The 288,358-nt window shown below is 38.3% G+C and overlaps 4 protein-coding genes across 4 annotated transcripts in view; 2 read left to right on the top strand and 2 right to left on the bottom strand.

The window, feature by feature from the left end:
- Positions 1-96,415: 96,415 nt before the first annotated feature.
- On the top strand, positions 96,416-99,981 carry LOC110156483 (myb/SANT-like DNA-binding domain-containing protein 2). Its single transcript, XM_020920686.2, has 4 exons — positions 96,416-96,857; positions 97,393-97,648; positions 97,737-97,800; positions 97,924-99,981. Exons 1-4 carry the CDS (start codon positions 96,423-96,425, stop codon positions 98,801-98,803), a joined length of 1,635 nt encoding a protein of 544 aa, XP_020776345.1. The 5' UTR covers positions 96,416-96,422; the 3' UTR covers positions 98,804-99,981.
- A 3,705-nt stretch (positions 99,982-103,686) lies between these two features.
- Positions 103,687-242,013, top strand: esama (endothelial cell adhesion molecule a). The gene is made up of 7 exons (XM_020920634.2): positions 103,687-104,105; positions 233,124-233,275; positions 235,760-235,964; positions 236,451-236,606; positions 237,061-237,183; positions 239,098-239,230; positions 240,680-242,013. The coding sequence occupies exons 1-7, from the start codon at positions 104,039-104,041 to the stop codon at positions 241,209-241,211; spliced, it is 1,368 nt and encodes a 455-aa protein (XP_020776293.2). The 5' UTR covers positions 103,687-104,038; the 3' UTR covers positions 241,212-242,013.
- Positions 242,014-269,816: 27,803 nt separating this feature from the next.
- Positions 269,817-270,140, bottom strand: fez1 (fasciculation and elongation protein zeta 1 (zygin I)). The gene has a single exon (XM_020920648.2). The coding sequence runs from the start codon at positions 270,138-270,140 to the stop codon at positions 269,817-269,819; it is 324 nt and encodes a 107-aa protein (XP_020776307.2).
- Positions 270,141-286,892: 16,752 nt separating this feature from the next.
- The window catches only part of si:dkeyp-23e4.3 (rho GTPase-activating protein 7), a 118,533-nt gene continuing 117,067 nt past the window's right edge, over positions 286,893-288,358 (bottom strand). Inside the window, exon 19 of the mRNA XM_055148905.1 lies at positions 286,893-288,358. This exon is cut by the window's right edge and continues 533 nt beyond it. The gene's annotated coding sequence lies outside the window, so the exon portion shown is untranslated.

The raw sequence follows: 288,358 nt of genomic DNA, 5'->3' as shown, positions 1-288,358 counted from the left end.
AACAAATTCTTGGTCTGAAAAAAGAACCTAACCTCGGCATGTCACTGCAAAATATCAATAGATTACATTGTATTTTGCCATGAAATATCCAGAAGGTATGTGCACAAATGTCAAACCTGACTATTTCTATTACCGACTAGACCCAAGAACGTTCTGTATCACAACAACAATACTCATCTTCGCTCTTTGTATTAAACATCGGCCTGTAGAATGTTGTGAAAGCCAACAAGAGGACTGATTTCGCATTCATTCGTACGCCTTTCTCTATTGTCTTTTCGTCCCGTGATAGGAATTTATTTACCACCACAATATTTCAATCCCTAAGCGCTTCCTCTGTTCATTATTTTGATGTAATTGGTTTTGCGGTGAGGTGCAACAGGTCGTGCAGCACTGTGACATCCATTGACGAAAAAGACTGGTTCCTTATTATCTTGACTCCTTTGGCGGAAGACTTAAGAGAATTATTCACGGTCGCTCTCATCTCTCCAATTGTCGCCACTGCCGTCACATAATGATTGCAATAAAGGGCCAAAACAAAATCACTGGTCTTACTTGTTCAGTCTTATCACACGTTGTTTACGGGTTTCAATACTCTATTTGCCAGTAACATTTAATACAGATTCATATTGTTAAAATGCATCCTGTTGCTGTAATATATGAATTTAAAGGCCCTACATGATTTATTCCCAGATACTTCGCATCTGATGTCGTCAACATTCGCTGGGGGTGTGAGAAAAGTTAGAATCTAAACTTTATTTGAACACAATCTGACAAGAAAAAGCTGATTTAGTTGGAAATACAACAGGTGATATTTGTGCTGTTAAACAAGTTTCTCACACATAAAATGACACACAAAATCACACAAAATAGCTTGCATCAGCCAACAATTTTTCAGTTTGTCACTCTCACCTTTTTTGTTGAAAATCAAACACCTAAGCAGAACCATGAATGCTCGTACTGATGACAGACTCATGAAAATGTGTTGTTTAACTCGAATTCGAGGGCTAAAATCATCCAAATTATTCTAGTGAAGGCATTTCCTGTATTACCACAAAAACTCAGCCTAAATAATGAAACAAAACACATCTCCAATTAATGAAGAAACAATATTATAACTATTGGTGTGACATTAACGCATTAATTAACGATTAAACTTTTAAAGCATTTTATCGCAGTTTGCCAAACAACACTGAACGTTTGTCAGTGCACCATGTCGTGTTACGCCAATTATACTGACGCACACAGTTCCGACTACAACACTAGATCCATGCTACAACAGTGGAGTATGAAAGTGCTCTGGGATCTGCTGGACAATGAATTTCTATTTTTTGAAAAACTATCTGATTCAAGTACTGACAAAGGCGTCGTTTATTGCGAACTGTGCAGAAAAGAGTTTGTATATCACAGAAGAACCTCAACCCTACGATACAATTTAAACGCAAAACATGTCACAGCAAATATAAGAATTGCTGGAGCTGTTGGTGGAAGCAGTTCTGGTCCGAGAACAAACGAGGAGGTGTCATCAGCCCAAACTCGGACAAATCACGGGCTTTAGGAAGAAAATTAGTAAATGAGTAAGGCAAATATTGTTTTTTAACCAAGTCCCATCCCTAATCATGACTTAAATCGCAAAATAGAATAATATACGTAGGCCCTTTAAGACGTTCCATGGCAAAGTGCAAGCAATGGGAAAATCTGGGAGTATGTCATCATCATATTGATTATATGTATATATCCAATTATTTCCAATGATTATATGTTTTGTAGACACATGCATTATAAATATGTTGTTCCAGAGACAGAATCTTCCCAGCACAGGAACTGCACACACCGTGAATGTGAGAATACAGCCCTAACAACTCCGCAGTTTACCCTGGGAGTCATTTGTAGCCACTCTTCACTTTTACCACCTCTCTGATACTGGGCTGATTTTGTATTCTGCACCATGTTGCTCTCAAAGTTTACATGACAGTTTCAGAGTCAGTTCGTGTTCATTCACATTTCAGATGAAGCTCACAGAAAAAGCCTCCTCATTTAGTTTCTCCGGTCTGAACTGTGCTGTTGGTTGGAGAAAGAGTGTTAGCATGCATAGGGGACTTCTGTTCATTCAACTTCCCCGAACAAAAACAGTAACTTTTGCGAGTAGAAGAACCCAGTTTGTACACACATATTTTGGCATGAAAACTTAAATAACTTGCATAACTGAATATAACCTTAGTTACAACCATATATATTTCTCAAACTACCTCTACCTCCGCTTCTCATAATCATTCTCAAACTCCTGTTTCAAATTAACCTGTCTCATGGGAGATTGATATGCGTAGCTCTCTGAATTGAGTTCTACACATCAGTCACGAAAATCAGGAGCGCCATTGCGAATATTTGAATCTGATTGGTCAAAGCCAAAATTAAGACTTTTGTTACAGCCAGTTGCGAGAAAAGCATAGAAATACCGTATATTTTGTACTAAGAGGCGCACTTAAAACCCTTTAATTTTCTAAAAAAATCGACAATGCATCTTATAATCCGGTGCACCTTATGTATTAATTCTGGTTGTGCTTACTGACCTTGAACTGATTTTATGTGGTACACTGCCGCTGTCACCTTGTCACCACTGTTACAGGAAGAACACATATATTCCACAGAGTCATGTCTTTAAGTCCAACAGAAGCTGACCGCATCAGCAACAAGGAGCAAGCTGTTTTTTTCAGAGCTTACAGTTCATGCAAATTTGCCATGTGGTTTTAAGTTTTGTTTCTGTAAAACATAAACAAATATGCGCAAAGCTGCATTAAACACATTATTACTCAATGTATATTTGAGTCCTCCTCGTAGGAAACAAAAAACAAACTTAAATTATCCACCCACATTCACATTCATAATACACATTCACCAAGACAGGGAGGCAACACCGGGTGAGTTACGTCGCGATCTGCCAATGGATTGTGGACGCCTGGGCTAAAGTAGTGCTTAATGCACCTTATAATCCTGTGCGCCTTATGTATAAAAATGGATGAGAGAATTCAACATTTTTGATATTGACTTATAGTCCAAAAAATATGATAACCTGTCTCACTCCAGATTGATATATGCAGCGTTCTGAATTGAGTTCTACACATTATAAACCTGAAAGCAATCGCAAAAATGAAGAGCATCATGGTGAATATTTGAATCTGATCGGTCAAGGTGGAAAAGGTAAAAATGAAGACTTTTGTTACAGCCATTTGCTAGAAAAGCCTCTTCCCTGACACCTTCCCTGTCCACAAATACACAAAGCATTTTTAACCTTCTGCACATTATTCACAAACAAAATACTCTGCCTAATGAGATGACAACAGAATGTGCTCAGGTGAAGTTCAAACTGCATTCATTTAACCCTCTTTGCTACTGTGTCCAGTTTACACAGCTGTTACTACATAATGAGCCAGTACACAGGTCTACTGAGTACTGATTTTTGATTGGCAGGTCGGTTGGAGGTCCTTGACCTTCGTCCTATCGAAATAATGGCTCTGAGTTGGCGCCGTGCCCTATATCTCTGTGCGTGTGCGTGTGTGTTGGTTCAATTCCCTCGCACATCCTGCTCTCCCAGCCTCGTGTTCACGGCCAGACGCTGCAGAGCCCACCCCAGTCATCACGCATTCTCTTTCTAGCCCACTACAAAGTCCCATCCGCGGCCTCACTGCCAGCGCCGCGCTACCCAGCTAAAGGTCACCGCTAATGATGTGGCGTCCTGCTGTAGCACTGACAGGAAGCACAGGTCCGGAGGTGAGGCGCTGTTTGTGTCTGTAACTTTGAATTAGTACGCATTTGTCAGAGTATATTTTCACTGCGAGTGCCGAGAATTCGAACAGAGAATTACGGGGATAGCTCTTGGCAATGGCACAGGTGGAGTAGAACGTATATATCAGAAACAACTGGTGGCTTCCGATCTCGCGCTAAGTTGTCAGTGTGAATTAAGGAGTTTGGCTGCTCTAACGCTCGCTGGAAGTCTATTAATAATGTATTGGGGCGATTTGGTGATGTGCGGTGAATAAATGTTGAGTTTATCAAACGGGAGTAAACCACGGGCTCAAAACACTTAACAAAATCCACTATTAAAGTCTTTGTATAACTGTGTGGTTAGACTGCGTAATGGTTCCAAGGTTATTACTTCTGGCAGGCAGTGAAATGAACTTTTGTTGTTTTGTTTTGAGTCATTTTAAATCATTTGCACCCAGCACTTTTCTAAAACAAAAAGTAGTTTAGTTGTTAATGAAAATTGTGATTAAGTTAAAACTACATTAAATGCCCGAATTACACTTCACTCCTCTGGTTGCCATGGTTCCAAAATCCCACAAAGCCTTTAAACCAGGAATTTGGGCAATAAACAAGATCTGTGAAGTCAACACTTGCGTTCATTTTCAGTTTATGCAACCAGAGAATCCAACCCACAACCTCCTTTTACAACTTTCAGAGATCAGAGCGTAGTTTTTTTTTGTTAACTAGCATGCTAACAGTGCACCAGCCTGCTGCTTTTGAATGATCTGAACTCGGGCGATTTCATTTATTGCTTGAGAAAATCGGGTGCAGTCACTTTAAATAAAATATATGAAATAATCCTGTTCACAGCTTCGGCTTTAAGTGTTAAACCCACCTCCAACACAAGTGAAAATTACAGAATCGCACATTTTTCCCTCACACTTTTATTCAGTTTATTATATTTTTTTCTCACAACTTACTAGCTACTTTGGACAAGTGATTTTACTTTTAGGCTGACAGAAACTTTAGTAGATGGCAGAACTTCCTAAAGCAAGTTTAAGCTTCTTCTGACCTGCTGGCGGAAAAAATACGACCACACTAGCTTGCAAATGACAAGTTAGACCGCTTATTTCACTAAAATAAAGTTAAAGGTGCAACTTTTCAAGCAGGGAGGTCCGCCACAATCTTGTTTCCATGGAGATGTATTATTGATTTGCCTGAAAAGTTTCACAGTATGGCATTAAACTCATCTATGTTGCATTTATTCAGTTACAGGTGTTTTACTGTGAGCTCACTTCTCCACAGATCTGACCCGTAACTTGGCCTGGGGGCTTGTCTCCATGGAAACAGATGAGTTTAATGCGATACTGTGGGACATTCTAGACAAAGCAATAACCAGAAAGTTACACAGTGCACCTATAACATAATTTGACATATTCGTATTTTATTCAAGATGCTTATTTTGTTCAGGTTTTAATTTTACTTGCAAGTCGGACACGGGCAGATCATTTTTACGTCTTGAGCACAACTTTAAACTTAAAACTAAATTGCTCCATAGTTAAAATCTGACTCCTAACCATAAATGACAACATATTTTTTGTTTAAATAGCCACAAAATGTGTTTCTTGCAAATTAAATCTTGTCAATAAATCTTGGAACTTACTGTGTTGACGACAAAGGTAGAAGTATTCTGTTTTAGAACTCACTAAATGCACTTAAACTGGTGTAGGATAAATATTCACTACATATACCATCCAACATAACCAAATAAGAATGAACACAACACGAAACCCCGTCGTACGCACTTTAAATTCAGCGTGACGTGCTCGGCTAACTTGATTTACATTTTGAGGTATTTAGCAGTAATTAGCGCGCTGATATGCACATAGACACTGGCTATAATGACTTCTCTGGCTGATTTATGGTGAAAAGAGCAAAGGCGAGACCCACTTGACCCCAGAGCAGGGACAGATGACTGCATTAGCGCACATAAATTACACTCAAACAAAAAACCATCTGCTTCAATGAGGAATTAAAGATGTGTAAAATCATAGAGAGGAACACTCAATGGATATGGCATCGTCATTATGGTATATTAAAGTCCTGATGAGGATTTAGAGAGGGTTTTTGGCACAGATTTACTCAGATATGCCAAGTGCTTTGTGGATTTCATATAATGTTTTCTTTTTTTTTGTCATTGCGCTGCTTGAAATGTTCCACAGTGTGACATTAAACAGTTCTACCTCAACATTTATTCAATTACAGGTGGTTTTATAGCTCAAAAACAGAGATTCTGAGTCTGATATGCATTTTGTTTGGTCTGGTTTGGTCTCAGTGATGATAGAAAGGTTTAATGCCATACTGTGAAACATTCCAGACGAAGCAATAACCAACGTCTCCATGGAGTAAAGTGTTTGACGAACCCTCCACCAGAAAAGTTACACAATGCACCTTGGATTTCTATTCAAAACACCTACTCAGTGTGTGTTTTGGATTGTTGAAATGACTACGTCGGATTAGTAAACCAACATGTATGACCTGGAAATCAAACGTAAGTAATAGAGCTGGGGGCGGAGATAGGGGGTAAGTGAAAACAGTAATTTTCTGAGCACTAAGCCCTCTCTATCTTACAGGATTACTCGAAAATGCATCAAACAATCAATCAAAACACAACTCTGAGTAAGTTAATGAAGAGGGAAGACCATAACAACAAGGTTTAAAGTTCATAAAAGTTGATTTAGAAGGTGCACAGTGTAACTTTTCTGGTGGAGGGTTCGCCACCAGCTTCTCTTCTCCATGAAGATACTGCCTGGAATGTTCCACAGTATCTCTGTACACCGTAGGGCCAAGTTACATGCCAGATCTGCTGAGAGGCGAGCCCAGTCACAGCAACAGCCACAGTAACAATGTTTCTAAGTGTTTCTTAAGTAAGTTTCAAGTCAATAAAACCCCATGCTGTTGAGTAAACGCAAGATGGATATGTTCAATGCTGTACCGGGACATTCCAGACAAAGCAACAACATCTCCATGGAGACAAGCAGATGGCAGGTGCTCCACCGGAAAAGTTACACAGTGCACATTTAATGGGGCAATCTTTTCTACCAAGTACCAATGCAGATGTTTAGCCACAACAAGAACTGACCGCCAAGCTGCCAAAAGCAAGGGATGTAACAATAACCGAAATATTGTGATATCGTATCGTGAAAAGTCTCTTGAACCTTCCCAGTATATCGAATTACATGTCCATTTGCTTAAATTCATTGTTATCATATACCATGATCCTTTGCTCTGTTTAAGTGCAAACTACATGAAGAAATAACTGCTAATAATAATATAATAATCATTTTTTGAATGTTAGTTCTTTGGATGATGACAGAACCAAAGTCTTGTAAAGGCAAAGAAAAAGTAGCATATTCACAGCTTTGTTAGCCTTCACAAAAGATTGTAATAAATATCGTACCGTGAGATGCATATCGTGAAAATATCGTACCGAGAAATTTGGATATTGTTACATCCCTACCAAAAGTTATTCTGTTTTTTTGTTTGTTTGTTTTTTCCATACAAAAGAATATTGCTACAAAAATTATCCTTATTTCAGTATCGGTGACTCTAAACTGTCCATTGTGATTGCATATATGAGAGCGAGAGAGCCGTTTGTCTGTGTATGTGCCTGAAGCGTGTTGGCCTAGCCATTAACTGCCCAATGTTCCAGTGTACCCCTCGGGCCAAACACAAAGATGAATTGAATAACCCATTCCATTGCTACATTAACATTATGACATGACAAAAGTTGAATTTCTCAATAGGCAATTTATTTTATTACGTTGTCTGGCCAAAAATACGTCTGGCAAACTATGATAACACACAAACATGCAATTCTAATATCCAGGTTAATGACTTGCTTTGTTGTACATTGTAAAATATTTGAGTGTGTTTCCAGAGGAGTGACACTGCAAATATAGTAAGAGATAGAGGTACTTTATTTGGAACATTTTGAAATTTAAGAAAGCGCAACGTAAAGTCTCTATATTTGGAAAGACATTCAAAATATTCAACAAAAAAAAGAGAAAAATCCTACCCCTAATTGATATTCTTTTGTTTGTCATGTCTAGCCAGGCTGGTGCCACCTAGCGCCTCTGCTCAATTTCATTTCTCTCCAGCGACTAAGTCAGGAATCGGAATACACTAGACAATTTGCAAGAACCCCGGAAGTTGTAGACCATGCACCTTTTGTCGTACAGCACAACAGTAAACAAAGCGGTCGAGATGGATGTAGACGAAGCCATACATTCTGTGTTGGCAACGATTCCCGAGATCGAGGATTTAAAGCTGGAACTAAAAGAATGTTTGGGGAATTTTATCAAGGGGAAAGACATTATTGCCTTTCTTCTTGGCGCATTACATATTTCACGACCAAATAGCAGCGATTGGTTAAATTAAAAAAAAGTACCCGCCTACAGTCAAGCAAACGAATCCTAATGCTGTGAGGTCAGACAGTTTCCACGAAGTGAAACCGGCTTATGAATCAGGCTAAGAAATGTCATATAATTAAACCTTCACTGTTCACTTAAGTGCATTATAGGATCTTGTTACAAACATTTGAGAAACAAACGTTAACAAAAACACATACTTATTAAAGAAACTGAACCAAATACAGCCTTTTAAAATATTCTTATGTATGCATGGTAACTGATTTGCAGTTGAAAAGGCACTAATATTTCATCACTTTTCTGGTTTTAGGGTCCGCCATCTGCTCCATTGAGATGATATTGCTTTGCCAGGCATGTTCCACAGTATGGCATTACACTTATCTATCTCCGAGGAGAGAAGCAAGCCACACTATCAAGCCAAGTTGCAAGTCAGGTCTATGGACAGATGAACCCACTCACAGCAAGAATACACGTTTTGTTATATAAGAAATAAAAACATCTGTAAATGAAAAATAGAAACAAAAATAAACTAGAAGTTACATTCAGTATCTTTAAAACTAACCATAGTTTCTTTATCTGACCAAGCCTTTATTCATAGGTTTGAGCTCGGGCTGGGTATCGTTCAGAAGTTACCGATACGATACATACCTCGATACAGTGAGTTTACGATTCGATACGATATATATTTCAAATCGTTTCAATACAGTTCAATAAAAAATGAAGGCTAAATCATGCAAAGTTCATATAAAACACAAACATTTTAATCCTCAAAACAGTGAAAATGTCAAATGTGTTGCATAAATGAGTTTCCTTCCTCTGAACATGCAACTGTAACAAACTAATTTGGTAAAATACACCAAAAATTACTCTTGGCGATATATCAATACAGCAGCCCATGATATTGATACTGTATCATCACATTAAACAATACGATAATCAATCAGTATTTTTGCACACCCCTAGTTTGAGCATCCTACATCTACTTAGACTTTTCCCCATTCAAGAGATAGACTATATTGGTTTAAATTGTTAATCACCATGGCAATCGGACTCATTTTTCATCACCCATGGATATTTTCAGCCTAATTTTGCCGCTAACTCGTCTGTCAGTACCAATCCTGCCGGACTCATTCTTAGTTCCACGTCTCTTTGTAGAAACTGTCAATGGGAGCGATCGGGGGAGCTGTGATAACCAAGGAAGATTTATCAGTCAATACAGAAGTAATAGATAAACTTGCCAGGCCCCGGTAGTCCACCATACAACAGTATTTGAGTGAATTGTCCATTATTTCCCAAATTGGCTATCGGACCATATTGATTTTCCCATTGAGTCTCCCAGTGATCTCCCTGTTCCGCCCGTGCAAGCTGTCCACCCACTGCCCGCCTATCGAGCTCCTCGCCTGGGTAGCCACGCTTTGACCACCGGGCCCCCCCCCCCCCACACTGATGAATCAGCAAATACCAGCCCCGACAAATACTACGTCTCCATCAGGGATCAAAATATAAATGTCAACTCATGGGTTTAAGGTTCTTGTCATTTGGCGCCATTTTGAGGACAGTCGGCAATACAGAAGATACTATTTGGTTTTGTTGATTGCTATGGTAACGGTTCTAACTTTTAGACCTAGATGAACTTATTATTTGAAATTATTTGGACACAGTAGCTCACACATCACAATATTAATATTCTAAATAAGTTGCAAAAATTCGTAGCAAAAATTGTCATCGCATTAGTAGGTTGCGTTCAAGTGACGTCAGTAGTTTCTAAAATCCGCTTAAGTTTAAAGGTGCACTGCATAACTTTTCAGGTTGGGAGCCCACTATTGCTTTGCCTGTAATGTTCCACAATATAGTATTAAACTTATATAAGATGCATTTATTAAATTATGGGTGTTTTTACTGCTTGAAAATACCTTCACAGATCTCACCTGTAAATTGGCCTGGGAACGCTTGTTTCTATGAAGATTGATGAGTTTAACAACATACTTTGGAATATTGGAGGTAAAGTAATAACATCTCCATGGAGAAAAGTAACTGGCAAGCCCTCTACCAGAAAAGATACAGCGTGCACCTTTAAAATTGAGCTGGAGGACAGATCTGAGGTCTAAGGTGGAATTAGTTGTTTATGTGTCATATTGCAGATTTGTTGACCTGGTTTGTGGTTAATATCTCTGTAATTACTGGGCCTATCCACATGACACAAAAACTGGCACAAAGTTCAAAATCATCTTTTTTGGCATAAAAATAAAAGTTTTTTTGTTTTGTTTTTTCCACACAATAGCTTTATAAAGCGAAAGCCATTTTCCCAACAAGAATACATATACAGTTGAAAGGACTTAAAGGTGCACTGTGTAACTTTTCTGGTGGAGGTTCTGCCATCTGCTTGTCTCCATGGTGATGTTATTGCTTTGCCTGAGATGATCCACAGTATGATATTAAACAAAAATATCTGGCATTTATTCAATTCTAGCTGTTTTTAGTTCTCAAAACTACTGCAAAAACATGCGAGTGGGTCCGCTTCTCCACAGATCTGACCTGGTGATGTGATTGTCTCCATGGCAACAGTAGAATTAAATGCAACTTCAAGAATTCAACAACATTTCTCTACCAGAAAAGTTACACATTGAACCTTTAAAGCTGTAAGATCAAATTCCATCAAATCTATGGCACCAATTCCAAACAAATAATGATAAGATTCAACATTTGGGATTTTTTTTTCAAAAACAGTGACTCTCCAATAGCATTAAACTGTATATAGGCCCATTTCCTCCATCTGAAATTATGACATTATCAAATCTAACATGAACATAACCTTTTCCCGTGACAACAGAGCTTTTCTATGGACTTTTGGCTCTGGAAACACACCATTGACTGCACATCGCTTGTTCAAACTTATCAGCTTTCGGAGCCTGTGTGTGCGCAGAGATCTATATCCCAAATGAGAAAGTGGCGACTATGTGCTTAGAGGCAATAGATAACTGATTAGGACCACTATTAGCGTAGATAGCCAATACTCTTCTCCAGCGTCGATTCGGAGTAAAGATTGCAGGTTTGTCGCGGGGAGAGATGACAAACAGAATATGAAAGAGAATACGCAAGAGGCACGTCTGTCTATCAGGCCGGCACAGATTCTTCACAATAGATTCATTGTTCCCTATTCGCCTTTACATTAACTTTCCCATCTCCCGCTATAGATCTCAGACTCAGCCCGCGTGCTCCATCTACACTCCATTATAGATTGTGTTCATGTGACAGCACAACACAGTCGAGTCCCTATAGTTTCAAACAGAGCTGGAGGACGGGACTGAATGCGAAGGTAGAGTTTGCGGTTTACCCGTCAGAATCCAGATTTGTTGACTTGGTTTGTGGTTAATCTCTCTGTAAGAACTGGGCCTGTCCACATGAAACAAATGATATGTACATACAATATATTTCTATTTGGAATATTTTTATTTTCAAAAACAGTAGAAAGTGACCAAACCTATAGCTTAATTTTCAATTTGAGTTTTCAAAATCTAGAATTTGAAAACTGCCAACAGGAAGATTGGAAATTTAAAGATAAAACAGAAATAATAAAGTACGCACACTGTTTCAAGGCTTCCAACATGAAATTTATTAGCACAACCTTTTTTTTTTTTTTTTTCCAATGTCCGTAATGACCTTTATTATTTATTTATTCCTTTTAGTATTTATAGTTTTATCAAATCTTGTTGGTCCTGCACCTGCACTCGGCTGGTCTGCACGTATTCTTTCTTCTTTTGGAAAGTTAAAGATGTAATACTCAGGGATGCATCGATGCAGGACTGGTATCGGATATTTGTGCCAATACTGCAAAATTTGCTGGCTTAATAAAAAAAAAATCGGTTCAGCTGATGTAGCAAGACTATTTCATACCTACAGTTGGCCCAGAAAGTCTCATAACATTTGAACTTTTATTTTCACAAAGCTGTTCTGCAGTAGCCAGGCTGGTGCCACCTAGTGCCTCCACTCAATTTCATTTCTCTCCAGTGACTAGGTCAGGAATCTGAACACACTGGACGGTTTGCAAGAACCACGGAAGTGCGAGTCCAGGCACCAGCCAATCAGCGAAGAGCCATATATTCTGTGTTGGCAACGATTCCCGAGATCGAGGCTTTAAAGCCGGAACAAAGAGAATGTTTGGTGAATTTTATCAAGGGGAAAGACGCTATTGCCCTTCTTCCTATGGGATTTGGGAAAAGCTTAATATACCAGTTAGCCCGGTTAGAAGTGCATTACATACATCACGACCAAGCTATTGGTTAAATAAATAAAAGTACCCGCCTGCCGTCGAGCAAATGAATCCTAATGCTGCGAGGTCAGATGGTTTCCACGAAGTGAAACCGGCTGATGAATCAGGCTAGTTCTATAGTTACTAGTGGGATAAATAACAGTTACATAACACAGTTGGATCAATTTGTCTTATTTTATTTTTGTTTAAAGGAAATAAATGATCTTTTCTTTGGTATCAGTTGATATCGATTATCATATTTAAGTATCGAGATCCTTAAAGCCATAATGTTAGTGTTGGATTTCCCTCTTGATTACATCGTACTTCACTGTCATGAAATATCCCCAAGGTAAATTCACAACCTGACTGTTGAACCTGACCAGTCCTTAAAACTCACTATATTACAACAAAAAAACTACATTTTTCCTGTCCCTACCTCTATTAAATATTGTTGCCTTATAGAATATTGTAAAGCATCTGAAACCCAGCCACAGATCTGAGACTCAGCCAGCACGCTCCATCTACGCTCCATCTACGCTCCATCTACGCTCCATTATGGGGAGAAATGGAGACACTGCACAAACTTCATTGATAATACAGGCACAGAATCAGACCTTAGGAGGGCTTTGGGAACAAATCTACCCTGTCCACTTCAAAAGGCAAAGCTAGCACCCCCCGTTGGTGACAATACAAGCCAATTACCGACACACACTCCCACCGAAAACAGCATGCAGGCAGAGGAGAAGCAAAAGGCCCCGGACCAGGCTTTGACCGGAGGTTGATGGACCCATGCTGAGAAGGCAGCTGGGCGCTTTACAACCAACAGCTAAAAAGAGAATATGGAAGTACAGTACAAAAGAAAATGAAAGTTTAGAATCAATTATTAATGAGAAAAAATGTGCTGCTATGTTAAAACCAACAGCAGATTTTAGAATGAACAATTAATGTAATCGAAAGAAATCGTTCTCAAGATTTTGTACCGTTCTAAATCATTTAAGTTTAATTAAAATGCTGTGTTCTTAAAGCTGCACTACGTAACTTTTCTGGTGGAGATATTATTGCTTTGCCTGGAATGCTCAGTGGTATGACTTTAAACATTTCAATATAGCATTTATTCATTCTGAGTGCTTCTGTTGCTCAAAAATACAGTAATTCCTTCTGTGAATAGCGGTGACTCTCCACAGATCTGACTTGTAATGTAATGTAGTGCTGTAACCCACTTGTCTACCTTGTGATAGATAGATTTAATAAATATTGTGGAACATTCTAGATGGCCAAAATTAAAAACTGGGACTAAAATAAATATTTACTGAAAAATTTCAACAACATCTACCCGTTTTCTCTTCTTTTTCGAGATATGTAATGTTAAAGCTTTTCTTATTCAAATAAATGTTCAATAACAGTTTTGCTTAAACACTGAATCCAGAACAAGCATAGTATAACATAATAACACAATTTAAAATAAATAATGTCTCAATAACATGTCCATGGGAACAAGCAGGTGGCGGACCTTTCATTAGAAATGTTAAGCGGTGCAACTTTAATCATTACTAATACACTGAAAACCAGTCAGCGCTTTTAAGAGCTTTGTCCCTATCTCGCAACAGCAATTTAAAATGGTTTAACTTTAACTAAATGGATATCTTCTTATTCATAACAATAGTAACATATTAAAAAATCACCTCCTTTAATACTATACAGCATGAGCATTCCGTGAAGCAGTAACTTTGTCCCTATCTCGCAACATCCATGGGTTTCAGAGGCATAAATCGTAAAGAAAAAGAGTTTTAAGATGATTGGATACTGATAAACCCAGAGTATAATAACTGCACTATGTAACTTCTAAGGCGGACGATCGGCTACTTGATTGTCCCCATGGAGATGTTATTTTTTTGGAGTAGAATGCTCCTCAGTAAGGCATTAAATATATCTCCCTTGCATTCATTCAATTACAGACGTTTAATGGTAAGAGTTCCTGTTTTTTTTAAGGTATTTTTAGCTATGTGCAGGCTTGCTTCTCCATAGATCTGACCACTAACTTGTCTCCATTGTGATTACCAAGTTGATTTCCACACAAGCAGGTGACAGACCCTCCACCAGAAAAGTTACACAGCGCACCTTTAAGTCACTTTCTGAAAAAAATTCAAAAATCTTAGTTTTTTTGTCCAGTTTCAGAACAAATATGGACTTTTTTTTTTTTTTTTTTTTTACACCTCAGCAAACCATATCCAGTCAAACATAAGGTCCACAGTTTTAAAAATAGATATGCAAAATAACTGAATAGCATAACTTTATATATGATCCATTACAACTGTGTCCATGTCCCATTTGTATGCAAAGACATGGGGACAAAGCAGCGAGCTCATTACTGGACCCATCAAAGTGATATGTGGTTTTAGCGCTGCCTTCTACGCGTGCACACACATGTACTTGAACGCACCGTATGTATACACATGAGCCAGCCATTACAGACGTGCATGCTCAGGGACTTCTCATTACATTAAACCAAGTAGAGAATGTATACCTTGTGAATAACAGGAGTATTTTGAGAGTTTGAATGCTGATAAAATAGTTTTCTTGTCCATTGACTGTCAGAAGCTTTACTCCTTAGAGATGTTATTGCTTTGTCTGGAATGCTTCACCGTGTGGCATTAAACCTTTCTATCTTCATGAAGACCAAACCAGACCAAGTGAGAGTTCAGATCAATGTTCGAATGTCTGTCTTTTTTTATTTTTGAGCATCACATAATTTTTGCACTGTTTCCTTACGACGTTTTGTATATAACTATGATATACTGTATTTATATTATATTTGTGTTTTACCTACTATGCATACATTCATATAACTGATGATTTTTTTTTTTTTTATTCCTACTTATTTGGAAGTTTATTACCATTTTCTTATATATAATTATATGTTTTTACTCTTTGTTATTTTAATATAATGTGATGTGTGAGCTACTGTGTCCAATTTATTTCCCTTGTGGATCAATAAAGTCTAAGTCTATAAAACTAAAAGTAATAAATGTAAAGTAGAGCTGTTTAATGTCATACTGGGGAACATTCAAAGCGGAGCAATGACATATCCATAGAAACAAGCAGGTGACAGACCCCTAACCAAAAAAGTGACATAGTGCGCCTTTAAGTCAAGCGGAGTGGTTTTATTAATGCCTTCTACGCGTGCACACACATGTACTTGAACGCACCGTATGTATACAAATGACGGACCAGCATGCTTTGGGACGTCTCATTACATCAGATCAAGTGGAGAATGTATTACTTATAACATAGAATAACATTGTATTTTGAGACTTTGAAAGCGGCTAAACTGAAGATAAACTGCTTTTATTAATACCTCGTAAGCGTGCACGGATTTGTATTTGAACGCACCATATGTGTACATGCGTGAGCCAATCTTTGAGAGTTTGAAAGCTGCTAAAATAGAGGTTTCTTATCCATTGAGTACAGTTAAAGGGAGGTGTGTGAGAGCGCGTGTGACTGCAGACAGCTTCATTTAAGAGACTGAGAGAGTGGCCCAGGGCTCATGCTTCAGGTTATATTGTTCCACCGCCACGTTTCACTTACAGGTATTGGACATTCTGTTATCACACTGTACCACAATGGATTTCCCTCAGTCATCTTCAAACTGCTCATAGATAGGTTTGTGCATTGCCTTCATCGTGATATGTATGTCATGATTCGATATATCACGACAAATCACGATACTAAAACAACGGATGATATACAGTATTGTGATTTATAAATGATTACTTCTAATAATATGGTCAACTACACCTTCATGAGAACAGAACTGCATGAAATATAATCAAAATCATGAGAACAGTGAATGTAACTAATGAATTTTTGTGGAAAAAAATCTATTAAATGTATTTTAAATCGATTCAAGATTGTGATATATCGTGATACTTCATTGCACAATCCAATTTTTTCTTAAACCCCTACTCATAAATACAGTGTACATGTCATACTAGGCAAATACTGCATGTAACTAACAACTGGACCAACTTATTATATATTATATCATATTATTTTGGCATATGAAATCTAATTCTTGTTGATCTTTTAGTTAAGGTACCTCAAATACAAGTTTTCTCGCTCTATGTGTGGATTTGTTTGATTATGTGGCAATGGAATGAAGTTTCGGAGGCAACCAGAAGTGAAAATACTTCATACAAATTTACATAATAACAGAAATATTGTGTAACTGCGACATGCTAGAAATTTATAAAATGTTAGATTTTAACAGCCACATAACTTAAAACTGGAATAATGTACTTATATTAGTTTAGCCTAGAAAATGTAAGTCTTTTTCATTACTATATAATTAAGTTATGGTTTCCCAAATGCAAGTTTTCTCATCTAAATAGTCTGTACAAAGCTTCAAGATGTAGGATTTTAACCATTACTATGTCAAATTATAAATAAATTTGTAAGTATTTCAACAATTTGACTTAATAAGACTCAGTTCTGCTTGTAGAATTTACTTAAACTGATGTTGAGATAACAGGACCAATATCTTGAGTAAAAGAAGTGTATTAAAAGTCCTATCTCCTTTGACATTTGACAAATACTACATCTTTCAATGATTCTATAAGATGCTTTCAATCAGCAAACAACATGAGTCTCTAAATCTCATCTTTAAAACTACAAGTTCATTCACCACTTTGCCAAAGAAAAAGACCAAAGCGAATAAACAAACCAGCATGTAAGTACAGAAATGGTCTTACTGTTAATGAAACTGGATGTGAAGTTTCCCCAATCAAGCAGAGTGGCGTTAAAAGAAGGGAGAGATCCGTTGTAGTAGGGGTCACTCCCGTTGTTCGGACTCCTGATGGTGTCTGTAAACAAGTTCATCTGGAGGAGCGTTTTGAGAAGGTAACGCAGCATCTTGGCCACGTGAAGGGATCCAAACTTTCCCTTGAAACTCCTTGCGAAAACTGTTCTTCAAATAGTCCAAAAAAATCTCAAATGCAATCAAAACTGTCCAAAATTCAGATCAAATGCCCGTTGCTATCCTCTAGGGGGTATCTCTGGTCGTCTTTTGTTCTTCCAATCACATAACTTCACTCAGCAGATTTCTATGGTACGTATAGGAGTATAGGACCATGCTGTCTCCGCTGTGTAAGAATCCAGAATCCAGTGGTGTGGTGATGCTTGGATTCTGTGCCTCCTCCTCCTCCTCTGGCTCCTCCCCGCTCCCTCCCCTCTCCCTCCTCTGCGATGGGGGTCCCGGGGGTCCGTAGTAGAGAGAGAGAGAGAGAGTGCGAGAGAGAGAAGGAGAAAGTGAGCAGGTGCCGTAGGCTATAAATGTTTAATTATTGGATTAATAGTCATCCCTAGAGGCGTGGAAATCAGTTGAAGTGTAAAATAGACTGAGTGGACTTAACTGTCACCGTCACTACTGTTTAATATTGACTGGACTTGATTTTATATTGTAGTCAATGGCAAACGAGGAGGTTTCTATTCACTAATATGTTAATCGTGAAGGGCTGCAATAATTAAAGATACTATATTACACTAAACTGTTAGCCTGATTCATCAGCCGCTTTCACTTCGTGGAAACCGTCTGACCTCGCAGCATTAGGATTCGTTCGCTCGACGGTAGACTGGTACTTTTTTTATTTAACCAATCGCTACTATTTGGTCGTGGTGTATGTAATGCGCCAAATCCCATAGGAACAAGGACAATAACGCCTTTCCCCTTGATAAAATTCACCAAACATTCTCTTTGTTCCCGCTTTAAATCCTTGATCTCGGGAATCGTTGCCAACACAGACTGTTTGTCTTCGTCTACATCCATCCCGACCGCTTTGTTTACTGTTGTGCTGTACCACAAAAGGGACCCAGACAGGAGCTTGAATTTGACGTCATGGCTTCACAGCTCTTCGCTGATTGGCCGGTGCACGGTCTACAACTTAAGGGGTTCTTGCAAACCATCTAGTGTATTCCGATTCCTGACCTAGTGGCTGGAGAGAAATGAAATTGAGTGGAGGCACTAGGTGGCGCCAGCCTGGCTACTAAATTGTAGCGATGTAACAATAACTGAAATATCGTGATATTGTACCATCAAAAGTCTCACAATAATATAGTGGGCTGTCACAATATATCAAATTACAAGTTCCTTTGCTTAAATGTATGGTTTTACAGTCGCAACAGCTTATGAACATCGGAAATTACATATCCCAACAAAATGAAGAATAATGTTTTTTACATATTCTTGGGATTATGACGGAAATAATTCACACCAAAAGCTTGTCAAGGTATTTTAAAAGCAAAAAAGTGTCCTATCGACAATTATATTAGTTTCTTCAAAATACCACAATAAACCGAGACAAGACCAAGACTTTTAAAGGCAGAGACCAAGACAAGACCGAGACCACTGCCCCTTGACATTTATTTGTATTTTACAGTTATTTTGGCACATATATATCAATGTTTTTATAAATTTATCTCCATTTTATCACTCGAGTGTCAGACCCAAGACCGAGACAAGACCGAGTCCAAGCGCCTTCAAGACCGAGTCAAGACCGAGACAAGACCGAGTCCAAGCAACCGAGTCAAAACACGATTAAGTCCAAGACAAGACTAAGACCTCAAAAGCGAGACCGCTCTCAAGACCAAGACCGGGCTCAAGTACTACGATACTAGTGGATAGAGTTTAAAAACACAGTGGAGTGCTTCCTGACATGACATCTCAAACTGTTTTCAGTTTGAGAGAAGAACTCAGCCTAAATATGAATGAAACAAAACACAATTCTAGGCAGGTTTATAACGAGGAACCAATATTATAACATAGATCAGAAAATGACATAATATGGGCTTTTTAATTAACGAATCACAGTAGACTCCACAATATAATCACAAGTTGTAATCATAATCGTTACCTGAACTACACAGACTCTAAAGCACGACTTTCATAACAAAAACAGTGGCATTATTAAATCAAAATGTCAAAAAAAGAATAAATAATTTTGGATTTTCATTAATAATGCATTTTATCCGTAATTATTCTGTATCTCGAAGCCTTCAGTCACATCCTGACATTTTCGTTTTGAGTCTTTCATCACGGCGTCTGCTTCGAAACAGGAGAGATTTGTTTTGCTCTTTGAAAGTCAGATTGAAATTTGAGAATGGTTTGTGGAAGATTATTTTTTTAATATATGAAATGGTGGTTCTTTTTTAGCCTATTACAGTATATCAACACTGGTGGCGGCTTCAGCAATACAAGGATTAAAAGCAGGGGTGGAACAGAACAAAGTAAAAGAAGTAAAGTACTGTATTTAAGTATGAATTTGAGGTATTAAGTACATTTTACTACGTTTAAGAGCAGGTATCTGTACTTTTTTCTCCATTACATGTAGAACATTTTTGATAATTCTGCTTTATGGTTTGATTTAAATATTATCGTTTTTATTGTCTATATTTACTTCTGGTGGAGGCTCCGTGATACTTGTCTCCATGGAGATGTCACTGCTTTGCCTGGAATGTTCCACGGTATGACTTTAAGCATTTCCATCCAGCATTTATTCATTAGAGGCAGTGGTGTAGTGGGGATTTTTAAAGTGGAGGTACGCGGTTCGTGACGTCATCGATGTGACTCAAAATGATGTAGAATCATGTTATTAACATTAATGCCATTTATAATCCCCCACAAAACATAAATCATAAATAATAATTTAAAAAACATGTGCCCAGGACTGAACCAGGATTAAACCAGGACTAAACCAAAACTGAACCCAGACTTAACCAGGACTAAAGCAAGACTAAAACAGGACTAAACCAGGACAAAACCAGAACAAAACCAAAACTGAACAAGAACTGAACCAGAACTAAACCAGGTCTAACCCAGGACTAAACCAGAACTGAACCAGGACTAAACCAGGTCTAAACCAGGTCTAAACCAAATCTAACCCAGGACTAAACCAGAACTGAACCAGGTCTAAATCAGGTCTAAATCAGGTCTAAACCAGGACAAAACCAAATCTAACCCAGGACTAAACCAGAACTGAACCACAACTAAACCAGGTCTAAACCAGGACTAAACCAGGACTAATCTTGGACTTGAGAGAGAGAGGGAGAACCCCAAGCCCATGAAGCAGGGGATCTGGAAAGCACAATCGGGCAATGACTCCTCATAGCTCCGTGGGGCGCGGAGCTCCACGCCAGTCCTTTTGCCAGTGTCACCTGACAGTCTACGTGGGCGCACCTCTGGACCCATCCCGATACTCAGTCTTGGTTTAGTCCTGGTTCAGTCCTGGTCCTTCATGTTGCAGGTCACTAGGACAGTATTGCAGATATCATGAGACTATGCAGGTTGTTTTCACCATTTCCCGTAGCTCCAGTTTGGCATTTAAGTTGTAGCTATTTCATATTTGTTATTTTTTTATATCTCACATTGGGAGAAGTGGGTGGACGGCATACCATCCCATACCACGCCCACTACACAGTTGATTAAAGGTGTTCCTATTACTCAAAAATACAATCATTCCTTCTGTGAGATCTGAACTGTAATGTAACGCAGTGCTGTAACCTGCTTGTCTCTCACATGATATTTAGGTTTAATCTATACTGTGGAACATCTTAGAGAAAGTAATAACAATTCCATGGACAAAAAAAGTTACACAATGCACCTTTAAGCAATATATCACACTTCAAAATGTGTTATCATGACAGGCCTATAAATTATGTAAACAACACGACTAGAATATTATTACAAATGAAATGAATGACGTTTTTAAATAGGCCTTTTAATATCCTTGTCAGTTTCAAATTTCAGCTGCCGTATTGTGCTGGGCGGGCTCAGTTTTCGTGTCCATTGTCCTCTTGCATAAATATGTGTGCGTGTACATATGGCCAAACAGAGCGCGCCCAGATGCCTTCAATCATGCTCAAGTATTTTACATTGGCTCCACATATCATCATCGACGTCCATGTGTTTCGGTAATGTCCGGGTCGCATGTGGCGTTGGGGGGTCCCGCTGACAGACGCAGTGTGACTCCCATTAGCCGTGCCCGTCCCCCCATGCGCGCCCTGTCCTCCTGCTCCATCACCGGGACAAAAGGGACCCATCGGCCAGACAAAGTTGCCGTGACGACCCCCAAACCGCGCACAATTCTCCGCTTTTCCGGTCACTCCTTGTTTATAAGGTGTTGTATTCATGTGTGTTTGTTGCCAGAGGTGTACAGTGTGAATAATGGATTTTTGGAAACTGAAAATAAAAAAAATATAAACTTATGAATCAAAATTAGTGAAGACAATAGCAGTGATTTTTGTTTCAATCCAATACCAAGTAACACTATGGTTTATGTACTGTATTGTGAAATTAATCTGATACTAAAACCAAGGAGTTTTGTCTTAAAATGCTGTAAATTATAAACAATTTAACCTTGAGATATAAAAGCTCGTCATTAATTTTGCCCCACTTCAGCTTGAACTGATATACTGTAGATTAGGGACCACATATTAATAGCTAGTTAATAGTAAAATGCATAATAAGTGTTTAATTACATCTTTGTTAGTATTTATTCAGTCATTAATTTTATTTGTTTGAGCAAGGTACAACAAAATTCAAAAACAATAACAAAAACAGGGATATGTACATGAACATATTTGGGACCTGGTGCTCAAAAGGAGTAGGATGAAGTTTTAAAAAAAACTCAAAAACAAAGTAATTTCAATGCATGTTTTTCTAAGGCCATATTTTGCAAGTACTAACCCATTAAATATTTTCTTCTCATTAAAGTAGTGGGGATTACAATAGATGTTTTTGTGCATACACTGAAATCTTAATAAGCATTAATAAGCATTATTAGTAATTTATACCATCTAACAGCCAAGTAACAGCTAATTAGCAAATCAATTATCACTTATTTTGTTATTAATATGTGGTCCCTAAACTGAAATGTTGCCATAAAAAATAAATAAATGTGCAAATAAACTAAAATGTAAACTGAATTATTAAAAAGATATTATTTTTTGTATTCACTTTTTAATAGAAGTTTAAAGTATTGAAATTTTGCATGAGAATCATTACGCTTTGCTACTTTGTCAGTATCTTTATATCAATATTTCAGAATTTGTGATCCATTTGTGATTTTAATTTCCACAAATTAAAATCTGTGTTCTTGATTTTGACTTTTCCAAATCACTAAATAGTCTTTCGTACTATGATGGGTGCTTCACTTGCCTGACCAGCCAGTCCCTTCTACATTCTGTTCGAACCCAGAAGGAACTGGAGCCAGACCACAGAGTGTGAAAAACCTCCATTCTAACTAAAGACGGTCCAACCACAGCTGCTAATCTCAAATGTGGGAGACATCTCCTCTACAAAATATCCATATCATTTAGAATGATATTACTTCTTATACCTGCAGTAAGTAATAGTTTGATGCTTTGACTGTTGATTCTGTAAAAATGAGTGCTGTTTCTCAGTCATTTATGTAGTTTTTCTCCTCTTTTTTCCTCTAAACTAAACTAAAACTAAACTAGCATGTTTGTTTTGACATAAACAAACCACATGTCTCTCTGATTGGTTAATCTGCCTGTCAATCATGCCCCGGGGAAATCAGGGAGACAGGATGCAGCTCGAAAATCCATTCAGCTTTGTAAAGTTTTGTCAAAGCGTGTGCAGGTGGACACTAGCTACTGTAATCTCTGTTTTTATGATTGTAATGTCTCTGTGCATTGTCTCTTCAAATAAAGACTTAACTAAACAAAACTTTACTGCAAGTTTTCCAAACATAATTATCATATTAGATACTTGTGAACAGTGTATTTTATAAGAAACCATGCAGACTGATGTGGCCTAGTTTCTTAATGCTCTCCTCACTGAGTTAAACCACAGGCATTAATCGGCTTTGAAGTTTTTACAGCAGAGTCTGGCGCCATTTAAAGACATGTTGGTCTATAAAACTAGTTAGTATTCCTTTATAAAGTATGATTTTACTGAGACAAGTTACCACAAATCAACACAGACGAGAAATATAAAACTTTACAATTATGTAAAATCAACATATGAGTTTTTAATCATGTTGTAACGGTGTTTACTTCTCATTAGTTTACTCAGACTTGTATTTCGATTAATTGACGCATGTTTTTGTAATCCTACATTATCAAGGCTTGAGGGCTCTGGAACTTTCCGATTTCACCTTCCCCCTGTCCCCGCCAACATCTCCATACTTGCATGTGATTAAAATCTGCTCTTACAATAAAATGAATAAACTATGAAGAAGAGGGGGTATCAGTTCTGCAGTTTTGAACAGGATAATGGCATACTGTGTAACATTCCATGTTATAATGTTGTCACCTCCTCAAAAAACATAGTTGCACTTTGTACGTGTAAGTTGGACCGTTGTGGTGAAGAGGGAGCTGAGCCGAAAGGCAAAGCTCTCGATTTACTGGTAAATGTACGTTCCTAGCCTCACCTATGGTCATGAGCTTTGGGTAATGACTGATACTACGAGATCACGGATACAAGAGGTTGAAATTAGTTTCCTCTGCAGGGTGGCTGGGTGGAGCTCGGAGTAGAGCCGCTGTTCCTCCACACCAATCAGAACAGCTGAGGTGACTCCAGCATCTGTTCTGGATGCCTCCTGGGCGCCTCCCTGGGCATGTCCCACTGGGAAGACGCCCCAGGGAAGTCCCAGGACACGCTGGAGGGACTATGTCTCTTAGCTGGCCTGGGAACGCCTCAGAGTCTCCCCGGAAGAGCTGGAGGAAGTGTTCAAGGTGAAGGAAGTCTGGGAGTCCCTACTTAGCCTGCTGCGCCCGCAACCCGGCCCCAAATAAGCAGAAGAAAATGGATGGATGTTTAAGTAATCGTGCATTATAAGTCTGTCTACATCCCCAAAGTTCAAAATGCTCTGTTCCACTTGGTGATGTCATGTAGTGGCAGGTTTCAAGATAAGTTAAGATCCCCTTTAAATTTTGTTCAGTAGAGAGAAGCAATGCCAGGGCTGAAATTATCCAAATAATTCTAGTGAAGGTGTATGGAGCGGAGCACTTCTTGTATTACCACGAGCCATCACAAGGTGGATAGTTGTTTCAGTTTGAGAGGTTTGTTTTTGATGAGGAAACAACATTATACCAGAAAAGAAAATTGCATAATATGGGCTCTTTAAGGCAAATTAAAGTGTGGTTATTTTGACATTAAACACTCAAAAATCCAGTCTCCTTTAACCTGTATTCATGTGAACACTCTGCAGCATACAGTGGTAATGGGCCTGTACTTAGTGAGACAGATGAGCGCTGACAGCCTGGGAGAGGTGTGGGAGTCATCTTATCTCTCCCACTTTGGCCAGAACATACTCCAAAGAGCCTCTGAAATGGTGCAGATGTTATAACCATGACAGACACCTTGTTTCAGATGATGTGACTGCACAGAGACTCATTGAGGTGATCCATCCTCTCCTCTCCTCCACCCCTTCACCTCCTCTGCACCGGGCTGAGGAGAGGTGATTAACAGTCTGTGCCACGCTCTCCAAACTCGCCCCAATTCCAGTCAGGGTTCAGCTCGTGGGAACAGCCATGAGATTGGGGGGAGACGTCGACAGGATAATGCTTCACACACAATTGTTTTTAGAGCTGACCTAGAAAACTGGAGAGATGTGGTTAAAGATGTGAGGTATTTTGTGGGGCGCTTAGGGTCTCAGTCCGTCATCCTCCAGGTAATAAGTCAATTTACTCCATATAAGTGTGTAAAAATGATAGCCTCCTGTTTGCTATCATGCTCGTAAGAGTGTAATTGCCATATATGTCTTCGGTTGTATGTGTATGTTTGATTTTGTCCTGTCGGCATGGTGGACAGTGGACTAACACTCTCGCCTCACAGCAAGAAGGTTCCAGATTAAACGCCCGAGCCTTTTTGTGGCGACCTGGCTCAAACACTGAGCAATTTTTTGAAACCTTTTGGTTTTTGCTCTCAGTTTCTTACATCATATCAGGGAATTTTAACCAGCTAAGTGCGGCACGTGCAGTTCATAGCACACAAGGGACTATTGGATTGTATGAATTTATTTTTCCTGTATCCATGGAACCATGCAAAAGTCTAGCTAAGATAGATAAGATCGGTACTTTAGCCCCATCCACACTAGTAAGTATTTGAGTCGTTTTCGTTGTGGATGCAGTGTTTGTCCACACTAATCCGACTGAAAACGGCTCCAGAGATGGAATGATCTGGTGCCGCCAGCTCCCATGAATTCATCTGAGTACGGATCTGATCTGGCACTGTGTGGACGCCTGAAAACGTTGCTACGCTGATGTAGGTCTAAGCACCGCGAAGTAATTCACCGCCAAAACGCTAAGAGGCTAGAATATATGTCCATTCATCTATACGGTCTATGCCTATGACCTGCCCTGAAAAGTTTCACATGAACCATCTCCAACGCAATAGAAGCACAGAACAGACTCACCATCAGCAGAACACCCCTCTGTCACAGAAAGAACACTCATATTCCACTGAGTCGTGTCCATTAGTCCGACAGAAGCTGAACAGCATCAGTGCACAATAGTGAGCTGTTTTTTGAGCGCTTTGTTTGCAAATTAGCCATGCTTTAGGCATTTTATTCCTATAATGACAGTCTGAACAGAAGATGCAAAAGTGGCATCGTGTCTTTACTTTTTATTCCGCTTTTAGATGAGTGTTTTGGGGAGGAAATCTGCATGCATACGGTGTCTGGAATCCCAGGTCTTGTCCATAGCCGTTTGGCTCATCTGCAACAAACTGGTGCATCCAGAATTTGACAGAGGTGATTGCAGATCCTTCTCTGTTCACTAACAGTATCACTGCATACTCTGTGCATTTGTTGGGATGCCTCCTGTAAGTTAATGAGCCTGTAAAATAGAGCTGTCAGAGCAGCTTGAAGGTCTGATGCATGGAAATGATCCGACATGTTTGTTTCTGTGTTTGTTTTCTGAGTTTTGCGTCTTGGGCAGTGTAGATGGAAACGCTACGGTGGAGCGTATTCAACTTTTCCACTCTGGAGGGTGCTTTCAGATTTTTGCGTTTTAAGCCCCAAAATCACCGTCACCATTTAAACGAAAGGCACTTACAATTAAATATTTTGTTGTTTTTACCCACAAGCGCTCTCGTGTAAACAGGCCCTAAGGTAGTGTGGCCCAAGACTGGCTCAAGTTCCTGACAGGACGCCCCAGCGGCAGTGATGATGGATGAACCAAATGCAGAAGACAAATTTCCCAACAAGCGCCTTGAAAGTAGAAAAGCGCTATATACCTGTAGGTGGGACCATTTACAATATATTTTACATTAAGTTATTATGTGTTTGTTAAAGTACAGTGTTCTTGTTATATCATATTTTCCTATGTTTTTGCAAGTTTCATATTGTCTCAATTACAGTCCTTCACTCATGTAATGCTTTCACTTCTATGACTACTGCTCGACAGAACTTTTACCTTAACTGCGAGGCAGTAGCTCAGCATTCACCCTCAAACCCAAAGATTGTCAGTTCAGTCCCACTGTATCAAAGAATTATTACGTTCTGAGGGGAGCGAGTAGCGCCGTAGAAAACTAATCCTTTTTTATTACTGTCACTGGGTTTAGCATGTACTCATTGTTAGCGATCACACAATATTTCTATTTCAGGCAGAGCACGCAATAAATCACTACCAAATTCGAAGTTTGCATGGCTGCTGATGTTGTTCCAATTATTCCTGCAGCTCTCCCATGTTTTATTTGTGTCATAAACTATGTGTAATGAGGCAGAGGCTGAAGTGGCTTTACAAACACAGGCTCATAATTGCATGTTGCTCTCATAAGTCGCCATGACGATTCTCTCTGGCTCAATAAACCACCTTCACATGCTTTGAATGAGCCGTGTTGTTGGTTATGTTAGGCAGATGTTTGGCAGATTTGGGTGGAATTATGTGAAAATGGAATAATTGAATTGAAAACGCACTTGAAAAGATTGGGCAATTTTTGGAGTGTACCTCAAACTTCAGGTCTCGTAACATTTCTTCTAATATTACTACTAGATTCTCTGACAATACTGTAATAGCAATTGATTTGTGTTTAAAAAAAGGAGAGTTCTGTTCAGACTGTGCACTTTACTCACATCTCTTGACTGGAAAAAACAAAACAAAATAATATCTAGGCTAAAAATGGCTTAAATTAAGAACATTTTACTTTATTTGAGTAGATTCAACTTCAACTCTACCAATGGAATAAGTGTGTTTTTCTTAATTCAAACAACATTACAATTTTGTTTATTTTAAGTGCAAAAAGTTGTTGTTTTTCTTATTTTAAGAGATGTAGCGAGATGTATTTTCATATTTTCAGGACAAAAAGTCTAGTTCCATTGGCAGATCATTTTACGTGTCAAGTGAAATTTACTCAAATCATGATCAAACTTTCTTAATTCAAGTCATCTTAACTTGACTAGATTTTGGTTTTTTTGCATTGTTCTTATTTTCTTATTCACTGTAAACCCGAACGTTCAAAGTAATTCAATAGATTAAGTTGTGCGTACTAAAAGTTTTAGAAATAGTCCGACTAACTTAATTATGTTAAGTTGCTGTAACATGTTCTTCTTTTTGAGTAATTTCAACCAATATTTTTTGATTAAAGGGAACTATTGTGGGTATAAGTGAGCATCACTTAAAATCATAGATGAGGTACAATTTAGTAGAATTAAGTAATTAAATGCCAAGATTGATAAAGTCCTGTTATTTCTATTGTTTCAAACAGGGATGATTTAAAAATAAACTTAATTTACATAGTACATGCTGAAATACAATACAATTTCAAAGCGCCCCACCAAATAAGTTTTAGTCTGTGAGGCTATGCTAAACTGGCTTTATTTATATACAGGGTCTCCCCAGGTTTGACTACCCCAAATTTAACACTTTTTTAAGACCGCTTTTTAAGACCAGTTAAGTGAAAATTAAGCGCAACATTGCACTATGCATTATGCGGGCGAAAAACACCAGATCTAATTGTAATAATGACCAACCAACTACCGGTACTAAATCTAGAATCTAAGAGCCACTGTGGATCCTTCTCCACTGTACTGATTGTTTACTCATTGCCAGAAACCAAAGTATTGTTTGCGCATACTCCAAATTAGACATTCATTCATATTATGTGATTTCACATTGTTGTTTTTTTTCCCTCCCTCCATTTAACATCGCACTGCAGACCGGTTGAGTATACAAAAAACAGGCTAATGAAATTTAAGACCTTTGTGAAAAAATTAGATCTGGACAAAATAATTTAAGACTTTTTACGGCCTTACTTAAGGAACGTGAAAAGACCTTTTTTTTTTTTTTTTTTTTTTAACAATTTTAAGACCCCATGGCTACCCTGTATACAATTAAAAATAAAAATACCATACTAGGACTAACAACTAAGATTCTGATCCACCTGCTGATGAAATGAGGTGATGTTCACTCTAGTCCATGCACTCTCTTTGACCAAAATGGCGGTTTGAATTTACAGAAATAAGGTTGAATTACTTGTACATTATTCTAAAAGAACTGAAGGACATTTGACTTCATCATAGGCTGGAGAGGTAGGACATACTCCCCACAATGAACGCTGAAAGCATTTTAGGGAACACATGTGAATAGCCATTATTTGATGCCGTAAAACAACATTGATTTGAATTAATTCCCTGGCGTGACCTGGACCAGCGTTTGAAAAGGGGCTATCAGCATGGAGACCTTTGTTTTGTTTTGCCTCTGCTTTTGTGGAGTGACACGGGACCTCCGCTCAGAGCATGGGACCAGATTTCATGCAAATCCATCAAACCCGAGTGAAAGCAGCTCACGGAGAGTTTGGCCTTTGGTGCAAATGGAAATCAAGTGATGGATACAGAGAAGTCATTAAAGTCAACACGTCGCTTTTGTCCCACTGTGGCAGTACTTATGAGTGAACACGAGTACTGCATACCCACACTCCGCTCAATCACATTAAACCCAAATTGCGTATAAATACATGGTTATATTGATGCTTTGCAGTAACATCGCGCTGGGGGTGTTCTGCGTGCATCTGTATTTGTGGAATGTTTAGCGGTTACCATGGTGACACAATGCACACAAACACAAACACTGTAAAAAAAAAAAACGGGTGTGGCCTCGGAGAAATAAGGCACATGTTTTAGGCTGTTATTAAAGGGACAGTCTGGAATTTTGGACATAGGAGCCAGAGTGTTGGAGACGTGTGGAGACACTTTTTAAATATTCCATCCAGTCCTTGTATTTGCAGAGGTCTCTGGTGCTAGGCTAGTGCATGTCAATGGCCATAGTTAGCTTGACACTAAAACAGTCTTACCCACTCCACAAAAACACCCGAAGAAAAATTTATTATTACGCCAGACTGTCGATGTAAATGTCTGTGCCAATATAATAATGTCTGAAATAAAACTAACCTTGCATCGCATGAATTGTCGCATGTTGAGGGACTATTTTCTCAGCAGGTAAGATAGGTGCTTGGTGATATCAGTCCACCGCTGCCAAGCTTTCTATCAAGAAGTACAACCATGGATCTAAATCCTTCAAATGCATGGTTGGTTTTACTTCTAAAATTATTCTATGGTCACATCTTGATTTATGGATGAAATAGCAAAAAAAAAATAGTTAATAAGAACATTTTAAGACCAAAATCAGGAGCCTGACAGCAGCAGTTACACAGAGAGAGGTGACAGTTTTTCAGTAGAAAGTGAATTAGAATAGGCTCTATTCACGCTTACATCACAAACCATGAAGACATTTGGAAAAGATGCGATGTTCCGGTGTAGTTTTCAACACTGGGCTCACCTGCGACTGCGATAAAACCCATTGAAGTAAATATGATCAGTGGTAAAATGAAAACTGTATAAACTTGTGCTGTTTTGAATAATCCTGAATTTAGTGCCTCATCTCTTCTAATCGCATGTACCCAGTGCGTTCAAAGTTGTGTGTCAGTGGGGAAATTATGAAAACTCAGGTTGTAATTCTTGATTAGCTGAACATAAAGGAACGCTACAATGACATGTAGATGAGGAAAACTGGGCCATTTTATAATTTTTCCTGGATTTTGTCAGATTTAGCTACTACCGCAAAAAGAGCCCGCCGGGAAGTTGTCATCTCATGTTTCCAAAAGTCTTCCTGGTTTGTGATGTAAGTAAGAATAGAGCCCACTGATCAAGCCAGAAGCGCGTCCATGTTCACTTCCTATTTAGGGTTAGCTATGTCCATTTATATATAGGCTACAGTCTGTGGTATTGACAGACACAAGACAGTCATCTGTAACATATTTGAGTCTACCCTGGGACTCTAATGATACACTTTGGTCATTGGATATTTTTCAGTCATTTTAAATTTCTTCATCAAGACTAATTATCCAGCACTTCCTGTAAGCAACGTCTCTGTGGTCTCCAGGTTAAGTGCTTTGCTTAAGGACACTTAAAGTAGTAATTACTCTGCAAAGGACATCGGCTCATGTGCATTCAGGGATAATTAGATATACTTTTTTTTTTAAATTGTGCAAATGACCAGGTTTCTCTTTTAATTATTCTTTTAATTGGATGAATTTGATTCACAGATCACACAAGCGTGGATTCTGTCTTTGAAACTGCTTTGGCGATGTGGTGTCATATCTAAAGAGGGTGACTATTTTAGATTCATTATTAAGTTATTAGGAAAATGAAACAGTGGTTCATGCATGTTTCATGATTCACGTGGAGAGCTCTTTTCCACATTTCCATTTGATAAATTTTCAAACTGAGAAGATGGTCCTCTATTACTTTTTCCAACATGACACGGACAAAGTTGGCTAACCTATCATTTTGAAATAAGTTGTATCATGGTAGTTTTATCTATTTGAACCTTCCTTCTTATAATTAACCAGAAAACACAAGTCAAAGATTTAGTTTATAACTCATTATGAAAGTTCAGTACGATTCAGTAGTAATATCTTACCTTATCATCTCTCTGTGTCTCAAACAATCAACCCTCAACCCATAAACACACACGCAGCAGCAGAATCACCAGCCTCCCATCTCCTCCTCTTTACCACAACTAACTCAGACCCCAGGCCGAGATATTTACTGTTTTGCCTTTCATTTTTCCACAGCATGAAAATAAACTTGGTCATCACAATGGAGACAAGTTAATGTTCAGATCTATAGAGAGGCAAGCCTGCACATGGCAAGAATTCATGTTTTTCAATTAATTAATGAGCTATAAAACTCCTGTAACTGAATAGAGGCAAGGCAGAAATGTTTAATGCCATACTGTGGAACATTCCATCTAAAGAAATCCATGGAGACAAGCAAGTAGTGGAGCGTCTACCTCAGATGTTACATAGTGCACTTTAACTTTTGAAACTCTCTCTCTGTTGCACCACAGACTTGACAGTGTCTAAAGTTAACATCAAAGATCTGTCCATTCACACTTCACTGTCCATTTAAAGATGCGCAAATTTTACTTTTCTGCTCCCTATAACTTTCCCTATACGGAGAGGTTATTTTTACTTTTCTGGGATTTTCTACAGTACAGCATTCACCTTATTAATGTCCATATTTGATTTTTACTTGTACATACACATTTATATAATTATGCCTCATTTGACATCAATCTCTTGATATATTTACTACTTACTTTGAATTTATTATTACCAGTGTTGGGGAAGTTACTTTAAAAAAGTAGTGTTTGCTCGTTACATGTTAGTAATCCCTTACTTTACTTAGTTACCCTCTATGGAAAGTAACTTTTTATGTTAGTTTTTGGCAGGAAACTCCATTTAAGTCCATTTAGACCGATAGTCGACAAGTCCCGTCAGGGAAAGTTGAAAAGAACTTTGTAGAGAGAGTTCAAGAGGATGTGAAACCATTAAGAGGTAAATGGGTGGGGTCTGCACCGTCCCTCCGGGTGTTGCTGTCCCTCGCCAAGTGTACTTCCTCTGAGGCAGTGCGCGGCAACCGGCTCTGGGTCGGCCAGGAAAGGCTAGAGGTGCGTGTGTGGTGGACCGGCCTGCGTACACAGAAAAGTAATGTTGTGCCGAAAAAGGAACTACTTTTCATTACCAAATTTTCAATATTAGCACATTACACAGTTTTTACACAAAAAAAGTTGTTACTGTAACACCCAACACTCATTATTACGATTAATATTTTTGCTTTTTGTTAATATAATATATTGTGAAGTGTGAGCTACTGTGTCCAAATAATTTCCCTGATGGATTAATAAAGTTTAAGTCTAATAGTTGCTGAAAATGTTATGAAGAAAAACAGTGTTTAATATTGGGGCATGGTTTCAACCTTTCTGGGACACTCAATCTGGCCTCTTGCCCCTTCCAGCTGGGATGGAAGTCTTAAGGACCCATCGGGCTGTCTGTTCCCACTGCTCAGAGCTCCCAGGGGGGTAACAGAACGCCCCCAAAGTGCCCCGCCCCGGACACAGATGTTCCGCCCAGGTGTGGTGTGATACGGGCCCGGCGCTGTGAAGGCTGTCTCCCTCGGCAGGTGTTGGCACAGATCACGTCTCGCTGTTCAGAGCTCGTCAGACATACAGCACGGTTCATGTGGGCTGGCGGACCTCGGGGGGTGTGAGAGCACGAGCCGTCGTTATGGTGACAGGACAATGGGCTGTGACAGTGGGCTGGTGTTTTGACATTGGAATCAGACTATTCATGAACAGTTAATGGAAAGGAAAATTAAAAGATGTAACTTTTTTGCGTTAAAGGTCCTATATTAGACAAAATTTACTCCTGAAAAACAGACCTGCAGAGTGTTTCATTTCATTCACACATGTTTGAGTAACCCTTTATTATTAGTGTGTCTACATCTCCAAAGCTCAAACTGCTCTATTCCACCTTGTGATGTCATGAAGTGGTAGTTTTCAAGTTAACATCTCCTTTTTACCTTTAGTTCAGTAGAGATTGGCAATTCAAGGTCTAAAATGATCTCCTACAGCTTTGCTCAAACAGTGAGAGATACTCTCTACAACTGTACAACAACTCACCCTTATGTAACAGATAATACTCCCTACAACTGTACAACAACTCACCCTTATGTAACAGATAATACTCCCTACAACTGTACAACAACTCACCCTTATGTAACAGATAATACTCCCTACAACTGTACAACAACTCACCCTTATGTAACAGATAATACTCCCTACAACTGTACAACAACTCACCCTTATGTAACAGATAATACTCCCTACAACTGTACAACAACTCACCCTTATGTAACACATAATACTCCCTACAACTGTACAACAACTCACCCTTATGTAACAGATAATACTCCCTACAACTGTACAACAACTCACCCTTATGTAACAGATAATACTCCCTACAACTGTACAACAACTCACCCTTATGTAACAGATAATACTCCCTACAACTGTACAACAACTCACCCTTATGTAACAGATAATACTCCCTACAACTGTACAACAACTCACCCTTATGTAACAGATAATACTCCCTACAACTGTACAACAACTCACCCTTATGTAACAGATAATACTCCCTACAACTGTACAACAACTCACCCTTATGTAACAGATAATACTCCCTACAACTGTAACTGTACAACAACTCACCCTTATGTAACAGATAATACTCCCTACAACTGTACAACAACTCACCCTTATGTAACAGATAATACTCCCTACAACTGTACAACAACTCACCCTTATGTAACAGATAATACTCCCTACAACTGTACAACATCTCACCCTTATGTAACAGATAATACTCCCTACAACTGTACAACAACTCACCCTTATGTAACAGATAATACTCCCTACAACTGTACAACAACTCACCCTTATGTAACAGATAATACTCCCTACAACTGTACAACATCTCACCCTTATGTAACAGATAATACTCCCTACAACTGTACAACAACTCACCCTTATGTAACAGATAATACTCCCTACAACTGTACAACAACTCACCCTTATGTAACAGATAATACTCCCTACAACTGTACAACAACTCACCCTTATTGTAACAGATAATACTCCCTACAACTGTACAACAACTCACCCTTATGTAACAGATAATACTCCCTACAACTGTACAACAACTCACCCTTATGTAACAGATAATACTCCCTACAACTGTACAACAACTCACCCTTATGTAACAGATAGCCCTATGTCCTGTCAAGCATCATATCATTGTTGCACTGTCTTTCTCTGACATCTTGTATCAAGCTGAAATTTCATACTTTTTAGACTTATTTTTCTATTTTATTTTGACTTATACGGTTACATTTACATAATTATGTCTTATTTGACACCTGTCTCTTGCTATCTTTTTTGCTACTTATTTAGAATTTATTATTACCATTTATATATTTTCTCTTTATTATTATATTATATTGTGAAGTGTGAGCTACTGTGTCCAAATAATTTCCCTTGTGGATCAATAAAGTTTGTCTAAGTCTAAGTCTAAAATGATTCTAGTCAATGTGTATAGAGTCTAGAAACAGAATGGAGCACTTCCTGTATTACCACATGACATCACAAGGTGGAACAGTGTTTTCTGTTTGAGAGAAGAACTCAGCTTAAAAAAATACAGGGCTTGTGTGTTAAACATGTGTCAATGAAACAAAACAAAACAATTAGGAGTCCATTTTAAGCCATGTTTGTGCAATAAATAACATTTCCAGGTGTATCTATCTCACCACAAAATCTTTTCAGCTCTATTACGACAACTGAGGCTGTGATTGTTGTATTTTTGATCTCTTTTTTTTACACATACAGATCACATGGCTCTGAGCTGGACCACTGGCAGCCCCCCACCATTATAATGAGCGTGCTTTGCTGTCCGTATGCCAAATTGGCCGGGGATACTGTTGTGTACGTTTTGTCCAGCAGACAGAAGAGACACGCCCCCCCTTGGGTAATATACATGTGGAGACAAGCTGCTTTGCCTATGTCCCTCAGTATGGCATTAAACTTACCCAGAGGCAACCCTGTCCACAGTGAGAATGCATGTTTTTAAAGGTGTTTTTGCAATGAAAACACCTGTAATTGAGAAAAAAATTTATCTTGTAGACTTAACGTTAATGTGCTTTCTCCATGGACATGTTATTGGGTAACACTTTATAATAACTACACCTTACTTAATTAATAATGAACAAAGATTTAATTAATAATGATTCACTCTTAGTAAATGCTTAATAAAGCATAATTCGTCTTCACTTTAGAAAAGCTCTCAATAAGACTAAACTAACAGATAACAGCTGCCTGAATTATCATTGCATTGCATTATTAGTAAATCATTTTCTCATAGCTTACTAATGATTAATAAATGCTCAAATGGTTAGTCCATGAGTAATTAAGTATGAAATAATTATGAGTAACTATTTACAGCACAGGCAAATTAAGTGCAAGTGCTAATTAAGGTAGAAATTAAGTAGTTACTAAGTGTGAATCATTATTAATTAAGTCTTTGTTCATTATTAATTAAGCCTTTGTCCATGCTTTATTAAGGCTAAATAAGGTGAAGTTATTATAAAGTGTTACCATGTTATGGTTTTGTCTGTAATGTTTCACAGTATGGCATTAAGCCTTTCTATCTCCATGGCGACTAAACCAGACCGAATTACAGGTCAAATCTGTGGAGAGTCAACCCCACTCAGTCAGAATGCCAGTTTTTCTAGGTATTTTTGAGCAATAAAACCACCTGTAATTGAATAAATGTAAGGCAGAGCTGTTTAAAGTCATACTATGGGACATTCCAGGCAGAGCAATTGCATTTCCATAGAAACAAGCAGGTGATGGACACTCTACCAGAAAAGGTACACAGTGCATCTTTAACACTGACAGGTGGGAGTTTCTTTGAAGAGTTAAGGAACCAGACAAAATTCCTCAAATATAAAGAAACCAGTGTATAAGGAGATTAGATCTTCCTGAAATATTCCAACACAGGCACACTGAGAATATTCTTAGTGTAATCAAATCCAATCCAATCCGATCAATCTTAGTCCATAAAATTAAGATCCACTCTTTTCAGGATTAAAATGGGAAGTTCTTGTTCTTTGCCCCTGACATCAGAATTGTATTGTAGAAATCTAAACGGATTACATACACCATAGCACAACTCAGACTCTGCAATTACGCAAAATCAACTCTTGTGATGTTTAAGCCATGTTATAATAATGTTACCTCCTCAAAATCAAACCTGGAGTTGTATTTTGTTGTTTCATTCACACATGTTCGAATAATCCTTTATTATTAGTCTAATAAAACATTGTTAAAGAGTCAAAATAGGGACGAATTAAAGGTGCACTATGTCACTTTTCGGTTGGGGGTCTGTCACCGTCTTGTTTCTATGGATATGTCATTGCTCTGCTTCGAATGGTCCACAGTGTGACATTAAACAGATCTACATTTATTCAATTACAACTGATTTAAGCGTTCAAAAATACCTAGAAAAACAGGCATTCTGACTGTGAGCGTTTTGAAAGCTCACGGTGGGACAGAAGCGGATGATAAACTGCCGTCCCGCAAACTAAATATGAGTGTAAAGTAAAATATACAAATGATGAATGTATGCCTATCATACTTGCGGATGTGGTCTAATCTCGAGCACATTTTAGACAATTCCTTTCCGCTTCTCTGTGTTTGGTAGAGCTTAAGAAAGTGAATGTCCCTATCCTGCGAAATTTGTGTAGCCTGATTCATCAGCCAGTTTTACTCCGTTTCACTTCGTACAAACGTCTGACCGCACAGTGTTAGAATTCATTCGCTCGACGGTAGGTGGGTACTTTTTATCATTTAACCAATTGCAGCTATTTGGTCGTGACGTATGTAATGTGTCGCTAACGGGGCTAACTGGTATATTAAGCTTTTCCCAAGTCCCGTAGGAAGAAGGGCAATAACGTCTTTCCCCTTGATAAAATTTACCAAACATTCTCTTTGTTCTGGCTTTAAATCCTCGATCTCGGGAATCGTTGACAACACTGAATATATGACTCTTTGCTGATTGGCTGGTGCCTGAACTTGCACTTCTAGGGTTTTTGCGAACTGTCTATTGTATTTTGGTTCCTGACCTAGTCGCTGGAGAGAAATGGAATTGAGCGGAGGCACTAGGTGGCGGGGCAAAATATCACAGATGCGGGCGGGAGCGGGAAAGAAAATTACAATTCTTTGGGGGTGTGGGTGGGAGCGGGACCTGTAACTTGGTCTGGTTTGGTGAAACATTCCAGACAAAGGCAGAAAAGTAGGATGTTGTTATAAAAAATTGAGAAATATTATGTTAAATTGTTAAATTATAAAGTGAATAGAATTTTACTCATAAAAGATGCAATGATATAAATAACATCACCAGGTGTATCCAACTCACCAAGAGATCTTTTCACCACCACCCCGACAATTGAGGCCGTAATTGGTGTATTTTTTATCTCTTTTTTTACACATACAGATCACATGGCTCTGAAAGGAGCACTGGCCGCCCCCCACCATTATAATGAGCGTGCTCTGCGGTCCGTATGCCAAATCGACTCCTGATACTGTGTACATTTTGTCCAGCAGACAGAAGAGACACGCCCCCCTGGGTAAAATGTCCAGTATAACCCAATGGGGCGCTGTGTCCAATCACAACTGCCCCAAACGAAATCTCCAGGAACCCCGAGCTGGAGCACGCCCTCTCCTTTCTCCCAATTGCCTCATCACTTCAAAAGACCACTTCAAAGAGCCCGAGGTCAGCCGGGTTTTCGGCAGGATCGGTCAGGATGCAGACAGTAGGCAACTTTATTATGATTTTCAGTTTTTATTTTTTATCTCAAAGGAAGTTTTTGCAGCAATACAAAAATAATGACTAGTCCAAATTATGATTATGAAAGAATAAGTGATTTGTTTTTTTAGGGTTTTCTTCACATCATCCATAAGGCGACTGTTTATAAAATAAAAAATATATATATTATATTATATATATAAAAATTATATGTATACTTTTTACAATTAGGGCTGGGTATCCTTAAGAAGTTACCGATACGATACATATCTTGATACAGTGCACTTTCGGTTCAAAAATACGATATATGTCAAACCGATTCGATACGGTTCAATAAAAAACAAAGTCTAAATCACGGCTGTGACACTAAAAATCTTTGTTAAACCACTTCTTGTGCAAAGTGAACATGAAACACGCCAATTTTAATCATCAAAACAGTGAAAATGTCAAATGTGTTGCATAAACAAGTTTCCTTTCACTAAACAAGCAACAAAACTGTAGCACTGTAACAAAATAATTAAGTAAATACACCAAAAAACACTCTTGGCGATATATCCACACAGTATCATCCCATTAAACAATACGATATATCGATATTTTGATATTTTTTGCACACCCCTAATTAAAATGCCGCAGTTAAACAGTCATTTGAGAGATTTATACAGGTGTTAGAAGATACAAGTTAAAGTCACCTGTTTGTCTCCATGGAGATGTTACTGCCTTGCCTGAAATGTTCCATGGTATGACATTAAACACATCTATCTGTGATTAAGATTGCTTCTCCACAGATCTGACCTGTAATGAAGCCTATCGTTGTCTTCCTTGATATAAGTGGGTTTAATCTTCTAGACAAAGCAATAACATCTCCATGGAGACAAGCAGGTGGCGGACCCTCCAGTAGAAAAGTTACACAGTGCACCTTTAATTTAAACTTAACCTAAGATGGGGTATCTAGGAGGTCAGTGTTCCCCACAACTATAACTTGTTCCTCACTCTCACAAACGTGTTGGAACATGGCTTCTACAGGTCAGCTTGATTCATCAGCTGGTTTCACTTCGTAGAAACCATCTGACCTTGCAGAATTTGAATTTGTTTGCTTGACTTTAGGTGGGTACTTTTTTTTATGTAACCATTCGCTACTATTTGGTTGTGACGTTTGTAATGCTCCGCTAACGGGGCGAACTGGTATATTAAACTTTTCCCAAATCTGGTAGGAAGAAGGACAATAACTTCTTTCCTCTTGATAAAATTCACCAAACATGCTCTTTGTTCCGGCTTTAAATCCTTGAGCACAGGAATTGCTGCCAACACAGAATGTATGTCTTCAACTACATCGATCTCGACCGTTTTGTTTACTGTTGTGCTGTACCACAAAAGGGACACAGTCATGGCTTAACAGCTTTTTGCTGATTGGCCGATGAGCGGTCTACAACTTCTGGGTTCTTGCAAACAGTCTAGTGTATTCTGATTCCTGACCTAGTCGCTGGAGAGGAATGAAATTGAGCAGAGGCACTAGCCTGGCTAACTACAGGTTGGTGATGCCACAAATCCAAGTTACAGATCAGATCTGTGGAGAGGGTTACACCTTCACATTCAGAATGCATGTTTTCAGGGTATTTTGAACAATAAAAACACATGTAATTGAACAAATGCAAGATTGAGAAGTTTAATGCCACACTGCGGAACATTCCTTTCAGAATTTTCAACACTCAGAAAGAAGCAGCTGGTTTATGACTGATTATTTTTCTTGAACCATCACAGGCACAAAGCATCACACATTGAAATATATGTTTTCAATGGGACACAAGTTGAATAAGAGGAACTTAAAAACAAAAAACATTTACAACATTTAAGATATAAAATGTGAAAAGCCAATACAAAAAACATTCAAAAAGTGAAATAATGTCTCAGAATACAGAAAATATTGTCTTCTTAAATTCTCATAATCCCATAAAGTCTGCCCTTATAACTGGGGGTGACGGGGCCAATATGCTTTAGTCAAAGGATTATCCCCGATCTCCAGAGGCCCCCGGTGACATAGGGGCCACTTAGGAGGAAGTTAAACAAAGCCCTTCACCTCCGCCCCCTCTCTGCCCCCCAGCACCCTAAACCCTGTGCAAACTCCCCATAATTACACAACAAAGCCACAATTAGCCAAACGCATGAACATTAGCCGCCAAATATGGAGCTGCCATTTATCCAGACAAAATTAGCATCTCATGAATTCTCTTCCGACGACGTTTCAAATAATTTTATCCCAGTTCTGATTTTATTTTCAGATGTATGCAGATAAATGCAAAGTACTGATTTAAATATGCATCGTAAGAAAGACCCACCCCGTGAAATAGAAGGTGCCAAGTCTGTCCGCGCAGGTTTCCATGTTTCTTCAAATTGCTTGTGATCTACCACATTAAACTGCTCATGCACTAATGTCTAAAACTTTCCACTATATTATATATCGGCAATCTTGATGAATACTAATTGGTTAAAAAATAATCTAAAAAATTAAATAAATATCAGTAATCCTTAGTAGTAGTTTGTAATGTTGATTTAATATTTGCAGAGACAGAGACAGGGATTCCAGTCAGGACTTTTCAACATCAGGATGAAGTTATGAATTTTAAAAAGTCCTATTTTACACTAAATGTACTCTTGTGAGCTTTAAGGCATGTTATAATGTTATTAAAGAAGTGCAGCATCCCATCTAGTCCCTTAAATATATTGGGATAGAGCAGGTGATGCTCCCAACAAGAGGAGGGGATGTTAATATGTTGCTCCTGGGCAATGCAGAAGTAAACAGTAAGGCCAAAAATTCAAGTTAATGCATCTGATATAAAAATGTATTCAACAGATACATATGTACTCTAGTTTATGAAACTGTTTACCTTTTTTCTGTACCATTTTTGGTTCTAAAGTTACATACGTTTTAAACAGACCATGTATGAAACATGGAACAAAAATTATTTCCCAAATTTCAAAGACCTGCAAATCATGTAAATAAATGGATGTATTTCATCATATCTTGTGTTATTTGATCTTTGAACTGTTGATGAAGGTACATGATTTTTCAAAAAAAAAAAAAAGTATTTAAAATGATAAAACATTTACTTGGAAGGACTGACATATTTTATAGAAATAGTTACCTTTCATTTTGAAGTAATATTAAAGTATTCGGGAAGAAAAAAGCTGACAAATTATGCAAAATCCTGCACCTTCTACTTGCTTGCACAATTTTCCCTCCGTTACCATGACCTTTCTTAATAAAAAATCTCATTACTCAAAAAGTAAGAGGTTTTTCAACCTAATCTTGTACCATATGGTAGAAAACTATATGAAGCAAATATTCAAACCAGTTTGTTCAGGATATGTAAGTGAGAACCGCTAGTTATCACTGTTTGTATTTATTGCCTAAAAAGTGCTGCATATTTCATTCCCTCCGTTACCGACATGAGTTTTTAAATTTTTTGTCAACAACTTGAAAGAATATCACAGGTTTAACTTTACCCTGTTGGAGTGTTAACTCTTTCCTACATTCTGATACTTTACTTATTTCAATAGTCCCTCTAGTTTCTGAATAAGAGCTATTTGAATGTAAAAAATCTGCCCGTTTCCCTCCGTTACCACTTGACCGGACCCTCCTATAAAGAGAATTTTTATATTTATTCCTTAAAAATTCTGCCCTGTAGTGTCATGAATCAAGAATATGAAATTAACTTCTTATAACTTTAAATTTATTTCTAATGTAATTTATGGACTTGGGTAATGGCTTATGTTAAATGATGTACAATCTCCTATAGCTTCTTTTTGGATTGGCCAACTGATCAGTGGACAGAAGGTTTATTTGGGAGTGGCACACAGAGAGAACCATGACCTGACGAAGATCCACTAATCGAAACGTTGTCATTCATTAAATGCTGTTAGGAAGTAAGAGTGCAGCCTTTGTCTCACTTTGTTTGCTTTGTTCACTGTAGCCTTACGTACACCTACAGTTTTTATGATATAATGTTATGTCATCAAAACATACCTGGAGTTGTGTTTTGTTTCATTCACATGTTTGAGTCAGCCTTTGTTGTTGCTCTGTCTACACCTCCAAAGCTCAAACTGCTCTGTTCCACTACCTGTGTGAAGTCGGCCCCCATCAAACGCAAACCCACACAAAAACTATGTCAACCGTTTGTGCGGTTTTGTGCTGCAACAAGTTTTGTTTGTGCCGGTTTCAGTTTTTGAGATATTAACAATTCTTTCATAGGTCAAATTGGGGTACGCCAGGCCCCAGGAAGCTTAAAAATGCTCTAAAAAAAAAGCCCATAATGGTGTCATTCGTTTGTGTTTTGTTTGTGCTGTTTTGTGCTGCAAAAAGTTTCATTTGTGCTGTTATGGTTCTTAAGATATTAGCAGTTTTATTTTCGGCCGATGATGTCGTCCAGCTCCTCAAAATGTTATATCTCCTCAAAACAGGCAGAAAATTATATGAAATGTTTGTATTTCGTTTGTGATGTTTTGCACTGTGACAATTTTCGTTTTGTACAAGTATATTTCTAAAATTATTTATTATAATTTTATGGAAATTATATGACGTAATTTCTGCTCAGCTGATGGCGGCAAATTCCGCAAAACACCTTTTTGCGCCAATTTAGAGCATTTTTAAGCTTCTTGGGGGGGGGGGGTCTTTTAACGACTTATAAAAGAATCGTTAATATCTCAAAAACTAAAACAGCACAAACAAAACTTTTTGCAATTGAAGCACAAATGATTGATATAGTTTTTGGATAGGTTTGCGTTTGATGGGGGGCCAACTTCACGCAGGTTGTTTCTTTCTAATGAAGCAGAAAATTTCAAAGTTAACAGCTCCCTTTTATGTTTTGTTTAATAGAGATGGGCATTTCCAGTGCTGAAGCTATCCAAACGATTCTAGTGAAAGTGCATGGAGTTTACAAACACAGGGGAGCACTTCCTGTATCAACACATGACATCACAAGGTGTTTTCAGTTTGAGAGAATAACCCATCCTGAATATGCATTTGTGTGTTAAACATGTGCGAATGAAACTAAACACAACTCCAGGTCTGTTTGTAATGAGGAAACTACATTATAACAGTGTAATATAGGCCCTTTGTTTTATTAACTGGCCCGGAAAAGTTTATTCTTTCCCAACTTTGAGGATGGTTCTAGTGTCCAGAATGTCCAAAAATCACAGCTCCAAAATGACCTGCATTAACATAGACTTCATCAGGAGTGGCAATACTAGTGAAGGACTCTCTGTATGTGTGTCTGTGTCTAGCCTGTTTGAAAAAAAAAAAAAAGTCCCATTCACCTAGATTATGTTACATTGCGACAATCAGCAGACGTCGCCCTTCCAAACACCAGGGTTCATTCCAATCAGACTGAAGAGTGAAAATATTGGCAGTGAAGAGGCATGCGCTGCTATTGATTGAGTGAGAGAAAAGATGAGTTATTTGTCGAGGCGAGATTGTGAAGGAGCGGGTAAAAAAAAGGAGGGAAAAAAAAAAGAACTTTGGGTCTTGATTGCGCTCCTGCTGTGAGGGGCAGCAGTGGACAGCAGGGCAGCAGACATGTGACTGGGGGAAATCAATAGAGAAGGCAGTTACAGCTTAATGAGAGGTTCAGCAGTCGAATAACTAAAACATGCACTGATCTGATGGAAGAGAAATATCAAAATCAAAACAAACTGTCTGTTTCTGTTTGTCATTGTATTTTTGAATTGATATTTTGCAGTCACATCACACTGGGGGGGTGTTCTACTTACTACTACTACTACTACTACTACTACTACTACTACTACTACTACTACTACTACTACTACTACTACTACTACTACTACTACTACTACTACTACTACTACTACTACTAAAATAATAAAACAAGAAGAACAAGAACAGGAACAAGAAGAAATATAGCTGCAAGCGGTAATGATCAGCTCTCTATTGCACCTATGCTGCCCCCAAGCCACACCAAGTCATGTCAAGGCAAGCTAAGTGCACCCTACGTTTTGGGGTGCGCCCTATGTTTTGGGGTGAACAATAAAAATTGGGCGATGCCATATCAGCAGGCACCAGTCACTGACTTGAGTGCCAGTGCGTGTTTGGAAAAGGGAGGGCGCTTCGCACTTTGTTTGCGTGAGCTGTGCGCACACAGCGCAACAGTGCTTTGCACTGCTGAACAATCACAATGGGTCCTACACCATCTATGGCACTTGGGCCTAACAAGAACAAGAAGTTTATTCAGATATTTCATGAATGATAAACTGCATTATGTTCCAGCAGCAATCAGCAGATACATAAAGGCAATTATTTTACATTACTAATCACAAATATAATCTCCAAAAGAATCAAATCTAATAGCAAAATATGTAGGAGTTACAACAGAAACAATGCACACATTAGCAAATACTGCCATTTTTTATTTATTTTATTTTTTTTTAAGATTGTTTGAAAACTCTGAATATATACAAAATTGATTTTAAAAGCATATTTTCAGGAGCCTGTGATCAATACAAACATTCATAGTCCTGTTCAGGAGCTCGCTTGTGACTAGAGATCAAAGAACTATAATAAAATGTGGAAGGTGAACCCAAGATCACATCGTATTATTTGGCCTGTGCTCATTGGCGCATGGGCCCAAAAATAATTTTCTTTCAGCATTACTTCCTCAAAACGGGCTAGAGCCTTCCAGCCGTGTAATGTCTGTAACCTGCAAGGCGTTTTGACCAATCAGAGCGAGAGCTGCCAGAGTCGAGCTAGTGTGGGCTCAAAGCGGGGCTAGGCTAAGTCTTACAAAGCTAACTTTTAGGCTCTTTGAGGATAAATTTTTTTTTTTAAGTTTATATTGTGAAAATAGAAAAGAATCCCCACAATCCCAACCGCAGCACCAATGGAGCGGCCACTGGTCGGTCTTGAGCCGGGACAGAGGGGGAATGCCTTATCCAGGTTTTATTATAGATCCATGCTTGAGACTGACCAATATATAACCCTGTGGCCTGGTCATTCATGAAAACCTTTGGACTGGCTCAAAGAAACACAATTATTACCTTTCTATAAAATAACAAAACAACCTTTACTTTACATTAAATAGAACTAGTCGACAGTGCTTTATTATTCTAGACAGATACAACTTGACTTTTACACAATATCACTGCTGTTTTGACAAAAGCTGCCAGACCAATTTAAGTTTTCCCCGATCAGCGTCTGCTTCAAAGTCAAGGTGAAAGAAATGGAAAATGGAATTTATATTTATATTGAAAAACTACACGGGCCCTTATGAGAAAATCACACAATGCTTTCTCACAGTATTTTGCAAATTTAAACTGCTTAGTGGTACTAGTCCTACTGTTACTGGTTAAGATTCACTATGTAACTTTTCTAGATGTGGGTCAGCTACCTGCATCTCCATCTTGCAATTATCCATTTACTGGTGTTTTTTATTGCTACAAAAATATAATAAAACATGCATTGTTACTGTGAGCGGGGTTGCCACAGATCTGACCTGTAACTTTTCTGCTGGCATCATGTGCTTGTCTCTATAGAGATGAATAAATTTAATGCCATACTGTGGAACAATCCAGCCAAAGTAGAGATTATGTCACTTGCTAGACTCCACAGAGATGGTAAAGTCACATTTTTATATACCGCTTTTCCACCATCAAGGTACTCAAAGCTCTTTACAACAAGGAACCACTCACCCATTCAAGCACCAGTAAGTACGTAGGTTAAGTGCCTTGCCCAAGGACACAATAACAACATTCATCTGCTTGACCAGTGATGCTTATGTTGAGAGCGAGATTTGAACTGCTAACCTTCGAATGAGTGAACAAATGAGTTACTGTTGTCCCTGTCGATCATGGAGTACAGCAAGTGACACATCCTTTACCAGAAAAGTTACACAGTACATCTTTACTTAAAGGTCCTATATTACACAAAATGGTTTCTTGTGAGCTTAACTTGTACTGTGGTCCAAAGCAAGAAAAATATCTGACGAAGGCTTTTTTTGTTGTTGCTGAAACGTTATTTAAAAATGGTCATGAGCTTTGGATAATGACCGAAAGGACAAGATCACGGATACAAGCGGCCAAACTGAATTTCCTCCGCAGGTTGGCTGAGTGCTCCCTTAGAGATAGGGTGTGGAGCTCAGTCACACGGGAGGAGCTCAGAGTAGAGCCGCTGCTCCTCCACGTCGAGAGGAGCCAGCTGAGGTGGTTCTGGCATTTGTTCCGGGCATGTCCCACCGGGAGGAGGTCCCGGGGAAGACCCAGGACACAGTGGAGGGACTATGTCTCTCGGCTGGCCTGGGAACGCCTCGGGGTTGCACTGGAGGAGCTGGAGGACGTGTCTGGGGTGAAGGAAGTTTGGGAGTCCCTGCTAAGACTGCGGCCCCCACGACCCGACCCCGGATAAACAGAAGAAAATGGATGGATGGGTTATTTAAAATTTTTTTAAAAGCTTTTGGACATCAGTCATCTGAGTATGCTATTTTCACTTTTATCTTGTGAGCTTAACACCATATAATGCTGTTTCCTCATCAAAAACATACTTGGAGTTGTGTTTTGTTTCATTTACACATGAGAAACCATTTATTATGAGTCTGTCTACATCTGCAAAGGGCATTTTATAACAAACTGATTCAACAGGTACTCCCTCATTAGACACATGGACCTCCTCCTGTCCCTTTATCCCACACAAAGCTGTGCATACTTAAGCTTAGTGGGAGGTGGGTGTGGTTGTTTGTGGCCAGCCAAAAATAATGAACTGTATAGAGAGAAAGGCAGAGGAAGTGTAGATCCCCCTTCTTTTTTGTTTTGACTGTGAATTATGGATTTTTTACCATCTGGTCTGGCAGGGGGGCTAGCGAACAAAATGATACGTCTGACGGATGACTGGGGCCGGAGAGGGGCGTGTCCGGGATCACTGCGCTATTGTGTGCTGTGATGGCTGGCTTATTCACAGCTGGGGCAGACCAAATTGTCCTTTTATATTCTTTTATTGAAGCCAGAGGGGGCTACGGGGAAAGAATGATTAACAGACAGAACAACAAGATGGACCTATTACCAAGCTCTCCCTCTCAATCTAGCCCGCAACCATTTATTTGGGTACAGCGGTGGTTCTGTCATGCAAATGCAAAAGAGGCTGTGCTTGGTTAACTGTGCCACAACTGGGCAGCCAGCGGAAAATTGCAAAGGAAAACACAAGCAGGTGCAGAGAAATGGGAATTGGCAAGAGAGGACGCCACTTTGATTGGCTGTTAGGAAAGATGTTTTAAGGGGCGCTGTGTAAGTTTTTTGAGGTGGAGGGTTCAAACATTCTTTTCTCCATGGAGATGTTGTTGCTTATTGTCTGGAATGTTCCACAGTATGGCACATCAAGACAAGCAGGACACATCACCATGCTACGTTACAGGTCAGATCTGTGGAGAAGAGCGGTAACTAACTCCATTCTTAGAGAACTGAAGAAGTTACATGGATGAGTGACAAAACATATTCACTCTTAAAAACTGTTCACCATTTCACAGAGGTCAGTTTTCTTTTGCGATGGAAACTGAATGACGGAGCGATTACACAGACATGTATTCTTAATGTGTGTGGACTTGCCTCTCCACAGATCTGACCTGTAACTTAGCATGGTGATGTCTCTTGCATGTATGTGTGACCTAAGGTACTCTTTTTTCAATAAATAAATTCAAAATACTAAAATACAGATAAGTACACAGATAAGTTTGTAAATAAAAAGAAAAAATATGTAATTAAAATTAACTAAAAGACTAAAAGGAGCAAGTAAAATGATAAAATGGCCAGTATTTATAAACTCTACTAAAATAAGAATAAAACCTTGCAGCCCCTGGACGGAGGAACCAAGTCCTGAAACAGAAATAAATGTTACAAATCAACCAAACAAGGCCGACTTGAGAGGGGGTAGCTCCACCCAGAACAAACCGGAAAGTTCTACCATGCAATCACAACACACATAACTTAAAAAGCCAAAGTGCAAACAAAAAGTTACGGTCTAAACCCCTCCCAAGTATGACCCGGGAACTTAGACCAAACTAAAGCTAAAAGCCCAGGGACGGCAACTATAAAAAACATGTTTATTTATGGGGCAGTAGAGCTAAAGTTACAATATATAATATAACTTTAAAACAAACAGTATAAAACAAATTGAACCAAAACAAAACCAAAAAGATAAGGATGTAACAATAACCGAATTATCGTGATACTGTATCATCAAAAACCTCACAATAATATCATGGACCATTACAATATATCGAATTACAAGTCTCTTTGCTTGAATTAAGAGTTATGGTGCAGCAATAGCTAAAAACAGACAGAGGGAACTACATAGACCATGATCCTTTGCTCCATTTCAGTGCAAACTACAAGAAGAAATCACAGTTCTAAGCACTTTTAAGTCTTATCAAGGCATTTTAAGAGGAAAACGTAGCATATTAACAGTTCTGTTCTCCTCTACAAAATTTCGTAATAAATATCGTACCGTGAGATGTGTATCGTGAAAATATTGTACTGAGAGATTTGGATATCGTTACATCCCTAATGGTGAGCCTCCCCTCCATATCGTGAGCTTTCCCATGATATCGCAATAAATATTGTACCGTGAGGTTCAAACCGTGGCGATATCGCATTGTGAGACTTGGATATCGTTCCCCCCTAGTAGCAGACCAATCCTGCGATAAAAGGAGAGAAAAGTGTTAAAAGGCATTAAAACTATATTAAAACCCCAGCTAAAAAGTACTTGTCCTACTTAAAATCGCCAATACACTGAGAAAAAGGTCAGTCAACGTTTTACTTTAGCTCTAAAAATAGTTAAAATCCCCTTTAAAACCAGTTTAAAAGCGCTAAAACAATTCAAATGAAGATCTTAAGCGTGACTTCCGCTGGCACAGGAAGTTGGCGTCAGGTAAATCTAAAAAGTAAGCGTGCCTCTGCTGTCCGCACCATATGGAAATCGCTCGTTTCAGTAATATGGGACATTCCAGCCAAAGCGTTATAATCTCCATGCAGAAAAGCAGGTGGTGGGCTGATTTGCTGTTCACTTCTTGTTTTCCTTCCTCCATCTGGTGTCCATTTTGCAGGGCACCTCTTTGAACCCTGGAGGGGGGTCATCGTCACCTCCTCCACAGCGCAGATCTGGGACCAGCAGTCTCTCATGCTCTCTGTCTTTCCGCTTCTTTCTCTCTCTCTAACCCTTCTCCCTCTTTCTCAGTCTCTCTTTTTCCTTCTCCGGCCTCTCTCTCCATAAACACAAGCAAATGACGCTATCGTTGCAATTAGGACGCAAAGACGTGGCTGTTTTCCAGACGCCCCACTGGCCTTCCTCTGCACCTCACATCTTTCACGCTGTAGCCATTAGCGCGTTAGCCCGTCGGCGTGTGCTAATTGCTAACCTCGGAGGAAATGACAGTAGCGCTAATGGCGGTGGCGTCAAGGATCAGACAGTTTACAGTGACCCGCGGGTGCTCAAAACAAACACACTTCCTCACCCTCCTCTCAGGCCTTTAACGAGGAAACTTCAGAGATGAGACGGAGTTTGACAAAATTACACAACTATCAAGAGCTTATTAAGAGTGCAAAGGTGTCAAGATGCTATTTTGTTCAAACTAACAAAAAACATGCCCTGGACTCCCGAGAACCACTATCTCGACAATTGAATTTGTAAAAAATAAATCTATTTCAGAAACATAAAAGAGATTATATGACGCTCCAAAACACAATGGATAATTTCACGAATTGATTTTTAGCTGGAAACTACAGCACTGAAGTTGCCTGGGATCTAGAAACGCAGTTCTCCGACTGATACTTTGCAGTGAAATCACGCTGGGGGTGTTTCTACTAGTGTTGTAGTCAAAACTGCACTAATAGAGACCAAGATCAGACCGAGACAAGACCAATTTTCTACATTTATTTGTATTTTACAGTTATTTTGGCACATATATATCAATGTTTTTACAAATCTATTTAAATTTTATCTGATTAATCTTAATTTAGGCCTAAAATAAGACAAGCAAACTGTACTGCACTTAAACACTCTGCGCCCCTTTTTTGAACCCTCACCCACAGTTTGAGAACCCCTTCTTTAAGAGAACTTCCACTGGCACTTTACAGAAAACAACTTCAGAGTGAATCAAGTGTTTGTTTGTTTGTTTTTTTAAAGTTCATAACATTTACAGTTACATTATCTTACCGGTTTTGCCGTGATATTTAGCCTCTGCACATTTTCCAGCCGTAATGAAGTATCATCACTCTCGTCACGTGTCAGACCTCAAGTCCGAGACAAGACCGAGACCAAGCGCCCGAGACTGAGACAAGACCGAGTCCAGATGCACTCGAGTCCAAGACAAGACCAAGACCATAAAAAAGCGGTCTCAAGGGTGGTCTCGAGGCCAAGACTGGTCTTGAGTACTACGACACTAGTTTCTACATGTACGCACATCAGTGAACACAAAATAAGTTTATTGTCTGAGAAACCCAAGAAAAAATAATAAATGGATTTAAACAACACACTTTCAGGAGCCTGTGATCAATACAAGTGTTCTTAGTTCAACAATAAGATAAGCGTGCTGGCTTGTGACTGTAATATTAACGTGAGAGAAACTTGTTTAAAAGCGCAGATCAGATCGACTGTTGTAGTTCCAGCTAACTCACGTCGTTCTGGTCAGACTGTGTTAAAATAAAGCTCAGATTAAAGTTTTACAAAGCCTTAGAGCAGTGCCTTCAATTAGCTTCACACCCCCAGGGAATGATAAAGACATCAGCTGCAAAGTATCACACACAGAGAGTGTGCTCAGTGTTTACAGAAGTCGCCTGTACATGGACGCTAGCACTGAGCACCTGGAGAGTTTAAAGTTGTTGTCGTTCCGGAGCCAGAACATGTACAGGTTATTTGTTTAAGGAGGAGATTGAGAAAGAGAAGGACAAGGTTTTTAGCCATGGCATTTTGTGGGGCAGTGGCAGCAACATCCGTAGAAAGGAACGTGTGGGTGAGGAGTTGCAGTCAAGAGTGGTGGGATTGCGATGTGCTTCACTACTTCACTGATATGGAGATCATACACAATTTTTGTATGACGAGAAGTAAGTTTGTGTGCATTTGTAACGTGTAGGTCAGATGATCTGTCCGTTCAGACTGAAGTTGCATGTCAAAAGATCGGATATGTATCAGATCAGGTCGCGTAGGGGTGAAAAAAATCAGATTTGGGTCACTTCAGTCTGCAGTCTGAACACAGCCTTAGTAAAACTCTGTTAATCTGAGGCAAGAGTTCAGCACGTCAATGAAATGTTGTTTTAGAAAGTAAATGCAAACATAATCATAGTTTATTTAAGATCCATATTTTCCTATATTCCCCCCGGAGAAGCTCAGGAAGTGTCTGGAAGTCCCTGCTTAGACTGCTGCCCCCACGACCCGGCCCCAAATAAGCGGAAGAAAATGGATGGATGGAATTTTCCAATATTATTCTGTAATCTGACATTCTTAAATATCATTCTTAAATGGTTACAAATGTCAAACTCAACACTCAACATATTTTGTTTCAACTAACTCATAACCAGCTTTGGGGTTTCTATTTTTTGACAACCTCACCGCAGACTACTTCACATGATTTGAGTGCCCTTACAAATCATGTAGGGTCACTACATGATTCGTAAGGGCCTTTTAAACAAAAACTGTTTTAAAGGTTCACACTGAGAATGTGATTTGAAGCATTCTTGCAAATTATCCTCGGAAATATCAAAGTTGGACAGAAGTGAAGGGACGAGAGCAGCAGTTCAGACAGAATATTTGATTTGGGGAACTGGAGGAGAGGAAGGCCAAGTTTAGCCTGGCCGCCACCGACTGTTGACCCAGAGGCAACATTGACATATTTAAATCTCAAAGCACAATATAACCCCGGACCTTATTGCTGTGAAATATGTCAAATTCCTGAACTATATGAGACTTTCTTATGAGTTTGCATCTCTGTGTTTTGGTGAGATTACTTAAAGCACTCAGTTTTACATAGCAACTTAAAATTATACTAAATGGGTCAAATACAGAGGACACATTTAAAGTATTGCATAAGTTATAACTACAGTGTATCTTTACTAATCACTTACTTATCAGCATGTGGTTATTTTTTGTTACTTAATTGTTAACAACCTGAAAAGAACATACAAGAACTCAAGTCATTTCAATTTATGTAGGTGTGTTTTGCTGCGAAATAAGTCATTATTTCCTCCTTAATCCATTAATACAAAATCACAATATTACTTTACTTTTCAGATCATCTGGCCAAAAAAAGCAACAAGGCAACAAGCCAAGTTTAAAGAGCTTGGGATTGATATTTTAAAACTTTGCATTTTTGGACAGACATGCAAAAGGTCCATAGAAATACTGTATATATTAGCAAAAACTATGTGAAAAAGTAAAGAAAAGAGCAACCCAATAAGCTGCTTAGTAACTAATGGTAAATACATATACTAGTATTACTCACAGAATACTTTTGAATGTTTAGTATTTAGTATTTTAACATGTTTACGACAGTTTGACTACTAATTTGTATTAAAATAACGTCAAGATCATTATATTTAAGAATTTTGCAACAACAATCACACTTGTTTTCCCAATTTGGACATTTTTAGGTTTAATATTTTACTTCCTGGCTGGAAACTGTGACATTACAATAGGGCAGGGGTCTCCAATCTATAGCTCGGGAGCCAGCAGTAGCTCTACAACCCGGAATTATTTCAAAACCATTTCGGAATTATACAGGAATAACTCAAATTTGATTGATTTAATGCCTAATTTCTTTGTAAATGTATAATTTTGATGCCTAATTTTGTGCACTGATAACTGGATAGTGGGTTGTTTTATAGAAATCCTTATCCTAATCCTTATCTTGGGCTCTTATATTTACAACATTTCTGGCGATCGTTGAAATTAGTAGCTCTCTGGTATTTTCATATTACAAAAAGTAGCTCACAAGAGGGAAAAGGTTGGAGACACCTGCAATAGGGAGTCCCATAACTGTTACCTACTAAAACTCCTCTAATGTACACAGAAATGATTATCTGACAAATACAAATATAAGAAAACACCTTTATTTTGTTGAAATCATGTTTTAGTTTCTTACATGTAAACTGTGCCAGACTTTTGGACAGAATTCTTCCCTAGTGTGATGTTATCAGTATGTTTGAACTCTCGCATATTTTTCAACTTTTCTTCGCAAATTGCTTCTTGATTAGAGTCAAATTAAGTCAGAATTAGAGAATAATAAAAATCTGTCATAGGCACTTTAAAATCCTCATTGGTTTAATATTACAGCAGTGAGACAATCCTGAGCTGTATAATGTATGCAAGCTATAATGAACTCACGTACAGAGGTACATTAAGCAGACTGCGCTTCGGGCAAAAATGTCTCAACCAGTTCACGGCTAAACAAAGAGACCCTGACACCAATGTAGTCCTCCCCACTGTGCCCCTGTCGACAGTACAGTCTCTCTAGCTCTTATGATTTTAACATTTTTGGTCACGTTTCCATCTAGTCCATTGTTCTTTCTTTTTAGTATGCAAAGTACAGCTCCAGAACAGCAAGAAGGCAAATATTACAGCGCGGGCTTTTATCCGTTCAATCTCAGCATGTCCCCCCCAAGCATAAAGACGTCTCTAACTGATTCTGAATAGCTCATCTACCGAGCCAGATTTAAATACAAATTTTGTTTTCTTAAGATAATAAGAAAATTATTTGTATTGCGAGTGTCCCTGCTGAGAATGTGATTTGAACAGTATTAGCATTCATGCAAATTATCTTGGGAAATATCAAAGTTGGACAGAAGAGGAAGGACCGTCCCAGAAGATTGGAAGGAATATTTGATTTTGGAAATTGGAGGGAGGAAGGCCAAAAGCGAGGCTAACTGTAACGTGGTTTAAGACTAGACTGAAAACTCTCCTCTTCTCCCTGGCACTTGCTAAACAGGAGAGCTTGATGGTTAAGGTTTTCACTTTAAAGGTGCACTGTATATTTTTTTTCATGGAGGGTCCACCACCTGCTTGTCTCCATAAAGATGTTATTGCTTCGTCTCGGCATTGTACAGCTCCCATGATAGATATGACCCTTTGGTTGACTCTGACCGGCCCGTTTAAGATAATTTGGAATTACAAATAAACATATTTTATAATTTTAATACATGCATGGACTAAAGCTGCTTTGCTTTTATTTTAGAGGTGTTTTTTTAATTACATTTTTTGTTAGGCAACCTCACTTTTTCATTGCTTAGACCCCATCCGCACTAGTACGAATCTGAGTCTTTTTCATTGCGGGTGCAGTGTTGGTCCACACTAATCCGATGGAAAACAGCTCCAGCGACAGAACGATCTGGTGCCGCCAGCTCCGACGAATTCATCTGAGTGTGGACGCCTGAAAATGTTGATCATGTGAAGCTATAGCGGAAAACAGTTTAAACAAACCACAGACAGACGGGAAACAGTGTAGTTAGAACTGCTTGCACAGAACAGACTCACCATTAGCAGAACACTCCTCTGTCACAGAAAGAACTCATATTCCACTGAGTCGTGTCCTTTTTAAGTCCGAGAGAAGCTGAACTGCATCATGGCACAAGGAGCAAACTGTTTTTTGAGGCTTAGTTTCTGCAAATTAGCGATGTGGTTTTAAGTTTCGTTTCTGTAAAATGTAAACAAATAAGTTCAAAGCTGTGTGGATAGGGAAGTATTGCGGACACAGAAACGACATGTCTGGAAGCAAGTCATTACCAATACTGTGATATGGTGATAGTTTCAGTGTAAACGTAACCTGAGTCATAGCATATACTTTTACCAGTCTTGTCAGCTTGTCAAAACTGCTTTTTTCAAAGAAATACAAATCAAGAATATTGGCCCAGCCCTTTACAATATTTTCTGTTTCTCATGTGGCCCAATGGAAAAAATAATTGCCCACCCCTGGTCTACAATGTTCCACGGTATAGCAAGCAGATTACACTACTAGACACATTACGAGTCAGATCTGTGGAGAGGAGCCCCCACTCTCAGAAGCAATTCATGTATTTTTGAGCAATATAAAACACCAATCATGAATAAATGCTAGATAGAGATGTTTATTGTCATACCATGGGACATACAGGCAAGGCAATCAACATCTCCATGGAGACAAGCAGCTGGCGGACCCTCCACTAGAAAAACTGCACATTGCACTTTTAATGTAATAAATAAAATTGCCGAATACCCAACCAACAAGCGACTGTTTTGCATGTCTGCATCTCCCTCATGTATTTTAATGCACTGGTACCAACTTCATTACATTACACTTGTCACATTCCTGTCCTCCTCCTTTGTTTCGCCTCTTGTATGACATCGCTCTATTCTTTCATCAAGTCCTGTGGAACTCTCACGTCTTTGTTTGGGACCCCCATATGACGCCTGGCTTGGGTCGTCCATCACCGCTGTCAGCACCCCTCCAGACCCCCTGTCCCATATGCAGCGCTCCCATGCATATTCACAAGAACCCCTGTCCTCCCCGGAACATGCCAAATGTCCCCGACCAGTGTATCTCTTTCGTCAGTCAATATGAAAATGGGGTAATAAAGAGGGGCAAGAATCCCTGTGGTAAAGCCCCCCAGAGGAGAGGCACTAATTAAAGGGCTGCCCAGGCCAATGAACAGTTATCACTCACAGCTTATGTGTAAATACTGGATCGGTATGGGGCAAAAATAACAGTTAGACTCTTATGGCGCTAATCTAACTATTAATTTTTGGTACTAGTAAGTCCTATATATGTCCAGATGGTTAAAGTTCCCATATTACGATGTTATCTTTGTTATAATGTTAGTTCCTTATTAAAAACACACCTGGAGTTGTGCTTTGTTTCATTCACCAACAGGCTTAGACAGGTAATCTGTACTAACAGGAAAAAGCCCCTTACCGGTGGGCTGGTCCACCTCAGACCACATCCGTTGCCCTGGAAACAAGTGCCATTTCCAAGTATTTTCCCTGAACAATGACAGACCAGGGTGAGAGAGAAACTTTAGTGTATTTATTACATAAACCCATCAGCAGAGTTGATTGGCTCGGTGGCTGCTCTCCTGGTTCAGTCCTGGTTCAGTCCTGGTTCAGTCCTGGCTCAGTCCTGGCTCAGTCTTGGTGTAGTCCTGACGATCGGGTCTGCAGTTGCGGTGTGTATTTATTTATAATCTGCTAATAATGCGTCGTAGGTTCAGTCCTGCTTTAGTCCTGGACTATTGGGCTGACCCCGATTTATCATGGGCACAGGCAGGTAACGGGGGGAATGCTAACAGTTTCAGGCGGGTGCGGATTAAACTTTGATGTAACCACCAGTTAATGGGTGTGGGTGTGGTGCTGTACTGTGCGGGTGCAGGCGGGTGCAGGTCACAAATTGACCCATGCAGGACTCTGCGGTGGCCTCTGACCTCCGGCGGACTGGTAATCTGTGCGTTCTGGAAAAGTCCAGAACGGCCCTGTGTTTTTAAACTTCATACACCTTCACTAGAATATCTCTATAATTTCAGCCTTGCTTATCTGTACTGATGAAAATGTAAAAGGAGCTGTTCACTTGAAAAGTACCTGACATGACAAGGTGGAACAAAGCATTTTGAGCTTTGGAGATGCAGACAGACTAATAATAAATAAATAAATAAATAAAGGGTTACTCAAACATGTGTGAATGAAACAAAACACAAATATTTTCTATTGTCTGAAATAAGCAATTAAAATTAAATGCTGCCATAGCAAATTATCCTGCCCATTTGCACTCGTGCCTTGGGGAGAATGTTACAGCTCCTGCATTCATTATGTTTAGGAAGATCCCACCCCTTACATGCTCATAACCCTGGCACATCTCCAGTCTGACACGCCTGGAATTTCTATATCCCTAAAGCTATGCGAAAATGAACTAATTTGTGAATGAAGTCAGTGCTGTCAAAGTCACTCCTCCTTTGAAACACCTGAGTTTAAGAAAGGTGAGCCCATCAAAGCGCGCCAGCTAATTCCCGCCAAGGACGAACGCCATCCCTCCCCATTTCATCCGACTTTAATTAAAAGTCAAAACGGAAACTGCAAACTACACTTCGCCCTGTAACTCCTGTCTCCTCCTTTCCTTCTCTCATTTAATTGTGCCTGTCTAGCTTTGTTCCCAGCTGCTCGCTAAGAACCATGTTAAATCAAGAGCCACATCATAGAGGTTAGCTAATTACCGCGCCTGATGCCATCTTGTTTGCCAATATGGAGATTAGAAGTATGGAAGGACATATGCTTCTGAGCGCTAACCCCAAGACCTCAAACACGTCTTGCGGAGCTAAAGTGGATTCGGGAGACTATCAAGCACCCTCCACAAGCCTCCTGAATGCAATTATGGCTGGGGATTATGTCCCTCGCACTGCACCGGATCAGCTCAAATTGGACACAGTGTGTGTTTCTGCATGTACTATAAGGATTTCAAACATGATGTTGTTTCTGATATGACTCAATTTATCCAGGCTTGGGCCGGGACACAAAATATACTGTGTAATTGCAACTGGTGTGCCACAGGGGTTGACTTTAGACCCACTTATTTTGACATTTTATTGTTGCTTTAGTTACAGAGCTGTGAAGGTCCCAGAGCAGGACTTGGAGAGTGGTCTTGGTCTGTCTCTGGGGAGTATTACAGTATTTTTCGGACTATAAGTCACTCTGGAGTATAAGTTGCACCAGCCAAAAAATGTGTAATGAAGAAGTAAAAAACATATATAAGTCTCACTTTTTGTGAGAAATTTATTTTATAAAATCAGAGCCCAGGAACAGACATTTCATCTTGAAAGGCAAGTTATAGTAATAACAAGAACAAAGAACAACAGACTGTAATATATGAACAGTTATTCAGATGACTAAAGCATAAACAACATTATAAATTTACCAAACTTTTCATCTCACTCCAAATCACTAAATCCATTGAATTCTGTGACCTCCAGAGGTAAACAGAGCGCCGCTTCCCTCCTGTGTAGCTGTCGTCAGACTCAGCATCAGTTCCAATTAGAATTATTCCAGCATTTCTGAATCTCAGGATGGTTTCGGTGTCACTGAAGTCCAGGCTTTGTCGATCCATCTAATGACTTCCAGGAAAGTTACATGATGCACCTTCCTGGTGCGTCTCGCTCACTCCAAACGTTCTTTCTGCTGCTCGATTACTGGTTTTGGCTGCACATTTCACTACTTGCAGCCTGTAATCTGCAAAATATGATTTTCTTTTTGGGGGTATTTGTATTCAGTCTTCTCAGTTGTCTTTATAAGTTTGTTTAAATTTAAAATTTTCAGTTGTACAGAATTAATGGTGCGATCGACTGACATGATCCCAGACAGGACGGCAGCTCTTTCTCTAGGAGGCATGTGTCAAGTGACAATGGTACAGAAGTAATAGTAGTAATAGATACTGGCGCAGGACCACCCAAACCATGAAAATAAGTGTGACTTATAGTCCAAAAAATACAGTACTTGTTTGTTATTGGTTAAAAGTAAAGTAAAGAACTGGCAACAACTGATGCAATTTACCCACTATGATAAATTAAGGACATTAAGATTGATCCCTAAGCAAACTATTTAAAATCTCCCATATGTTGCATTATTCTAACTTTGAAGCTACTATTTTAAACCAGTATTTCATTTTTTCATGTTAAATTTTTGTTTATATCCATAATGTAAATCAGCCCCTTCAAAGCATACAAACCAGCAGGGGTTGCAAAAAGTTGACCAGCTGGCAGAAAGAGAGGAAGTTTAAATGAGGCCAAAACAATATTTGATGGCTTTGAAGATTAGATTTACTTGAGAGTACGGAGTTAGAATACTAAAATGTCACAAAGGAGTACTTCCTGAGATATCACTGGGCAGAATCAAGTATTTTCGTGGCTAGGGGTACATGACAATCTTTCTACGTGACTAAAAGCTCACAAAATTTAACCGTCATATGACCTTTAATATTGCAATATTCGTTTCATTCTCGGGCAGATGGACAATTACTGTGAAATAATGTTTGTTTTCTGTTTCTAAGCAACCACCTTGATACGTCCAACACACTGCAGAAATACTCAAGTAGACTATCAAGCCTCTGGACCGGCCTGCAGTATGCCATTATGACTGGGGATTATGTTCCTTGCCCCTCACCGCGATCGACTCAAATTGGCCACAGTGTGTGTTTGAGAGACAGCTTTTTGTGCATGTGGAAGTAGGAGTGGTCCCTCTGCCAGCTGATCCCCGCTCCAGGGCTCTGCTTTGAGGCTGCTTCATCAGGCGGACTTGGCATCGCGTATAGTTTGGTCGAGCCAGTGACAAACAGCACAGCGCGCATCACAAAAGACCTTCCATATTTAGTTTCCAGAGATGACGATGGCGGCGTTTTGGGATGTTTATGAGATGGGACTTCAAAAGGGTTCGTTGCAGCGACGGAGGAAGTAAATAATGCATTATAATAAAGATGGAAGTTCTCCAGAGAAGTGCGGCGTCCTTTTGTGTGCGCTGTTATAGGTTGGTTGTATGGACTGCATTTTAATAGAGCTCTGGGGAGGAGTGCTTTCGAATTGGCTTCAGATAACAGCGGGGAACAATCAGGACTAGAGTGAGATGTGGGTCCATTAAAACTCCGCCGTCTACAGAGCATTAACTGAATGACGAAAAGGAAAAGACGAGGTTTCAGACTTTGAACAACAGGAAATAACATATAAGAATGGAAGAGTATTTTCGGAGCAATAGTTGGTGTAAGTGCATGTGACTGGGTTGTATTGTGCTGTCATTAGTCTACTAGTTTTTGCCCCTGCCATATGTAGACAGGCTATGAGTAACCTTCCTCCTCTTTCCTATCAATTATTTTATACATAGTTTCCCAGATAGACAGAAAAGAAAAATGGTAGGGATACCACAGATCATATCAAGTGTATTTCTATGGTGCTATCCATTTAAAAACAATCATTAAAAACATGTGGACTTTTCAAACAAGAGTATAAGAGCTACATAATATATCACAAACAAATTAAGCACATTAATTGCAGCCATTGTGATTTGATATTTGTGTCAACTTGATATTATTTAGATCTGTGTTTCCCAAAGACTGGATTGTGACCCTCAGGTGGGTTGTAAGAGATTTTTTTTGGGGCTACTTTTAATGTCCAAATAGGCGACTTATGGATCCCTTTTATTACTGGTTTAATTACTGTTTTTCATTGTGTAAAACTTGAGACAGGATCACTCATTAATAAATAAAATATCCTCATTAATGTTCAATAATTATCAAATCCACCTTTATTTTGTGATTTATGAATAATGTGACTTGGGTCGCGAAGGCTTGTGACTTTTAAAATATGGGTCCCCAGAAAAAAAGTTTGGGAAACACTGATTTAGATAATAGAATACTCTCTGCTAAGAACAAATTTAATTCAGTTCAATTCAAGTTTAGTTATATAGCACATTTAAAACAACTTCAGCTGACCAAAGTGCTTCACATAAAAGTCAACAAAAACAGAAGAAACTGTTACACATATATACAGATGACATGTGAAAACTACAATCAAAACACCAAGATAACGTGACAAGCTCGTACTAAATGTGAGGGAGAAGAGGTGAGTCTTCAGTCTAGTCTTAAACTACATTACAGACTGAGAGGATCTGATAGGAAGAGGAAGACCGTCCCACAGTCTGGGCTCTGTCACCTCTCGTCTTGAGCCTCATTTTGGGTACGATCAACAGGAGCTGGTCAGCTGATCACAAGGCTCTGGGCGGAGTACAGGGCTGCAGTAATTCCCTCAAACAGACTGGACCCACAGAGTGCAAACATTTTGAAAACAATAAAATGTCCTGTCTGGTGGTCCCTGAAGGTTAGACCTCTACAAACATATCTGAATTCCATTTGGTTCTTGTATTAATATATCAGTTTATATTTCAGTCTTCTGTCACATGTGAATGTTCCTGGTGTTTTTTTATACGTGTCTACTCTGAACAGATGACCAAATCCTACTTTTTAAACATTTCACAAATGTATTCACATTGGCAATCACTTCATTTATTAAAAATTGTGTAGTCTTAAAGGTGCATTGTGTAACTTTTCTGGTCCATGGTGTTTTTATTGTTTTGTCTGGAATGTTTCACACTATGGCATTAAACCTTTCTATCTTCCTGAAGTTCAAACCAGACCAAGTTTACAAGTCAGATCTGTGGAGCTGCGACCCCGCTCACAGTCAGAATGCCTGGTTTTCTAAGTAGTTGAGCTATAAAACTACATGGAACTAACAACATGTAAGACAGAGCTGTTGAGCTGTTGTCATAGTGTGGAATATTTGAGGGCGAGGAATGACATCTCCATGGAGAAAAGCATTTGACGGACCCTCGAACAGAAAAGTTACATAGTGGACCTTTAAACATACACCAATTTCCCAAACTTTTTTTCTGGGGACCCACATTTTAAAAGTCACAACCTTTGTGAATCAAGTCAATAGACATTATTCGTAAATCACAAAATAAAGGTGGATTTGACCATTATTGAACATTAATGAGGATATTTTATTGTTGACTGAGTGATTGTGTCTCTGTGAACAATTAGTATTACTCAAGTTTTAAACAATAAAAAACAGTAACTGAACCAACAATAGAAGGATCCATAAGTCACCCATCATTAAATGTAGCCCATTTTTCTTTTCAACATTCATTTGAACCAGCAATATTGGAACAAAATAGTCAATAAAACTATTCCAAAAAGATCAGAAATGATAGAAAACATGTCTTAACATTTCAACATGTGTCAGAACTCTATATTGCAGATTGTGACAAGGCGACCAAGTATTTGGGAAACAAAGTCTTATTTCAAGCAGCAACTTTGCACTATTATTATTATTACTCTAAAACATATTAACAATCAAATTCTGTCTTTGTCTTAAATGAATTATACCACATATAGTTGCAATAATTGAATACTTCTCTAGCTATTGCTAAATTGGCAGCTAAAAAGATGTCAACGATCATTACAACATGAAGGGGAAACTAATTAACACCTGGAAAAAAAACTGCCACAGACCTAAATCTGTCAGTCATCTCTTATTGACATCTCATTTGTCTGATTGCCTTTTACAGCTGACACTTGGCGAGAATTGAATTTTAACAGCGCTGGTGCCACAGCTCATAAATAAAACCCAACTAAAAATAAAGAGAAAGTCAATTGTGGGTTTAACAGGTGCACCACAGGGATATAGTGTAAATTAGGCGCATTTGCTTTTCGCACAGTTTACTCTAAAATCTGCCAGTGTCAGAAAATAATAAACACTGTATGAAGCTTTCCTTAAAACATGTTTAAACAAGCTAAAACTATAGATTTTGAAAACAACTAAATGTAACTCTCCATGGTAAACAAATCAATTATGGCCAATTCTCTCTCACATTGATCTGAAATATATTAGGCCCATTTGCTTTTTGCACAATTAACTCAGTAAATCAGTTAACACTAATTGAAAAAGAAAAGTTGGCTATCTTAAAAGGTGCACTGTGTAACTTTCCTGCTATCTGAGAACTATTCACTGAGTGCGTATACATGCACATCAATATCCCGGTTATTAGCCATATCCCGGTTACGGCAGTATTCACGATACTGCGTATACCTGCAGCTGAGAAACCAGGATATTCATATCCCCGTATTCATGATCAAATGGAGTATCCCGGTTTCTTGACATAATCTAATCATAATCTAGTCATAATCAAAAATTAACTTAATCTAAATTAATAAACCAGGAAAAATACAAACCGTGAGCTCCTTTAGCAGAGGAAGCTCGGGAGGTTTAACCAGTGGTATGGAGCTATGATGTATCCCACAATCCACTGCACAGATCAAACCCAACAGATTCTTCATTAAAATCTTCTGCATAAATAAACTCAACTTTACAACATATAAACCATAACCACTACAGAGCCACATCAGCCCGTTTGATCATATAATTCAGCTTTGATCACATTTACATTTAACAGAAATGAAACTTAAAACCCCATTTGCGTAAACTAAAACAGTTGATAAAACAGCGTTGATAAAAACAGTTCTTTACTTGTGCCGCTGATGTGATCAGCTTCTGTTGGACTAAAAAACATGACTCATGGATTATGTGTGTTCTTTTTGTGACAGAAGAGGTGCTAATGATGGTGAGTCTGTTCTGTGCGTACAGTATATCATATAGGAGATAGTTCATGTTTTAGTTTTTCAGCGATCACACGAGTGCAGGTCGTACGAGTACAGATAGTACATGTGCAGGTTTAGCGCAGCTCTTTATTCTACAGTTATTTCACTCATGTATGTTCACTTTATTTATGTTGTTCACTTTATTTATGTCGCTGCTGTTGCAGTGAAAAGACTGAAAAATATTTGTCTTTTGGACGCATACATTCAACTTTATGTAGAGTAACCGGGATACTGCATATACATGCCACAGTATCCTGGTTACTATTAGAAAATACCAGCTACAGTATCCCTGTTTCTAATAACCAGGATACTGCCATAACCGGGATACTGAAACCGGGGTACTGTGTATACATGTACCATGAAGAAACCGGGATACTCAAAAAACCCAATCATAACCAGGATACTGATGTGCATGTATATGCACTCACTGATTGTACTTTTTTGCCTGGAATGTTTCACAGTATGGCATTAATCTAACATTTATCCAAATAGAGGAGATTTTATTGCTAAAAAAATACATTGAAAATCTGTGTGTGTGGGGTAGCCTCTCCACAGATATGACCTCTAACTTGGACTGTTCATATCTGGTTATTTCCACGAAAATAGAAGTTTATTGCCATATTGTTAAAGATTCTAACAGCACAATAACATCTCCACAGAGACAATTATAGGTGGCGGACCCTCCACTAGTAAAGTTACACAGTGCACCTTTACAAATGGAGTGGCATGATCTTTATACATCATTCACAATCATTTAATAATTTCTGAGCTGATGCTGAAAACAAATAAATCTACCCAACTCTCCGTGGTAAACAAGTCACTCAGGCCCTATTGTCTCTCTCATTGATCTGATTGCCTTTTACAGCCAACACTTAGCACGGAATTGAATTTTAATTAAACATGAGAAGCACTTTAGCCGTCTCACCTGGACCTCCTGGGGGATCCGCACTCTCTCTGCTCTTGTTCTTTTTGCCTCCTGCCCCTCAGAAGGGTCACATGTGCTCCAGTGTGAGCGGGGGCATTAGCGCGCGGTGGTAATCAAAGGCGGTGGATAGAGTGGAGGACAGGGGGGCTTGACGGGGGATACAGAGGAGGGGAAGAGGAGGGGAGGTGTAGAGAGACTCGGCTGGGCGCCACATCAGCCTCCTCTGCACCCAGCGCCTTTTAATTAGGCTCCCAGCAGGGTCCCAAGCACGCACACAACCTACCCATCACTCACTCACACAGATGCACACATGTGTCAGGGAGAAACTGTCACCTTTCTGTGTTTTATTGTAGAACACAGGGCATGCTGTATGGTAAAATTGGTGTCAAGAGAGATTAGAGGAGACTAAAAATACAAGTTCCCAGTTGTTAGACTTTACGGGATTTAAAGTAGGGCTGAGAATCACAGGGTTCAATACAATACACAATACAAAGTTTACAATATGGCGATACGTGTGATAATTGATATATTGTACATGATATATTTAACAACAATATTTCTTAGTTAAATCATGAATTGTGCAAAGTAAATATCATCAAAATAGTGAATATGTCAAGTGTATTTCATAAACACATTTTCTTCTGCAAAATAAGCAACAAAATTGTAGTGTGGTCACAAAGAAATTGCTAAAAGATTCTAAAAAAATACTCTTGCCTATGTCAATAAAGATACTGTATCCCCAGATATCAGTATTTTTACACACCCCTAGTTTATAGAAATGTTAACAATGAGATTTCGCTCTTGAAAAAATAAGGATTTTAAAGTCCAAGTCTAAATGTTAAATGACTTAAACAGACTTAGATAGATTGTATATAATTATAGAGGACAGACTCTGGAAGTCCTTTGTTCCACACGTACATACAGCTGTACAACACCTCTATAAACTGAATTCCTGATGTTACTGCTATTATGTATTAGCCAGGCTGGCATCACCTAGTGCCTCTGCTCAATTTCATTTCTCTCCAGCAACTAGGTCAGGAATCAAAATACAATAGATGGTTCGCAAAAACTCCAGAGTTTGGGCACCAGCCAATCAATCATATATTCAGTATTGTCAATAATTCCCGAGATCGAAGATTTAAAGCTAGAACAAAGAGAATGTTTGATGAATTTCATCAAGGGGAAAGATGTCATTGCCCTTCTTCCTATAGGATTTGGGAAAAGCTTAATATACCAGTCGGCCCCGTTATCGGCACATTACATACGTGACTACCAAATAGCAGTGATTGGTTAAATGATAAAAAGTACCTGCATACTATTGAGAGAACGAATTCTAATGCTGCAAGGTCAGACGGTTTCTACGAAGTGAAACTGGCTGATGATCAGGCTAATTATGTATTGCTGCTTCCTGAAAAATAAATTTCCTTGGGGATAATAAGGTATTATTAAACTATCTATCTATTTATTTATCTATCTATAATTAATACTACATCAGTTTAGAAGTACATGCAGCTACCAGTTTGCATAAAAATACAGACAGATAGGTGAACTACTAGAGGTCACAAGCAGGAGATTATAGTACCATGACTGGATGAACAGAACAAAGGAACTGAACATTGTGCTCTGTCACTTCTTCAGGAGTAAACAACACCCCAGTATGAAATACCACGGCTAAGATCAATCTGATACTGGTAATGGATTCTGGTGCAGTTACTGAAAAATTTGATTTGTACCGGTATCGGTATCAGCTTCCAAATATCGGAACAGTCAATATCCTGGTTTGACCTCTACATCGATGAATAATAACTTACTGATCGTAGTTGGTACAAAAAGTCTCAGACCCTGTTTACACTGAAACAAATCCGCGTATGACCGTATTGGAAATGATCTGCGCCAGACACGTTGTTTCTGTGTCCGCAATCCTTCCTTATCCACACAGCTTTGAGCATATGTGTTTAGATTTTACAGAAACAAAACTTAAAACCGCATGGCTAATTTGCATAAACTGAGCGCTCAAAAAACAGCTCGCTATTGTGCACTGATGTGGTTCAGCTTCTAAAGGACAGGACTCATTGGAATATATGTGTTCTTTCTGTGACAGAGGGGTGTTCTGCTGATGGTGAGTCTGTTCTGTGCTTCTGTCACGTTGGAAATGGTTCATTTGAAACTTTTCATAGATTATACGTTTGCAGGTCATATGCATAGACCGTATATGTGAATATGTGCTAGCCTCTTAGTGATTTGGCGGTGAATTACCTACTTCGCGGTGCATAGACCTACATCAGCATTTCAGCGTATCAGCGTTTTCAGGCGCCCACACAGTGCTGGATCAGATCCGTACTCAGATGAATTCATGGGAGCAGGTGGCACCAGATCGTTCTGTCTCTGGAGCTGTTTTCAATCGTTTTCATCTGCAACGAAAATGATTCGAATACGTACTAGTGTGGACGAGGCCTCAGAATGTTTGAACTTTTATTTATACAAAGGTGTTCTGTAGTTACCTAAATGATAAATAACAGCTTGGATTAGTTTTGTCTGTATTTTTGGGGTTTTTTTTTGTTTAAAGCTGCATTGTGTACGTTTTTTGCTTGTCACCATGGGGATGTTATTGCTTTGTCTAGAATGTTCCAAAGTAAGGATTAAATCTATCTGTCAAGAGGGAGACAAGCAGGTTACAGCACTGCGCTACGTTACAGGTCAGATCTGTGGAGAGTTGTCCCTATTCACAGAAGGAATCACTGTATTTTTGAGGAATAAAAACACCTGTAATGAATAAATGCTATATGCAAATGTTTAAAGTCATACCATGGAGCATTCCAGACAAAACAATAACATCTCCATGGAGACAAGTAGGTAGCGGACACTCCACCAGAAACACTGCACAGTGAATCTTTAAATAGAGTTGTTATTGTTGTTGTAATAGTTGATGTACATTATAACCCCAAATAGTTGCTTCTGAATAATATGGAGTATTGTAGTACTTCTTTGTGCTGCAATGTCCAAAGGGTTTTAGACTGTAGTGAACCATCAGCGCCAAACCCAATCTATCTCAGTAAAACAGAAAATTGGTTCATGACAAATAGATGAAGTAATATAACATAATATATATATTTATTTATCTTAATTCTCATTTTCCCTGGCATGATTTCTCTGAGAGGTTAAAGGTTACTGACCAAATGTCACTGTTTTGGAGCACCCAGGCAGATGGAGAGCTGTGTTTGTAGATCTCGACCAAATCAATAATTCTAATGAGCACCCACACTAAAACTTATGCTTGGAGCTACGTTGTGATAACTAAATAAAGATGAATCATAACAGAATAAAAACAGTGATAGAAAAATGTTCCTCCGGGGAAAAAGACGGAGATTTCAAAGGTGGAGTAATTTAATTTAATCTAAAAGCTGTTTACGACTCGATCACAGGCAAAGATGATGTGTTATGACTTTATGGGGTTTGAGATTGTAAGTCATGTCCCCCCTTTGGCCTTTACCATTTCATAAGCTAATAATAAAACTCACTGAGAGAAACCACATCATAGACTGAGCCCCCAATACCCCAAAGGGTCTTCAAGTGAAATTGCACGTCTATGGCATGTGAACAGCTTTCCCCGTGAGCTTCACTGTTAGTCTTGGTTAAATCCTGGTTAAAGGTGCACTATGGGACTTTTTGGAAGGGGTTCGTCATCTTGTTTCGATGGAAATGTCATTTCTCTGCTTAAAATATTCCACATTGTGACATTAAACAGGTCTGCGTTACATTTATTTGATTACCGATGGTTTTATGGCTCAAAAATACCTAGAAAAACAGACATTCTGACTGTGACGAGGGACGCTTCTCCACTGATCTGACTTGTGATTTGGTCTGGTTTGGTCTCCATGGTGATAGAAAGGTTTAATGCCACATTGTGAAACATTTCAGACCAAGTAATAACGTCTTCATGAGAAAAGCATTTGACTGACCATCCATCAGAAAAGTTACACAATGCACCTACTAACTCCAGTCTTATTCCTGTAAATGTTTTTATTGCATATTTTCTGGCTACCTTCAAATATGAGTGAAGCTTTTTCAGTTTTAGATAGTATGGATTTAAGTATCTGCATTTACTACAGATACCAACCAATACCAGTGCAAAGACTGAAAAAAGCATTTTTTTCCTTTAAGCAACAGAAACCAGGAAGTAATGCAGGTTTTAAATGTACAGCTTCACCACACTCTTCACCACAGACTGCGTTTTTCAGCAGTGAGGTTTTTTAATGTATTTTAAATTCAATGGCACTGCTGTGCACAGCTACCCAGGCTGGCGCCACCTAGTGCCTCCGCTCAATTTCATTTCTTTCCAGGGATTAGGTCAGGAATAGGAATACACTAGACATTTTACAAAAACCCCTGAAGTGTGAGTTTGGACACCAGCCAACCAGCGAAGAGCCATACATTTTGTGTTGGCAACGATTCCCAAGATTGAGGATTTAAAGCCGGAACAAAGAGAATGTTTGGTGAATTTTATCAAGGGGAAAAACATTATTGCCCTTCTTCCTACAGAATTTGGGAAAATCTTAATATACCAGTTAGCCCCATTAGCGGTGCATTACATACATCACAAACAAACAGCAGCGATTGGTTAAATGAAAAAAAGTACCTGCATACCATCGAGCGAATAAATCCTAATACTGCGAGGTCAAACAGTTTCTACAAAGTGAAACCGGCTGACGAATCAGTCTAGTACACAGCATAAAGTGGAAGAAAAAAAGCAAACAAAAAAACAATAGTTGCTCCAATGCAATTAAAGTGATTTCAACACTGACTTGCTCAAAATGTGACTTTTTACCAGCACAAAAAGTCCCTTGAGAATGGGAGACTTAAAATGCTGTCAGTTCAGCATTATATAAAAAGAAACAATGAAAAGTGTGCATTCATTATAAAGTGAACAAGAACTTTATAATGAATGCACACTTTGTTAATTATCCTAAATTAATAAAGCATGAACAAAGGCTTAATTCACAATTAACAAATATTTTATTAAGAATAATAATTCATAGACAATTTGTTCATTTTGAATTAAGTCTTCATGCTTATTATAGATAATTAAGATTATTCTAAAGTGGAAAAAAGTATTTAAAAAGAATAAACCTTGATATGCCTCCTTTAAGTCAAAAAGAAATCATTGTTGCGGTCACTTCTTTTCTTTTCTTTTGTCAACCTTATTCAATAAACCCCCAGTAATCCACAGACCAAGTTAACGCAGTGCGGTTTTACAAGCTTCACTCCATAAACTCCAGATCCGCTCCTTCTGTTACTGCTGACAGGACGGACAATGATCTGCTGATGGAGAATGAAACCTTAGTAACATCTGAAGGTCACCATGGAGGAGTTCGATCCAGTTAATTTAAGTCACATTAGAGTAGGATTTGCTACGACTGTGGAGGATATCAGCACACATTTCAATTTACCTGCCTGCTTTGGTGGGAACAAGTCATTTCCACGGCGCGTCCTGGGGGATTGTGGAGTTTGAGCGTTCTAACCGCCCTGGTGGGTTACGCCGTGTGCCCCTCGCCTCTCCGCTCATCTGTGTAATTAGGAGGGCTCCATGTCTTCACTTACTCTGCCATAGGGTCTGTCTGAACCAGTGAGGTGGGAGTTGTGAGTAAATAGCAGCTAAGTGAAGTAAGCCAGGATAGTAATTATAATAATAATGCGTTTGGCTTAAGGTCAGTGCACAATGTGAAACAGTAGTATCAATATTCAGTGGAATGTGTGTGTAGGAATTTGATTTCTCTTACTCAAATAACAACAGATCATTAGTAGATTATTAAAACAACATAACATTATAAATGCCTAGAACAGTAGTTTTATACTGCAGACTTTATTATGTTGTATTTATTATATTACAACATTTAAGGTATGTTGATTTTGTTGTTTTAAATAATGTATTTTGTATTTACAGTTCTTATGGCATATACAGTTTTGGTAAGGTTTATAATTTGGCTTCCAGGTTAGACCAGTGGGTGTGAAATGTGCTGTGTGTGTGATAAACTAGCAGCCATAAAGTAATTATGGGCCAAAGTTTGTCTACTTTACCAAATGGGTAGTTTTTGACAAATACATAAATAAATATACAGTATGACAACATCATAAATACTTCTATTACTTTTTCAATTGTCAACTTTCTTTCAACTTCACAAACTGCCTCTTGACCAGTGTTGGGCATGTTACTTTGATAAAGTAATTAGTTATAGTTACTAGTTCTCCCAAAAAGTAACTGAGTTAGTAACTGAGTCACTCCACTATAAAAGTAAGTAGTTACTAGGGGAAGTAAATATTGCATTACTTTATGTACTTTATTTTTTTAAGGGCACACTCATGCTAGGACTTTTGACTCAAGCACGATTTCTGTGGGTTCTATATAGTCCGATTCCTTATATTCATTTTTTTAACCTTAGTGGGAATTTTTGGGGGATTTGCTAAACTATATATTTTTGGAAAGGTTATAGTATATGGAGTCAGAAAATCAATGTTTGCATTTGCCCAGATGTTTATATGGTGGCCATATAGAATTTTTTTTTTTTAAATGGCCGCCAAAAAACCCTTATTGGAATATCTCAGCCTCTGAATAAATTGAAATGTTGATTTTAACTGCTAAACCCACATTTTCAGGGTCAGGGAATCAAATGGTGCAAGTTACAAAGCTATAAGATTTACCCACATTAACCTTTAGATACATAAGTGGGTCAAAATTGACCCAGTTTGGTTGTTTTCTTGCCATTTCACTGTAATATTCGCATGTAATACTCCATGTTCCTCCAAAAATATGTTTTTTTTAATTATCCTGTTGAAATACATCAACAATATGGGTAGAACAAACTATAAAGATCACATGCAGTTGGTCAGATACCTCAAAGAGTTTAAAAGTAGCTAACATAAAATTTGGATGTTGGATTTCAACAAACACATTTAGACACAATATGATTATGCAACTTTTTATTAGACATTTTCTATACATCATCATCATCATCATCACTTTCATAAAACCATAGTATATATGAGTGGACAGTGACATATATGAGTTCTCCAGGAGCCTCTCATCTGGCTCCTCTCAACGTGGACGTCATCACAAGATGTTGTTTGTTTACATGTTGCACAGCAGAGCTAACACTTTAGAGGAGAAATAAGTCCAGCAGCAGAAATATCTATTTAATAGTAAGACCGATGTTAGTCCTGTTGTGATACATGCTCCCCCTGAGTTTATGGATATTGTAACAGCATGGAGTGAGGACAGCCGGAGAATTTCTGTCTCTGTCACAGTTCTTACTGAAGGTAAGAGAAGGCAAAATTTGCCGTATGTTTTGGAGCGGACTTTATTCTCTGTTTTTTCTCGTATGAGTAACATCAGCGCACCTGACAGGGCTTGTACAGTGAAGTCGTGTGGATACATGAGCTCTGTGCCGTGCTCTGTCTGTGTGAGCCAAGACGGATGACAGCTTCAATGAGTAACTTCAGTAAAGCACAGTAAACGCGTGTTGGTAACGGTAACGGCGTTGTAATGATAGAAAAAGTAATTAGTTAGATTACTTGTTACTGTAAAATGATGATACATATTTACCACCTATAATTACACCCAAACACAGTAATAAAAAAAAACATGGATTCAAACATGTTAACAGAAAAATCTCTCCTGCAACCACCCAATAACTAAAAAAAAATACTGGCTTCGAAATCAGTACATTGCAAAAACAAATATAAAGTCAGCAAGGTTGTAACTGCCCAGAACTGCACAGTCTCTTATTTCAGGTTGATTGAGTTTTCAATTAAACCAAGGAGATTCTAGCATTTCTTTTAGTTGGCACAGCACTAATGAAATGGTCGTATAGATATATAAATATATAGAGAGGATGGACAAATGCTTACATAAGAAATCAGGTGGTTTGGATGGTATTCAAGGTCAGCACTTCAAATGGAAATTGTAGCACTTGGCACAAAAAGAATATGAAGAAGTTGCCCTTCTCCTGAACAGATGTTGTGTACAAAATGAGAAAATTATATTGTCCTTTATAATGCGTTTAAATGGGGAAAGTAACCTTGAAGCATATTTAAAGTTGCATGTCTGTAGTTAACTTTGTTTTTGGAGGCAATTTGGAGAAAACAATGATACTAGCACTAGGAGCATTTTTATATTCCACACATTTGACCAAACTGTGTCCAATGATACAAGGTGAACATGTTCAAATCAAATAACACTTCTAATGCTGACTTAATGGTCATTACATTATCCCAGAATATGCAGCCAATCATGAATCAGTGCTAGTGCAGCCTCTGCATATCAGTGAATGAATTCTGGAGGCTCTGAGCTTCCACCTGTCCATATACTGAGAAAAACGTGTATGTGTCCTCTATGTGCAGGTAACATACAGTTCTTTTAACCAATTTTACAAACATTCTGTCCAAATATAAAGTCTCCATGGAGCTGTTATTGCTTTGTCTGGAATGTTTTAGAGTATTAAATTAAACCTTTCTATCTTCATGAAGACCAAACCAGACCAAGTAAACCAGACCAAACCATCTCTAAACATCTCTACCTTACATTTATTCAGCTAATGTGGATGTGTAATAAACTGGAACTTGAAAAACAAGAGCATCTCACTTAATTTAGCCTCTCTCCATTGGCTCCCAGTGTGTTTTAGAGTCTTTAGAGTTTTAAAATTCTTAAATCACTCCTAAAAATGCACCTTTTTTCACTGGCTTTTAACAAGTGAGATGTACATTTGTTGTTGTTGAGTATCTTGTTAGTTGTATTGTGTTTGTACTGTGCACTGTGTTGTACCGTGATTGTCTTTGTCCATCCTGTGTTTGTGTACAGCACTTTGGCCAGCTGTAAAGTTTTTAAAGTGCTTTATAAATAGGGCTCTGCAAAAATATTGAAATATTGATATAGTTTAATGTGATGATACAGTATTGATATCGTGGGTTGCTGTATCAGTATATCACCAAGAGTATTTTTTGGTATATTTTACTAAACTATTTTGTTACAGAGCTACAGTTTTGTTGCTTGTTTAGTGAGAGGAAACTCGTTTATGCAACACATTTGACATTTTCACTGTTTTGATATTTGAAATGTGATGTGTTTCGTATGAACTTTGCACAGGAAGTGGTTTAACAAAGACTTTTAGTATCACAGCCACGATTTAGACTTTATTTTTTATTGAACTGTATTGAATTGATTTGAAATATATCGCATCAAATCAAAAGCTGTATTGTATCGTGGCCTATGTATCGAGGTGTGTATCGTATCGGCAGCTTCTTAAAGATACTCATCCTTATTTAGAAATAAAGTTGGTATGGTAATGTCACATTGTGGAACATTCTAGGCAGATTCCATAGAAACAAGAAGGTGACGGACCTCCAACACACCCAAAGACGCTCTACAAACAAATCAAAAGTAACACTGTAGAAAACGGGGGAATCATGGGGGGAACGCCAGATTGAACAGGTGAGTTTATAGATGTGATTTGAAGTGCTGCAGTGAGTCCGAGTTCCTGATGGATTGTGGCAGCGGCAGCAAAGGCTCGGTCCCCCAAGGTCCGGTGCTTTGTCCTGACGAGGGGAGTGAGGAGGTTGGGGTCGGCTGATCTGAGGCGGTGGGTGGGACAGTGCGGACAGGAGGTCAATGAGAGGGAGGGGCCAGGTTATGGAGGGACTTGTTGGTGATGAGGAGGACCTTGTATTGGATGCGGTATAGGCGAGTTTCATTGTTGACAAAGGCACGCGTTGCATGCTGGGAATTATTTTGGTTGGCGGCAATAAACACTAATTCAACATGACGGACGGAGTGAGAAAACACGTAAAGGGTATTTGATCCCGGTTATTTATCCACTCTAACGGCAGAGGACCCAAGACGATTTGACCAGAAATTGGTCATAAGCATCGACGGACGCCAAATCACCCTTTTCAACCCCGACAAAGCCTGGACCAAACCAAATTTCTGGTCGGAATCGCCAACTACCTGGCCAAATATTCACTTCGGCGATATCCACAGTTACTTGGTGGAAACTCCTGGACCATTCACAGCAGAAAAGATGAAAACCTCCAAGAGTCTCGATGTGTTATTGAACTTGTTGGAGTCCACGGTTTGCTAGGATCTTCTACGTTTGCTCTGCGAATGTTTGAAAGCCATTTAATTGCGGTTATTTTCACTCAGAATACGAAAAAGACATTTTCCTTCTTCCGTGCTTCTATTTGTGCATCCGATAATGCAGCAGGAATTTACCATTATCAGGGATAAATACGTGAGGTTACGCATTGTGTTTCTTGCCTCCGACCAAAATAGCATGCAACGCGGGTTTTTAATAACAATGACGTCAGCTGAAACTCCCCTATTGTACGGGGAGCCAGTGGAGTTGCTTAAGGACAGGAGTGATGGGGTCTCTGGAGTTCTGGATGTATTGCAGTTTTTGGAGGTGGGTGGAGGGGAGACTGTACAGAAGGCTGTTGCAGTAGTCCAGGCTGGAGGAGATAAAGGCATGAATGAGTATTTCCGGAGGGAGGGGCAGAGACGGGCGATGTTGAGAAATAATATAATAATTAAATACATACATAATCCTCAAATTCATCAAGAGAGTTTAGGATAAGAGCACTCAGATGTGGCTGTGTTGCGGTTGGGATTAAAGCTTGTTCTCACCCATGGCCTTCTGCTGTTCAAATCAATACCACATGTTGTCCATGATGTCCCAAGTGTAATTACCCAAATGAGCTCTTTATTTAACAGAACAAAAAGATTTATGGATGTTGAGTACATTTAAAAGGGTTTATGGGTGCCACTAAACTATTACGAACTATTATGTGGTAGAGTTAGCAGCTGCCTTACACACTCCTGTCCTGCTGTTTCTCCTGCTGAGGTAAAGCGGTGGGGTTCTACTTTTCTCTTTCCTTAAAAAGTACCCCATTGATTCTCCTATATAATTAAAGATGAACTCTGGAACTTTTCTGGCTGGGGGGTCCTTTGCCTGGATAGTCCCGTTTAAGTGTTTAATTTTCATCAACATTAAAGGCTGAGAAACAGTTGGCCAATGCTGTTGACTTAATTTTTTATTCGACGGGGACTTGTTTAAAAGCACAACTCAGCTCACATGTTCCAGCTAAATCAGCAATTTATGTTCAGATAGTGTTGAAATTAAATGAAACAAAAGGAAATTTACTATAATTAAGTAAAATTGTAGGTAATGGTAAATGGTCACATTTTTCTATACACCTTCAAGGCACTCCAAAGCGCTTTACAACAAGGAACCTCTCACCCATTCCACTCACACCGTCATACACCAGTGTACGCAGACACTGGGGGCGAGGTGGGCTAAGTGTCTTGCCCAAGGACACAACAACAGCATTCATCTGTGGGAGCTGGAATCACACCAGCCAACCTGTGGGTCAGTGGATCTGAAAGCTCAACCAATGATGTTTTTTTATGTCAAGAGCTGGATTCAAACTGCCTGTAATTTCCACTCCAGTACATTGTTCAAATGGACTAAAAAAAAAAGTATAAAAATAATTAAGACCTGCTGAAAAGGCTGAGAGGTTTATTTTTTTGACATGTTCATAGTTTGAGCAGTAAATATTAGGGATGTAACAATAACCAAAATATCGTGATATTGTAAAAGTCGTGGTATTGTAAAAGTCTAACAATAATATCGTGGGCTGTCATAATATAACGATCACAATATAAAATCCTTTACTTAAATGCATGGTTTTATAGTAGCAACAGCTTATAAACATCAGGAACTACATATCCCATGATTCATTTCAGCGCAGACAACACAAAGAAATATGTTTTTACTTGAATTCTTGCAATTATGACAGTAATAATTCACACCAAAAACTTGTCGGAGTATTTTAAAAGCAAAAAAAGTGTCACATCTGAATCAAAATATCGCAATAAATATCGTACCGTGAAATGCATATCGTGATAATATTGTACCGAAATTTGGATATCGTTACATCCCTACTAAATATACAAATACTACTACATATACTTTAATAGATCTCAAAATACCTTTACTCTAAAACAGTTATTTCAGTCTTTTACGTAAGTATTTTTTGCTCCTATATCGGTACTTCTAATTGAAAACTTCTTCCACCAGTCCAGAGCTTTGGACAGAGGAGTGCGTCCAGTTAGATTTAAACAAGGAATGTAAAAAAAAGAATAATAATACACAATGTTTTGAAACTAAACATTCTTCTGAAGTATCACCTCCCATATTTTGCTCGTCCAAAGCCCCTCAGTGCAGAGCGTGTGTAGACGGTGCAGGATGGGTCAAGCGCAGGGGGTAATAGTGTATTGAGCTGTGGCAGGCGGTGCAGAGGGGGCCAGGGGGGACCAGCTGGGGGACACCTGAGCTCCGATGGGGTCAGAAAGTCCCTTCACAGTCCCTCATAACCCCACAGCCCTCCACAGACGCACACATTCATGTCTCCGTACGTTTTGGGGACATTATATCGACATTTATTTCCTCGATCCTCGTGTTTCCACAGTACTAAACATTCCAAACTCAATTCTGATACTAAGGAATAGACTTAATAATACAGATTTCAAACACTCCTTAGACAATAGAATGTGATTTCAAAATTAAATAGCACTTTCTTTAATATTACCATGGTCTAAATCCTGATTTTTTAATTCTCACTGTTGATTATTTTGTATGATCATAAACGATAAACTTCTGTGCCTTCCTTATCATTATTGGTAGTTTGTATGATCAGAAATAAAACAAAATCCATACTTTTTTCATTCTTATTACTGTTTATTTCGTACGATCATAAACAATAAACTTTTGTACCTTTTTATAATTTTTATGTTTGTACAACAATAGATGAAAATATTTCTATGCGTGTATGTATATATGTGTTTATGCAAATGTATGTATGTGTATATGTATGTATATATATATATATATATATATATATATGTCTCTCTTTTTTTATTTTAATCTTCATGATATTTATGTTTTGATTTGTTTTTATTATGATTTTAATGTATTTCTTATTCTGTAAAGCACTTTGAATTACTTTGTGTACGAATTGTGCTATACAAATAAACTTGCCTTGCCTATATTGAATATATGTATTGGATATTTTATAGGCAAAAGTTTTAGAACACCCTAATTTTTCCAGTTATTTATTGCAATTCAAGTCGTGCAAGTCTAATGAAAAAGTCTAAATGGTACAAAGGTAAAAAGTGAACAGCCAGAGGTTTAAAAAACAAAACAAAACACAAGTCCAAGCTCTGCCAAAACTACCTCAGGAAAAAAGAACAAGAATGGTAAAGCTTGAAAACATGGAGTGTCCAGCACAGAACTAGTTTTGGGATGAACTGGACAGAAGAGTGAAGCCCAGAAACCCACAAGTGCCACACATTTATGGAAACTTCTGCAATAGACTTGGGAAGAACTTTCTGTAGAATATTTGATTTCTATTGTAAAAAGAACAAGCCACGAGTGTGTTCAGCTGTTATATCTGCCAAAGGTGGACACTTTCATGAATCAAAAGTGTCAACCATGTGTTAAGGTAAAACAATTAGAGTAGGACATGATAAGTCTTTTAAAGTTCAACCTACTCCTTTTGAGCACCAGAAATTGTCCCAAATATGTACATATACATATCCTTATGTCTGTAATGTACCTTGCTCAAACAAAATTTTAAAAATGAAAAAAAAAAGTGGTCTTATATCTGTGTAATCTCTAAGTCGTCCGGGTAGGTTTCATAGTGGTCCATGGGCGTTTACTCGTCTATGTGCTCTTATACTTGCTCTGGTCCAGCTCAAGATCAAAGTTATACATGAAAGGTTCACTTCTGTCCTGTGAATATGTTTTTTTTTATTGATACCTGTTCAAATGAGTATCTAGTTTCAATACTAGTTTAATATTGATTATCTGACACCTAAACATAGTCACTACTTGTCTAATCTTAACATAAGCTGTAACCTTTACCCACTTTAACCCATATCTGAACTTTAAATCATGTTGTTGATGTAATAATAGAGAAATTATGAAGTCTCTATGATGTGAGTGTGTATAGCGATTTTAGTCCCCACAGTGTGATAAATATACAAACGCACACACACATAACAGACAGTGACGGCCGTTCGCGGAGCTTCATTCATTTCTGTCCGAGGCTTCTCTTTGTCTCTCTGCTGAAGCGTGGCATTTGGGAATTACTCAAAACATCGCCTCCTCCTGCTGACTCCAGTAATAACACGGACTCATCTGAGAACGTCCCAGAGTGAGAACATAACTGACACAATGTAATAAAGTCAGACTGGGAATTAATCCACAAGAAAAGTGACAAAATAGAGCTTTTTGAGAGACGTTTAACTTATTACTTAAAGGGCCCATATTACGCTGTTTTCTGATCCATGTGATATGTTGTTTCGTCATCACAAACAGACCTGGAGTTGTGTTTTGTTTCGTTCATGCATGTTTAACGCACAAACCCTGCAGATTTAGGTGTTAGGAGTTCTTCTCTCTAACAGAAAACACTCTGTTCCACCTTGTGATGTCATGGTAATACAGTATGTGCTCCACTGTGTTTTTAAAACTCCAGATTTCACTACAATCATGCCCTGGAACTGCCAATCTCTGCTGAACTTACGGTAAGAGGTACTGTAGCTTCTCACAACTCTGAGTGAAGTTTGCCGTCACGGTAATGAGAGCAACAACTAGCATGCTAACAGCGCACCAGCCTTAAGAGTTGCTTTTACAGTATATCTGCACAGGGGCGAGACATAACTACTTTACTTCTTAACATGAAAAGCGGTAAGATGGACAAAAAAAATGGTTTAGACTGTAATTGATTTTGATTATTTAGTACAAAGCTTAAAGTAATTCAGCAATGTTTTCGAAAGGGGTCTGACATTACACCTCAAGTCAGCACAGTTCCCCATTTACCAAACCTATACAAATGCAGTTTGTGTGTAGGCCTATTACAATCATTTCTATACTGACTTATCGATTAAAACATGACAGATGGAACAATAATTTTTTGGGGGGAACATGTATTCATGTGTACCTTTTCTTTGCACTAGTGGGAAATTTTTGATTTTTTTTTCTGCAATATGATAATGTTTGAGCTGATGAAGGCTGAATTATGAACTAAAACTATGACCTAATTACTTAAAGGTGCACTGCGTAACATTTCTAGCGGAGAGTTCACCATCTACTTCATGGAAATGTTACAGCTTTATTAATCAATCAGTCAAACTTCATTTATAGAGAGCTTTTCATACAAAAAAAAAAAAAAAGCAACACAAAGTACTTCTAGAATGTTCCACAGTATAGCTCAAACCTGTCACGAGGAAGGCAAGCAGATTACAGCACTACGCTACATTACAGTTCAGATCTGTGGAGAGTCGCCCCTTTTACAGAAGAAATTAACGTATTTTTCAACAATAGAAACACCTGTAATGAATAAACGCTAGATGGAAATGTTTAAAGTGGAACATTTCCAAGGAAAGCAATAACGTCTTCATGGAGACAAGCAGATAGTGGATGCTCTAACAGAAAAGTTACGCAGTGCACCTGAAAGTGTTCTAAAAAAAATTATAAATTAATTTTAAAAATGTACATTACAGTACTTCTTTTGGAAATAATTTTGCTTTATGATTTCCAAATCCAAATAGCACATTTTTTATAAACAAAGCAGATTTCAAAGTGCTGCACATAGATCATAAAATGAAGACAACCAAAAAGTAAATTGCTAAAATTTTATCAAACCAGTTCACTAAACAATAAAACCAGGAAAAATCAAACAAAAGCAAAAACCATAAAAATAATAAAAATAGAAGCAGAATAAGTAGAGACAGAGCACCACACAACTTCGATTTGGTCTCAATATTATCGTTAATATTACTTCAGCAATGTATCCAACTTCAAAATGTGTTACTGTGACAGGCTTATTATTTGTGTTTCCACATTTCTGGACACTAGACAAAGGTTTTCAAGGCATGTCCTGCAGATTCTCCCACATGTCCACAAACAAAAGACTGTCCCGGGAGCCCCCATTGACTCCCCTGATGTCCAAACTGATCCGCCTCCCTCATCTACAGGGACCCCCCCCTTCCTCTCTCTCTGCATTTAACTTCCTCCAGCTGCTCCTTTCTTTAACCCGTCCCACCTCACCCATCACCAAAGCCCCCTCCTCTTCCTCTCCGGGACCCAGGTGCCGTAACTGAACCAGACTGGGGGTAATTTGGGCCAAAGCTTACCAACAGACCTGCCTCGTCTTATTAGAGGGGGGGCTCTAGTCTGGACATTAACCACTGTCTCATTAGGTTGATGTGGAAGAAAGACGAACATAACGAGAAGAGGTGTAATGAGCGAAAACATCTGATCTCCGCTGGCTTCAAACAAAACGCCCAGGTGAAGGGAGGGGGGGGGGCCCTTGGGGGTCAGGGCCAAAGCCATGGTACGCCCCTCCGGATCGAGTGGGACAGAGGAGAGGGGCGGGGAGGGTCCACTGAGGGAATCCAAGTTCAAGCACGTACGAACAAGATGGAGAAATGTCAATAGATGCCTTAAGGGAGGTTCTCAAGTTAAGTCAGCCGTGAATTTGGGAAGTGGGGAGTTAATTTAGGGGGAAAAAAAAACACTTAAAAAATTGCAGCCTTTGCAGTTTTGCTAATTGCGTCCATTCAAATTGCAAATCCGATTCTTATTGCAATGCCCTGGAAGTAGAGTTTAAATGGAAATGGCAAATGTTTAGCTATGACTGAAAGGTTTTTATTAGGCTCTCCTCTGTTTTAATCTTAATTTTATGAAGATTATTTATGTTTAGATTTGTTTGTATTGTGATTTTAACGTCTTTCTTATTCCATAAAGCACTTTGACTTACTTTGTGTACAAACTGTGCTATACAAATAAACTTGCCTTGCCTTGTTGTTTTGGAGGAACGTTGAATAATAATAAAGAAGAGTACAATATCTGAATAAAAATGTGGCTTTTTGAAAAGGGCTGCAAAAAGAAAGAAGCGGTGGTGTTTGTGCATTGTAGTGGTTACTTTAATGCAATACTTGAACCTCTGCTGTGACATTTACAGACATGTTTTAGCACATTACGGTGATAAAAATATGATCTGAAAAATGCCAAAAAATATCGAGTGTTGTAGAATAAAGTATAGTAGCCTGAGAGTTGAAGAGAAGAGACAATGGCGCTTGAGTCCTAACGCAGAAGTTTATTTACCATCTGGACCCGGCACCAGGAAACATAAACTATCATAGGATTGTCCAGTAGAGTCCAGTCTGGCTATGCTTCCATTGTGGGGAGTATTATACCTCTGATGATGTAGGCCAAGATAACAAGGACTGACAGCAGTGAGTACACACAGAAACTGAAATGATCCAACATTGATTTATACAGTTTTGGCCATGTTGAGACCAGTTTTTAAAATGTGTTTCAGATGTTTAGGAAGTATATCAAGTGGCACAGTAAGAAATATCTACAGAAAAAGCTACTTTTAATGTTCTTAGTTTCACTTAGAAAAAACAAAGGTAAAAGAGAAATTCAATTTGTGGACTAGACAAAAGTTTATTTGGTTTATTCGACCAAATAAACTTTTGTCCCGTCGACAAACTGAATTTCTCCTTTGCCATGGATTCTACCTGCACGACTGAGGGATTTTTCACACATCTTAGAAAAAAACTACATTAAAAGGTGCACTGTGTAACTTTTTGTTTGGAGCTCTGTCATCTGCTTGTCATTGCTGTGCCTGGAATGTTCCACAGTATGACATTAAACAGCTCTACGTGACATTTATTCAATTACAGGTGGTTTTATAACTCAAAAATACCTAAAAAACAGACATTCTGACTGTGAGCAGGGTCGCCTCTCCACAGATCTGACCTGTAACTTGGTCTGGTTCAGTCTCCATGATGATAGAAAGGCCATACTGTGAAACATTCCAGATAAAGCAATAACATCTCCAAAAAGCATCTGACGGACCCTCCACCAGAAAAGTTACACAATGCACCTTTAAACTTGTAAAGTGGTAAATGGAAAAACACAAATGGTAAAACAATGTGAAGAATAATGTTCATTTTATAGTTAAAAGAAAATGATTAGACCATAAAAAGGAATCAAATGTGTATAAACAGTGTGGCTGAGAATTTAACAGTAAGTAAATAAATCAATTGGTTATATTAACACTTAATTGCCTATAATCTAACTCCACAAAAGTCACTGAGCAAAAGCGTGATGTGATGTAACTGAACCACAGCTGGTACAATGACTAATTATAAAAGATATTGGACAGGATTTTAAATGAGAGATTTCTCAGCTCATTACCATCTCATGAATAGACAAATAAGATGTAATTATTTAACTGGTGCATCATACGTTCGCATTGAAGCTACAAAAACAATGGACCTTTTTGTTAACAACTGAAGTTCATTAGCTGCTGTGTGATAATAATTAGAGTGGAGCATGCATTGTCATTATGGAAATATTTTCTCCAGATGCCCTTCCAAACCAAGACGACTATTGTACGTTCTGCCTATCAACATTATGTTTACGTCAAACATGATTTCACTTTGAATGTGTTTTTCTCACTTAGAATGTAATTAAAGAGACAGCCCGGAATTTTGGACATAGGACCTCATTTCCTAGTGAGCCAGAGTGTTGGAGACGTGTGGAGATACTTTTTTTAAATATTCCACCCAATCCTTGTATTCGCAGAGGTCGCTGGTGCTAGGCTAGTGAATGTCTATGGCCATAGTTAGCCTGCCACTAAAAACAGTCTTACCCACTCCACAAAACACCCAAAGCAAAACTATTATTACACCAGACTGTCGATGTAAATGTCTGTGTTGATAGAATAATGTTTGTAATGAAACTAACCTTGCATCGCATGAATTGTTGGATGTTGAGGGACTATTTTCTCAGTAACAACGGAATTTTGCCTTAAGATAGGTGCTAGGTGATCCGCCGCTGCCGAGCTTTCTATCAGGAAGTACAACTCACTGCTGTTGCTCAGATATAAATCCTTCAAATGCAAAGTTGGTTTTACTTCTAAAATATCAACACAGACATTTACACTGACAGTCTGGTGTAAAAACAGATTTGCTTCGGGTGTTTTGTGGAGTGGGTAAGACTGTTTTTAGTGGCAGGATAACTATGGCCATTGACATGCACTAGCCTAGCATCAGCGACCTCTGCAAATACAAGGACTGGATGGAATATTTTAAAAAGTATCTCCACACGTCTCCAACACTCTGGCTCACTAGGAAATGAGGTCCTATGTCCAAAATTCTGGACTGTCCCTTTAAACCGGTTGGATCTGCTTTTGTTCATTTATGGAAAAAAAAAAAAAAAAAACTGAAAGTGTTGTGACATTTGCCAGTAAACAGTTCATAGGCTACCAGAGCGACAGAGCGAATTAATAATTTTTATACTGTAATACACATATTTACTAAAAACTGGCCAATCAGAGATCAGAGCAGGTGATGAGGTTCTGTTATGTGTGGTTGTCACTATAGAAAGAAGGAGAAACAGAAACTCATTTACAAGAACAGGTTTAAAATTTGGTGGGAAAGGTTTGGAGGAACAGTGGTTAGCACTCACGACTCACAGCAAGAAGGCTCCTGGTTCAAAAACATGCACCATAGGAAGGTAAATCCTCCAGCTGAAGTAGTCTGACCAAGCTAAGCAACAAGATCACAGAGATGGGTCCCCGGGCGCCGTGTGCTGCCCTCTGCTCCTGAAATGATGGGTGAAATGCAGAGGACCATTTCCCTACAGGGACAATGAAGTACTACAAAACAAAATAAAGGTACATTGTGTTACTTTTCTGATGGAGGGTCCGTCAGAGAGATGTCATTGCTCTGCCTGGAATGTTCCACAGTCTATTAAACAGCTCCACATTATATTTATTAAATTACAGCTAGATTTATAGCTCAAAAATACCTATAAAAGCAGGCAATCTGACTGTGAGTGGGGTTGCCTCTCCACAAATCTGACCTGTAATGTGGTCTAGTTTGGTCTCCCTGGAGATAGAAAAGTTTGGTAACACTTTATGATAACTACACCTTATTAAGCCTTAATAAAGCATGAACAAAGGCTTAATTAATAATGAACAAAGACTTAATTAATAATGATTCACTCTTAGTAACTACTTAATTACTACCTTAATTAGCACTTGCACTTAATTTGTCTGTGCTGTAAATAGTTTCTCATAATTATTTCATACTTAATTACTCATGGACTAACCATTTGAGCATTTATTAATCATTAGTAAGCTATGAGACAATGATTTACTAATAATGCAATGCAATGATCATTCAGGCGGCTGTTATCTGTTAGTTTAGTCTTTCTGAGAGCTTTTCTAAAGTGAAAACGAATTATGATTTATTAAGCATTTACTAAGCGTGAATTATTATTAATTAAATCTTTGTTCATTATTAATTAAGTCTTTGTTCATGCTTTATTAAGGCTAAGTACTCTGAAATATTCCAGATGTTTCCACACCCTGAATAAATACATTTTATTCATATCACTATGTCAAAAACACAATGTTATAATTTAAAATCTATTATAAACTCACTTTATAAATTGTGCCGAGTTAACTCCACTGAAAGTTCACTGTAACATAAGCAGGTACATTGTGATATCTGCGAGTACATGAAGTTCTGATCCCAGCCACTTTAGAATCTCCAAATCCAAAAGGTCAAAAAGTGGAAAAGTTCACCCTGCTCCACTGCGCTCTAACTGTTTTCAGATCTCTGCAGCTCTGCCTTGTTATTCCTGGAGTGAATCGTCCATCTGCCCAAAAATCCGGGGGCACTTTTGATCCTTTTCAAGCCCGGTGCCATCAGCCTGAGAGGGGCAGTGCCTGGTCACTCACAGAGAGACGGTAATGATGTGATGGCGGAGCTGACAGGTGAGGAGCAGACAGTGGAGGAAGAGGGAGAGCATGTGTAAAACCTTCACAATGGTAATGGCTGGGTTATTATGGGATATTACAGCATGTATTTTACAATGCTTTTAGCACTAGCCTCTTTGTATATTCGATACTAGAATCCCATGTATAGTTTATTGAAAATGGTGGGACTCAATTCATAAATTCTGTAGCCAAGATGGAAATGACCAAAAATTACTCTTCCCTGGTGATGAGAGAATTGGTTTAATAACTAACATTATTAAAGGTGCATTATGTAACTTTTGTTGTGGAGTCCGTCACTTGCTTGTGTCTATGGAGATTTTACTTTGCTTAGAATGTTTCACAGCATGACATTCAGCATATTCTTCTGACATTTATTCAATTGCAGGTGTTTTTTAGCCTGATTCATCAGCCAGTTTCACTTCGTAGAAACTGTCTGACCTCGCAGCGTTATGGTAGGCAGGTACTTTTTTTATTTAACCGATCGCTGCTATTTGGTCGTGATGTATGTAATGCGCCGCTAACGGGGCTAACTTGTATATTAAGCTTTTCCCAAATCCCATAGGAAGAAGCGTAATGACATCTTTCCCCTTGATAAAATTCACCAAACATTCTCTTTGTTCCGGCTTTAAATCCTTAATCTTGGGAATCGTTAACAACACAGAATATATGGCTCTTCGCTGACTGGCTGGTGCTGAACTTGCACTTCCGGGGTTTTTGCGAACCGTCTAGTGTATTTTGATTCTTGATGTAGTCGCTGGAGAGAAATTAAATTGAGCGGAGGCACTAGGTGGCGCCAGCCTGGCTAGGTGTTTTTAGGACTTTTCATACAAAGTAATTCAAAGTGCTTCACAGAATAAGATAGATATTAAAATCACAATACAAACAAATCAAAACATAAGTAAAATTCACGACAGAATTATCACTAAAAGAGAAGAGTGTAGAATAAAATCAGAGTGCAGGATAAAAGCATGCTCACTGTAAGCGAGCTTTCCACAGATCTGGCCCGTCATGTGGCCTGGCATCACCTGCTTTTGTCCGTGGAGATACGTTTAAAGTCATACTGTGAAACATTCCAGGCAAAGTAATATGATTTTTATGGAAACGATCATGGGTCTGACCTTCAAGTGACATAGTGCACCAAGATTAAAAAGTACAAGATTCAGTCCAATGATTATTACTGTTAAGAAGTCCATAAAGTTTCTACATTAGGCTGTTTGACAATCGCAAATTTCTGGTGTATTAAAAAGTAAAAGTAAAATTGTTTCTGACAGTTTAATCTAGGAGAGGCTAACGAGTAAGAGTGAACATTTTCAACTGAGACACTGTGTGAGACAAATCAAAGGAACTGAGGAGAAAAGTGAATTTTATAATGTTATACTATAAAATATGGTTGGGTTTTTCAAACACGTATTGCAAAGTAGTTTACAAATTCAACACTGACAGATCATCCCCAGTCTCGTGAAGCTACGTGGGCTTTAAAAACATGAAGGAGCCGAATTACATAATGACAAAAAGAAATAAAAAATAAAAAACACCACACATCTGATTACTCAAAAACTAATCAACCATCAATAATAAAATGTGTCCCTTGCTCCAGTTTCTCCTTTTATGTGTTAATATTTGTTTACAGCTTAGATACAAAATGTGCTGTGGTAACATTTTTTCAGTGTGTATGGATAATTGATTATTACATGAAGGATGTGAAAAGCCTTCCATTAACACATTCTCACATGTGTAATGGATTTGCCATTATGTCCTCATCATTTGATTAAATCATGCTTTTAGCACAGTGCAGTTTGATTTTAAATACTAAACATGTTATTTGTTGTAAATGGTAGGTCATTTTTGTTTGTCTTTTTGTTAGCATTATTATCATTACTCAATTTATCAATTATTATAGGAACATTAGCACTGAGGTTTAATTATACAATACAGCAGGGTAGGTTAAGTTAGGTTAGTTTTGTTTATTAACACATTGGAAAAACATGTTCAGAGTGCTCAAAGTGCACCAAAGAAACAACCACATGAACAAAAATTTGATATTCATTACAGAAAGCATTTATTTTATTTATTTATTTGACAGGGACAGTGCGGTCATACACAGGGAGAGCATGCAGCTGATGTGACATTAGAGAGTGTAACTATATTGCCAATTCTCAACTCTGGTCCCTGTTTGGGCTTTTCCTGCACTAAACCATTCAAAACAGTTTAAAAGCACAAACTTTAAACACATTCTTACAACAGTGGCATAAAGAAACTGTGAAATTAACAAGATACAAAGATTAAGAAGACAAAATAATGTTTTTGTAATTGTTGATACTATGCAATGAAGAGGGGTGGGTTAATATAAGTTTTTCTCCTTCCCCGCCTTTTCCAGAAATGTGCTTTTCTGTCATTTACAATGTATATGCAGTATGTATGATTATTGTTTCTCTCTTGGCACAAACTCAAAATAAAAACGAGTCAGTCAATCAATCAATTGAATCAATCAATGTTGATATTCTTTAACTTTTTAACTTGCTGCCCAGTAAAGCTTTTGTGCTTTACTTATATTGCCACAACATATTTGCAAATCTTGGTGCAGGTGTAAGTATTTGGATAAGGAGGTAGAAGCGCAATACTGTAAGAATGCAAACCCTTAACCATTTCTTGAAAAACTGACATAAATTTGTGACATTCAATCAGTGTAGATATTTTTTTTTTAATAATTTCTCTCTTCAGTTTTATTCAGGCATTCAAAATAAAGCAATTATGTATGCTCAAACCTTGATTTTGTAATTACTATCTGCAAGTTAGATGCTCTATGGTCTTCTTCTGTCAGGCTGGCTCACTATCAGACTTTAGTAACAGAGATAGTTTAGCTTAGTTTTTTTGTTTATTTATTAGGGACAATGCATATAAAAATATGGACCTACACAAACAAGTATATAACATGTTTGTACCAAGTTATAGCAAAATTACTAATCCCTGCCTGCAGTCCCTGGACAGATCGATGTCATAAATGGCAAACCTATCAATACAATAGAATGTATATTAAAGGTGCACTGTGTAACTTTTCTGTTAAGGGGTCTGCCACAAGCTTGTTTCCATGGAGATATTATTGCTTTGCCTGAAAGGTTTCACAGTGCGGTATTAAACTCATCTATGCTGTGTTTATTCAGTTGTAACAATGGCTCAAAAATAAAATTAAAAACATCTCCACAGATTTGACCTGTAACTTGGCCTTGCAGCTTTTCTCCATGGAACTGAGGAATATTCGGACCAAAGCAAAAACATTTCCATGAAAAGAAGCAGGTGACAGACCCTCTACCAGAGAGTTACACGGTGCACCTTTATTGCACTCATTCATCCAGTCAGTCAATACTGTAATTTTCGGACTATAAATCGCTCCGGAGTATAAGTCGCACCAGCCAAAAATGCGTAAGGAAGAAGAAAAAAACATATATAACGACAGGAAAGTTTCAGTTGTCACTGAAGTCCAGGCTTTGTCGATACATCCAACGACTCCCATAACAGTTGCTTTCTTTCTGCTACTCGATTACAGTTTTCGGCTGCAGATTTTGCAACTTGGAGCTTGTAATCTGCAAAATATAACTTCCTTTTTGGGGGCATTTGTGTTCAGTCTTCTCAGTTATCTTTATAAGTTTGTTTAAATGTTCAGTGGTACAGAAGTAATGGTGCGATCGACTGACATGACACCAGGCAGGACAGAGGCTCTTTCTGCGGGAGACATGCGCAGTAGAGGGAAATGACAGTGGTACAGGAGTAATAGGAGTAGCAGATACTGGTACACAAGCCTAGAGCCTCTCTCCACTGTCAGTGTGAAAATGTTAATATATAAGTCGCACTGGAGTATAAGTTGCAGGGCCACTCAAACCATGAAAAAAAGAAGTGCAATTTATAGTCTGAAAAATACGGTAATTAAAACTATAGTTGCCACTAGGGATGGGCATGATTAATCGATTAATCGATAATTGATCATTAAGAATTTCATCGATTACGTTAATTTTAATCGACAAACCGAATGTAGGTTGCTTGTGTAGCCTGACCAAACAGGGTCTGGACATGTGTCTCTCTGCACTCAGAAGGAGCGAGCAAACACAAGCAGTCGGTCAGTCTGCAACATACCGAAGCACAAACGCGTATTTAACGATGATTTGTACAAGAAATTCCATGCTTTCCGTTGCGTTTGGGACAAGTGTGAGTCCATGTGCACAGTGTACAAAGCAGCACATATGTTTCGGTGTCCAGTGGGAAAAAGCTTAACCAGGTGAGAGTCGCGCAATGTCGATGACGAGTCCCAACCTCCCACCCCCCGTACAGTGTCCTGGTTTTGACAAATGCAAATATGGTCACACTAACCTGTATTCCACTGACTCATGTCTTTTAATCCAACAGAAAGAGCTGTAGTTTTATCTTCGCTGAGTTTATGCAAATTAGTGATGCGGTTTTAAGTTTTGTTTCTGTGAGAGTTGCGCAAAATTGAATTAAACACATAATCTCAAACGGATTGATGTGGCTCTAGAATCGTTATGGTTTATATGCTGTAAAGTTGAATTTATTTATGCAGATTAGTAGTGCAGATAGTAATAATAATGATGATCATTTTAATATAAAAACGTTAATGATTAATCGATATTCGATCGTTAATTCTTCCGACGATCGATTAAGAAAATTTCATCGAATGCCCATCCCTAGTTGCCACATTCATACTCTATGCACATATACTATTACTGTATATGGTTCATGCTGCTGTATTCACACAAGGCAGGTGAATGTGCACAGATAGAATCTAGTGGAGTTATCTGAGAATACAACAGGGGCAGGTCGGTCAACATAATTACAGATGGTAGCTATAAAGCTGAGGTACCAGACTTTTTGTAGTAAATGTGTAGATTTAGTTTTTTTCCCTAAAGAATATATTGTAAAATGCTGCTGTGTGTAGTGCTGTGTGTAGCTATCAAAGTTATTTATTTAGTTTTTAGGGCTGCTCTAAAGTTGTACACACTGGAAAATGTATTAAGAGTTTGTGAGAGCTGGAGATGTTCAAATACTTTCTCCTTTTAGCTTTTTGAAAATTGGGAACTTTAACTTTAAGGCACATTTACATAGTGATTAATTTAAATTCAAATAGCAGAAAGGAAGATATCTGTTTACCCTGTTCATAAAGTGCACTATTCTGTCAGATATTATTGAAATGATTACGCGAAATTACTTTCACAACCCTGAAAATCAAAACAAACTTACAGGTGCTTAGCCAATCATGTGAGGAGCGAAACAGCATCAAATCAGAGCCTCCGCTTTGCACTTTAACTCCATAATCGCGGTGTCACTTCGGTCTTAAATGAAATCACTCGGGGGAACGGCTGGCACTGTCATTAATACTGAAGCGCCCAGGGAACAGATGTGGTCCAATCAAAGAGGAGCGAAAAATAAGAGAATTAATCAATCACTCAACTGAAATTAATATACTGGCTTTGGGCACAACAAAGCTCTGAAAGGGCTTCTTTAGTCTCAGAGTCAGTAATAGAAAAGATTGGAAAAAATATCTTCAGAAACAACATAGCGATGGAGAAAATGAGTCTGTGTAATTTGAAAGTTGAAAATGAAAAACAAACAGTCTGTCAGGAATACACGGTGCAATTGGAGTTTGAACAAAATTTAAAAGGTGCATTGTGTAACTTTTTTCTTCATGGAGATGTTATTGCTTTGTCTGGAATGTTTCACAATATGGTGTTAAACCTTTCTACTTTCATGGGTATCAAACCAGACCCACTTACAAGTCAGATCTGTGGAGAGGCGACCCCACTCACAGTCTATAAAACCCCCTGTATGTGAATAAATGTAAGGTAGAACTGTTTAATGTCATATTGTGGAACATTCTTAGCAGAGCAATGACATATCCATAGAAACAAGAACAATCTGAATGATGATTTTTAAAAAGTCTAACACTTTACAAGCCCTTAAAAAGATAGTATAAATAATGTTTTGAAAGACAGAGCTCTGAAATGACTGAATTTTGCATTACATTGAGTTTGTTTTAATTTATATTTTGTCTCTTATATATACAGTGAGCCGTAAGTGAAACTTGCTGTTCATACGCTGCTTTCTCTCTTGGAATTCTGTCATTGTTTGGCATTAGAAGTATTTTTTACTTCAGCCTAAACCCTTTCGGTCATGATCCATGGGTTTGTAGTCTATGTTTTGTTTTGTTTTGTGTTGTTGTGCTGCAAAATGACTGAATAAACTACTGCTACTACAAGAACATGAAGGACCCCCAACAGAAAAGTTACACAATGCACCACTTGCTTGTCTCTGTGGGGAGGTTATTGCTTTGTCTAGAATATTCCACAGTGTGACATTAAATCAGTCTCTCTTCATGGACTTTCCAGGTCAAGCAACACAAAATAAAGTGGTCCTCCTTGTACAAAGGTTACACAGTACACCTTTAAACTAATCATTGGTGACCCCTAGTGGCTGTAGTTAGTATTTCTGATCCAGTTTTGCTCTTGATTAAAGTGAAAAAATGCATAGCAAACTCAGATGGCTAATGTCCAAAAGCTTTTTTTTTTCAATTTTAAATAACGTTTAGGCAAAAAAAAAAGTCTTCGTCAGATATTTTTCTTGCTTTGAGCCACAGTAAACAAGCAAGAAAAATATCTGACATAGGCTTTTTATGCCAAAAGGTTATTTAAAAATAAAAATAAAAAAGCTTTTGGACATCTGAGTGTGCTATGCATTTTTTCACTTTCATTTAGCTGTTTGTTGCATTTGCACCTCTACAAAATCTTTGGTGTGCATTTTCTGTTTCATTTGATCCAGTTTTGCTCTTGGCCTACAGCTTGACATAAATAGTAAAACTGTATAGCCATAGTAGTTTACATATACTTTCAAAAATATCAGTTCAAACCACTATTAGTAAATTAACAAACCAACTGATCCAAAATTACAGTCATTTGATCTCTGAAGATAAGCAGAGATGGGCCCAGTGTGCAGATTATCAAAATTACTATTTAATGTGCCCATATTACACTATTTTTGGATCTATGTTATAATGTTGTTTCCTCATCACAAACAGCTGTAGTTGTGTTTTGTTTAACACTCAAAAGCTGCATATTTGGGGTGACTTCTTCTCACAAAGAGAAAACACTCTCCACCTTGTGATGTAGGGCTGCTTGATTATGGAAAAAAATCATTATCACGATTATTTTGGTCAATATTGAAATGACAATTATTCAAACGATTATTTTTTAGTTACTCGGTGCATTTATTCAGCATTTCTCTCTCTCAAAAAACACTTTGTTATTGATCATTTACGCAAAACTTTCAAACTGAAAATAAATACAGGCTACAAATATGTACCTTAGAGCAGTTTTGCAAAGTATAAAACATAAAATGAATAAAATATACTTTGAACATGAAATAAGGCATAGAAAAACATAAACGTACCCAAAATAAACTATATATCCAATTGTTCTATAAACTCTATATTTAAAAAGTAAAATAAATATACTTATTTATATAAAAAATATCCCAAATTAAACTTTGTTAAGCTTTATCGTTTCAACTCGATTATATGAGTTTGGAGATCATTTGACACACAAATCGAAATCGCAACCAGAATTCAATTAATTGCACAGCCTTATTGTGAGGTCATGTGGTCACAGTGGGCTCCACTGTGTTTCTAAACTCCATACACCTTCACTAGAATCATTTGGGTAATTTCAGTCCTGGAACTGCAAATCTCTACTGAACAAAATATTTTAAAAAAGCAAGTTTTTAACTTGACTACAGCGTCATGACATCACAAGGTGGAACAGAGCATTTTGAGCTTTGGAGATGTACAGAGTAATAAAAGGGTTACTTAAATGTGTGAATGAAACAAAACACAACTCCAGGCATGTTTTTGATGAAGTAACAACATTATGGCATGGCTTAAACCTCATGAGAGCCAATTGTGTGTAATATAGGACCTTTAAATAAACAACATTGTATTTTACCACAGATTTTGGTGACTAATTGCAAAACAAGTCTCAAATACTAACCCTATATAAGGACTCAGATTGTGTCCAAGTCCATATTCATTCCATGTACAAGTAAGTCCCACCTCATTATGTTTAAGTTATGTCTGCTCATGAATCCAGAATCCATGGCGCGCTTCCTGATCGCACACAGATTAACACAGATCTACAGCATTTTGTTCAGGCGTTCTTTGAGGAATATTAAACACTAAAGAGACCGCAACAGACTTGACCCTATGTATTTCAGCAGGCCAGCGGAGGCTCCCAGCGCAATTCACACAACGCATTTTCATTATTATTTGTATGCAAAGAATGCTTCAAAGTCAAGGTTTAGATACTGAAAATATGATGCAATTAAATTAAAAACTGAGATTTTTGCACATGATTGCGTAATGTAATAAAATAAAAACTTGTTATAAGAATAACGAATAGGGTATATGAAAATAAGTTTAGAGGACACTTCTTGACCGGCCCGTCAGTGGCAATGTGAATGTAGAAAATTGCTTTGCTCTGAATGATGTTATCCATTTCTTTTATCTCTGTTGTCTTTGGTCCTTGAAGCAATGTTTCAATACATCAGTTTGAAGTTAATATGACGTGCAGAGGTTCAGTATTTAGGACCATTTTGAAATAACTATTAACGCACTGACATAAGGCAATAAAGCTGAAGTGTTAGTTTAATATAGTAGAAATTATAGTATTTTGAAAAGCATGATCTTGAGCTCTAGAAAGCTTTAGTTAGTTTTTTTGCGGCACATTTTTAGATATACAATTTAGAAGACAACCATAATTTCCCCCATTTGTTTTTTGCACTGTGTAACTTTTCTCCAAAGTGCCTGCAACCTGTTTGTCTTCATATAGATCCGGGTGCCAAATTTGACCCAAGATACAATTATATTTGGCCCAGCGAGATCATATCAAATATATATTAGAGCTGCCCCGCCGGCTACAAATTAACCATAGAGACATTATTTATTTAAAATTTTCTTGTTCTGGGTTCAGTGTTTAAGCAAAACTATTATTAAACATTTATTTTAATAAGAAAAGTTTTAACATTACATTTCTCGAAAGAAGAGAAAACATGCAGATGTTGTTGAAATTTTTAAATAAATATTTAGTTTGGCCCACAACTTAGTCACAGTTTTTAATTTTGGCCCTCTGTGAATTTGAGTTTGACACCCCTGATGTAGATGTTTCGAATTGTCCACATTATGGCATTAAACTAATCAGTAGAGATGTAACAAAAACCAAACTATCGTGATATTGTTCGACAGACATCTCACAATAGTAACGTGGGGCGTCACAATATATCGAATTACAAGGTCCTTTGCTTAAATGCATTTTTATAGTAGCAATAGCTAAGGAATCAGGAACTACATATCCCATGATTTATTTCAGTGCAGAAAACATAAAGAGAGATGTTTTTTACTTGAATTCTTGGGATTATGATTATCAGAGTATTTTAAAAGCAAAAAAGCATCCTATCTACAATTATATAAGCCTGTCCAACATATAGTGATAAATATCGTACTGTGAGATGCATATCAAGATAATATCGTATCGAGAGATTTGGATATCGTTACATCCCTGCTAATCAGTCTTGCATTTATTCAACTACAGGTGTTCATTTAAAACATAAATTCTTACTGTGAGCAGGGTTGTTTCTCCACAAATCTAACCTGTAATGTCTCTGTGGAAATTCTTAAATTTATTGCTATAATGTGGAATATTCTAGGCACATCTCATCATGGAGAGAAGCGGGTGACAGACTCTCCACTGGTAGGACAGTGCACCTTTAATATGAAAATGTAATTCCTTGTTATATGCCTTGGAAAGCATTAAAGTGTAATGGAAACATGCATAGTTACTTTCCTATTCTGTTCAATCATTGTGCTGTAATGAATAAAGAAAAATAAACAAAATGAAAACTAAGAGGTTATGTTATTGTAAAAGTGGTGTAAGTATTATGATTACAGTGACATTATTTTGACAAGTTCAAATATTGATCAGTGGTTTGCTGATAACTATGGCTGTCACATGTCAGTATTTATGACGGCAGGTGTTGGGGCTCATCCCATTCTTCTCAACAATGGACGTGATGACTCATTGACAGCCTCAGAGTCGACATGAAAAGGTCAGACCGTCTCTGCTTTTCCTGTCTGCAACCTTTTATCGAACAGCCAGTGCATTAGCCCTGATCCAAACCTCCAAACGAAGGCTCCAACTCCTCAGGCCAAGTCAGGACCCCCCTGACCCTCTGACCACTGCTCCGCACAGATGGCACAGATGCTGCTGCAGTCCCAGAAGAAAACCAATCAAACACTGTTAAGAAAAAAAGATGAACTGAGCAATGACACTATCCATCAATCCAGCTGTCAAGTGGCCAATTACACTCTCAAAATCCAATAAAAGGTCTGACTCAAGCAGCCACAGTGACAGTGAAGGATAAAATACACATAGCCCTGTGTTATAGCCAACAGGCAAATAGAACTCAAATATATCTTCAGTTTATATTACAATAATATGAACAGAGACAACATTTTAGAGACAAGGGCCTATTCACAATTGTTGATAGAAATAAACACACAGAAAATCCAGTTTAAGCTATTCAGTTATGATATAGCTATTACATTTGCCATATTTATTTGTACTTAAAGGTCTTTCAAAAGATGTGTTCACCTGGGCTTACAGAGAAGATGATGAACTTTGTCTTGTTTTATGTGAACTGGGCCAGTAAATCAAACACCATTATCAACATCTGTATTTTGACAAGCAAATTCAAGATTTCTGATCTGTTCTCTTGTGAGACTGTGGACTGTTGAGAAGGTATTCATGTCATGTTGTAAATTGGGTTAGGTAGAGGGTGTTCATTCAATTCAATTCAATTCAACAGTTCAAGCAATCCATCTTTTAAATAAACTACATTCTTCATCTAAAATCGTGGCCTCCATGGAACGAATCCAGCCCATGGTTTATTTTTTAGCAAAAACAAAAAAACAAAAACTAATCCCATAGTTTTTGCTAGTTTCACATTAAACGTGATACTTATGACAATCTCATTTACCTTTGCTAGCAAAACGTAAAAGTGCATAATAAAATGTTCAGACTACAAAATAAATCAAACAATAATTGGGTGTTTCAGGGGGAATCTGAGTAAATCCAGTCCGTGTTTTGCCCTCGCCCCTCCCCTCAGCCCTGGCGTCACTCTGCGTGACTCCGCCCTTAGCAACCAGAGCAAGATGGCGGCGTCCAGTAACGCTGAGCATTCTCCAGAGATAACGGCGCCCCTAAAGACACCCAAAACAGAGATGCCATCGCCGGAGTCTGAGGATCTGAGTGACGGTAACCTGTACCAGTCCAACCCCTCCACCCCGAACCGCTTCTCGCCTCTGAACGTGGGCTCTTCGTGCAGCGCGGGGCGGATGGCGGCCTCATCCTCCGCCAACAGCTTCACCGCCTGCCGAGGGATGTCCTGGACCCCGTCCGAGACAAACGCCCTGATCGCGGTGTGGGGGAACGAGAGGCTGGCCGAGGCGAGGATGCAGCAGCTCGAGGTGGCGGGCACCGTGTTCTCCGGGAAAGCTCCGGGTCCCGCCATGTACGAGCGCGTGTCCAGGGCTCTGGCCGATCTGGGCTACGAGAGGACCCCGTCTCAGTGCCGCGAGCGCATGAAGGTGAGTGTGGAGCCTCATGTTTAGACACGGCTCCGTGTGGCACACCGCTGTCACATGTGTGGACCTGTGTAGGGTCTATGTGGATGCAACAGGGCGCGCGAGAGAGAGTAATAAAATATATATTACTCTTAATAAATGCGTAAACACTCAGGAGCCTACAGGTGTGAACGACGCAGGCCCTGATATTACCTATTGGACCGCTGACATAACTCACTGAGGCTAGTTCTGTGCCAAATGTAAAGTTGTATTATTACTACTACATATGAAACATTAAAACAACATAAACAAAGTGCTGCTTGCTCGTGCGCTGCCACATCCATTGTGTGTTTAGATTTGATGCAGTGATATTGACTGGGAGGAACTAAGAAAAAGTAAAAAAGTTCATCTTTTAAGCAAAATGACTACATTCCCTCTACATATTATAATGTAAACTTAACTAGCGAGATGATGTTACATACTGTATGTTACTGTAATACACAGACAACTAAATATTCAGTACTTCAAAAAATGACACATTTGTTACTGATGCCCCCAGACCCTGCGGCGCTGCTACAGCCGAGTGAAGGAGCACGGCATCGGGAAGAGGAAGAGCAGCTACACTCTGGAGCAGCTGGAGAAGGTGTTTGGACAGGGGGGCTGGGACGCTCAGAGCTGTGCCCCCGTCCTCATCAACAGCAGCGGTCTGTACCAGGAGATGGAGTCTGACAGCAGCACACTGGAGGACTTCTCCCAGGAGGACTGGTGCAACCATGTCCTGGACTCGGCTTTCCAGGAAGGAGACATGGAGACTGGTCAGTACTGGTGTTTTCTTCAATGTAACAGGCAATGATGGGGAATATGTGTAACTGAAAGTATTGCAAATCGTTTGTTTTCTAACAGAGGATATCCAGGTGCCTAAAAACAGATTTTTCCAGCTTCAGTCAGTGTTGTCAGAGCAAACACAGTGAGTATGAATTACTTTACGGTTTAGTTTAATCGTAAAATATTACACAATTGCCCATGACTGAATCAAAATGAAAGTTATGTTTGAAAGTTTGTCATAATGTTCTGTTTCTGTGCTCCTCAGAAAAAGGGAGACTATGCAGACTGTGATGCGTATCCTAGAGGCCGTGCCTCTAAAATGGGAGCACTTCCACACGTGGACGGAGTTCTCACGGCTGCACTTGTCCAACAAACTGGCTATCTTTGGAGTGGGATATAATACGCGCTGGAAGGAGGATGTGCGTTATCACTACGCTGAGATCAGCTCCCAGGTGCCTCTAGGTAAGAGGCTACGGGAGTACTTCAACCCCGAGAAGCCTGAGGGACGTGTCATTATGACCAAGGTCCAGAAGATGAACTGGAAGAATGTGTATTATAAGTTCTTAGACATTACAATCAGTGAGGCGCGCTGCCTGGAGCTGCACATGGATGTGGACTGGGTCCCCATTTCTCTGTCCAGAGCGGCGGGCTGTGGTAAGGCCACCTCCCACTACCTCCTGCCCGGGGACATTCCAAAGACTTACGGCCTCTATGCCATCGGATATGAACCTATGCCCTTCTGTAATGACAGTGCTCAGACCTCCTCACAGAGCGAGGAGCCAGACTTACCTCAATCAGAAAACGGAGCGCACAAACAGACTGACAGAACAGGAGCCAATGTGACATACTGTTACCTGGGCATCGCTGAAGAGCGCCCCCTACAGCAGAGTCTGTTTCAGCACTTTCAGGGCTCTGGCAGGAACACAGCCCACGTGGAGCCAGCTGCTGTCACGCGCTTTCTACAGGAGAACTGTAGCGCTGCATCCAGCCTGAACAATGGAGGGAGTGACAGCCCTGTCCAACAGTACGCCATTTACATCAAGTTTGTGGAGGTGGAGCTGGACTTCCTGTCAGCTGGCTCACTGCTGGAGTGCCTGGAGACTGCTGTGGGTTATCCCTTAGAATTCAACAAAGAGCCACTGTAACTGACATGCCCAGTTACGGTTTAAAGCTGTGAGTGCAGTGTCCCAACTTTGTTTGGCACAACTTTAAAAAGGAGGTGCAAAAATCATACATTTGTCTTTCCTTGATTCTATTTAACTCCAGAGCCGAAATACAACTTCACTTTATGGTATGAAAAACAATGTTTCTGCAGATATGAAACGTCCTAAAACACAGAAAGATGCACTTAAGATTGGGAGCTTTATGAGGCCTGATAGCGGATAACGGAAAACTTGAGCCTTGTCAGGGAGGGAGCGATTGTCCAGGTGATGACTGCAGCAGGCATCTGTCTACCTCAGTAGGATGTAGCAAACAAGGCCGCAGGGGGACCATGATGTGTATTTATAAAACACTGCCTTCACTTTAATGTTGAGGACTAGACCTGAAGCATTGGAGTTATGCTTTTGTTATGTTTTGCTTTATTTTGCACATGTAACTGGACCGCCACTAGAGATGATCTGATGAAAAAGACTTAAGATGTTGGAGTTACTTCTGCCCTTTTAGTTACAATTTAAGTACTTTGTGGTTGAGGGCTATTTATTTTGTTTTACTAAATGAGTCATTCGCACAACAAATTCTGAAAATTTATTTGAACAAATTTTTGAATCTGCACAGTATTAGTTTGAACTTTGCTGCTACTCGTGGCTGTAGCCTCTTCAGTGCCATGCTCTGAGCCCTCTTTGACTTGAATTAGCTTCGTTCTGTATGTGTGATATCTGGATCATCTCTAGGTGCACATGGATGTTTTTAGTTTTATATTAGTTTTGAGGCTGAAAAATGCCACATTTAAACTTGATTACAGACTTCTAGTCTGGATGTTACTGTCTGTGTTAACTGCTGAGGTTAAATCACTATTGTATAAAACAATCTTTGACAAGATTCCTGAGATTATGTGCAATGTGCCAGGGATGTGGACGTTGAATGAAGGAAAACTGAATGATTCTGTATATGAAATCTGTTATATATCTGATATATATTTAAGAATATTGTTGTTCTTGAGCATTCCAGCTTTCTGCAAAGTTGCTGTTTTTTTTTTTCTTTAATTATAAAGTATATTATATTTTCTATATTTTGGTTGACACCAAGTCTGTATGTGGTTGTTTTGAGGTCATTGTCTTGTATGTTTATGTTTAAAAATGAATAAACAGGGCACTCACTGTTATGCAGTAGCAATGTTTTGTGAAATATTTTTCTCTTTACAAAAATGTCTGCGTTAATTTTTATTTTTTCACAGTTCATGTCTCACTGCAGATGTGTCATATCAGCTGACCAAAAATGAAAAATGCATTGATTTGTTAGTGGCAGATTTATTTATTTTTTAAGTTCATGAAACCTCACATTTGTCTCAGACGACGCTTGGAGACAGTGTGTAATTCCGCATTTCTCCAGCAGATGGAGCCATTCAACTATTTCAGAAATGCCATACAGCGGTATTTGGACTGTTGCTGTCTCTTTTTAATAGTACCAGGTGCATTTTTGTTTTAATACAAGTTTTATGTTTTCTTTTTTGTATTTTGCTATGTATTTGGAGAATCAGTGACAGTGTTACAATAATAATCTTATAATCTTATAGATCACTCAACAACGTAAACGTAATCTGATAATCTGATCAAAAACAGTAGATTATCACAACCTCTTAACACAAGGCTATTTCTGGAATAAAGATAAAGAATACATAAATAATCCATACCCCCTCATGGCCTCTTGCAATATAACACAAAACTAATAATAAAATCACATTACAATTCTGCTTTTATGGTGAAATACATTTAATAGCTTCACTGGTTTAACTCCAGGGCTCCTATATGTAGATTTTATTACAAACATTTCCAATAAATGCTTCCACGGTAAAGCGCCACAAGTGTACTATTAATATGTTTATGGTTTCTTTGTTTAATGTTCCTTCTGTTTGCACTCAATTCTTCGCTGACAGCATATAGCAAACCTACTGAACCTGCCCCTGGGGTTGTGGGGACTGCTTACTGTTAGCTTTCTGAGTGTCAAATAATGGTACTGCATTGCCCCCCTGAGTTTATTTCACCCCCACAGAATAAAAACAAGATCGTGTTGACAGCCTCTCCCCGGCGCTGTATGGTTCAAGCTTGAGGGCCAGATGCAATTTAACAACAGCACAACCAAATCTGGGCCCCGCGAGGAGGAGTGGACTTAAAGAACACTAGAGTGGTCTTGTTGTGGTAAATGAGGGCGCCGTCTTTTGATAGTTGTAAAGTTTGACAATCAGAAAATAATAATTAACAAAAGGTGTCACTGAGTATGAGTCAGACTGTATAAAGAAGTGGACTAAAGGAGTGTAACTTCACCTATAGTGTACAGGATCTTTTTGTGCAGATGACAATGGAAACATACACTGATATTTTTTTAGTAGTAACGATGAACAATATCCAAGTCTTGCGATACGATATTGTCACGTATGAACCTTACTGTACGATATTTATTGCGATATCTTGGGAAAGCTCACGATATAGTGAGGAGGCTCATGATTAGGGATGTAACAATATCCAAATCTCTCAATACAATATTTTCACGATATACATCTCTCGGTACGATATTTATTGCAATATTTTGTGGAGACTAATAAAACTGTTAATATGCTACTTTTTCCTCTTAAAATGCCTTGACAAGACTTAATCCAAAGAACTAAGACTTAAAAGTGCTTAGAACTGTTATTTCTTCTTGTAGTCTGCACTGAAATGGAGCAAAGGATCATGGTCTATGTAGTTCCCTCTGTCTTTTTTTTTTTTTACTATTTCTGCACCATAACTCTTAATTTAAGAACGAGACTTGTAATTTGATATATTGCTGGTCCACGATATTATTGTGAGAACTTTGACGATATGATATCACAATATTTGGGTTATTGTTACATCCCTAATTATTGATACAGAATGCATAAAGAAGTGGACTAGGAGAGTATAAAATCACCGATAGCGTTCGGCTCAGTCAAATGAACAGTTTTTAGGGCAAATTTGGAGTCGAGGTCCATATTAGGAACAGGAATCGATTTACAGACCAAACAGCCAAAATAAAAACACCAGGATCATGCGGAGCGGGTTAATATGGACATTTTACAACCAAAATAAAGAGCTTGAAAGCCGCAGTTACGGAGAGAGGGGTGACATTTTTTCAATACAAAGTGAATTGGACATGGAGCCAGAAGCACACTCATGCTCACTTAATGTTTGGAACATGTTCATTTATACTAGTGTCTATTAGTAGTCTATGACCAAAATGCCAAGTTAACAAAATAAATCAAAATCTGCAATTTCAGCACCTCATTACACTCAGAACATGACCGTCAGTGCTTTTTGGTTTCCATGTGTTCCAGTGTCCGCTCTAGATGTCTATGCGATGCCTTTGTATTGGACCCTGCTTCTTTGAATCTAATCACAGCAATAACCCCTGTTCACCTTATATAATTGAGCAGTCTTCGCGCATTAGCCTCACCCCTGTTGCTAAGGGAACTGGGCAACCTCGGAAAATGAAATAAAGGGGTCTGAGCACCTCGCAGAGCACAGGTCAGTCTAGATTTTGTACAGAGGGGAGGGGGGAGGGGGCAGGAGAGTACCTTGGGAATCACGTCAAGTTGAGTCCAGTCTGTTTTGTTTTGTTGTTTTTTTTCCTAGAGCTTTTATGTGCCCACCACGTCACACATGAGAGAAAATAAAGCAGAGAATTTGTGTAGGGGCGACCAGGACAGAGGAGGAGATATTCACTCTGTGGGTTTCTGAAATAGGCTTTGAGTTGAAGAAGCTACACAAATCTGTGGGTTGTTGGCAAGTTATTATTAGGCTATTCATGGGTTTCGGCCTACATTTTCAGCATTTCAACATCCTTAGGACATTCTGAAGACCTTTTTGTTTAAATTTTTTTGAATCGCTATTGCAACTATCTTAATTTCTATCATTCTGAAATCCATAGATATTTTTATATTCAGGGTGAAATTTTACTTTAGAGAGGAAATATTTGCAAAGCCAGAAATGCTAGGTGACATTTAAATATACATGACTATTAAACCTCCCCCTCATGATAAGATACAGGTTTCCTTTTTCATCATTATGTTATTGGGGATGACTGAAGTCGAGCAAAACATCAAGGTATACGTGATTTTATTTTTTTTTTTTTACATATTTATGCCTAATTAATTGTGCTTTTACAGCTATATTGTTTGAAAATGAATGAATGAAACTGAAATTGGTCAATGATATTACTGTTAGTGTTATTTAATAGGAACTAGCAAGTTCAGATGTTCACGAAATTAGAATTTTTTAATGTTGCAGCCTATATTATACAAGGCAAATAATTACACAATATCATATCTTATCTATTTGAATGGTCACTGGAATGTTAAAGTTTACAGTTTTTATTTCTAGTCTATTTAAAAGAGGTAAACAAACTATTTTTTACATCTAAAATACATGTTATCCAGTTTTAATGTAATAGGATTTTAAAAACAAAGTACACGGTCTCAGATATGCCATAGTCCATTCATTCATTTGCCAAGCCTATACTTTTTCATGACATGTTCACATTAAATTCGTCCACTTCGAGCCAAGTCACAAAAAGCACCTGCATATTCTACTACAAAGAACAGGTGTACTAGAGCAAAGATACAAATTGTAAGCAAGAAACACGTAAAATCCTCTGTTACCAAAATAAAAGCAGCTGAAAACCCCGTGCGTAAAAATGCGCCATGTGCGTAAAAGCGGTGTTACTTTGAAATGACTTACCGGATCCAAAAGACATACCTTGAAATTGTCTTGACCATGTACTCGCAGTAGTCTGGAGCGCTCCTCTCTCTCCTCTCGCTTCATGTCCCTTTGCCTTCCTCCGACTGCTGCCACTGAAAGGGACACATGACAAGTTACGGAGTTGTGGACGTCTCGCTGCGCTCTCGATAAGAACCAAATTGCACCGTACTCTCTCTGACATCCAAACGACAAGAACACTCAATCTATTTTACTTTTTCACGTTACCTGACACCGATAAAAGGGAGAAAGTGAGCGAAGCAGCGCATTCCTGGACGCGGTTGGGTCCATATTTTCTTACCTGAAGTGTCTCTTGACTTAGCATCGCGGGCTAAACCGTTTCACGAACTTCCAGACGTCAAGAGCGGTGCCTCGGGCGAAGAAGACCCCCTGTTTCAGGCCGAGAAACGGACATTAACGAATTAAGAAGTGGCAGATTCCGCGGCATCCACCATGGAGGTCTACACTACTCGGAGGAAACTTACTTTGCTCGTCTTTGCCTTCTGCTGTGGGCTCCCAGGTCAGTAAAGTAACTTATCGCGTTTTGCATGGCGGGAATTTTTGGTGTGCTTGTGCGTTTTTGTACGTTTTTCTGACGTTTACGTGCTGCTGGGACGTTCACGTATTTGTGTTCCGTTCATTAGTAAGGTGTCAGGTGTCCTGTCAGTTAAATATTACTTTATAAATGACTTTTCTCTCTTCGTAATTGAAACTTTTGAATAATTATACATGTGGCTTTGACGAACAATTACGCACAACCAGTATTTTTTGTACTGACTTTTTTTATCTGCTGCCTTTTGTTGATATTTTGTGTTGCACGTTTATTTATTTATTTATTTTTTCCCTCAATGGTCTCTACTAGAGTATTATTATTATTATTATTATTATTATTATCAATACATACATACATTTTTATTTTGAATTAAGCTTCTAGACTCGATTTAATACGTTACATTTCCCCCATAACTTCTATTTTATATTGTGGAGATCTATAGACAAAAGAATAAAGCAGAAAATCAGAATGTACATGAATAGGCTAAAGGTTAATGGGCAAAATGGCTTAACATTACTATGTACTGTGTAACTTTTTGGTTGGGGGTCCGTCACCTGCTTGCCTCTACGGATTTGGCACTGCTCTGTCTGGAATGTTCCACAGTATGGCATTAAACAGCTCTACTTTATATTTATTCAATTACAGGTGGTTTTATCGCTCAAAAACACTGTGAGAAACAAGCATTGTGACTGTGAGCGGGGTCGCCACTCCACAGCTCTGACCTGTAACTTGGTCTAGTTTGGTCTCCATGAAGATAGAAAGGTTTCATGCCATACTGTGAAACATCATCTCCATGGAGAAAAGGATTTGACGAACCCTCCACCAGAAAAGTTACACAATGCACCATTAAAGTAAAGTCTTTTAATAATAAATTCGTTATTAAAGCTCAGTTATTGCATTTTCATAGTTAAACCGTCACAAGTGCAGTAGCCCAAAGTGGATGAAGAAGTGGATTTTAAAACCTGTTTGTTTTTCACAGGATTTGAAACAAGAGTGTTACACGTGATTATGTCTTTCAGAGCAGAATAATCCTTTTATAACTGCTGCTTCGTTTCTAGAGAGAGTGAGAGCTGAGCTGGTGTATTAAACTCTTACTTTGACTGGCTGTACTGTACGCAGCCTACTTTTACCACTGCCATCGCCTTTGATTTAGAAATTAGGGCATGCTACAGCTGAATGTTGCTTTAAAGAAGTTGTGAATGATTTATTAAGGTAAACAGCTGTATCTGGTGGCATTTTATAGATATACACCATCAAAAAACTTTAAATTAGGTCTGGGAAATGGATCAAATCTTGATCAAAATCAAACTAATCTCTTGCAATTATAATGTTTTTTTGTTGTTTTTTTTTTAACTGATGGATCTGCAGCTAATCTTTTTTGAGTTTGTAGTAATACACTGGATAATTTTGTGTGTTAAATGGCTTTGTAGTTTAATTCTAATGTTTGTACTGACTTTGTTCATCAACTGCATGGCTAAAAGTCATATTTAAATGTTTTTTTGTAGATAAGAAACCATAAAATATTGGGAAAAAACAGTCAACAGATCAACTTTGAATGAACAAGATCAGTAATGGAGTGATCGGTTATTTTTTATTGCTAGTTTTTAGTTACATATTTTCTCATTTTCCCTTTTCCCATTGGAAAGATATAATTGAAATTGGTAATCACTGTGGTAACTGTCCTAATTTCTCATCATTCTGAACCCTATTTGAAGGGCTTAAAGGTGCACTGTGTAACTTTTCTGGTGGAGGGTCCTGCTTGTCTCCATGGAGATGTAAATTCTTTGTCTGGAATGTCCCGGTGTGGCATTAAACATAATTATCTGTGTTGCATTTATACAATAACATGGGTTTTTATTGACCTTAAACTTGCGATTTGGTGTCACCTGCTGTGTCCGTGGAGATAAATAACTGTAATGCCGTACTTTGGGACATCTCCATGGATAGAAGCAGGTGATAGACCCTCCACCGGATAGACCCTCCACCGGAAAAGTTACACAGTGTCTTTAATCATTTTCAGTCAGACTCACGGGAGCCGTATGTTTTGACCGCCTGTAGCCTGTGTGTTCTTCTTCTCTGTTGACAAAACAGTACGTCCCGCTGACACCGGCAATCTCAGCGCCCCTTGCTTCACCCATGGGAGGGGCCGCCACCCAGACCAATCCAACGCTATGGTTTAATATGCCTGGAGGTTGCCCCTATTAGTGTCATATAAGTATGTATGTGAGATTAGAGAGGATGTTGTGTTGATGATATCTTGTGCTACAGTAGCTATCATCCAAATACAATTCAGTCTCTGTGTTTGTTTTGCTTTGTTGAAGTTTCCTAAATGTGGATTGGAAGTAGGCCACTTATTGACTGATATGTTATTGATGTATACTCGAGTACTTTTAAAATCCTCAAGACTAGAGATCATACATATGAATGGCCACCTCGTTCCAAATAGGAAGTTGGCTCTTGAGGCTCCTTCTGACCCTCGCTCCAATAGACTTACATTGGGATCTTGTCGCCCGTCTCTTTTGCCGGATTCTGTTCAATTTTGGTAGTTTATTAATTCGAGTCAGTTCTCCAGACATGGTTGTAAATGTGTTCCATTGCAACAGTTGGGAAAAAAAAGATGCCCAAGAAAGTTTAATGTTTATTTTATTCCACGAGGTCCCACTAGCCTTAGCAACAGGTGTGATTGACAGCTAGTGCGTTTCGTTGCTAAGTAAGCCCCCTTCCCCCTTTCTGATGAGAAGGGCAGGCACATTTAATGACGTCAGTCATGATTGGCTCTTGTGGTTGCTATGATTCCAGATTCGCATCATAGATTCGAGAGCTTCATTTAAGTGGAGCTGTACGCTGTGGGTGATGTCACACTCGCTTAGTCCACTTCTTTTATACAGTCTATGCCCATTGTTCAGACTATAGGAGGAGGTTGAGACAGTGTTGAATAAAATAAGAAATCTTACTCCTGCTATGAAATGACATAAAATATAGTGTAATAATATCTACAGGCTAACTGTCATCACAGAATAGTGGATTTTTTTCAACGAGCTGTTTCAAAGTTAAATAAAATTTTTCCTCTTCTAAGTTTCAATGAAAAATCACACTTGTTGGTCTCATCTAGGGCTGGGTATCATTAAGGTGCTGATACTATACATACCTCGATACATAGGCCATGATACGATATGCTTTTCGATATAGAGCACTTTTGATTCAATATGAGTTGATACAATATATTTCAAATCAATTCAATATTGTTCAGTGTAAAAAAACGACTAAATCATGGCTGTGATGTTAAAAGTCTATTGAGTCCAATAAGTTTGTGCAAAGTTAATATGAAAAACACAAATTTTACCCATCAAAACAGTGAAAATGTCAACACAACTGTAGCTGTTACACAAAATAATTTGGTAAAATATACCTAAGAATACTCTTGGCGATATATCGATACAGCAGCCCACGATATTGATACTGTATCATCAAATTAAACAATACTATGTACTGATATTTCAATATTTTTTCACAGCCCTTGTCCCATTAGTATTGTCTTGGCCAAGTTACAGGTCAGATCTGCGGAGAGACAGTCGCTCACAGTAATAATTAACATTTATGTGTAAAATAAATGCAAGATAGAAATGTTCAGTGCCATACTGCGGAACATGGGGCATCTTTGTGGAGACAAGTCACACACAAACGGTCAAAAGTTATAGTGCAGCTTTAACATCGCTCCAGTTTTTTCTAGTTTAGTCTTTTACTGCCCTTTTGAAATGTACAGCTGGCTACTTAGCTCCTGTTTTACCCTTGTATGACTAACCTTTAACCGAGGGCACTGATCCTGTGATTCAAACAACAGGACAGAGCAACAGTAGCTGCCGTTGTCCCTGTGAGATCTGCAGTCCGTCCGCAGGTGTGTCCTGGAAACACAAGATGCAAAGGGAAGCGCTTGTGAATAGCAGCTAGCAGAAACAGGAAGTGAAACAGCTCCCAAACTCCCAACTGGACGAGCTCATAAGGGCAGGAAGTGAGTTGGAACAAGCAAGATAACGGTCCGGAAGATGTGTCAGTTTGAAATCACAAAATGTTTGGTCATGAGGCAGAACTGTATTGTGATTGTAAGATGTTTTATTGCAATTTTTTGTATTTTTAAATCAAGATCTAGTTCAGTGCGCACAATTATGAAGGTGAGATTAGAGTTTGATGAATGTGTTTTTCATGGCTGGTGCCGATTGTTTATAATCCAAATAAACTGATGGCTGATATTATACACATCACGATATAGCTGTCATGGTTCAATATATCCTGATACTAAAACAAAGGAGGATATATATTGTGACTTCTCAATAATTTGGTATAATTTTTGGTCAAGTACACATTCACAAGAACGAAATTGAATGAAATACAGTTTATTTAATTTGTAACTCATGAGAACATTAAATTGAACTTGAAAAACATGACTTTGAAAAATCGATTCAGACACATTTTGAATCGATATAAGAATCGCGCAATGAAGTATCGCAAATATCACTGAATTGATATTTTCTTACAACCCTAGCCGAGTTGCTCTGATTGTATTTTTGGCCGGATTTGATTATTTTCCCCAAATGATGTAATTTAAATTTACTACAAACCAGAGAGAGGTGGGACCAAGTTTTTGTGAGTTTCAAGTAAGTCTGAAGTCTTTGACCTCAAGTCCCAAGTCAAATACAGGCAAGTCCAAGTCAAGTCTCGAGTCAATGGCCCATAAGTCCAAGTCAAGTCCAAGTCATCTGCTTTGAGCTTCAAGTCATTTCAAGTCTTAAAAGTACCAAATATAAGTTTCCAGTTTGTTCCTGTAGTATTAGTATCCTGTAGTAAATTATTTTCTAAAAACATATATTTTTTTTAGAAGCACAAGTCTTCTCAAGTCACAGAGCTCAAGTCTGAGTCAAGTCCCAAGTCATTAACCTTCAAGTCCAAGAAAAATCCAAAGTCTTAGTCCATTTTATCAAGTCAAGTCTCAAGTCCTAAAAATAGTGACTCAAGTCTGACTCAACTCCAAAGTCCCCACCTCTGCTACAAACCAAAAAGGCATCCATTTTTTACAGTTATCTTTTCATTTACAGTGTTTAAATAAAGCTTTGTGTGTTCTCTTTAGGCAGCAGGTCGGCCAAAACAAAAGATCGACCAAAAGCCAGTTCACCAAAAAGTGCAAATGTCGGCCTGATATATTGAGACTATTTCTTATTTAGATCCAGTAATTTCAAACAATCAGTGATCAGCCTGGACCTTTTTAATGGAGAAAAATATCGACTCTCTCTCTATAACTGCTGCTGTTAGGCCTCTAGTTTTGATCTTAAAATATTTGTATTAACCCTCTTTTTTATTTCGACAATTTTCTCTCAGTAAAGGTGTGTGGTTTGGAGCAGAGTTCAGGCTTTGAAGGAAGAAATTTTTGGAGGTTAAATGGCACAACTAGTGGAAGTGTTTATTGTTTAGGTTCACAAAATTGTTATTGAAATTCAAAGCAATCTTTATTTGTTAATAATGAGAAAATAATTAATTGAAATTTCTGATTAAGACTGGATAGGTTTGTAGATTACCAAACTAATAGCTTTGTTTTGGAATTTGACTGGATTGAACTTTACCATTTTTTGAGTTTTGATGAAACATTTATTCCCTATATTCCCTTCTTTGGTCTGATCTGTGTGTGTTTGTGAGGTTCTGAGGGCTAAAACCACACAGGAACATTTTGAGCAGGTCAAGTAGTTGAACCCCATTAAAAGATTCACAGGGTTTTGAATAAGACATTGGCAGTTACATCAAAGTGGTTTTTCATTCACACGACATATTGGAAGTGAATACATAACAGGAGGAGCGACGGGGCATGACTATTTTTTCTAAATATTGCAACTTAACCAGATTTTAGTTCTTTTTTATCTTTTGGGTGACATTTCAGATTGTCCACATTTGGGAATTTACTTCGGAAATGTGGTTTTAGCTGCAATTTGGCGATGCAAAAAAGCAAACACACAAAAAATCACATTAATTTTTCTTATACTGATGCATCTTTCTTATTTATTTATTCAATAATTTCTTATTAAAAAGTTAACATGGCTTTTAATATTAATTTACTGCAAAAAAACAATTCCAGCTTTTAATTATTATAAACAAACAAGAACAAAACAGGAACTACACCAGCTCAACCTGTATTCAAATGCGTACTATGGATGTAATAATAACCGAAATATTGTGTTATCGTATCGTTATGGAGCAGCAATAGCTAAAAGAAAAAAAAAATGGACCTAGCGTGATTCATCAGCCGGTTTCACTTCTTGGAAACCGTCGGCATTAGGATTCGTTCACTCGACGGTAGACAGGTACTTTCTTAATTTAACCAATCTCTGCTATTTGGTCGTGACGTATATAATGCACCGCTAACAGGTCTAACTGATATATTAAGCTTTTCCCAAATCCTGTAGGAAGAAGGGCAATAACGTTCTTTCCCCTTGATAAAATTCACCAAACATTCTCTTTGTTCCGGCTTTAAATCCTCGATCTCGGGAATCGTTGCCAACACAGAATGTATGGCTCTTCGCTGATTGGTTGGTGCATGAAGTTGTACTTACGGGCTTTTTGCAAACCGTCTACTGTATTCCCATTCCTGACCTAGTCGCTGGAGAGAAATTAATTTGAGCAGAGGCACTAGGTGGCGCCAGCCTGGCTAGACATAGGCCATGATCCTTTGCTCCATTTCAATGTAGACAACAAGAAGAAATAACAGTTCTAAGGACTTTTAAGTCTTGTCAAGGCATTTGAAGAGGAAAAAGTAGCATATTAACAGTTTTAGCTGTTTAGCCTCCACAAAATATCGCAATAAATATCATTCCGTGAGATGTATATTGTGAAAATATCTTATCGAGAGATTTGGATATTGTTACATCTCTATTCATGAGCCTCCCCACCATATCATGGGCTTTCCCAAGTTATCTCAATAAATATTGTACCGTGAGGTTCATACCGTGACAATATCGTACTGCGAGACTTGGACATCGTTACACCCCTAATACATACTCAATAATAAAAACCCACTTATCATGAACCTCTTTATTTATTATTCCTGCATAATTATTCAGTGTAATTCAGTCTAATTATTGCTTTTGTGTTTATCTTTGTTACTGCGCAGTTGAACTTCTCCGTCTCTTTGAAAAGCACAATCCTATTAACATTGTCTCTGTAAAGTTTGGATCAGTTAATGTGATTACACTAGCCCTGCTTTCTAATAGGCTACACCTAATTATGGACTATTTTAATTACTACCCTGAGCCCAAGAGTCGTTTTGGGGTAGGTGACTTACTCATCTCCTCAAAGTCATCATTAATATGCCTGTAGGGTTTCATACCATTTCAATCTTGCAAGCCTTACAAGATTTATTGAATTGAAATTGAACGTGCTTTGTGTAACTTTTGTGGTGGAGGGTCAGTCAAATGTGTTATTTCTTTGTCTGGAATGTTTCACAGGCATTAAACCTTTCTATCTTCATGGAGACCAAACTAGACTGAGTTACAAGTCAGATCAGGCGACCCCGCTCATAGTCAGAATGTCTGTTTTTTTGAGCCATAACTGAATAAATGTAAGATGTAGAGCTGTTTAATATCCACAGAAACAAGCAGGTTTTAACAAAAGCAATCCAAAATATAAACAAATAAAAGTCGAGATAGAATTTCTATCTCATTTAACATTTGAGTAATAATTCTGAAAATGCCTTGGACTCTGACGAAATAAAGTATTTGACTTAATGCAATCTATGAATATTTCTGTGCTGATGCCTTGGCACATTTTTGAAGAACTTTGTGTGATTGGGACCAGATCATCAGTACGATAAAAATATATTCTGCTCTCAAATCTCCCTCCCCCATCCAGACTTCTCATAGCATACATTAGCATGAGGCAGGAGCTCCAAGTGCCGTGGTATGGGGCCACTTGGCTGTGACTCCAGGTCCTCACATTGACATGCAGACTCCTCTATTTTTAATATTCTCCGCTCCAATAAAAAGGAGGGGCCACAAACTCCCATTTCCAGTCTGAGCGCTGAAGCTGCATATAGGGTGAAGATGAGTATATATGTGATGTGTATGTATTTTCTCAATGATATTTTCAATGGCCAGTTCTTAAGTGCATAAGACTTTTACTTTTACTAAAACATTGTTAACATCATTATATGTACCATTTTACTTACCATATTTTCCCGCAGCCACACTCATCACTCCACGCCGACGAGGAATGAACGGAGGAATGAACTGAAAAAGCGAGTGCAATGTGCCACTTCTAGACACAACTGAACAACACTCACTGCGTCACTGAGTCACTGCGAACACGCCAACAATCCGTTGGTCCCAGACAGCACCCTCCCTACACGCCACAACTGAACAAAGCCCAGAGTCACTGTGAACGCGACAAACAAAGTCCGACTGAGCCATCTAACTGTTATCTTTTGTTTACAGTCCGGTGCGGTTTATTTGTGAAAAAAGTTCGAAAATAGATCATTGTATGACAGTGCGCCTTATAATCCAGAGCCCCTAATAGTGCGGAAAATACGGTACTTTACTTACTTACTTTTTTTGGGTGAAATTTATTATTTTACTTCTTGGTTGGACCATAGACCGTGTTCCAAACAGGAGGTGAACATGAAGTCCTTCCAGCTCCATTGACTCACTTCACTTTGTATTGAAAAAATATCAATTCTCTTTCTGTAATTGCTGCTGTCAGGCACCTAATATTGCTCGTATTAACTCTCTACATGATCCTGGTGTTTTTATTTCCCTTTATCCATAAATAAATTCCTACTCCTGATATGAAACTCAGCTCTAAATTTGGGGAGCTCCATTTAACTGGAGTGGAACATTATGGGTGACGTCACACTCCCTTAGTCACTCAGCGCCAGCTCAAACTGTACGACCGAATCACAGGGTTTAAAAGTTCACAGCTCACGATTCAGTTTACACTAAACAAACTACTTCAACTGGGCGAAACCCTCATGAGATGTGACTGGATTTCAAACAGGTGTGATATTTATGCGACCTACGATTGTCGATTGGGAGCTGGCCATGACGTATTAATGAGTTTATACTACATGAAGCACAACACACGATTAAGCCAAAACTTATTCTAAAAACAGTCGCACGAGTGAAAAATCATCTCAAAAAGGGCCAAAAATCGCCTGGTGTACACACAGCTTTAGTCCACGAGTCCATGAGTTGGGCATGGGCAGCAGATATTTAGCATTATTCCATTTTAGAACCACTACCACTTCCTGTATTTTACTTCTGAACCTTTTCCCACAAACTGCCTCTTAACTGAGGTACTTTGAAATATTCACCACAGGTACTAACCCACCAAGCCAAGTCATAATTAGAAACATAAAAACATAAAAGCCTCTTTTTGCTTTAAAGGTGTCTCCTTGGAGATATTACTCTTTTTGTTATTCCACAGTATTGGAATGAACTTAATCCCAATGGAGACAGGTTAACGGTCAGATCTATGGAGAAGCAAGCATGCACATAGTAAGAATTTGTGTTTTTTAAGGTATTTTTGAGTTTTAAAGCAACTGTAAATTGAACAAATGCAAAGGAGATATGTTTAATGCCCTACTGTGGGTCATTCCAGACAAACGAGCAGCAAACCCTTCACCTTAGAAGTGACAACACATTGGCCCGATACTTATCTCCACGACGACCATCTCTCGCTTTTATTCAGGACACTGCATCTGGTCAAAGAGCGTCTTCATTGGTTTTCCAGGTGGGTCCCTACAATGGACTTTACTTATTTAACAAGGTCAACCCATGCGAGCTTCAAAGGGCTCCACAGGGATTGCAAAGAGGAAATATGCGCTTCCACTACTGATTTTCAACACTAACTCAACTGGAATTTCGTCAGAACCTCTTTCACACTGATATTTTTAGTCATTTGTGGTATAGTGAATAGGGCTGCGGCCGTAATCACAGTTGGGGTTTGTGCAAAATACAAATATCCTGTCTTTTAATAGAAATAATCATGCTGTACCTGTAGATTAGACCTTTACAAATATGTTCTGATATACATCTGATTCATTTATCGGTTAATATTTAAGTATTTTTTTGGAAAAATCTTGTATCAGTTTAGTAGGGATGAGATGAAACACAATTACGACGAGATGAGACATATCACAAGATTCAGTCTACAAGATCGACTCAAGATTACATTTTGATATACCGTATTTTTTGGACTATAAGGTACACTTAAAATCCCTTAATTTTCTCAAAAATCGACTGAGCTCCTTATAATCCAGTGCGCTTTATGTATTAATTCTGGTTGTGCTTACTGACCTCAAACCAATTTTATGTGGTACATGGCGCTCAAAAATCTGTCCAAATGTTTTAGTACGACTTTGGTAAGCTACGAAGTCGCACCACTTGGCGTGAGCTGTCGAAGCATTATGGCTACCGTACTCAATAACCTTGTGGAGTAAGTCGTGTCCTTTAGTCCAACAGAAGCTGACCGCATCAGTGCACAAGGAGTGATCTTTTTTTTCCCCATTTATAGTTTTATAGTTTATGCAAATTAGCCATGCGGTTTTAAGTTTAGTTTCTGTAAATTGTAAAGGCTGGGCGAATTACGAGTTGCCAATGGATCGTGGATCCCTGAGCTAAGTATCAGACACAAGTGTCGTCCGTTTGTTTTGCTTAATGCGGTTTATAATCCAGTGCTCCATGTGTATGAAAATAGATGAGAGAATTCAACATTACTGATAATGTGCCTTATAATCTGGTGTGCCTTATAGTTCGAAAAATACAGTCTTTAAATAAATAAATTGTGCCATTCAGGTCACAGTTTTGATTTTCTTAATATTGTAGTTTTGCCGTCATTGTAGCACGGCATTTGGTATTACAGCTGGAGATACTCAGCAAAGTTAACCCCTTTTAAAAAATCTCAAGATCATTTTCCTCTTTATCAGCTCATATGTATATGTCTTGTTGTTTATAATGTGCACTTAGAACACAATCCTACATTTTAAATATCGCAAATTGAACCACAATTCCAATACTTGTCAGAAAAATCACAATTGAATTTCCCCCTCAAAATTATACAGCTCTACTCGGGAGCAGAATGTCCCCATTAAACTGGAAAATATGTTCCAAGTCTACACATTCGACTATATATATGACAATATGACAACACTGGTTATTTCCGGTTCCTCTCTGTATTGTTACCGTGACAACACTTAATCCTGAAATACATTATATGTATCCCGTGGGTGCCTAGGAGAGCCATAGACTGTGGTTTGTCAAACTCACCACAATGGACTTATCTGTAATTGCCTATTTCTTACAATAATAAAGGGATGTTTGGTGAAGCCTTTTTCAAATTGGAGCTTGGATTATTGTTATTTGAGTCCTACAGTGCCCCCCCATGCAGCAACTGGTGTAATTTTGATTTTGAGAAAGGAGATTGAAGGATTTATAATGACCAAGCGATATAAACATGTATTTTTTACCCTTTTGGAGAGGGCAGTTTGTCGTCCAATCATAAATGCACCTTCTCATGTAATCCTATGTAAAACACCCATGGGTGCTTTGTACAAGGACCAGGAGAGGCAGTGATGGATTAACCTTGAAAGGGATGGAGAGAAATGTTATTGTCATGGTTTGGAAGATGCATCGTCATTGTGTAGTTCAATTTATTTTGTGATGTTTCAGCGGTATTTTTAGTCCAAATGATTTACGAAATGGCTTTACAAAAAAGGGAGCTTTCTTTCTGTTCTCTGGATTAGTTTTTTCACAATACTAACATTTCAAACTAGATTTTGACACTAAGGAATAGACTTGATATAGATGGATTATGCTAAATGCGACATTAACATTAAGTGAGTCTTAATTAGCCAGGCTGGCACCACCTAGTGCCTCTGCTCAATTTCATTTCTCTCCATCGCCTAAGTCGGGAATTGAAATACACTAGATAGTTTGCAAGAACCCCAGAAGTTGTAGACCATGTACCGGCCAATCAGCGAAGAGCTGTGAAGCCATGACGTCAAACTCAAGCGCATGTCTGTGTCCCTGTTGTGGTACAGCACAACAGTAAACAAAGCGGTCGAGATGGATGTAGACGAAGTCAAAGAGAATATTTGGTGAATTTTATCAAGGGGAAAAATGTTATTGCTCTTCTTCCTACGGGATTTGGCGCATTACATACGTCACGACCAAATAGAAGTGACTGGTTAAATTAAAAAAAGTACCCACCGACCGTTGAGCTGATGAATCAGGCTACGTCTTAATGGTTGAATACAGATGAGAACATAAACGTAGAAGAAACGTCTCAAACTGCAGCAGCCGCACATCCACTCATACCTGAGGAATACAACTAACCTAGCCCCCTGAGAGAGCCTGAAATCTGCTGAAATCCTACAAGACACTGACATGATGCAAGACAGACAGTGAGTCTTTCTGCAGGAGACATGCGCAGTAGAGCACGAAGTGACATAGGCTGATAATCCCTCTATAGATACTATGATGATAATTATAAAAAATAAAAATAAAAAACACAGAAGACCAGAACATCATTTAAATTTTTTGTCTTATACTTGTTCTGATACAGTTCAATATCATTCAAAATCAGAAAAGGTTGGTTCCTGTCCTGTGAATGAGATTTATTTTTTTTTAGTATTGATATCTTCTCAAATAATTTCTGTGCTAGTTTTAGTACGGATGAGTATCTAATTGTCGATACTTTCTGATTCTGGATTTTTTTTGTATTTGTATTTGTGTATTTATTTTGGGCAAGTAAAGATTTACATTCTTATGCAGTCATTTTCGAGATATGAAATTCCCTTGTACATACCTCAAATTTTTTTGTAAAACTGGGGTTCTTTTGGTTTAAAATAAATGGTGAATTTTGTGATCCCCCCCCCAAGGTTTCCCTTTCTGTTGCAGTCAGCCCAGCAAATACTGCAAATACACCAAAGAAATGGTCAATGTGGGAATCTTGCCAAGGTTGAGATTTGAACTTGCATTTGTGCTACTGTCACCCAAGTATTTGTCTCACTGTTAAAGTCTGATTGAATTAATTACAGTTACAATAGTGCTGTTTGGCTTTGGTATGCTTTGCTCATTTTCTTAAGGCAAGGCAAGGAAAAGTTTATTTGTATGGAAAAATGTGAACACAAAGTAATTTAAAGTGCTTGTTTTGAGCTTAAATTCGAACACATATATCCCATTTCAAAATTTGTTATCGTGAAAGGCGTACATTCAAGTTTTCCACTTTCAAATTCACTGTAATCCTTCTTGTTGGTTTTATTACACCTCCTCTTCCAAGATGTCGCCCAGAAACAGCAGGTTCAATAATTTACCAATAACGAAAAATGGTCAAACTCCGAGTGCGTGACCCTCACAAGTTCTCCTTTTTAATACCCCACTCATAAATCTCAAAGAGTTCTATTACACCAGGTCATGTAAACAGCCCCATCCAATTATATTACCTTAATTAAAGCCACACTCCTCGGATTAACCCTGTGATTAACGAAGGGTTTAGTACGAATTTAAAATCCTCTGACCTTCCCAAGTCTAGGATCTGACAAATCCAAACTCTGCCCCAGATTCAAGACTTAGCAGCACCTTTCTATTTCAGGCTCACAGTGTTTTAAGTGTCACCTTTGGATTAATTATAGTGCGTCTCTACCATAAACTCTTAATTAGACATGTCCGAAGGAATAGATTTTTAAATGAATCATGATTATAGATGTCATTTGATAATACACATTTTTTAAGGTTGAGTGTAGAATTTCAGCAGTAAAAACTGAAATAATTGACATTTTAATCTAAAAGTTTGAGGTCAAAATGTCTGATGTGTGCTGCCTGCGTGCATTTATAAAGCGTTTTATTGTCCGATAAGTAGGAAGTGCATGTTAGTATGCTAGTTGTTGTTATTTGATTTACAGTTTGTTGCAAAATCCGCACTGGTCTCTGAAAGTTGTGAAATGTGCTTATAAACTCATCACAGTGAATAATTAGGATGCTCTGAATAATCGATTCATAAGGTAAGCGAGGAGTGTTACTAAAGAGAAATGTCACGATAAACGATAATACTGAGACGACTTTAAGTCACTGACACCTTAACAATAAAGCAAGGCAATCTGTGTATCATTCGTTCATTCGTTTTTCAAAATAAAACCAAAAATAAGAAAACGAAAAAACAACTATTTTCTTCATTATTTGTCTCCAAAACCAAAATGAAAATCGGATCTTTTTTTTTTTCAGTTTTCGATTTTGGTCTCAGTTCCGGTCTCAGTCCTGGTCTCAGTCCTAGTTTGGTCCTGGTCTCAGTCCCGGTCTCAGTCCTGGCCTCAGTCCTGACCTCAGTCCTGGTCCTGGTCTCAGTCTCAGTCCTGGTCTAGCTTTGGTCAGTCCCGGTTTAGACCTGGTTCAGTCCTGGTTCAGTCCTGGTTCAGTCCGTATGCAGCGCAAAAGTCCGGCATTGCAGTTTAAATCATGGAAACGGGAATTGGCTGTTATCCCTTTTTTCCATTATTCATTTAAACACAAAATCGAAAACTGAACAAATCATTATCCGTTTTTTCATTTTGGCTTTGGAGACAAATAATGAAGAAAGTAGTTGTTTTTTCATCTTCTTATTTTTGGTTTTATTTTGAAAAACGAATGAATGATACACAGATTCAAGGTAATCTCTCTTCAATCTCTCTCTCTCTCTCTCTTTTTTTTTTTTTTTTAGTAGACTGACACAAATAAATACCAAAATGAAGCCAGAAAATTAACCTTTTCTACCCCCTACAGCTCAAATTGTATTGTATTACAACTAAAACAATAAAATCATCCCATTATTGCAAAGAAAAAGTACACACAATAAATATTGAGCCTAAAAATATATTGTTTCAGCTTTCATATGTTGAACAATAAGTCAACATAATTAAACTTTAACATTTAACATGCATTTATTCAATTACAAACTTTAAATCTTGGTGCAGGTCTGACTTGGGGGCATTATCTGTTCATCCTATACACCAGAAAATGTGTAGTTTGCCTTTTAAATATTGCAATTTATCAGTGAATCAAATCTTTCTGTGGTCTTATTATACACATCAAAGCTGCTAACCCTTATATCTCCACATAATGTCAAATTATGTTTTTCAGTTCCTTAAAATCAATATCTGAGAAATTGGAGAAATCGGCAGAAAGTTTGGCGAGACTCTCTGCACCAGCGCTGACTCACTGCTGAACAGATGAGTTTGCTGTCCCTTTTCTGGGCTATCTACGTTGTCCCATATCAATCCACGGAGCAGAAGGAAGAAGGAAGAAGTCTTTCTGGGGTCATGAGAAAGCCACTGGTCGACATTCCCAACGCTCTCTTAAAGGGACAGGCGCGCCAAACTTCCCAACTTTCCCCTCTTCCTGGTTTCGACTCAGAGTTATGGTTGCTTTTAAAAAGAAGCTAAGCAGCAATTCATTTTTTTTATTTGTTGACGTTTACGATCAGCTGAAGCGCGGTAAACTTGTGATCCTGAATCTCGTGTGGACAGTTAAACAGGCCGTGTGTATTGTTTTAGTTATGGCTCACGTCATTTCTAGTTATTCCCACTTGATGTTTGTATTGGGTTTAATGGGCAATCATGTTTGTCATTGAGGCAGCACAAAATGGAAATATGGTATAATTATAGTGTGTGAAAACATTGCCAGAGTCTGTTGATACTGATGCAGCTGATTTCGTCAACTTTCGCTGCAGCTGTGATGCTAACTAGAGGCACAGCGCTGTCTGAAGCTCTTTTACTCAAGTTAGACTTTAATCTGAGCTTCAGATCGTGTTCAAATAAAGATCTGATTTAGTTGCTACTTGTTTGTCTTCATTATTAGTGTTTTATTGCTTTGTCTGAATGTTCCACAGCGTTCGACTTTTCTATCGCCATGGAGACAAGAATGCCACCAGGCCAAGTTATGGTTTACATGTGTACTAGAGGCACACTTGCTGTTTTTCAATGTATTTTTGAGCAATAAAAACACTGCAATTGAATAAATATTTGATAGATAAGTAATGCCATGGTGTGGAACATAGGGCTGGGTATCATTAAGAAGTTGCCCGATACGATATATATCTTGATACATAGGCCACGATACTCGATACAGTTCAGTTTTGATTTGATAAGATATATTACAAATCAATCTATACGGTTCAATAAATAATAATGGCAAAATCATGGCAGCGATGCTAAAAGTCAAAAAACACTTCTTGTGCAAAGTTAATAGAAAACACACCCTTTTAAATCATCAAAACTAGGGCCCGACTGATATATCGGTTGGTGGATACCAATAATATCGGCGAGACATATCAACACTTTATATTAATTTAATCCAATTTACAGACAGATAAATGTCCTAATATGTGGCGCTGCATCACTATTTATCTGTGGAGTAATTTGTCTGTGTCTGTGACGCCGTACTGCCCCTGAACTCACCCCAAAGTCAAGTCACTCACGTGCGCCTGTTTACACTTGCAGCTGATGTCAACATGCTGGATTATACTGCATTTACAAACGGTTGTTTTGAGTCAGGATTGAAAGGACATTTATTAGTGACTTTAGACTTGAGGTGTCTATATGAGAGGTGAGTGTTACAAATGTGTTGGTTTTAAAGTTACTTTTGGTTCTTTCGCATTATTTAGTCAATTTTAGTCAAATAGTGAATATGTCAAATGTGTTGCATAAATGAATTTCTTGCTCTAAACTAGCAACAAAACTGTAGCGCTGTAACAAAATAATTTAGTAAAATATATCAAAAATATTCTTGGCAATATATTGATACAGCAGCCCCCAGTATTGATACTGATACATTAAACGATACGATATATGGATATTTCAGTATTTTTGCACACCCCTAGTGGAACACTTCTGACAGGCCTCACCCAGGCACAGTAATAACATGCAGTAATGTAACCTTATCCAGAAAAGTTGCACAGTGGACCTTTAAACGATGTGGTTGAGTAATGCAACAGAAGACTTTAATATGGGGTTAATATGATGCTGCCATGACCAGACTTTGAGCTCCGTCTGGTGATGACTGTTTACTGTCACAGCAGGATTATTTCTGGAGGACAGTCCGAGCTCTGGGTTTCTCAATCCTTTCTCAGCGTAACTGCTGATGTTAGGCAAATGTTTGCAGTCTTTCCTGTTCAGAAATGCAACACTGAAGCAAGGTTTATAAAAATGAATTATTCCATTGTCCACCGTTGAATAGTAGATACAACTGTACAGGAAGAACGTTTACTGATGTTCATGCTACAGTTAATAATATGAGTTTAGTATGTAAAATCAGCCCCACATGTGTTGTTTGGAATTTTTTCTTTTTATTACACTTTCTAATAACACACTTTAATTGGCCTCAATAGACAGATCGTCTAAATAGAGAGATACATACATAGATACTTCAAAGTAGAGCTGCTGGCTTTTGGAAAAAAAAAAAAAAAATTATCATGATTATTTTGGTCAACACTAAAATCATGATTATTCAAACGATTATTTTTTTTTACACAATGCATTTATTCAGCATTTCTCTCTCAACAAAAACAAAAAAACACTTTGTTATTGATGGTTTACACAAATATAGGCTACAAATATGGACCTTAGAGCAGCTTTGTGATGTATAAAACATAAAATGAATAAAATACACTTTGAACATGAAATAAGGCATAGAAAAAACATAAATGTGTTCAAAATAAACTATATATCCAGCTGTTCTTCAATCTCTATATTTATAAAAAAAATAAAATAAAATAAATATAGTTATTTATATAAATAAAATCCCCAAAATAAACTTTAAATCGTTTCAACTCGATTATATGAGTTTGGAGATCGATTTAGCCATGTTAAGATGTTGTTTTCTCATCAAAAACATACCTGGAGTTTTTGTTTCCTTCATATTTGAGTAATTCTTGATTATTAGTCTGTCAAATCTCCAAAGCTCCAAATGTTCTGTTCCACCTTGTGATGTCATGAAGCGGTAGTTTTCATGTTAACAGCTCTTTTTACTGTTAGTTCAGTAGAGATTGTTTTCAAAAACTCTATTCAAATTCAAAATGTGCAAAGAAAATTTAAACCTTGATTTAGTGGACAAAGAAGACTAGGCTATCTCTCACTCTTATCTTAATTTCACAAGACCACAAACGCTCCTCTGGTCGACACAGCGTGATGTCTAGAGCCAATTATAATACATTTGAATCCACATGGTTCACTGCGTAACTCACTATTGTGGCCACTTTCACTTACCCTCAATTACACGTAATGGGACAGATTATCATAATGGACTGTGGCTTTCTAAGAATTTTACATGGAATTTCACAGTGGTGCACAATTTACTTGGAAATAATACTATTTCTCTTTATCTATAAAGCATATTTAAGATGGCTTCTTTGCCTCAGTAGATCTGCAGATTAATCGCAATTGAAATCGCAGTTTGAGTGGACGCAATTAACAAATCACAAAGACTGCTATTGTTAAAGAATCATAATTTACATCTTAAACAACAACCGTGTTATTCTTAGTAGTGGAAGAAGTACTCAGTTGTGTTACTTGAGTAAATGTACAGATACTGGAGCAAAGAAAAAACAAACCTCAAGTAAAAGTATCACATGAAAAATCTACTTAAGTTAAAGGGACAGTCTGGAATTTTGGACATAGTGCCTCATTTCCTAGTGAGCCAGAGTGTTGGAGACGTGTGGAGACACTTTTTTAAAATACTCCATCCAGTCCTTGTATTTGTAGAGGTCGCTGGTTCTAGGTTAGTGCATGTCAATGGCCATTGTTAGCCTGCCACTAAAAACAGTCTTACCCACTCCACAAAACACCCGAAGCAAATCTATTATTCTACCAGACTCTCGATATGTAAATGTTTGTGTCGATAGAATCATTTTGAAATTAAAACCAACCTTGCATTTGAAGGATTTAAGTCTGAGCTGCAGCAGCGAGTTGTACTTCCTGATAGAAAGTTTGGCAGCGGCGGACTGATATCACCTAGCACCTACTGGCAAAGTAATAGTTTGTTTACCTGCAGCTGCCATAGCAACAGATAGAGCACATGAAGAAGCCTGTTCCAGATATGGCCACGTTCATATTATGAAAACTAACTAGAGCAGAGTAAAAGTCCGCTGCTGCTGAGAAAATAGTCCCTCAACATGCGATGATTCATGTGACGCAACGTTAGTTTTACTTCTAAAATTATTCGATCAACACAGATTTGTGGAGTGGGTAAGATTGTTTTTAGTGGCAGTATAACTATGGCCATTGACATGCACTAGCCTAGCACCAGTGACCTTTGCAAATGCAAAGACTGGATGGAATATTGTCTCCACACGTCTCCAACACTCTGGTTCACTAGGAAATGAGGCCCTATGTCCAAAATTCTGAACTGTCTCTTTAAAGTAACTGTTTAAAAATGTACTTATGAAAGTATTTTGCGCAGATATTGTGATCTAATAAAGATTTGAGCTAAATTTTTCTCAACAGAAACAATTGAATCAATGTTTTTTGTTTGTTTTTTTAATTAAATTATGAACAATTATGAAATTATAAACCCTCAGCCTTTTCAGCAGCTCTCACATGATAATAAAATATACTTTTCAGTCCTGTCCAAAAAATGTAGCAGATTACTAAGTAGATACCTGTTCTCAAATGTAGTGAAGTAAAAATTGTAGATACATGTACTGTACTTAAGTAAAAAGTATATACTTTAAAATCTACTTAAGTACAGTACTTTACTATTTTGTACTTTGTTACATTCCACCACTGCTTATTCTGCATAAAAACTGCTAACTCTGTAGTTTTGATCTGTGAAATGTGATTCTTGCATCAGTTTATCAGTTTTTGTCAAATCTTCTGGCCACGTTTAACCTGTGACCATTGAACAGTATCCTATTATTAAAACATAAATCACAAATCTAATCACAATTGCAATTTGATATTTTTCCCAAACCATTCATTCCTACTCAAGTGTGTAGGACACATTCAAGCTCGTGTCTTTGTGATTTACCCAAGACGACTCCACTATGAAAAGATGTGATTTTCCAGCGCGCCGGACAGATGTTACACGCAGACCTCAACAGCCTCAGCCCAATATCCTCATGACCTGTCCTCTAAAAAAGTGAATAAACCAGCAGACAGACGGGAATTGAGGGCACTGGCTTAGACAACACAGCCTGTATTAAATTATTCTTATAGGTGGGGGCTGGAGGGATGATTTAAGACGTGCAGGAATTGACATAATCCCAGCGTTCTTCCTCAAGTGGCCAGTTGTTGCACAGATTAGGACTGAAGGATCTGGATAAAGTATCTAATTGCGTTTTTTTTTTATTTTTTTTTTTCCGATTGTGACTAGCTTTGTGATTCATCTTTCAGTAGTATCATTATGTTTAAAGTTTACATTTTAACGTGACCAGGAAAGATGACAAAGAGACTGAAATATGAACTGACCACAGACTGTATAAATGGACATAGCCGCCGCGGTCCAAATGACTGGGTTTCAGATAACATCACAACGTTCTGTGTGTAGGCCAATAATACTGAAACAGATGGGAGCAGCTAAAATAAATAAAGTTAAAATTAGGGCTGTGCAAAAATATTGCAGTATTCATATATCGTATCATTTAATTTCATGACAGTTTCAATATTGTGGGCTCCTGTATCGATATATCGCCAAGAATATTTTTAGGTATTCATTCATTTTCTTCCGCTTATCCGGGGGAGGGTTGAGGTGGCAGCAGTCTAAGCAGGGACTCTCAGACTTCCTTCATACTGGACACTTCCTCTAGCTCCTTAAGGCATTCCCGGGCCAGCCAAGAGACATAGTTCCTCCAGTGTGTCCTTCCCCGGGGCCTCCTCCCAGTAGGACATGCTGGGAACACCTCCCGAGATAGGCACTCAGGAGGCATCTGGAATAGATGCCCGAGCCACCTCAGTTGACTCTTCTTGACGTGGCTCTACTCCGAGCTCCTCCCATGTGACTGAGCTCCTCACCCTATCTCTAAGGGAGCGCCCAGCCACCCTGCGGAGGAATCTCATTTCAGCCGCTTGTATCTGTGATCTTGTCCTTTCGGACATTACCCAAAGCTCATGACTGTAGGTGAGGGTAGAAACGAGGATTGACCGGTAAATCGAGAGCTCAGCTCCCTCTTCACCACAACGGTCCAATACAGCAACCGCATCACTGCCGACGCTGCCCAGATCCGCCTGTCAATCTCACGTTCCATCCTCCCCTCCTCTTATTTATTTTTGTGTATATTTTACTAAATGATTTTGTGTAAGAGCTACAATTGTCTTGACATTTTCACTGTTTTGATGAGTAAAATGGGTGTTTTCCATATTAATTGTGCACAAACTCAGTGGACTCAGTGGACTTAGTAGACTTTTAGTGTCACAGCCATTATTTAGCTTTTGTTTTTCACTGAACTGTATTAAATCAAATCTTGAAATATATCGTATCGAATCGTATTGAATCAAACATGCACTTTATCGGCAAATGTATCGTATCGTGACCTATGTATCGAGGTATGTATCGTATTAACAACATCTTAACGATACCCAGCCCTAGTTAAAATGAAGGTTTTTTTGCTGTAATACAGCAAATTAATGGGCTGAGTCATTGATAGGAAAGATTACATTAAACACTTGTGATAAACTTCTTGGATATTTTACGATCTTATGAACAGGGAAATCTGTCTCTTGCCCCCTCATCTGGGAGTATGACATTACTACATTGTACACGAATAGGAAATGAGCATGGACGTACTTCCAGCTCCATCAACTCTGGCTCCAATTCACTTTGTATTGAAAAATAGTCATCCAGTTTTTATGCAGAACAAAACAAGATATTTTGTTGTTTGTGAAAGAAATTACAGTACTTCAGTTACTGCAGCGTTTGCGATTTGTTATTGCTATGTAACTTTTTGCTTGGGGGGTCTGTCGCCTGCTTGTTTCCATGGATACGTCATTGCTCTGCCTGGAATGTTCCACAGTATGACATTAAACAGCTCTACCTTACTTTTATTCAAGTACAGGTGGTTTTATAGCTCAAAAATACCTAGAAAAACAGGCATTCTGACTATGAGCGGGGTCGCCTCTCCACAGATCTGACCTGTAACTTGAGTCTCTGTGATGATAGAAAAGTTTAATACCATACTGTGAAACATTTCAGACAATGCAATAATATCTCCGCAGAGAAAAGCTTTTGACTGACACTGCAAAGTTGCTCGGTGCACGATGCGATGTTGCTGCAGACTGAACCAGTGCACCTCCGAGGCCAAGCTGAAGTTATGACTTATGGGTCGTCTTCAAAATGGCGGGGTGTATTTTCGAGAAGTTGATTTGTGGTAATGTGGTCAGGCGTGGAGACATCATAATGCAGTAAAGAGAATTTATATCTGACTCTTGGCTGACCACAATTTGTCACCAGTTCTACAGTTATTTATAGGAGGGGTGTAAGTTACAGTTATGTGGAATGACATTGGGTGTAGTTGGGAGAACATTTGTTATATTTCGTAAAGCATAAGTATGGTATGTGACTGTGTATGAATGGTTATTAGAGAATTAGAGTTTTCAGATACACTTAAAGGGCCCATAATATGCCATTTTCTGATCTATGTTATAATGTTTCCTCATCGAAAACATACCTGGAATTGTGTTTTGTTTCATTCACACGTTGCACTGCATTGTCACTCACACAAATTGCTCTATTCTCAACTGAACTAAAGGTAGAAGACAGCTATTAACATGAAAACTGCTTCTTCCTGACATCATGCCAAAGTGAATCAGGGAATTCTGAGCTTTGGAGGACAGACTTATAATAAAGGGTTACTCAAAAATATGTGAATGAAACAAAACGCATCTCTAAGATTATTCTTTAAGAGGCAACAACATTGCAGCTCACAAGAGTCAATTTCATGTAATATAGGACCTTTAATAATTTTAGTTTGTGTTAGATATTATATTACATGTATATTATAGGAAAAATAGGCAATGATCCATCAGCAAAGGTAGTTCTGAACCTTAACAAACTACTTCAGGATTAAAATGGGGCAATACCTGCACCAAACCAAGACAAATGTGAATCTTCATGTAATCTTTTGCTGACAGTATTACTGATATTTTATTTAATTAGCCTTTCACTTCTGTTTAGATTTATTGTCCTATCTTACAAATTTCCAATTATGCCTTATTGGAATTATGACCTATTTGACACCAGTCTCTTTTTATTTTTCTACTTATTTAGAATTTATTATCATATATTGTGTGAGCTGCTTTGTCCAAGTAATTTCCCTTGTGGATCAATAAAGTTTGTCTAAGTCTAAGTTTACCACCTGAAGTTGGCCTATCCTTACTTGTTTACACTACACCTGTTTCACATAGCAGTGGGAGCCCACGGACACTTCTCCACATCTTGACCCAGACGTAGTTCCGAGTACATTCAGCTGTTGATTTACCCTGTTGTGTTGTGAAATGGTAAATGGTCACATTTATCTGCAGTGATTTTCCATGTTCAAGGAACTCAAAGCACTTGACATCAAGGATCACTCTCCCATTCACATACATTCACACACCAGTGTACGCAGACACTGGAACGAGGGTTTTTAAAAGTCTTGCCCAAGGACAACAACAACACAACACAACAACACAACAGCATTTATCTGTGGGAGCTGGAATCGCAGCCCCAACCTGTGGGTCAGTGGATGTTTAGTTCAACCCTTGGATCAATGGACAAACACTCCAACTGAGCTACTGTCGGGACTCTTTTCATTTCTATGTTGAGATTTATTTGTTCAAAAAGGACATTTTACCATTTGCAGCTGACCCATCCTGCACCTGTTTCACATAGCAGTGGGAGCCTGAGGACACTTCTCCAGATCCTGACCCAGGATCTTGGCTCAGAGTACTTTTAGCTGTTGAGTTGGCCTATTGTGCATGTTTTAGACCAGACCTGAGCATTGTACTGTTCCCGGGCCACATACAGCTTTTTGGTTGATTCTGACCGGTTCGTTTAAAGTAATGTGACAAAATAAACATATTTTATCATTTTGCCTCATGCATGGCTTACACTGCTAAAAGCCAAATCTAGCCAAGTTAAGATGACTTGAATTAAGAAAGTTTTATCACGATATGAGTAAATTTCACTTGACAAGTAAAATGATCTGCCAATGGAACAAGAGTTTTTGTACTTAACATATGAAAATACATCTTGCTACACTTAAAATAAGAAAAACAACAACTTTTTGCACTTAAAAATAAGGAACAAAATCTAATGGTGCTTGACACTTATTCCATTGGTAGATAATTTTACTTGTCAAGTTGAATCAACTCAAATAAAGTGAAATGTTCTTAATTTAAGTCAGTTTAACTTACCTAGATATAGTTTTTTTCCGATGTAAAGCTGCATTGCTTTTATTTTTGAGTTTTTTTTGGTAAGTGCTTAGTCATAACATAAACTCTTACCGGTTTTACCAGCTTGTAAAAACAATGCTATTTACTGCTTTTTATAAAGAAATGCAATTAATATTACACAGAATTGAGAATTTTGGCCCGGCTCTCCACAATATTTTCTGTTTCTCATGTGACCCCATAGAAAAAATAATAGCCCATCCCTGCTTTAGACTGATACACCACCATTCACATTCTCATATCTCTTGTATTGACTCCAGTGTAATTCCAGACACACAGCAGCACGCGAGAGCCCGACGGGGTGATTATGAGTGGGACAGAGACAGAGACGGTGTCAGGCAGCAGGAGCTCGTGGAGAAAGTCATTATTGTGGCACTATTAAGCCTCCGCCTTTGGGGCATCAGAGCAGTGTTAGTGTCAATGGAGCAGAACAAGAGACGACACCGGACCAGCAGGGGGCGCACAGCGGGACACGACACCAACGTCTCCGCCTTCTCCGGCAAACAAACTGACACTTGACTGTCACTCACTCTTCTTTGATGCACCTCCAGTTATCTCAAGGGCAAAGAAGACGTATTTAGAAGAGTTAGATGTGTGAAGGAAGCTATATTTAGTTATATTTAGGGTAGTGACAAAAATACAGTGATGTGGTATTGTTTATGACCATTTCTTTTCACCTCTTTACAATTTGCTTCTTAAAATTTCTGCAGGATGTCTAAAATTTGATTATTTTTGTTCAGAACCTGGATTCACGTAAGCCTTAAATGTTCTAGGCTGTCCATTTCCTCTTCGATATTATTTCAAAATACCTCGTCATTCCAGTAAATAGTTTCTCCACTGTTATTGCTCAGCACATGTCTATTTCTGTGAATCGGAGGTTGGGCAGAGGTGCATTAGCTGCAGCTCCAGTAATGATCAAGCACTCACAGTGAAACTTAGTGTCATGGATTACGGAGATTTGCTCTGAGGTTGCGCTCTTACTCTGAGAAGGCCATGAGTAGATCAAGAAGAAGTCAAACGCATGTCTATTTTTGTAACAGGCAATTAACGTACAGCTGAACTTTAGGTTAATAATGTTTTAGGGTGACTCGAAGTATCATCCATTCTGAACACAAGCGCAATTCTGTAAAAGACAAAGAAATTAAGGTCCAAAGGAAATGGCCATTAAATTGTGAATGAGTTAAGATAGTGTTTCCGCCAGTGTTATGTGGTAATGAAATGTGACTCTCACTTACTCTCTCCAATTACTTAGACCTCAAGAAAATCAAGCTGGTCGTCACCCATTTAACTCCTAACCATGTGGAAGCGCATTTTCCTTTTTGATACTTTGCAGCTGACAGTCCCTGAGGGTGTGAAGCCAACCGAAAGCACTGCTCTGTCTGTTACAAGCTCAGATTAGACTTTAACATGAGCTTTATTTAAACACAATCTGACAGAAAGAGATGATTTGATTTGAAGTACGACAGATGAGCTGATTTGTGCTTGTACAATACTCTCACACAGTTAACATTAGCCAATAGCCAGGCTCGTATTGATCATAGGCTCCTGAAAATGCGTTGTTTAAATCTATTTTGTATTTTTTCTTGAGTTTTCAGATGATTTTAAAACTTTTTTGTCTGTCACGGAAAATGCTGACCATTCCGCCAATAGAAATGTATTACAGAACACCCCCATCCAGGGCTGACTAATTTTAGGAAAAAATTTAGTTGCAATTTTTCGATTCATCCACGAGTTTTTTCAAATTAAATTCTAGTACGCGTGAACATTTGCAAACATCACAGAAACTTACATCATACCAGAGTCCTGCACGATGATTTGACGCTGGACCGTAAAGCCCGATTTAAGGTCCAGCATCAAATCGTAAACCCCCTATGCGGAGCGTCTGCGTCGACCGATGTGCACCTCTGAAATTTTCAATCTACGCATTGAAACCATGAATCTATTGACGAAACGATGCAGAGAGCAGGGAGAAGTGACGCAGACAATAAGGGCTGTGGTTGGTCCTCTCTACCACCGCTCATATGTACATTTCCTGTACTCCACTTTCCTTTCTTTTGATATACATTGGTAATAATGTGTTTAATGCAGCTTTGTGCACATTTGTTTACATTTTACAGAAACAAAACTTAAAACCACATGGCTAATTTGCATAAACTATAAGCACTGAAAAAAACAGCTCACTCCTTGTGCTGCTGATGCGGTTCAGCTTCTGTCAGACTAAAGGACCCGACACAGTGGAATATGTGTGTTCTTTCTGTGACAGAGGATGTGCTGATGATGATGATGAGTCTGTTCTGTGCTTCTATTGTGTTGGAGATGGTTCATGTTAAACTTTACACAAAGGCCAGGTTTAAATCCTTGCCTCATAGCGTTGTGGTGGTGTACGTTTCTCCCTGCTCTCTGCATCAGTTCAGCATGTAGTTAGAAAATTTCGGAGTTGCATGTTGGTCGACACTGACACTCTGCATAGGAGTTCACGTCATGTTGTCTGAGATTGCGATTTTCAGTCCAAAACGATAGCTCGTTCAGCCCTACCCCCATCATCCTCAGTGTCATAGGTGCTTAAAGGACTGTTAATGTTAAAGTGTGGTTTCTAAAGGTTTTGAGAATTTAACACTGTATCTGACTCTACCTGTGTGAGTAGAAGAACAATATTAATCCCCTGTAAAGCAAATTTGTCCTCTGCATTTGACCCATCCTTCATTCATGTACAGTAGAGGCTTCGGGAGGTTTCTGAGGTCATCAAAAGTCCTGTCTCGTCTCGTCTCTTGGGTCCTTAAAGCCGTGTGTCCAGTGGCATGGAAAACTCAGCGCTCCATCGATCCCTTTATTTCTGCCTGTCTGTGATGTCCCGGAGACCACGACCCCCAGCCCCCTCCTTCTACCCTCCCTCTGCCCCCCTCTGTTTTCCCCTCTGCCCTGGCTCCTGGTCTGATCCCACCTGCAGCATTCTCCATTTCATTAAAGGTTTTTTTGTTCTGGACTCTATAATAGACTAAATGGGTTCTTCAGCAGGTGGTCTCTCTTGTCTTGGTGCTTGAGGACTTTAATCATTTTTATTACTGACTTTTTTTTAATTGAATATATTGATTGCAACACCTTTGGAGTGATTTGGGTTAGGGGAATAAAAAAATATTGTGATTTTTATTTATTTATTTATTTTGGACAAGCATTCCAGTACCATTTACTTGCGGTTTATGTTTTCATAATAGGATTCTGTAGGAGGAGAAGATAGGAGAAGAATTGGAAAAAAAGACTGAAATATGAACTGACAAACTAATCAATACACATCACATTTGAGAACAACATCACAGGTATAATATTAAAGATTGACCGTGGAGCTTTTCTGGTTGAGGGCATGCCATCTGCACATTTCCATGGAGACATTATCACAAAAAAAAATACTAAATGTTAACAACTGAAAGAGTTATTTTAAAATTCAAATGCTGTAATTAGTCAAAGAATCTGGTGATAATCAGAATTTGTGCATGTAAACATAAACCCAAAATCAGATCAAATGATTGCATTATCTGATTATCCTAGTTATCTGATATCTAGTGGGCATTTATTACTCCAACAATAACCCACCCCTCCCCCCATATCTTCATCATCTGATGGTCCATCCTCCTCTTCCTCAGTGCTCCCCTTCATCCGCTGTCTCCTGGGGTTGGGAGCATCTCAACAGTGTCTGAGGTTAGAGCCAGGGCCTTTGTCTTACCCATATGTGGTGTTTTTTTTATTCTACGCAAATGCCCTGCAGTGAATATATTTCTCAACACGGTTCGATGTACCTAGTGTTCCAGAACAGATAATCTATGCTGAAAATATACACGTTTCTATGGGTCATTTTTCATGTTTGCCCTCTAGATATGGTTTGATTATACAGTAGAGATGCATTGAAACTAGCAGTAGTTGTTTCAGAGAGGAGAATATAAAAGCTATCAAAGGACCTATATTAAGCTATTTTCCGACCTGATCTGTGTTGTTATGTTGTTTTCTCATCACAAACATACCTGGAGTTGTGTTTTATTATTTCGTTCACACATGTTTAACACACAGACCCTGCTTATTTAGGCTGAGTTCTTCTCTCAAATACCTTGTGATATCAGGGAAGTGCTTCACTGTGTTTTTAAACTACAAACACCTTCACTGGAGTCATTTGGATCATTTCAGTCATGGAATTGCCAATCTCTACTGAACTAAAGATAAAATGTGGCTTGAAAACTACCACTACATGACATCACAAGGTGGAGCAGAGCATTTTGAGCTTTGGAGATGTAGACAGACTAATAATAAAGGGTTACTCAAACATGTGTGAATGAAACGAAACACAAATCCAGGTATGTTTTTGACTAGGTACAAGCATTATAACACAGCTAAAACCTCACATGAGTCAATTTTGTGTAATATGGGACCTTTAAAAAGAGTCTACAGAAAGAGCTTATGGAAAATAAAAGTGTAATCTTCCAACGTATTATACAAGATAATATTTCTGCAGTTGGTTAAATGTACATGTTTTTCCTGCATGATAGGATTTATAAAGGAATTCTGTTGGTTAACTTCAGGGTCCATCACAGAGTCCACAATTTCAATTAAAATGTTAAGGTGGGCTGGGTGTAATAAGATCACCCAAAGTCTATTAGTCAGATTTCAATCAAATTTCCTGGAATGCACGCTGATTGGTCAAGGAGAAAATGATTAGTATTGATTGTAAATTCTCAGGTCTCTGTCTGCATCCAGGGATCTTTTAGAATTCCCCACCCAAACCTGACCTTGAAATTACCCAAGCAATCAAGCAATCAGTCAATACTGAATTTGCATGTTACAGATTATTTGATGCAATTTGGGCACTAAAATTGAATTGACTTGAATCTAAAACATGCATGACTGGCTAATCAATTCAGCTCCATTTTCCCAACTCCCTCTTCTGATCACAGGTATCCAGAGTAATTTAAGGAGAGCTGAAGATGAAAATGTACTTGATAAAGTTAAGGTACACTTTATTGTCCCTGTAGGGAAGTTTGTCCTCCGCATTTGACCCATCCTCTAATGCCGCTTGGGGCAACCTGTGACATTGAAGGATGGACCAATTTCCAGATCGTGAGCTAGTCTTGTTCAGGACTACCTTATCTATCTGAAAGATTTTACCTATAGGCGACAGTAGCCCTGTTGGTAGAGCGTTTACTGATACGAAGGTTGCCGCTCTCGACATTGTGTGTCCTTGGGCAAGACACTTAACCTACCTCACCCCCAGTGTCTGTGTACACTGGTGTATGAATGTGTGTTGAGCGATTCCTTTGAGTGCCTTAAAGGGACAGTTCGGAATTTTGGACATAGGACCTCATTTCCTAGTGAGCCAGAGTGTTGGAGACGTGTGGAGACACTTTTTTAAATATTCCATCCAGTCCTTGTATTTGCAGAGGTCGCTGGTGCTAGGCTAGTGCATGTTAATGGCCATAGTTATCCTGCCACTAAAAACAGTCTTATCCACTCCACAAAGCACCCAAAGCAAATCTATTATTACACCAGACTGTCGATGTGAATGTCTGTGTTGATAGAATCATTTCATAAGTAAAACCAACCTTGCATTTGAAGGATTTATGTCTGAGCAGCAGCAGCGAGTTGTACTTCCTGATAGAAAGCTTGGCAGCAGTGGACTGATATCACCTAGCACCTATCTTACCGGCAAAGTAAAATTCCACTGCTGCTGAGAAAATAGTCCCTCAACTGCGACAATTAATGTGATGCAAGGTTAGTTTTATTTCAAACATTATTCTATCAACACAGACATTTACATCGATAGTCTGACATGATAAAAGACATGCACAGTAGAGCGATAATAAGTATCTCTGTAAGTTATAGTCTACTTTTTAATAGTATCGAAACATTATTTTACTAGCCATTCAGCTCGTCCCCCAGTCACTTCACTTTGTTTACTTGAGACTTTCAGATGAGTCCCTCTCCTGGCTCGGTGGTGTTGTATGTAATTGCGAGCTCTTATCTGTTATTCTGTCCCAACCACACTCCGAAGAGAACAGCCTGATGTCATTATCAGCTATAATGGCTGTAGGAGCAGTCACCCCAGCCTCCACCCGGGCCTTACACCACTCCACTACATGTAATTACAATTTATTGAAAATATCTCCCACATTGTCTGCTCTCCGCCTCTGTCTTTTGGCCAATTCACTCCATTACTGAAAAGAGATGGGACAGATAACGCAGAGCTAATGTGGTCCTTACAGTGTATACAGGTGGAGGTCTGCTGGGGCTCTCATAATTGGATTTGGCCGTGTTCATTTTCAGGTCAAATTACGAAAGCAGCGTCACAGAAGTCTTTACCCTCAGTGCATTAAGTGTTCTCATCGCGGAGATCAGAAAATAAATAAATTTCACTATCTGATCCAGCGCAAGAATTAAATAAATGCTTTCTAAATGGAAATAAACACATTTTAATAAAGTGTATGACTTATGAAATTCTGGATATTGAAAATAAATTGTCTGTGCTAATCTTGCCAGGAAAAGCCAGGGTGTGTGCTGGTTGGAAAATAATGGATAACCCCGGATCTTTTAGCATTTAATAGGACTTTAGAATTGTGTGACATGCACAGTGTACAATATTATGTCAACACCATAGACTGTATTAGAAATCCACCTATTTGTGTTTTTGTCTGGTGACATATTTGGGCCATTTTTTGATTATTTTCCCCAAATGAATGCCCAGTTTTTGTCGCATATATACCTGGGTTTCAGATGATATCACAGCATTCTACAGGCCAATATTATTTAACACAGATGGGGAGTACAGTGAATTCTTGGGTTTTGTTAGTAATTAAAAATACTAGGTTCAACATTTGTGAATTTACGCTTTGGATATTTCATGGCACAGTACAATGTGAGAATGAGTATGATATCCTCACCATTATAGAAGCTGAAAACCAGGGCCAGATGGGGCATAATATTTTCTGAGAGGACATTGGATGCTCTTCAGACTTGTCCCAGTTGAAGCTATAGTGGTTTGATTGTTCCTCAGACTTCTGTAGCAGCTAAAGGATTCTGATTTCTCTCAGATTGCTTCAGACTTGTTTTATATCAGCTGGACTTCTCTAGCAGCTGGAGGACCTTGGATGTTCCTCAGACTTGATTTTATAGCAGCTGGAGGACCTTGGATGTTCCTCAGACTTGTTTCTATAGCAGCTGGAGGACCTTGGATGTTCCTCAGACTTCTATAGCAGCTGGACGACCTTGGAAGTTTCTCAGACTTGTTTCTATATCAGCTGGAGCACGTTGAGTGTTCCTCAGACTTGATTTTATAGCAGCTGGAGGACCTTGGATATTCCTCAGACTTGGTTTTATAGCAGCTGGAGGACCTTGGATGTTCCTCAGTGTTCCTTTTATAGCCGCTTGAGGACCTCTGATGTTCCTTAGACTTGGTTTTATAGCAGCTGGAGACTTGGACCTCAGACTTGGTTTTATAGCAGCTGGAGCTTGGATTTCCTCAGACTTGGATGCCTTGAGACCTTGGTTCCTCAGACTTGATTTATAGCAGCTGGAGGACCTTGATATTCTCAGACTTGGTTTATAGCAGCTGTGATGTTCCTCAGTGTTCCTTTTATAGCCGCTTGAGGACCTCTGATGTTCCTTAGACTTGGTTTTATAGCAGCTGGAGGACCTTGGATGCTCCTCAGACTTGTTTCTATAGCAGGTGATGACCTTGGATGTTCCTCAATGTTCCTTTTATAGCAGCTGGAGGACCTCGAATATTCCTCAGACTTGGTTTTATAGCAGCTGGAGGACCATGGATGTTCCTCAATGTTCTTTTTTATAGCAGCTAGGGGACGTTGGATGTACCTCAGACTTCTATAGCAGCTGGAGGACCTTGGATGTTCCTCAATGTTCCTTTTATAGCCGCTTGAGGACCTCTGATGTTCCTCAAACTTGGTTTTATAGCAGCTGGAGGACCTTGGATGTTCCTCAGATTTGTTTCTATAGACTAAAGGACCCTGAAGGTTCTCTATAAGCAATAGAGAGAAATTGTCTAAATCACTACTGCCCCAAACTTATAAGAATGTATTTTAATGGTTTTGGTTAAAGGTTTTGACAGTTGGCACCACACAACAGAAAGTCTGATTAATAAATGAATTCATTGATGTTGTTTTCTATCTGTAAAATACTATGAAGGAAGAAAAATATAGAACAGAAGTAGACCTAGATTTTTCAAGCGGCACTTTTTTCCTGTTTCCTATATTACACATACATACATCAGCCCCATGTACATCTATTGTTCCTTCTAAAAGTCACCAAGGATCTGCGTGGGGGTCAAAGGGTAAGGCCACCATCCTGACGTCAGCTCTATTTTCTGCCTCTCCATCAAGAACAATGGAGCACATGTTCTTTGTATGTCCAGGAAGCTATGACTTTGACTGAATGCTGCGCTTAATGCAAACCTATTTCCAAATGTCACACTCGCTTTTGCAGTTGGACAAGCCGATATAAGTAAGAAGATATTTTTGCCTCATATTGATCGAGTTTATTTTGTCTTTTTCAACACAAAATAAAAATGTTTTGCATTATTGATACCATGAACCTAAACAAGATAGACATTGAGGATTGGCTGTAGACCTCTCAGTTAAAGGACCTGTACTTTATTTTTTTTCCATGTATTTGAGCAAAATTGTTCTTGCCCCAGTCAAAATAAGTCTTCTGCGTGTTGTCCCTATCTAATTAGAAAGCAATTTATTGAAACTATTAAGTGCACATTAGCATTCTAGTTGTTGTGTACCTTTACTGTTATGGCATAACTTTGCACTGTTCTCTGAGAAAAGTAAAAGAGATGTACTGATGCAGCTTTTTCAGTTCCGATATCAACCAATATCAACGCAGAGAATGAAAACACCATTAATTTCCTTTAAATTAAAATAACAAAATTGATCCAAATGTGTTATGTAGCTGTTATTTATCTCTCACGTAACTAAAGAACAGCTTTGTGTAAATAAAAGCTCAAATATTGTGAGATTTTCTGGTCCAGCGATGATCTGGAAATAATCTTATAAGATCAATTTACTATTTATCCAACCAGGATATCGGCAGAAATTATATTTGTAAGCCGATATCCGATCTAGCAAATGATTCAGTATTGGTGCAGATATCCAATACCAGTATCAGATTGGTGCATCCCAAGAGAAAAGTGGTGTAAAAATTAGGGATGTAACGATATCCAATTCTCTTGATATTTTCACGATGTGCATCTCACGGTACGATATTTATTGCGATATTTTTTGTAAGCTCTCAAAATTGTGAATATGCTACTGTTCTTATGTCATAATCCAAAAAATTAAGATTTAAAAGTGCTAAATAACTGTGATTTCAACATGTAGACTGGACTGAAACAGCGTAAAGGATCATGGCCTATGTAGTTCCCTTATTTTGTAGCTGTTGCTGCACCATAACAATGAATTTAAGCAAATAAACTTGCAATTCGATATATTGTGAGACTTTTGACGATACAATATCACGATATTTTGGTTATTGTTACATCCCTAGTGAAAATGCTTATAAACTCATTGTGGGGAATAATTAGGATGCTTTGAATGCCTAAGCGAGGAATAACTTTGGACCACTGCAAACCATTTAAAATGAACTTATTCTGGTTTTCACCTTTGTAAATCCTCACCTAATTATCACACTGACAATTAGACATGACAGAAACACTACCTCGATTAACATTTGATTAATAGCACAGCCTTACTTCGAAGTGTCTCTTACTGCCATTAGCTGTCCTTGAAACTCCATGTATTCCTATATACTGGTGAACTACCCCAAGAAGCTCTGAGAAAGCCTCCATAATCTCCTCCACACATGTGTTTGAAGAGGTAGCAGTGACTCAAGCGCATGCTAAACAGGGTCTTTCCGGATTAAGACCGATGGATGTTTAGCTTATTGCTGACTCCAGTTTCTCCAAGTGGCAATTTACAAATGCTCACGGCTGATCCACAAAGAGCTGGGAGGTTCTGTTGTTTGAATCAGAGCTTTGACTAAGTCTTTTTTTCGTGGTATTTAGTAATTAAAGGTGCACTGCATCACTCCTAAGGTGGAGGGTACTTTTTTTTCTCCATGGAGATGTTTTTTTAATTGCCTGGAATGTTCCACAATAGGGCTGGGTGTCATTCAGAAGTTGCCGATACGATACATACCTCAATATATAGGCCACGGTACGATACATATCTTGATACAGTGATATTACGATTAAATACGATCCAATACGATGTATTTCAAATTGATTCAATGCAGTTCAATAGAAAATAAAGGCTAAATTATGGCTGTGATACTAAAAGTCTTTGTTAACCCACTTTTTGTGCAAATTTTATATGAAACACAACCATTTTAATCATCAAAACAGTGAAAATGTCAAATGTGTTGCATAAATGAGTTTCCTTCGTCTAAACAAGCAACAAAACTGTAGCGCTGTAACAAAATAATATACCTAAATATACTCTCAGTGATATACCTATGCAGCAGCCCATGCTATCAATACTGTATCATCACATTAAACTATACGATATATTGATATTTCAATATTTTTGCACACCCCTATTCCACAGTAGAGCATTAAACATATCTCCCTTGCATTTGTTCAATTACAGGTGTTTTATAGCTCAAAAATACCTTAAAAACATGAAGTGTTACCATGTACAGGCTTCCTTTTCCATAGATCTGACCATTCACTTGTCTCTTGTGATTATTACTAAGCTTATTTCCATACTGTGGAATAATGCTAGGAGAGCCACACATACGCCTGTCACAATCATTACTATATCGACTTATCCTTCAATATATGTCACATGTAACAATCACTTTTGGAAGTTAATATTTATTGTGAGTACTTTTTTCTTTGAACTAGTGGAAATTTTTGTTTGTTTTTTACTGCAATATGATGAGATTTTAGATGGCGAAGGTTGAATTGTGGACTAAAACTATACAATCAACTGTTGCATTTGGCCATTTCCGCTGTTTCTACTTGTGTTAGATGTGTGTGAGTAAATCAAAACACAAATCCAGGTATGTTTCTGGTGAGAAAACAACATTACAGTATAACATAGATCAGAAAATGGCATTAATACGAGCCCTTTTAAGAGTTAATTTTGCTTAATATGCCCCCTTTAAACAAAGCGCTGATAAAAGCCTGTGATTGTCATTGATGTTGTGGAAGCAGTCGTTAGTGACTGGCCATTACGCTCACAGATTTCCTGAGGCCAGCCATCCATGAGAGGCCATTAACCCGCCGCATTAAGAGTGATTAGGCAAAGTGTGACACCCATCGGATTGTCTGTGTCTCTGTGCGTAAAGTAGTCCCACATTGGGTCAATTGACTTCTGCGTACTATTTTTATATTCTCTGTTATCACTGTTACCCAGAGAATTCACTTAATCACCAAGACAGAAAGATGTAATTATGTGCTGGTGTTTTGTTTTTTTCTATAAACACAATGGAGTTTGGAGTTATTGGTTAAAACTGTAACATTAAACTGATTGATTATTAAAGGGCCCATATTACGCTATTTTCTAGTCCATGTTATAATGTTGTTTCCTCATCAAAAACATACCTGGATTTGTGTTTTTTTTCATTCACACATGTTTAATACACACACCCTGCATATATATAATTGAGTTCTTCTCTCAAACTGAAAACTCTGTTCCACATTATGATGCCGTGCGATGATGCAGGAAGTGCTCTAATGTTTTTAAACTCCGTATTCCTTCACTAGAATCATTTGGATCATTTCAGCCCTGGAACTGCCAATTTCTACTGAACAAAAGATAAACAGAAAAAAAAGCATTTTGGGCTTTGGAGAAAGACTCAATCAATAAAGGGTTACTCAAACATGTGTGAATGAAACAAAACAAAACTTCAGGTATTTTACAAGAATACACTTTATTCATTGTCTCTGTCTAGTGCCTCCGCTCAATTTCATTTCTCTCCAGCGACTAGGTCAGAAATTGGAATACACTAGATGGTTTGCAGGAACCCTGGAAGTTGTAGACCACACACCGGCCAGTCAGTGAAGAGCTGAACTAACCCAAGTTGCTATCAGACTGCATACACTACCTTCCTTTGGACTTTGTTTGTCAAATATAAACTTTGCATTTTTTATTGTACCTTAATTCATCTCACAGAAATGACAATGATCGCTGACAGACACTCTCTCTGCTTTGTTTGCTGTTGTGCCGGCAATTACTTGGACACCACTGAGCGTTGTGGCACATTACATACATCACGACAAAATAGCAGTGATTGGTTAAATAAAAAAAGTACCCGCCTACCGTTGAGCAAACAAATCCTAATGCTGCGAGGTCAGACGGTTTCCACGAAGTGAAACAGGCTGATGAATCAGGCTTCCTTCAATCACGAACATTGTTTAAAATGTATTTAAACAATGTCAATGTACAGCTATAGAGATAATTGCTGCCCTAATTACTTGACTCCTTCAGATAATTATTAGTAGCAGCATAATTACAAAACACATTTAGATTAAGATACTGAAAATATTTGTGCAAACCGTATAGAGAGTTTTATATTTCATGTTACTACACCTGACTCACAGATAAAAGCGAAGAGACATTGTGGCTCCACAGTGCCATGAGCGATCTGTCAGACGGTGGATGTAAAGCATGTAGCTGTAAACACTGAACATGGGCCTTATTAAAGAACTCATTGTGTTGTGTCTCCTGGAATAAAAATCCTCATTTGAACACTGCATGTTTTTGTCCTCCTGCTGCTGCACGCCTCCATAGCTTTTCCCCAACAGTTCCACGGCTAACCTCAGTGGGACTACATGTTATATAAAATGGACTTACATGAGCTTTCATATAACAGCAGTGTTCTACATTAAAGTTGTATTTTGATTGATTTGCGCGTGTTTGTTCCATCGTGTATTTTCCTGCATTGAAGACGTGAGTTAAGGTTCAGATACACTTTATTGTCCTCATAGAGAAATCGGTCTTCTGCATTTGACCCATCCTTCAATGCCGCAGGGACCTAGCTCCATGATCTTGGTGAGGACTACCTTAGCTGGAGGGTTTTACCTGTGGTGCATGTTTTAGGTTGATGGGGGAATCCAGTAGCCAGGCTGGAGCCACCTAGTGCCTTTGCTCAATTTAATTTCTCTCCAGTGACTAGGTCAGGAATCAGAATACACTAGAGAGTTTGCAAGAACCCTGGAAGTTGTAGAGCGCACACCGGCCAATCAGTGAAGAGCTGTGAAGCCATGACGTCAAACTCGAGCGAATGTCTGGGTCCCTTTTGTGATACAGCACAACAGTAAACAAAGTGTTGAGATGGATGTAAACGAGACATACATTCTGTGTTGGCAAAGATTCCCGAGATCGAGGATTTAAAGCTGGAACAAAAAGAATGTTTAGTGAATTTTATCAAGGGGAAAGATGTTGTTGCCCTTCTTCTTATGGGATTTGGCGCATTACATATGTCACTACCAAATAGCAGCGACTGGTTAAATAAAAAAAGTACCTGCCTACCGTCGAGTGAACGAATCCTAATACTGCGAGGTCAGACGGTTTCCACAAAGTGAAACCGGCTGATGAATCGGGCTAGGAAATCAGAGTACGCAGGGGAAACTTGCACAGACACAGGGACTTCACATAGAAAGACCCAAGCAATCTGGGAATTTGGACCAGGAACCTTCTTCTGCTGTGAAATAACATCTAGCCACTCAGCCACCTCGCTGTCTGTTTTCACCTATAGCCCCTATTTGTGCCCACTGCACTGTACTTACTTGCAATTATAAAAAAAGGTTCACATATAGGGTTGAAAAACATCAAATACCCATTTTTCAACATAGAAAAAAGAAAATCTGCTGCATTCTATGGTGAAATTCAACATGGAAGAGGGTTCTCAGTTCTACAGTTTTGACCAGGAAGTTAATGGACCAATTGGGATTCAGAATTATGAAAATTTAGGACAACGTAAAACTAAATTTAAGGTATCTTTTGAATGGTGAATACTCAAAATGTCATATTTAATAGGAAGCTGAAAGTCACGAAAAATCATGCCCGTAAATGTTGGGGTAATGATCTATGTAGTATGTTATATTTTCATAGCAAATACCCCAAAAATAGCACAACATAACACAACGTCTTCTTTAATCACAGTTCCATACATCTCTCCTTCTGCTGTCTGCTTGTACCTTCTTCTTTTACCACTCGTCCTCTGGGACCGGCCTCCTCCGATCTGTAATCGCTCTCTCGAGTTTCCACCCCCAGTCTCTGCTCCTCTGCTCGGCTTTCATCCACAAAACAACTTTACCCTTCCCATTTAATAAAAGTGTCTGCGCGCGATCGTCACCGGGGGATTCTGTCTCATCTCACCCGTTGATGCCCCCCTCTGTCAGGTGGGTGTCAGGTGGGTGTCACCGCAGAGACCCAAGAGACATAATCACATCCGCCTTAAAGAGCAAGATGACACGTTTTCATGTTTTTCTCATGATTACTTGTTTTGGTGGGACAGTAAATGTGGTAAATATTCAACAGTTTTACATCAGATAAGTGGCAGATTATGCAGCGGTGGAGTGGTGATTTTTTTTTTAAGTGGGGGTATGCGATTCGTGACATCATCGATGACCAGGACTGAACCAGGACTAAACCAGGACCAGGACAGGACCAGGAATGAACCAGGACTAAACAAGGTCTAAACCAGGTCTAAATCAGGACTAAACCAGGACTAAACCAGGACTAAACCAGGACTAAACCAGGACTAAACCAGAACTGAACAAGGACTGAACAAGGACTAAATCAGGACTAAACCAGAACTGAACAAGGACTAAACAAGGTCTAAACCAGGACTAAACCAGAACTGAACAAGGACTGAACCAGGAACAAACCAGGTCTAAACCAGGACTAATTTTGGACTTGAGAGCGAAAGAGAGAACCCCAAGTCCCTGGAGTAGGGTGTCCTCAAAGTGCAATCGGGCGACGGCTGCACTTAGCCCCGTTGGATGGGGCTCTGCACTGGTCCTTTCGCCCTTTGTCACCTGACAGAGTGCACCTCTGGGCCCGTCCCGACACTCGGTCCTGGTTCAGTCCTGGTTTAGATCTGGTTTAGTCCTGTTTTAGTTGTGTTTTATTCCTGGTTTATTCCTGGTTCAGTCCTGGTGAAGTCCTGGTTCAGTCCTGGTTTAGTCCTGGTCCCCTCTTGTGGCAGGTCTCTATAGGACAGTGGTGCAGATATCATGAGTCTATGCAGGTTGTTTTCACCATTGCCAAAGCTCTGGTTTGACATTTAAGTTGTAGCTATTTTATATTCAGACCACCACTAACACTCACACACACATCACTTTCATACAAGGAAATGTGGGTGAAGTGTCTTGCTTAAAGACATGAAAACTCCACCCCACTGTGAGATCTGATTTTCCCAGCGGTCTCCCATCCAAGTACTACCCAGGCCCAGCCCTGCTTATCTTCTGAAATATGACGAAATCAGTCGAATCAGAACTATTTTGGTTTTGCCTTATTATGATTAAAGTATGGAATCCAACCAGGAAGTAAAAAGAGAAACGTTCACTTTCTCTCTGTGTTTAAAAATTGCTCTCCCTTGTCAACCACTTTTCTGTTCCCCCATTTTTACCTCTTACCTCGTCATCATTTCACGGCCTCATCGCTTTTCTTGGTCATCGCACGAGGTTTGACAGACCAACGCACGGTTCAGTGTTGTAAACTATTTTCCATTTTGCTTCATGCCATTCAAAACCACCATTGCCTGTCACAACTGTTAAACTGAAATAGTGATTTTGGTTAGTATTATTATAAAAGTCTATATATATTAGAAGACCTGTGGGAGGGTGGCTATTTTTATACAAGATTTTTTTGCTGAGTTTTCACTTTTGACATCTGTAGTTTCCACAGTCACATTATCTTGGTTCATAATAGAAAGAAGCCTTTTAGTTTTGCCAACTTAGGCCTCTGGGGGGGACTTTAAAGGTGTACTACCTAACTTTTCTGGATTGGGGGTTCTGCCACCTGCTTGCGTCCATGAAGATGCAATGTATATTATTTACAGCAGTACTCTGCAACCTTTTTTGTGTTATGTATGGGTTTTATGTCCAACAATATTTCGTAGACCGGAGATGCTCTTTTCGGGACAATATTTTCAAGGACCGGCAGCGTATAGGAGGAGGCGCAGTCTGTGCGTTCTGTTTTAGTCCTGGTTTTAGTTCTGGTTTAGAGGCATAGGAAACACAGGAGGAGGCATGGTCCACGCGGCATATGGGAGGGGGGTTTGCGTCCCAGTACCAAATGACCCACGGCCCGGTTCCGGTCCATGGCCTAGGGATTGGAGACACCTGATTTACAGTGTGGCATTATACTGACTATACTTGCTACAAATATTGCATTTATGTTGTTTTATTGCCTATAAAATACCTTGCAAAACATCTGTAACTTGGCCTGGTGTTTACACTGTATATATAAATGGACATAGCTAACCCACCAGCCACCATGTTGCAAATAAGAAGTGAACATGGGCACACTTCCAGATCCATCGACTGTGACTCCAATTGACTTTATATTGAAAACCCCTCTCTCTGTAACTGCTGCTGTGAGCCTCGTCATTTTGGTCTTAAAATGTTCTACACGATCCCGGTGTTTTTATTACACTATTTTGTCCCTAAATCATGATATTAACATTATTAACAGATCAATGAGGTGCCTTCTTTCCCCAAGATTGCTCCTACTTAGCCTCACATCTAAATTGTCCTCTATAACTTCAAGCCTCGATGAGCTTCATTTGACTGGAGCTAAACGCCATGGGTGACATCACACTCCCTTACTCAGCTTTTTTATACAGTCTATGGTCTGGTGACATCGCTTACTTGTCTCCATAGAGATAGGTTAAATGCCATACTTTGGAACAATTCAGGCTAAGTAATAACAACCATAGAGACATTTCACTTTATAGGTACTTGAACATTAACCTTTTAAAGTTAAACATTACAAGAGTCACTCAGTATAATTCTCAAACAATTAAAGGCACCATCTCTGTGAAAAGTCTACTGCTGTCATCGACGTGTCCTTTGTTTCATGGCTGTTTGCTGTTTCCTCATTATTGAGTCTCTGCACTGAAGCAGTGACTCATTTTATCTCATTATTCAGGTTAAGCTGAGAGAGACGAGTCCAGGACAGAACCTCCCGCGGATCTAATTATTTTTCCAAAAGAAGACCCCATGGCATTCAGAAAAGAAGTAGTCTGGGGCAAGTCTGTAATAACCAGGGATTTAATCAGGGTCTTGGTTTACAGGTTGAGCTCCTGTTGAGTTACTATTTCTGATTTGCATCGATAATACAGTTTATTTAAATATTCTCTGTTTAAAAGCCTTCAGTCACCAAATTTCAACATTTATTTGGATTAGCCCAAAGGAGGTCAAAAATGCATATTAACAACAACAGTAGTGTTTGTCCACTGATCCAAGGTTGGCAGTTCGAATCACGCTCTCGACATAAACATCATTGATTGAGCTGTCAGATCCACTGTAGGGCTGAACGATTTTAAAAAATTGCATTGCAATTTTCTGACAGATATTGCAATTTCAATTTCATCCATGATTTTTTTCAAATCAAGTTTCAGTGCATATGAACATTTGTGAACATCACAAAAACTTACATCATACCAGAGTCCTGTACCGATGATTTGATGCTTCAAATCATCGTTAAATCATCTGCCTCACGATGCAGAGAGTCTGTGTCAATGTGAACCCCCTACGCAGACTGTGTCCGTAGACGGATGTGCACAGTTTGAGAAATACTGTCGTAAAAGATATCATAATGATCTTAGTTATGTTTGTGCCTATGTTACATAACTCTCATCCCATGTGTAGATGACCCTTTAGTTCAAACGTTGCCAAAAATCAAAGCGTGTAAAGAATGTTGGTTACTTAAAGGGGACGGATGTCAGATTAGAGCGATGTCCTTCAAGAAACTTTTTTGTTTGTGTTTCCTCATCAAAGTTAGCTCAGAGTTATGCAATCAATTACCGGTACAAGGCTCATGTGATAAGACCCCTGCACAGCTCCAGAGCTCACACACACTCACACACACTCAGAGGGAATTTTAATCATCGATCGTTATCAGTAATGAACAGCTCATTTATCTTCCCTCCTGCTGACGAATGGTTTATGCAAATGGACGCCAAATCTCTAGCCATACTTGTTTTTTGTTTTTTGTTGTTGCCATTAAGGCTGCACAATGTACCACAATCAAATCGAAATCGCAATTACAAGTGTTTAATGGGCCAGTATTACACTATTTTCTGATCTGTTATCATGTTGTTTCCTCATCACAAACATGCCTGGAGTTGTGTTTTGTTTCATTCACACTCGCCTAACCCACACCTTGTATCTTTAGGATTCTAAGTTCTTCTCTCAAACAGAAAAATCTCTGTTCCACCTTGTGATGTCATGTGGTAATACAGGAAGAGCTTCACTGCTTTTGGAAACTCCATACACTTGCACTGGAATTATCTGGATGATTTCAGTCCTGGAATTGCCTATTTCTACTGAACTAGGACTGAACAACCTATCGTTTTGGATCGAAAATCATGATCTCAATCAACACAATTTTGGGAGTGTCAAAGACGCGTTTTTTTGCTGCACACCTAAAGCCCAATTTATGGATTTATGGATCTATGTCGAGGTCTATGCACTGCAAAGTAATTCACTGTCACAATGCGAGAAGGAGAGGATTTAAACCTGGCGTTCATGTAAAGTTTAACATGAACCATCTCCAATGCAGTAGAAGCACAGAACAGACTCACACCATCATCAGCACATCCTCTGTCACAGAAAGAACGCACATATTTCACTGAGTCAGGTCCTTTGGTCCAACAGAAGCTGAACCGCATGAGCGCACAAGGAAAGAGCTTATAGTTTATGCAAATTAGCCATGCGGTTTTAAGTTTCATTTCTGTAAAATGTAAACAAATGTGCGCAAAGCTGCATTAAACACATTAAACACACACAAAGAAATGAAAGCGGAGCACAGGAAATGTATGTAGAGTGGCGGTAGAGAGGACCAACCACAGCCCTTATTGCGTTACCGCGTTGTTTTGACACGTAGTTATGATTCACCGTCAAATTGTCAGTGCAGGACTCTGGTATAATGTATGTTTCTGTGATGTTTGCAAATCTTCATATGCACCGAAACTTGATTTGAAAAAAATTGTGGATGAAATCAAAATCACAATATCTGCCAAAAAAAAATGCAATAATTTTTTTCTTAAAATTGTTCAGCCCTATACCGAACAAAAGGTAAAAAGTAGCTGTTAGTTTGAAACCTACAGCTTCATGACATCATGAGGTGAAACAGAGATTCAGAGATGTAGACAGACTAATACTGAAGGATTACTCAAACATCTGTGAATGAAAAACAACACAACTCCAGGTAGGTTTTTAAAAGCTCAGTCAATTTTATGTAATACAGGACCTTTACTATTGGGGTTACAGTAATAAAAACATGGACCATACCTACCATTTATATCTATTTTATCTGACCTTTTTTATTATTATTAGAGGCTTATATTAAGTTAATATATGTTGCTAATGAAAGTGATTCTTAATACAATCAAAAAATAATCCACAGTGGAACTAATGAAGTACTTTTAGTAAGTAGCTGCAGTACTAATCTTATTTTTCAGTCTTAAAACTGTCAACATAACTTGAGCTTGCACGTACAATGTTTTTCTTAATCTTTTTTTTTCTCAAGCACTCATTCTATTAATTCAGAATTTTCTGTAAACTATCATTATGAAATACCAGATTAAGTGCATATGTATCAGTGTTATTTTATCCACACTTAAATCCCTCATTACAAACGTGTCCCTGGCCTTGGTATACGCCACAGTCTGGTCCGGAGCTTTGTCCTGGTCCGCCTCTCAGATTAAACCTACCGGGCTAATTTGCAGCTATGTCATAATTCCAGCATAATCCCGCTCTAATCCACACGATTAAACAGTCAAATCTGCAGCTCCATATCTGCTTCCATCTCCCTCTCCCTCCGTCTCTTCCCTCACTCCAGCGCTCTGCTCGTCTCCTCTGGTCTGTGCCCTCAGCTCAACCTCAACCAAATCTGCTTTAATGTCTTCATTTGTCTGTACACCTACATTTACAGACCGAATTAAATAGAAGATTTTTAAGTGTCCAGACAAAGCAAGATATAACATCATAAAGGAGTTGATATGTGATTACGAATGGTATTGATGGATCAGATATCAGTTCAGTCGCTATCCTGTTTTGGTCTATAGATTTGTGATTTACTGGACAATATTGGCTCAAACACCTTGTAATATTTTTCAGAGTTTTTTTTTTAGTTGCGTAAAATGATACATTTTACAACAACAATTAGAAAACACTGTAAAGTAAAGTAAATTATACAAATATGCAATGCTGTGCTGGAGTTTGTAAAGGACTTTCAGAATAAGAAGTTTGATAAAATGGTGTACACTCACTACAATCATGGTGCTGTTCAGGACTTGTGCGCATCCTGTAAAACTTGGACACTTCTTAAAATCACTTCACACTTTGCATCTAATATCAGTAACATTCCCTGAGAGTGTGGTGCTAACTGGAGACACTGCTCTGTCTGAAGCTTCGCTGGACTTTAAAGGGACAGTCTAGAATTTTGGATATAGGATCTCATTTCCTAGTGAGCCAGAGTGTTGGAGACATGTGGAGACACTTTTTAAAATATTCCATCCAGTCCTTGTATTTGCAGAGGTCGCTGATGCTAGGCTAGTGCATGTCAATGGCCATAGTTATCCTGCCACTAAAAACAGTCTTATCCACTCCACAAAACACCCGAAGCAAATCTATTATTACACCAGACTGTCGATGTGAATGTCTGTGTCGACAGAATAATTTTAGAAGTAAAACCAACCTTACATTTGAAGGATTTATGTCTGAGTAGCAGCAGCAAGTTGTACTCCCTGATAGAAAGCTTGGCAGTGGCGGACTAATATATGAGAAAATAGTCCCTCAACATGCGACAATTCATGCAATACAAGGTTAGTTTTACTTCACACATTATTCTGTCAACACAGAAATTTACATCGACAGTCTGGCGTAATAATAGATTTGCTTTGGATGTTTTGTGGAGTGGGTAAGACTATTTTTAGTGACAGGATAACTATGGCCATTGACATGCACTAGCTTAGCACCAGCAACCTCTGCAAATACAAGGACTGGATGCACTATTTTTAAAAGTGTCTCCACGTCTCCAACACTCTGGCTAACTAAGAAATTAGGTCCTATGTCCAAAATTCCAAACTGTCCCTTTAATCTGGTCTTTGTTTTAACACAGTCTGCTTTTGGTTTATGGTGTCAGCGGCATAAATCATTTTCCATATTATCGTTCATCGCTTATATTTTCTTCACCAATACATTATACAGGCCTAGTCTTTCCCTTTCAAAGCCTATTTCTCATTTGTAGATGCCTGCATGTAATAAAGAGAGCTTGTGAATACTATAGACCTCACACTGAGCCTAATCCAGACCAGAGCAGAATGGAGCCTCTCTTACAGACCACTTAATGTCACTCCACTCGCACTTAGTCACCTGATTACGAGTGGCTAGACGGCGCACTGGAAATCTACACGACTGTCAGAAATGAGCTATGGCCATTTATAAATAATACAAACACACTTCGAAATGCCAATCTAAATATAAATACAGTACTGAGGTGCATCGTGAAAGTACAGGATGCAAAGACTGTACGGTGTGGATTACAGGGATTAGAAATAAATAGTGGCTCAAAGTCAATCCTTTCTACAACCTTTGACTGTTGTTGTTGTTGTTGTCGTTGTTGTTGTTTTGTTGTTGTGGCAAGACACATCGTGCTTCCAGCGTGTGAGTGTATTTGTTTTATTGATGTTTGAGTTTCATCACTGACTGGTCAGCCACTAAAATAATCATTAGTCACACCCAATTCTGTTTAAAATGTTGCCTTTGTGTGTTCACTTATTGTACATTGAGCTGATTAATTGATTTGATTGATTTGTTTTTATTTCGAGCTTGTGCCAAGAAAGAAACAATAATCATACATACTACATATACATTGTAAACAACAGAAAAGCACAATTCTCGAAAAGGAGTGGGAAGAAGAAAAACTCATATTACCCCACTCCTGTTCATTACATAGTTTCTAAAATGATGTGGTTACTTATGTACACTGATCACTCTCTTCTGCTTTATGAAGAAGTTTAAATGTTTATCTCTGGACAGATACATGAATTATGAGACTTAGTTTGTGCTGTAGTACTTTATTGTACTGTTGCTGATTAGTGTGTTTCCTCTTGCTGTGTTTATGAAGATGAACTGGTGTCAAGAAGATGCTCTGATAAAGGAATAAAGGGTAAAGGCAGAATAAGCTCAAGCTTCAGCCTACACATTTTCAGTCTGTGTTAAATATGACTGTGAAATAATGCCAGAATATACCTGTGACCAAAATAAATAGAACTTTACAAATATTTACATATAGCCATAATATAGCCAGACATACAATTTATTAATTTATTTATTTATTTTTGCATTGTATTGTACTGTACACACACATATATATATATATATGCATATACATATATAATACATACATACATACAATCATACATACACACACACACACACAGATATATGCATTTTATATGTACATGTATACATTTTATTTATTTATTTTAAATTTTTTAGATCACCCAGTGCTGTCACTCACCCTTAAACCACGAAAGCAAAAACTCTTTATAATTTCTTTTGAAGCTGTGAATATTTGGGCACTGCTTCAGGTTTGACTGATTTTTAGTAATAATAATAATAATAACACCACGTATTATTACATAATACTTGTATAGCGCTTTTCAAGATACTCAAAGACACTTTACATGAGGAGACTAACAAAGGCAAACAAGAGAAAAAGTTAATGAAAGTTTTTTTTTTGTTTTGTTTTAAAAAGATGGGTTTTGAGGGCTTTTTAAAACATTCTTAATTTAAAATAGTTTTCCTCTTCTTTATATACAGTATATATACAGTCGTAGGTGAAACTGTAAAACTTGCTGTTCATGCGCTGCTTGTCTTTCAAAAGAACTCTGCCACTGTTTAACAGGGCGAGACATTATTATTCTAGTACTTTTCACTTCAGTTCTTTCAGTCATGTCATGATCCAAATAGGGTTGTAGTCTTTGTCCTTGTAGCGCTGCAAATAGTAAATAAACTACTACTTTTAGCCAGTTGTGCAACATTGTTTTTATCCCACATAAAATAAAATAATATGATTAGATATAAATGATAGCTATAAGTCTGTAAATATAAAAGAAATGGATACAAAAATATATGCATTATTTTTTGTTCTCTATCAAATCAGTTTATAGCTTCTATTAACATTCTAGTACCATAAGTCCGTTCTCTCCTTTTTATGGCTACAGGCTTTGGGTGTATTGACACATTAACTGCACTTAATGAGTTTAATGGACCTCTAAGAAACTTTCAGTCACTTATAATGTTCACATATCCCCTACCAGACTGTCTACGTGTGACAAAGAGAGAATGACCAATGATTATCCAGAGGAACAAACACAGATCCTGAATGTTGGTTTAGGTCGAACAATACAGCACACCTTTATTTAAAAAAAACAACTTTTATTGGAAGTACTACCTATTTTTAAATACAGAATATAGCATAAACAGTTGTAGGTGTGTTTTCTTAATTTTCTTCTGTCTCGTGAGATCTTGTCCCTTGAGATCTTGTCCGACCTCCATGATCAGAACAGGTAGGTCAGTCGCCAAACACCGTGAATCTGCTGCAAGGTGGAATCAGCAGTGACAGCCACATGCCCACAACTCAAAACTCACCGCTGCAAAGTAAATAAATAAAAAAATAAAATCTGCCATCTCTCCTGGTTTACCGGGAAAACACACAAATTGGCTGTCTGTCACTTCCCATCCGACTGTTTCTGCTGGGAGTGTGGAAAAACAAGTGGACTTTAGGGACAGATATGGGATTTGGAATTGCAATGTACAACTGTAAAATCAAAATAAATCTTTTTACATCTGCTACAGTAATAGGAATCACATGCATTTCAGAACATTTGTAGAGAGTAGGTAACATCAAATAGGAATTTTAACCAACAGCACTTCTTTATTCTGAAGGCCTGTAGTTATTTTGGTAGTAGGATGTATTTTTCAAGCTACAAAATATCTCCTGGGAAAAATAAATAAAACCTTGCTGTCCCTCATGTTAAGAGCTCAACATGTTCTGAAATCCATGTGACTCTTGTGTTCGTTTAGCTGTTAATGCATCTGGATGTATTTGTATTTATTTATTAAAGGGGCAATGCATATTAGAAGACAAGATAACGCAAAAGAAGAACATGTACTTGTAAATATGCAGGATTGCAGCCAAAGCTCATTTCCATCTTTAGTCCCCTGCTGGAAGTTTGATAGCGATTTTGATTTGTGTGTCAAACGATCTCCAAACTCATGTAATCGATTTGAAATGATCAAGCTTAACCAAGTGTATTTTGTAATATTTTTTATATAAATAAGTATATTTATTTAATTTTTTTAATATAGAGATTGTGGAACAGCTGGATATATAGTTTATTTTGGATACATTTATGTTTTTCTATGCCTTATTTCATGTTCGGATTATATTTATTTTATTTCATTTTATGTTTTATACATTGCAAAACTTCTCTAAGGTACATATTTGTAGCCTACATTTATTTTCAATTTGAAAGTTTTGCATAAATGAACAATAACAAAGTGTTGTTTTGTTTGTTTTTAGGGAAATGCTGAATACATGCATCGTTTGAATAATTGTGATTTCAATTAGGGCTGCTTGATTATGGAAAAAAATTATTGTCACAGTTATTTTGGTCAATATTGAAATCGCGATTATTCAAACGATTATTTTTTTAGTTACACGATGCATTTACTCAGCATTTCTCTCTCTAAAAAAACACTTTGTTATTGATAATTTATGCAAAAATAAATTTAGGCTACAAATATGTGCCTTAGAGGAGTTTTGCGATGTATAAAACATGTAATGATTTGGAGATCGTTTGACACACAAAATTTTATTAATTGCACAGCCTTAATTTCAATATTGACTAAAATAATCGTGATAATGATTTTTTCCATAATCGAGCAGCCATAGTGTCATGTGTAACTTTTGTGGTGGGTCTGGTGTTACTGCATTAATTCAGAAGTTTTTATCGATTAAAACTGAATAAATGTTTTTATATTTGTGTCTGTGTGGATGTAAAAACAAACCACAAATCGCAATACTTAAAATCACAGTAAAATTTTCCCCTGAAATTGTGCTGCTCTATAAAGGACATTCTTACAAAAAACAACAATTTAGTATCGACTGACAGTCCAAACAACAATTTCTGATGTACTTCTCGTGATTATTTATCCTGAACATACTGTATGTAATGTACCTTTTCAGGAATTCAGAGAAGGGGGCGTCTAACCTGAGAGCCACACATCTGAACCATGACTTATTAATGCCTCTGGATGTGACAGAGTCTGGAGGAGGGCTGGGCACTGTGCATGTTTCTTATGCAAGAGTTCATTTCCAGTCTACAGTAGCACCAGAGACAGATTTATTTATTTATTTTACGTTTTTTCATCTTTTTTTTTTTTTTTTCCTAAGTGCCCCCTCTGTCCACAGTGGCCGACTCCTGTCCTCTTCAATCACAGTTTATTCCTCTGAATCCACCTGCCCCAGTCATCAACCAGAATAACAAACACAAACACTCGCTAAAATTACTCCTCTGTGGGCCCATACGAGTACTTTCATTACTAAACTAATCATTGACTATTTAAATATTCGCAATTGTTATCTGGTTTATAGTTTTATCACATAAATAGAGTCATTTTTAAAACTTACCGCACTTAAAATCCTTTAATTTTCTCAAAAACCGACAGTACCGGTGTGCCTTATGTATTCATTCTGGTTGTGCTTACCGAACTCAGACCGACTTTATGTGGTATATGGCGTTCAATAACCTGTCAAAATGATTTAGTTCGACTTTGATAAACTACGAAGCCGCACCACTTGATGGATTGTTGGGGCATTACAGCTACCGTAGTCAATATGTAAAGGGCAAAGTATAGTTATGCGTCGACTCAATACACACTGCCGCTGTCACCTTGTCGCCGTCGTTTTCGATGTATGGGTCAGTGTTGAGGTCTATGCGCTGCGAAGTAATTCACCGCCACAACACTAGGAGGCTAGGATTTAAACCTGGCATTAGTGTATACCAGCGGTCGGCGACTTTAAATATTCAAAGAGCCATTTGGACCGTCTTCCACAGAAAATGAAAACACCCAGAGCCACAAAACCCTTTTGAAATCTATAATGAGGATAACACTGCATATATTTTTTTTCCCCTGTATGCTATGACTGTATGGTGTTGCGGTGCACCTAATGTATGAAAATAGGCGATTCAACATTATTAGGGGTGTAACGATATCCAAGTCTCACGATACGATGTCATCACGGTATGAACCCCACGGTACAATATTTATTGCGATATCGTGGGAAAGCTCACGATATGATGACAAGGCTCATGATGTAACATTATACAAATCTCTCAGTACAATATTTTCACACACATCTCACGGTATGATATTTATTGTGATATTTTGTGGAGACTAACAAAAGTGATAATATGATATTTTTTCCTCTTAAAATGCCTTGACAAGACTTAATCCAAAGAACTCTTAAAAGTGCTTATTATTAGTCTACACTGAAATGGAGCAAAGGATCATGGTCTATGTAGTTCCCTCTGTCTTTTTTTTTTTAGCTCTTGCTGCACCATAACTCTTAATTTAAGCAAAGAGACTTGTAATTCAATATATTGTGATGTCCACGATATTATTATGAGAACTTTGACGATACGATATCATGATGTTTGGGTTATTGTTACATCCCTAAACATTACTGAATTTGCAGCTTATTATCTGGTGTGCCTTGTAGTCCCAAAAATACGGTAGTAACAAAATGAACCGCTCTGTAATTTATATCCTTTATTCAGAAATATGCAAATTGTCAATCAGCAACTTTTTACCACCATAAACTGTTTATATAAATAGACATAGCTGACCCTCTAGCTGCTTCAGTTGAAATAGGAAGTGACCATGGGCGCTTCCGACGCCATCGACTCCAGTTCAAGTGCGCAGTGTAACTTTTCTGGCCACTATTGTCTTTGTACAGATGTTATTACTTTGTCTGAAATGTCTCACAGTATGGCATTAGACCTATGCAGCCAGTATTTATTTATTCATTTATTCTTCTTTGTGGGTGTATCTTCAGTGGGGTCCCCGCTCTAGCAGATCTGACTTGTAACTTGCCCTTGTTATAGCATTTATTTGTCTTTACAGATAGATGAGCTTAATGCTGTACTGTGGATCTCTATGGAAACAAGCAAGAAAACAAAGGCGTACATAGTGCATCTTTCAGGAAAATAAGAAAAAGAAAAACATTTCCACAGTGTAGCATAATTCTCTTTAGACCAAATGGAGTTTGACACAACTGACCTCTGTAATTCTTTGTATATTTTAGCAGATTGGCGGAAACACAAACAGGAAGTGAGTGAACCAACGTAACTCAAAGCAAATTCTTTGCTTAAAGAAGTGGATGCTATCGCGGCGCTGCCCTCCGCCTCGCCTCTTATTACTGATCTGCTTGTTTGCTCAACATGACAAGCTGATTTGTGTGCACCCCTGAGGCTAGCTTATGTTATCGCTATCAACCCGTCACACAGTTACAACAACCAGGGTCCCAGGGGGCGCTCCAGACAAAGTGCATATGACAGGTTAGATCTCAAATTCTTTGCTTTCTTTTCTAGTTTATATTTTTACTTCCTGCTTCGACGTGGGCAGTGGATATGACATACGTAAGTCCAGAACTGTTAGATAAAACCTGTAATGTTAAATGAAAAACATAAAAAAATATGCATCCTTTCTGTGAGCAGGCTTGCATCTCCACAGACCTGACTCTTATCTGGCCTGGAGGCGGGCTGTCCTGGTTGTTTCCATGAGAATGTTGTTCCTTTGGCTGTAATATTCCACATTATGGCATAAAACATAAAACATAAAACTTTCTATTTCCATGGACTCATGCAGTTGACTGTCAACATCCAAAAAGTTACATACTGTCCCTTTAAATGGATGTGTTTCTTGCACATAAGGTTACGTTACACTCAAATGTATCACCGTATCACCGCATCGGAAACGATTTGCATCTAGACACGTCATTTCTGTGTCCGCAATCCTATCCACACAGTAATGCGAAACTACCTGAAACGCTAGTCACATGACTAAGCTGGGGTCACGTCATCACAACATCAGGTGGGCGGTAAAAAAAAAAGAAGTGGAGCACCGTGTCTGAAGTTGCCGCAGCCGATTTCGAGCTGAGGAAGATGGCAAGAGTGAAAGTAGTAAATAGTTCTAGCTACACTATTTCCTGTTTGTCTATGGTTTGTCCAAACTGTTTTTCGCAAAAGCGCCACATGACCGATGTCATGAACCCAGCAAATTAGGAAGGCCCAAGTCACAGTGACGTGGTCCAATAAGGATGGCAACTAGAGCTCCTACGTCAGCTTATCGACGTTTTCAGGCGTCCACACGGTGCTGGATCAGATCCATACTCAGACAAATTCATGGGACCTGGCGGCACTAGATCGTTCCATCTCTGTAGCCGTTTTCCGGTGGATTAGTGTGGCCGAACACTGCATCTGCAACGAAAATGACTTGAATATGTACTAGTCTGGATGGGGCCTAAATCACTGTATTTTGGATGTAATTTTTGGTAGAGGTATTTCATTTTAGAACTCACTCCTACTTCTTATATTTTTTTACTTTCCCTATTGATTTTTTTCAGCAAACTTCCACTTAACTAAACTGTTATATATATCCTCACCAAACCAAATATTCTTGTCAAACCAAGTAATAATTATTAGAAACACATGAAAAGCCGCCCTGTGCACATTAAAGGCCTCAGACGCTGTGGGGCTTTTCTGTGTCGTAACAGTCCACTTTGGGAGTGTGCTGAGTTCAGTCATGGGAGAGGGTCTTGTGAATTATACATGTCAGTTGTTATTTTCACCGCACGGTGCTGTCATTGTAGTTTTCACGCTGTCAGCAAAAATCGGACCTCGTTTAGACGCTGAAAGGAGAGTAAAAATGGGCCGACACCGATATGGCAACGAAAGTGGAATCTGAGGAACGTCCATTAACCGAAACTAAGGTAACGCAGAGAGTTTGTTGTTGTGGAGGATTTAAAGTGCATGTGACAAGTTAGACAAGTCATTTCAGTAAGACGTATACACAAATATATGTCAAATGTTACAAAAATTCTTGTTTTATTTCTTCTACTGTTTATTGTAGTTTGGTTTTAAATGTCTCATTTTACATCCTGGTTGGACATAGATACTGTAGCTGATTACTTACACTAAAGTTCCGTTCAGACTGCAACCTATGTGACCTGTATCTGATTTTTTTAACGCCAGTCTGAACGACACAGATTCAATTTTTTCAAATACAACCCAGGCCACTTGGATATGTGGTCCTAAAACCGATACATATCCGATCTTTTGACATGCGACTTCAGTCTGAACGGCCAGGTCGCATTAATCCCAACTACACGTCAGGCTCAGAGTCTCGTAAATGGAGGGAAAGTGAGGTTAGTGAGTTCAATAATATTTGGGGGATCACTGTATTCAGGCCAAATTGGAGTTGTCTTATCGGAACCAGGTGGTTTTTGAAATGATTGCCAAAGAAATGACCAAGTGTGGATACAGGGGATCCTGGCTCCAATGTCAATCAAAAATAAAGAGCCTGCGATCCAGATACAAAAAAGTCTCGAAAGAAACGAAGCAGCTGTGGACGTGTAACCTGTCCTTTTTATGACAAACTCGACCGTATTTTGGGAGACAAGCCCAGCATTTAATTTCGTAAACACTGACCATGTTCACACTGTAGATCACATACAGTACACGTCACATTTAATTGGAAATGTGAACGACCTCACAAAACTCATCGGATTTCAGAAAAAAATCCGAATTGAGCATTAAGCCCTGCAGTCTGAACGTAGCCTTAGACTTAGACTAATTTTATTGATCCACAAGGGAAATTACTTGGACCCAGTAGGTCACTAATCACAATATATTATAATAATAAAGTAAGTAAGTAGGGAGTATTATCTGTCCCTCTATAGTCTGGTGCTGTGGGTGAGCGGGCATTTGTCCAGTGGCCTCGTCCATACATACGTTACTGACATATATAAGGATAATTCCATAATTTACCAAGCGACCGTGATGTTAACAAATTCTCAAAACTTGTCTAAACTGAACACATGTTATGATTAGACTAATAAAAAATTGATTACAACACCTCTGTTTCCACCTAGTGATGTCATGTTGTAATACAGGAAGTGCTCCAATGTGTTTTTAAACTCTATACACTTTCATTAGAGTCATTTGGAAGATTTCAGCCCTGGAATTGTCAATCTCTACTGATCAAAAAGCTTGAAAACTACATCCTCATGACATCACAAGGTGGAACGGAATATTTGGAGCTTTTTGAGATGTAGACAGACTAATAACAAAGGATTACTCAAACATGTGTGAATGAAACAAAACACAACTTCAGGTGTGTTTTGAGGAGGTAACAACATTATAACATGGTCTAAAGCTCACAAGAGTCAATTTTGCATAGTATATTGAATTGAAATGAATTTTTTATGGAATTTTTGGAGTTAGTGACACAAGTGGAGGGATTCTGTTTTAGATCTCAAAGCTACCTTCTGTATTTTTGTACCTTTCTTTAAATTTTTTCGCCACAAACTGCCTCTCAGCTGACACACTTTAAGTTGGACCAGTTGTTGTGACAAAGTCTGTTCACTCAGGAGAGCTCTGGAGGGGAGAAAGTGGCCGGAGAGCTGTAGTCCATGCATTATTTCACACCGCGAGTGACAAGACGCGCACAGCCACAAACGTCAACAGATGCTCCGCTGTCATTGAGAGTCGGCTCGCTAACCTCAGGCTGCAGTGTGTGTGTTTATGTGAAACCCTTTAGCTACGTATCAGAGGAAACACCAAAGATTAGACCAGCATGAGTTCGATGGAGTTTTTGGGCGATATATCGGTTCCAGTATTGGTACCAGCTGATATCGGAGGGATAATGAATACTTTGCAACTGATGTCATTAGCTTTCCTGGGGGTGTGACGCTAACTGTAGGCTCTGCTCCGTCTGAGGCTTTATTAGACTTTAAATTGTGCTTTAGTTTAACATAATCTGACCAAGGGGTGGAAGATATCTCGATATTTTAAATATATCTAGATATTTTTTAAACACGAAATGGATTCTGACATATCAGATATATTAATATAATGCTTTTATTTAAATCTGATTTCACCGCTTTGCTTGTTTTCCTTCTCTGTGCTACACTCACTCCTGCACGCCCCCACCTCCTTGATTTTGTTACCCCTCCCCTCACATGCCCCCCTCGCATGTTGTCTCATTCACGCCTCACTACCGCCATAAATGCCAAAAGTTGATGTCAACCCAAGCTTCTAGCACCAAAAACCTTTTCTACCATTTACAGACAAGACCATCAGCAGCACATGCTCTGTTACAAAGTGAATGCTCATATGCCACTGAGTCGTGTCTTTTAGTCCGAAAGAAGCTGAACCGCATCAGGGCCTAAGGAGCAAGCAGATTTTTTCAGAGCTTTTAGTTTATGCAAAAGAGCCATGTGGTTTTAAGTTAAGTTTATGTAAAACTAAACAAATGTGGCAAAACTGCATTAAACACATTATAATCTCAAACGGGCTGATGTGGCTCAATAGTTGTCATGCTTTATATGTGGTAAAGTTTAGTAATGTAAAGTTTATTTATGTAGAAGATTTTAATTAATAATTTGCTGGAGTGTAACTCCAATAGTGTTTGCAAACGTTCAGTTTGATCTGCGCAATGGATTGTGGGATACCTCATAGGTCCTTGCTGCTGGATAGGAACATGGATCTATTAAAATAAGGAACTTCCCGAGCTTCCTCTGCTAAAGGAGCTCATGGTTATGGTTATCTGCTTATCGTATGGTTAACAGAGTTAATGCAAAGATGAGCTTGTTTGTTTTTTTAATCCAGTCAGTGTGTTTTTTGGAGTTTCCAGACAATCTTTCAATTTTTTTTTAATGCTTGCTAATATGTGTATTGTGTCACCATGGTAACCCCTAAACCATTAGACGTACATGTAGAACATCCCCAGTGTGTTCGGTTGATACTAAAACTGTCTCATTCTGTGAGTTCCCATGTGTCATTCCCAGATTTGGCTCATGTAAACAGGGAAATGGAAAAGCAATGGGCTGAACTAGAGCTGTATGTTTACACAGTCATGTAAGAGATTATTGTACATCCCAGATAAACACTTTCATTTGTGATCTTTGTTGTTATTGTACAGCTAGATAAACGGAAACCCGAGACAAGCTGATACACGTTGTTTCACCAGGGATTCCATAAGATCTCTTAAAGGTCCAATATTACACAAAATGACTTTAAACCATGTTATAATGCTGTTACGTCCTCAAAAACAAAATGGAGTTGTGTTTTGTTTCATTCACACATGTTTGGGTAATTCTGCTTAATTAATGTGTCGAAAATCTCTAAAGCTTAAAATGCTCTGCTCCATATTGTGTAAGTAGTGATAGTTTTCCCTGGCATTTCTTGTGCTGTAATGATTCTAATGAAGGTGTATGGATTTTAAAAACACAGTGGAGCACTTTCTGTGTTACCACTTGACATCACAAGGTGTAACAGAGTGTTTTCCGTTTGACAGAAGAACTAAATATGCAGAATTTGTGTGCTAAACATCGAACAAAACACAATTCCAGGTATGTTTGTGATGAGGAAACAGCATTAGATCAGAAAATAGTGTATGAGCCATTTAAGATCAAATGTCGTGGAAAATTATCTTGTATTTGTCTTCCTTCGATGTTCTAATCTGACTTGGACAGATAAAAAAAGCAGTTGTGCGTCTCTACTGTGCTGGTTGCGTGCACATGAACTCATCACTGGAGTTGTTTACTGAAAACACTTTACGAGCACATTATCCGAACACTAATTGACCTTTGAAGTCAGTGCCAGTTATTTTCACAAGTTCTCTCTCGGCTCCGATGGGAGGAAGATGCATCATTAGCTCACACTCGATTTTCTCTGTAATTGAAGATGAAATGACGACAGTGACCAAGGTAAACAGTTATTTGAACACTCCATTGATCCCATTTAACACATGATCGCCAGTGATGGACTCTCTCATCTGTAGCGCTTGACCTGTTATCTGTAACTACTTCAAATAACTTCAGATATATCATAGACCCAGCTGGATTTAGGTCACGATAAATGCTATATCAACTTATTGTTCGATATATTTTTGTTAGAATTATAGTTTTTGGAGGTCAATATTTATTGTGGATACTTAGGCCCCGTCCACACTAGTATGTATTTGAGTAGTTTTCATTTCGGATGCAGTGTTCGTCCACACTAATCCGATGGAAAATGGCTCCAGAGACGGAACGATCTGGTGTCGCCAGCTCCCACAGATTCATCTGAGTACGGATCTGATTCGGCACCGTGTGGGCGCCTGAAAATGCTGATACGCTGATACGCTGATGTAGTTCTATGCTCCACGAAGTAGGCTAATTCAACACCAAAACACTAAGAGGCTAGAATATATGTCCATTCATATAAACAATGCGTATGATTGTACACATAGACCGTATAATCTCTGAAAAGTTTAACATGAACCATCTTCAACTCGATAGAAGCACAGAACAAACTCACCATCAGCAGAACATCCCTCTGTCACTGAAAGAACACTCATATTCCACTTGAGTCGTGTCCGTTAGTCCAACAGAGTCTGAACCGCATCAGTGCACAATAGCTTTGTTTATTGAGCTCTTAGTTTATGCAAATTAGCCATCTGTTTTAAGTATCATTTCTGTAAAACGTAAACAAATATGCTCAAAGCTGTGTGGATAGAGAAGGCTTGCGGACACAGAAATGAGTCAGTCCACACTCTCATCTTAGAATCCAGTGTTTCGCTAAGTAACAACTGAACCTCGTCGTCAGCCCACGAAGACTGTTTTTACACTTGCCATCTCCCTTGGCTCAAAATCAGCTGCTGCAACTTAAGACTTCCTTGATTTTACCGCTCACGTGACGTCGGGACGTTGGGACGACGTGACTAGCGTTTCAGCCGGTTTTGCATTACTGTGTGGACGGGGAAGGCTTTGATTGCGGACACAGAAACGACGTGTCTGGACGCAGATCGTTGCCAATACGGTGATACAGTGGTACACGGATTCGTTTCAGTGTAAACAGGGTCAGAGTCATAGAAGTTCATAATTAAATACACTAAATACTTTTTTGCATTCTGTTACGTAATTACTGCAGTTTTTTTTTTTTTTTTTAAACGATATTGCGCATTTTTTATTTTTTTTTAAAAAGATTTTGAGGTTATCATTTATTTGTATTATTATTATTTAAGTACAAAACATCTTATTCCACTGACAGATAATTTTACTTGTCAAGTGACATTTACTCTAAAACTAAAAACTAAAACTCTAAAACTTTCTTTAAGTCATCTGAACTTGACTGGATGTTGTTGTTTTTTGTAGTTTAGAGCTGTTTAATGTCATACTGTGGAACATTCCTGGCCGACCAACGACATATCTGTAGAAACAAGCAGGTGACGGACCCCCAACCAAAAAGTTACATATTGTAAGTTTTATTTATGATTAGTTTTTTCTGTGCTTCTAGTTCAACAAAGCATCCCCATCTTGTTTACTGATCTTCCAGGTATTCCACAATAATACACACTATAATTTTCCCCCCTTTTGAGTTCTGACTCTAACCTGCAGATAACAACACAGAGAAATTGGACGGGAGCGACAATAGAGAAAAAAAACAACAACACTAAAATCCCATCACAGCAGAAGGACGGGGGTGCTGTCTGTTAGTATGTCTTGGTTGCGTGTGGTGATTACTTTCTTATGTGTGTTTGTGCCTTCCATGTTTGTAGACTTCCTCAGATCGTACTTCCTGTGCACTGGGCTGCCTCTTCCAGATAAGGCCCGCGGTGCATTCCTCCTTCCTGTCACCACACTCCTCTCGATCCTGCTCCAATTCCAATAGTCCTCGATCAATCTCCGTGATAGCCAAACTAAATAAATATGTTGTTTTTCTCTGAACATCTCAATACAGAGGGACCAGAGTCGGTCGGTGAAATATAACCGTCACTGTCAATGTGTTGGCACTGTGAAGAAAACAAGGATTCAGAAATAGGGTAATAAGAATAGGAAGGTGTTCTGGTCAAATAGTATCCCCTATTATGTATAGATTGTAAAAGAAGTGGATAAATGAGTGTGACGTCACCCATAACGTTCTGTTCCAGGTAAATGAAGCTCACGAGGGTAGCAGTGATGGGGCAAATTTGGAGCATAATTCCATATGAGGAACAGGAATTTTAACTTCTTGGGTTCTTTTTAAAGACAATACAGTAAAGCGTATTTAGGTGTGGTCAGCCTGATTGACCACACCTACAGGAAGTAAAACCAGCTGATATACCACATGTCACCACCAACACCGGTGACAGTTCTGAAGATGGCTCGCAGCAGCAGCCGAAACATGTCAACAAGGTAAATACACTTGACAGTATTGTCTTTAAAAAGAACCCAAGAAGTTAAAGTACATAAGATGACAAAATGAACATCTTTGCCTTAATAGGAACATATTCACAGACAAAATGGCAAAATAAAAACACCAGGATCATGTGGAGCTGGTTAATACGAATATTTTGATTGAAATGACAAGGCTGACTGCAGCAGTTACAGAGAGAGGGGCACTGTTGTGCAAGTTCACACTTTTCATGAACTAGTTCAAAGTTCAGTTCATTAGATTTTTAGGTGAGATATGTAAATGAAAGGCTGAACTTATTTTTCAAACTGACTTCTGACTAAACTGTGCGTATATCATGTTGGAGATGGTTCATGTTTTCAGAGATCATACGTGTGCAGGTTTAGTCATTTCACTCACATTATTTATGTTGGCAACTTAAATTATTTTGGCTACTGTTGTGATGTAAAGACTGAAAAGTGTTGTGGACGTATGTGCACTCAGCTTTATGTTGCAGTCACCAGGATACTGCATTTACATGCACCATGACGAAACTGGGATACTCAAAAAATTCGATCAAACCCGGGACACTGATGTGCATGTAAACGCACTCAGTGAGTGGTACAGTGGTGATCTCTAAGGAGGAGCCGGAGATGAAACGTGGGACTGTGAGGCCGCGCTCCAGTGTTTGCGCTGTCAGACGCTGCCTCGTCTCCTTACACTACGCACAGCAACCTACATTCGGTTTGTCGATTGAAAAATTTTTGTGAAAAATATTATGTTAAAAAAATCTATTTCGATTAAAAAATTGTGCAATGTAGTATCATGATATATCACTAAATAGATTTTCTGTTACCACCTTAAAGCGCTCCAATGCTCACTTCCTATTTTATTCTAATTTAATTTTTTCCTTCTGAGTATTTCCTCTTGAAGGTTTTCTGCCACATTTGCTGCCACATACGGTGTAAAAAGCCTGTAGCATCTCAAATATTCATAGTTAACTCCTTAACTAGTCTCTTGCGCAGTCTCCATGTGTAACTCTTAACAACTAATACAATAATTCATAGTGAAAGTGTTAAAGTACTAAGTTTAGTTAGCTATGACACAAGATATGTCAAGATAACAGTCCCCAAATAAATTAATAAATTAATAAAAATAAAACACAATATCCTGCTTTTGGTAAAAAAAAATAAATAAAAATAAAAAACATCCCTTCTTGGACTAGTGATATTAGTTACACTTCAGACACTCAGGAGACAAAGCTCACACATGTATCACATGTATTCTGCTCAAGACTGACCTCCTGGGGCCTGGAGGTGTGAAGACTGACCAGTCCATTATCTCACCCACAGATTAACCTATGGGGACCTCCTACTGTAATGTTACAAGAGACACCCACAAGGCACAGGGGAACTTAAGATGAGAAATATACGACCGGTGAAGACAAACAAGTTCAAGTCTCTTTGCTTGAAAAATGTAAGGATGTCGAGATAAAGTTAAAGAGCCTGTTGTGTTTATGTTGAGTTGTGTTTTGTTTCATTCACACTTTCAAAACACAAACCCTGCAGATTTAGGCTGAGGTCTGAGGTCAGAAAACACTCTGTTCTTCTGTTCTTCTTGTGGAGTTTTAAAAGTACCCGATTTTGAACCATGAATGATAAACAAGTTTTAGTTTTAATTGTTTACCCATCACCCTTCACTAGAATCATTTGGATGATTTCGGCTCTCTCAAATTGCCAAACTCTACTGAACTAAAGGTAAAAAAAAATAGCTGTTAACTTGAAAAATACCGCTACATCACAAGGTAGAATAGAGCATTTTGAACTTTGGAGAAGCAGACAGACTAATAAATTATTACTCAAACTGTTAGGACTCAGCTTGCTGGGGTCAGGGAAGTAACAAAAAACAAGGTGGAAAATAGTATAAATTAAATCATGTTTAATTAAGAGGAATGTAAAAGTTGTAAATTAACAAAATATGCTAAAATATGTACATAAAATCACCTAAACTAAGAAATAAAATAACAGGATTACATATAACGAGTTTAGTACCAAAAACGAGTTATGGCGGTATATACAAAAAACAAGTAACTAAACTAAGGGACACACAAAAAAACCTAAATCACAAAGTAAAACCACAAAAACCTGCAAACAGAATCAAGTAACAAAACGAAAAGGCACTAAACAGAACTAAACTAACCAAATGTCTCAACACACACACACACATAAAAAAAATGCTGACACGAAAGAGACACAGACGCACACAAACACAAAATGGCAAGCTGTCCACAAAGGCCAGCAGCTCCAAACAGGTCCTGGCAATCTCCTTAAAAAGGGAGAGGTGGCTTCAGGTGAGGTGGGTGTAGACGAGCCCCACCAATCAGAGACCAGTGAGGAGAGCAGTCCACCAATCGGCTGCAAGGGCTGATACAGCAGAAATTAAGACAACCAGCAAAAGAAATTAAAGGCCTGTTTACGTGAGAACGCTTGTGGGTAGAAACGACAAAATATTTTATTGGAAGTGCCTTTTGTTTAGATGGTGACGCTGTTTTGGGGGCTTAAAAATGCAAAAATCTGAAGCCACCCTCCAGAGTGGAAAAGTTGAATATGCTCTACTGTAGCGTTTCCGTCTACACTGCCCAAGACGCAAAACTCTGGTCAGATCTGCTCACGTCGCGTACGTGTTTACGTCACATACATCACCACCTAGCCGCTTGGCATGCACACCCAATCGAATTCCCCACACTTTTGCATCACCGTGTGCATCTAAACACAGAATAAAAAGTGAAGACACAACGCCACTTTTGGGTCTTCTGTTCAGACCCTCATCATATAAACGTAGTCTAAAACACACAAAATAAGTCTAAAGAACTGGAGACTTTGGGCAGTAACACAAACAGAAGTGCGAATGAAACAAAACACAACTCCTGGTATGTTTTTGAGAAACATAGCTAAAAGCTCACAAGAATCCATTTTGCGTAATATAAATAAGACCTTTAAGGAGTTCGCAGTTAATTACTTTTTATGCTTAGAAAGTGTTTTGAAAATGCTTTGGGACACAATTGTTGCAGTGTCTTCATCTAATTAGAAAACAGTTTATGAAGGCGTTTACAGATGTATATAATTAGTAATATGAGTCACCACTGTACAGAGTTTGGCACTTCTGATGATGTAGCATTTTAAAGTATCTATTGTAAGAAACGTTGTCCCACACTGACCTAAACTCTTCATCAGCAGGCCTACAGTTACTCACTAAAATAGACTTTACAGCGCCGCCCTTCCTTCCTGCAACTGGACTCCAGCCTGGTCACCGTTGTACTGCGGTGGGGGTCTGTGTCCATGGAGGAGCCGTGTGAGTTTTCGGTCTCTAGTTTCGATTCCCTCTTGTGCATGAGGCGTACAGGTGCTCGGTTACAGAAGTCACAGCCTTTTGTCCATTGTCCCAAGGGGTTGTGGGTAAGGGAGCGGGCGGCGGTGCTCACAAAGGTCCGATTTAGAAAGCTAGACTCGTACCTGGGAAGGCGAAAGCGTTGAAGGCCCAGAAGTGGATCAAACGCGAGCGACTTCTAAGAAATAGTGTAACCGTGATCTGTGAAGGTTACTCCTCCGCACAGACACCTGGGTGGGGAGGTGAACGCTTTTTGGCTGACTTCTTGTGGAGTTTTAAAAGTACTCGTTTTTGAACCATGAATGATGAACATGTTTTAGTTTTCATTGTTTACCCACGCCCATTTTGTCCCGATTATCACAGGCAGTTGTTTGTACATGTTTCTCATCCAACTTAAAGGTGCACTGTGTAACATTTCTAGTTGAAATGTTACTGCTTTGTCTAGAATGACAAGCAGGTTACAGCACAACGCTACTTTACAGTTGAGATCTGTGGAGAGTCACCACATTCACAGAAGGAGTTGATGTATTTTTGAGCAATAGAAACACCCACAATGAATAAATGTTTAAAGTCATACCATGGAATATTTCAGGGTAAGCAAAAACATCTCCATGGAGACAAATAGGGTTGTGCAAAAATATTGAAATAACAATATATCTTATTGTTTAATGTGCTGATACTGTATTGATATCGTGGGCTGTTGTGTCAATATATCGCCAAGAGTATTTTTTGGTATATTTTACAAAATTATTTTGTTACAGAGCTATAGTTTTGTTACTTGTTTAGAAGAAGGGAACTCGTTTATGCGACACATTTGACATTTTCACTGTTTTGATGATTAAAATGTTTATGTTTCTTATTAACTTTACACAAGAAATTGTTTAACAAAGATTTTTAGCATCACATAATGATTTAGCCTTTATTTTTTATTGAACTGTATCGAATTGTTTTGAAATATATCATATAAAATTGAAAGTGCACTGTATCGAGGTGTGTATTGTATCGGCAACGTCTTAAAGACACTCGGCCCTAGAGAAAAGTATTGAGCGTGGCAGTTGCTTTTTTTTATTTTTTCCTCCAGCAAAATATATATAAATAATTTTTTTTTTTTAAAATGTGTTTCTCACCTTCCACGGTGGTAGGTCTCTCTCACCCTCATTCAGCTCGGGTCCTCTACCAGAGGCCTGGGAGCTTGAGAGTTCTGCGCAGTATCTTTGCTGTTCCCAGTACTGCACTTTTCTGGACTGAGATGTCCATTGTTTTTCCCGGTATCTGTTGAAGCCACTCTTCCAGTTTGGGGGTTACAGCCCCGAGTGTCCGATCACCACAGGCACCACTGATGCCTTTACTTTCCAGGCTCTCTCCAGCTCTTCCTTGAGCCCCTGGTATTTCTCTAGCTTCTCGTGTTCCTTTTTCCTGATATTACCATCGCTTGGTATTGCGATGTCCACCACCACGGCTCTGCTCCGTTTCTTATCTGTCACCACTATGTCTGGTTGGTTCGCCATCACCATCTGTCAGTCTGTATCTGGAAGTCCCACAGGATCTTGGCTCGGTCATTCTCCACAACCTTTGGAGGTGTTTCCCACCTTGATCCTGGGTTTCCAGCCCGTACTCTGCACAGATCTGGTGGGTAAGTCTGGGCCTCTATTGCTCGAGTGCCCAGGGCCTGCTCCTGAGCAGGCAGGATCAGTGCCTCTGTGCTGTCCTTCAGACCAGCCCTCTCAAGCCATTGGTAGGATTTCTTGATATCAGCCACTTCAGTTATGTTCCGGTGGTACGCCCCATGTAGGGGCTTTGTCCTGCCATGATGGTCCCTCCAGCACCTCTTCCTCTGGACCCCCACTGTCTGAGACATTCTCTGAGCACCTCATCTGCCGGGGCCTTGTCCTTGATGTACTCAAGGAGCTTGGATGTTTCATCCTGGACAGTGGTTCCCCACACTCACTAGTCCTCGGCCCCCTTCCTTCCGGCCTGCGTACAGTCTCAGGGTGCTGGATTTGGGATGGAACCCTCCATGCATGGTCAGGAGCTTTCGTGTCTAACATCTGTGGTCTGTATCTCCTCCTTTGGCCAGCTTACAATCCCTGCAGGGTATCTGATCACTGGCAGGGCGTAGCTGTTGATTGCCTGCACCTTGTTCTTGCCATTGAGCTGGCTTCTAAGGACTTGCCTCACTCTTTGCAGGTATTTAGCCATAGCTGCTTTCCTTGTTGCCTCTTCGAGGTTGCCATTTGCTTGTGGGATACCAAGGTACTTGTAACTGTCCTCAACGTCTGCTATTGTTCCCTCTGGGAGTGACACCCCCTCTGTGTGGACTACCTTCCCTCTCTTTGTCACCATCCTGCTACATTTCTCAAGCCCGAATGACATCCCGATGTCTGTACTGTAGATCCTTGTGGTGTGGATCAGTGAGTCGATGTCTCGCTCACTCTTAGCGTACAGCTTGATGTCATCCATGTAGAGGAGGTGACTGATGGTGGCCCCGTTTCTGAGTCGGTATCCATAGCCAGTGCGGTCGATTTATTTGGCTGAGGGGGTTCAGGCCTATGCAGAACAGTAGTGGGGACAGTGAGTCTCCTTGGTATATGCCACATTTGATGGACACATGTGCAAGTGGCTTCCCCTTGGCTTCAAGGGTGGTTTTCCACAACCGCATCGAGTTCGCAGTGAACGCCCTTAGAGTCCTGTTGATATTGTACAGCTTCAAGCACTCAGTGATCCATGTGTGTGGCATTGAGTCATAGGCTTTCTTGTAATCAGTCCAGGCAGTGCACAGGCTGGTCTTACGGGTTCTGCAGTCGCAGGCGACTGTTCGGTCAACCAATATATATATCTATACACATATATATATATATATATATATATATATATATATATATATATATATATATATATATATATATATATATATATATATATATATATATATATATTTGTGTGTGAATTGGGATGATTTGCAGATTTATGGTCTAAAACGGTTTAAAACTGTGTGGCTGTGTGACATTTGAAATCACAATTTTAGCACCGTTGTCTTAGCAATTAACTAAACTTTAGCTTTATTTGTGACTTGAATTGTGAAAAATAAGAAGCTAGGCCTCCTGTATAAGTCCATAGAAGTTTTGTATTGTTTGTATTTTTACTGATTACAAACAATAATCCGTACAAATCAGTATTGTAGCTTCTTTTCTGGTTGTTTGGGGGAGTTTTTCACCATTTTCCTGGTTGTCACCTCAGGGTTTGCTTTGACAGAAGAGATCAGAGCTGGTGTGGCTTTACCTCTAGTCTCACCTGTGGGGTCCAAAGAGCTGCACAGGGCTAAAGACATCTACACAGACCAAACTTATTACAACTTTATATTTACCAAACTTTCTTCTATCTGTCTTACCAGTCAAAAGTGTGGACACACTTAATTTAATGTTTTTTCCTTTATTTTTTACTTTCCACATTCTATATATATACAATGGATTAAATATATGAAATAGTGAACTCCATTCCATTCATTTTCTGGAGATGGATCCTGATTTATGTTATGAAGTTGTTTCCTGTAGTACACAAAATGTATTCTTGTGGGCTTTAGGCATGTTATAATGTGGTTACCTCATGGATCTGTTAAAATAACTGAATACAGTATTGCTGCTTGTAGCTGCCTCGAGTTCAGTAATGATCACTCACTGGAACTACAGCGGAAAAAATCCCATGGGCCGAGAGAAGATTTTTCTCATAGAGTTCAATGTAATCACAAACTGCTCATGTTCGGCTGACAGGGCACCTACAGCTTTCAAAAATGTCAGATTTTGTGGCGATTTTTACCTATTTTTTGATTATACACTTTTTCTCAGCTCAAAATCCTTCAGTTGTCTTTAAAAACGCTTTATAATCATTAGCTCCAGCTCCGCTCTAGCTCCTCTCGCTCTGATTGGCCCGCGGGAGAAAAGAGCACTACTGCGCATGTTTGGTCGTCCCACAGCCACCGGAAGTACCTCACCGGGCTAAAGGCGAATCTGGGATCATGCGCCATTGAGCTTGGCCCACTGACTTGAAACCTTCCATTTTGGAACCTGGGGGCTTGGGTTACCTCCTCATAAACATACCTGGCGTTGCATTTTGTTTCATTCACATGGTATTTGTCTGTCTACATCCTAGTGGTAGTTCTTAAGTTTATTACTAACTTTTATATTTACTTCAGCAGAGAGTTCCCATTCTATATAAAATGTATTGAGATTTAAGACATTTTCGAATGCTGTTACCTCATCAAAAACGTTCGCACATGTTTGAGTAATCCTGGTTTATTAGTTTATTGGACAGGGCAAGTCAGAATTTCTATAGTCGATTCCAGCCCTAGAACAACATAGACCATTATAAACCCACTGCTGCACTGTGAGTCCATAAACATTAGTCTAAGTGACAGTGGCTCTATCTGAACCCACTCCCTCCCCTGTTCCTCTGTCACTGGTGGCGTCTCTGGTCTTTTCTTTGGGTCTCGTTCAGAAACAGCTCTCGGTGACAGACTGACAGATTAATTGTAGATGTGAATTGACGTGGGTTTGTGAGACGTTGGTCTTCTGTGTGTGAGGGCGCTCGCCTTCTATCGATTTCCGATTGGAGTTATTTTTATTTATAGTCACTGTTCTGGGGGACTGAGGCAGGTTCAACTGTATGATGTTTAGAGCTTTGGTGCGTCCTATGGAAAAGATCAGATCATTTAAAATGTGATGTCGATTCACACTCAATGTTGGCTTGTTCTTTTTTGTGTGTTTTCAAGCCATAGTTTGCAACATTTTAGCCAAAAATTGACTAAAATAAAAGCTGCAAACTGAACTTGTCCTTACTCTGAGGGGCTTGCATCTCCACAAACCTGACCCTCTCTGCTTTGGCCTGCAGGAGGGCCTCATCCCGCTTGTTTCCATGGAAGTGTCCCTTTTCCTATAATATTACAGCGTATGTTAGGGCTGCTCGATTATAGAATATTTTTTTTATTTTGGTCAATATTGAAATCACGATTATTCAAACGATTGTTGCACTGAGTCAGCATTTCTCTCTTAAAAAAAAAACGACAACAAAAAAAACACTTTGCTATTGATAATTCACTCAAAACTTTCAAATTGAAAATTAATGTAGGCCACAAATATGTACCTTAGAGCAGTTTTGTGATGTATAAAACATAAAATGAATAAAATATACTGAACAATAAGGCATCGAAAAACTTAAATTTCTCCAAAATCAACTATATATCCAGCTGTTCTACAATCTCTATATTTAAAAAACAAAATAAATATTCTTATTTATACAAAAAAAAATCGTTTCATCTTGATTATATGTGTTTGGAGATCTTTTGACACACAAATCAAAATCACGATCAAACTTCCAGCAGAGGACTAAAGATGGAACTGAGCTTTGGCTACAGTCCTGCATATTTACAAGTACATGTTCGTCTTTTGTGTTTTCTTGTCTTCTAACATGCATTGCCCCTTTAATAAATAAATACAAATACATCCGGATGCATTAACAGCTAAACGAACACAAAAGTCACATGCCTTTCAGAACATGTTGAGCTCTTAACTTCAAGGTCAGCAAGGATTTATTTATTTGTTAATTTCGTAAGATATTTTGTATCTTGAAAAATGCATCCTAATACCTAAATTACTGCAAACTGGAAAAATTAGGTAGTTCTAAAACATGTGCCCGGTAGTGTATCTCCATGGAAAATGTTCCGAAGTATGTTTTTTGGAACCATGAGCCACCTCCTTACCTACAATTTGTGCTGATCTTTAGAGTATTTGTTCAAAGTGAGTTTCAGCTGTAGCTTAAATAATTTCATCAGCATTTATTCTCACAACTGCACTGATTAATTTGTATTAGTTTTATAATGAAAAAGACATTGCATGTGTTTTTACCAACAAAACTTCAGTAAAAGAAATTCTCAAAATATGTGACAAATCTGTGATATGTAGGGAAAGGCGTGTGCATATTCCTGTACATTTGAGGCTCCCGGTCCGTCTGCTCTCCTCAGGACTCCGCCCGCTCCAGATGTCCCGTCTCTAAAGGGAGCGCACCTTTAGCTCTGCCTTTGAACACTGATGGGATTAGCCATGTCAAGGCTTAGCACGCGACGCCATCTCTTTCAATCAAACACATGAGAGGAGTGCACCCATCAACACTCTAGTACACACACACACGTTGGGTTTTCAGGGTTTTCACAGATATTACATTGAGTTCCATTCATTTTTTGGAGACTGGTGCTAACCTTACGGGCCTATATTATGCTATTTTCTGATCTATACTATTTTGTTGTTTTCTATATTACACAAAATTGACTCTTGTGAGCTTTAAGGCATGTTATAATGTTGTCATCTCCTCAAAAACAGACCTGGAGTTGTGTTTTGTTTCACGCCTGTTTGAGTAATCCTGGATTATTAGTCTGTTTACACCTCCAAAGATCAAAATCCTCTGTTCCACCTTGTGATCTCTTGTAGTGGTACTTCTCAAATTAACAGCTACCTTTTATCTTCAGTTCAGTAGAAATTGCCAATTCCAGGACTGAAATCCTCCAGACAACACAGTGGTGGACCCGAGTGTTTTCCATTTGAGAGAAGAACTCATCCTAAATATGCCATGTTTTTGAGTTAAAGATGTGTGAATGAAACTAAACACAACTCCAGGTATAAAGTTGAAAAAACTGAGGTGCTCAAAAAGTACAAAATAATTAAAACCCTTAAATACAACATGGCAGATAAAGTTAAACCCTAGGAATGTAACAGTAACTGAAATATCGTGATATCGTATCGTCAAAAGTCTCTCAATAATATCGTGGGCTGTCACAATAAATCGAATCACAAGTTTCTTTGCTTAAATGCATGGTTTTATAGTAGCAATGGCTAATAAACATAAGAAATACATATCCCATGATTCATTTCAGTGCAGACAACATTAATAAATATGTTTTTTACTTGAATTCTTGGGATTGTGACAGTAATAATTCACACCAAAATCTTCTCAAGGTATTTTAAAAGCAAAAAGTGTCCCATCTTTAATTATTAGCTCTTCAAAATATCACAATAAATATCATACTGTGAGACTGTACTGTAAGAAATCCCTAGAACATGACAATAAATGTTGTACCAAATGACTGGTCAAAGCATTTTATAATGTCAGTCTTGTTATTATGTATAATATCATAATATTGTGAGTTTTCCCATGATATTACAATAAATTTTGTATCGTGAGGCCATACCGTGATGATATTGTATCGTGAGACTTGGATATCGTTACACCCCTATTAAAATCACACTAACGCATTTCGCCCCTTTGGTCTTCGTCAGGGCAAACTTCAGCTATGTTTTTGATGAGGTAACTTTATAACATGGCTTAAATCTCACATGAGTAATTTCTGTGTGATATAGGACCTTAAACATAAACCTCAACCTATTTGAACCTACTATCTGCACTTTGAACTATGTTGTTGATCTAATAATAAAGGATTTATGTTCAAAGACATTCGACAGAGACGTCCCCGTGGTGTGAGTGTGTGCAGAGGCTTTAGCCCCCACAATGTGATAAATAACCTTTCGCACACACATGTCTGCACGTTTCCAAACAGGTCCTGATTAAAAGCAAGCCTCACTTTCATTTAGGGAAAGCTGTTTAAATATTGAAGAGCAGTGCTGTGAAGGGAGCGCCCGTGTGCAGTTTGTATGCATTTAGATTGGCGATAATCAGGATGCAATGATACAGTCTCATCATGATTTCAGGCTCCATACATGGGTTACTAGAGCCATTTGATTTGGATGTTTTGAGACTTGAAAATTCCTCTAAATGTTTTCTTAGGCTTGTCTATTCTTTTTTCTGGCATAACATTTTGTTAAGTCTCAAAAATGAAAGAACCACGTAAGTAGAACTGAGTTTACAAGATCTAGTACATGAGCACTTAAAAGGTTAAAAGGTCTATATTGCACAATTCTTGATCTACAGTGTTGTTTCCTGATCACAAACATATGTGTGAGTTGTGTTTTGTTTCATTCATACATTTAAAAAAAAGATTTAACACACTAATCCTGCATATTTAGTTAAAATATCAATATATCGTATCGTTTAATGTGATGATACAGTATCAGTATTGTGGGCTGCTGTATTGATATGTCACCAAGAGTATTTTTTGGTGTATTTTACTAAATTATTTTGTTACAGTGCTACACTTTTGTAGCTTGTTTAGTAAAATATTTTGCAATACATTTAACATTTTCACTGTTTTGATGATTAAAATTCATGTTTTTCATATTCACGTTGCACAAGAAGTGGTTTAACAAAGACTTTTACTATCACAATCATGATTTAGCCTTAGTTTTTTATGAAACCGTATCGAATTGATTTGAAATATATCGTATCAAATCAAAAGTCCACTGTATTGAGATATGTATCGTATCGTGGCCTATCTATCAAGAAAAGTATCGTATCAGAAACTTCTTAATGATAACCAGCCCTAAGATTTATTTTAGGGAGTTCTTTTCTCAAACAGAAATCACTGTCATATGGTAAGGAAGTGCTCCACTGTGTTTTTAAACTCCATGCACTTTCACTGGATTCATTTGGATGATTTTAGCCATGGAATTCCCAATCTCCAATACTTGAAAACTTGAAAACTGCTTCATGACAGCCCAAGGTGGACCAGGAACTTTTTGAGCTTTGAAGATGTAGACAGACTAATAATAAAGTGACCCGAAGTCCACTCTTCTATGAGGGTTTTTAAAAGTCTATTTTACCTCTTTAAACAAGCTTTGCAGCCCTTGCTTTATATTAACACAAATCTTTCTTTATTTTATTGTGCCTATTGTTGTTATATTTGTATATTATGTTAGTGTTGTGTTGTGTTAGTAAATCAGCTACAAATTAATACTAAAACTTGACTCAATACTGAAAAAAAAAACCCAAAAATACAAAAAATTTATAGTACAAAATGTTACCTTTTTAAACAGTTATAAAATTGTTTTGCGCTTTACCAGAACCAGTATAAAACTTCTATTATTTTGTGTTCGAAATATCTGTGTCTATTATGTTTTGACTGGTGTGTACAGAATGCGTATTTGAGTTCACCTTACTGTGTACCTGTACTTTGTGAAAACATGAGGGCTGTGTTTATGGACACTTCTCTCACGTGGAAACATGAGTCATGACCCCCACCAGCTGAGGTCAGGTTTATTTGGGAAATCCAAGCAGGTTTGTCTTGTAGCTGCTGTGAATAGAAACACTAGACATGATGTTATCTGTTTCACTATTATTAAGATTTACGTAATGTAGGGCGGAAACAATTCATCAGCTCGACATTTAAACGTCCTATATTATACAAAAGTGATTCTTGTGAGCTTTAAACCAGTTACAATGTTTCCTCAAAATGCTTTGTTCCACCTTGTGATGTCATGTGATGGTAGTTTTTAAGTTATCATCTACTTTTTACCCTAGAGATTGCCAACTGCAGAGCTATCATTTATCTAAATGATTCTAGTGAAACTGTATGGACTTTAAATCACAATGGAGCACTTCTTGTATTACCACATGACATCATAAGGTGGAACAGTGTTTTCTGTTTGAGAGAAGAACTGCCTAAATATGCAGGATTTTGGTGTTAAACATGAAAGAATTAATGAATAAATAGGTCTGTTTTTGATAAAGAAACAACAATATAACATGCAGTATATCAGAAAACAGTGTACTGTATTTTTCGGACTATAAATCACGCTGGAGTATAAGTCACACTAGCCAGAAATTCCATAATGAAGAAGAAAAAAACATATATAAATCACACCGGACTATCAGTCGCACTTTTTTGGGGAAATTTATTTTATAAATCAGAGACTAGGAACTGACATTTCATCTTGAAAGGCAAGTCATAGTAATAACAATTGAATAGAAAACAACATGCTGTTAATGTCACATATGAGCAGTTCTTCAGATAACTATAGCATAAACAACAGAACAGAACAAGTTTACCAAACTCTCCATCTCACTCCAAATCACTAAATCCATTCAATTCATCCTCGGTGTCATCCTCATCCTCTGGAGGTAAACAGAGCGTCGCTTCCTCTTCTGTGTAGCTGTCGTCAGACTCAACATCAGTTCCAGTTACAATTATTCTGGCCTTTCTGAATCCCAACAGGATGGTTTCGGTGTCACTGAAGTCACATAAACTTTCATTTTCAGTGGTACAGAAGTAATGGTGCAATCGATTGACATGATACAGACAGGACAGGGCTCTTTCTGCAGGAGACATGCACAGTAGAGCCAAGTGACAGTGGTACAGGAGTAATAGGAGTAACAGATACTGGCACACAAGACTAGAGCGCCCTCTCGAGGCTGTTGGTGAAAAGTTTAATATATAAGACGCACCGGAGTATAAGTCGCAGGACCAAACAAACCATGAAAAAAGTGTGACTTATAGTCTTAAAAATATGATATTATGGGCCCTTTAAAATTTCTATGTGCAATAGAAGTAATCGTTTTACTTGTCAACTAATTGAAAAGAAATAGCCACTAAAATAACAGTTACCTGCAGCCCTGGAGTAATTTTCTATATTTAGAAATGTGTCTGCCATTGTCTGGCGGTGGAACCTGAAGGGAAAGTCTTATACATAATGCATTTATTATTAAGTTACTACGAATAATAGCAATGACAGCACGTGGCATTTAAAAGTGGATTTAATGAGAACGGCCATTAAAGATTCATAAAAGTCTGCTGCTCTAGTTTGATGTCCACTTAGAGCTAAGAGGTCCAACTTTGAGTGTTAATTATAAAGACCTTATCAGCTCGGCTCACAGTGACCACGGGGCTCTGACATGTCCTTTATGGCACCGGGCTCAAAGGCCACTGGGCAGGGACGCTTCAACCAACTTCATCAAGTCAAACGGGATAAAAAAAATGTATTAAACTCTGTTCTGAACAAACTCCCGACTGTGAACAGAAATTGCATCGTTCCAAAAAGATCCTCATCCTTTGCTCAGTCGGCGTTTTCTTTTGAAACCCTTAGACAGTCGAATCAGCTTCTGACAGCCTGAAATAGTCTGAAGATCTGAATAATTTTACTAGAAATTTGAAAAAGTACATTTTAGATAATCAAGTGTTCACTCTCATTGTGGTTTATTTTGTACGCTCATAAATGATAAACTTTTGTGCCTTCATTAACATTATTATAAGTTTGTACGACCATAAACAAAAACAAAACAAAAATCTGTACGTTCATTCTCATTTTTCTTATTTTGATACAGTCATAAACGATAAACTTCTGTGAGGAAACATACATTGGAGGTGGTGACATTTTATTGTATTTTACAGTTAATATCAATGATGAACTAAATTAGTCTTATAATGGAATTGTAATGAAATGTATACAGTGTGTTCACCTGTAGAAGTAGCTAAATCTGGTACAAATCAACTTCCCTTTTGTTAGATTAATGAGTTACATGATACGATATTTATTGTGATATTTTGTGGAGAGTAACAACACTTTTAATATGCTACTTTTTCCTCTTACAATGCCTTGACAAGACTTAATCCAAAGAAGTAAGACTTAAAAGTGCTTAGAACTGTTATTTCTTTTTGTAGTCTGCAAGTCTGCTCTGAAATGGAGCAAAGGATCATGGTCTATGTAGTTCCCTCTGTCTTTTTTGCTGCACCATAACTTGTAATTCGATATATTGTAATGGTCCACGATATTTTTTTAAACTCCACACACCTTCACTAGAATCATTTGGATAATTTCAACCCTGGAACTGCCAATTTCAAAAAGATAAAATGTGAAACACAACTTGAAAACTACCACTACATGACATCGCAAGGAGGAACAAAACATATTGGTCTTTGGAGACAAACTAGACAGACTAATAATAAAAGATTACTCAGACGTGTGTGAATAATGAAATAAGACACAACTCCAGGTCTGTTTTTCTGGTTTCATATGTTTTTAATCTTGTGTAAACAGATATAGATATGTCATTCAAACAACACATGTACACACACTTTTTTCATTTTTATGCAGATGAAACATAACTTAAAAAAACTAACAAAAACAAATCACTCAAGAAATACAAGAAATATAATAGAATGATAATAAATATACTACTACTATTATTAATAACAAATAATAATTTTTAAAAGTCTCAAAAAGTCAATAAATGGTTGCCACTTTCTTAAAAATGTGTTTAGGTGCTCCAAGAAAGGTAAAAATCTTCTTTACTTTCAATAACTTTATTAATCCATCGAGTTCTGGACGGGGCGTTTGTTGATTTCCAGTGTAGATGAGATGGTTTCTTGCAACTCCAGGTACGTTTTTGAGCAGGTAACAAGGTTCTAACATGACTTAAAGTTCACACGAGTCAACTTTTTATCAAATAGGAAGGAACTTTAAGAGAAAATGTATTCTTCTATAGCTCTTCTGATGTATGTATATGTGTGTGTGAGACTCGCTGTCATTGGCCGAGGCAGATAATTACATCGTCATGAGCAACAACAGCAATTACCCATAAATATAGTCTCTCTCTGGGGTGCATCTGCGGCGTTCCCCATAACCCTGACCGCAGCCCCTCCCCCACCCTCACCCCGGCGTATAATTAAATGCCAAGTATACTATTATTACAATATACTGTATACTATACTTTTCTATCACAGCCACACCTCACGACTCCCGACGTCACCTTATGTTATTGTAAAATGATTTGTGACAGGAGATAAATCTGTGCTAGTATTATTCACCAAGAAAAACAACAGCGTGTTGGGAATACTGATAGCGGGTTGATGGTAGCGCAGACAAAAAGTTTTATCCCATGTTATTTCGAAACATCTATGAAATACACGACAATTTGCATTTAAAACAGACTTTTTTGTCCTTTTCCCATTGTTCTAATTGTTTCTTCTCTTTATTTACTCACCCGAAGTTGTATTTGGAGTTATTCCTGCATGTTTGAGCAGTCTTTAATTGCTTATTTTCAAGATGCTATTTTGCCGATCACTCTTCATTTAGTTTAGTTTATTTGTCTGTTTATTTATCAAGGACAATGCACATAAAAACACTGAACTACATAAAGAAGTCCGCACAGTTTCCACCTTCAGTCCCTGGACAGGTTGATCTCATAAATGGCAAAAAAAAAGTATATTCAATCAATAAGTAAAACTAGTCCCATTCAGTCTCATTCAGTCTCAGTCATCACATCCATACACTATTTACATATTTATTTACACTATTTACACATTTTCACTGCTCCCGGCATATGCTCACTGCACTCTTCTTACTTTTCTCTCCAACTAAAGGTTCTTAATCAGTGATACGCGCAGGGTTCGGCAGCATTGCATAGTCATTTTGGTACAAATTTTAAAAAAAGAAAAAGAAAAAGCTGCTCTCTACTGCGATGTGCAGCCGTCCATTGGAGTTGCTGACTCTTTGTTGTGATGATGTTTACGGAGACATCAGCTCCCATTGGACACAGCAGTTTCCTCATGCGAAAGTCAGCTGATTTGTTTCTTTTATTAAGCCGTTTTAGATTAATATCGCAATTTAAAATGTCCAAACTATAACAGAATGATCCACCAGTGTCATAGATTATAGCTGTATAGCAGACATAAGCACAATGGGTTTTCTATAGTAGGTTACAGCATGATTTGCAGATAAAACAAGAATAAAAACTAGATATTCATTTGAAGTATCAATATACAAGTACAACCCATAATCAGCTGGAAAGTCCCCCCCGAATAGAACCCTTTATGAAACTAAGTTAGTCTGTATACATATAAATAAAAAAAATAAAAAAATAAAAATAAAATCATTATATAGTGTATTATTTTCACACACAAGTTACAATATATGTAAACACATTTGTTCATACATACAAACAAAACATGCAAAAATGATGTGGTCAAACACACACACAAATAGAGTAAATACAGTGTGTCAGTTTGTCACTTTCTCATGTGTATTCACTCCTCTGGATAGTCCACCAGTGAGGCACACTACCTCAGAAACTCCCGTGTGCTCAGAGTGTCCCTGAACCGATCAGTCCCAAAGTTCATCCACCTTCCTCTGTTTGTGTGTAGTTTTCTTTGACTGATGTCTGTGTAACTTCTTCTGCTTAACACAACCACAACCACATGGTGAGATTAAAGAAAATTGGAAAATTTGGATTTGGAAGATTTTTTTTTCCAATATTAAATAGAGCCTTACACTAGGGCAGGATGTTATGACAAAAAAGCATATTGATTGGTTCCGATTTTCAATTTGATTTTGTCTTATTACTTATAAAAAATGTCGTTCAGAATTAATTTCCTCAACATAAACAACACAGACTTTTAACAACAGCCATTTGACACACATACTCTACACACAAATCCTTATTATTCCTCCAAAGTGACCTGACCCACCCTAACCCCGACATATAATTACTTGGCTTGTCACAGTATCACCTTTTGAAGCATGATATATTGCTACAGAGACATAAACAATATTGAAACTACTTTACACCACTGACACAAAGCAAGATAATCCTAGTAAATGTATTTTTAAACATGCGGTTTCATGAATTAAAAAAATCTCCCCATATCCCCTATTGCAAAGAAATTGTACACATGATAAATACTCTACTCTACTGTACTCTACCGTACTCTGCCGTACTCTACTCTACTCTACTCTACTCTTACTCTGCTTTACTCTACTCTACTCTACTTTACTTTGCCTTACTCTACTTTACTTTACTCTACTTTGCTTTACTGTACTCTACTCAACTCTGCTCCACTTTACTCTATTCTACTCTGCTTTACTCTACTCTACTTTTCTCTACTTTACTCTACTCTACTTTTCTCTACTCTGCTTTACTCTACTCTACTTTTCTCTACTTTACTCTCTACTTTACTCTACTTTTCTCTACTCTGCTTTACTCTACTCTACTTTACTTTACTCTACTTTACTTTACTCTACTCTACTTTACTCTACTCTACTGTACTCTACTCTACTGTACTCTACTCTACTGTACTCTACTCTACTTTACTCTACTCTACTGTACTCTACTCTACTGTACTCTACTCTACTGTACTCTACTCTACTTTACTCTACCCTACTCTACTCTATTCTGCTGTACTACTTTACTTTACTCAACTTTACTTTACTCTACTCTACTCTACTCTACTCTGCTTTACTCTACTATACTCTACTCTACTTTACTTTGCCTTACTCTACTTTACTTTACTCTACTTTACTCTACTTTGCTTTACTGTACTCTACTCAACTCTGCTCCACTTTACTCTATTCTACTCTGCTTTACTCTACTCTACTTTTCTCTACTTTACTCTACTTTTCTCTACTCTGCTTTACTCTACTCTACTTTACTACTTTACTTTACTCTACTCTACTCTACTCTACTCTACTCTACTGTACTCTACTCTACTGTACTCTACTCTACTCTACTTTACTCTACCCTACTCTACTCTATTCTACTGTACTCTACTTTACTTTACTGTACTCTACTCTACTTTACTCTGCTCTACTTTACTCTTCTGTACTGTACTCTACTTTACTCTGCCCTACTCTACTTTACTCTACCCTACCCTACTCTACTCTATTCTACTGTACTCTACTTTACTCTACTCTGCTCTACTTTACTCTGCTCTACTTGACTCTACTCTACTTTACTCTGCTCTACTCTAATTTACTCTGGTTTACTTTACTCTACTTTAATCTACTCTACTCTACTTTACTCTGATTTATTTACTCTACTTTTCTTGTTATTTGTGGTTACTTTTTACTTTTACTTATATATTTGAGAGCAGGTATTTGTACTTTCTACCCCATTACATTTTTGAACTGGATTAAAAAGTAAAAAGTACTTTTCAAATGATTTTAGGGGTTGTTTTTACCATGTTTGTGGTAACATCCAGACAGAAGTTTTTGATTTCAAGCTTCGGCTTCGAACAAACAAAAATAAATACCCAAAATTCATTTAAAAATTAAGAAATTAATGCATATTGCAGCTGTTAACCAAAATATGTACCATTATTTAATCAGTATCATTACATTTTAACAAATTAACAACACTTGAAACTTTTACTTTTTGCGCTTAAAGTACATTTTTAAGAGATATTTTTATACTTTTACTTAAGTTGATTATTTTTTGTTTTTTTTGTTTCATTTTTAGCATTATAGAGGTGCATAGTTGTATTATTGACCAAAAAAAAGAGAATTTCATCAACTCTGAGTATACATTTGCCAATAGATAACGACATTGCTCTCGTATCTGTACTGACTGTAATTCAAACTTTTTCTAGCGTCTGTGCCTGCGCGCCGCCGGTAACGTCTACGTACGCAGTCCACAGACGCAAGACGCACAGACGCTGTTTACTCCACCAACGCAACAGTTTTAGCGGCTTTTTTTGACCTATATCTTCCTCGCAGTTAGCACAAAGTGTTGCAATGCAGACAAGAATGACAGTTAGCCGCAAAAGAAAGTCCGTTTTGAGGTCGCTGAAAGAAGAAGACAAGGGGAAAAGCAGCGAAGCCAAACTAAGGTGATTCTTGTATTCATTCCAGCGATGGCGCGACTGAAGCAGACGCAGGGTTAAAGACTGACGCATTGTCGCCAAATTACTCCTGGACAGGTAACTTCTGCTTATTATGAAAACGTACTTTATTTCCAAGAGCTAGTCAAACGTTTTTCAGGACACGAAAGCGATATCCTATGTCTGAAAACGTAATTTTCAAGGCAAAGAAAGAGTCCGCTTGCTGCTGCGTGTTGTAAGTTCATTCGCACTGAATCCCGCGCAACCTTCTCTGCTCCCCTTTCCTACTCCTGTCCCCGCTGCCCGTTTCGCTCTTCCCCTTCTCCTCACTTCTACGGCACGGAATCTCCGCACCGCTCCCCTCTCCTCTCTCCTCTCCTCTCTCCTGCTCCACTCTTCTCCCTGCTCCTCACCTCGTCCGACGAAATGTCCGCACACCGCTCCCCCCGCTCCTCACTTCTCCGCCTTGCCTACCAACACTGTAGTTAGTTGTTTACAATCATGTGCAGCTCACCAGCTGTAAACAACCTGTTTCTGGCATAGTGAGGAGGCGGGAGAAGGCGTTTCTACGTAGGAGCTGTAGGGGAGGGGGTTTTCACGCATGCGCAACATTTGAAAAAGGACAAACAGTCGCTGGATTTCTCGTTCTTGGAAAATCCTCTATAAACCTTTAAGTTGATTATTTTTTCATGTATTTTACTTGAGTAACTTTTTGCCTCTGTATCTGTACTTTTATTTAAGTAACAAAATGTAGTACTTCATCCACGACTGACCATAATTTATTACAGTAATTATCGTGACAGGTCTTGTAATTGCCAAGAATAAATTGTCCCGTAACCACTCCCAACTTTACCTTACGATACAACTCACCCCAGTGCGATCCTACGTGTTATTGTACAATGATTTGTGATGGGAGATAAATCCACGAGAGCATTATTCAACTCAAAAAAAAAAAACAGTAGCGCATTGGGAATGGACTGATAGCGTTTTGATTTAGTGCTAGCATAGCGGGTTTAGCTTGGCACGGGGAGGAATACATTTTGACACGCTCATGAATTATTGCTGTAATGTTCCGAGCACCGAGAAATGTTTTGTGAACGGAAACGTGGTCCAAAAGTGTAGCCGGTGTCACGCGTCAGGTCGGGTTTGTCCTCGCCAATTCGACTCATCCTCCGTGATTAAAGGTTTTTCTACTACTCGGAGCTGTCAGAGTGAAGGCCGTGGCAACATTAATATGCAAATGGTACTTTTATCCTTTTCTTTACCCTCTTAGATTTGTTAAAGGCTTTTATGGGAACTGGCAAGACGTCTACGGAGGAAACTATCGGAGTGGTCAGTGAAGCAGAGGGAGGCTTTCTTTAAAAATAGTGGGTTAAATGAGTGCTTGTGTAGATATAGTTTTGAAGGACATCGTAATGAACTGCGTTGTTCTTGGGTAAAAGTAAAAAAGAATTGGACTTAAATAACATCACTGGTAAGAATTAAAGGTGCACTTTATAAGATTACTGTTGGAGTTTGTGTTAAGTGCTCGTCTCCATGCACTGAAAAACTGAAAAAGGTCCCTGGATTCACGTAAAAAAAACAAAAAGATGGAAAACCATTGCTTGCAATAAAATTATGTTTAGGCTTTGACACATAATTTTCTCAGAACATGAATATAAATGTTGATGAAATGTGATCAAATCATGCTGAATATGTATATTTATCTATGTTACCTTATTGTGATAATTTGTCCTTTTTATGGTTTAAATGTTTATGTATAATTAAATTCTATCAACACAATTATTTTAACAATCAAAATGTCCTTAAAAGTAAAATAAAAGCAGTTTTTAGTTTTCCACAGTCCTGTATTGTCTTAAACAGAATCAAAGACACAGAGAGCACAGTTAAAAAAAACAGTCTGGGGCTACGTTTATATGATGACGATCTGAACAGAAGACGCAAAAGTGGCATCGCGTCTTAAATTTTTATTTCGCGTTAAGACATTTGATTGGGTATGCATGCCAGGCGGCTAGGTGGTGATGTATGTGACGTAAACGCGTGCGCGATGTGAGCAGATCTGACCAGAGTTTTGCGTCTTGGGCAGTGTAGATGGAAAAGGCTACAGCAGAGAGTATTCAACTTTTCCACTCTGGAGTTTGGTTTCAGATTTTTGCGTTTTTAAGCCCCAAAAACGCCATCACCAGCTACACAAAAGTAAGTAAGTAAGTCTTTTATTTATATAGCGCTTTTCACAGACATTTTCTGTCCCCAAAGACGCTTTACAGAGCATTATTCAGCATTCATTCATTCACTCCACCACCATCACTCACACACAGACCACTTTCATACTAGGCAATGTGGGTGAAGTGTCTTGCCTAAGGAACACAATGATTGAATTGATTGTATTTAACTGACCTTGACTATCAACTGTTCATGGAGACCTATGTAGCATGTTTTGGGTTGATGGGGGGAAAAAAGGTACTTCAGATAAAATATTTTGTCGTTTTTACCCTTAAGCGTTCTCTTGTAAACAGGCCCTCTAGTGGAGAACTTTCCACTGAAGTAGCTCTGGCCTCTGCCTGTGGAAAGAGGAATAACGCATGATTACATTATGATGATCTACTTGTACATACTACTTGTACATGTTCACATATGGTTGAAGCACCTATTACTCTCTCGTACAATAATGGCCCAGAACAGAATCACTGGGAACATTAGTATTGTACATGCAGAAGCAATACTCACCATGTGCTGCTTTTCTTCACCAAAATGCAGTAACAGGAAGGACATCTGGTACAATGTCCTCCTACTGCCACAACACTCTGTAGAAACCAGAGACTGCATATAAAAAAGCAGACTAAACAAATGTGACGTCACCCATAGTGTTCAGCGCCGCTCAGATGAAGCTTGTGATGCCAAAGGTTATAGGAGTCAGGCTCTGTGTTATGAATAGGAAATTTTGAATGAATAGAAATTTTTGACAGACAATATAGTGAGAAAACAGGATCATGTAAAGCGGGTTAAAATGAACATGTTAAGACCCAAATGATGAAGCTCACTGCATGTGTTTGTTTTTATTGCTTAAAAATATCTTGAAAAACTTGCATTCTTACTGTAAGCGAGGTTTCCATTCCCTGGTGTCATCTGCTTGTCTTCAGGGAGATATTATTAATTTAATGCCATGCTGTGGGACATTCAAAGCAACGCAATAACATTTCCATGGAGACAAGCAGGCAGTGAACCCCCTACCAGAAGAGTTACTCATTGCACCTTTACCTTAAGAAATATGCATTATGATAGCGTACATCTTCAATGACAAATACGAAAGCAGACATATTATGCCTTTTTAATCTTATTTTTTATCTTCATGAAGTAGAATGATCTTGAGCTGAATCAGAGCACACACCCATGTATGCAACATGGAACAAAAATGATTTCCCAAATTTCAAAGACCTGCAAATCATGTAAATAAATGGATGTATTTCATCATATCTTGTGTTATTTGATCTTTGAACTGTTGATGAAGGTACATGATTTAAAAAAAAAAAATGCATTTAAAAAAATAAAAATTTGCTTGGAAGGACTGACATATTTTATAGGAATAGTTAAATTACATTTTGAAGTAATAGTAAAGTATTCAGAAGAAAAAAGCTGACAAATTATGCAAAATCATGCACCTTCTACTTGCTTACACAATTTTCCCTCTGTTACTTTTCCCTCCGTTACCATGACCTTTCTTAATAAAAAATCTCATTACTCAAAAAGTAAGAGGTTTTTCAACCTAATCTTGAACCATATGGTAGAAAACTATATGAAGCAAATATTCAAACCAGTTTGTTCAGGATATGTAAGTGAGAACCACTAGTTATTGTTGTTTGTATTTATTGCCCAAAAAGTGCTGCATATTTCATGACATGAGTTTTTAAATTTTTTGTCAACAACTTGAAAGAATATCACAGGTTTAACTCTTTCCTACATTCTGATACTTTACTTATTTCAATAGTCCCTCTAGTTTCTGAATAAGAGCTATTTGAATGTAAAAAATCTGCCTCCGTTACCACTTGACTATAACACTGTTATCTTGTCAAAATCATACCTGGAGTCATGTTTTGTTTCATTCACACATGTTTGCGTAATCCTCTATTATTAGTCTGTCTACATCTCTAAAGCTCAAACTGCTCTGTTCCAACTCGTGATGTCATGAAGCGGTAATTTTAAGGTTAATAATAGTAGAGTTTGCCTTTCCAGGGCTAAAATTATCCAAATGATTCTAGTGATGCTGTATGGAGTTTAAAAACACAGAGGAGAGGAGAACACAGCCTAAATATGCAGGATTTGTGTGTAAACAAAACACAACTCCAGGTATATTTGTGATGAGGAAACAACATTATAACATAGATCAGAAAATGGCGTGATAAGGGCCCTTTAATTTCCGTTAACAGCAGGTCTACATGAATTTATTATCAGTGTTAATAAGAAAATTTAGACTATGTTCATGTTTATGTGAGATCAAGTTTTCCTAATGTGAACACACCCAGATTAGAAGTCATAATATTTCTCAAAAGACCTCAAAAATTGCTAAAGTTAATTTGGGTTCTTTATGTCAATGGTCACAAATATCAAATCCCAAAGTCTATACTGGACCTCTTTGCCAGCACTATCTTTAAACCCCCATTCTTGGCTCTCTTCCTGTGAATCCTGCAGCGAGCTAAGTGGTATTTTTCCATAAACAACCGCTCCTTCTCTGTTGACAGATTTAGCCCTTATCAGAAAATGGACGTCTTTCTGAACAAACAACAAATCCACAAACGTTCTGTACTGCAGTGACATGTGTTGAAGATTGAAAAAATAATCATAGTTGTAGTTTGATAATCCTAATCTGGACTATACAGACTCTAAAACACATTTCTATAACGAAGTCAGTGGAATTAATACATTGAAACAGTCAAAAAAGAATAAACTATCTCAGATTTTTATCAGTTATACACTTTATTTGTAAATATTCATAAGTTTGAAGAAAAATTTCAAACTACATTTCAATACTAAGGAATAGGCTTGATACTTTGATACTTTCTTTTATAATACCATGTGCCCTTATATCTGTGTAATAACTTAATCGTCCAGGTAGGTTCCATTATGGTTCTTGGCTTTATACTAGTCTACCTGCTCTTATACTTGTTCTGATACAGCTCAAGATCATTCTAAAGATATTCAGGAAAGGTTCATCTCTGTCCTGTGAATGTGACTTTTTTTGCATCGATACTTGCTCAAATGCATTTGCATTTAAACTGTGCCATGAGCTTTCTCCAGCAGCTCTGGGACGATACCAACTACACAGAAAGTTCTGTCTTATAATGTACAGCGGGCCACCTGTGTGTTTCCCGATGGGACCCTGCCCAGCACTGTAGAGGTCATGTCTCACTTTGGCCACTAGGATGCTCAGTGTGTTGAATCCTCCTGACTGAGTTTCACACTCTGGAACAGTGGGCAATTTTAAGGAGCTCCTGAGCATCCCTTTTGGCTGAGAGGGGGATGGAGGGGGTTAGAACAATTTTCCAACGGTCATGACCATGGAATTTTAATTTTGTATTTGAAAGACTATTGTTTTAATTCATTAAAGGGAAAAAAATGCAGTAGTTACAGAGAGATTCAACTGGAAACAGAGTCGTTGAGGCCAGAATCAGTTTAGTATCTTGATTTTCAATACTTTTGACAACCCTCATGACTATCAAAAATAAGATAACTTCTCTCATATTTCAATCTGTCCAAGGAAATTTAAACGTGCACTGTGTAACTTTTTGGTTGGTGGTCTGTCACTTGCTTGTTTCTATGGATATATAATTGCTCTTAAACTTAGCCTTAGACAAACTTTATTGATCCACAAGGGAAATTATTTGGACACAGCAGCTCACGGATCACAAAAATATAAATGGTAATAACAGCTGCTAAACATGCTTCTGCCTGGAATGTTCCACAGTATGACATTAAACAGCTCTACCTTTCATTTATTAAATCACAGGTGGTTTTATAACTCAAAAATACCCAGAAAAACAGACCTTCTGACTGTGAGCGGGGTTGCCTCTCCACAGATCTGACCTGTAACTTGGTCTGGTTTGGTCAGTGATGATAGAAAGGTTTAATGCCATACTGTGAAACATTCCAGACAAAGCAAACACATCTCAGTGAAGAAAAGCGTTTGATGGACCTTGACGAAATAGGCAAAAAAAACTCAGCTCCTTATGGGACAGTGAGCTTTGCCTGTCAGTTTTCACCCCCTCCCCCTTTGAAAAGTGTTTTGTTCTCACATATCTTACCCTCTTCCTTCTTGCTCTTCCTTTGGGATTGCTTGGCTTGTAATGACAACTGACTTCTATGAGAATGGGGCAGGATGTGGGTAACTGTGGGTTTAAAAAAGATTAGCACAGATTGGAAATGTAAATATTAGGAGACAAGAGCCAGACGGTCCCACTTCTAATGACTATTTTAGGATCTTTGACTGAACTGCACCAAAAGGAAGAAAGAATTTAAATCCACACATTGTTTTTCCTGCATGAATGGGAGCTTAGCAGTGGTGGAAATAGCAAAGTAAATCGAATTAATCTACTTTTAAAGCTGCATTGTGTAACTTTTCTGGTGGAGGGTCCATCAAATGCATTTATTTTCTTCATGGAGATGTTATTGCATTTGAATGTTTCACAGTGTGGCATTAAACCTTTCTGTCTTCATGGAAACCAAATCAGACCAAGTTACAGGTCGATCTCCAGGTTTTTTGAGCTATAAAACCACCTGCAACTGAACAAATGTATCGTAGATCTGTTTAAAGTTACACTGGGGGAACATTTCAGGCAGAGCACCTTTAAGGTATCTGTAAATGTAAAGCTATAGTATATATTATATATACTGTATATAGCTGTATTCCACTATGTTTTTTATAGTTATTATTATTTTTTTTTTTAACCTGGATTTAAAGTAAAAAATATGCTACTTTTCATAGATTATTGAAAAAAGTAGGAATTCAACTCTGTTGTTTTTGTTGTCCTACCATTCAATGTCAAAATCACTTTATTTGATTACCATACTAGTATAAGTAAACCTATTCATGTTTTTTACATAAAAACATTGTCTGCAAAGATATTTATGATTAAATTGTATTTAATTATTGTGCTTTCAGGGAGACAGACTGATATAGGCTTCTTCTTTTCATTTGCTAACAATCTTTTCAGTGCAAAATTTATTCAAAATAGATATTTATTTCAACACTTGGAGGGCCAAATTAAGCTACGTTTACACAAGGCCAGGTATGTTGAGAAACAAATATTTCCCTTCCTCTGTTTTGCAAAATAACATCATGCACACAGCATCATTTTCAAAAAAGGTTTTGTTTACATCAACTCGCATAAATACGCCATCGAGTGCCATCATAACTACACCAAGCCTACGGGCGGCACTTGGATTAGATTCAAACCTGAAAAGTGTTTGCACCAGGAGAAATGTGACTGCTGCTCTGAATGCTCCATGATCATCATCAGAGCAAAAGGGAAACATTGGTCGCACTTTCTGCACATCACCTCCTAAAACTGTGTTTATCTCACTTTACACACAAACACCAAACCATAGTTTTTCAGTCTAGCCGGAGTTTTTAGAAAGATTCATTTTCAGAGGCAAGTTCGCTGCTTGCGTGTAAAAGATGGGTACAAACTAAAGGAAATGTTTCAGTTTTTTAAAATACCTGTGACTTAGAACTCAACTTAGGATGTAACACTGGTTTTAAATTGTAAATCACGACGATCACTAAAGCAATATTGCCAATTTTTCGTTATTCTGAAACCCAAGGATAGACAACCAAACGATAGGGTACGGAATGTCTATAAAGAACTACAAATTGTCAAGTTCATCTGCGAGCTGTAATGACCTTTAGCCCTCTACCCACATTTCCTTGTGTTTTCTTCTCATCGTTGCTGTTCAAACGGATTCAACACTTAATATTCAGGTGGAGAAACTTCCTTAAATGCCAGTAGTGATTTCATTCTGATCATGAACTCAAACTTCGTATCATGTCAGCCCGGTGATTTAAATTAGCACGTTAAATCGTCTGACATGTTCAATTAGCCTGGCTACACGGCGCAGTGACTCTGTGCAGGGCCCTCTCCTCCCGCTGCACCTCTCCAAACCCTTATCTGTCTCAGTGTCACACCAAGATGAATGCCTCTCCCACTACAGCACACAGCTCTTATCTGGGATTCTGAGCACCGTCCTCTCCTCCTCATCCTCGACACTTTCAAGGATGTGCGGGGGAAAAAAAACAAAAAAACAAAACATAAATAAAATAAAAATACAAGACTTCAAATTTTGAAAAAAAATAAAAAAGACAGGTTTAACTCTTTCCAAAAATATTTGCAGCTGTAATGACGTATGACTTATTATGAATGTTGTTTGGAAAATATAAATAAATATGCAAAGTTTTGTGACATCATTGATGTGATGAAGCTCACCCACTTAGGCCAGGACTAAAACAGGATTAAACCAGGACTACACAAGGACTAAACCAGGTCTAAACTAATCTTGGACTTTAGAGCGAGACAGAGAATCCTGAGCCTGTGTCTCCGCAAAGCAAAATCGGGCGACAGCTGCTCTTAGCCCTGTGGGATTCGGAGCTCTGTGCCGGTCCTTTCTCCTACGGTCACCCGACAGTCTACATGGGCGCATGTCCCAACACTCAGTTCTGGTTCAGTCCTGGTTCAGTCCTGTGATCAGTCCTGGTCCCTCATGTCTCAAGTCACTATAGGACAGTACATGCAGATATCATGAGCCTATGCAGGTTGTTTTCACCATTGCCAGTAGCTCAGGTTTGACACTTAAGTTGTAGACTATTTTATATTTGTTATTTTTTTTTTATATTTCATGTCGGGAGAAGTGGGTGGACCCCCTCATGCCACGCCCACTACACCCCGGGTCTCGTCATTTTGGTCTTAAAATGTTCTACATGATCCTTTTCATTTCACTATTTTGCCTGTGAATAAATTCGTATTCCTCATATGGAACCCAGCTCCAAATTCGCCCCATAATTGCAGGCCTCGGTGAGCTTCATTTGGCTGGAGCTGAACGCTGTAGCTGACATCACACTCCCTCAGAACACTTCTTTATACAGTCTGTGGCAACAATCCAAATATCTGTCCTTCCTTGGTACTAAATATTCCCTCATGTTATCTTCATTTTTAGACATTTAGTGTAAAATGGTCTTTTTAACATCACCATGGCGATACTGTTGACCTCTGCGTGTGCTGTACTCTGTGGCAGTAGGACAAATACATTATGGATCAGGTGTGATGCTTGGATAACGGTCGCCATGGAAACGGGAAATACCTCAGCGCGGTATCTTTAAAATTCATCGCTATCTCTGAAATTGCATGAGTGAATTGTTGACTCTGAATTGGCAACATATGGCAGAGGCAATGGTGCTCAGTCAGTATATGACTATGGTTTATTTATTGGTGTCCTGTGACTAGTTTTGTACGATACTAAAATTTCAAACTCGATTTCAATACTACGGAATAGACATCAGCATTGAATCATGGTACTTTCTTTTATATTACAATACGGCCATATATCTGCGTAATCCCTCAGTCATCCAGGTAGGTTATACGGTGCTCCATGTTCTTGTTCTGATGCAGCTCAAGATCATTCTAACGCTTTTCAGAAAAGGTTTCTGTCCTGTGAACTTTTTTTTTTTCTTCTATCAATAGCTGCTCAAAGGGCTAGTTTTAGTATCGATTAGTACTTGATTTTCAATACTTTTGACATATCTACTATGGATAAATAAATCAAAACCATAAAAGTGTGTATCTAATTTTTTTTTTTAGTACATAGCAAATATTTGACATTTTTAACGTTATTTGTTTAAAGGTGCACTGTGTAACTTTTCTGGTGGAGGATCAGCTACTTACTAAAGCTGTGCAAAAATATCAAGAAATCGATATATCGTATTGTTTAATGTGATGATACAGTATCGATAATGTGGGCTGCTGTATCGATATATTGCCAAGAATGTTTTTTGGTATATATTGCTAAATTATTTTGTTACAGTGCTACAGTTTTGTTCCTTGTTTGGAGGAAAACTCACTTATTCAGCACATTTGACATATTCACTGTTTTGATGATTAAAATGGGTGTGTTTCATATTCACTTTGCCTCGGTGTGGATTAACAAAGACTTTTAGTATTACAGCCATGATTTAGCCTTTATTTTTTATTGAACCATATACGAGAAAGTCCGATGACGTCACATCAGCCATCTTGGTAGGCAAAAAGCGTCCGTATCAACAAGTCAACATCGTCAGCAGTTATCGGCCAGTTTTAACTTTTCAAAGTAACATTTTTGATCCTCAACATTCAGTGACTTAGAGTAAGATGATGAAGTCATGTCAAAACAATTAAATGCAAAACCTACTTCAAAATAAGACAAGTTTTCTCATGACACTCATGTCAACACAAACGAGCGGCCCCACTGACTTTTTGCCTACCAGCCACTGCGCATGTGCGGAAAAGCCAGATGTAAACAAAGACAACATTTTCTCGTATTGAATCAATTGGGTATTGTATCGAGATATGTATCGTATCATAGTCTATGTATGTAAGGTATGTATTGTATCGGCAACTTCTTAATACCCAGCCCTACTACCTACTTTCCATGGTATGACATTAAACTTGTGCATCTAATATTTATTAATTACGGGTGTTTCTATTTCTCAAAAATACAATAAATCCTTCTGTGAATAGGGGCGACTCTCCACAGATCCTCTGTAGGAGCCTCTGCATTGGGAGCGGAGGTCAGCTGTGGCTGCTGGGTCTGTCATGTGGGTTCCTGGTGGAGGGGTGGTGCTTGGGCCTCAGGTGCCCGGGCTTCATCTCTCCCCTAGCCCCTGTGGTGGTTCCTGGTGGTGGTGGACGTCTCTCTGCTCCTGATGGTGCTTTCTCAACTGGTTCACCTGTATTCAGCCTCACATTTTACTATGTCCGGTTATGTATTTTAGCATGTTAGTGTGTGTGTGAGTCTGTGTGAGTGTGTGTTCATGTCTGTGCGTATGTGAGTGTGTGTGTGTGTCTGGGTTGTTTGATTGTGTTGGGTTGGTGGGTGCGTGGGTGGTTGGAAATGTGGGACTTTAATCACTGTAAAGCACTTTGTGTTGCATTTTGTATGAAAAGTGCTTTATAAATAAAGTTTGATTGATTGATTGATTGAGCTCTGAACTGTAATGTAGCGTAGGGCTGTAACCTGCTTGTCTTCCTCATGATAGATACTGTATATATAATTGATACTACGAGACATTCTGGAAAAAGCATTCATATTTCCATGGAGACGAGCTGGTGGTGGACCCTCTACTAGAAAGGTTGCGCAGTGCACCTAATATATAACCAATAATTTTCATTTTTAAAGTAATTTGTTTAAATAATCAGTAAAATGCCAAGCGCAAAAAGCTAATTTTAGAGATTTTTCTGACAACTCTACAGTACCTACATATACTGTAAGAAGGCAATGAAGTGGATGAAGTGTCTTGCTCAAGGATTACATACCTCATGTGGGGAATCGCACCATCAACTCCCAGACCCCTCTTGACCTCTGCTACCAGCCGACCGACCATTACTCCTCTGTAAATGTAATAGGCCATAGATTAGCTTGGTTATTCTCAGCCTGTTGATTTGAATAGGAGGCGTGAGGGGTGGTTATGGTGGTATTTTATTCTGGTCATTTTCTGAAGTGTGCCATCGCTCGTGCTTTTACTTAAGCTCCTGTCAGCGTGCGCCCCTGCCAGCACCTGTCGGCCCATCTCTTAAATGGCGTCAGTGAGACCTCAGCACAGACCACAGCAGCGGGCGTCCATCTCTCCTGACACCTCAGACTTTGCCTTTTGATTAAACCAGGAGCCATTTCACAGATTGATCCCTGCGCACGGACCCTTTACTTTGTTTTTTTCAAATATATGGTTGTCTCCGTGGATTTCAGGTGATGAGGTGAGGATTAAATTCTGTGGCGTTTGGGGAAGATTGTTTCACTTCTATTGGCAATGTCAAAATTGATATAAGGAGCTTTGAAAAATCTGTCATACGTGTGTGAAGATGTTAATCTGTCTATTGTCAGACTGATATGTGTCGTACTCTGAATCTCTGGAACCGTGATCGGGAAAAAGCAGAACATCATCATGACCAATACTTGAAGCTGAGTAGACAAAGCATCTGGACTTTTTTCAAAAACAAAATAGTCTGTATTTCCTCTAAAATATGCCAAAGTACATCCATCGATTTGTTCCGCCCAAATCACAGTGCTGCTCTGTGATTGGTCCAATCTCTAAACCACTGGTGACTCTGATCCAATCACAACAGTGGGAGTCTGACCTGATGGATTCTTGGAGTTTGTGAAACCACAAATATCGTGAGGATTCATCTTGCTGTACAGGTTGTTATGAAAAGGTGCGGGTACTGAAAAAAATTCTGGATTGAGTATCGGCTCTATGATATCGGTTCTGCAGATATCCTTACAGGCTGATTTTGTATGAGTATTGACAGATACTTAAAGTCATAGTATCAGTCTTGGTATCTGAACTGAAAAAGCTGGACCTTTGCTGGATCTAAAACATTTACTTGTTGTGACTGACTTCCAATAACCAGGCTGACGCATCACCTAGTGCCTCTGTTCAATTTAATTTCTCTTCAGCAACTAGGTCAAGAATCAAAATACACTAGACGGTTTGCAAAAACCTCGGAAGTGCAAGTTTGGGCACCAGCCAATCAGCGAAGAGCCATATATTCATGTTGTCAATGATTCCTGAGATTGAGGATTTAAAGCCGGAATAAAGAGAATGTTTGGTGAATTTTATCAAGGGGAAAGACATTCTTGCCATCAGCGGCGCATTACATATGTCACAACCAAATAGCAGTGATTGGTTAAATGATAAAAAATACCCGCCTACTGTTAAGCGAACGAATCCTAATGCTGCAAGGTCAGACGGTTTCTACGAAGTGAAACCGGCTGATTTATCAGGCTAGACTTCCAATAATATTAAGACGAATATAATGTATGATGATGTATGATGTAACAAATAAATGAAATATTACAGAAATATTAAAACATTTATAATATGATTTGTTTTAAATATATTCAGTTCTGAAACTATATTATATTGTTTTTATTAGTCATTTCATCCACATATTTTCTACAATCCAACAGAATCCTGAAAGTCAGTTCCTCTCCATATCTTGAATATTTCCTGACCTGCTTGTTTGTCACATCCCAGACTGCGGCAGATTCCGTAAATAAATGGTGAAAAGAGGAAGTCACGCCTGTGCGATTTACAAAGTGACATCCATTAACCCCGGGGGGCGGGGGGGCCAGGTCAGACCAAGGAAACAGATCCATCACTGATTGGTCCAGATGGCTGCTATTGTGGCAAAGTTACCTCTCACTGTGCACTGAAAGTTTTTTTTTGTTTTTTTTTTTTTTGGCACGGTATAACCTCTATGAGTAGTACTTTTAAGTAACGATGTTGTTGGGTTGGGCAATAAGGTAATACACACTGAATTGTGATTTAATCTCTGGGACAATCTGCAGTTTTGGTCAAATTGCCATATTGTGATTCCCTGCTTGTTTGTTTAAACGGGCCCATATTACACTATAATCTGATCTACGTATATTATAATGACGTTTCCTCATCATAAACATACCTGGAATTGTGTTTTGTTTCATTCACAGATTCATTCACAGGCAAATCTTGGATATTTAGGCTGAATACATTAGAACACTAGAATCATTGGTAATTCCAGAGCTAAAATTATCCAAATCTCAACTGTACAGAAGGTAAAAGAAAAGCTGTTAACAGGTATAACAAGGCATTTTGAGCTTTGGAGATGCAGATAGACTAATAATAAGTCCAAGCCTGACCTCCCATGATGCATTTGGAATAGTTCGTTTGGATATACTGTCTATGGTTTGGACCAGAGTTCGCGTTCTCACCAGAGGAGCTGCACCGGAGTTTGGCATTTGGTGCGGAGTCAAGTGGACCGAGACCACCTCTTTTTTGAGGGCTTGACCCACACGCTTTAGTCCGTATCCCAGTGCGATTGATGCTTTTACACCAACGAAAATGAACTGAAATAAGAGCTTCTGGATTGAAAGGAACATGTGAAAGCACCCTCAGAGAAAATAACAACATTCTAACATATCTTAAAGCTCTCGAGTCAATATTGCTTAATATAGGACCTTTAATGCAGCTCTTTGTCAAAAACACACTTGTCCCCACCCACTCCTCCTATTGGTCAGTCTCCATCATGCTCTGAGTGAGAAAAGTGGAATGAACCAATCACAGTGAACTGGGACTAAACCCTGAATGAACTAAACTAAGACTAGAGCAAGACTAGAGCAGGACCAATCCAAATCGACGTTATCAACAATCAACAGTGGATGCGCCCTTATGGACATGTTTGCATTGGCGTAACATCTGAATTTTGTTATCAGAATGAGATTTATTTTTGTCAGTTTTGTTGTTATTCCTCCCTCCTGCCTCACTATAGAAATGTCTTTTTTGGTACAAGGCTATAGGTCAGTGTGGCGACATTCAAACCAGCCCTGTCTAAAGTCCGTTACTGCTGTGATGTGGGTCACTTCCCGGCTGACCCCCTCTCCTGGACTCCTCTTTAGAGCCGTGGAGAAGACAAACAGCCTGATCCTGGAATACCGCTGCTTCACGCTTTATCAGGAACACCAGCTTTTTCCTGCCTGCCGTCTTCCACACAATACAAAGGAAGTGCTTGTGTATCAGCACAGAAAAAACAAAAGGAAAAACATAAAATCAAATCTGTACCAGTGTGTAATGTAGGCCAGTTATTCTCAAACCGTGGCTCTGAATTTTGTGTTTTGATCATTCGCTTTACATACAAATGCTCACTCCAAACAGGAAGTGAACATGGGTGTGGACTAGTTCCATCAGTCTGGTTCCCAGTTAAATTCTGCAGAAAAATTTGTCACTCTTTTCCACTTTCAAGGCACTCAAAGCGCTTTACAACAAGGAACCACTCACCCATTCACACACATTCATACACCAGTGTACGCAGACACTGGGGGCGAGGTGGTTTAAGTGTCTTGCCCAAGGACAACAACAGCATTCATGTGTGGGAGCTGGAATCAAACCACCAACATCTGACCTCTCAACCCATGATGTTTTGTTTTTTTTATGTCGAGAGTGGGATTCAAACCGCCAGCCTTCAGATCAGTGGACGAATGTTCTACCAAATGAGCTACTACCGACCCAAATTCTTGTCAGGTTTCTCATTTTAACCTTAAAATGCTCATTTTAACCCACTCTACATAATCCTGGTGGTGTTGTTTCAAGACCAAAAAGAAAAAAAAAAAAAAAACACTAGATTTGGTGAGATGTTTTAATAACTTGGCAGTTTATAACGTCTCAGAAACCGATTTTTAAATAAAATTATAGTCTAGCTCTTGTGCTCATTAGTTACCATGGATCTGAGGCTACATCCACACAACAACGCTCCTGGATTTAAAAAAAAAATTTTTTTTTTTTTTTTATGCGGGTGAAAAAAAATTGTGTCCACACACGTGTCGGATCAATAAATATGCACGTCCACATGACGACGGAGCACTGAGTGACAACAATGTAAAACACATGCCACACCTGTATGTGATGCTAGAGCCACTGGACACACAATATTACAAAGAGCGCATGCACATACAGTCCTTCTTGCACGGGGTTCTCTTCTGGTCACGTACCGATGACGGGGTCGCGGCGTCATTGTTTTCCAAACTCTGTGGTTTGCAATCTCAGATTTCTCCACTCTGCAACCCATTTTCAAAAATCACAGTTTTCACCCACCTGAAATCTCGGCTCAGGGTGGACGAAAGACCAAAACGAATAAAAATTTTTACAACTGCAACCAAATAACGGTGTCATGTGGACACCTGGTTATACCTCAGCAAGCTTCCAAATTGTACTTTTTTTTTTTTTTCTCGGAATGTCTATGGTAAAAATTAATACGAAATTTATTTCCAGAACCGGGGGATTTTTTATCACCATTTATATTTTTTACTCTTTTGTTATTATAATATATTGTGATGTGTGAGCTACTGTGTCCAAATAATGTCACTTGCGAATCAATAAATTTTGGTCTAAGTCTAAGCTCCATAGCAAAGATTCAGACTTGTGGCCTCTTAGTGGTTTGTGGTCCCATTGCGTCCACACAAGTCTGGCACCCGTGTTTGAGAATCACTGTAGGACATCTCTGGAACATCTCTATTCTCCCATCTCCCTCAGGCTCTGCGTTCTTGGTCCTTTTTTTCTATTGGAATTGGAGTGGCTCTTTGTGTGTCACCTCCTCAGATTGATAGGATCACATGGGCGCCGTTGGGTTTTTATCAGTGTTTAATAAGCGCCGCGAGCTGCTTCCATTTGATGTAACACTGAGCAGAAAGAGCTCTGCACACGGTTCCCATGACGTTTCCATCAGATGGAAACTGGCTCCAATTAACCAAAGCTCCTCCGCTCACAGCTATCAGACCTGCACTATAGGCTAGAAATGGGAGCAGAGATACGGTTTTCATCTGCTATGAGAAGTCTATGGGAATCTGGGCTGTTGTAGTAGTTCTAGTATGGATAATATTATAGAGGTACAGTTTTAAAGAAGGCCTATTGTGCTTAGGGGTGTGCAAAAATATCAAAATATCGATTTATCGTATTGTTGAATGTGATGATACAGTATTGATATCGTGGGCTGCTGTATTGATATATCACCAAGAGTGTTTTTTGGCATATTTGTGAGAGACTTGATTAATTAATTTACAGTTATACATGATTGTTGTGAATGTGAATGTTAATGTAAATATTAATTGTTTTGAGGTTCACTGACACCCCCTATTGTTTTTAAGGTGTTATTATTTTAAATTCTGAACACCCCGCACTGGTATTTGTACATGTACCTTGAACTAGACTGGAGTGTGTTTTTACCGCAGATTGGTACGGGATGAGAGCAGGGACTGTTGTAGCCGGTTTAACTTTTTTTTGTGGCTTCGTAATAAACATCCACTGTGGAAAAGACAACCTAAATCATTTCTGTGCCTAAAGATCTGCAACATATTGTACTCAATTATTTTGTTACAGCTTCAGTTTTATTGTTTGTTTAGAGGAAGGAAACTCATTCATGCGACACAGTTGACATTTTTACTGTTTTGAAGATTAAAATGTGTGTTTCATACGAACTTTGCACAAGAAGTGGTTTAACAAAGACTTTTAGTATCACAGCCATGATTGAGGCATTATTTTTTTATTGAACTGTATCAAATCGTTTTTAAATATATCGTATCAATACGAAAGTGCACTGTATCGAGGTGTGTATCATACTGTTGTCTATGTATCAAGTTAAGTATCGTAGGGGCAACTTCTTAATGATACCCAGCCCTAATTGTATTATACAGCTATGACAACTGTGGATCATTATTATAATTTGTACATTTTAAATTGTATCAAAATATTCATCTAAATCGTCTTAATAAAAGATGTCCGTGTTAGAAAACCATGGTTTCCAGTGGGAGCTGACGTTGCCATGAACGTCATCACAGAACATTTCATCAACATTGTGGGTTTTGTCAGGGAGAAATCTTGTAAACACAGAGCTAGCGATCGAACATTTATGTACATTTGGCAAACTGAATGCATTCTGTACTGTACAGGAGACACGGCACGGAGGAGATTGATTGATTGTCCGTGGTCTGCAGTCCCTTTGTCAATCAGGACGTGGGCGGAGGAACACAGTGCATGTTCATACACCGTAAAAACATGCAAAATTGCACTCATAAAAATCTGCAAAACAGCGAGGCCGCGAAAGGTGAACGCGTTATAGTGAGGGACGACTGTACAACAACAACCAATATATTTTAAGTTTCGAAAAGTTGCATCGTACAGTTATAGTATCCAATAATACACTGTGCCATTATGAAGCCATTTGCTGGAGGTTGTAGCTTTCAAGAGCTGCATCAAAACCAAAACACAACTGTACGAGGAACAAAAATCAACAGGTACGAGTCCTCTTCTAATTAACTCAGCCCTCTTTGTTGTCACTAAAGGCTTCGCTGCTACCGCCACCTCACTTTGCTGTGGCTAAGAATGTGAAGTGCTTTTCATCAAGTGTAATGCTTATGAATCTGCATGGGAAGGACCAGTGTAATACGACTCCACACTAATGAGAAGCTAATGCAATTTTCTTCACACTGAACATAAGATGGTGCTGGTATAATGATGTTTACCAGTAACAGCCAACAGCCAACTATAGTTTTAATTGTGAGACAGTAAATTAGTAGAACAAAACATACTGTATCTTTGTTGCTTTTATCTCTGTTACAGCCTTATGGAGCTTGATTGACAACAGTACATCCATAACGAGCGGTTTGGTGGTTTGAACAGTGGTGACAGTCCAACAGTAAATATAGTAGCTGGAGCTAATTAAGACCTAATCTATTTTCCAGAGGGAATTATTGTTATGTCTAAGTATATCGTCTCAGGGAGGATCTTACACTGCTGAGATCTGATTGGACGACAGCCAGAAAACTACAGTTTATATTCATAGCAAGGGTAAATCGACTGGGCTGTATTATTGAGCAACATAAGCTTAAAGGTGCACTGTGTAACTTTTCTCCATGGGCATGTTATTACCAGAGTCCTACACGGATCCATTCTTGTAGACCCGCATACTCGCGTCGTACAGCACCACATCTGCCTGGACCTGTTAACATTCCACCCATTAAACGCCTGTGCCCTTGATAAATCGGGGTCAGCCCATTAGTCCAGGACTACACCAGGACTACACCAGGACTACACCAGGACTGAACCTACGCTGTGTCATTAGTGGATTATAAATACATACACACCGCAAACCACAGAGCCGATTGCCAGGACTGGACCAGGACTAAACCAACACTTAACCAGCAGTTAACCAGGACTTAACCAGGACTTAACCAGGTCTAAACCAGGTCTGAACCAGGTCTGAACCAGGTCTAAACCAGGACTAAACCAGGACTAAACCAGGTCTAAACCAGGACTAAACCAGGACTAAACCAGGTCTAAACCAGGTCTAAACCAGGACTGAACCAGGTCTAAACCAGGTCTGAACCAAGACTAAACCAGGACTAAACCAACACTTAACCAGGACATAAAAAGGTCTGAACCAGGTCTAAACCAGGTCTAAACCAGGACTAAACCAGGTCTAAATCAGGACTAAACCAGGACTAAACCAGGACTGAACCTACACTGTGTCATTAGTGGATTATAAATACATACACACCGCAAACCACAGAGCCGATTGCCAGGACTGGACCAGGACTAAACCAGGACTAAACCAACACTTAACCAGCAGTTAACCAGCAGTTAACCAGGTCTAAACCAGGTCCGAACCAGGTCTAAACCAGGACTGAACCAGGTCTAAACCAGGTCTAAACCAGGACTAAACCAGGACTAAACCAAATTTAAACCAGGACTTAACCAGGACTAAACCAGGTCTAAACCAGGATTAAACCAGGACTGAACCAGGTCTGAACCAGAACTAAACCAGGACTAACCCAAGTCTAAACCAGGTTTGAACCAGAAGTGCAGCTGTCGAGCCGATCTCTTCCGCTGATGGTTTTATGTAATAAATACACTCAAGTCACTCTCTCAGCCTGGTCCATCATTCCAGGAAAAGACCTGGAAATGGCACTTGTTTCCAGAGCAATGGATGCACTGGATATTTTTCTCCCTTTCGTTGTCCATTTGATTCACATATTTATTTAGATCTTAAGAGCTGCTTATACAATGTATCTGTAACGGAGCACCACAGATTTTGTTCAAACACATCAGGGCCTTTAATTATTCAGCCATTACTGAGGTTAATCAATACACTCCTGTCCTTATGATAATTAAAATATATATTACATAAAAATAATCATCCAACCCACTCAGGACCCCCACTGTGGCATGAAATTAACGCCAGTATTAATTTCAACCTGAAAAACATGTTAAATTTGGTTAATTTGTTATTTTTTTATTATTTTTTTAATAGTTCATTATGTGATAAGACTCAAATATAGTGCATTTCATTATTGATTCACAAAAAATAGATTGAATATAATGGCATCATCTGTCAAGTTTGGAATCATCTTATAAACCTCAGGAGCCACTGCGCTGATGGATGACCACATTATCATACTCTTATTGTACGTCTTATTGTAATCCTGAGCTGTAGCCATTGCAAATCTCATGGTGATAATGTTCTGTTCTTTTCCATCTCCACAATATTGTAATAAATAAATGGAGATGCTACTTTTTCCTTTTTTCCTTTTCCAAGTGAACAGATTTTTCCTTGTTTGTAAACATTTCCCCAGCTCTTTGTGTGTCCTGTTTTCTCCTGAGAAACGTCTTGGTTAAAGTTTCTTTTATCGTCTCCGTGACATGCTACATGTTAAGTGCATGTTTCTGTCTGCCCACACAGGCTGTGACTGTGGAGCCAATGACAACATGATGCACAAACATGGCTGAAAATCACAGGAGAAAATAGAAGCAGTCGTCAAGGCTCATCTCTTTGTCTAATGGGGCAGGAGACATCATGCAGTTTTGTTTGACACAAGTTTGAAAATTGGAGCTTGTGGCATTTTACAGAAAGAAAAACACATTTGTGGTGGTATTTATAGTCACGGCTGGCGATGGTATGTGATGTATAGTTATAACATTTTCCACCTTGGGCCTTAAGTTTATTTTTGTATCTAAATCCGGTTTAATTAATACCATAGCTAGAGCTTCACTCAGGTAGACCACCAATCTCTAACATTAGGGTTCCATTGGCTCCAAGATTAATCACATCAAATCGAAATCGCAATTTGAATGGACACAATTACTGGGTTTCAGATGGCATAAGAATATTTTATAACATTTAACACAAGGGGGGCAACTAGGGCTGGGCAATATGGTCGAAAAGTAAAATTTTGTTTTTTAAATTTGTTTTTGTTTGTTTGTTTTTTGTACACCCTACATCAGAGGTAGGGACTTGCAAGTCGTAACTTGGACTCGAGTTAGACTTGAGTCACTATTTTTAGGACTTGATACTTGACTTGGTAAAATGGACTAAAACTTGCGACTCGACTTCGACTTGAAGGTCAATGACTTGGGACTTGACTCGGACTTGAGACGTGTGACTTGAGAAGACTTGAGAAGCACTTTTAAATCTGAATTAGTTTTTTCTGACTGTAATGAGTCACTCTAATATCTTGTCAAGACATTTAAAAAGGAAAAATTTAGATTTCTACAACTCTTATATACTCTGTAAATATCCATATATAAATATACTATGACTTTATATGTACAATTTATCTTAAAAGTCATATAAATTTGAAAAATCTTGGCTTTATTTGGTACTTTTTTTGGTTTAAAGTCTTTTTTGGACTAAATGACTTGAAGCTCAAAGCAGACGACTTGGATTTGACTTGGACTTATGGGTCAGTGACTCGAGACTCGACTTGGACTTGTCTGTATTTTACTTGGGACATGACTTGGACTTTAGGTCAAAGACTTGAAACTTACTTGAGACTTGCAAAACGACGACTTGGTCCCACCTCTGCCCTACACAATTATGATTTTTAACTGATTTGAATCCAAGTCAGAGCAGGGACTACAGGGACTGGTCTTTCTAACAGGGGAATCGTTTTACAATTTCTTAAATAATAGCATATGATAAGAATGAAAATGTAACTGAAACCACCAATTAGCAAATTGCAAAGGCTGTAGTTTTAAAGTACCATCATTTCCTCAAATACCCTCTTATTCTCCACAAAAACTGCTAAACCTGCAGTTGAGATCTTTGCAAACATGTTCTGAAATGTGATTCTTGTAGTGGTTTGTCAGTTTACATTTCAGGCTTTTAGCCAGTTCTTTTTAGATGCTTTTAAAACTTAAACTTTGAACAGTATCTTATAATTACCAAAATAAAGATAAGACAGTGGACCCAGGATGGAGGTGGCGAAGATTCCGTGCTGGCGAAAGGTGAAACTGAGAATCGGGGCATGACAACCGTAGATTTTGCGAGGATTAATGAGGTTCGGAGGGACTTAGGCGGCCGCTGTAACTATAAAGCGCTGCGAGAAACACTGTAAGATAGGTTTAATGCCATATTGAAGAACATTCCAGGCAAAACAATAACTATTCCACGGAGACAATCATCAGCAAATGACCTAGTGCATCTTTAAACTTCTCTCTGTCATCCCCACACACTTGGCTGTTGAGACTTTTCTAACAAGGCAGTTATCATAGCAGACATACAGTATATTACACATTACATTTCTTTACACACTTGTGCGGTTGACCCTCTTCACCCCGTCTCCGCTCTCCGCATCTCTCTTCTACCAATTAGTCTCCATCTCTCCTTCTGTCCTCTCCTCTCCTCCGCTCGCCTCCTCCACTCGATGTGCCATAGGTGGGATCAGGAACAAGATTCTGCCCCTCCGAAGCTTTAATTACCCCAGGCAGAGACGCAGTTATCAGATGAGGAGCCTCGCCAGGTCCCGTGCCCCCATCTGGAGATGTCGTTGGTGGGGTAGAGTAGGAGGAGCGTGGGCTGCAGCGGTGAGGAGCTCCAGTGACAGTGAGATTTATTGTTGTGCTTTGATGGCCTCTGAGCGACTTTGGGGAGGACGTTCACGGAGCAGAGTTCACATTTATCTTGAGGTTAAACTCTTTCTATATCTGTCCCCAGCTATGACACTTAGAAGTATTACATCGTGCATAACAGTTTGTATAAAAACTTGTACAGACCCATTGCTATATCTGTTGTACTTTATGTCTGACTGCAGTGAAACGCATAAGCAAATAATCAAGTACATGTCGTAGAGGTTGCTTCATTTACACATTCATTTACTATAGTAATATGGATAGTCCTGTTAAGTGACACTACAGCCAAACGTAGTAGTAGTAGTAGTTGGTAGTAAGTAGTTGTAGCAGTAGATAGAAGTAGTTGGTGGCAGTAATAGTAGTTGTTGTAGTAGTGGTAGTAGTTGTAGTAGTGGTAGTAGTGGTAGTGGTAGTAGTAGTTGTTGTTGTAGTGGTTGATATAGTAGTAGTTGTAGTTGTTGTAGTAGTTGTTGTAGTTGTTGTTGTTGTAGTAGCAGTAGTTGTTGTAGTAGGTGGTAGTAGATAGTAGTAGTAAGTTGTAGTTGGTAGTACGTGGTAGTAGTAGTAGTAGTAGTATTAGTTGTTGTAGTAGTTGTAGTAGTAGTTGTTGTTATTGTAGTAATAGTTGTAGTAGTAGTTCTTGTAGTAGTAGTAGTAGTAGTAGTAGTAGTAGTAGTAGTAGTAGTAGTAGTAGTAGTAGTAGTAGTAGTAGTAGTGGTGGTAGTATGTAGTAGTAGTTAGTGGTGGTAGTAAGTAGTAGTAGTAGTTGGTGGTGGTAGTAAGTAGTAGTAAGTAGTAGTAGTAGTAGTAGTAGTTGGTGGTAGTAAGTAGTAGTAGTAGTAGTAGTTGGTAGTAGTAAGTAGTAGTAGTAGTAGTAGGTAGTAAGTAGTAGTAGTAGTAGTAGTAGTAGTAGTTGGTAGTAGTAGTAGTAGTAGTAGTAGTAGTAGTTGGTGGTAGTAGTAGTAGTAGTAGTAGTAGTAGTTGGAGGTAGTAAGTAGTAGTAGTAGTAGTAGTAGTAGTAGTAGTTGGTGGTAGTAAGTAGTAGTAGTAGTAGTAGGTGGTAGTAAGTAGTAGTAGTAGTAGTTGGTGGTAGTAAGTAGTAGTAGTAGTAAGTAGTAGTAGTAGTAGTAGTTGTAGTTGGTGGTAGTAATAAGTTGTAGTAGGTAGTAGTAGTAAGTTGTAGTTGGTAGTAGGTGGTAGTGGTAAGTTGTAGTAGTAAGTATTAGTATTATATATTTTTTTCAGTTATGTGATTTTTTTCAGTATTGATAATAGACTGTACATAGTTAACTCTCTAGCCGTCCTGTTCCTGAGGGGAAGTGAGCATGGGGGCACTTCCGTCTCCATCGACTTTCCAATTGACTTCCATTGGAAAATGATCACTCCACTGTCTGTAACTGCAGCAGTGAGCCTCGTCATTTTGGTCTTAAAATGTCCGTATTAACCCTGGGGTTTTTATTTCGCTATTTTGTCCAGACATAAATACTTCCTGAAGTGAGTATCTAATTTCAACACAGGTTTTAGTATCAGTTTTTTGACAATCATGACTTCTGTTTTTTTGCTCTTCAGTCGTTCGTCATCTAACACGTTTATAACCTCCACATATGGTCTTATCGTTGATTTCATATGCTGTACTTGTTGTGCGGTTGCCCATCAAATATTTATCCAGCGGAGTTTATGCATACATTGACACAAAAGGGTGAAAGGCAAGGCATTTTCCACATGTTTTCACCAGGCGGAAGACGTGAGGTGTGCACTTAAATAATTCAAAGTTCTGTGTTATTGTAAATGTTTAACTAATGCAGGGGACAAAAATGGTGCGCAGATGGGAACACAAAAGAACAAAGGTGCCAGGGATGTTTTCTTAAAGAGCCCATATTACGCTGTTTTCTGATCTGTTATAATGTTGTTTCCTCGTCACAAACATATCTGGAGTTGTGTTTTCTTTCATTCACACGTTTAACACAAAAATCCTCCATATTTAGGCTGAATTTTTCTCTCAAACTGAAAACACTCTGTTACACCTAGTGATGTCATTTGGTAATACAAGAAGTGCTCCACTGTGTTTGTAAACTCTATACACCTTCACTAGAATCATTTGGATAATTTCAGTACAGGAGTTGTCTATCTTGACTTAACAAAAGGTAAAAAGCAGCATGAAACTACCTCTTCATGACATCACAAGGTGGATCAGAGCATTTTGAGCTTTGGGGATGTAGACAGACTAATAATAAAAGATTAGGTAAACATGTGTGAATGAAACAAAACACGACTCTATGTAACATTGAGGTACACTGTAACTGGTGCATGGCTTAAAGAGTAATTTTTGCTTAACATAGGACCTTAAAGGGGCAGTCCAGAATTCAGGACATAGGGCCTAATTTCCTAGTGAGCCAGAGTGTTGGAGACATGTGGAGACACTTTTCTAAATATTCCATCCAGTCCTTGTATTTGCAAAGGTCGTTGGTGCTAGGCTAGTGCATGTCAATGGCCATAGTTAGCCTGCCACTAAAAACTGTCTTACCCACTCCACAAAACACCCGAAGCAAAACTATTATTACACCAGACTGTCGATGTGAATGTCTGTGTTGATAGAATCATTTCATAAGTAAAACCAACCTTGCATTTGAAGGATTTATGTCTGAGCAGCAGCAGCGAGTTGTACTTCCTGATAGAAAGCTTGGCAGCGGCGGACTGATATCAACTAGCACCTATCTTACCGCAAAGTAAAATTCTGCTGCTGCTGAGAAAATAGTCCCTCAAGATGCGACGATTCATGCGATGCAAGGTTAGTTTTATTTCAAACATTGTTCTATCAACACAGACATTTACATCGACAATCTGGTGTAAAAATTTATTTTCTTTGGGTGTTTTGTGGAGGGGGTAAGACATGACATGCACTAGCCTAGCACCAGTGACCTCTGCAAATACAAGGACTGGGTGGAATATTTAAAAAAATGTCTCCACACGTCTCCAACACTCTGGCTCACTAGGAAATGAGGTTCTATTTCCAAAATTCCAGACTGCACCTGATTTTATTCTTGTCAAAACAAGTGCTCTCTACATCATGTATTGTTACTAAATAAGTTAAGAAAATAGACAGTACAGTATAATACTATATCCATTTTACATTGCATTTTCTCAGGTAATATCTCAATGCAGAAGCTACTGACAGGATCACCTTTTATCATCCAATCAGGCACACTTTTACTAAGAATCATGGGAAACCAACTTCTTGACACTATCCCAGACACTTGATTTTCTATCATGGTGCATTTTTAAGAGTGAAAAAACAGCAAATACTATAAGGAAACAACTGTATGACGCTATCCCAGACAGTTATTTCTGTGTCATTGTACAAGATCACAGTGTCACAGTGTTAAGAGTGAGTCTCGTAGACCCCGGGTAGACGCAGAGGTGGTTCAGTCAGTTCAAAAGTTCAAAAATGTATTTAACAAAAGGCGAAGAGAAGGGAGCTGACTGGGAGGCTGGTTCCAAAAGGCAGCAGGGACCTGAGCGCAGGACAAAATGTGTGAGCAAAAAAATGACAAAGTTGTAGAAGAGTTTCAAAAATTGCCAGCAAAGATTCAGCATAGAGAGTCTGTCCACTGATCCGAAGTTTGGCGATGTGATTCCAGCTCCCACATGAATGCTGTTGTTGTGTCCTTAAGAAAGACACTTAACCCACCTCACTTCATCATATATTTACGCTTCTGAAGTTTTATTTTGAGTTATGCGTGCATACTTGACAAATCATAGCATAATGATCCATGGGTGTCTTAGGTTATAACTACACAGCAGACACAAGCAGCACAGTAAATCTTCTTTAAGTTTTATATTCAATAAAATCAATAAAGGCCACACATGGGTTACAGTCACAGCACGTTTATAGATAACTGGAGCTGTTCATATTGACAAGAGGGATTTTGATCATTGGTTGAAAAGGTCACCCAGGTTTTAATGCTCTGAATACTTCTATATTTTTACCTATAATTAGTGTAGCATTGAATTCAGAACCAAGCACTTCAGCGTGATACTGCCCTTAGCGATGCGACGTGTGTACGCTGTGTTGGAATTAGGTCAGAGTTTAAGTAGCGCAGTTTAAAGGTGCAGTATGTAACTTTTCTGGAGTCATGGAGGTGTTACTGCTTTGCCTGCAATGTTCCAGCGTATTTCTTTTAACACATATGACACCATGGATACAAGAAAATGACGGCAGGAGGCCCCAGCGCTCGTGTCCCGTGTATGAATGCATGTTTTTTCAAGATATCTTCAAGGTTTCTTAGCAATAAAAACCTCTTGAATTGTATAAATGCAGGTACATATAATTATAGGCAGATAAGTTTAATGCCATACTGTGGAACATCCCAGACCAGGGGTGTTGAACTCAAATTCACAGAGGGCCAAAATTAAAAACTGGGGCTAATTCGTGGGTCAAACTAAATATTTATTGAAAAATTTCAGCAACATTTGCATGTTTTCTCTTTCGAGATATATAATGTTAAACCGTTTCTTATTAATATAAATGTTTACTAAGAGTTTTGCTTAAACACTGAATCCAGAACAAGCATAATATAAAATAATAACACAATGTTAAATAAATAATGTCTCTATAGCCTATCTGTAGCGGGCAGCTCTAATACATATTTGATATGATCTCGAGGGCCAAATATAATTATATCGTGGCTCAAATTTGGCCGAGTTTGACATGTCTGTCCTACACACGTCAGTAATACATTTGTGAAGTAAATGGCATGCCTTCACCCGAAAAGTTACATAGTGTGTCAAACAAGTTATAGCTAACAACTAGATTTTTTTTCAACAACAAAAACAACTGGATTTCTTTTGGGAAATGTCACGGTATTTTGATTGTATACATTTTGGTAATATGGTAAGTAAACACATTTCACAACAGGGACAGTGAAGTAAAGGACAGTGAAATGCAGTGGACAAATTTCCCTATGGGGACAGTAAAGTAGTACTGGTCTTCTCCTGACTATGTAAAGGTTGTATTTTTACTAAATTGACTCGTGTGAGCTTTAAGTCATGTTGTAGCATCGTTACCTCAACAAGTCCTGTTTTGTTTCATTCACACGTTTGAGTAACCTTTATTACTATTATTGTCTACATCTCCAAAGCTCAAAATGCTCTGTTCCACCTTGTGATGTCATGAAGCTTTAGTTTAAGTTAACAGTAAGCAAGTTAACAGCTCTTTTTTCATCTTTTCTTTAGTAGAGATAAGAAATTCCAGGGCTGAAATGATTCTAGAGACCAGAGAATGAGTCTAGTGAAGGTATGTTTTAAACACATTGGATTACCTGTATTATCACATGACATCACAAGGTGGAACAAAGCATTTTGCGAAGTCTGAGAGAAGAATTCTAAATATGCAGGGTTTTTGTGTTAAACATGTGTGATTGAAACAAAACACAACTCTGGATATGTTTGTGATGAGAAAACGACATTATAACATAGATCAGAAAATAGTTTAACATGGGCCCTTTAACTTTAGTACTGATCTTTTGGTAAACTTTTATTATTACTCTGCTTCATGGTTGTATTTTTAGACTGGAGTTTCTTGTAAGGTGACTGTTATATAAAAATAATTGAATTGTCCATTGTTTCTGGTTAGAGTATTCAGACTAAAGGATATTACAGCATTTGGAAAGTATGTGCAATAGTACGAGGTAAATCTGAATTGTGATATGATATCTGAATACTCATTGTGGCATGCTGAAAGTTCAGGTTCATAGTGAAGTTCAAGTAAAAAAAAAATGCTGGAAGATAAAAAATAAAGGCTGCCGTCGTGAAAACAACAATAATTTGCCTATATAGCACTGGTATATTTAATTATAATTACAATGTATGTTTAATAACTGTAATAAAAGAAGTAATTTATGCCAGGATTTCATTTTCTGTGTTCCACTCTGCCAGGCTTTTGTTTTCAGGTCCGTATCTGTTTCTTCTAATGTAATGAGTAGTTAATGAGGATTCGGCATGTTGTATGAATGACACTTAATACTGTGAGGAGCAGCGGAGGTGGCCCTGTGAAAACATCATTAGTCTTGTTTAAACCCTTTGGTCGCTGAAGCTTGACTAGGAAGCATTAAAGGAATAACTATGGGCTATCTTCATCTTATTATCGTGGCTCTACACACTCTGAATGAGAAGAAGGCAATATAGAACCAATAGTCACAACTTTGGTACTTAGCTGTAGCTTGTGCCAATAGTAGTACAGTAAATACTTTTTGGATTTGTCACGCTTCTTGATTACTAGTGCAGGAAATAGGCCTACTTTTAGCATTCTGCCTCATAGACGGATTATTTGTTTATCAAGTGCAGAAAGCGCCACTGTTTGTGCGGTTAAAATGAAGTTGCAGCTCTTGTTAGCACTGTTGTCAGCAGACTAAAACAGTTTATTGGTGTGTGATAGAATAAGTTATGATGGTGAATTAACAGTAGTGAGTGGGTTACGTCTTAATAACCCGTCTGTGTTAAATAAAGTCAGTGCGTAAATGATGAGAAGAAATGGCTCAAACTTGTGTATCCGGACATCCACTCAGACCTGAACAAATAGCCCTGCCCTCGGGACAGCCTGAAATCAAGACACCGACAGGATACAAGAAAGGACAGCGGCTCTTTCTGTATTAGACATGCGCAGTAGAGTATGAAGTGACATCGGCTGATAATCCCTCTATACCTGTAGCTGTAGAGTTCAACAGTAACTGCTTGCTCCGGTTCTCATAGTCAGTTTTCCATAAATTTTTCTCATAGACTCTCAGAAAAAAAATGCACATATTAAGAGTTCAAAGGCATCACGACTGCTAACCAGCTGTGTGGTAACTAATATCCATAATGCAGTCCAAAAATCACATTTAAAATGCAAGATTTGGCGAGATGCTTTAATAACTTGGTGGTTTGTAATATTTTCAGACACAGATTTTAAATAAAATTATAGGTAGCAGATTAGCCCTGAGCAAGCTTGCAAACTTTTATTATAAAATTATTTCAGAAAGTCTATAAAAAATGAGCAACACATTTACTTCTGGAAATGGGCGGTTGCTGTTGAATAGGGTTGTAGTGTTGCCTCAAGACCATTTTTTTGTGGCCTTGGTCTCATCTCAGACTCGATGCGTTTGGACTCGGCCTTGTCTCGGTCTTGAAGGAGCTTGGACTCGGATTTGTCACAGACTTGAAGTCTAACTCCAGTTAGGAACTTGAATAAACAGGTATAAAAATCCTAACCACTTTCTTCACTTTCTCCACAGTTTTCTGTAAAATGCCATTGAAAATTATATTAATTAAAGATGGAGTTCTTTAACTGTGGGTAAGGGTCCAAAAAAGGGGCACAGAGTGTTTAATTGCAGTGCAGTGTGGTTGGCTTATTTTAAGTAACATTAATCAAATAAAATTGAGATTTATAAAAACACTGATATATATATATATATATGCCAACATAACCATAAAATACAAATAAATGTAGAAAATGAAAAAGGTGGTCCACATTTTTCTCGATGGGCTGTGGTCTTGGTCTTGCCTTGGTCTCAGCCTTTAAAAGTCTCAGTCTTGTCTCTGTCTTGGGACCCTGTGGTCTCGGACTGGTCTTGGTCTCGATTAGTGCGTTCTTGAGTACAACACTACTGCTGAGCTCCATAGCTGTTGTTGAAAGCTAATTGCTAATGCGCTAAGCTATACAGAATCGCATTATTCTACATACAGAATTTTTTATCTACCAACCAACTGTACTTCGGCACTCCCATAACACAACGACATACAGTAACATACATTCACTTGATCTCATGTAATTTTAGTTGAACCAGCAAACCATGGCACAGCCTGACTTCCAGATTCATCTATTTTGCAGTGACACACATTTGAAATATGATCCGTGTGTTTAGCATGCGTTTGTCATGTCATCTCCTCCTCTCTTACAACAGCACTCAGTCTTTATCACTGCGCTCTGGAGCCTCGTCCCGTGGGCTGGATCCACTCTTTATCTGGATGTAAAGCCCGGCATCAGCACCCCGCCCGGCCCCAGCGGAGCCCCCTCCTCTGGGACCACAGTGTTCAGATGGGCCTGATACGGATATCTGTCTCCCAGCCTGCCTTTAATCACTCACACAGTACTGCTGTCACCGTCCGACTGGATTCAACTATAAATCACCTCACATGTGGATTGTACTTGTCAGGAAATCACATCTGCCATTATTGTGATTATAGTGACTACCGGAGTCACAAGAGAATAAACATAAGGGTTAAAACAGCAAACATAAAGCAGATAGTATTCATGATACTAACTCTTAAAACACAATCTTCTACAAAATGGTTGGTACCACTATGATTATTGAATATGTTATGTTATGTTGATGCTGATACTTTTTTTGGTTTCCAGAGGTGGGGACTTGCAATTCGTGATTTGAGTCAGACTTGAGTTACTATTTTTAGAACTTGAGACTTGACTTGATAAAATGGACTAAGACTTGGGACTTGACTCAGACTTGAAGGTCAGTGACTTGGGATTTAACTCGGACTTGAGGCCTGTGACTTGAGAAGACTTGAGAAGCACTTTTAAATCTGAATTCTTTCTATTTTAACAATAATGATTCACTCTAAGATCTTGTCAAGACATTTAAAAAGGAAAAATTTGCATTTCTACAGCTCTTATAAACTTTATAAATACTTGCATATAAATATACTATGACTTTATAAGTATAATTTATCTTAAACTACACAAAAATTGCAAAAATCTAAGCTATATTTGGTACGTTGGTTTAAAGACTTGAAATGACTTGAAGCTCAAAGCAGACGACTTGGACTTGACTTGGGCTTATGGGCCAGTAACTCAAGACTCGACTTGAACTTGCCTGTAATTGACTTGGGACTTGACTCGTACTTGAGCTCAAATACTTGAGACTTGCAAAATGACAAATTGGTCCCTGTTGGTTTCTGCCGATGCCTGATATTAACCGAAACCATTGTAGGAACTGAAAAAGGCATTTTATTTTCATCAAAACACAGTCAACTTACTACTATTTTATCTGTTTTTTTTATTATTTATCCAGGAAATACCTATAAACCATCTTCAAACAAGTTAAAACTATATGACACGAGTGTGATTACATAGAATAAAAAGGCCAACCAAGACATTGGCTGAACTGATCACGAAACTGATCTGCGCCAATATTCAGTACCAGTATTGATGCATCCCTACTAATTACCATAAAAATAATGGATAAACTTTATTCACCTTTATACTTTATACATTTAGAACTTTATATGATGCCTGAAAACATATTTATATCATGACCCATGTACTGAGATACAATATATACTGTACTGTGAGAAAACTGTAGTTGGAACCATGTACAGTATAAACCATTTATCATGTGGTCACTAGTTCAAGATCAAGGCCATTCTAAAACTGTTATAATCAATATAACCTGACTCAAACTCATCAGGTCAGGGCAGTTTGAAGAAAGTAGTAACTAGGAATGGACCTATATGGATTTTTAGCTTTTAAAATCCATAGCAAGACCCACAAATTTATCTTAAGTTCAAGTAATAGTCACAAATTAAACTTTTAAATACATTTACTTATTTTTATCTCAAATATAAAATTTGTTGTTGCATGATTGTGTAAACCTACAGCCATTTAAAGCGCTTCTATTTGCATTTTTCAGTACTGATGTCAAAGAATCTGTATTGTTATTTGTCAGTACAGTATATCTCCCACACCTAGTAACAATCCTCAGGACAAAAGACTCCTTTGTGTCCACCAGCATCACTGCCAGCCTGCAGGGGGAGCCAGGTGAGCAAGGGAAACCAACTTTTTAGTTGGGTGTCCATCACCTGCTGTCTATGGATATGTCATTGCTCTGCCTGGAATGTTCCACAGTATGACTTTAAACAGTTCTACCATACATGTATGCTATTAGGTTCTTTTTTCAGACCAAAGTATGGAAACAAACTCTTGGTCTGAAAAAAGATCCTAATAACAGTCAGAAGACTAAATGAACCTCATTGGACTAGTTCAACCTTACATTTATGAAATTACCATATTTTCCGGGCTATTAGGCACTCTGCATTATAAGGCACACTGTCATTAAATGGTCTATTTTCAAACTTTTTTCACAAATAAACTGCACCGGACTTTAAACGAAACACAGCAGTTGGATGGCTCAGTCGGACTTTGTTTGGCGCGTTCACGGTGACTCTCGGCTTTGTTCAATTGTGGCGCGTTGGAATGATGCTTTTCTGGGACCGTTGGATTGTCGGCGTGTTCGCAGTGACTCAGTTGTTCAGTTGTGGCTAGAAGTGGCACATTGCACTCGCTTTTTCCGTTCGTTCCTCCGTTCCGTTCCTTGTCCGCGTGGAGTAATGAGTGTGGCTGCGGGTGTTTTTTGCTGTGCGGTCGCTGTCTGCTCCGTGTGTGTTTGCGTGCGCTGCGGGTGGTGCGGCTTTGTAGTTTACTGAAGTAATGCTGGGACACCCGAGTGGATTCGTGTATAGGGTGTTGCGGATTGCGGGGTGAGCGGTCGTTTTTTGATGGGTTGGAGTCTCAAGAGTGCGCCCTATAGTCTGGAAAATACGGTATATGTTTTATAGCTCAAAAATACCTGGAAAAACAGACATTCTTACTGTGACCCATGTTGCCTCTTCACAGATCTGACCTGTACTTGCTCTAGTTTGGGTTCCATGAACATAGAAAGGTTTAATGCTATACTGTGAAACATTCCCGACAAAGAACTAATATCTCCATGGAGAAAAGCATTTGACAGACCCTCCAACCAGAAAAGTTACACAATGCACCCTTAAGCATCACTCTAACTCCACTCTCCATGGTTACCACACACACTTCATCCCATTAAATCTTTCTTTAGCAGTTATCAGTGCAGGTTAGCAGGAAGCGTCTGCCCCTCTCCACCCAGAGTACGAGCTTGAAAGAGTCCAGTGAACTCCATGTATTTCAAAGGCTGGATCTGTAAACAGCCCATAAAGCCTTTCCTGTCATTTGGCCAGTTGCACAAACAAAAATTCGACTGATTAGTAAGAAAGCCGGATGAGAGTGGCTGTAAGAAGTGCTGGATGGTAACGGTCACTCTTCAAGGCCCATTTTGAACTAATACTATGAATTATGTATTACACAGCAGGTTGTTTCTAGACTACAGCTCAAAAACAAAAACACAACTCAGGTGTATTTGAAGTCTGTAAAACAAGAATGGAGCAACATTTTTATTGCTAATGAGGACAACAGAGCTACCACCGTCTATGTACTGGAAATGCTCACAGTAGAAACGTAACAATAATCGAAATATCGTGATATCATATCGTCAAAAGTCTCTCAATAATATTGTGGGCTGTCATAATAAATCTAATTAAAAGTTCCTTTCCTTAAATTCATGGTTTTATAGTAACAACAGCTTGTAAACATTGGGAACTGCATATCCCATGATTCATTTCAGTGCAAACAACATGAAGAAATATGTTTTTTACTTGAATTCTTGGGATTACGATGGAAATAATTCACACCAAAATCTTGTCAAAGTATTTTAAAAGCAAAAAAGTGTCCCATCTAGCCTCTTCAAAAATATTGCAATAAATATCGTTCTGTGAGATGAATATCGTGATAATATCGTACCGTGAGTTTTGGACATTGTTACATCCAGAGCTTACAGTATATTGACTGTTAACACATCCACAATTTATATACAATAAAATAATATAACAGACAATTCATTTCACCTTATGTTTCTTACGTCCAAGGTTTATGTTTGTTTAGGCTTTTTTAACCGTTACCTAGCAACAGTAATGGTCAGAGCTCATCCAGTGTACACAATAGTTATGAAATGACAAATAAAAAAAACAAAAACAAAAGAGCCTTTATTGTGTCTAATCAATGTTTAAACAGTCAGAAAAATGTCTTCCTGGGCGTAAATTTTCCCTACATTTTGGATCAAATTTTCTGTGTTTATAACTCACCGCTGCTTCCTGTGTTTTTGTATTTTTAAACTTTTTATCTGAAACTTTCACTTAACTGATGTGAAAGTATAATGTTTACCAGAAGTATTATTCCACCAAACCAAGTAATAAATTTATGAAAACCTGACATATAAAGAAATTAATCTACTCACTAATAACACATTTTTTACTTGATGTTGCTGTTTTTGGTTTTCATATAATATTAGATTGGCTATGGAAATTGTTGTTTCTGCTGGGCATATTTGGTACCAGTGGAGCAACAGTGGGTCTAAAGCAAACAGTTGTTGTATCCTTAAGCAAGACACCGTGATTGATGGGATCAGTGGGCCAGTGGTGCAGATTGGCAGCTTCACTTCTTTTTACTTCAGGTCATTAAGTTCTTGTGTCCTTGGGTCACTTTACTACATACTGTAGCTCAGTTGGTAGAGTGGTAGGTGGTAGGTTGTTCAAATCCCGCTCTCAACATATCAATCATTGGTTGAGTAGACAGATTCTACCCAGGCTGGCGCCACCTAGTGCCTCTGCTCAGTTTCATTTCTCTCCAGCGACTAGGTCAGGAATCTGAATACACTAGACGAGTTCCAAGAACCCTGTAAGTGCGAGTCTGGGCAACAGCCAATCAGCAAAAAGCCATACATTCTGTGTTGGCATTGATTCCTGAGATCAAGAATTTAAAGCCTGAACAACAAGAATGTTTGGTGAATTTGATCAAGGGGAAAGACGTTATTGCCCGTCTTTCTATGGGATTGGGGAAAAGCTTAATATACCAGTTAGCCCCCTTAGCGGCTATCTGTGTTTAAAGTTTATTATTAGGAGTTTATTATTAATATTAAAAGGGGCAGTTATTTATTTCTATTAGTAGAGAAAAAGACGTTTTTGTTAGTTAACTCATTTGGGGAGGAGTCTCGTACTATAAAATTGGACTCCCATCTGCACAGAGGTAGTGTGTTTTGAGGAGGCGAGCTGTGTGCACCGCAGGCACCAGCTCAGGAGCTATTTAAAGACTACCACAATCTGTAAATATATCTCTCTTTTTTTTTTTTCAATTTTTCACTGTTTTTGAGCACTACTGTTAATAAATTCTCAATCACCGTTTTTAACTACGCCATATTATTTCCTTTCATTAAAAAGAACCCACGACATATAGCCTGCTTTTTAGCACAAAATGTCAAGTTAAATTAAAACAATACCTTCCTTTAGTAGTCAAACTGTCAAAATGAAAAATGTAAAAACTAACTAAAGAGACTAAACCAACCAGCATTAAACTTCTACAAAACTGAGACGTTTCTGTTTTTGTCACAGCTTCTAATACTGAAGTATAGTGCTATATCGACACATGAAAAGACCAGAGGGGTGTGATTTAAAACAGTCACGTCTCAGCCTAATTTGGACAGTACGACTCCATCTTCTCCACTGTGGCAGCTCCATCTCTGAGTCTGTGCTATGATCGTCTCTTCATGTCCTTTGGTGACAGATGGGTCTGTGAGGCAGAGACAGAGGAGTAAATGAGGTCTGCAGAGGTCTCACCGCAGCTAATGGACAATTTGACTAAATCTGCTTCAACAAGAGCGTCTTACTTAGCCACACTATAGTCCATTCATCTTTGTGTACGCTAACAGGAGTGCAATTATGTTAATCTGGATTTAAGATAGAAGGGGCACTATACAGGTGTTTTGGTCGCATGGAGCTCATAAGACACTTGATATAAATGAAGGTTTAATGGACTGCAGAATACAGGTGCCAGCTTAATGTTATGTAACCTTGTAGTTGTATTTATACACAGTAGGAAAGGCCTTGCTTTTACTCTGTTGATCTGTTATTTCGGTTGGTGATGAAATTCATTCAAGTTCTTTCCCTCAAAGTGTTTCCTCTGGAAGGTCTCGGAGTGTTTCCTCTGAAGATCCTCTGCCAGATTTGGTGTAAAAAGCCTGTCGCATCTCAAATGTCCAGATCTAACTCCTTAGCCTTGCCTCTTGCACCGTCTCCATGGTCTCTTTGGTGTCTTTTGAAATGCACATGCTCCTTATCTTAGTTGATCAAAGTCCCATGATATGATGTTAAAAACCAAGCTCAGAAAACAAAATAAAAAAATGTGTGTGTATGTGTGAGGTAGCCACAAAAAACAGCTGACCACTCTGTAGTTTGTCAGTTCATATTTTAGGTATTTTGTTAATTCTGGATGTGTTTAAAAGATAAACTTTTAATAACATTTCCTAAACAATATTTCTGACTCAGTTTTAGAGCCTGTTTACACAAGAACGCTTACGGGTAAAAATGTCAAAATATTTAATCGGAAGTGCCTTTTGTTTAGATGGTGACGGCATTTTTAGGGCTTAAAAATGGAAAAATCTGAAACCACCCTCCAGAGTGTAAAAGTTGAATACACTCTGCTGTAGCGTTTCAGTCGACACTGCCCAAGACATAAAACTGATCAGATCTGCTCACGTCGTGTACCCGTTTAAGTCACATACATACACAGAAACAAACATGTCAGATTATTTCCATGTGTCGGACCTTCAAGTTGCTCTGGCCGCTCTAATAAACCTACAGGTGGCTCCCGACAAATGTACAGAATATGCAGAGATATTATTAGTGAACAAAGAAGGATCTAAAGTTACCGCTGTCAAATTCTGGATGCACCAGTTCGTTTCAGATGAACCAGACGGCAAACCCAATCGAATTCCACACACGTTTGGACACCGTATGTACGCAGATTTCCTCCCCAAAACGCTCGTCTAAACGCGGAATAAAAAGTGAAGATGTGACACCACTTTTGCGTCTTCTGTTCAGGCCGTAGTCTTAGTTGTCTGGGGGCAGGCTGTCAAACTCATGGCTGCCAATTTGTGCCAAAGAATAGTAAAATGCACTGGTATTTTGCCTTTTCTTGCCCTTGTCCAAATTTCTGGGAGGTGCTAAATGCTTTTTATTTATTAAACCCAAAAATATATTCAAAAACATATGACTTTACAAAATTTGCAAACTAGTATATTCAAACTTGTCCAAAATCAGGCTTCCACATGTTCCACTGTGACAATTCTCTGTCAGGACGCGTGGGAGATTTCTGGATTGGGAGCTCTCCACCCACTTTCATTCATCAGTGTTTCTGTCAGGGAATCTTCTTACGGCACTACTTGTTTTGTTTAGTATTTTAGGGGGGAGAGGGAGGGTGGTCTCTAGATCAGGAAGAGCACTTCATCCAGTCTAATGAGCCAGTGCAGATTTAGCCTCACTTTCACAAATGAAATGTCCCACTGGGAGCTGCGCGAACTCAAACTGCAACCTCAGGACAAAATCTCTTATTAGGAATTGCTTGTCACTGCCTCTCTAAGAAGCTCAAATTATTTATAACCAGCGGAGATTTGGGGACTTTCAAAATCACCATGGTTACACTGCAAAACTAATCCTGTCAAACTCCACCGTGAAAGAAATGTATAATCTGAACCAGGCAAACTACAGCATTAATGTTTCTTGTTTATGAGTTGCATTGTTGTTTACATTTGCAGATTTTAGGTTTGTCCTCTGTGCTGTCATTATTATTATTTAAAGGTGCACTGTGTGACTTTTCGGTTGGGGGTCCATCACCTTCTTGTGTCTGTGGATATGGAATTGTGCTCAGAATGTTCCACAGTATGACATTAAACAGCTCTACCTTTCATTTATTCCATTACAGGTGGATTTATTGCTAAAAATACTGATATTCTGACCGTGAGCAAGGTTGCCTTTCCACAGATCTGACATTCCAGACAAAGCAATAACATCTTCATGAAGAAAAGCATTTGAAGGATCATCCACCAGAAAAGTTACACAATGCACCTTTAAGATAACTCATCATAAATCATTTCGTAGCATTTTTCACTACAGGCTCAGCATGATTTTCCAAATTTTGTATTATTATTATTATTATTATTATTGTTGTTATTATTACTATTGATGTTATTATTATTATTATTATTATTATTTTATTTTATTTTATTTATTTATTTTTATTATTATTATTTTTTAATACAATAAAAACATTTATTATAATTTCCATCTAAAATCTATTTAGTTCTCTGGATATATTATTATGTGTTCAATCAATATTGCTCTCTGACTTAAAGGTGCACTTTGTAACTTTTCTGGTAGAAGTCCACCATCTGATTGTCTCCATGGAGATATTACAGTTTTGCCTTGATTATTACAAAGTACTGTACGTAAATAAACTTTGCAATCATAATGGAGACAGGTTACTTGGTCAGATCTGTGAAGAAGCAAACCTGAACATGGTAAGAATCCATGTTTTTAAGGTGTTTTTGAGCTATAAAACACCTGTAATTTAATAAAAGCAAGGGAGATGTGTTTAATGCCCTATTGAGGAACATTCCAGGCAAAGAAATAACATCTCCATGGAGACAAGTAAGTAGTAGTCCACCCATCCACCTTAGCAATTACACAGTGCACCTTTAATCTAACATATTTGAGTTTTACAGCGCACCCTTTTGTCTTTGATCATTCTTTTGCATATAGTTCAACCTATTTTTTTCTTCTTTTTTTTTTTCTGAACGCAAGGACACAGTGAGCCGCCTCCAGCCTCAGCTCCAGTATGAGTCACTGTGTTTAAGCCTCTTTCCATCATCTCCACACATGCTCTGATCCCAGCGTCCCCACACCGATTCATCAGTCAGGACTGCACCAGCTCACAACAGCTCACAACTACTACAGTGTTACATTCTGCCCTTTATTTATTGCAGCTTTTTTTTTACTTTTAGGATAGTTTTTTGGGATAGTCAATCTGTTATGTTTATCATGTATATTTTTTTCAGGAACACATTGCAGTTTTTTGATTAAGGTACTATATTACGCAAAATTTACAATTGTGAGCTTTTAGCCTTGTTATAATGTTGTTACCTCATCAAAAACATACCCAGAGTTGTGTTTTGTTTCATTCACACACGATTGAGTAAACCTGACTTATTACTCTGTCAACATCTCCAAAGCTCAAAATGCTTCGTTCAACATTGTGATGTCATGTAATAGTTGTTTTCAGCTACTTTTTACCTTTAGTTCAGCAAAGATGGCCAATTCCAGGGCTGAAATTATCCAAATAAGTGAAGTCTAGTGAAGGTTTAAGCAGTTTAAAGTTGCATTGTGTAACTTCTCTGGTGGAGGGTTTGTCAAAGTATTTTCTCTGTGGAGAAGTAATTGCTTTGTCTGGAGTGTTTCACAATATGGTGTTAAACATTTCTATCTTCATGGGGACTGAACCAGGCCAAGTTACAGGTCAGATCTGTGGAGAGGCAACCCCGCCCACAGACAGAATGCCTGTTTTTCGAGATATTTTTCAGCTATAAAACCACCTGTAATTGAATAAATGTAAGGTAGAGCTGTGGAACATTCAAGGAAGAACAATGACATATGGATAGAAACAAAAAGGTGATGGACCCCCAACCAAAAAGTTACATAGTGCATCTTTAAATACATAGTGGAGAACTTGAAATAAACTGTTTTTTGTTTTATAGAAGAATTCAGCCTAAATACGCAGAGTTTGTGTGTTAAACATGTGAATGAAACAAAGCACAACTTCAGGTTTGTGGTGACGAATCAACATTTTACCATAGATCAGAAAACTGTGTAATATGGGCCCTTTAAGTATTGACAGGCATCTTATTGTATCATGGCAAATAGCAGATTTTTTACTCATTATTTCTGAAAAGATGGGGCCTCTCAGTTCTGCAGTTTTGAAGAGAAAGAAAAGAAAGTCCCATCCCCGGCACTACCTCGCACTTTAGTACAACCTAGGCTATGTTCAGACTGCAGCCTGAAGTGACCCAAATCAGATTTTTTTTTTTGCCCCTGTGCTGCTTGTATCTGATCTTTTAATGACAGTCTGAACGACACAGATGGGCATTATAAGTTACAGCACATAGTTAGGCCTATCACAATAATAATATATAGTTTACATTCCAATCCTCAAAGTGGCCACCATTTGCTTTGTGGAAAAATATTTAGTAGAGTTATTTAACTTTTTTCTTTACTACACAAATCTATCTTGCTTCATATATTTGATGTCTTCCATATCTCAAATGTAGCTGTAGTAAAATAGTAGTAGTAAATATGTAATAATATTTATGTCTGAATCATCATAATTTTTGTCTACTTGAACATTTCCTTTAGCTCATCTTATCCAAATTATCCTTGAAAAATAGACAGATCAATTACATGTGTTGGAAATCATTTGTTTTTTGCGTTTTGAGTAGATGTTAGGGGTTGTGGAGAGGGAGAAGCACACGCAATGGCTGCTTTATGGAATTAAGTAAAGCCATTTCTCTAAACATTGCGAATGCTAATGCGTCAAGTAGCTCTTTGCTGACTAAATAATGTATTACAAAGCAGCAGACACACTCAGAAGTGCTCTAGTCTTTCTCAATCGAAATACGTGAATCAACTGTTGGGGAGATGGGGAATGTAGTTCATATATGAGTTCACCTACATTCAAAATTGTGTACACAGTTATTGTTTTGTCTCAATTCAATGAACTTTTTAAAATATAATTCGAGGGAAGCTGATGATGGTGTTATTAATGTTTGCATTCGGTCCGGTCTTCTTTTGGTCCTGTGTAGGTCCAAACTGTCATTTCATTTTGTCACAGTCTTTTTACTTTATATTTTTTGTTAAGAAATCATTGATAAATAAAATATACTGCCTCCATGGGTTTCAAAATGATAAGAAATTAGAACTGTTGCTTTAGTGATTATGCAAAATCGACTTTTCAGAGTTTTAAACCACTTTACAGTTGTTTCCCGTTCTCATTTTCTATCTCAAAGTTGTATTAGGAGCGATTCGTACATGTTTGAGTAATCCTTAATCTCTTATTTTCAAGACGCCTTATCTTCACTGCCACAAACATAGGCCCACAGCTCTGTTCTTCAGTTTTATTTCCATCATCACAGTAATTTTGGTACAAATAAAAAATCTTCTACTCACTATATCGTGATCTTCAGGTGCCAACTGTTTGTTGTGATGACATTTACAGCGACGTTAGTTCATCTCGGAAGTCAGCACGCTCATTTCTCTTATTAAATTAAAAGAAATTAAATTAAAATTGAGATTTAAAAATTGAACAGTGATACACGGGTGACATAGATTAAAATTATTTAGCAGACACAATTGCAATAGATCATCTTTAAGGCCACTTTTATATAATGACGGTCTGAACAGAAGATGCAAAAGTGGCGTTGCGTCTTCACTTTTTATTCCGTGTTTAGACGAGCGTTTTTGGGAGGAAATCTGCGTGCATACATTGACGCAAAAGTGTGTGGAATTTGATTGGGTATGTATGCCAGGTGGCTCGTGGTGATGTATGTGACGTAAACGCGTACGTGACGTGAGCAGAACTGACCAGAGTTTTGCGTCTTGGGCAGTGTAGTCGCTGAAAGTTGAATACGCTATGGCCGAGCGTATTCAACTTTGCCACTCTGGAGGGTGGTTTCAGATTTTTCCGTTTTTAAGCCCCAAAACGCCGTCACCCTCTAAACCAAAGGCACATCCAATAAAATATTTTGTCATTTTTACCCGTAAGCGATCTCCTAAAACCCTAAAACCCCCCATTTTTCTTTTTCTGTCGTCAGTTTACATTGTAGTTTTAATGTAATCTGTATTCTAGGGTGCTTCAAACCTACAGTACCTCCAGTGTTATTCAACCTCTCCTGATCCTAACTTGGTCCAATCTGATGTCTCTCTCTGCTCACTCGCTGCTGTGGAGTTGTGACTTTGATTGGCAGATGTCTTCATTTCTCTCACTGCTCACTTGACCCATGGCACAAGTCGAGCCCACTCCTTTCCGCACATGTACTACCGTCATATTTGACATTTACACTTTGATTTATAAATATATACTTTGACGTTATTTCATTACACCTCATGAACAAAGCCAACATCACTGCTGTCTTTCTTTTATTATTATTAGTTAGTTGATGGCTCATTGACAACTTAAATATAGTTAGTATTATACAAAACTGACTCTTGTGAGCTTTAAGACATGTTACAATGTTGTTACCCCATCAAAACATGCCTGGAGTTGTATTTTGTTTCATTCACACATGTTTGAGTAATCCTGGTTTATCTGTCAGAGCTCAAAACCCTCCATTTCACCTTGTGATGTCATGTACAGATAGTTTTCAAGTTAACCGTTAACTTTTACCTTTCAGTAGTGATTGACAATTCCAGGGCTCAAATCATCCAAGTGATTCTAGTGAAGGTGTATGGAGTTTAAAAACACATTGAAGCACTTCCTGTATTACCACGTGACATCACAAAGTGTAAAAGTGTTTTGTGTTTGAGAGAAGAACTAAGCCTAAATCTGCAGGGTGAATGAAACAAAACACAACTCCAGTTGTTTGTGATAAAGTAACAATATTATAACAACAGATCACAAAATGACGTAATAGAAGCCCTTTAATTAACTGCCCAACATGATCAGAATCTAATCATAGATAAAATCATCATAAAGAAAGACACTCTGTAACTTTTCTGCCACCTGCTCGTCTCCATGGAGATGTTACTGTTTTGCCACATTGGGGTGTGCAAAAATGATGAAATATCGATATATTGTATTGTTTATTGCATTGTTTCCCAAAGACAGGATCATGACAATCAGGTGGTCCGCAAAAGATTTTTTTGGGGTCGCCTTGTCACGATCTGCATGTCGGTCTACAGTATACAGTTCTGACACATGTTGAAATGTTAAGATGTTTTGTATAATTTCTAATCTTTTTGTAATGATTTTATTGACTATTTTGTTCCAGTATTGTTGGTTCAATTGAATGCTGAAAGGAAAAAAAATGGTCTACATTTAATAATAGGCGACTTATGGATCCTTTTATTGCTCGTTCAATTACAGTTTTTCATTGTTTAAAATTTTGGTAATATCAGTTGTTCAGAGAGACATGATCACTGAGTCAGCAATAAAATATCCTCAATAATGGTCAATAATGGTCAAATCCACCTTTATTATTAATATCTGTGGACTTGGGTTGTGAAGGTTTGTGACTTTTAAAATATGGGTCCTCAAAAGAAAATTTGAAAACACACTACAGTATCGATATTGTGGGCTGTTGTATCGATATATTTTTGGTATATTTAACTAAATTATTTCTTTTTAAATTAAATAAATTCTAAATTATATTTGTTTATGCAACGCATTTGACATTTTTACTGTTTTGATGATTAAAATGTTTGTGTTTCATATTCAGTTTGCACTAGAAGTGGTTTAACAAAGACTTTTAGTATTACAGCCATGGTTTAGCTTTTTATTTCTTATTGAACTGTATTGAATCGATTTTAAATATATATTGCATTGAGTTGAAAGCTCACTGTATCGAGATATGTATCGTATCGTGGCCTATGTATCGAGATATCGTATCGACAACTTCTTAATGAATTACAAATTACAGTTTACCCACTAAATACCAACAACAACCTTTTTTCAACATGGATAATAAAATCCACAATAACTTCTCTTCTATGGTGGCTTGCAAGGACATTTTGAAAACTAGTGGCGTCTCCAAAAAAGCCAAAAGCGACAATTTGAATTTTGCCAACTTCCAAATCCCAAATTTAACCGCGTGACCAGACTTGGATATCATGTATAAATTTGACTTCCCTTTCCCTCCGGACAGAACATCCCAGCCTTGAAAAGAAAAAAACAGAAAAAACTTTACACTTACATCTTATTGCATCATATTTTAGCTGTTTGAAGACTTAGCGACACTGTGCTAACTACGCTAATTAGCCATACTGTCCTCGCCGCCGCTGTTGTTTTGTATTCAAATCAACATGCGGTGAAAATAACTGCTTTCGCCAGCTCGCGTCTCCAGGGTTGGCGGCGGACGGCTCGTATGTAGAGACGAATGCTATTAGCTAGATTTCAATCTTTTTGCCGCTATAATGTGCACGTCAATCAGGCTCACGGGCGCATACATGTAGCCACTCGGGAGGCCTATTAAATTTTAAACGCTCACCTGCTCCTTCTATAAACTGTGTGCGACAATAACAGTTTTAATTGCGAGATTGGTTTGATTTTACCGCACAAAAGTCGTGGAGATGGAGGCGTCTGGGGAAGGGAAAGGGCGTTAATGTTTCCGAGGTTCTTAGAAGTTTTGAAGTTTTGAAAAATGGGCTCCCACAGTGAAGTTTCACACAATTACCATTTACACATTTACTTCCTATGACCTCGTGTATAAAACTGTGATTTTGTATTTTATTACGGTAACACTTTATAATAACTACACATTATTTAGCCTTAATAAAGCATGAACAAAGACTTAATTAATAATGAACAAAGACTTAATTAATAATGATTCACGCTTAGTAAATGCTTAATAAATGATAATTCGTCTTCACTTTAGAAAAGCTCTCAAAAAGACTTAACTAACAGATAATAGCTGCCTGAATTATCATTGCTTTGCATTATTAGTAAATCATTTTTTCATAGCTTACTAATGATTAATAAATGCTCAAATGGTTAGTTCATGAGTAATTAAGTATGAAATAATTATGAGTAACTATTTATATCACAGGCAAATTCAGTGCAAGTCCTAATTAAGGTAGTAATTAAGTAGTTACTAAGCGTGAATCATTATTAATTAAGTCTTTGTTCATTATTAATTAAACCTTTGTTCATGCTTTGTTAAGGCTAAATAAGGTGTAGTTATTATAAAGTGTTACCTTTATTACTTATCTTTCTATTTTATTTTGACTTGTACATTTACATTTATATAATTATGTCTTATTTGACAACTGTCTCTTGCTCTTTCTTGCTACTTATTTCGAATTTATTATTTTTGTATTTATATTTTGCCCTTTGTTATTATATTATATTGTGATGTGTGAGTAGGGTTGCCAACTCCCTGAAAAATAAATAAGGGACACCTCATTGGCAGGGCTGATGTCCAGTTGATTTGAGCCACATAGTTCCAGTCGAAATGCTGTCGATTTGAGCTCCGGAGGCAGACGTGGAGTAACAAGTCACATTTTAAAAGTGTATTGGTTTTATTGTATGTTTTGACCAGTTAAGCATGTAAGCATGTGCATGTTAGATTTGTCCCTATTTTAGTCGTCCCTTTTCAGCTCAATACGGAACGCGCACTTTTGTTTCTGAATATGGGACGATTCCGTTTTTCAAGGGGCGGTTGGCAACCCTATGTGTGAGCTACTGTGTCTAATTCATTTCCTTTGTGGATCAAAAAATTTTTTGTCTAAGTTTAAGTCTGTTTACAATATCTGACAAGTTCATTCACAAAAACAAACAAGTGCAATTTTAAATAATGATCAGAGGCTTATGAAGGGTGACCAGATTTTCAGAATTAAAAAAAAAAACTGGGACTTCCCCGGTTCGTGATGCCTGGGAATAATAAAATTGTTATGCACTGTGATGCTTCATTACATGTGAGTCAGCATGGTCACATTTTCGTTGTGTTTTTGCAATTTTTAAGTAGCTTTTCTGTATTTTACCAAAACAAATGCCTCTCTTTACTGTCAGCAGAGATCAGATTGGTCAAAAAGAGGGACACCTGGGACATTTCTTGGGGTTCAGCCGTATGTTCCCTCAGCCCTATGTTCCCTCATTTCTAATATTTTTCTTATTTCTCAAAATGAAACTCTAATTCAAGTTATTTTCATTTTTATACCGCATTTAAAGGGATGAGTCATTTCAACCTAGGGTCCTTTGCACCATGACCTCTACATTACATCTGTAGTCAACTGCTGCTGGTTAAAAGGTTGGGTGTAATTGACGGCCAAATTGGGAGAAATAGGGATCAAATTTGATGCAAATTGATGATAAAGGAAATGTGGGAACATAGGGCCTAATTTTGGAAAGAAAAAAAAAACTTTGAAATGAGGGAACATAAGACTGAGGAAACACAGACACGCTTCCCTCTTCTTGTCTAAGGCTACGTTTATATGATGACGGTTTGAACAGAAGACGCAGAAGTGGTGTCGTGTGTTCACTTTTAATTCTGTGTTTAGACAAGTGTTTTCGGGAGGAAATCTGCGTGCATATGGTGACGCAAAAGTGTGAGGAATTCGATTGGGTATGCATGCCAGGCGGCTCGGTGGTGATGTATGTGACGTAAACGCATATGTGACATGAGCAGATCTGACCAGAGTTTTGCGTTTTGGGCAGTGTAGACGGAAACACTGCGGTGGAGCGTATTCAACTTTTCCACTCTGCAGGGTGGTTTCAGATTTTTGCGTTTTTAAGCCCCAAAAACAAAACAAAAATATTTTGCTGTTTTTACCCGCAGGCATTCTCATGTAAACAGGCCCTCAAACTGAGATCCACTAGTTTTGGATAAATTGTCTGGCACAGGGGACACAGGGCTCAAAACTGGGACTGTCCCGGGTAAATGGGAACGTCTGGTCATTGTAGATCAGATGCATATAGTCTACTCTTTGTACAGAAATGTTTGTCAAAATCGAAATGATTTTATTGAAATTTAGATACTATTCCATCACTCCTTGATAAAAGTCACTGTACATTATTGTCATTGATAATATCTGTAGATGATGATTAACAATTTTTCAGTTTTTGCAATTGAACTCTTTGTTTTTCAAGTGAATTCATTACCCCCACATTCACCCAGGCTCTAACCTTTAAAGAGGGAGTTTTATAGATTTTCTTTTTAGTTTTTCCCTCATCAAAAACATTCCTGAAGAGGTTTTAGATGTCATTCATGCAAGTTTATGCATTTTAGCGCTCTTCTGGGCCCTATTCAAACCCTCCTTATGGTTAGCTGTTAAGATTCAGTGCACCCAAGCTCCCACACCACAGCCCTCCATAAATATACAAAACTGTACACAGCAACTTCACAAACTTGATGCGATGTAAGTTTTTACATGTGGTAATTATCGGAAGTGCTCCACTGTTTTTTTTAAACTCCCTCCATATACACCTTCACTAGAATCATTTGGATAATTTCAGCTCTGGAATTACCAATCTCTACTAATCTATCGTGTGAATGAAACAAAACACAACTCCAGGTCTGTTTATTTGAGGCAATAACGGCATTATAACTTGACTTAAAGCTCACAAGAGTCATTTTTGCAAGGACCTTTAACGAAAACATTTTCACAAGTTCTATAATAAAAATATATCAAAAATGTAAAAACAAGAGCAGAGACCCCGAAGATGAGAGTAAAAAATGAATGATGGATAAGTGGAAGATATATTAAGAGTAGCATCCCGCTGAGCTTGTGTCACCTTGCTCCTCTAGCCAACACTAATTCACCCACTTTTCCTTTCAGCATTTAACTTGACATCACTCTTTTTAGCTGTTAGCCTGGCAGGATGAGGCATAGAGGTCATTGGTTGGTCATATTCAAGCAGCTATAGATAAGGAATTCTAATTAAGACGCATACAACCAGGCTTTTCTGTGTTATGGTGTGTGAAATGTGAGGGATTTAGCTCTCTGCTGCCTCCTACTGGCTGTATAGCTACATTAGACTGGAACTGTAATAACCAAATGTTTATTCGACTTTAATATTACTCTTTTTTGTCTTGAAAACAGTGAAAAATAAAAAAACTAAACATTATATAATATTATATAGGTCATCGGATTTGCATATAAAAATATTTCTCCTGCTTGTCCAGCCGGATGAATATCATAGATCTAGGATTTTGTGTTGCAATCTGAAACTGAGCAATTCAGAATAAAAATCTGATACAAATGTTGATTGTTTTTAATTTGGATTGTGAATTGCCAAATTTACTGTTTTTTGTTTAAATCAAGTTCATTATTGTGGTTCTGCTACAATACATGCATTTTATTATTTCTATTGTATCGAACTTAGCAGTTATTATTTTATTTTTCTCATAGACATAAACAAGTTAATATTAAAAGTTTCAAATATTGCTCAGGCTTAATCAGCTATATGGTGACAAATGAGCATAAGATCTACTGTATATTTTCAATGAAAAACCGCCAAGTTATTGAAACTGATTTTTGTTGTCATACAGCGAGTTTGAGGGTTTAGGAAATAAGAGAAACGATCCGGTACTTTTTGATATTTCATGGCAAAGTACACTACATTTTATAATCTACAGGACATTATTGGGAGTATGACATTATCACTTTACCAATGAGATTTTTTAGAAATATTAGTTTTCTTATCAAAAGTTACAGGGATTTTGAGAACTATGTAAATTAACACTTTATGTCTTTGGTTGGTATGGTCATGTTTTAATGGTTGCAATTGCACAGTACATTTCCTCTTCTAACCTGCTGCTTCTTGTGTGTGTGCAGGGCTCTGGGCTCAGATCATCATGCCTCAGACCAATATGGATGTGATAAAGGGACAGACTGTGGTGCTGCTGGCTTCATACAGGAGCCCCCCGGGAACTGACCCCAGCAGCAACACTGTCATCTGGAACTTTGTCTCTGATAAACCGCAACTGGTAAGAACAAAGAACATCACAGTGTTCTATAGGCCAATATTATTTAATGCTGATGGGGGCAGTAAAATGCATAGTGTTCTAATGCAGATTTCATAATAATAATAATAATAATAATAATAATAATAATGTATTTTTAGACTATATGTCGCTCCGGAGTATAAGCTGTACAAGCCAAAAAATGTGTAATGAAGAAGAAAAAAACACATAAATCGCACCGCACTTTCTAGGAAAATTTATTTTTAATAAAATCAGAAACCAGGAACCAAAATTTCTTCTTATAGTGATGACAATAAAATAGAGAACAACAGGCTGTTAACGTCACATATGAACATCCATCTCACCCCAAATCACTAAATCCATTGAATTCTTCATCCTCGGTGTCACTTCAAAGTAACTCCGTTACCGGAGGTAAACACTGCTTAATCTCTGCGTAGCTGTCGTCAGACTCAGCATCAGTTCCAGTTAGAATTATTCCGGCCTTTTTGGATCCTTACAGGATGGTTTTGGTTGTCACTGAAGTTACTGAAGGCTTTGTCAATTCATCCAGTGACTTCCAGGAAAGTTGCATGGAGCACCCTCCTGGTGTCACAAATTTCTCACTCACTCCAAACTTGCTGCTCAATTACCGTTTTCAGCTGCATATTTCGCTATTTGCACCTTGTAATCTGCAAAATATGATTTTCTTTTTGGGGGCGTTTGTATTCAGTCTTTTTAGTTGTCTCAAATTTTCAGTGGTACAGAAGTAATGGTGCGATCGACTGACATGATACAGACAGGACAGCTGCATTTTCTGCAGGAGACATGCACAGTAGAGCGAAGTGACAGTGGTACAGGAGTAATAGGAGCAGCAGATACTGACACACAAGCCTAGAGCCTCTCACGGCTGTCAGTGTGAACATTTGAATATATAAATCGCACCGTTGCACAGGATCACCCAAACCATGAAAAAAAGGGCGACTTATAGTAAAAAAAATAAATTCAAATTCTACACTTGTTTAGAGGGGGGGTATTATGTTAACCATATACTAACATTTTCTAACATTGTTTCCTCATCAAAAATTATCTCTTCCCTGCCCTATTCAGACTCTCTTTATGGTTAACTATAACATTCTGTGCAAGGCTCCGCCCACAAGTCTACATCATCCATGCTCCCACATGAAAATTCTTCATAAATATAAAAAAGCATAAATCATAAAACTGTACACAGCAACTTGGGAGTGAGTTAATGTGGGAGCAAAGGGAGGGGAGACTCAAAAATGAAAAATTAAACTTATAAAACATGTTGGTACATTGTTTTTGGCAAATATAGCATTTTCAAAACAATCAAAGGTAACATGGTGATCTAAATATGTGATGTGTTAGCAGTTAATACCCCATCTTTAAACATGGGGATTAAATGGCGGCTTTTCCGAAAAATAAAAAAATGTATGTCTGAATACATTGTGATTTATCATTGCTGTACAAATGGAGTTTGGGAAAATAATCCTTATGTTAAATATGAGCTGCCGTTGGGGAAAGGCTCAGCTGATTAAACAGGGCTGCAGTAGTGTTGCTTGTTCAGTCGCGGTGCAGAGCCAAAGACATGAATGAAGGTGCTTCAAAGTGCTCTGTGGTTTCCAGATCCTCCTCACAGCTGAGGTAAAACTCTGTAACTGATGAAATAGGATATTTTTGCCAAGAAATCTTTTTTACAGATCAAACCCTCCTGGAGAATATTTTTGTATATATACATTATTTATCTCTTTTTTGTTTTATTTTTATATTGTATTGTTACATTTTGTATATTTAAACTGCTGCCTTATATGGGAATGTTTTTATCTTTTTACGTTATGATTCAGCATTAGCTGATGTCTCCTGACAAGTCAGTCTTTAATAAATCATATCTGTTTGTTTTTTTCAAACACCTTTGTGCTTGATTTAATTAGCTGACTAGTGAATGAGTTTATTCTGTCTTTTTACATAAATGTATACATAGTTTACTAGTACTTACCTGTATAAATTGTTGTTTTTGTGCTGTATGGTCATTGAGTACAGTTTGGGTCAGACAGTTTTAGTTTCATGCCTTGTGTCCTTTTAGCCACTATAAGAAAATGTACTCATGATAAATATATTGTCCCAGCTTTCATACACCAAACAATATAGTAAATCGATGTAGTAATTATCGTGACAGGTCGAGTGTCAGGTGTTCCTCTGTCCTGTCTGTTCCTCTGTAAATGTCAGGAAAGGGCTTGACATTTATTATTTTTCGGGGAAATACATAAATACATGTAGTATTTTAAATCCTTCTGACCCAAGATAATCCTGCCCTACAGTCCAGTTTACACATGTACTCCACAACCTTTATAAACCTACTCAGGAGAGTGACGTGAGTCACTCAACTGAAGATTAAACAACCACCACTTCAGTACGTGGTTCAAGGATCATAAATATTAGTGTAACATCCTCTTTAACATATTTCTGTGTTCTTTGTGTGTTTGTGTGCAGATCATTTCATACACTAAAGACTCGGTGAATGTGGGCAGTTCAACTCAGTTCAAAGACAGAGTTGGTTTCACAGACCCAAACCCTGTGTCCAACATCTCTCTGTACATAAACAACACTCAGGAGTCGGACTCAGGAAAGTACCTGTGTCAGGTGATCTCCACCCAGAGCCCGGGGCTCACCGCACAGCTCAGCCTCGATGTCAAAGGTACAAACATGGAAGTACTCACAGGATTTTGGTTATTTACAGTTTAAAGATGTCATCTTTCATGTAATAATTACTATACTAAATATGATTTGTGTTAAAATCCATAGTTACAGTTTACTCATTTAAACACACCACAAAATGACTTTGTCTGTATACTGTAAAAAGTAAAAATTTCAACACTGCCTAACTAGATATTTTGTTTTATTAGGGCATAGTGTTTGTTTAATTATTACATAAACATTACAGTAGTAGTAATTCAAGTGCTTTACAGAATAAGAAAAACATGAATATCACAATATAAAACAAATCAAAACATAGATAATATTAGGATATATATCTGCACACAGTTGAGTCAATTTCAAATACTGTAACATTCTTCCATAACCAACCTTCCAAAATATTAATTTTCAACAATTGTGATATGTCTTTTTGGAGATTTTATCGATAAAGTATACTGACCTCTGTTATCTCGGTGTGTCCCATCAGTTCCTCCCGCTGTTCCCAAGTGCTCTCTGTCTGGTAAACCTGTGGCTAAAGGGAATGTGACGCTGAGCTGTACGTCCAGTTCTGGGAAACCCGTCCCCATGTACAAGTGGAAGAAAACCAGCCCCACATCTGAGGTTTTCTTCTCTCCTATGCTTGGTCAGTACTAAAGTAATACAACATTATACTCAAATATATATATATAAGTGCATTGTTTATGAAAATGACAAATTATCAGTTTTTCTTTTTGATATTTTGATTTCATAATGTCATTATCTTTGTTATTAAATGTCAGAGTGATGAGAACGATCCATTTTGTTATTTCAAAACTGAATATTGCGCTGGTAGAGAAATACAGGAATACATTTTAGAGATTTTTTTAAGAAAGCATAACTATTTGGATATAATATGGTTTAGTATTGGGTATGAATGGTTTATTTATTTACTGAAGAATTACAAAATGAATTGCATTTGATGGAAAGAAAATACAACTATTTAGGTATGACATAAACTAGATCAATCGATGAAGGTTTTTGTGGAGAGGGGGTGGTCTTCAGGTAAATCCCACTAGCTCCTTCCTGATCGGTTTGTTGTTGTCGTTGCTGTCGTTCAGATGAGAGGACGGGCACGCTGAAGCTGGCCAACCTGAGCTCCAGTATGTCGGGGAAGTACGTGTGCACAGCCTCTAACGCGGCGGGGTCCGAGAGCTGCTTCATCAACCTGGAGGTCATCTCATGTACGTACCACATTACAGCACAAGATGGTTCAATTCTACTGGGTTAGAAAACGGCGGTGCTCAAAGGGATTATCATATATATACAGTGTTGGGAAGGGGACTTTTAAAATGTATTCCCCTACAAATGACAGATTATATACCCCAAAATGTAGTTTGTAATGGAATCCATTGTTACTTAAAGTGAGTAATGTAATCTGAATACTTTGGATTACTTGATTTGCTGTAGAGAAGCAAAGACCAGAATATTGTAGCATAAGATGTTTTGTCTGCTAAAAGAAAATAAAAAGCCCAGACTTTACTTAACCGTATTAAAAATATTATTGATAGAAGAGGAGGAGACAAGGTCCATGCAGGATGATTTAGTCCTGTTAGATCCTGTTAGATCCTGTTTTAGACCTGGTTTAGTCCTGGTTTAGATCTAGTTTAAATCTAGTTTAGACCTGGTTTTAATCCTGGTTTAGACCTGGTTTAGTCCTGGTTTAGACCTGGTTTAAGACCTGGTTTAAGACTTGGTTTAAGACCTGGTTTAGACCTGGTGTAGTCCTGGTTTAGACCTGGTTTAGATCTAGTTTAGTCCTGGTTTAGTCCTGGTTTAGACCTGGTTTAGATCTAGTTTAGATCTAGTTTAGTCCTGGTTTAGTCCTGGTTTAGACCTGGTTTAGATCTAGTTTAGATCTAGTTTAGTCCTGGTTTAGTCTTGGTTTAGACCTGGTTTAGATCTAGTTTAGCTCTAGTTTAGGCCTAGTTTAGTTTAGGAATTACAGAAAAAAAAAAAAAGAAAAAGAAAAGGATATAGCCCAAAATGTGAAAACAGGAAAATACCTCTGTGTAATCCATTTATTTCAACAAAGTAACTGTAATCCAATTACCACTCATTGAAACAGTAACTGTAACTGAATACAGTTACTCATAATTTGTACTCTGATTATGTAACTCTGGTACATGTAATCTGTTACTCCCCAACACTGTATATATATTGTTATTGTATTATTAGGTATTGTTACATCCCTAATCGTGAGCTTTCCTTTGATATCGCAGTAAATATCGTATCGTGAGGTTCATATTGTGACAATATGGTATCATGAGACTTGGATATCGTTACACCCCTAAAGTTCAGAGGTCACTTCTACGGGCAGATCTACAGCTGGACTATGTTCTTCTCGGTCTGTAGTTCTTTGAACCCAAACGGGGACCAGACACAACTCTTCTAATAAGTACAGTATTTTTCAGACTATAAGACGCAATATTAATGTTGAATTCTCTCATCTATTTTCATACATAATTCGCATCAGATTATAAAGTGCATTAAGTGAAACAACTGAACGACACTTGAGACTGATCCCTTAGCCCAGGCGTCCACGATCCATTGGCAGATATTGGGAGATAATTCGCCTGTTGTTGCCTCTCTGTCTTGGTGAATGTGAATTATGAATGTGAATGTGGGTGGATAATTTAAGTTTGTTTCCTACGAGGAGGACTCAAATAAACATTGAGTAATAATGTGTTTAATGCAGCTGCACATGGCTAATTTGCACAAAACTAAGCGCTGGAAAAAAACATCTCGTTCCTTCTGCGCTCTGTATCTTACCAAAGACGTACTAAAACATTTTGGCAGATTTATGAGCACCAGGTACCATATAAAATCAATTCGAGGTCAGTAAACACAACCAGAAATAAAACATAAAGAACACCGGATTATAAGGTGCACTGTCGATTTTTGAGAACATTTAAGGATTTTAAGTGCGCCTTATAGTCTGAAAAATACAGTACTAGAAAATGTATGAGGGTAATGAATAAATATGTCAAAAAAGGACTCAGGACCCAGGTTACTGTACTTATCTGAGGTAGTTTAATGGACTTATCTTGTTGCTTGCTCTAATAGAATAAAATGTTTACTTATGTGTTTTCAAACAGCGACCAATGTGGGGATGATAGTGGGCGCTGTGGTGGGCTCCGTGGTGGGCTTCCTGTTCCTCATGCTCCTGTGTATCCTGTATCTGCTGAAGAAGAGGAGGGACAATGAAGACGACATGGCCAACGAGATCAAGTGAGTGATGTAAAGCCATAAGAGAAGCTTAGACTTGGCGGCACGGTGGCTGAGTGGGTAGCACTCATGCCTCACAGCAAGAAGGTTCTGGGTTTGATCCCGGGGTCGCCCGGGCCTTTCTGTGTGGAGTTTGCATGTTTCTCCCCGTGTCTGGATGGGTTTGCTCCGGTTTCCCTCATCAACCCAAAACATGCTGCATAGGTCTCCATAAAACAGTTGATAGTCATGGTCAGTTAAATACAATCAATTCAATCATCGTGTCCTTAGGCAAGACACTTTGCCCAATTTGCCTAGTATGAAAGTGGTGTGTGCGTGAGTGATGGTGGTGGTCAGCCGCGCTTCTGTCAGTGTGCCAGAGGGCAGCTGTGGCTACAATAGTAGCTTACCATCACCAGGGTAAAGAGTGAATGAATAATGCTGTATGAATGAATGCTAAATGAAAAATGCTGAATAAAGTGTAAAGCGTCTTTGGGGACAGAAATGTCTGTGAAAGCGCTATATAAATAAAGACTTACTTACTTACTTAGACTTAGACAAATTTATTGATCCACGAGGGAAATTATTTGGACATAGTAGCTCACACAATATAACATAATAACAAAGAGTGAAAATATAAATGGTAATAATAAATTCTAAATAAGTACAGTCGTCCCTCACTATATTGCGGTTCACCTTTCGCGGTCTCACTGTTTCGCTGATTTTTTTGGGTGCAATTTTGCATGCCTTTTTTTTTTTTTTTTTTTTTTACAGTGTATAAACGCGTATTGCATTTGTCCCGCTGCGTCCTGATTGGCTAAGGGACTCCTGTCTCCTGTACAGTACAGAATGTGTTCAGCCAAATTTACATAAATGTTCGATCTCTAGCAGTGTGATTCTAAAGTGCTGTAGGTTTGCAAGTTTTCTCCCCGACAAAACCCACAATGTCAACGAAATATTCTGCACCAACAAAGGCTCCTGCGCTTGCACCCAAAAGGCAGAGGAAAATGCTAACCATCACACAAAAAGTTGGACTTCTGAACATGCTGAAGGAAAGTAGAAGTTACGCAGCTGTAGGGCTCCATTACAGAATAAATGAATTACATAAAGAAGGAGGAAAATAACATAAGGACGACAGCAGTAAACTGTTTTAAGAAGGATGCAAAAAGGGTTGTAACTGTCCTGTCTGAAAAAAGTGTATAAAGTGTGTGGTGACGGGTTTTACAGCCTCAAAACAGATACAATTATTGTAAAATATAAAGTTGACTACTTCACGGATTTCTCCTATCGCAGGTTATTTTTAGAACGTAACCTCCACGATAAACGAGGGACCACTGTAGCAAAAATGATTTGACTCAATTTACTCAACAGTCAGTGTTGTGTCATATGGAGCCTTTAATGTGCTAATGTAAACAACATGGTGACAATCCTGGTACAAAATGTGAATTGTTTTCTATATTTTCTCATTTCCAGAGAGGATGCCCAGGCCCCTAAACGTGTCTCGTGGGCCAAGAGCAACATGGGCTCCGACATCATCTCCAAAAACGGCACTCTGTCCTCCATCGCCTCGAGTCCTCGCCACCACCAACCCTCCCACCATCACCACGACAACCATCACCACAACAACCACAGCCACCCTCACCAACAACTCCAACAGTACCCCCAGCGAGCCGCCTCGGACACCGCCTCCATCGTCACGGCGACGGGCAGCATGGCGGGCTACAGACCCTCCCGGCAGCACGGCTCCTCCACCCCGACGCCCACCCACTTCGGTTACAACAACAACACAAGCACGCTCCCGATCGCCCAGGCCTCCGAAGCCCAGCCGGAACGCTACGGGCATCTACCGGTAGCTCAGGCGGTGCCCCAGACGTACGCCCACCACACCCGGGCACCGTCCCCTCCGCCCCTGCCCGCCTCCACGGTAACCCACGCCAACATCGCACGCATGGGAGGGGTGCCCATCATGGTGCCCGCTCAAAACCAGGCGGGGTCTCTTGTCTAACGGTGCAGCTACGATATGTATTAGCGCGATGAACAGTTAGCGACATTTCATATATTAAACTTCACCGAACTTGCTTATTTGCGTGCCAAGAAGCGGTTTTGGCAGTAGGACTGCTCTAGGTAGGATTCGATATGCACTGTAAATGTGTGGTAGGTTTCATACTTTTCTCAGATATTATGGTCTTGTCTGTTTGTAATGTTTTTTAATGATTTTTACTTATAAGATGAAAAAATTGGAGACTGCTGCTGAAGGGCAATTTTGTTTTAGTCTAATACCAAGTAATATTATGGCAAGTTTTGCTTCAGCGTTCCGATTCTGATACCAATGAGTTTGTATTAATGTGCATTGAAACTCCTTTACTCTAGAGAACTTTACCCTAGCGTCAGGATCTTTGCTTCGTCCCAGTTTGAGCTGATCTAAAATCTAAAGTTATATGCTTATATAGTTTATCTGCATTTTCCAAAATTTACTAAAATTTTAGGTATCAATATTTTTTCAGAATTGATACTTTTGGATTGGTCCACCCATCACTACAGCCTACTGCAATGAAAAAAATACTCAAAAAAATAAACTATACTTTAGAATATTCTGATAGAATGGGTCCAATAAGTGAAGATATATAAAATACATCAAAACAACATTAAAAAAATGAAAGCGTAATACTTGAAATGTTGATCATTTAAAATTTTTCACTATACATACATATATATATATGTATATAGTGGTAGACAATGTCCTTGAAAATATTGAAATGGAAAAACAAATGGTTGTAAACATAACTTTTTGAGATTTATTTATTATCTTATTCATTTGCAGTTTAAAAGAAAAAATAGACTTGAATAAATTCTTTAAGCCCAAAATTTATAAACCACAATTTAAAGGTATATATATATATATAAATATAATATAATATATATATATATATATATATATATATATATATATATATATATATATATATGGCTGAAATTGAAATGGTCTGGACATTTATATTGATGTACAAATACATTAGTATGTTAAAAATGAAGCGTATTACTTAATATTTGACATTTTGTTACTGCTTCAAACCCAGTATTTGCTCATAATGATCAAAAGGGACCAACCGCAATAGTTTATCTTATTTATAATTAAAGCAATTAGCTTAATATGTTGAAATGTTTTAATGACTGGATTTCTATGTATTTATGTCGGAAATATTATGAAAAAGTAAAAAACATATTTTGAGCTTCAATTATGCAGTGTACAATATTTCATACTAGCTTAAGCTTACTCATATCAACACGCTAATGTTGCAATTTTACAATGTATTCTTTAAGTTGTTTTTTTTTTATCACTTATGCATTATTATGTGTATATATGTTGAATTTCTCAAAGTGTGACAGGACCACAGCTCTGCTACAGTCTGTGGGTTTTTAAAATTATGTTTGTTTGTTTGTATGTTTGTTTGTATGCCTAAACACTGGAACCAAAGATATTATGTTAAATGTTTATTATTTTGCTTTTATCACTAGAATTCTGTTAGGCTGATATAGTATTATTAGAAATTATTCACTGCCATTAGTCTCACTTTCTCAGACTGTTACAATTTAAGAGGAACAAATATTCAAACGTCAAGGTGCCTATTTTTGAACTTCAAATCTTGTGTTTTTGCTGTGAGATATTTATCAGTGAGTTAACGTATATTCTGTTTGGTCAAGAAGAGCAGAAAGCAGAGGACTATTACACATGTATACAAAATTAAAAATAACATTACCGACGAGGCTTTTATATGGACAAAATTTTGTATGGACGAAATAATGTTCCAAATTTGTCCAAATTTGTCAAAAAATATTAAAATTATTGGCAAAAAATACCAAAATAAAAAATGTATGGGGGTTCTGCAGCTATAACTTTAAAAACAAGTCAAGTTAAAGCCTCACTGCGCAACTTTTAAAGAAATCAACTACAATACATTTCTTTTGGATGCTGGTTGTTTTTATAGCACTGGAAAAAGTAAAAGTAAAAAAGTAAGAAAAACATGCCTCCTTACTGTGAGCGGCCTTGCATCTCCACAAACCTGATTTGGCCTAGAGGAGGGGCTCCTCCTGCTTGTTTCCATGGAAATGTTTTTTTGGTTTTTTTTGACTATAATATTCCACAGTATAGACATAAAACGCACTTATCTCCATAGAGAATGTCCTGACTTTATATTTCCATTGAATCACGCAGGTCACATGACAAGAAAGTTACACAGTGTTGCTTTAAAATATATTAGCCAATTACAAGACCAATTGATTTTCGTTGTAGTCAACCAAGCCTTTTATAGATGTCAAATTTTAAGCAAATTTTGTACTGAGTAAACTGCCTATTAAATTCAGCCCACATAGCCTATCTTGTTGTTTATGTATGGATATCCTGCTGTACGGTTTTTACACTGGATGTCATGTCTGCTGAAGTCCGTTTCCATGGTAACATAGGACTCGTAACATATGCTCGGTGTGCGAAGGTGAACTGCAAGTTGTAAGGTATCTATTGTTGAATATATTTCCACATTGTCAGTTTTTTCAAAGATACATGCTTATTATATATAGATGTACAATATGGATTTTTAACGATGTAACACAAGCCTTTATTTTTCTACATCTGGAGAATAGCACAAAACCCATAAAAAGGTCGGCCATGATGGATTGTATACTTTATGTATTATGTGTGAAAATGGCAGTTTCAAATATTGTACCATCCATATTTATGTTCATGGAAAAAATGCTTTGTATAATATTTTCAATAAAAGAGGAAATTAAAGTTTCTGTTTCTTTTTTTCATTCAAATTAAAAAGAAAATTAGAAGGTGTTTTGAATTACAATAGTCTAAATCATTGTTTCCCAAAGACTGAATTGCGACCTTCAGGTGGGTCGCAAGAGATTTTTTTGGGGTTGCCTTGTCACGATCTTCATGTAAGTCCAAATAGGCGATTTATGGATCCTTTTATTGCTGGTTCAATTATTGATTTTCATTGTTTAAAACTTGAGTAATACTGATTGTTCAGAGAGACACAATCACTCAGTCAACAATAAAATATCCTCATTAATGTTGAATAATGGTCACACATTTATTTTGTGATTTACGAATAATGTTGGCTGATTTGGGTTGCGAAGATTTGTGACTTAAAAAATATGGGTTCCCAGAAAAAAAAGTCTGGGAAACACTGGGAAATTCTAGATTTTGAGAATTATTTTTATTTGGTATAATTTTAGCCCAAATTTTGGTCCTTCCAATATAATGTAGCAATATTTTTTGATTATAGCCTGCCCTCTAGTGGCCCATTCTATGAATAATGTACAGTACTTATCATTACTTAGGAACACATAACATATATAGTTAAAAACAAAAAAATCTATGTTATCTTATCTACCCCTTTTAATGCTTTAAGATAGTGATTTAGCTTGTCAAGATTTGCATTACATATTGTTTTAACTTAAACTTATTATTCAAAGTTGACAAAAAAATGACTCTTGTGAGCTTTACGATGTTGTATGTTATTACCCCCTAAAAACATGCCCAAAGTTGGGTTTATTTCATTGAAACATGTTTGAGTACACTTTATTTTTAGTCTGTTTACATCGTCATCCATCATGACAAAGGGCAGCCCTGGAGGAGTCAAACATGCACCGGGAACATGTCTGACTTACTGCCGGCAATGCAAACGCAGCTCCTGCTCCGGTCATACAGGGACTGGTCAGCCCTGAGCAAAGGGCCCCGGACCCCATACTCCCAGAGCACCCCCCACAGGACACCACGAGGGACACGGTCGAATGCCTTCTCCAGATCCACAACGCACATGTGGACTGGTTGGGCAAACTCTCGTGAAACCTCGAGCACCCGATGGAGAGTGTAGAGCTGGTCCAGTGTTCCACGGCCAGGATGAAAACCACACTGCTCCTCCTGGATCCGAGGTTCGACTATTGGCCGTATTCTCCTCTCCAGCACCCTGATATAGACCCTGTTTACATCTCCAAAGCTCAAAATGCTTTGTTTTTTTGTTGTGATGTCATGAACAATATAACACAGATAAGAGAACCTTCTTAATTTCTTCCTAACTTCAGTAGTATTTATTTATTTTCTAGATTTTAAAAGGTCTACAGTGTACATTATCTCAATACTGATGTTATGTATAAGTATGACAGTAACACACAGCATCCACTAGAGGTCAGCACAGTCTTGAAAGATCAATTAAGGTAACAATGTAAAACAAAGAAGCCACGTTTTAGGGTATGATGTTTATTAGAATTTGCGATTAGCGATGTAACATTCACCTACATGGCACAAAGAAAGTCATAAATATGCTAATATGCACATAGTCTATCTACGCCGTAATTCAAAAGAGCTCATCTGGGAACGGTATCCACGGAAACGTCTGTCACATAGCTTATAGTGGAGCAAACTGCAGCTTTCGATAACATGAATAACATTAAAAATAACATAATTTACATACATACATATATTGTTACAAAATAAATTATACAAACCATTCAAACATTCAAATAAAAATAAAAATAAAAAATTGAAAATGCACTCGTTGCACTCAGTAGCCTTGTTCTCTTTCATATGGAGCTACAGTACTAGATTTAGTGCATGGCTTTTGTATTCTATAATGACCTGCATTTATTTTCTGTAACATAAGAGATTACATGTTTTGGTGCTTAACAGTGGAATTAGACTTTCTAGTTTGCAAGTAAAGTCTGTTCATTTCCCCCGTAGACTTAAATAATCCATATATTAATAGTTTGAAGGCACAACGTAGCCATAACCAACAATTGAAAGACCATTACCCCAAAAGTTCCTAAATGTTGTCTCAAACTCTGAGTACTAGGTAAAGTCTGCTTATTATTGTAATATATTCTCAGGGATGGCAAATTTATTTTCTTGTTTTAATAATATTCATATCCAGATCCTTACTAACTTATCAAAGGGTGTAATCTTTACTAAAGCCCTGTCTACACTAGTATGTATTCGAGTCGTTTTTGTTGCAGATGCAGTGTTCGTCCTCACTAATCTGATGGAAAATGGCTCCAGAAACGGAACGATCTGGTGCCGCCAGCTCCCACGAATTCATTTTTAGTACGGATCTGATTCAGCACCGCGTGGATGCCTAAAAATGCTGATATGCTGATGTAGGTCTATGCGCCACGAAGTAATTCACCGCCAAAATGCTGAGAGGCTAGAATATATGTCCATTCATCTATACGGTCTACGAGTATGACCTGCAGACGTATAATCTCTGAAAAGTTTCACATGAACCATCTCCAACACGACAGAAGCACAGAACAGACTCACCATCAGCAGAACACCCCTCTGTTACAGAAAAAACACATATAATCCACTGAGTCGTGTCCTTTAGTCCGACAGAAGCTGAACCACATAGCAGCTGTATTTTGAGCGCTCAGTTAATGCAAATGAGCCATGCGGTTTTAAGTTTCATTTCTGTAAAACGTAAACAAATATGCTCAAAGCTGTGTGGATAGGGAAGGCTTGCAGACACAGAAACAACGTGTCTGGACGTTTTTGATACAGTGATACGGTGACGTGGATTTGTTTCAGTGTCAGCGTAGTCTAAAAACGTGTTTATACAAATACTAATCAATATCAACTTCTTTTAAAATCTGAGTATTAAGTATTATTATTATTTTTTATCAGTAACAAACCCAGAAGTAAAATTGGAGATTTTAGCTTCAAGTCAAAATGATAAAAATGAATTCAAATTTGATTTCCGTAACAAGAAATCCCATCCCACTGTTAAGCTCCAATGGAAGTATGCATGACCTAGTGATATGAGTATCGCCTTGGCAACATATAAAATTATAATATAAACCAAAAGTATTAAAATACACAAGAGCAGTGTTAATCCCTGTATTAAGTATGTGTGGTGATTGTTATGTCATGCTCTGTTAGTGAGTCCAGGACAAGGGGGTCCACTCTCCCCACTTGTGTTCTAGTATTGAGTCGTCGGCCATGTTGGGAAGGGCCTGAGCTGAGGTGTGCAGGAGGCGGCCATGTTGGAAAGGGCCTGAGCTGAGGTGTGCAGGAGGCGGCCATGTTGGTGAGGGCCTGAGCGGTAGAGTGCTGGAGGACAGGGTGAGCTCAGCGAAAAGGCAGTAGTCGAGGAGGTGGAGACGGTGATGTAGAAGATGGTGAGGATCCATGGTTGGTTGGAAATGGGAGAGGGAGGTATGCTCATGCAGCTGGTGCCAGAGACCAGCAGGGGGCACTATCTGACCAGGCAGTGCTTTAGGTTGGACACAACACTAGAGAAAAAAGAAGGACAATTATTTACTATGGAAATCAGATAGCACAATATCAAGAGTTTAGTTTCATATGACAACACATTAAAGAGTAAACAGTACGGGGCAGGTAAGAGACAATAAACAATCATTTTATAGGCACACAGTAATAATGAAATAATATGAGCACATGCATTATGACATCTTTCATCTATAGTTTACTAAATTATTATTAACATCAGGGGTCACCAAACTTTTTTCTCCGGGGGCCACATTATTGCTCCTGACTGTGATGGGGGCCAAATTGTGTGATCCTGATGATGCAGATTATATTTTTTGAAAATCTTCACACTATCACATATCATATTACATATCAGACAAATGTACAGGCCTTACACAAAATATAAAAAAAAATAATAATAATCTGTCGTCCACTGTTCTATGAAAACTGCATTCTGTCAACTTTTCGTACTTTAACATGAGTCATTTTGCTGTCCTTAACTGCACTACAGAACTCTGCACGTGCTTTGACTGTCACTATCACTGTTTGATCTCGAGATTGTCAGGTGATGAAAATTCGGCGGCAAATGTAAATACGTCATATAATTATTTAAATATAAATATTTCATACAAATATAATTTTTTATTGAAAAAATCAACAACATTCAAGAAGCAGACATGTTATTATTTGCCAAAAAGTAATAAAAAAAAAATAGTCCCTGACAACTTTTGAGCATTGCCTCATAGGGCCAGTTCAAGTGGTTCGGGGCAGAGAGGCTAGGAGGGCCAGAGTTGGCCCGCGGGCCTTAGTTTGATGACCCCTGATAAACATGATACAGTTATATATAGTCAACACAGAGTTTTTTGTGGAAAATTATATAAAATAATTCTTAAAGAAAAAAATTTTATATATATTTATATTATTTATATTTATTTATATATATTATATATATATATATATATATATATATATATATATATATATATATATATATATATATATATATATATATATATATATATATATATATATATATATATATATATATATATATATATATATTTTTTTTTTTTACAATAAGCATAAAATTATAAATAAAAACATGTAAGATGACAAATTGATGTAATCACCACTACCAGCCATTCAATATTTTTTTGTTCTTTAATTTGACTATTTTCTACTTTTTATACAAAAGACATCAAATATATGAACTATGTAGCAAAGGGTGGCTATTTTGAGGATTTGAACATTTAAAAAAAAAGAGAGAATGAGAAATGAATGAGAGGGTGTGTCCAAACATTTGACTGGTAGTGTAGGCCTTTCATAAAATTCACGTGGTTTACCTTTTAATATGTAGTCAGTTAGCAGAGTAGGCACCTTGTCACTGTCTTCTTTAATGGCATAAAGAACTGCAAAAACAAAGTAAACAAAATTAAGAACATTATCAACAATTTTACCCATAATGCTTTTGTATATTCGTTGTCTTACTATTTGTGAGCATCTGAAGATCGTCGACAGATGGTGGAGTGCCTTTTTTCTCATATGGAATTACTGTGTTGATATACTGAAAGGCAAAAAAAACACAAATTATTATGACTATTTATAACAAAATACTAAATTGTTCCCTTACAATTATTGTTTTTGGAAAAATTATTCATATATTCTTGATTGTGAATACCGTCTGTACACGCTTATCAAGATTTTACAAGATGTTGTTTTTAAGATTATATGAGCAAAAGACTTTAGAGTTTATTGTCAATGTCATAGAAAAACAACAAAATTACACTTAGAGCTCCCATTTTCTGTTCATTTGGACTCTGTAAATGGTCAAAACTTAAAAATTGCATGTCTTAAATCTACCCTGAAAACATAGACAGAAGCTTATAACTCAAAGGGGACTAAATGTAAGTATCTAGAGCTTTCTACAGTAGCTGTGATGAATAGTGGTTGCAGTCAGCATATCAGATTACTACATGCACTAGCACAATAATAATGCAAGACAGCAACCTCAGAGCGGGTGTGCATTGATTTAACAGGGCCGTGTAGGAACAGGAATCCGACAGAAAAGAGGTTTAAAAGAGACTCGCCTGTTTGTCATTCCCTGTGCTTCCGAATGTTTGTCTGATCCCGGTCTGCAGGATGTTGGACAGTCCCTCCATACTGAACCTCTGCAGGAAAAACAGACAGTAAATCCAGTTAGTATTTATTTATTTTGACTATTTTTAATTCATTCATGGGTTTCAGCTTCCTGCTATAAGTCCATACAATGTTATAGAGACCTATAATATTTAGTTTTAAATAGAAAATTGCTGTGGCAACAGTCCTAATTTTTCATTTTCATTCTGAACCTCATAGATTATAACGTGCTGCTTAAAACGTGAAAAACAAAACAAGTGTTATGTCCTGATTCGTGGATGATAAAAACACTTTCCAATCGAATACAGACAGAACAGAGTGATCTAATTTTACCTTAAGAGCCAATTTTACAACATATCCGTACACATTTTACTTTATTACAAGAGAAAAATGAGTAAAGGTCCTTTAAACACATCTGTTAAAGTAAAATGTACCATATGAATTTAACTTATTTGACATGTTCGTTCGCAGAGGGACGCTGTGGTCTGGACACAGCGGACATTCTTCTGTGCATGTGTCTGTTATGGCCTGTTCCTGTTTGGATCTGATAGGTCACTGCACTTTAGCTCTTCCTGGAACAGTGTCCACAGGCTAATGGAGAAGAGATCCACAGGCTAATGGAGAACGGAGAGGAGATCCATTATGTTAAAAGTCTGAAATGAACGAGCCTCTCACTGACAACGTGCTACCACATTAAGTTTAAACAGGACAAACACACATTCAGGTGCATTCGACTGCGTTTGGGGGGCGCCAGTCTTTGTCCACTGAGCTGAAGTTGGGCGCTCAATCCCGCACTCAGCATAAAGATAAATGCTTGGGCTGCCTTTGTGTCCTTGGGCAAGACACTTAACCTACCTCGCCCCCTGTGTCTGCATAGATTTTCGTATGAATGTGTGTGTGAATGGGTGAGTGTTTCCTTGATGTAAATTGCCTTGAAGGTGGAAAAACACTTTGTAAAAATCTGTCCATTTACCATTTGTGCATTTGTATGTTAAAATGTGATGTGAAGAGTCCCGGAAGTTGTAGACCGCGCACCGGACAATCAGCGAAGAGCTATGAAGCCATGACGTCAAACTCACAAACTTTTACCTGTAATGTCATGATTTACAACCAGGAAGTCAATTTTGAAACCTAAAAATGTTGCCAGACAAGGAAATATTTTAGCTAAATCTTAAATATAATGAGCTTCGTTATGTTTTAGTAAAATTAGTAGCCTGTCTTTTGTGGTACAGCACAACAGTAAACAAAGCAGTTGAGATGGATGTAGATGAAGACATATATTCTGTGTTGGCAACGATTCCAGAGAATGAGGATTTAAAGAGAATGTTTGGTGAATTTTATCAAGAGGAAAGACATTATTGCCCTTCTTCCTATGGGATTTGACGCATTACATATGTCACGACCAAATAGCAGCGATTGGTTAAATTTTTATTTTAAAGTACCCGCCTACTGTCGAGCGAACGAATCCTAATGTAAATGAAACCACTCAAATGAGAATACTGAAAATGTTCACCAGAGTTAATTTTTTGAGACACACTATATTCAAAGCTCCTTCCTTTACCCCATTTAATCTGTTGTAGTTTTATATTCAAAAGGTGATATAACTTATCTGTCTGCATGGACAAGCGCCATCAAGTACCAAGGGACAATAATTGAAAGTTCTTTTTACGTCAGTAATGTTCTTATAACCCCTTTTTATCAGAGTTTTATTGAACCTATTCTTACATTTTGTATTGTCTGTAGGTTCGGTGCCCTCTCTATATTTAGTAGAAATCTTATGGCTTGGTTAGTCAAAATGGCAGGTAAAATTATAGGCTTACAGCTGCAGGACATCTATAACAGAAGGGTGATTTGCAAGGTCCAACAAACAATGAAGAGCCCTGACCACCCGCTCTTTGACAAGTTTAACCTCCTTCCGTCTGGGCGATGTCTGCCCTGGATCAGAATTCGGAGACCTCGGACTTCCTTATTTCTTGAATGCTCTCTTAAAGGTTGGATCAGTCATGGTAAAATGGGATTACATCTCCTGTTCTTTTTTTGCCTGTTTTTAAGATAATGTTTGTCTGCATCGTTGAGCTAATCTTAAACTGTGGTATTACTGAATTATATTGTATGTCTATTGTAAAGTCTGACACTGCTGCACAACAATTTCTCTCTGGGACAATAATAAAGTTGAAAGTTGAAATTTAAAAGTCAGATCTGTGTAAACTTAGTGTGCCTACTCACAGTAGGCAACAAGATGTGTAATTGAGTGAGTGCAAAAAATATATATGTTTAATGCAATACTGTGGAACACTTGAGGAGGAGAGTTACACAAAAAGGTTAGTGGAGGAGAAGTAGATTATTTTCAATTGTTTCAAAATGTCCTTTTGTTGGATCTTCAAAATATCTCTCATTGTCTCTCGATTTCTTTACTGTAATAAATTCTGCTAATGTACAAAACAACTTAGTTACCGTGTGTGTCTCTGTATAAATGTGTTTAAATCAATGTTTTGTTTTTCTGTCTTGTATTATATTTCATTTTGCACGGCTATTAACATATTGAACTTGAAGCTCTTATTAAACAAATGTCAAACAACTACGGGCAACACTCTGAAATGCCACGAGCCTTTATAAGCACTTACCTTGACTGGCATGGTGCCCGTCTTCTCCACCCGCCCGCCGGAGCTCGTGTTGCTCGGCGTGTTGAGGGTGGAGCTTCCCTGCAGGCTCAGAGCTTTGTCCCTCCGTCTCCGCTTGCTGCTTTCCCTCTGCTCCTTCTGCCTGTTCTGCACCTCCATCAGGACTGTGATAAACGTGTTCTTCACCTCCTTCTCAAACTCCTGCTCCTCTCTGCGGGCCAGCTGTCGCACCAGCTCCTCCGAGTAGTCACGGATGGCCGCCTCGATGCGCTCCAGCAGCTCCGTCAGGGTGGAGTTAGGCATCAAGCTCAGGCCTGGAGAGGAAGACGACATCAGACTTTAGTGCTGGTGCTTTTCAGTGGTGTAAAATGTGCAGATTCAAATCCACTTTACAACAAAGGTCCTATATTACACAAAATTGACTCTTTGAGCTTTAAGCCATGTTATAATGCTGTACCTCATACCTTTTCATTCATTTACACCTGTTTGAGTAAATCTTTATTATTAGTCTGTCTCCATCTCCAAAGCTCAATGCTCTGTTTCACTTTGTGATGTTATGAAGTGGTAGTTTTCAAGTTATTTTTACAGCTACCTTCTTCTATCCTGATTCATCAGCCGGTTTCACTTTGTGGAAACCATCTGACCTCACAGCATTAGGATTCATTCACTTGATGGTAGGCAGGTTCTTTTTTTATTTAACCAATTGCTGCTATTTGGTCAAGACGTATGTAATGTGCTGCTAACCGGGCTAACTGGTATATTAAGCTTTTCCCAAATCCTGTAGGAAGAAGGGCAATAACGTCTTTCCCCTTGATAAAATTCACCAAACATTTAGTTTGTTTCAGCTTTAAATCCTCGATCTTGGGAATTGTTGCCAACACGGAATGTACGGCTCTTCACTGATCGTCTGGTGCCCGGACTCGCACTTCCAGGGTTTTTGCGAACCTGTCTTGTGTATTGCGATTCCTGACCTAGTCACTGGAGAGAAATGAAACTGAGCGGAGGCACTAGGTGGCGCCAGCCTGGCTAAACTTTTTACCTTTTATTTAGAGATTACAGGGCTGAAATCATCTTAGTGAGTCTAAGGAAGATGTTTTCTAACTTCTGTGCTTCTGTCCCTCGTAGCAAAAGATTGATCTGATTCAACAACAATGTGAATATTTCAGAATAATTCTATTCAGCTTTCCCACGCACAAGTCTGACAAGAAATCTCCCGAGGAACTAACCAATACCAGACTAATGCTTCAGTCTGGATGAGAACACAGTGACAACATTGTTCTGTATGGACTAAAAATAACCAAGTAGGACTAATAATAATCCCACTTTATTTCTATTGTACAGTTGATCAGTGTTGGTTGAGCCCAACATAAAAAAGTAACAAAACTTCTAACCTGAGCATCTAGTTTGAATCATTCAGTCTCTGATTTATCACTACAGGTTTCACAGATTGTGTCAGATCACGTCACCACTGGCCTTTGTTTCCATTACTTCATTTTTTGATATTTAGAATAGACACAAATGCTTTAAGGTCATCTAATTTTTGATTTCCAACACACTCGAGGAAGGAGTTATTTGAAACTGTACGCGCTTTCTGGCTTTAATGGCCTGTACATCTGCATATCATCCTCAAAAACAAGACTGAAATGCCATGCCTCTCTTTATTTATTTATAGTCATATACAGTATTTCGTCTGCCCTGCCTCTGTCTAACCAGATTGGGGATCCCACACTTGCTGAGACGGCCGTTTCTCTGCTCTCCGTTTGTCCTTGAGCTCCTGATTTGGAAACGCCACACGCTAACCATCCACATGCTAACGGCTCTCCTATGAATAGAGAGGGTAATTTCAAGGTCCTTTTAAGAATGGCCCCACCTTTGGGACATCTGATGCTCAGTGACTCGCCTCAAGGCCGCGCATTCATCTACCAGCAGCTCGTCATTATTCCAGACACAGACCATTAAGCTAAAACAATTACTGCAGAAAAGCTATGGGTTAATAAAAGGCACAGTTTAATGGAACAATTCACGGCAGGTCGGGAGATGGAGAGCACTGATGTAATCCATCGGTTCATATGAAATAATGTTGGCATGGTTTGCTACTAAGGCTACTTTTTCTGCACATTTAGGTAGACGGATCAGCCAAGACGACATTCTTATATAGGGCTAAGAAGTTGCAGATACGATACATATCTCGATACAGCGAGCTTTCGATTTGATACAATATATATTTTATGCCAGAAACTTCTCATCTCAGCTTCCACCTTCATATCAAAAAAGTCACCCAATCCTATTTTCTCCACTTCCGCACAATTAGCAAAATCAAAACTATCCTCTCCTGCCCTGGTCTTGAAAAAGTCATGCTCATCTTCTCCTGTCTACACTATTGCAACTCCCTCCTCTCCGGCTCGACTCCAGCTGGTTGACAAACATCAACACATGACCCCTGTTTTTATTTCCCTTCATGGGCTGCCTGTGTGTTTCAGAATCGATTTAAAGATTTTACTGATCACTTTATATTTCAGGATTTTTAACCCCGTATGAGCCCTCCTGCAGCCTTAGATCCTCAGGCAGTTCCCTGTTCGCTGTTCCAAAGTCCAGACTCTGGACGAAGGCTGATCGAGCCTTTTCAGTGCAGGCGTCTCGGCTTTAGAATGACCTGCCTGAGAAGATAAGGCTCGCACCATCAGTGTCATCTTTTAAATCACTTCTTATCTTCATCAGTTTGCTTGATTTTATTCCTTATTTCTTTTTATTTATTTATTATAATGAATTGAATTGTTTTGTTGTTCATTGCTGCTTGTACAGCACTTTGTAAACCTTGTTTTTAAAAGTGCTCTATAAATAAAAATGTATTAATATTATTATTATTTCAAATTGACTCAACAAAGTTCAATAAAAAAAAAAGGCTAAATCATGGCTCTGATACTAAAAGTCTTTGTTAAACCACTTCCTGTGCAAAGTTCATATGAAACACAACTATTTTAATCATAAAAACTGTGAAAATGTCAAATGTGTTGCAACAACACTGTTGTGCTGTGAGAAAATAATTCAGTAAAATATACCAAAAAAAACCAACTCTTTGCGATATATCGATACAACAGCCCACAATATCGATACAACAGCCCACAATATCGATACTTGTTGATCGGTATGATCACATTAAGTGATACAATATATTGATATTTCAATAGTTTTGCACACCCCTATGCTAATACTCGACTTAAAGTCCCTATGACAGGTTAAGACTATTAATTTTATGATGAGAAAAATTCTGTTTATCGACTGGACAAAAGTTAGTTTGGTTGAAGACGTTTCACAGCTCATCCAAGCTGCTTCTTCAGTTCTGGTCAGACGCTGGTGAACACTTCCTTATATCTGCAGGAGGAACTGACTGCACTGAAAATAACACACCTACTTGTTTACAGTTTCTGTTAGTTAGTTCGGCCTATTGACCTGTACAGGGTGTGGAGTCTAATTAGCATAACAATTAATGGCCATAATGGAGCTTCCACACCTCTGAACCTGACCTGGATACACCTGTTGTTCTCTTGTTTGTTTTCAAGTAGGTTTGAGGATGGAGTTGTAAATAGGAGCTAGATGGAGTCTGAAGTCTCCATTTCTGTTTAGAGAAGGATTCTCTTTCTTAACAATAATGGCTTCTTTCACTCCCCTCTCAAACCAATTTTTCTCTCTGGCTAAAATCTCTACCTCACTGTCCTCAAATGAGTGGCCTGTGGATTTTAAGTGCTTTGCTTTAAATCAAAGAAATGTGGTCTACTCCATTCATTGCAGTGAAGACTGCAGTGAATGCTACATTGGAGAAACTAAACAGCTACTTCACAAGAGGATGTACCAACACAGACGAGAGAGCAGCAGTGGACCTCAGTCTGCTGTACATCTCCACTTAAAAGCCACTACTAATTTTACTAAAACACAGTGAAGATCATTATATTTAAGATTTAGCTAAAATATTTCCTGGTTTGGCAAAATGCTTAGGTTTTCAAATTGACTTCCGGGTTGTAAATCATGACATTACTGGTAAATAGCACATAAGCATCGGAGAGAGAGAAAAGTAATTTTGATTTCTTTGTATGTCTAGTACATGTGAAGAAATTGACAATAAAGCTAACTTTGAAAAAAAAGAGAGAGAGAGACATGCACATCCAATAAAGACCCAATAATGGTCCAGAGACAATAGTTATAAAATAAAAAATTGGGCGCTCCAAAGAACTGCAGTGCGGATCTGTTTTGTCTTTTGTAAATCGTGACAATACACTTAAGGATTTAATAACTGTTACTTAGCAACCATGTAGTACACTAGGCCCAAACTCCTTTAATGTACACAAATATTATTACAAACATTATTATTTAATAAGTAAAGAAATAATAAAACACTTACAGTATGTTGAAATTATGTTTAAAGTAACCAAATTGCCTGGTGATCAACTTCATGTTTATAGGCGACATTTGAGGGGCTTTCACCATTCAAAAGATTATTTTGCATTGTTTATTGCTATGGTAATGTTGCTAGATTTTCATAACTGTGTAACCCTTGAATATAATGAATAAATCTTGATGCTTCACACATAAAATTACAATCACAAAATCAAATCAAACACCTAAACAGAACCATGAACGCCCGTACTGATCACAGGCTCCTGAAAATGTGTTGCCATTTTGTCTTTTTTATAGTTTTCCAACAGTCTTAAAACCTTTTGACAGTGTTTGCTACGGTAACTCCTAAGTATTCCTCCATTAGAGATACACGTAGAACACCCCTGGATGTGAGATGCTGTTGACATGTTTCCAGTTCTTACCCTCGTAGGAGCAGTTGTTGTTGGAGGCCTCGGACAGCTGGCGGATCTCGTCCAGTAGAGAGGGGTGTGTGGATGAAGACTCCTCCTCCTCCTCTTCCTCAGTCTCTCCTGGGTCTGGAGAGTTTTCCATCATCTCCTCGATCTCCTCAATGACCTTCAACAGCAGCAGTGGGAGATGTTTAGACAAAAAGACAATGGACAAAAGTGTAGTAGTTGTACAATTTAGACATTATTTAATTGGAGTTAAGCTGTTCAATGGTTTGAGGAGACAAAATAGTTTTCCAGAATCAAAATTTTCCCAACAAGATTCATGATTTAAAGGTGCATTGCTCAACTTTTCTGGTTGCAGGGTCCGCCACCTGCTTGTCTTCATGGAGATGTTATTGCTTTCTCTGCTGTGTTCAAGCCTAATTCATCAGCCGGTTTCACTTCGTGGAAACCGCCTGACCGCGCAGCATTAGGATTCGTTCGCTCAACAGTAGGCGGGTACTTTTTTATTTAACCAATCGCTGCTAATTGGTCGTGACATAAATTCCGTAGGAAGAAGAGCAATAATGTCTTTCCACTTGATAAAATGTACCAAACAATCTCTTTGTTCCGGCTTTAAATCCTCGACCTCGGGAATCATTGCCAACACAGAATGTATGGCTTCTTCTACATCCAATTCAACCGCTTTGTTTATTGTACCACAAAAGGGACCCAGACAGGTGCTTGAGTTTGACGTCATGGCTTCACAGCTCTTTGCTGATTGGCCGGTGTGTGGGCTACAACTTCTGGGGTTCTTGCAAACCGTCTAGTCATTCATTACAGTTGTTTCTATTGCTCAAAAATACAATAATTCCTTCTGTAAATAGGGATGACTCTCAACAGATCTGAACTCTAATGTAGGGTACAGTCGTAACCTGCTTGTCTCTCGTGATGGATAGGTTTAATCTATACTGTGAAACATTCTAGACAAAGCAGTAACATTTCACTGGAGACAACAGGTGGCTAACCCTCTACTATAAATGTTAGACAATGCACCTTTAATGTTTTTTTTTTTTTTTTTTTTTTTTTGTCTAAATGCTTTTGTTTACTGTTTGTATCATTATCTCATTAAGATCAGTTGGACAGCTGACCAATTTCAGTTTCTGTGAGATCCAGTTGTTTTCCCGTGGTATTTTTGTGAAGGCGTTATTTGAAAGCCTAGATCAGGGGTGGGCAAACTATGGCCCGGGGGCCGTATGCGGCCCTTTAAACCTTTTAATCCGGCCCGCCGAACTGGAATAAATTACAATAATAAACCTTGTTGATGTTTTATTTGTCATGCATTTCCAGCGTTTCCCAGTAGATGGCGCACTATATATACACTGAGTTGCGGCGTATTATGTTGGCCGCAATGCTTTATGGGAAAGTGTTCTTACAGGAGTTATTTGGACCATGAGTGAAGTAGTTGGTGTTTAAGATATAAAACTGCACTGCTTCCATTTTGAGTTGGTAAAAATCAGTCAAAGAAACCTATGAACTCTGAGCTGTAATTATTAATGTGTACAATGTTTTGGAATCAGGTTTTACCACTTACAGGTGTATATCTGTGGTTGTTTGGTGTGAGTTTTCTTTTTGACCTGTTACCAGTCATATTCGAAAACAGTGATCTCACGATATACATTCACTCGTGGTGTGCAGTGGAACAGGTCTCAACAGTTTTATGTGTTCTGAATCTTTCACAGTAGTGATGAAACGTGTAGCGCGTCTGAAGTCTTAGCTAAATGTGAATAAGAATGTGATGAATCTGAGCTCTTAACACGTTATGTCCTGTCTTCTGTCTGACCCTTCAGTCAAACTTTAGGACCCTATGTGGCCCGCGAGCCAGAAAGTTTGCCCACCCCTGGTCTAGATCATAAACAAGTTTTTAAATTTCAAATCCAAATCCACTTTATTTCTATAGCACATTTTACAACCAAAGCAGTTTCCAAATTAAATGTAAAGAAAACAAAAAGGTAAATAGCTAAAATTTGGTCATACAAGTCCTAAAACAATAAAAACCAATCAAATAAAATAAAAGCAAAAATTATAAAAATCATAAAATAGCAGTAAATAGTACAATAATAAATACATTTCATTTAAATTCAAATTGAAATCGTCTTATCTTGAACGTCTTTAAAGAGTCTTGAAGAGTAAGAATTATACTGTATCCAATAACATGCAAAATGATCAATGTGATTTTATCTCTTTAGTAATATAGAAAAAATATATATTTGTGTTTACTGTGTTTTTATTTATTTTTTTCTGCCTTATGCAACTGTTTTATTTTATTTATTTATTTTTTTTGTTGAGTTTTTTGACAACAGGAAAGCTTTCAGATGCAGACATAAGTCCATGCACCTCCATAAGCATGCATTAGTTAGCACTAAAAGCCATAAGCGTCTCACACTCCCTCACTTAAATACATTATTGATGGATTCAGATGAACAGATGGACGCGACCAACGCACAAGAATAATGAGTATTTTTGCATGCATGTATGATCACTGTAAAAAAATTTCCTTTTTCATTTTACCCACAACATATGTTTACACTTTAAGTCAAAATGTATCTATGATTTATCAAACGGCCGTGTGATTCACCTGATCAGCTGAAATCAGAGGCTCCTCGTTCAGACAGTTGGCGTTGTCATTCTTCTCATTCATCTCCTCTTCTTCCTTTTCATGGATCTAACCACAGAGAAAGCACTTTAGATGAGTACAGTTGTTGTTTCTATTAAAAATAGTTTATATAACCTCTGCTCTTACTGCTTTTAATCACAACTCAACCTTAATGACATACTGTACGTTAATCTCATTCTCAGTATGAACAGGTTTCATGTGGAAGCTCAGAACCACCAAATCACCATGAAAACATAAGCAACTTGATCATCATGTCTAATGTTTTTTGTAATTAAAGGTCATATATTATGTCAAATTGAGCTTTAAGCCATGTTCTGATGTTGTTACCTCATTGTGGTGGATACCTCTGCCTCCACTCCATAGTGTCAGTATCATTTCATTTCATTTCCATTAAGTTAATCACATTACACACAATTTAATTCCTTTATTTAGACTTATATTCTAATTTGAGTGCACACATTTTAGTAGTTTGTTTAGTTTGTGTTAAGGTCACTTTATTATCACTTATTATTTTCTGTATTATAATTATTTGCCTTTTTGTTACTTTGATTAAGTTAGAAGATTAGTTAATTATTTAATGTAATTCCTCCTTCTTGTGTTCAGTTTTAGTTGGTCCTCAAGTATTTAAACCCCCCTGTTCCTTTGTCTGGTTGGTTTAGTTTTGTTCTGTTCAGTTTAATTTAAGTTACCCCAGTTGGATGTGGCTTTTTTGTTATTATTTACCTAATTTGAGCCTTTGTTAAATTATATCTTTTTTTGACTTTATTAAATTTAAACTTATTTTTATACCTTGCCTTTGCCTTTCTGTTTGGTCCACTACACTCATTTAAAGTGTTGGGAGTAACGCGTTACAAAAGTAACAAATTACTGTAATGCATTGCTTTTTGGTGTAATGCAGTAATATAAGGAATTACAGGGAAAAATTGTAAGATTTTATTGCCATTTTACAAATTTGTGTAACGCGCGTTACAATGCATTTTTAACCTGGATTGAAGTGGTGGGTTTTTCTTCATACAAATTTGCTAATATTACCGCGATATCAGCAGCGGTGAAACGCCGGAGACGTGCCCGCGGAGACCGTCAGGTAACCGCGGGTGAAAGGACCGAAGCAGAATGCAGCTGACGCCCGATTCGCGCCTTGCAGACACCCTGTTCTACGGACTCGGGGTACTCTCAGGGGTCATCCTAGATTCTGAGTTCTAGTCCAAGATTAGTCCTAGTTTGGTCCTGGTTTAATCCTGGTTTAAACCTGGTTCAGTCCTGGTTCAGCTCTGGTTTCGTCCTAGTTCAGTCCTGGTTTAGTCCTGGTTTAGTCCTGGTTCAGTCCATGTACAGGCACAAAAATGCAGCATCTTCACAGTTATTTTGGTGAGAGTAACTTAAAAGTAATGCAATAGTAATGTAATGTCTTACATTTTAAATGCAGTAATATTGTAATGTAACAAATTACTTTGAAATGACAGTAATAAGTAATAAATAACGCATTACAGTTTTAAATTAACTTGCCCAACAGTGCTCATCAAAGACATACCTGAAGTGGTGTTTTGTTATTTGTTTTTTGAGTAATCCTTTATTATTAGTCTGTCTACATCTCCAAAGCTCAACAGCCACATTTTAGCTTTTGTTCAGCAGAGATTGGCAGAGGTGGTTCACTTCTAATCTGATTGGCCCCTGAAGTGCCCCTGTTCTGTCAATCAACTGACGAGAAGAACAACCGGAGAATTCATTGATCACTGATGCAATTCCACCCCCAAACTCTTGGCAGCAGTAGACCTATTGCATCAATACAACTTAATGGGAAAAGAAACAGACCTGCAGAGGTTTTTTTTTTTTTTTTTACTGTCTATGCTTGTATTTGCACCGCACTGAATTAATCATTTGTGTTCTTGGATGTATTTGGCCCCTGAATGTAACATGTGGTCCCTTAATGATCCCTGTTTCAGAAAAATCCTGAGACTGGCAAATCCAGGGCTGAAATTATCCAAAAGATAGTGTATGGAGTTTCAAAACACAGTGGAGCACTTTCTGGAACCTAAATTTGCAGGATTTATGCATTAATTAAACGTGTGAATGAAACAAAACACCGATCCAGGTTTGATTTTGGAGAGGAAATAACGTAATATCGGCATTTATTATTAGATCAATACGAAAGTTGTTATAAAAGCAACATTTAGTTAGAGGACGCAGAGAGGTCAGGGTTGTGAAATGTGAAATAAAATTCTTACACAATGTACATTTAACAAAAAAATAAGTTAGTTAGAAGTTTAAAATAATTCACTTCACCCAGACTGTCCCGAAGGATGGATCCACTTTTTAAGACATGAAATATTGACGTGTTTTCTCGAAGCTACTCTGCGCAGACTGAATATAGATTTTGCATTTTAGTAGACAGTGACGCCGATACTTCTACTGTGAAAGTGTTCTGGCCTTGAATATCCCAGGCCCGTCCGGTACAGAGCATCAGCCAATCAGAGCGAGGCCTGAATCGTCCGCTAGGTCAGGGACGGGAGAGCACATCGTAAGTGTCAGTGAAAGACGAGAAGGAGGAGGAGGGAGGGGTCAGAGCGTTCATCCAAAACTCAACACTGTGCTGGATTCATTCAAGCAGAACAGAAGTGGCCTATGGTAAATATTTTTCCATTTGCTAAAAGGCCGTCACACACTACAAGAGGATTTGCCTAATTCTAGCTGCGATTTGCTTCACCCCGAGTTCAGGGAGGCGTGACCCGACTTTGTGTCTTCGAGTGCTATTTTGAAAACGCTTTGCTCCTCATGTCAGATCTTAACCACCGAGCATCAGTAACGCTACAGTAACAGCCAATAAAACAGAGCGTCAGAGGCAGAGGAGTGACGGACACAGAGGCGCAAGATACAAACTCAGGATATAGCGAAAATAATGAGATGCCTTTATTACTGACCTCTTGTAAAGTGGTCAATTTTAAAGTACAGCAACTTATCCACATTATCCATAGAAATTGTCCTGAGTAAATAATGACACCCAGTCCACAAAACCACATTATTAATCCAGTTTGAGGCGTTTTTTCAAAGTAAAAAGGCCAGAGTAGTTCCTCACGTGTGTCTGTTTACATCCACACAGTGCACGGATCAAGGTGAAGTTGCAGACTCTACTTCCTGTGGGCTTCATCGCCAATTTTTATGCTCTAAAAATCATGTATCTGAAGTATTGCACCACATTTCACACATAATAATGGCACAGTTTTGACTTGTATCTAAACTAGAAGTGCAATGCTCTGATCCTTTGAACAATTAAGAGTCTCTAAGCGAGTGGTTTTACTGTAGACAGGAAACAGCAGATGCAAGTTTATAGCCTGTTTTTGCGGTTGGAGATTTTAACTCTCATAAGATTCTCTTCGTGTTCCTGTGGTGTTTCACTTTCTGTTGTTTAAAGCGTTTAAAAATCATTCAAGACCAAAAACTCCTGCTTGATAAAAGTACCATGTTTTAGTTTTAGTTTTAGTTGTGATGTGATTGTGTCTTACTCCAAATGTAATACTGCCACATAACCACTCTAAAATGTCAATGTTGTGTCCAAAATCAAATTAAATAGTTTTTAAAGTCTCCAAATCTCAAATCTCTCCCAACCATAAATGTCCAAGAAACATGCCTTTTAAGTCTATGACAGGTTAGACTACTCATTTTACTAAAGCGCAAAATTTTACTTCCTGACTGGAAATCGTGACGTCACACTAGGGAATTCCTTAACTGTTACCTAACAAAACTCCTCTAATGTACACGGAAATTATCTGAAAAATACAAATATATGAAAACACCTTTATTTTCTTGAAATTATGTTTAAAGTTCCCGAAAAAAAAAATGTTTCTTGTGTCTAAAATATGCCAAACATTTAGACAGAATTCATTTCTCTATGTTGATGTTATTGCTTTGTCTGGAATGTCTCACAGTATGGCATTAAACCTTTCTATCTTCATGGAGACCAAACCAGACCAGATAAGAAGTTACAGGTCAGATCTGTGGAGAGGCGACCCCACTCACACTCAGAATGCCTGTTTATAGGTATTTTTGAGCTTTAAAACCACCTCTAATTGAATAAATGTGAAGTAAATCTGTTTAATGTCAAACCGTGGAACTTTCTAGACAGAGCAATGACATCTCGATAGAAACAAGCAGATGACAGACCCCCATAAAGCCATAAAGTTACATAGTGCAGCTTTAAAATCCACTGCACAACTCACCTCCTGGTCGGACAAGTTCCCGTTCAGCCCCTCCTGGTCGGCTCCGTCCCAAGTGGAGTTGTAGTTGTCTGTCAGGGCGTCCCACACACTGTCAGATCAAACACACACATGTCAGAAGCAGGTACGAGCAGGGACGCAACCGCTGATGAAGTATTAATAGGCCCGGAAAAGCTCTGAGACTATTTAAAGCCACTACACACTGCTGCTGGTGTTACATAAGAGGATTAAAGCACCATTTGGTCACTGATTGGTTGGATGGTACTTCATTCCGGCAACCTGGACGCACATGTTGACAACGTTATGATATAAAAATTGTGGATGTTGCACTAAAAGAAAGCACAATTTGAGGTTTGTAAATAAAAAAATCACAAATTGTTGCATCAAAATCAAAGAAAGGTAGAAGAAATTGTAGGAGAAATAGAAAAAAGTTACATTTTCTGCTAAAAGGGAATGGGAAATCTGGAAATATTGTGAAGGAAGTCAGAGAAACTCAAAAACGGCTTAATTCGATGTAAATAAAATGTTATAAAAAGTATGTAAATAGTTCTTGTTGTGGTGAAGAACAAGAAACTAATGGCAAAAAAGCCTAAAACAACTTTTTTAAACCAAAAAACATGTTAAAAAAAGACATCTACACCAACCTGTCATCCCAGCAAAAGAAAATAAATTAAAATCTGCGAACAATCTAAACAACAAACCGTTTACTGCTTAAACACTGGTCAGTCTAGAGTTGAGATGGAGAGAAAAACGAGCTCACATCATAGCAGAAGTGAAATCTAAGTCCTGGTTCAGTTTGGTTTGTAGAAGTCTGACGGCAGCGAGGAAGAGGAATGTCGGACAGTGCTCTTTGTCTGTGTCTTTTGTTGTGCTCTGCTCCTTGTGCAGCTCGGCCCCACATACAGAGCCCCATTCAGACCAAAGGTTAGCTCAGCGCACACGGCACTCAATGTCCCACAATACAAGAACAGCGCTTTAAAGACGGAGGCCTGACATTTCACATATAAACTGTAGCATGAATATTATTGGCAGAAGTGCAAAAGCCTTTTAATCCACATTTGCTCTTCTGAAGCGTGAATGACGCAAAAATACAACTCCAGGTTTTTGACAAGGAGACGACACTAAAAAAAAGGCATATGTGTTTTGGCAGTCCACCTTACCTGATCTGAAAAAGTTGCTCTGATGGCCAAAAAAAAAAATGACAGGATGTGAACACTACAGCCAGTGTTGGGGAGTAACGGATTACATGTATTGGAGTTACGTAATTAGAGTACAAATTATGAGTAACTGTATTCGGTTACTGTTACAGTTTCAGTGAGAGGTATTTTGCTGTTTTAAAATTTTGGGCTGTATCCCTTTTTTTTGTGTGGTAATTCCACTCATTGCCAGACTTTAAACCAGGTCTAAAACCAGGTCTAAACCAGGTCCAAACCAGGTCTAAACCAGGTCCAAACCAGGTCTAATTCCAGGTCTAATCCCAGGTCCAAACCAGGTCTAAAACTAGGTCTAAACTAGGTCTAATCCCAGGTCTAATCCCAAATCTAAACCAGGTCTAAACCGGGTCTAAAACCAGGTCTAAACCAGGTCAAAACCAGGTCTAAACCCAGGTCTAAACCAGGTCTAAACCAGGTCTAAAACCAGGTCTAAACCCAGGTCCAAACCAGGTCTAAACCAGGTCTAAAACCAGGTCTAAACTATGTCTCAAACAGGATTTAACAGGACTAAACCATGCCGTGTGGTCCGTGTCTCCTCTATTTTTAATTTGGTTAAGTAAAGTCTGGGCTTTTTATTTTCTTTTAGTGACAAAATATCTTATGTTACGATATCCTCGTCTTTGCTTCTCTACAGCAAATCAAGTAATCCAAAGTATTCAGATTACGTTACTCACTTTAAGTAATTTAATAGATTACGTTACAAACTACATTTTGGGGTATGTAATCTGAATACATTTTAAAAGTAACCTTCCCAACACTGACTACAGCTGTGATAAAGGGTGTCTGAGTTAGTTAGATGTTTAAATACCTTTAGTTCCTCCTGTCACAGTTTGAAAATCACGTAACTCAGTTTTAACATCTGGTGGCACTCGGTTGGCCAAATATTTGAAAGTGTTTTTTGTTGTGAAATGTTTGAGCCCCTTTGACCAAAATTCTATTCTATTTGTATTTTATTTAGATTTTTACATGTACATTTATATAATTATGCCTTTTTTGACTCCTGTCTCTTGGGCTTATCTGCTACTTATTTAGAATTTATTATTACCATTTATATTTTTTCTCTTTTTTTCTCTCTAATTTCCCTTGTGGATCAATAAAGTTTGTCTAAGTCTAAGTCTAGACCAGGATTTTTTAAGGAAAAGGTGTTGGGGGAAATCAGAACTGGGATTGCACCTTAATAAATCGGATACAGAATGAATTTGAATAAATCTGTGCATGTAAATGTTGTGTCTGTGTTGCCAAGACAGAAAAGTAAAATATGTACTGTATTTTTCGGACTATAAGGTGCACCGGATTATAAAGTGCATTAAGAGAAACAAACGGACGACACTTGAGACTGATCTTTAGTCCAGGCGTCCACGATCCATTGGCAGATCGTGGCATAATTCACCCGGTGTTGCCTCCCTGTCTTGTATTATGAATGTGAATGTGAGTGGATAATTTAAGTTTTTTTTTTATATATAAATATTTCTTAAGAGGAGGACTCAAATATACATTGAGTAATAATGTGTTTAGCTTTGCACACATTTGTTTACATTTTACAGAAACTAAACTTAAAAACACATGGCTAATTTGCATAAACTATAAGTGCTGGAAAAAAAACAAAAAACAGCTCGCTCCTTGTGCTGCTGATGTGGTCAACTTCTACCGTGTACTGCATACAATCAGCTTGAGGTCAATAAGCACAAGCAGAATTAATATATAAGGTGCAATGGATTATAAAGCGCACTGTCGATTTTTGAGAAAAAGGATTTTAAGTGCGCTTAAATAAAACAAAAACTGGCAAGCACTGCGCAGAACAGAATATCTAACACTGTCTCTAACTGAAAACTGAAAACCAAAGCTTCCTTGCAGTGTGTGTGTTTTCCCACAGACACTGAACTCATATTTTATTCATGTTGTGGCTCCATCCGCCTTTCACGCTCCTCTCCCTCTCTATCTATAATTGCACAAACTCTGAAGATTAGGGCCAAATTAAACGCCGGTGGAGATTTTCACATTTTAACTAAGTCTGGATAACCTTGAAACGTGTCCTTTTATGCAACAATCATGGAGTGAGCCAAAGATTTTATTGCTGTGGTTTAACTTAAAGCTACCATCTGTAATTAAATTGGTTGACCAAGGCTTCACATCTGCCGTCTGCTGCTAAAAAAATCTAATAAGCATATAGATGGTATCTTTAAAGGTAACTTTTCTTGTGAGGTCTCTCTGTCATCTACTTTTTTCTATGGTGATGCTACTGCTTTACCTGAACGTTCCACACCATTGCATTTAACATATTTATTTTGTATTTATTCCATAACTAGGCTTGTTATTGTGCATTTAAAATATTTTTTGCCACAAATGATTATAATAATATAATATATCACACTTCAAAATGTGTTACTGTGGCAGGCCTTTTCATAACAGATTTTGTTTGGTTGGATGCATTCTAACTTTGTGACTTTATTTGCATTCAAAGTAATGTTTACAGCAACTAGCATGCTAACAATGCACTAACCTAACTCCCTGAGTCATGAACGACAAAAGCGCATTATAATTAGATGCAGACAAAAGCTAGTCTGCTTCATCAACCAGTTTCACTTTGTGGAAACCGTCTGACCTCGCAGCATTATGATATGTTCACTTGACGGTAGGCTTTTTTTAAAATTTAACCAATCGCTGCTATTTGGCCGTGACATATGTAATGATAAAATTGATAAAATTCACCAAACATTCTCTGTTCGGGCTTTAAATCCTCGATCTCGGGAATCGTTGCCAACACAGAATGTATGGCTCTTCGCTGATTGGCTGGTGCCCGAACTAGGACTTCCAAGGTTCGTGCAAACCGTCTAGTGCATGCCGATTCCTAACATAGTCACTGGAGAGAAATTAAATTGAGTGAAGGCACTAGATGTGCCAGCGTGGCTAGACAAAAACAGCATGAGGATAATAACTTTCACAGGCAAGAATGGAGTTTTTCAAAGTATACTAACATAATACTTACAACAACTTACATGCCAGTCTTACATTTTGATTCACTGACAGCAAAGATGCAACATAATAAATTAGACAAAATCAGCATTAACAGTATCTCTGTACTGAGAGAAGACACATTTTACATGATCAGGTCTACAGCCCCCTTAAAAAAACTGACGTAATCACTACACTTTTTTTGCATTAGAATCACAGCTCGTGTCCTCCCACAGTTCTCCACTCTAATTCTCCTTCTGAGCTCAAATCCAAAGCTGTAATTTCTTCATCAACACGTCCTCAACACCTACAAACAGACTATTTATAGCCTCTCATATTCACACTGTTCCAGGCCCCAGCAGGAACGAACGGTCAGCTGACGATGAGTGGCACAGAGCAGCGCCAAGACAAGTCAAGCGAGGGAGATGGGGTTGAATAATGCAGGAGGAGGAGAGGAAGAAAGGAGGAGGGAGAGAAGGAGGGAGGAGAAAGAGGGGAGAAAGAGAAAGAGAGAGAGAGACAGAGAGAGGAAGGGAGAGGCGATCAGAGGTAGAGGAAGGATGAGGGAGAAATAAGGAGGAAGAGAATGGGTGAGAGAGGAGAGAGAAGATGAAGAATGGACGAGGAGGAGAGGAGAGAAGTTAAGAGGTGATTGAAGAAGGGAGGGCATGGGTGGAGCCTCTGATCTACTGTTTGTTTACATTCTTGTGGTTATAGGAAAATGGACTTACCACAATTGGAATTCAAGCAGTAGTTTTATGAAAGGAAAGACATTTTTTTTTTTTTGGACAGAGGTTCTAGAGCCAATACCTCCCTGTGTCGCTGTGCTGTTTTTTTAAATGTTGGTACCGTAGGTTTACAGAATCCAAACAACAACGGGTCAATTTTTGGAGACCTGCACCCGCCCGTTAACCCGTGATTATATCAAAGTTAAATCCACACCCGCCTGGACCCGGTAACATTCCACCTGTTACCTGCCCGTGCCTGTGATAAATCGGGGTCAGTACTCCCACAGCCCAATAGTCCAGGACTAAACCAGGACTAAACCAGGACTAAACCAGGACTGAACCTATGCCATGTCATTAGCGGAATAAAAAAACATATACATGCCTCAACCGCTGAGCTGATCACCAGGACTGGACCAGGACTGGATCAAGAGTACACTAGGACTAATCCAGGTCTAAACCAGGACTAAAACAGTGTCATTAGCATAAATATATATACACTGCAACCACCGAACCGATCGCCAGGACTACACCAAGAATGGACCAGGTCTACACCAGGTCTAAACCAGGACTAAACTAGGACTTAACCAGCGCTAAACCAGGTCCAAACCAAGTCTAAACCAGGACTTAACCAGGTCTAAACCAGGTGCACAGCCGCCGAGCCCATCACCTCCACTGATGGGTTTTATGTAATAAATACACTAAAGTGTCTCTTTCAGCCTCGTCTGTCATCGTTCTAGGAAAAGACCCAACAGAAAACAGCAACGGATGTCCTGGACACGCATCAAGTATTTTTCTCCCGTTCATTGTTCATTTGATTCACCTGACCCGCCCGTGTGTAATCACAACCCGCCCATAAAATTCCAGAATGTTAAAGCCCGCCCGTTTCAGCAACTATTTGCTAAACTCCAGTTTAGTTGATAAAAAATCCAGGATTATTTTAAGTCAAACCTTAGAGTCACTATTATTCTGATCAAATGTTGCATCAATAATGACACACTAATGAACCCCACAGTCACATGATGAGTACTCACTCTTCATCCTGCAGCCTCTCCTCGTCCTCTTGGCTGTGACTCTGGTTGCGGATGGGGGCCAGGCCTTCTGTCTTGGTGTTGTAGTTATGGAAACACACGTTGAGCTTCTCGTCAAACTCATTGACCAGGTCCTCCATGGACTTGAAGCTCATCATCTCGGAGAAGTTGTCCAGCTCTGAGAAGTCCTCACGGGTGATGGGCACAAGGGCCACGGTGGAGGAGGTGGAGTAGGTCGAGTGGGTGGAATGTTCTGGGGAGTCCATGCGACATGGGCGCAGGTCCTCGAACTCCTCATCCAGGCAGACGAGAGGGGCTTCCATGGCGACCCCCTACTGGCACCTGGGAGGATAAGAACACACTTTCAAGTATCTATCTATCTATCTAAGTTTCAAATAGTTTACTAGTTTTGGATCTTTACAAGCCGACATGTTATCCTTTATATCTATTTAGGAACAAGATATACATACATACATACATTATTATATGTATTTGTATTTGTAAACTTTTCATAAAATTTGCAAAAATCAAGCCATAAACAATGGCATCTACACAAGTAACTAGTATCAAAAATTTGAGATCAGTGAGATGTAATTTATAGTGAAGACCCCAAGAAAAAATATTGAATGGCGGCTCAGTAGAACCAACTCAAACTTTGATCTCATGGAGCCAAAGGGAGCCTGGCCTGAAAAAAAAAAAAATCTTAATAGAAAGATCAAACTTGACATGAAAATAAAACATGACAAGACATGAGAAAAATTATATTATGACACCACCCTAAACCTGACAAGAAGTCGATAAACTGGATCAAACCCAGGTCGGACAAGAATACACACTTTTAACATCTTCATTAAAAGTTTTCATCAAAAACTCAGAAGCTCTAAAGATTAGGGCCAAATTAAACGACTGTGGAGATTTCCACATTTTAATTAAGTCTCAACAACCTTGAAATGTTTTCTTTTATGTAACAGTCACTGGGTGTGCCAATGATTGTGTTGTTTGAGTTAAAGCTCCACTCTCACCACCATTTTCACCAGTGTGTTTTATTTTTGAAAAACAGCTACATTTTTTTAACCAAATTTAGGCTTTTGATCCTAACTCAACTATTGTTACTTATTAGCATAGCTGTTGTTAATTATTGCACATTAATAGCAGCTAGTGAGTTAAAAATTCCAGTTAAAAACTTGGCGAGCTAGCCAGGACACATTCCTTTATACTTAAATACCCTATGCCAGACTTTTTTTTTTTTTTTAACAGAACAGAAAAAGACCATTTATTATATAATCAGACAAGTTTCCATTTCATTATGGCAACACTAATTTGTAAAAATAAAAATAATAGTCTACTGTAAATAAATATTGTCTAAAATTATGCTTGTATAATGAAATCCAAATCTCCATTTCCTTCAGATTCCAAAACCACACCTTTATGCTAATGAACCCTGTTTTTTTTTTTTTTTTTTTTTATCAGGAGACAAAGCAGAGACAGGTTTATGAGCCAGAAGGGGTCCAGGTCCCAGTGGGAGCGTAACCAGCAGAACCTGTGCTGGGAATTCACCGATGAACTGGGAAAAGTCACATACAATGAGTCATCAAATCCAAATATTTTGTTGATTGCGCAGAAAAATTGGAAACTTTGCGATTTGCAAATAAAATTCATTCAATTTGTGATTTTGAAACAATTTTGATTAATCTTGCCACCCTGATAAACACACATTATAAAAAATAATAATAAAATGTCAGACAATAGTGATGCTGCACATGATAGTCACAATAATTTTGTTAATAAGTTATTGCAACTAAAAATGCATGCCATAATTTACTAGATCAAGTCAAGGCAAGGAAATAATTTATAAAATCTTTCTTTGTCATAAAACCTTTTATTTATTTATTTATTTTATTCTATCCATGTCTACATATTTGGAATGGGTTAGTGTGCATAAATGTGGTCTATATGCAATAAACGAGTAAACAACCTCTTCATAACTCACAGCTCAAATGTGGCCATCTGTTTTTTAGCTCAGAAAAAAAAAAGCAATTATTTGAGACCCCTGCCGGGATCAGGAGCATGACCGAAAGTCAATTTGCATTCTAGTCTAATGAACAAGTCTCATAATCCACTCCAAACTGTATTTTATAAATGACATAAGAAGAATCAAGTGCAACAATTTGGCCAGGAATCAAAATATGCATTCAACGTACATCTTTTTGTGGTAGTTTTGCACTTGATATTTTTAGGCCTATTTATTGAAACACAAATGATTTTACACTTAGGTTATCTAAGGTTAAAATGTAAATACAGTATCTCCTGTCCCTCTTTAAGGAAATGTGTCCTCACTTAACCCACTGCAGCCAATAAACATCTACACACTTAACAGTTTTGTGCATTACTAATTCATTCCATAATTGACGGTGGTAATTTTCTTTTGTAGCCACTGCTGCCCTGAGGTAGACTGATGGAAGCAAGGCTGCCAAGACCACATTTACTCTAAGCAAGACAAGTGAAGTGTCTTGCCTGAGGACACAACAACAGTTTGCATTATAGAGCCACTGCTGGCCCAGTTTGGCGCCTGTTATTCCCAGCAGTCCCCAACCAAGTACTAACCAGGCCCAGCCCTTCTTAGCCTCTGAGACCAGACGGGACTGGGCTTTGACAAATATATCAGATGTTCAGATTTAATTTCTTGTACAATAATCTAAATATTCATAGTATTTTATTGCCACTCTTATATTTCAAAACAACTTACCACTTGAATCATATTATCTGCTGCTACCTTGGACTGAATATCAATGGGACTTCCTTGTTAAATAAAGGTAAAATAAAAGTCAAATAAAATTGCAATTCCACTTGCTTTATTTACTTCTATTAGATCTTCTCTGTCCTCATGGGAGTTCATTTAAAACGTGCTTGTACAGGCTCTTTCCTCCTCACACTCACTCAGATTGCAGAGATATATATCCATCACTTCTCCATCACTTCTCCTCTGTACTCTCGAGTGCTGCCCCGTAGATTGTAGTTTATCCATTAAATCAATAGAAACAATTATTTCCATTCTGAGGACTTGTAAAACTAGAGTACTGTTAACAGCAGAGTCCCGGTTATATCCATATCCATTTTTGTTTCTTGTTACAATGAAATTCCACTATAAAGAGCTGGGAAGTTAACTGACCTGTTATGTGGGGTTCAGATTACCTGACCAGACAGACTTACACGCTTTGACAAAACTTTACAAAGACGAGTGGATCTAGAGCTGTATCCTGTCTCTCTTATTTCAGAGGGCATGATTGACAAGCAGATTAACCAATCAGAGAGAAACATGATCTATTATTTGTGTCAAAAACAAACATGATGGTTTACAGATAAAAAAAAAAGAACATAAAGAACTGAGAAACAACACAGTTTTTTACAGAATCAGCAATCGAAGCACCAAATTATAATTCATCTCAGGTAGGGGTGTAAAGGTACATGTATTCATGCCGAACCGTTTCAGTACGTTCGCTTCGGTGCAGGACCATGCACAAGTGAGTTTGTGCTACATGTGCAGCTACACGGAAGGCTCGGCTCTTTAACATTCACAAAGGAACTCATCAGTGATTGGAGAAGCAATGTTTCCTGCTGCGCTTTATAGTTAGGGCGGACATCCTGACAACAATTGCCCCCACCTTGACCTCATCTCTCCAAACCACGTGAATCCTCTCAAAACTACGGTCACTGCACCCCTGTCCTCACTTTCATCTTTCGCCGACACAGAATCTCCTTCATTTAACTTATTAGTATTACCAAGCAGCACTTTGCATTATTTTATTTTTCCTTTTGCATAATCTTAAAACAAAATGTTGGTTTAATAAACGCACCAATGGTTTTGCATTTTGTTCCCATACTATACCAAAAATGAACCGAACCGTGACCTCCTAACCGAGGTACGTACCAAACCCTGACTTTTGTGTACAGTTATACTCATAATCTCAGGTATAAGAAGTTATATATTTTGTTCTGAATGTTATGAGAATTTTGGAGAGGTGATGTCTTCTGCATTTGAGAGACATGTGATACAAATTATTGGCTGTGGTTGGACCTTCTCAAGTTTGGACAGAGGTTTTTCACGCTCTTTGCTCCGATCAAACCCTTCTGGACTCAAACAGAATGTAGAAGGGACTGGCCGGTCAGGCAAGGGTTCAAACCACAAACGTCATGGTTAGTGGACGGGCTCAGGAAGGATCAGCAATATTCAGGAGAGAGGATTTAACCAGTCACTTTCCAATTAATGGGAAAAACTCAGTGATGCAATTATGCCCATTCTGAAGACTTGAAAAAGCTGAGTAATGTTACAGCTGCAAATTTGGCACATCCAGATTTCATTTTGCTAATGCACATTTGCAGCTAAGACTGAATCAATGTGAAAAGTGCTTGATGGAGTGTTCTTGCAAAAAGGCATAAGGACAAATGAACCCAGTGTCTGTGCCATTGAAATCTGTGCTGTCGTTTTCACCTGACCTTGAGAGGGCACTCAGGTGTACTGGGGGAGGGTGGACGCTATTACAGAGGCCAGTTCAATAGGAGAAGCTCAGTGAGTTTAGCACTGGGGGAGTCAACATCAGCATGGGGGTTTTCACAATGATGAGAAATTGGGACAGTTGCCATAGCGATTAACAGTAATATACAATACATAATATAACATGTTTTGAATGGTAAAAAATCCTAAAAATGCTGAAACTAATGAATATATAAATGTATTTAAGGTAAATTTAAGGTAATTTTCAAAAATACATTAATGTACATTTGACATAACAGGTTTAAACTGAAAAAGCTGATGGATATAGTTAAAGGTTGCATAGAAATTGCAGGCTGCTTCATAAAATGAGTCTATTTTTGTTGTGTTTCGGACATATTTTGGAGTTTTTTTTTAATCGATGTGTTTCAGAATGATGAAAAATGAGGTTCGCTGCCACAGCAATTAACAAGTTATAAAAATGTCCAAAGCCATTGCTGATTAAATAACTGATCAATCTGTTTTTGCTATGGACATTTCAGAATATTTATTACATTTGCTCACATTTTGAGACATAGGATATAGTCAAGAATCCCATTTACTAGAATTGACATGTGACAAGCCTAAAAAAAATCCAATTTCAATTTTATGACAAATTTTAACCTGTATTCGTATTTATGTACAAATCAAATATAATGCTCATAGTTTGTACCTCCACTTACAATATACTGTGCCTTTGTAGGACCTGGTTGACATGATAAAGGTGTTAAAAAGCTAATATTAACCCAAGTGATAGCAAGGGCCTAGAAATGGCTAGTTATAGACAATCCAATATAAAGACATTTTTTGTAGTTTTACCCATCAAACACCAGCTAGTCTTTCACTGAAATCCTACCCAAAGGTTCAAAGTACCTAATTTATTCCTCTATAGCAGACAAAAGCGGTAATTGATGCAAGTACATGTCATGGTGGGTGGGGGAGGAGCGGAGATGCTAGGAAGGAGATGGAGAAACCATGGTTACAGAAGGCAAGGATGAGAAATGCAATCCCATAATACCCCAAAAGCGTTACCTTTACTAGACGATTTCAGATCTGTTCAGCCCGTGTTACGAGGATTCATTCCAGGTGAAGGTTTGTCCCAGAGAAAGATGGCAGCCCTGTTGTGTATCCCCGTATCTCATATAAATGTACACAGCCAAGCCTATGTCCTCACTCAGCCCGATGTGTTTTTTTTTTTCCTCTTCCCAATCAATAGTCAGTCACTGTGCTCTCTTTCTCTCTCTCTCTCCGGGCATGCGCAGAGCTGATCTATGCTGACGCCATGGTAGCAAGATCCCCATCCCTCCTCCTCTCTCTCTCCATCGCTGTCTTCGCCCCCTCCCTCCCCACAGTGCATTCATTATGGAGCATGTTCGGAGCAGCAGTGACAGGAGGGAGGGAGGGGAGCAGTGGGGGAGGAGATGGAAAGGCAAGGTGGTGCTGCTGTGGATTTCAAGCAGGAGATACATACTATGAACAGGGAACACCCAATAAATGTCACATGGAAAATTAGCACTGTTCCCATAACGATTAACAATTCAGAACAAAATATTATATCTTTTGAACCGTAGACAGTTAATAGACGCAGCATTCATGTATGAAAAAAAAAGAAAGAAAGTGTATTTAAAGTTATTTTGATGCCTTCTTAGACCTGCTTGTACTTTTCTCTGTTATCTGTAAGCATAAGCCAGTAATTTTTTTCTGGTTTATTTATCTACTATTTTCATTACAATAATAAAAATGATTATTAATATGATCATGCAGCAGAAATGTTCAAGTGTATCTCAGGACGTAGGCTATACAGATAAAGGTGCATTAATAACTTCCCATGTTTTGTAGAAATGTCATTGCTTTGCCTTTGAAAACTTATATTCTTACGTTCTACATTCTCACAGATCTGACCTGTAATTTGGCCTGGTGTTCTTCTGATTCTGCTTTGCTCACTCTGTCTTCTGTATCTGTCCAAATATCTTTGGTGCCCCCTGGTGAATTACAAAGGCATTACAAATATATTAAGCTTTTGTATGCGAAGAAGATTTGGAATTACATCAGAGTAAATAAACTATTACCACACAGCAAGACTTTCCTGTTTCATTCATAATTCTTCATTTAAAGAGGTAATAAGTATGTAAGTATGAATAAAATAAATAAATAAATAAATACACCATAACCGTAGGTCCATAACCTTTCTTGTAATTTCATTGGGTGTAGAGCCCTCTAATGGTCAATATATGTATTGCATCTTGGAACAGTCGGTAATTGTAACAGAAAAATGTGATGTTTTTTTCTTCTTCTTGGGCGGCAGTAGCTCAGTTGGTAGAGCGTTCGCCCACTGATCTGAAGGTTGGCGGTTCGATTCCAGCTCTCAACATAAACATCACAGGTTGAGCGGTCAGATCCACTGACCCACAGGTTGGCTGGTGTGATTCCAGCTCCCACAGATGAATGCTGTTGTTGTGTCCTTGGGCAAGACACTTAACCCACCTTGCCCACAGTGTCTGCGTACACTGGTGTGTGAATGGGTGAGTGGTTCCTTGTTGTAAAGCGCTTTGAGTGCCTTGAAGGTGGAAAAGCGCTATAGAAAAATGTGACCATTTACATTCATTGTAACGTTACTACAACAATACTACTAGTACATCAACATTGTCACTCATAACTAGATACTATTCGATGCCTGAAGCCATTTTCAAAGGCATGTTGTATGTCCATGACACTGCTGCTGACACAGAGGAGGGTAAACTGTTGGAGCATTTGGTTTCCAGTGGTTTCTTCTCCTTACACAATCAAGTTTAACTGATCAGCCGTGAAGAACAAGGCATGCTGGGTAATAAAACCTGCAGCCAGGAAGGGCACGTCCCGAACAGGATCGATTCAGGTCCAATGTCAGACCCATTAAACCAAACCAACTAGTCACTTTTGCAGTCCTCTGTTATACTGCACTGGTGACAAGAGAAAATGTGTGATTCAGTTAAGATCCATGTTTTAAACCTTTTATAAAAGTCCAAAACTCAGCAAAAATCATTGTTGTTTTGCATTTTCCATTTGATTTCCACCCCTAGTATCATGTGTGTGATTTTATTTACTTTTTATCTATGTTTTTCTTTTCACCAAACTAAATTACTGTTTGTGTTTCAGAGAGTTTATGACTGCAAGGACCTCGGAATCACTGAGAGATTAGCTGCTTCAAGGATGACAAAGGCGGTGAAAGAGAAGAGGGAGGTCTGTAAAACATGTACTAAATCTTACAGCACCAAGGCAATTTCATGAAGTACTTGCAATGGTAAGAAGAAATGTTTGTAAGGATTAATTGTAGCCACTTGGGGGCAGCATTGCATTGCATACTTTCTGTTAATTCTGTTCGACCAAATCAGCAGCACCGGACATGGGCAGATAGTGTCTTTCTCTATTAGTATTTTTCACCATGTCCCTGAGCATAAAACAAAATCACTGTTAAAGAAAGATATACACACTTTGACCATGTGAACGTTAAGGGTCACTAGTAGGGCTGGGTATCATTAAGAAGTTGCTGATACGATACATACCCCAAAACGTAGGCCACGATACGATACATATCTCAATACAGTGCACTTTCGATTCGATACAATATATTTAAAATCGATTCGAAACATTTCAACAAAAAATAAAGGCTAAATCATGGCTGTGATACTAAAAGTCTTTGTTAAACCACTTCTTGTGCAAAGTGAACATGAAACACAAACATTATAATCCTCAAAAAAGTGAAGTGAATATGTCAAATAAATAAGTTTCCTTCCTCTAAACAAGCAACAAAACTGTAGCGCTGTAACAAAATAATTTTGTAAAATATACCAAAAAAATACTCTTGGTGATATATCAATACAGCAGCCCACGATATCAGTTCTGTAGCATCACATTAAACAATACGATATATCTATATTTTGATATTTTTGCACATCCCTAGTCACTAGATTGTCGGATAAGCATGAATCTTCCTGTTGACTTCTAGTGTAATGTTTAAGGCCCCATATTGTTTCCTAACCTTTGTTATAATCTTGTTTCTATACCCGGAGTTGTGTGTTGTTGTTTTTTTAAATTCACACCTTTAACACACAAATCCTGCATATTCTCAAACTGAAAACACTCTTAAACTCCATATACCTTCACTAAAATAATTTGGACAGTTATTTTGGACCTGGAATTGCCAATCTCTGTTGAATAAAAGGTAAAATTGTAGCTGTTAACATGAAAACTACTGCTTCATGACATCACAAAGTGGACCAGAGCATTTTGAGCTGTGGAAATGACAGACTAATAATAAAGGATAAGGCAAGGCAAGGGAAGTTTATTTGTATAGCACAATTCATACACAAAGTAAATCAAAGTGCTTTACAGAATAAGAAATACATTAATAATCATAATAAAAACAAATCAAAAACATAAATAATCATGAAGATTAAAATTAAAAAGAGAGAGACATAAATTGGAGAGAAGAGTGCGGAATGAAAACCTTTCAGTTATATGCACAGTTAAACAGAAATGTTTTGAGCCTGGATTTAAACAGCGTCACAGAAGAGTCTGTCTCACATGTTCAGACTGTTCCAGGTTTTAGCTGCATGAACCTGAAACGCTGACTCCCCTTGTTTAGTCGTGACTCTGGGCACCAGCAGGAGGCCGGTCCCTGAGGTCCTCAGAGTGCGAGATGGTTCATATGACACTAACATGTCACAGATGTTTTGGTGCTCGGCCATGGAGAGACTTGTACACAAGCAGAGCTGCTTTAAAGTCTATTCTCTGAGGCACAGGAAGCCAGTGCAGAGACCTGAGCACAGGACTTATGTGCTCGTACTTCCTAGTTCAAGTCAGGACCCGAGCTGCAGCGTTCTGGATGTTCTGCAGAATGATTACTCAAACATGTGTGAATGAAACAAAACACAACTCACGGTATGTTTTGTAACATGATTTAAATCTCACAAGAGTCAATTTTGAGTAATATAGAACCTTTAAATATCCATTGTGAACAGTGTTGGGCAAATTCCTTCAAAAAAGTTATTAGTTAGCCACAAAATTACTCTACTAACTACTCCAAAAGTGCGATGGAAGAAAGAGATCGCAGGTAAAGGAAAACTCACCCACCACGGTTTGTAAGTTTGTAAGTAAAAAGCAGCTCCAATCATAGTTATTTAGCCAGAAAACTCCATCTATGTCCATGTAAATCCACGGAAATAAAAATACTGTCCATATTTCAAATGACTCTTTCTCCCTCTGTCCCTCCTGGAGCTGGTTTAGGTCGTGACAGAAATATTCTCCAAAACCTAAATCCTCACAGATGGTTAATGCCTCAGAGAATACAGATTTAGTTCAATCCACAAATTTAAATGTTTTACAAAATGAGACACATGGAAAATGCTCAAATGCAGCCTCTGAGTTTGGAGTTCGGACCAGAGATTCATGATACTGGCATCAAGTATCGGCTATGATCCTGAAAAATTAACTACTACAATAAAACAATGGGCTGAAATAGAAAAAGAAATATAAATCCATGAGAAATGCAATACAAAATAAAGACTAGATAAGAACTTACACCACTATTCACATGTTTTACTTGTTAACTTTGGATTTAGACAGATACTTAAAAACAAAAAATGCAACTCCAGGTAGGTTAAATCCAAAAATAATGTAATATAGGCCCTTTAAAACCCCCAAATTTTTAAAGCTGTATTGGTTGACAAAATATTCACTGAGTACGATTTGAAACGTTGCAACACTGACAAAAAGCGCAAACGATGAATTTGCAAAACCACCAAAATGTAAAAGATTTATTTGTGACAAGTTTGTTTACCTTAATCCAACTTTCCTAAGACAATAAATGTGTCAAAAAAAAATCTTCTTCACTTTTAAACAAAGTGAGTGCAATGAAGAACGTTCTGTCTCACAATAAAATCTAATTTATTTGTTTCCTCTCCTCCTACGACAAGATAGTGGACGATTGAGGCAACACTGCAGAAAGAGAGAAAGAGAGATACCAAAGGGAAAGATGTCATAAAATAAGTGCTATTTAAAGATACAGTATGCAACTTTCTGGAGGCCAAATAAGAGGCAGGTTTGTGGAGATGCTCACAGGAAGGATGAATGTTTTTCCATGTATCCAGTCTAGTCCAATACAGCACATTTCACTAACTAGGACCACACCAACAACAACATCATGTGAGGAAGTTTATTGACAGTGTTGGGAAGGTTACTGTTAAAATGTATTCCCTTACAGATTACAGATTACATACACCAAAATGTAGTTTGTAGCGTAATCCATTAAATTACTTAAAGTGAGTTAACGTAATCTGAATACTTTGGATTACTTGATATTGTCATGTTTTTTAAACCGACATGAATGTAGAAACCACATCCTGAAAATTCTTGTTTGTTCTCTTCAAATTGTCTGTTGAGCCCAAGTCTCCATGGACAGACTTTTGTTTGCTGTAAAAAAGAAAAGACTAGGAAATCTTAACATAAGATGTTTTGTCCACTTAAAGACAATAAAAAACCCAGACTTTCCTTAAGCATATTAAAAATATTTTTGATAGAGAAATTATTTTTATATGAGATCACTGCTGCCTTCAATTATGCCCAGTCCTGGTTTAGTCCTGGTTTAGTCCTGGTTTAGTCCTTGTTTAGTCCTGGTGTTTGTTCTGGTTTAGTCCTGGTTTTAGTCCTGGTTTAGTCCTTGTTTAGTCCTTGTTTAGTCCTGGTGTTTGTTCTGGTTTAGTCCTGGTTTTAGTCCTGGTTTAGTCCTTGTTTAGTCCTGGTGTTTGTCCTTGTCTGGTTTTAATCCTGGTGTTAGTCCTGGTTTTAGTCCTTGTTTAGTCCTGGTCCTGGTTTTAGTCCTGGTTTTAGTCCTTGTTAGTCCTGGTTTTTAGTCCTTGTTTAGTCCTGGTGTTTAGTTAGTCCTGGTTTTAGTCCTTGGTTTAGTCCTAGTCCTGGTTTAGTCCTGGTTTTAGTCCTGGTTTTAGTCCTTGTTTAGTCCTGGTTTTAGTCCTGGTTTTAGTCCTGGTGTTTAGTCCTGGTGTTAGTCCTGGTTTTAGTCCTTGTTTAGTCCTGGTTTAGTCCTGGTTTTAGTCCTGGTTTTAGTCCTTGTTTAGTCCTGGTTTTAGTCCTTGTTTAGTCCTGGTGTTAGTTCTGGTTTAGAGGCGCACAGGAGGAAGCGCGGCCCCTCTAGACTCTGTTCTACTGGCTCCTCGACCTCGTCCACTGTGTGACTGACGCCAGATCTTACCCAGCTCTTATTGTGCGCGTTTTGTTTGGGTTTCCTGCAATGAGTGGAATTACCGAAATAATAATTTAAAAAAAATAACCGAATACAGTTACTCATAATTTGTACTCTGATTACGTAACCCTGGTACATGTAATCCATTACTCCCCAACACTGTTTATTGATAATGTACGAAGCGGGGCGGAGATGGCTGGGTTGAGGCTATGGGTGGGGGCTCCGTCTCAATCTTCAATGGGCCCAGCAGGAACGGGACCCCCACCTCGTAGGCACCTTATGGCTGAAAGACGAACAAAATAGGGGGTGGGAGGTTGGGTGGAGTTAGCAGAGACCAACTGGGATGATGGGAAAGGCTGCTACATACAGGCTTCTGGGAAATTAGAGGTGTGGTCGAGGTGAGTTGTGGTTCACTGGTGGAGAGGAGAGGACAGGTGAGCCATGGTCCTGCTCCTGAATCTCAGTTAATCATACAAACTACATTTCACAAACAGTTTCCATAGTGCTGCACAAATACATAATAGTAATAATAACAATAATAAAATGATAAAATAAACGCTCAGATTTAATCATGTTAGTCTTAAAATAATAAAACCCGTCAAATAAAATAAGAGCAAAATCACAGAATAGCAATGAATAAATAAAGCCAATAAAAAACATAAAAAATAAATAAAAGACACAGAGGACCACACAACTCACAGGTGTTAAAAGCCAGAGAATAAAAGTGGGTTTTCAGACTTAAAACTCTCCATTGTTGGGGCTGTTCGGATGTGGGGGAGGGCCGCAAGCTTTTACTTTCGTTCATTTTTGGCAGCAGAAGAAACTCTAATGTCTAAAAACTCACTAAACCAGAGGTGTAGTTAAAGCGTGTTTTCTAAATGTAGACATTATTTAAGTTAGGAAATATGAAATACTTATCCAAAGGTGTCCAAAAGCACGTTTAAAAAGAATAAAAGACATATTTCGGGACTGTCCCAATATAAAACGTTTCTGGATTGATGTTAAAGATGTTCTACAAAATCTATTGGCTCTGGACCTGTTGATGGACCCAAAGATGTTTGTGCTTGATACATTTCCCGATGGTCTCTCTCGTGATCAGTGCTTTCTGCTGCATCTTCTTCTGATGACTGCAAGAAAAATGATCACGATCTACTGTCTGAAACCTGAAACACCGACCGTTGATCAGTGGACATCAAAAATCAGACAAGTTTATACAATGGACGGCCCAACTACAGCTCAAGGTGCCAATTTTTGAAAAGAGGTGAAGCCCAATTATTGACTTTTTCAAACATGCCTTATTTTTTATTTATTTATTTTTATTAATTTTTGCATTTTTTTCCCCCCCTTCTTCTTCTATAAAGGGGAGTAGGGGGAAAAAAAGGTAAATATATAAATTGTGTGAAGGCCCGGTCTCAGGACACTCTTGATGTGAATTGATTTGTGGCAATAAAAAAAAAAAAGAATAAGAAAAGAATAAAAGAAAGCCACAAGAATGCAGAGTTTGTAACCTTGCACAGATATAGTCCGGTTCCTTATATACTTTTGTGGGAATTTTTGGGGGGATTTGCTAAACTATATATTTTTGGAAAGGTTATTGTGTATGGAGTCAGAAAATCAATGTTTGCATTTGCCCAGATGCCTATATGGCGGCCATATTGAATTTAAAAAAAAAAAAGGCCACCAAAACACTCTTTTTGAAATATCTCAGCCTCTGAATAAGTTGAAATGTTGATTTTAACTGCTAAACCTACATTTTCAGGGTCAGGGAATCCAGTGGTGCTAGTTACAAAGCTATAAATGGTATATGGTAATGTGTAACTAGCACCATTGGATTCCTTGACTCTTACAATGTGGGTTTAGCAGTAAAAATCAACATTTCAGTTAATTCAGAAGTCAAGATACTCTAACTTTTTAAACTTCAATATGGCCGCCATATCGACATCTGGGCAAAGGCAAACACTGACTCCATATACTGTAACCTTTCCAAAAATATGTAGTTTACCAAATCCCCCCAAAATTCCCACTAAGGTTAAAATTTGAATATAAGGAACCCGACTAATAGATGGATTCTCACAATATTTGAGAGTTAACTGGGCGCACCAACCATGTTACAGCACTGAGGTTTGTGTAAAAGCCAAAGGTGAAACACTCAAGTGAACCAAAACAAACATGGCGACACCAGCAGGAGCACTTCAGTCTATTTTAGCGCCAATACAGACTTTAGTTTGAGAAAAACATGTAGAAGGTAAACGCTTTGTGCATTTGTGGACAGGGAAGATGTTTGTGCTTTACTCTCGCCGGGATGTAGCAGAAGTTTGATTTTTCATTTTGTTCTGATGTTGTGTCGCTTTGACCAGATTCAAATAGCCGTACAGTGAAAGCCGTTCTGATGATGTGTAGAATTCACTTCAGAGTTACACACATATCGATCTGGTGTGGGCCACGTTACGTAATGTGTGTTCTTTAAAGAAAGTTTCCCAACTACAACTAACTTAGTTCAAAAGATGTTCTTCTTTAATCTCCAAACTTGATTCTAAAAGTTTGTTCTCTCTTCTTAGTTCTGTGCTCTGTTTCTAATCTTTAAACCTGAAGTTGAACAGAGCATAAGTCAGGGTTGGTTAGTAAACTCCAAACTTAAATGGACTTGTGCTGCTGTTTCTCCTCATGGTATCACAGTTCCAGATCTGGTCCAGGATCAGCTCCAGGGTGGTCTCTCTCCAGACTGAGGGAGGAGTGGCTCTGAGCCCAGATTTTATCGATTTTTAGAAAAGATTCAATGTCCCCCTGGAGGAGCCCCAGTGCGGGAGGGAGGGGCACAGGCGACAGTTTGGACAATTTAGCCAAACTCAGCGGCGGACATCTTTATCACCACCTCTAACCAGCTTAATCCGGCCAGTAAAGTTGTAGAAGGTTATGGGAAAGTCAGAGCAAGTGGTGAAAAGTGGACGGTGCATGAAATGATGCCAGGTATTGTGGAGGTATACTGCATTGTCCCCATGGGGAAATCCGTCCTCTGCATTTGACCCGTCTTTCAGTGTCGCTGCTGGGGCAATGCGTCAGGACCCATCTGCAGATCTCGTCTTGGTCCGGACTACCTTAGCTGGAAGATTTTAACGTTTGTGCCTGTTTTGGGTCGATGGGGGAAACCAGAATGGCCAGACAAATCTCACACACACTGTTTACGCAGATACTGGGGGCGAGGGGGTTAAGTGTTTTGCCAAGGACACAACAACAGCATTCATCTGTGAGAGCTGGAATCACAACTCCAACTCTGAACTGACAACCTTCGGATCAGAGGACAAACACTCACTGTCTGCCCAGCTCCTGAGCTACTGAGAAACATACAAACTCTGCACAGAAATGGGACTGTGAGTAGAACCTGAAACCTTGCTGCTGTGAGGTGTAAGAACCATCATGCTGCCTTGGCTTTAATCTTAACCCTATTTTAAAGGGACAGTCTGGAATTTTGGACATCAGACCTCATTTCCTAGTTAGTCAGAGTGTTGGAGACGTGTGGAGACACTTTTAAAAATATTCCACCCAGTTCTTGTATTTGCAGAGGTCGCTGGTGCTAGGCTAGTGCATGTCAATGGCCATAGTTAGCCTGCCCCTAAAAACAGTGTTAGGGCCTGTCCACACGACAAATTTTTTGGTCAAAATGGTGAAGTTTGTATTAGTTTTGGCCGATGGTATTTTTTGAGAAAGGGTTTCAGAGTGGAGAAATCTGAGAACTCCGGCGCTGCGTTGTCGTGTGAATGAGCAAACCGCAGCTTTTGGAAAACGATGACGTCGCGACCCAGTCATCGCCAGGGCCCTCAAACTAGCCTCTGTGGACCTTAAGACTGTTGCCGAAATGGAACAGGTGTAGTCTATGGAGCCGCTCCCGTCACCAAGCAACTGAGACATGCTGCTAGTGCTAATGCTAACAACGCACACCACACACATTATGCACACGCATCAATTACAAAGATTATGCATGTGTTATCAAACTGTTGGATTTTGAGACCAAGTTATTCTAATAATTCTCATCCAAATCTTATGGCTAAAAATGAAAACTTATGTTTAACTTTTGCAAAACAAAACAGCTATATTCCTGAGATACATTTAAAGTCGGCTAAATTACTTTAAAGTAAAAAAAAAACAAAAAACTGTGATGAGATATGCATTATTAAATATTATTATCATTGTTAACAGCACCACATATAGGTGGTTTTCACTCAGTGTTCCGTTGTTGTCTGGACGTGAATATTTACTGATTAAACACGTGTGTGGACGCAAATTTTTTTTAACCCGCAAAAACAAAACAAACAAAAAAAAAATCCAGGAGCGCTGTTGTGTGGGCGTAGCCTTACTCACTCCACAAAGCACCTGAAGGCAAATCTATTATTACACCAGACTGTCAATGTAAATGTCTGTATCCATAGAATCATTTTAGAAGTAAAACCAACCTTGCATTTGAAGGGTTTATGTCTGAGCAGCAGCGAGTTGTACTTCCTGATAAAAAGCTTGGCAGTGGTGGACTGATATCTCCTAGCACCTATCTTACCAGCAAAGTAAAATTGCGCTGCTGCTGAGAAAATAGTCCCTCAACATGCAACGATTCAAGCGAAACAAGGTTAGTTTTATTTCAAACATTATTCTATCAACACAGACATTTACATCAACAGTCTGGTGTAATAACAGATTTTTTTTGGGCACTTTGTGGAGTGGGTAAGACTGTTTTTAATGGCATGATAACTATGGCCATTGACATGTACTAGCCTAGCACCAGTGACCTCTGCAAATACAAGGACTGGATGGAATATGTAAAAAAGTGTCTCCACATGTCTCCAACACTCTGGCTCACTAGGAAATTTGGTCCCATGTACAAAATCCTGGACTGTCCCTTTAAGACTTAACGTTAACCATTATTTTTCAAATAGGTGTTAAACTATGAGAGACACTTATGCTCCATGTGTCTTTTACTTTTATGATAAAAAAGAACACTATTATAATCAACTAATGCTTCTTTAAATCTTCAACTAAAATACTGATCAGTTTTCTGCTGATGGTTAGGATTATATAATTATGCAGGATTTATGCGGGAGTCAAACCTGTCACCTGCTCACTGCGAGGAGTGAATACTAACTCCCTGTGGCTCCTTTTGCATTCTGCTCGTACACTTTCTCTAAGTGGGACAGCGGCAGCAGGAGGCACAACATGACACGATGCCAGTTTTCAGATCTACATAATCTCTACATTCAAAATCCATCTTTAATCTGTTGGCAACATTACAATAAGGTGTTATTTTCACAGGAAGAAACATTTCATTTAGGATCAGCAAACCTTTAATAAATCCTCTTTGAGCACAAATAATCAGATATGTTCCACACATTTACATTCACAAATATTGAGTGTTTTTACAGACTTTATCTACAAAATATACAAGAGTTTAGAAACATGATCATGGTTTCATTTTGGTCTCTGACTAATTCATCAATGTCCAGGCCAATAAAAAACAACAACAACAACAACAAAAAACTTAGCTATTTTTATGTTTTTTCTTTTTGTGAACTTTCCCATGGTTTACCGTATATTTCTGACTATATGGTTTGTGTGGTCCTGCAATTTATACTCCGGTGCGACATATATTAAAATTTTCAGACTGACAGCCACGAGAGGCTCTACGCTTGTGTGTCAGTATCTGCTACTACTATTACTCTTGTACCACTGTCACTTCACTGGTTCTACTGCACATGTCTCCTGCAGAAAGAGCCACTGTCTTGCTGCACGGAGTGAAATATTCAGATGAAAACGGTAATCGAGCAGCAGAAAGAAAGTTTGGAGTGAGCGAGAAACTTGTGAGGGACTGGCGGAAAGCGGGAAAGGAGAACACAGCTTCATGGTAACTGGGAGGATGCGTTATGCAACTTTCCTGGAAGTCATTGGACAAAGCCTGAACTTCATTGACACCGAAACCATCCTGTCAGGATTCAGAAAGGCTGGAATAATTCTAAATGGAACTGATACTGAGTCTGACAACAGCTATGCAGAAGAGGAAGCGACGCAGAGTTTGGTAAACTTATGTTATGTTGTTTATGCTATAATTATCTGAAGAACTGTTAATATGTTACGTTAACATATTAACACCTATTCAGCCTGTTTTTCTCTGTTCTATTGTTACTATAACTTGCCTTTCAAGATGAAATATCAGTTCCTGGTCTCTGATTTTATGAAATACATTTCCCCAAAAAGTGCGACTAATAAATGTTTTTTCTTCTTCATTGTGCATTTTTTGGCTGGTGCGACTCCGGAGCGACTTATAGTCCGGAAAATACGGTATTTACATAACTTTTACAATATAGCTTCAGTTTTAATTTGAAGAGAGGTTTTGTGTGATACATTTGAGAGATTTTGATATGTTTTAATGTTAGAAATGTTGCTTCAAAAATACACAAAACATGTCCTTTTTTTATCATGAGCAATCTTTACTCTACTACTACTTGTAACCATTCTACATTGGCTGTAATAAAGAAGGAAATTGGCCAAGATGAGGAACTTGACTAGATATCGGTAGCTTAAAGCAGACCTATTAACCATGTTATAGCCGTTTCCCCTCCTCATTCACCCTTTATCACTGCCATCGGCACATGTTCACTGCTCTGTATTTACTTCAATTTCTGATTTTATATGTAGGATTCAGCAGAGTAATAATTTTGGTACGAATGAAAAACAATCTGGTGCTGACATCTCCATCAATTACTTTTACGGTGACGTCAGCTCCCGTTGGGCACCAC

This window comes from Boleophthalmus pectinirostris, unplaced genomic scaffold (assembly GCF_026225935.1).
Source record: "Boleophthalmus pectinirostris isolate CB_2022bp ecotype Guang Dong unplaced genomic scaffold, ASM2622593v1 HiC_scaffold_12, whole genome shotgun sequence".
Lineage (NCBI taxonomy): Eukaryota > Metazoa > Chordata > Actinopteri > Gobiiformes > Gobiidae > Boleophthalmus > Boleophthalmus pectinirostris.
The sequence above is the reverse complement of the archived record's forward strand: the minus strand, read 5'-3'. Positions and strand labels throughout refer to the sequence as shown.

Excerpts from the sequence above, each read along its gene's own strand:
- LOC110156483 (XM_020920686.2), top strand. The coding sequence starts at position 96,423 with ATGGCGGCGTCCAGTAACGCTGAGCATTCTCCAGAGATAACGGCGCCC. Across the intron at positions 96,858-97,392 it reads AGTGCCGCGAGCGCATGAAG|ACCCTGCGGCGCTGCTACAG; the intron begins GTGAGTGTGGAG and ends TGATGCCCCCAG. Across the intron at positions 97,649-97,736 it reads GGAAGGAGACATGGAGACTG|AGGATATCCAGGTGCCTAAA; the intron begins GTCAGTACTGGT and ends GTTTTCTAACAG.
- esama (XM_020920634.2), top strand. The coding sequence starts at position 104,039 with ATGGAGGTCTACACTACTCGGAGGAAACTTACTTTGCTCGTCTTTGCC. Across the intron at positions 236,607-237,060 it reads TTTCTTCTCTCCTATGCTTG|ATGAGAGGACGGGCACGCTG; the intron begins GTCAGTACTAAA and ends GCTGTCGTTCAG. Across the intron at positions 237,184-239,097 it reads CAACCTGGAGGTCATCTCAT|CGACCAATGTGGGGATGATA; the intron begins GTACGTACCACA and ends GTTTTCAAACAG.
- fez1 (XM_020920648.2), bottom strand. The coding sequence starts at position 270,140 with ATGGAAGCCCCTCTCGTCTGCCTGGATGAGGAGTTCGAGGACCTGCGC.